General features: G+C 51.8%; 1 protein-coding gene across 1 annotated transcript; it reads left to right on the top strand.

Annotated features, from left to right (window-relative positions):
* Positions 1-115,324: 115,324 nt before the first annotated feature.
* On the top strand, positions 115,325-285,010 carry LOC140409329 (hematopoietically-expressed homeobox protein hhex-like). Its single transcript, XM_072497742.1, has 4 exons — positions 115,325-115,688; positions 192,730-192,908; positions 221,712-221,762; positions 283,653-285,010. The coding sequence occupies exons 1-4, from the start codon at positions 115,361-115,363 to the stop codon at positions 283,908-283,910; spliced, it is 816 nt and encodes a 271-aa protein (XP_072353843.1). The 5' UTR covers positions 115,325-115,360; the 3' UTR covers positions 283,911-285,010.
* The last annotated feature ends 3,348 nt before the right edge of the window (positions 285,011-288,358 follow it).

Here is a 288,358-nt window from a genome sequence, read left to right as displayed (position 1 = left end):
TTGCAGATGATACCAAATTAGGTGGGAGGGTGAATTGTGACGAGGATGCAGAGATCCTACAGCAAGATCTGGACACGTTGGGCGAGTGGGCAAACCAATGGCAGATGCAATATAATTTGGATAAGTGTGAGGGGTTTGGAAGCAAAAACAGGAAGGCAGATTACTACCTGAGTGGTTGTAATTTGGAAGAGGGGAGTGTGCAGCGGGACCTGGGTGTCCTTGTGCACCAGTCGCTGAAGGTAAGCATGCAGGTGCAGCAGGCAGTAAAGAAGGATAATGGTATGTTGGCCTTCATTGCGAGAGGTTTCGAGTATAGAAGCAGGGATGTGTTGCTGCAATTGTACAGGGCCTTGGTGAGGCCACACTTGGAATATTGTTTGCAGTTGTGGTCTCCTTCCCTGAGGAAGGATGTTCTTGCTCTCGAGGGAGAGCAGCGAAGGTTTATCAGACTGATTCCAGGGATGGCGGGACTGACGTACGAGGAGAGATTGACTAGGTTGGGATTGTTCTCGCTGGAGTTCAGAAGAATGAGGGGGGATCACATAGAGACTTATAAAATTCTAACAGGACTAGACAGGGTAGATGCAGGGTAGATGTTACCAATGATGGGTGTGTCGAGAACCTGGGGTCACAGACTGAGGATTCAGGGTAAACCATTTCGGACAGAGATAAGGAGACATTTGTTCACGCAAAGAGTGGTGAGCCTGTGGAATTCATTACCACAGGAAGTAGTTGATGCTAAAACATTGAATATATTCAAGAGGCGGCTAGATTTAGCACTTGGGGAGAATGGGATCAAAGGCTATGGGGAGAAAGCAGGATTGGGCTATTGCGTTGGATGATCAGCCATGATGGTGATGAATGGCGGAGCAGGCTCGAAGGGCCAAAAGGCCTCCTCCTGCTCCTATCTTCTATGTATCTATGTATCCATGAGAGGCATTGATAGAGTGAATAGCCAGGGTGGAAGTGGCTGTCACGAGGGGACATAATTTTAAGGTGATTGGAGGAAGGTATAAGGGAGATGTCAGAGGTAGATTCTTTCCACAGAGAGCGGTGGGTGCGTGGAATAATAATAATCACTTATTGTCACAAGTAGGCTTCAATGCAGTTACTGTGAAAAGCCCCTAGTTACGACATTCCGGCACCTGTTCAGGGAGGCCGGCACAGGAATTGAACCCACGCTGCTGACCTTGTTCTACACTACAAGCCTGCTGTTTAGCCCACTGTGCTAAGCTAGCCCCAGAGGTGGTGGAGTCCGAGTCATTCGGGACACTTAAGCGACTCTTGGACAGGCACACGGACAGCAGTAAATTGAAGGGATGTAGGTTAGATTGATCTTAGATTGGGATAAATGGTCGGCACAACATTGTGGGCCGAAGGGCCTGTACTGTGCCGGAGCATAGCAACCCGCTGCAAGCTCTCGCAATCAGACCCTTTCGTTTTATCTCTTATCGTCGTTCTGACTTACTAAAACTCTTTTTCACTTCTTACAGGTTTGAGGATTCTCCGAACCTCGAGAACCAGACCCTGTGGCACTCAACGCCTCCCCCTCGGACGGATCCGCTCCCTGTAAGAACTATTCACGACGCCCTATGCTGCTCTTGCTCATGTATTTGCTTTGTTTGGCCCCTTGTTCCGCACTGTAACCAATCACTGTTTGACGATGTACCATTTGTCGATTATTCTTTTGTCTACTATGTACGTACTGTGTACATTCCCTTGGCTGCAGAAAAATACTTTTCACTGTACTTCTGCACATGTGACAATAAATATCGATCAATCAATCAATATATGTTTTGTGCTAGAAGCACAGGTTTCCTAATGCCCTGCCCACCTGTGTACATGACTCAAACCCTTCACTGGTAGCCCCTTCCATCAACTCTGCCTAACACTCAGTGTGTGTAAGCTTGCGACACCCAGAGTTTGAGGGGATTTGACCGGGAGTTGTTTGTGTGAGCCCTCAGACAGACACAGGAAATTTCACAGAGTGGACCTTCATGGGGTGTGGTGGGACGAGAGGAGAGGCCAGGAGGAAACCTCTGAGTCTCACCAGTGCCACAGGCCGAACAACCTTGACAGACTAAACTTCATCACAAATTTCCCCAGCGACAGTGAAGGAACGGCGGTGTATTTCCAAGTCAGCGTGGTGAGTGACTTGGAGGGGAACCGCCAGGTGGTGGGGTTCCCAGATATCTGCTGCCCTTGTCCTTCTTGATGGTACTGATCGTGGGTTTGGAGGATGCTGTCGAAGGAACCTTGGTGAGTTTCTGCAGTGTATCTTGTAAATGGTACACCCGGCTGTGTGTCAGCGATGGAGGGAGTAAGGTATAGCCACTTAAAATGGCTAACTCCCGATTTAAAATGGCGAACGGCAAAGGCTGATGGGAAAGTCAGCCAACAGAAACAAAAATGAGCAGCTGCAGGTTGGCTGTGTATTTACCTCTGGAAAGGCCAGACAAGATCGATACCAGCAAGCATCAGCATAACAAAACACCAGCCATCTGCATACTAATGAGTAATCCCCGGGAACAATGAGCAACATTTAGACACACAAAGCAAAACCAGACTCTTCGGCGCCAGCAGGAGCCTACACAAAAGGAGGTGAACGGCCACCTCAAGACCGCCCATCGATCAGGGAACCGCTCCAGCATTGGAGAAAATCAAACCAAGTGATTGGGACAAAGTCCAATCACTTGGGACCAGGTACAGGGTCCGCCCCGAAAGGCGGGAAGCCCCTGGGGACTATAAGAATTGAGCCCCAAGTTCAAGGCGCTCTCTTCACGCTCTTCAACCGCTTCCAGCTCTCTTAACTCTTCAACAGCCACTCAAAACTGTAAGTCTTACTTCAACGCTCGCTACGAGATAGACGCTCCTAGCTATCAATCTGTACCAACTTCAAATCCCGCAGGCTCAAAACCCGAACGAAAGGCCATTTGTTTCCCTGACCTGGTGGGCCAGTTCCAAGTTAAGTATAGGCCTGTTAGCTGTAGAAGTAGCTTAGACGTAGAATTTGTACATGAGTAGTGAACAACAACACGTCCTCCACAATAGTCCTCAACACCGGCGCCCCGCAAGGCTGCGTACTTAGCCCCCTACTCTACTCCCTGTACACACACGACTGCGTGGCAAAACCTGGTTCCAACTCCATCTACAAGTTTGCTGACGATACGACCATAGTGGGCCGGATCTCGAATAACGATGAGTCAGAATACAGGAGGGTGATAGAGAACCTAGTGGAGTGGTGTAGCGACAACAATCTCTCCCTCAATGCGAGCAAAACTAAAGAGCTGGTCCTTGACTTCGGGAAGCAAAGTACTGTACACACCCCTGTCAGCATCAACGGGGCCGAGGTGGAGATGGTTATCAGTTTCAAATTCCTAGGGGTGCGCATCTCCAAAAATCTGTCCTGGTCCACCCACGTCGACGCTACCACCAAGAAAGCACAACAGCGCCTATACTTCCTCAGGCAACTAAGGAAATTCGGCATGTCCACATTGACTCTTACCAACTTTTACAGATGCACCATAGAAAGCATCCTATCAGGCTGCATCACAGCCTGGTATGGCAACTGCTCGGCCCAGGACCGCAAGAAACTTCAGAGAGTCGTGAACACCGCCCAGTCCATCACACAAACCTGCCTCCCATCCATTGACTCCATCTACACCTCCCGCTGCCTGGGGAAAGCGGGCAGCATTATCAAAGATCACTCCCACCTGGCTTACTCACTCTTCCAACTTCTTCCATTGGGCAGGAGATACAGAAGTCTGAGAACACGCACGAACAGACTCAAAAACAGCTTCTTCCCCACAGTCACCAGACTCTTAAATGACCCTCTTATGGACTGACCTCATTAACACTACACCCTGTATGCTTCATCCGATGCCAGTGCTTATGTAGTTACATTGTCTTTGTTGTGTTGCCCTATTATGTATTTTCTTTTATTCCCTTTTCTTCTCATGTACTTAATGATCTGTTGAGCTGCTCGCAGAAAAATACTTTTAACTGTACCTCGTTACACGTGACAATAAACAAATCCAATCCAATCCAATTACTGTGTATAATAAATGTGCTTTGATTTAAATCTTACTAAGCGGTGTGTTGGATTATTGATCATTACTCGGACTTGAACCACGTGGCAGTATCAGAAAGATACCTGGCGACTCAAGAGCAAAGGTGATAAAACTAAGCAATTAAACTAAGGCAAGGTTAGCAACAAAGGTGTCCTGGATAGTGTTGAGCTTCTCGAGTGTTGTTGGAGCTGCACTCATTCAGGCAAGTGCAGAGTATTCCATCACATTCCTGACTGTGCCTTGTAGATGGTGGACAGGCTTTGGGGAGTCAGGAAGGAGTCATTCACTGCAGGATCTCCAGCCTCTGACCTGCTCTTTGTCCAGTTCAATTTCTGGTCAATGGCATCCCCCAGAATGTTGTCAGATTTAATTCCCTTGTGAACGTTTAACCCACCTATCCCTTTATCTGCCCATCTAATTGCTGAATCTGTTATTTCTCTCTACTCTCTCTTTTCCAAGTTTTTTTTGTGATACCTTAGTCAGCAATTATTGGACTAAAGTGTAGGTTAGAAAATGGAGGGTTCAAACAGGATGTAAATGCGAGATGGATTGAGATGGAGCGTGGCGAATAAAGTTAGTTATCTGACCAAATATTCTACTGCCATTAACAGTCGGCACAAAATGAGCAATGGACACTTAATATTCCTGGCTACAAGATTCCGAGAAAGATAGGGGCCAGGATTTCATGGGCCCTCCCACCTGGCGGAATATTATGGTCACAGAGTCAGGCAGTCAGATAGCACAGAAACAGGCCCTTCGGCCCACCATGTCTCTGTTGACCATCAAATACCAATCCCGCCAAGGAGGCAAAGAGCAGTTTTAATGGAGGGTGTGGGAGGGCCCTGGTGGGGCCTCCTGGCCAGGGGGGAGAATAAAAGTTCAGAGAGAGGTTGACAGTTTTTATCAAAGATGCTCGTATTAAGCAGCACGGTGGCGCAGTGGTTAGCACCACTGCCTCACAGTGCCGTGGACCCCGGTTCGTTCCAGGCCCTGGGTCACTGTCCATGTGCAGGTTGCACATTCTCCCCGTGTCTGCGTGGGTCTCACCCCCACAACCCAAAAATGTGCAGTGTAGGTAGATTGGCCGCGCTAAATTGCTTCACAATTAGAAAAGAAAAGGAATTGGCTACTCAAAATTTTTTTTTAAAGTTTGCATTGGGCTTCGCCAACTTTCCAGACAGAATGTTCCAGATCATACAAGCTGACTGTGTGTTGAAATCTACCATGCAGTTTAAGTATAGTCTCGTATACACTTTGAACTCAGTAGAAATTTAAGTTACAATTCTCGGGTGCGAAATGAAATCTTTTATTGAGTCAATTGATTATAATTGAGAGTTTGAGATCGTCTTGTGGTTACAAAGCAAATGTCCTCGATAAAGCCCTGCCAGCAGAAGACTTTGAGAGATATAATCGACTTAGCGGTTTACAAACAGATTTAACTTTCAAAATACAGTAATGGTTTCTTGCTCAAAGCAAAACAGCTTGCTCAGACTTTAAGAGTTAGAGTGGAAAAATGAAAATACGAAATACGGATAGCGAGTAGTTAGGTTAATGATATAGAGTGATCCTGGATGGAAAATGTCTGCCCGGACCTCTATGTTGAAGGAAAATGTTATCAGTCTGACTCCATTTGTCCCTACCCCTGTAATGTGCTGATTGGCTTGGATGAGTCTCAAATGCATTTGGTTGGATGCTTCGTTGTCAATCATTAATGTGCAACATAGCTGTGGGTATGTTGCATATTTAGATGTTTGCTGTGTATTGGAATGTGATCTACACTTTTTATCAGCTCTGGTTTCTCCTGGATTTTCTGCTGACTGCTGTACTATTCATGGGCGAAATTCTCCAGTATCGGCGCGATGTCCGCTGACTGGCGCCAAAAACGGCGCAAATCAGTCCGGCATCGCGCCACCCCAAAGGTGCGGAATCCTCTGCATCTTGGGGGGCCGAGTCCTAACCTTGAGGGGCTAGGGCCGCGCCGGACTGATTTCCGCCCCGCCAGCTGGCGGAAAAGGCCTTTGGTGCCCCGCCAGCTGGAGTGGAAATGACATTGCCGGGCAGCGCATGCGCGGGAGCGTTAGCGGCCTCTCACGGCATCCCCACGTATGCGCGGTGGAGGGAGTCTCTTCCGCCTCCGGCATGGTGGAGACCATGGCGAAGGCGGAAGGAAAAGAGTGCCCCCACGGCACAGGCCCGCCCATGGATCGATGGGCCAGATCGCCCCGCGCCCCCCCCAGGACCCCGGAGCCCGCCACGCCGCCTTGTCCCACCGGTAAGAGAGGTGGTTTAATCCACGCCGGCGGGACAGGCATTCTAGCAGCGGGACGTCGGCCCATCCGGGCCGGAGAATCGAGCGGCGGGGCCCTCCAACTTGCGCGGCGCGAATCCCGCCCCCGTCGAATCTCCGGTGCCGGCGAATTCGGCAACCGGCGGGGGCGGGATTCACGCCAGCCCCCGGCGATTCTCCGACCCGGCGGGGGGTCGGAGAATCGCGCCCCATATTCTGAACAATGGTGGATTCATGTTCTCATGGTGCTTATTTTGACCTTGATCAGATTATGGTACTGTTTAATACATTTAATGAAACTAATTTGAACTTCTGCAATTCTGTTCATTAGAACAATGGACAGTTTATAATGTCAATTCAACTTTTTAGTAGAAATGTTGCATTTAATAGAATTTACAGTGCAGAAGGAGGCCATTTGGTCCATCGAGTCTGCACCGGCTCTTGGAAAGAGCACCCTACCCAAGGTCCACACCTCCACCCTATCCCCATTACCCAGTAACCCCACCCAACATGAAGGGCAATTTTGGACACTAAGGGCAATTTATCATGGCCAATCCACCTAACCTGCACGTCTTTGGACTGTGGGAGGAAACCGGAGCACCCGGAGGAAACCCACGCACACACGGGGAGGATGTGCAGACTCCGCACAGACAGGAATCGAACCTGGGACCCTGGAGCTGTGAAGCAATTATGCTATCCACAATGCTACCGTGCTGCCCTGTTTCTATCTGGCCTGTGGGTGTTTCAAATTCCGTGCTTTTGTTACTGCAAGCTGTGTGTTTTTGTAATCTAAGGTTATGCTTGAAGTCTTGTGTTGTAATCCATTTTAAAATGGATTTCAAACTGGGCTTTAGTATTTACATCAAAATGGCTAAAGCAATGACCCTTTTACCTATCAGAAATAGCTGGTTCCCTTCATTGTGTTAAAAAAAAATCCTCACATCACCTCAGGTTCGATAGTGCCCTCAAAGGGAGGTGAAGAGCAGTCGAAGGACGAATGACATCGCTCTTGGAAAGAGCCAGCACCGACTCGAAGGGGCTCCATGGCCCTATTCTGTGTTGCACCATTCTACTATTCTACTCACCTCCCAGTCAGACCGTGCCGGTGTTTACACAGCAAACGAACCTCCTCCCACCCCTGAATCTATTAACATCGGGCGGCAGCAACAATTTGCCTTCCCTGAAGAACGGAGTGAACTAATTAGTTGGGATTTAAATGATAATCTGACAGTTTTTCGTGTCACTTTTACTGAATGTTTTATTGAATGCAATTCGAATACTGGAACAACCGGAATGTGATTGAACTTTGTGCCCTCTGCATTGGGCTGGTTTTGCACAGTGGGCTAAACAGCTGGCTTGTAATGCAGGACAAGGCAGCAGCGCGGGTTCAATTCCTGCACCGGCCTCCCCGAGCAGGTGGGACCCGGAATGTGGCGACTCGGGGCTTTTCACAGTAACTTGTGACAATGAGCGATTATTATTATTGTTACTTGGGAAACACAAGCACGGCCACAGAGACTTTCCAAATGGCAGCGGTGTCAAAAAGGTATCTGACATCAGTCTGAGAGGGTCTTGGAGGGCTGGAGGAGGCGGTTACACCAATAAGGAAGAGTGAGGTCTCGGTGGGATTTGACCACAAGGATAGGAATTTTGACTACAGGATGTGAGGGGACCTGGCAGTGTAGGTCAGTGGGTATAGCGCTGACTAGATGTGGCACTGGACGCAAGATGGTGCCAGGGACTCCGAGCCCCAATTTTGGGCCAGGCTTGGGCCTGTCGATTCATAGAATTTACTGTGCAGAAGGAGGCCATTCAGCCCATCGAGTCTGCACCGGCTCTTTCAAAGAGCGCCCTATCCAAGCCCACACCTCCACCCTATCCCCATCACCCAGTAACCCCACCCAACACTAACGGCAATTTTGGACACTAAGGGCAATTTATCACGGCCAATCCACCTAACCCGCACATCTTTGGACTGTGGGAGGAAACCGGAGCACCCGGAGGAAACCCACGCAACCACGGGGAGAACGTGCAGACTCCGCACAGACAGTGACCCAAGCCGGGAATTGAACCTGGGACCCCGGAGCTGTGAAGCAATGGTGCTAACCACTGTGCTACCGTGCCGCCCCGATTGGGGTGCACGCCGCTTGCACCCAGACAAATCTGAGCCTGACCACAGGCCTCGATTATTGACCGCAGAATGTCAATCAACAACTGTGGACACATCAAGGCTCCGGACAGAACTAGTCACTGGAACTGGAGTCAGGAATGGAAATAGAATGTGGAAACATCTGGAGGGGCTGGGATGGTCCGAACCGAAAAGGGAAAGAAAAAACTGATAGAGATATAGCACGTATCATGGCAATGTAAACATCAATAGTTTGCACATATGTTTGCATATGTGCAACACAGTTAAATATCCCAAGGCCCTTCGCAGGAGTATCATCAGACAAATATGGTTGAATTGAAATTCCACCAGTTGCCGTGGTGCGATTTAAAACTGTGTTCACAGAACATTTTCCTCGGCCTCCAGCTACCAGTCACACAGAGGTGCAAATGAGAAATATGAGGGGGTCAAGGATAGATCCTTTTGGGGACAGCAGATGTAACGATGCGGGGGCAGGAGGAGAAGCCATGAATAGCAATTCCCAGGTAGACAGAGGCAGATTTACAATGAAACTGGTGCCTACGCACAGCGACCCGACCAATTAGGAGCACCGACCAATTGGGAGCACCGACCAATGGGGGTGCACCAACCAATGGGAAGCTCTGGCCAATGGGAGCATTGACCAATGGGGGACCACCAACCAATGGGGAGCACTGACCAATGGGGAGCACTGACTAATGGGGAGCACCGACCAATGGGGAGCACCGACCAATGGGGAGCACTGAGCAATGGGGAGCAATGACCAATGGGAGACACTGACCAATGGGGAGCACCGACAAATGGGGGACATTGACCAATGGGGACATTGACCAATGCGGAGCACCAACCAATGGGGGAGCACTGACCAATGGGGGAGCACTGGCCAATGGGGGCGCATTGACCAATGGGGAGTACTGACCAATGGGGAGCACCGAACAATGCGGAGCACCGACCAATGGGGAGCACCGACCAATGGGGGACATTGAGCAATGGGGGAGCACTGACCAATGTGGGACACTGACCAATGGGGGAGCACCGACCAATGGGGAGCACTGACCAATGTGGGACACTGACCAATGGGAATATTGACCAGGGAGGGGGGCACTGCCCGGACCTGGTAAGCACCAGCTCAACATGGCCAGAGTTGAAGGTTAGCAGGGCATCCAATCGGAGGTTGACTGCTCTACATTTGCTGCGAGAGGCTCCAACAATGAGCCTGCCAGCAGCAAATGCAGGGTGAAATGAAATGCTTATTGGATGAGCCTCAGAGAGTGGGAAAAGTAACGATTGTTGCCAGCGCGCGAGACCAAGGTGAGGGAAACCGCTGGGGTTTGTCCCGGCAGAATGGACCCCCGACCCACCTCCAGACCAGCAGCAGGCGTGTGACGATCCCCCGAAAAGCCACGAGGTGTAGAGCTGGTTTACGCAGGCAGCAGAGCGGACCCCCCTAGGCCAGCAACGGGCCCACGATGATGCCCCGAGGCGAGGGAGAGGCGCAGTGGCCTTGATGAAGACATAGTGTGGGTGAGGTAGGCTGCCTTGAAGGTGCCAGACAAGCGAGGTAAGTTTGTGATGGGGTTGTGGGGTCCATGGGACGGTAGAGTCTGTGAGTTTGTGAAAGGGAATGGGCAGCAGGAAAGTAGAGTCAGTGTTGTTTGAAAGGGCGGCACGGTAGCACAGTGGCGAGCACTGTTGCTTCACAGCTCCAGGGTGCCAGGTTTGATCCCCGGCTTGGGTCACTGTCTGTGCAGAGTCTGCACATCCTCCTCGTGTCTGCGTGGGTTTCCTCCGGGTGCTCCGGTTTCCTCCCACAGTCCAAAGATGAGCAGGTTAGGTGGATTGGCCATGATAAATTGCCCTTAGGGTCCAAAAAGGTTAGGTGGGGTTACTGGGTTACGGGGATGGGGTGGAAGTGTGGGCTTAAGTGGGGTGCTCTTTCCAAGGGCCAGTGCAGACTCGATGGGCCGAATGGCCTCCTTCTGCACTGTAAATTCTATGATTCTATGAATTCCGGTCAGCTCACAACTTCATAGTTAAAAGATCAATCTAATTTTTGCAGATCTTGAATCAGATAAAAATTTGGGATTGATTGTGCAAACGTCTGCTCTTTCAGACACTTTATTAACTGTCTACAATCAAGATCAGTTTCTTTAGCAATATGAAGCGACACTATTATCCTGACAGTCAAAAGCACAGAATATCGAAGGTGAGGCAAGGGGGCGAAGCTGGTCAAAAATATCTTTTCATTTGATGCATTGAACAATGCACAAACTGAACATTCTTCCTCATCTAAAAGTGTGGGTGAATTATCTGATGTCTCAGACGTACCGATTTCCGGAGGTACCACATCGCCTGACAAGGTTGGACAAGAAGTGGAATCTGAAATGACAACAGAACCACAGGAGATTTCTGATTCTGTTGAAGTGAGGGAAGAAACCTGTCCCGTAGACATTGCCCCGTGAGCATGATAGAATATTTCACACTAAATAAACCCGGAAACGCAGGTAATGGGGAACATCTGAGAAAAGGGTTTGAGGTTGGAGACTGAAAGCAGGTTAGAAGTCTTCATGAGACCCACTTTCTCAGGTCGAGGCAGTTTACTGTTGTGTTTGCGAATTATTCCCTGACCCTCGTAAAGGGAAACGAGCATTTGTCAACGGGTACTCGGACTGGAGAAATGTTGAAAGTGATCTTGCTGTTCACGAAACTTGCAAAGCTCAGATTAAAGCTATGTAAAACAGATGTAAATTCTCTGGAAGAATTGATTCTGCGTTGTCAGCTCAGTTTGGAAAGGAGTGTTCTTATTGGAGGAAAGCACTGAGACGTGATGATGTCCCAGTCAAACTGCTGTCTTCTTTGGGACTACCTTGAAGAGGACATGATGAGTCATCAGCATCAAATTGAAGAGGTAATCTTTTAGCCTGCCTTGAATATCTGAGCGGATTTGTTGAGCTTCTCAAAGATCATTTGAAAAGTCACCAAATATTGTGGCTCAGGGAAAACTAACCTTTTAACACAGGACCTATGATGATTTCATCACTCCAATGGCTCAGAAACCTATTCACTAATGAAGTCAAAGCTGACAAAAACTGTTCCATAATAGTTGATTCAGCACCAGATGGGAGTCATGTGGACCAATTAACATTAATTTTAAGATATGCGGCCAGCGATGGTGAAGTTGTAGAGCAATTTCTCTGTTTTGTCCAACTACAATCCCATGCTTCTGAGTGCCCGGAGACAACTGTTTTGGAAATCATTGCAAATTTAGGTTTGACATCAACAATTGTCATGGGCAGAGCTTACATAATGCTGCAAATATGGCAGGAAAATATTCAGGTCTACAAGCAAAACTGACCAAAGCAAACCCCTGTGCATTATTCATCCCAAGTTCCAGTTATTCCTTGAATTTAATCTGCAATGCTGCAGCTGAATCCTGTGAGGGAGCTGGACATTTTGTGACTTTGTTCAAAACATGTATACCTTTTTTTCGGTTTTCCACACATTGGTGGAATATGTTGCAATCCTGCTTGGAGCAGGAAAATCAAAAACATTTGACAGTCAAAAGAATTTGTAACACCAGTTGGTCCACTTGTGCAGATGCTATTTTGGCTTTGAAAATGAACTTTGCTGATATAAAGGAAACCTTATTAGACATAGCTGCATCAAATTCAGAAAATACTCATGTGAAAAATGAAGCAAAATCCTTCACAGAGAAGCTACAAAATGTTGACACAAATTTATTGAATGCCGCACAAATGTTAAAAATTTTGTTATGGAAGTTTGAAATGACTATAGCTTGGTGGCAGCAGAGGCACTAACATTAACAAAAAGTATAGGGCCCACTGATATACCTGATGAGAAGCGTACAAGACACGCAAAGTTATTTTTTGTTGAAACTAGAGATAATGAAGTTAAAAGGGAAAGAGAAGATCATCGTTGAGACTGTCAATGTCATTTGTGACACAATAATGATGCAATTGAAGAGTAGAAGTGAATCTCTGAAGAAAACTGCTGATTTATTTTGCATGCTTTTTGAAAGAGATTTGGATGAAAATGCTAAAAGCCACTGCAGTAAGAAATTAAGTGAATTCTATCGGGAGGTCAGAGACACAAATCTTTTTGAAGATAAAGTGAAGTAATTCATTCGGCAATAATGGTGAGCTCTGTGTTTGGGATCACCAGCTGATTTGTACAGACTTGTGTGTGATGATTTGCAGGCAACCTTTCCAAAGGTGGAAACTATTCTGAAAATATATTTTGACAATATCTGTCACAAATGCTTCCAGTAAAGGTACTGTTTCTGGTTTGAAAAGAGTTAAACATTTGAGCAGTACGATGAGGCAGGAATATTTGACAAATTCAGCAATATTGACAATTGAAAGTGTGTCTTTACACCATTTTACCTACAATGATGTAATTGATGATTTTGTAAAATAAAAGTGCAGGAAAAAAAAGCTATCTAAATTGCCTTGCCAACAAGGCATTAAGCAAGAAAATCTTGAACATCGGTTCCTCTTCCATATTCTCTTGTTTAAATTCTGTTTTTCAAAATGGAACATTGCTGGCCTGATATAATGGCTGCAGCTGGTAACATGTTGGTAAGTCTAACCATCAGTTATCTCAGGATTAATCTTCAGAAAGTTCTGTTTTCAAAAATGTGTTCACGGGATGTGGGCGTCGCTGTTTAGGTCAGCGTGTAATACCCATCTCTAGTTGCCCTTCAGAAGGTGGTGGCGAGGTGCCATCTTGAGCAGTTGCAGCCCTCCAGGTGTAGGTACACCCGCTGTGCTGTTCGGGAGGGTTCCAGGGTTTTGCCCCAGCGACAGTGAAGGAACGGCGATATATTTCCTAGTCAGGGTGATGAGTGACCAGGTGGTGGGGTTCCCAGGGATCTGCTGCTCTTGTCCTTCTAGATGGTAGTGGCCGTGGGTTTGGAAGGCATTGTTGAAGGAACCTTGTAGACGGCTGCCACTGTTTGTCGGTGGTGGAGTGAGCGAATGTTTGTGGAAGGGGGAGCGATTAAGCGGGGCTGCTTTGTCCTGGATGGTGTCGAGTTTCTTGAGTGTTGTTGGAGCTGCACTCACCCAGGCAAGTGGAGAGTATTCCATCACACTCCTGACTTGTGCCTTGTAGATGGTAGGCAGGCTTTGGCGGGGGGGGGGGGGGGGGGGTCAGGAGGTGAGCAACTCGCCGTAGTGATGAATTTGTGTATTTTTGTGATTTGCACCTTTGTGTTGTGTGGGGCGAGGGTGGGTGGGAAATGAAGGTGAGCGCGGGGCCCACTAATTGCAAACCTTAACTCTGCAGGTAGATAAGAATGGAAGACGGTGAGAGCAGCTCCACCCAGCTGGCGGCAGTGGGAGGGGTGTTGGAGCAGGATGGTGCGGTCAACCCTGTGAAAGGCTGCGGACAGGTCGAGAAGGGATTGTTTACTTCTTCCGGTGAGAGGAGCAAAGACCTTGTTTTTCCTTCTCATCTGAAAGACAACACTTCCTTGGCACAGCATTGGGTGTCAGCCGAGCTCCCCGATCCTATTCCTGAAGGTAAGGGCGCATCCCAATGGAGTCAGGACTGGCTCCCCTCCATGGGGAAAGTTAATGACTTGACTGTTCCTGAAACCTGCTGCATTGTGGAAGATTGTTAACTGAAGGAACAAATCGCACGAGTCACAGAGCAAAAGGGAGGATTGAAATAAATTAAAGATGTTGAAATGAAAATGAAATAATAATCGCTTATTGTCACGAGTAGGCTTCAAATGAAGTTACTGTGAAAAGCCCCTAGTCACCACATTCCGGCGCCTGTTCGGGGAGGCCGATACGGGAATTGAACCCGTGCGGCTGGCCTGCCTTGGTCTGCTTTCAAAGCCAGCGATTTAGCCCTGTGCTAAACCAGCCCCTCCACCACCAACGAACGGTGACAGCCAACTACAACCAATTAAAAAGCAGGATGAAGGATCCTGTGCACAGCCACGCTTGTCTGGGTGAACTACCGCATCGCCCCCTCCTCCTCCCACCCCCCCCGCCCCCCCCCCCCAACACCACCAAGCAGCAATGTGACCCGACCCCAGTAAACACAGCACAGAGGTTGCCAATCTGCTAATGAGCTACTTGTTCTGTTCGAGTTCAATGAGTGTCGTTGCCGTATTAAAGCCAAGGGCAAGGTTAATTCAGCCAACTTCCAAGGACAAGGAGGATTAAGGGTTAACGAGTAGGTTGAGAAGCGATGTGGCCTACTTTCCATCCCCAGTTTGCAAGTTTCCCGTACCGGCCTCCCCGAACAGGCGGCGGAATGTGGCAACTAGGGGCTTTTCACAGTAATTTCATTGAAGCTGACTTGTGACAATAAGCGATTATTATTATTATTATTATTAATAAGTTTGACACCAAAACTGAGAAATTATGTATATCAGCAAAGTGTGAACTGGTGGGGAGTCGAGATGGGGGCTCCTATCGCCAGAGAGGGGAAGACCGAGGGTTCTCCTGATTGAGGCGAGCATAGTGGTTAGCACAGTTGATTCACAGCTCCAGGGTCCGATGTTCGATTCCCCGCTGGGTCACTGTCTGTGCGGAGTCTGCACGTTCTCCCCGTGTCTGCGTGGGTTTCCTCCGGGTGCTCCGGTTTCCTCCCGCAGTCCAAAGACGTCCAGGTTAGGTGGATTGGCCATGCTAAATTGCCCCGTAGTGTCCAAAGATTTGGTGGGGTGACTGGGTTACGGGGATAGGGTGGAAGGTTGGGTTTGAGTGGGGTGCTCTTTCCAAGGGGACAGACCCGATGGGCCTCCTTCTGCATTGTAAATTCTATGAAACATTCTGTGAAAAACTACAAACGGATTTGACAGGGCCGATGTAGAGAAGATGTTTCCACTTGTGTGGGAGGCCTGAACTAAGGGCCTTCAATGTAAGAAGTCATTCAGCAATCCAATCAGGATCTCAGGAGCAACTTCTGTACCCAGAGAGTGGGGAAAATGTGGAACTCACTATCAACAAGGAGGAGTGATTGAGGTGAATATATCTTGGTGTATTTAAGTGTAAATTAGATCAATCCATGTGGGAGAAAGTGGTAGGAGGATATTCAGATAAGGTTAGATGAAGTTAGTAGAGGTTGATGTGGAGCATAAACACCAGGACTGACCAGTTGAATCGAACGGTGACACAGTGGTTAGCACTGCTACATCACAGCGCCGGGGTCCCAGGTTCGATTCAACGTGCAGACTCCGCACAGACAGTGGCCCAAGCAGGGAATTGAACCTGGGACACCGGAGCTGTGAAGCAATGGTGCTAACCACTGTGCTACCGTGCCGCCCCGATTGGGGTGCACGCCGCTTGCACCCAGACAAATCTGAGCCTGACCACAGGCCTCGATTATTGACCGCAGAATGTCAATCAACAACTGTGGACACATCAAGGCTCCGGACAGAACTAGTCACTGGAACTGGAGTCAGGAATGGAAATAGAATGTGGAAACATCTGGAGGGGCTGGGATGGTCCGAACAGAAAAGGGAAAGAAAAAACTGATAGAGATATAGCACGTATCATGGCAATGTAAACATCAATAGTTTGCACATATGTTTGCATATGTGCAACACAGTTAAATCAGCCGAAATCTTTGTTTCACCCACAGCGCCACCTGTCCCCTCCGTCCCCAGCCACCCCTCCACCGAGACACTGGAGCACAGTGTCATTGCCAAAGGCAAAACTCCCGGTGAATTAATAGGGAGGATTTGAAGGGCTGTTTGCTGAGGTCGGGATTGGCGATACAGCTTTAATAACTTTCTCTGATCCTTTGCGTGTTTATTTGAAGTCCAGTGCAGTAACTGAATAAGAAGTGAGTGATTTACCACGACCCTGTGAGCAACTCGCAGAGTGCTCGAGCATCACTAAGGGTGGATTTGATTCCCCCGTGCTTCTGCCGGCCGCTGTTTGTTTGTTTCAAAGCTTTATTCATCAAGCGGCTGGGCAGGAAGGCTTTGGGAATCTCCGCCCTCTGACTGAGGCTGTGGGCGAGCAGTGTTAACACTGTGCTGACATCGATCTGTAAAGTAATTATAACTGAGGCCGACACGCACAGAGGCCGGGTGACCAGTCAGCAAAAGCCGTGGATTATGTCGTTAGGTCACTGCGCTGTGATCGGAGAATGGCAGCTTATGTTGGACAGGGGACCCGGTGTCTCAGGCTCATCACCAAGGCAGGGGAAGGGGGATTAACTGGATTTCTTTTATCAAAGTTTATTTTTCAAACATTTCTGTGCTTTGTGTCACTTCCTATGCCATAGAATCGCATCAAATGCACAACACACAGAAAAAGATATCCAGCCCAGGGCAGCACGGTAACATAGTGGTTAGCACAATTGCTTCACACCCCATCCACCATCTTAAATAGTCCCTTCCTTTACCACCGACGCACTGTAGCAGCCGTGTGTACCATCTACAAGATGCACTGGAGGAACTCACCAAGGCTCCTCAGACAGCACCTTCCAAACCCACAAACGCTCTCACCTAGAAGGACAAGGGCAGCAGATACCTGGGAACTCCACCACCTGGAGGTTCCCCTTGGGGTCTCGGGATTGGAGGAAGATTCCAAAGACAACAGTAACCTGTTTGCCAACAGAATCTTTATAATAATAATCGCTTATTGTCACAAGTCGGCTTCAAGGAAGTTACTGTGAAAAGCACCTACTCGCCACATTCCGGCGCCTGTTCGGGGAGGCCGGTACGGGAATTGAACCCGCGCTGCTGGCCTTGTTCCGCATTACAAGCCAGCTGTTTAGCCCACTGTGCTAAACCAGCCCCCCCCCCCCCCCCCCTGCTTGTGTTAGACTCCCAGGGGGAGAAACCTGCGACTCCACCAGGGTGTAAAATGCTCCAACGCTGGGCCCCCGCGCTCTGCTGGGAAATCGCTGGTTGGCATCATTCTGAAATGTAGTCACTGGCCTCAGCTTTACAGCAAGTTGACAGGCCATTCAGACTAACTGCTGCCCACTGGAGGTTATGTTCTGTACCAGCCTTCTCCCACCCAACTTCATCTGAACCCATTAACAGTGCATTCTATTCCCTGCTCCCTACCGTTCCCATCTAGCCTCCCCTAAATGCACGGCGGCGCTAATCGCTACCCTCTTTCAAACACGGAAAAGGTGGGCAGGTTAAGCTGGCTGACCATGATAATTTGCCCTCAGTGCTCAAAAGGTTTGGTGGCGGTTACTGGGTTACGGGGTTAGGGTGGAGCGTGGGTTTAAGTAGGTACTCTTTCTGAGGGCCGGTGCAGACTCGATGGGTCGAGTGGCCTCCTTCTGTCCTGTCAATTCTATGAGGATTGGTAGCACAGTGGTTATCACTGTTGCTTCACAGCTCCAGGGCGTCAGGTTCGATTTCTTGGGTCACCGTCTGCGCGGAGTCGGCACATTCTCCCCGTGTTTGCGTGGGTTTCCTCCGGGTGCTCCGGTTTCCTCCCACAAGTCCCGAAAGGCGTGCTTGTTAGGTGAATTGGACATTCTGAATTCACCCTCTGTGTACCCGAACAGGACCAGAATGTGGTGTTGCTAACTTTTGGTTGGCTCTTAAATGTTGCTCGTTGTGTCTTTACTTAATTTGCTGTTTCCATCACCTTTGCTCTTGAGTCGCCAGGTATCTTTATGATACCACCACGAGGTTCAAGTTCAAGTACTGATCAATAACTCGACACACCAATTAGTAAGATTCAAGTCAAAACACATTTATTATACACAGTCAATCACTGCTCATGCATAAACTCTACTTACTAGACTATCTCTAACACTAAAAGGCCTATACTTAGCTTCGGAACTGGCCCACCAGGTCAGGGGGAACAAATGGCCTTTCATTCGATTCTGAGTCTGCAGGATTCAAAAGCTAGGAGCGCCTATCTCGTAGCGTGCGTTGACTGGAGACTTACTTGGTTGGTGCAGCAGCTGGGCAGGTCACTGTCCAGGGTTGTTTCGCGCTGCTGAGTGACCCTGCCAAGAAGACCGATTTGAACTTGAGGACTCTACTTTATAGTCCCCAGGGGCTTCGCGCCGTACGGGGCGGACCCCGTACCTGGTTCCAAGTGATTGGACTACGTTCCGATCACTTGGATCGATTTCTCCAATACTGGAGCTGTTCCCTGATCGCTGGGCGGTTCCTGAGTGTCCGATGGCCTTCCTTTGCCTTGGCCTTATTCACCTTAAATGTTTCAATTGTTCCCGGGGATCGCTCATTAGTATGCAGATAGTTGCTAGTTTCAGTGCTGTCTGGGTTTCTGCAGGTTCTGATACACAGGAAACTTTGCACCTGCTAGTTTTTCCTGGCTTGGCTGAATTTCCCTGCATTCATAGAATATACAGTGCAGAAGGAGGCCATTCAGCCCATCGAGTCTGCACCGACCCACTTAAGCCCTCACTTCCACCCTATCCCCGGAACCCAATAACCCCTCCTAACCTTTTTTGGACACTAAGGGCAATTTATCATGGCCAATCCACCTAACCCGCACGTCTTTGGACTGTGGGAGGAAGCAGGAGCACCCGGAGGGAAACCCACGCGCACACGGTGAGAACGTGCAGACTCCGCACAGACAGTGACCCAGCGGGGAACCGAACCTGGGACCCTGGCGCTGTGAAGCCACAGTGCTACCCGCTTGTGCCGCCGTGCTGCCCATTCTTTGCGGATCTCCATTTTAAGTCGGGAAGTGGCCAACCCAGGTGGCTACAGTGGCGACTAGGGGCTTTTCACAGTAACCTCATTGCAGTGTTAATGTAAGCCTACTTGTGACACTAATAAAGATTATTATTATTATTGCATGGCGGGGTCCTGCCCCTGTATGCAGAGTGCCAGAGACTACGGAGTGAACAGTGGAGAGCTACACGGGCAAATCCCGGGAAAATTCCCCCCGCTGAATCCGATAGCAGGCAGAAAGCAATGAGGACAAGGATTGGGGACAGGGAGTGGAGGTGTTGGTGAGGCTCGATTGAATGTGACACACTGCATGATTTCAACAATTGCAGGAGAGTTTGGGCCTGCTAGGGCTTTGACCAATGGGCCTCCCTCCTTTCCAGGCACACACACACCCGCTCACACGCTCGTGCTCACCGACATGCCCTTCCCCACTCCCCAGTCCCGTCAGGCTGCTCCCTTCCTTCACGTATGCACTTCACAGGCAGACACCCCCCTCTGGTGGACAGGTTGGTTGTGGCAATGAAGAGACAGGAGGAAATAATTCAGTCCCTCGAAGCAGTTCCAAAGAGTCAGGGGAGGGGGCCATTCAGCCCATCGAGCCTGTTACACAGGGACAGGAGGAGGCCGTTCAGCCCCTTGAACCTGTTGCACAGGAACAGGAGGAGGCCATTCAGCCCCTCGAGCCTGTTACACAGGAACAGGAAGGGGTCATTCAGCCTCTTGAGCTGCACATTGGAACAGGAGAAGGCCATTCAGCCCCTCGAGCCTGTACATTGGAACAGGAAGGAGGCCATTTAGCCTGGGTCTGTCACACAGGAACAGGAGGAGGCCATTAAGAACATGAGAAATGGGAGCAGGAAAAGGTCAGATGGCCCATTGAGCCTTTCAGTATGATCATGACTGAACGTCTGCCTCAACTCCATTTCCCACCCACTCCACATACCCACCTGCGGTCCCGTGACTCAGTTGGCAACCCTTCTGCCTCAGAGCCTAAAGGCTCAGGGTTCAAGTCCCACTCTAGGACTTCAAGATACCCATGGTCGGAGTGTTCACGACCTCCTAATGCTCCAGACTAATCTCCAAGTGGGGAAAAGGGTGCAAAAACAGCCCCATATCCCTGAATTCCCTTTGTGCCAAATCAGTCTATCCACCTCAGTCTTTGCAGGCACTCGACGACCAAACATGCAGAGCTCTCTGATGGAGGGAATTCACAAAAGTCACGACTCTTTGAGTGAAGAAATTGCTCGTTCTCAGCGTGAAACGGCCAGCTCCTTATTCCGAGACAATGTCTAGACGTTGCCGGTTCGATTCTCTGGTGCCCCAGCCGGGCATTTCTCAATGGCCACCAAAGGGTGGGCGAATTAGGCCTGCAGCTGAGGAGAACACTCCGTCAGTACTTAACCGTTCAATTAAACCCTCTCAGAATCTTAAACCTTTCAATGAGATCGTCCTCTAAACTCCAGAGATTATGGGTCCAGACTCTCCTCATTAAACAATCCCTTCGCCCCAGGAATCAACCCTGTGGTCTTTCATTTCATCTCTCTGGGTATTGCCATGTGAGAGCACCTTTAAGAAATGGGTGTTTATAAATGGGTGTGTATATAAATATCTGTAGTGAGAGCACCTTTAAGAAGTGGGTGTTTATAAATGGGTATGTATATAAATATCTGTAGTGAGAGTACCTTTAAGAAATGGGTGTTTATAAATGGGTATGTATATAAATATCTGCAGTGAGAGTACCTTTAAGAAATGGGTGTTTACTACTGCAGTGATGTCAGAGTGTGGGTGGAGCTGGGCTGTCTGTCAGCTTTTTACTTTCGTTTTTGAGCAGGCATGTGTTTTAGTTTCGTTTTCAGTGTTGGAGCTGAAGCCAGACAGAGCGGGTGTGCTGTTCATCTCTCTGCCATGAAAAGACTATCTCTTGATCATTTGGTGAATCCAGAATTATAAATGTTTTCAGTCGTGACTTTAACCTGATGTGCTTCTGGTAAAAGGTGTTTTGAGTCTTATGGATGTTAAAAAGAAGGATTACTTAGTGTTGTATTCTTTGGGGGTTGTATTTGAATTGATGGTTGCTAAGATGTTCACTGTATATTTTAAAAAAGTTAACTTGAGTTCATAGAATAAACATTGTTTTGCTTTAAAAAATATTTTTCCATTTCTGCTGTACCACACCTGTAGAGTGGGCCGTGTGCTCCCCATACCACAATCTAGTAAAAGTTGTGGGTCAGGTGAACTCCATGATACACTTTGGGGTTCTCTAAACTCTGGCCCATAACAGTAAGGAGAGCTCTTAGGCAGCGATGAGGAGAGATTGAAGAGGTGAGGGTGATTTTCATCAGAACTGAGGAGGCTAAGAGATGACCTATTGAGGTGTACAAAACTCTGGGGGGCACGGACAGGGTTGACCGGAAAGATTTGTTTCCCCCTAGCTGAAGGGGTCAATTGCCAGGGAGGGACAGATTTAAGGTGTAAGGTTAGAGGGGACACGAGGAAAGACGTTCTATCCAGCCGGTGGTGGATGTCTGAAATCCACTTTTCAAGGCCGAAAGGATCCTTCCTGAGGTGTCACCCTCAGGATGGGCCGATTTGTGTACAGAGAATATCGGAAAATCACAGAGAGACTTACATTTTCACCACACGTTTGGTGACCTGGTGCAAATTAAAGATCTTGGGCGAGATTCTCCGACACCCCCGCCGGTTCGGAGAATCGCCGGGTGCTGCCGTGAATCCCGCCCCCGCCGGTTGCCGAATTCTCAAGCACCGGATATTCGGCGGGGGCGGGAATCGCGCCGCGCCGGTTGGCGGGTCCCCCCCCCCCCCCCCCCGCGATTCTCCAGCCCGAATGGGCCGAAGTCCCGCTGCTAGGATGCCTGTCCCGCCGGCGTGGATTAAACCACCTCTCTTACCGGCGGGACAAGGCGGCGCGGGCGGGCTCCGGTGTCCTGGGGGGGGTGCGCGGGGCGATCTGGCCCCGGGGGGTGCCCCCACGGTGGCCTGGCCCGCGATCGGGGCCCACCGAACCGCGGGCGGGCCTGTGCCGTGGCGGGGCACTCTTTTCCTTCCGCCTTCGCCACGGTCTCCACCATGGCGGAGGCGGAAGAGACCCCCTCCACTGCGCATGCGTGGGAAGCTGTCAGCGGCCACTGACGCTCCCGCGCATGCGCCTCCCGGGGATGTCATTTCCGCGCAAGCTGGTGGGGCACCAAAGGCCTTTTCCGCCAGCTGGCGGGGTGGAAAGCAGTCCGGGGCGGGCCTAGCCCCTCAACGTTAGGTCGGCCCCCCAAGATAGGGAGGATTCCGCACCTTTGGGGCGGCGCGATGCCGGACTGATTTGCGCCGTTTTCGGCGCCGGTCGGCGGACATCGCGCCGATTACGGAGAATTTCGCCCCTCAATAGCCAATCAATTTTTTTTAATGATTGTTCATTCTCGGGGTGCGGGCGTCGCTCGCTGGGTCAGCATTTGTTGCCCGTCCCTAATTGCCCGTGAACGGAGTGGCTTGCTGGGCCATTTCAGACAGTGGGGGGGGTTGTTAAGAGTCAACCGCATCGCTGTGGGTCAGGAGTCACAGGGAGGTCAGACTGGGGAAGGACCGCAGATTTCCTTCGCTTTAAAAAAAATAAATTTAAATTATTTTTTTCCAATTAAGAGGCGATTTAGCGTGGCCAATCCACCTACCCTTGTGGGGGTTGGGGGGGGGGGTGAGACCCGCAGACATGGGAGAATGTGTAAAGTCCACACAGACAGTGATCCGTGGGCGGGATCGAACCCGGGTCCTCAGCGCCGTGAGGCAGCAGTGCTAACCACTGCACCTCCCGCAGATTTCCTCCCCTAAAGGACATGAGGGAACCAGATGGGTTTTTACGTCGATCAGCAATGGTTTCATGGCCATCGTTAGACTTTATTTTCCAGATTTCTATTGAATTCAAATTCCACCACCTGCCATGGTGGGATTTGAACCTTGGACCCCAGAGCAACATCCTGGGCCTCTGGATTACTGGTTAGTGACAATAGCACTGTGCCACTCCCTCCCCTTTGAAGTGCTGCTTTGAACTGTGGTCGCCTTTACAAAGAACAAAGAAAAGTACAGCACAGGAACAGGCCCTTCGGCCCTCCAAGCCTGCGGTGACCATGCTGCCCGTCTAAACTAAAATCTTCTTCACTTCCTGGGTCCGTATCCCTCTATTCCCATCCTATTCATGTATTTGTCAAGATGCCCCTTAAATGTCACTATCGTCCCTGTTCCACCACCTCCTCCGGCAGCGAGTTCCAGGCACCGACTACCCTCTGGGTAAAAATCTTGCCTCGTACACCTCCGCTAAACCTTGCCATTCGCACCTTAAATCTATGCCCCCTAGTAATTGACCCCTCTACCCTGGGAAAAAATCTCTGACTATCCACTCTGTCCATGCCCCTCATAATTTTGTAGACCTCTGTCAGGTCACCCCTCAATCTCTGTCGTTCCAGTGAGAACAAACCAAGTTTATTCAACCGCTCCTCATAGCTAATGCCCTCCATACCAGGCAGCATTCTGGTAAATCTCTTCTGCACCCTCTCTAAAGCCTCCACATCCTTCTGGTAGTGTGGCGACCAGAATTGAACACTATACTCCAAGTGTGGCCTAACTAATGTAAACTCCACACAGACAGTGATCCGTGGGCGGGATCGAACCCGGGTCCTCAGCGCAACATGACTTGCCAATTTTTATACTCAATGACCAGCCAATGAAGGCAAGCATGCCATATGCCTTCTTGACTACCTTCTCCACCTGTGTTGCCCCTTTCCGTGACCTGTGGAACAGTACACCTCGATCTCTCTGACTGTCGATACTCTTGAGGGTTCTACCATTCACTGAAAATTCTCTACCTGTATTAGACCTTCCAAAATGCATTACCGCACATTTGTCCGGATTAAACTCCATCTGCCATCTCTCCGCCCAAGTCTCCAAACAATCTAAATCCTGCTGTATCCTCTGACAGTCCTCATCGCTATCCGCAATTCCACCAACCTTTGTGTTGTCTGCAAACTTACTAATCAGACCAGTTACATTTTCCTCCAAATCATTTATATATACTACAAACAGCAAAGGTCCCAGCACTGATCCCTGTGGAACACCACTGGTCACAGCCCTCCAATTAGAAAAGCATCCCTCCATTGCTACTCTCTGCCAACAATGACCTGGCCAGTTCTGTATCCATCTTGCCAGCTCACCTCTGATCCCATGTGACTTCACCTTTTGTACCAGTCTGCCATGAGGGACCTTGTCAAAGGCCTTACTGAAGTCCATATAGACAACATCCACTGCCCTATCTGCATCAATCATCTTTGTGACCTCCTCGAAAAACTCTCTCGTTGGTGAGACACGACCTCCCCTTCACAAAACCATGCTGCCTCTCGCTAATACGACCACTTGCTTCCAAATGGGAGGAGGTCCTGTCTCGAAGAATTCTCTCCAGTAATTTCCCTACTACTGACGTAAGGATCACCAGCCTGTAATTCCCTGGATTATCCTTGCTGCCCTTCTTAAACAAAGAACAACATTGGGTGGGTGGATTGGCCATGATAAATTGCCCTTAGTGTCCAAAATTGCCCTTGGTGTTGGGTGGAGGTGTTGAGTTTGGGTAGGGTGCTCTTTCCAAGAGCCGGTGCACACTCAGGGGGCCGAATGGCCTCCTTCTGCACTGTAAATTCAATGATAATCTATGATTAATCTAGGACAAATGTTCGGCACAACATCGTGGGCCGAAGGGCCTGTTCTGTGCTGTATTTTCTATGTTCTATGTTCGATGTTCTATTGACTATTCCCCATTTCCTCTGGCTCCACACATAGATTCCCTCCCCTGTCCTTCAGTGGGCCAACCCTTTCCCTAGCTACCCTCTTGCTTTTCTTTGGGATTTTCCTTAACCCTATTTGCCAATGACATTTCGTGACCCCTTTCAGCCCTCCTGACACCTTGCTTAAGTTCCTTCCTACTTTCCTTCTATTCCACACAGACTTTGTCTGTTCCCAGCCTTCTAGCCCTGACAAATGTGCCGGTCCTGAATTCCTTTCAACTAACATTTGAAAGCCTCCCACATGCCAGATGTTGATTTACCCTCAAACATCCGCCCCCAATCTAGATTCTTCAGTTCCCGCCTTATATTGATATAATTAGCCTTCCCCCACTTTAGCACATTCACCCTCGGACCACTCTTATCCTTGTCCACCAGCACTTTAAAACTTACTGAATTATGGTCACTGTTCCTGAAATGCTCCCTACTGAAACTTCTACTACCTGACCCGGCTCATTCCCCAATACCAGGTCCAGTACCGCCCCTTCCCTAGTTGGCTATCTACATATTGTTTTAAGAAGCCCTCCTGGATGCTCCTTACAAACTCTGCCCTATTCAAGCCCCTGGCACGAAGTGTGTCCCAGTCAATATTGGGGAAGTTAAAGTCTCCCATCACAACAACCCTGTTGCTTTTAATCCTTTCCAAAATCTGTCTATCTATCTGCTCCTCTATCTCCGCTGGCTGTTGGGAGGCCTGTAGTAAACCCCCAACATTGTGACTGCACCCTTCTTATTCCTGATCTCTACCCATATAGCCTCGCTGCCCTCTGAGGTGTCCTCCCGCAGTACAGCTGTGATATTCTCCCTAACCAGTAGCGCAACTCCGCCACCTCTTTTACATCCCCCTCTATCCCACCTGAAACATCTAAATCCTGGAACATTTAGCTGCCAATCCTGTCCTTCCCTCAACCAGGTCTCTGTAATGGCAACAATATCAAAGTTCCAAGTACTAATCCAAGCTCTAAGTTCATCTGCGTTACCCGTAATACTTCTTGCATTAAAACATATGCACTTCAGGCCACCAGACCCGCTGTGTTCAGCAACTTCTCCCCGTCTGCTCTGCCTCAGAGCCGCACTGTCCCTATTCCCTAGTTCTCCCTCAATGCTCTCACCTTCTGACCTATTGCTCCCGTGCCCACCCCCCTGCCATACTAGTGACACTAGCAAACCTCGCGGCCAGGATATTTATGCCTCTGCGGTTTAGATGCAACCCGTCCATCTTATACAGGTCACACCTGCCCCGGAAGAGCTCCCAGTGGTCCAGATAACTGAAACCCTCCCTCCTACACCAGCTGTTTAGCCACGTGTTTAGCTGCTCTATCTTCCCAGCAGGGCTACAGGGGCCGGCGCGTCGAAAATAAGCCCCCAGCCAGAAAGGCCGGCCCGCCAATCGGTGGGTCCCGATCGTGGGCTAGGCCGCATCGGAGGCCCCCCCCCCCCCCGGGGTCGGAGCCCCCCTTCCCCTCAACAGGCTGCCACCCGACCCTTCAACGCCGGGTTCCCGCCAGCTCAGAGCAGGTGAAGACGGCGGCACTCAGCGTTTCCACGACGCCCGCTCGGCCCATCCCGGCCCGAGAATCGACGGGCCGCGTAGAGCGGCCCCCGACCGGCGCTGCGCCAACTACGCCGATTCCCCGCTCTGTGGAGAATCGCGTGCCACCGTCGGGGCGGCGTGGCCCGGTCGCGGGGATTCTCCGGCCCGGCCCAGGGCTGAGAGAATCCTGCCCCCCCTGTCTTTTAACTTTCTGCCCAGCTCCCTGAACTCCTGCTGCGGGACATCATCCCCCTTCCTGCCTGTGCCGTTAGGACCAATGTGTACCACTGCCTCTGCCTGTTTTGCCCTCCCCGTTGTGAAGTTAGGGACATAGGACAGCCATTGCACGCACAGTGCGATCCCTCAAGCAGCAATGTGATACTCATCGAATCATGGAATGGCGTAACACAGAAGGTCGTCATCATGTCCTTTGATGGAGGAGAGAAGATGGAACAGGTAAATGTGAGGCTGCGTGGACTGTGTGCTAGGATAGGGGCAGAGCTCCCTCTGCTGCCGGCCTTTGGCATTTCACTATCCTCACTTGACTAAGCTCAGATGGAAAGGAAGGCTGCCCATTTATACAGCTCCCCGCCCACATCTCTAACATAATCCCAAATCGTTTCAGGGGCAACACGTCTTGAACACTTTACAGTGTTCAAGGAAACGGGTTCACCGATCACTCAAACCAAGTAGTAAAAGAGGTTAATGGGATGGTAGCCCTCATCTCAAGGCTACTCGAATGTAAAAGCAATAACACAGTCGTACGCAGTCCTTGTCAGTCCTCACGTGAAGCAGGGTGTTGTAGCGAGATGGTGGTCTGGTGGTGACGTGGTGACTCATTGGTCTAACTAGCCAGAGGCTAATGATCTGTGGAGATGGGATCATATAGAATTTACAGTACAGTAGGAGGCCATTCGGCCCATCGAGTCTACACCAGCCCTTACAAAGAGCACCCTACTCAAACCCATGTCTCTACCCTATCCCCATAACCCAGTAACCCCACTTAACCTTTTCGGACACTAAGGGCAATTTATCATGGCCAATCCACCTAACCCGCACATCTTTGGACTGTGGGAGGAAACCGGAGCACCCGGAGGAAACCCACGCAGACACGGGGAGGGTGTGCAGACTCCGCACAGACAGTGACCCAAGCCGGGATTCGAACCTGGGACCCTGGAGCTGTGAAGCAACTGTGCTAACCACTGTGCAACCGTGCTGCCCTCCGTGACAGCTGGGGAAGTTACATCTGGAAATCAAAAGCTCACCTCAGTAAGTGCAACCGTCAAACAGTCCTCGATTATTAAAAACCCGCCTGGTTCACCGATGCGACCCGCAGTATTACGCTGACCTTGAAATAGCCGAGCAAACCATCCATGCCCAAGGGCGATTCGGGTTCAGTGAGAAATGCCAACGATGGCCACACCCCATGAAGGGTTAAATTTGAAAAAAAAATCACTTCTGGGCATGACTCCTCAGGAAGGGTATGGATTGGCCTTGGAGGGAGCGCAAGGCAGACTTACCAGAAAGATACTGGGGCTGAAAGGGTTAAATTAGAAGCGGCGGCTGTATCGCTTCTCAGCCTTTAGGCTAAGGTCAAGGGTCAGATCTAGATGCCTTTTCTCAACAGCTTGGATCTTTGTATGTCTCTCTTGTGGACAGTAAGTCTTACAACACCAGGTCAAGGTCCAACAGGTTTGTTTCGAATCACTAGCTTTCGGAGCACTGCTCCAGGATTCACCCGAGGAAGGGGCAGCGCTCCAAAAGCTAGTGTTTGAAACTAACCTGTTGGACTTTAACCTGGGGTTGTAAGACTTCCTACTGTGCCCACCCCAGTCCAATGCCGGCATCTCCACATCATGGCTGCCACCTCTTGTGGAGAAGTTGGATTCAATTTGAATTTGAATCTGTTCTTGGAGCAAACAGTGAGATGAAATAAGGGTTTGCCCTGTCCGCTCGGCGCGTTGGCTACGTAACTTGAGCGATGATATTTTTTAAATGATAAAGGATGAGGAGGCTGCATCAAGGTAGGTTCTCTTGAGTCGAGATGGAGATTCTAAAATGATTGACGGCAGTCAGAAAGGCAGAAATTATTTTCTCTGCTAGGTTAGTTGGGGGGGGGGGAGCAGAAAAGGTAAAGCGAGGCCTGTCAGAGGTGATGTCAGAAAGCACCTTCTTCACAGGACTGCTTGGTGGAAATACTTCTGTCAGTAGCAACATAAGACCAGAAGACATAGGAGCAGAATTAGGCCACTCGGCCCATCGTGTCTGCTCCGCCGTTCAATCATGGCTGATATCTTCTCAACCAAAGGAATCCACATCGTGTTGTAGGGGAAACAAAATGTATTTTATTTAACACGTTAACCATTATGTGCAGCTCCAGTAGTTCCCCACTGGGTCTTCTCTAGTGCCTGACTGTCCGACTCTATTTGTGCTAAGGCACGCAAACTGTGTTCAGGGTCTCCGGTATCCTGATCGGGGAGCTCGTACTCTGCAAGCTCCACGGGGTAGTGGATCACCCGGGTTATCACGAATACGCTTCCTGAGAAAGCCATTGAGCCTGGGGTCAGCTGGAGCTGCGATGTAATGGAGCTGAGGTGCAGGTCAGTGAAGATTAAACTGAAGGGTATTCCTATTATGAATTATGAAGGGAATAGATAGGATAGATGCGGGCAGGTTGTTTCCACTGGCGGGTGAAAGCAGAACTAGGGGGCATAGCCTCAAAATAAGGGGAAGTAGATTTAGGACTGAGTTTAGGAGGAACTTCTTCACCCAAAGGGTTGTGAATCTATGGAATTCCTTGCCCAGTGAAGCAGTAGAGGCTCCTTCATTAAATGTTTTTAAGATAAAGATGGATAGTTTTTTGAAGAATAAAGGGATTAAGGGTTATGGAGTTCGGGCCGGAAAGTGGAGCTGAGTCCACAAAAGATCAGCCATGATCTCATTGAATGGCGGAGCAGGCTCGAGGGGCCAGATGGCCTACTCCTGCTCCTAGTTCTTATGTTCTTATGTTCTATGTTCAGATCAGACTGTCAGGAGCAATGGAGCAGGCTAACACTGCCACCGACAGGACGTGCAGCTCAACTACAGGGTCTGCAAGGCAGTGAAAAGAAGCCACTGGCAAGGCAAGGGATAAACCCCTCATCTCTTTCCAATAGACCTTAAAAAAAAATGTTTTAAAGCGCAGGAGCTGCGAGTCGGAGCGGAGATTTTAAAAGATCGCGGCCTAGTTTCGGGAGCCGTTCGGAGGAGGAGGAGCAGTCTCTGTCAGGGAGAGAACCTGAGAACATCTAACACACTCAGAAGGTAAGAAGGTAAGTAAGTGATTTTTACTCATTTTTACTTTTACACCTTTTTCAAATTGTGTGTGTCGGGGGGAAACTGAAGTGACATCACAGAAAAGCTGTGACCTGAGTGGCTGGTTGGGAATCTACACTAAATTAAAAAAATTAAGCATTGGTAACTAATTAAACATAATTATTTAATTATAATTTAGAGGGGTATCTAAGCCAGCGATCGGAGAGTACTATATTTAGCTTTCGCATTTATATTAGAAATCTAGTGCTAGGAAACAGATAGTTAACAGTAACTTTTAAAAAAAACATTTTTTTTAAATATTAAAAAAAAATTTAAACTTTGAATTTTAATTAATTGGCGCAATGTCAGTTAGAGGGGTGCAGTGCTCTGACTGTGAGATGTGGCAGGTCCGGGAGGCTTCCAGCGTCCCGGATGGCTTCTTCTGCAGAAAGTGCACCCAACTGGAGCTGCTCACAGACCGCATGGTTCGGTTGGAGCAGCAATTGGATGCACTTAGGAGCATACAGGTGGTGGAAAGCATCATAGATCGCAGTTATATAAATGTGGTCACACCCAAGGTGCAGGCAGAGAAATGGGTGACCACCAGAAAGGGCAGGCAGTCAGTGCAGGAACCCCCTGTGGTTGTCCCCCTCTCGAACAGGTATACCCCTTTGGATACTGTCGGGGGGGTAGCCTATCAGGGGAAAACAGCAGCAGCCAGAGCAGTGGCACCACGGCTGGCTCTGATGTTCAGAAGGGAGGGTCAAAGTGCAGAAGAGCAATAGTAATAGGGGACTCTATAGTCAGGGGCACAGATAGGCGCTTCTGTGGATGGGAAAGAGACTCCAGGATCATATGTTGCCTCCCTGGTGCCAGGGTCCAGGATGTCTTCGAACGGGTAGAAGGCATTCTGAAGGGGGAGGGCAAACAGGCAGAGGTCGTTGTACATATTGGTACTAACGACATAGGCAGGAAGGGGCATGAGGTCCTGCAGCAGGAGTTCAGGGAGCTAGGCAGAAAGTTAAAAGACAGGACCTCTAGGGTTATAATCTCGGGATTACTCCCTGTGCCACGTGCCAGTGAGACTAGAAATAGGAAGATAGAGCAGCTAAACACGTGGCTAAACAGCTGGTGTAGGAGGGAGGGTTTCTGTTATCTGGACCACTGGGAGCTCTTCCGGGGCAGGTGTGACCTATATAAGAAGGACGGGTTGCATCTAAACCGGAGAGGCATAAATATCCTGGCCGCGAGGTTTGCTAGTGTCACACAGGAGGGTTTAAACTAGTATGGCAGGGGGGTGGGCACGGGAGCAATAGGTCAGAAGGTGAGAGCACTGAGGGAGAACTAGGGAATAGGGACAGTGTGGCTCTGAGGCAGAGCAGACAGGGAGAAGTTGCTGAACACAGCGGGTCTGGTGGCCTGAAGTGCATATGTTTTAGTGCAAGAAGTATTACGGGTAAGGCAGATGAACTTCGAGCTTGGATTAGTACTTGGAACTATGATGTTGTTGCCATTACAGAGACCTGGTTGAGGGAAGGGCAGGATTGGCAGCTAAATGTTCCAGGATTTAGATGTTTCAGGCGGGATAGAGGGGGATGTAAAAGGGGTGGCGGATTTGCGCTACTGGTTAGGGAGAATATCACAGCTGTACTGCGGGAGGACACCTCAGAGGGCAGTGAGGCTATATGGGTAGAGATCAGGAATAAGAAGGGTGCAGTCACAATGTTGGGGGTTGACTACAGGCCTCCCAACAGCCAGCGGGAGATAGAGGAGCAGATAGGTAGACAGATTTTGGAAAAGAGTAAAAACAACAGGGTTGTGGTGATGGGAGACTTCAACTTCCCCAATATTGACTGGGACTCTCTTCGTGCCAGGGGCTTCGACGGGGCGGAGTTTGTAAGGAGCATCCAGGAGGGCTTCTTAAAACAATATGTGGACAGTCCAACTAGGGAAGGGGCGGTACTGGACCTAGTATTGGGGAATGAGCCCGGCCAGGTGGTAGATGTTTCAGTAGGGGAGCATTTCGGGAACAGTGACCACAATTCAGTAAGTTTTAAAGTACTGGTGGACAAGGATAAGAGTAGGCCTCGTCAAAAAGGAAAAGGAGACATTTGTCAGGGCTAAAAGGCTGGGAACAGTCGAAGCCTATGTGGAATATAAGGAAAGTAGGAAGGAACTTAAGCAAGGAGTCAGGACGGCTAGAAGGGGTCACGAAAAGCCATTGGCAAATAGGGTTAAGGAAAATCCCAAGGCTTTTTACACGTACATAAAAAGCAAGAGGGTAGCCAGGGAAAGGGTTGGCCCACTGAAGGATAGGCAAGGGAATCTATGTGTGGAGCCAGAGGAAATGGGCGAGGTACTAAATGAATACTTTGCATCAGTATTCACCAAAGAGAAGAAATTGGTAGATGTTGAGTCTGGAGAAGGGTGTGTAGATAGCCTGGGTCACATTGAGATCCAAAAAGATGAGGTGTTGGGTGTCTTAAAAAATATTAAGGTAGATAAGTCCCCAGGGCCTGATGGGATCTACCCCAGAATACTGAAGGAGGCTGGAGAGGAAATTGCTGAGGCTTTGACGGAAATCTTTGGATCCTCGCTGTCTTCAGGTGATGTCCCGGAGGACTGGAGAATAGCCAATGTTGTTCCTCTGTTTAAGAAGGGTAGCAAGGATAATCCAGGGAACTACAGGCCGGTGAGCCTTACTTCAGTGGTAGGGAAATTACTGGAGAGAATTCTTCGAGACAGGATCTACTCCCATTTGGAATCAAATGGACGTACTAGTGAGAGGCAGCATGGATTTGTGAAGGGGAGTGTCTCACTAACTTGATAGAGTTTTTCGAGGAGGTCACTAAGATGATTGATGCAGGTAGGGCAGTGGATGTTGTCTATGTGGACTTCAGTAAGGCCTTTGACAAGGTCCCTCATGGTAGACTAGTACAAAAGGTGAAGTCACACGGGATCAGGGGTGAACTGGCAAGGTGGATACAGAACTGGCTAGGTCATAGAAGGCAGAGAGTAGCAATGGAAGGATGCTTTTCTAATTGGAGGGCTGTGACCAGTGGTGTTCCACAGGGATCAGTGCTGGAACCTTTGCTGTTTGTAGTATATATAAATGATTTGGAGGAAAATGTAACTGGTCTGATTAGTAAGTTTGCAGACGACGCAAAGGTTGGTGGAATTGCGGATAGCGATGAGGACTGTCAGAGGATACAGCAGGATTTAGATTGTTTGGAGACTTGGGCGGAGAGATGGCAGATGCAGTTTAATCCGGACAAATGTGAGGTAATGCATTTTGGAAGGTCTAATGCAGGTAGGGAATATACAGTGAATGGTAGAACTCTCAAGAGTATTGAAAGTCAAAGAGATCTAGGAGTACAGGTCCACAGGTCATTGAAAGGGGCAACACAGGTGGAGAAGGTAGTCAAGAAGGCATACGGCATGCTTGCCTTCATTGGCCGGGGCATTGAGTATAAGAATTGGCAAGTCATGTTGCAGCTGTATAGAACCTTAGTTAGGCCACACTTGGAGTATAGTGTTCAATTCTGGTCGCCACACTACCAGAAGGATGTGGAGGCTTTAGAGAGGGTGCAGAAGAGAATTTACCAGGATGTTGCCTGGTATGGAGGGCATTAGCTATGAGGAGCGGTTGAATAAACTCGGTTTGTTCTCACTGGAACGAAGGAGGTTGAGGGGAGACCTGATAGAGGTCTACAAAATTATGAGGGGCGTAGACAGAGTGGATAGTCAGAGGCTTTTCCCCTGGGTAGAGGGGTCAATTACTCGGGGGCATAGGTTTAAGGTGAGAGGGGCAAGGTTTAGAGTAGATGTACGAGGCAAGTTTTTTACACAGAGGGTAGTGGGTGCCTGGAACTCGCTACCGGAGGTGGTGGTGGAAGCAGGGATGATAGTGACATTTAAGGGGCATCTTGACAAATACATGAAGAGGATGGGAATAGAGGGATACGGACCCAGGAAGTGTAGAGGATTGTAGTTTAGTCGGGCAGCATGGTCAGCACGGGCTTGGAGGGCCGAAGGGCCTGTTCCTGTGCTGTACATTTCTTTGTTCTTTGTTCTTTGTACCTCATGAGGGCATCAGATGGATAGAGAGGAGGGAGTGCGGGGTGACGGGGAGGGGGGGCGGACATTGATCCCATCTTACCAAATCAGTTCAGGACTCCAATACAAATGCAGCAGACATATAGGAACACCCTCACCTCCAGGTTCTCCCTCCAAGGCTTGGAAATATATCGCCGCTCCTTCGCTGTCTGACAGACTCTTTTTCTCGGCCTGGGGCAGAGCTGTCATATAAGATAGAGTCACAGAGGGCTAGCACAGAAAAGGATCTTCAGCCTTCGCGTTTGCGCCGGTTACAAACTATCACCTAAAGTTGTGCAGGTTAGGTTGGCCCTGCTAAATCGCCCTTAGTCTCCAAAGGTTGGGTGGGGGAGTAGGCTCAGGAAGGGTGCTCTTCGAAGGGTTGGTGCTGACTCGATGGGCTGAATGGCCGCCTTCTGCACTGTAGGTGTTCTATGATACGGAAAAGGGTCTATATTTTCCATCATCTCGGCATTAATCATGATTAAAGCGGTGGGGAGAGGTGTCTTGCTGTCAAATCTGAGGAGAAGCATAGAAACCAAATCAGAGGGATTTGGATAGGCTAAGTGAATGGGCTGGGGTCTGGCAGGTGGAATTCAATGTTGACAAATGTGAGGTTATCCATTTTGGTGGGAATAACAGCAAAAGGGATTATTATTTAAATGATAAAATATTAAAACATGCCGCTGTGCAGAGAGATCTGGGTGTGCTAGTGCATGAGTCGCAGAAAGTTGGTTCACAGGTGCAACAGGTGATTCAGAAGGTAAATGGAGTTTTGTCCTTCATTGCTAGAGGGATGGAGTTTAAGACTAGGGAGGTTATGCTGCAATTGTATAAGGTGTTAGGGAGGCCACACCTGGAGTATTGTGTTCAGTTTTGGTCTCCTTACTTGGGAAAGGACGTACTAGCACTGGAGGGTGTGCAGAGGAGATTCACTAGGTTAATCCCAGAGCTGAAGGGGTTGGATCACGAGGAGAGGTTGAGTAGACTGGGACTGTACTCGTTGTAATTTGGAAGGATGAGGGGGAATCTTATAGAAACATATAAAATTATGACGGAATTGATAGGATAGATGCATTACAGCGCAGTACAGGCCCTTCGGCCCTCGATGTGGGCAGGTTGTTTCCACTGGCGGGTGAAAGCAGAACTAGGGTGCATAGCCCCAAAATAAGGGGAAGTAGGTTTAGGACTGAGTTTAGGATAAACCTCTTCACCCAAAGGGTTGTGAATCTATGGAATTCCTTGCCCAGTGAAGCTGTAGAGGCTCCTTCATTAAATGTTTTTCAGGTAAAGATAGATCGTTTTTTGAAGAATAAAGGTAGTTATTATGGGAGACTTTAACTTTCCAAATATTGACTGGAAAAGATATAGTTCGAGTACAATAGATGGGTCGTTTTTTGTACAGTGTGTGCAGGAGGGTTTCCTGAAACAATATGTTGACAGGCCAACAAGAGGCGAGGCCACGTTGGATTTGGTTTTGGGTAATGAACCAGACCAGGTGTTGGATTTGGAGGTAGGAGAGCACTTTGGGGACAGTGACCATAATTCGGTGACGTTTACGTTAATGATGGAAAGGGATAAGTATACACCGCAGGGCAAGAGTTATAGCTGGGGGAAGGGCAATTATGATGCCATTAGACGTGACTTGGGGGGGATAAGGTGGAGAAGTAGGCTGCAAGTGTTGGGCACACTGGATAAGTGGGGCTTGTTCAAGGATCAGCTACTGCGTGTTCTTGATAAGTATGTACCGGTCAGACAGGGAGGAAGGTGTCGAGCGAGGGAACCGTGGTTTACCAAGGAAGTGGAATCTCTTGTTAAGAGGAAGAAGGAGGCCTATGTGAAGATGAAGTGTGAAGTTTCGGTTGGGGCGATGGATAGTTACAAGGTAGCGAGGAAGGATCTAAAGAGAGAGCTAAGACGAGCAAGGAGGGGACATGAGAAGTATTTGGCAGGTAGGATCAAGGAAAACCCAAAAGCTTTCTATAGGTATGTCAGGAATAAGCGAATGACTAGGGAAAGAGTAGAACCAGTCAAGGACAGGGATGGGAAATTGTGTGTGGAGTCTGAAGAGATAGGCGAGATACTAAATGAATATTTTTCGTCAGTATTCACTCAGGAAAAAGATAATGTTGTGGAGGAGAATGCTGAGCCCCAGGCTAATAGAATAGATGGCATTGAGGTACGTAGGGACGAGGTGTTGGCAATTCTGGACAGGCTGAAAATAGATAAGTCCCCGGGACCTGATGGGATTTATCCTAGGATTCTCTGGGAGGCCAGGGAAGAGATTGCTGGACCTTTGGCTTTGATTTTTATGTCATCATTGGCTACAGGAACAGTGCCAGAGGACTGGAGGACAGCAAATGTGGTCCTTTTGTTCAAAAAGGGGAGCAGAGACAACCCCGGCAACTATAGACCGGTGAGCCTCACGTCTGTAGTGGGTAAAGTCTTGGAGGGGATTATAAGAGACAAGATTTATAATCATCTAGATAGGAATAATATGATCAGGGATAGTCAGCATGGCTTTGTGAAGGGTAGGTCATGCCTCACAAACCTTATTGAGTTCTTTGAGAAGGTGACTGAACAGGTAGACGAGGGTAGAGCAGTTGATGTGGTGTATATGGATTTCAGCAAAGCGTTTGATAAGGTTCCCCACGGTAGGCTATTGCAAAAAATACGGAGGCTGGGGATTGAGGGTGATTTAGAGATGTGGATCAGAAATTGGCTAGCTGAAAGAAGACAGAGGGTGGTGGTTGATGGGAAATGTTCAGAATGGAGTACAGTCACAAGTGGAGTACCACAAGGATCTGTTCTGGGGCCGTTGCTGTTTGTCATTTTTATCAATGACCTAGAGGAAGGCGCAGAAGGGTGGGTGAGTAAATTTGCAGACGATACTAAAGTCGGTGGTGTTGTCGATAGTGTGGAAGGATGTAGCAGGTTACAGAGGGATATAGATAAGCTACAGAGCTGGGCTGAGAGGTGGCAAATGGAGTTTAATGTAGAGAAGTGTGAGGTGATACACTTTGGGAGGAATAACAGGAATGCGGAATATTTGGCTAATGGTAAAGTTCTTGAAAGTGTGGATGAGCAGAGGGATCTCGGTGTCCATGTACGTAGATCCCTGAAAGTTGCCACCCAGGTTGATAGGGTTGTGAAGAAGGCCTATGGAGTGTTGGCCTTTATTGGTAGAGGGATTGAGTTCCGGAGTCGGGAGGTCATGTTGCAGCTGTACAGAACTCTGGTACGGCCGCATTTGGAGTATTGCGTACAGTTCTGGTCACCGCATTATAGGAAGGACGTGGAGGCTTTGGAGCGGGTGCAGAGGAGATTTACCAGGATGTTGCCTGGTATGGAGGGAAAATCTTATGAGGAAAGGCTGATGGACTTGAGGTTGTTTTCGTTGGAGAGAAGAAGGCTAAGAGGAGACTTAATAGAGGCATACAAAATGATCAGGGGGTTGGATAGGGTGGACAGTGAGAGCCTTCTCCCGCGGATGGAAATAGCTGGCACGAGGGGACATAACTTTAAACTGAGGGGTAATAGATATAGGACAGGGGTCAGAGGTAGGTTCTTTACGCAAACAGTAGTGAGGCCGTGGAATGCCCTACCTGCTACAGTAGTGAACTCGCCAACATTGAGGGCATTTAAAAGTTTATTGGATAAACATATGGATGATAATGGTATAGTGTAGGTTAGATGGCTTTTGTTTCGGTGCAACATCGTGGGCCGAAGGGCCTGTACAGCGCTGTATTGTTCTATGTTCTAAAGGGATTAAGGGTTATGGTGTTCGGGCCGGAAAGTGGAGCTGAGTCCACAAAAGATCAGCCATGACCTCATTGAATGGCGGAGCAGGCTCGAGGGGCCAGATGGCCCACTCCTGGTTCTTGTGTTCTTATCAAACCACAAGAAGCAGCTCATGAAGGTACAACACCAGCCTTCTCAGGGTAACCAGGATTGGCAAAACATTCTCACCTTTCCCCACGGCATCCACATTCTCAAGAATGTACACATTTTTAATGAGTTCCTCCTCGTGTTTCTCTTGCTGGTGTAAATCGCTGAATTCGGGCCTCCCCTTGGTCCTTTGGCAACTCAATCTAAATGTTATTTTTCCCAGGGAGGTTCATGCGGAGTGTGAACCAGTTGCGGTCAGTGGTCCATTTCTGCCCGAGATATTTCTGTGAAGTGTTTTTTTTAATGACAACCGAGCAGCTCCTGTCACCTTAACTGACACCAGCTTTCTAATCCGAGGATTTCCCTTTATTTAAACCGAATTCAATTTCTTGTTTTGCCCGCAGGAGGATTTGAACTCACACCACCAAACCCAGAGGAAGCAGATGATAGGACAATGAAACCAATATAGAGAAGAAGGGGATTGTTGGAGCTAGACCATTAACTGACCTACCCACGGAGTCAGAGACGCTTACGGCAGACAATAAGCCCTGACTTACTTTTGTCTCTCAGGCAGGGGACTGTAAATTTTTTATTTACTTCTTGAGCATGGGATGTGGGCGCCGCAGGGCCAACATTTATTGCCCATCCCTAATTGTCCTTGAGAAGGTGCCTTCTTAAAGTGCCGCAGTGCAGTGGTAACTTGCTGTTCCTTGACTAAGTTAGTAACTAGTTAACCAGTTAACAAATGAGCTCAGCCAGACATGAGAGGGGAGATGGTGTGCCATAACTGCAACATTTAGAAATTGGTAGAGAGTATTGCCTGGGAAACCATGGGCGCCATTCTCCGACCCCCCCAGCGGGTCGGAGAATGGCCGTTGGCCGCCGTGAATCCCGCCCCCGCCGGTTGCCGAAGTCTCCGGTACCGGATATTCGGCGGGGGCGGGAATCGGGCCGCGCCGGTTGGCGGGCCCCCCCGCTCGATTCTCCGGCCCGGATGGGCCGAAGTCCCGCCGATAAATTGCCTGTCCCGCCGGCGTAAATTAGAGTACCTATTTACCGGCGTGGGCGGGCTCCGGGGTCCTGGGGTGGGCGCGGGGCGATCTGGCCCCGGGGGGTGCCCCCACGGTGGCCTGGCCCGCGATCGCGGCCCACCGATCCGCGGGCGGGCCTGTGCCGTGGGGGCACTCTTTCCCTTCCGCCTCGGCAACGGTCTCCACCATGGCGGAGGCGGAAGAGACTCTCCCCTCTGCGCATGCGCGGGAAACTGTCAACGGCCGCTGACGCTCCCGCGCATGCGCCGCCCGGGGATGTCACTTCCGCGCCGGCTGGCGGGGCAACAAAGGCCGTTTCCGCCAGCTGGCGGGGCGGAAATCCCTCCGGCGTCGGCCTAGCCCCTCAATGTTGGGGCTCGGCCCCCAAAGATGCGGAGCATTCCGCACCTTTGGGGCGGCGCGATGCCCGTCTGATTGGCGCCGTTTTGGGCGCCAGTCGGTGGACATCGCGCCGTTTGGGGAGAATTTCGTCCCATATCTGCGATAAATATTTGCAGGTCAAAGAGTGACCTCGACATTGGGTTCCTGTTGCACGAGTTAACGTTCAGCTCAATATCCCCGTGCATAGCTCAGTGCACATTTCCACTACTACAAAGTGCCTTGGGAAGTTTTACTCCATCAGGCTGTTGGATGGAAGTCTCTTGGTGCAATTCTCCCATCGGGAGACTAAGTCCCGACGCCGGAGTGAAAACTGGAGTTTTTCACTCCGGCATCGGAGACCGTTCCCAGCCCCCTATTCTCCCGCCCCCGGGGGGCCAGGAGCGGCGTCGCGTCATTTACGCGCACTGGGCGGCGCCACATAAATGACGCGGCCGGCGCCGCGTAAATGACGTCATCCCCGCATGCGCGGCTGCCGTCCTCCCTGAGGCCGCCCCGCAAGAAGATGTCGGATGGATCTTGCGGGGCGGTGGAGGAAAGGAGAACCTTTCAGAGAGGCCGGCCCGCCAATCGGTGGGCCCCGATCGCAGTACAGACCCATTTTGAGCCCCCCCCGGTGCAGGAACCCCCCCCAACCACAGGCCGCCCTCCAGCGTTCCCGTGCTGTTCCTGCCGGCAGCGACCAGGTGTGGACGGCGCCGGCGGGAACCTGTCGTGTTGGGCAGGCCGCTCGGCCCATCCGGGCCTGAGAATCGCCGCTCGCCCGTTACAAACAGCGAGCGGCGATTCTCCGAGCGGCCAGCCGTGATTCTCGCTGCGCCGGTTTGGGGGGGGGGTGGGAGAATCGCGTGCGGGTGCCGGGGCGGCGAGGGGGGACTCGCGCGGCGCCCCGGCGATTCTCCCCCCCGGCGTGGGGGGGGGAGAATTCCGCCCTTTGTCTCTCCAGGGGATTTTTGGAGAAGAGGGCTGGGAATTGGGATGAAAGGATTGAGGAACTGCACTGACAACCTTTCCCTTATCAACCCAGGCACCGGAAACGACAACGTCAAACCCAGCCCCGCCGACCCTGCAACGTCCTCCTTACTAACATCTGGGGGCTTGTGCCAGAGCTGGGAGAGCTGCTCACAGACTCATCAAGCTACAGCCTGACATAGTCACACTCACAGAATCATACCTTACAGACAACGTCCCAGACACCACCATCACCATTCCTGGGTATGTCCTGTCTCACCGGCAGGACAGACCCAGCAGTGGTGGTGACAGAGTGTGTACTCTGGGTGGGGACTTCAATGTCCATCACCAAGACTGGCTCGGTAATACCACCACAGACCCAGCTGGCCGGGTCCTAAAGGGCATCGCTGCTAGACTGGGACTGCGGCAGGTGGTGAGGGAACCAACAAGAGGCAAAAACACTTGACCTCATCCTGACTAATTGTGTCCAACCCCAATCTGTAACCTCATGGCCCGGCATATCCCCCACTCCACCATTACCACCCAGCCAGGGGATCAACCCCGGTTCAATGAAGAGTGCAGGAGAGCAAGCCCGGAGCAACATCAGGCATACCGGAAAATTAGGTGTCAACCTGGTGAAACTCCAACACAGGACTACTCGTGTTCCAAACACCATTAGCAGCAAGTTAATAGACAGAGCAAAGCGATTTCCGCAATGAATGCATCAGATCTGCACTCCTGCCACATCCAGCCGTGAATGGTGGTGGACAATTGAACAACTCACTGGAGAAGGAGGCTCCACAAATAGTCCCAGCTTCAATGATAGAGGAGTTCAGCACATATCATCAGCTCCTGACCTCATTCCAGCCTTGGTTCAAACATGGACAAAAGAGCTGAACTCCAGAGGTGAGGTGAGAGTGACTGCCCTCGACACCAAGGCAGCATTAGACCGAGTGTGGCATCAAGGAGCCCCAGTTAAACTGGAGTCAATGGGAATCAGGGGGAAACCTCTCCGCTGGTTGGAGTCATACCCGGCACACAGGAAGGTGGTTGTGGTGGTTGGAGGTCAATCATCTCAGCTCCAGGACATCACTGCAGGAGTTCCTCAGGATAGTGTCCTTGGCCCAACCATCTTCAGCTGCTTCACCAATGACCTTTGCTCAATCATAAGGTCAGAAGTGGGGATGTTTGCGGATGACTGCACAATGTGTTCAGCACCATTTGCGACTCCTCAGATAATGAAGCATTCCCTGTCCAAATGCAGCAAAACCTGGACAATATCCAGGCTCGGGCTGACAAGTGGCAAGTTTTTTAAAAAAACTTACAGTATCCAATTATTTTTTTCCAATTAAGCGGCAATTTAGCGTGGCCAATCCACCTACCCTACACATCTTTGGGTTGTGATGGGTGAAACCCACGCAGACACGGGGAGAATGTGCAAACTCCACACGGACAGTGACCCAGGGCCGGGATTCGAACCCGGGTCCTCAGCGCCGCAGGCAGCAAGGCTAACCCACTGCGCCACTGCGCTGCTCCGACACGCGGCAAGTTACATTCGCGCCACACAAGAGCCAGGCAATGACCATCTCCTACAAGAGAGAACGTAGCCATCGCCCTATGACATTCAACGTCATTGGAGTTTAACCCTGAAAAGTGTGAGGTTGTCCATTTTGGAAGGACAAATATGAATGCGGAATACAGGGTTAACGGTAGAGTTCTTGGCAATGTGGAGGAGCAGAGAGATGATCATACATCCTTGAAAGTTGCCACTCAAGTGGATAGAGCTGTGAAGAAGGCCTATGGTGTGCTCGCGTTCATTAACAGAGGGATTGAACTTAAGAGCCGTGAGGTGATGATGCAGCTGTACAAAACTTTGGTAAGGCCACATTTGGAATACTGTGTACAGTTCTGGTCGCCTCATTTTAGGAAGGATGTGGAAGCTTTGGAAAAGGTGCAAAGAAGATTTACCAGGATGTTGCCTGGAATGGAGAGTAGGTCTTACGAGGAAAGGTTGAGGGTGCTAGGCCTTTCCTCATTAGAACGGAGAAGGATGAGGGGCGACTTGATAGAGGTTTATAAGATGATCAGGGGAATAGATAGAGTAGACAGTCAGAGACTTTTTCCCCAGGTGGAGCAAACCAAACAAGGGGACATAAATTTAAGGTGAAAGGTGGAAGATATAGGAGGGATATCAGAGGTAGGTTCTTTACCCAGAGAGTAGTGGGGGCATGGAATGCACTGCCTGTGGAAGTAGTTGAGTCGGAAACATTAGGGACCTTCAAGCAGCTATTGGATAGGTACATGGATTACGGTAAAATGATATAGTGTAGATTTATTTGTTCTTAAGGGCTGCACGGTAGCATTGTGGATAGCACAATTGCTTCACAGCTCCAGGGTCCCAGGTTCGATTCCGGCTTGGGTCACTGTCTGTGTGGAGTCTGCACGTCCTCCCCGTGTTTGCGTGGGTTTCCTCCGGGTGCTCTGGTTTCCTCCCACAGTCCAAAGATGTGCAGGTTAGGTGAATTGGCCAATGATAAATTGCCCTTAATGTCCAAAATTGCCCTTGGTGTTGGGTGGAGGTGTTGAGTTTGGGTGGGGTGCTCTTTCCAAGAGCCGGTGCAGACTCAGGGGGCCGAATGGCCTCCTTCTGCACTGTAAATTCAATGATAATCTATGATTAATCTAGGACAAAGGTTCGGCACAACATCGTGGGCCGAAGGGCCTGTTCTGTGCTGTATTTTCTATGTTCTATGTATTACCATCATTGAATCCCCCACAGTCAACATCCTGGGGGTTGCCATTGACCAGAAACTGAACTGGACCCAGCCACATTAATACTGTGGCTACCAGGGCAGGTCAAAGGCTAGGAATCCTATGGTGAGGAACACACCTCCTGACCCCCTAAAGCCTGTCCACCATCTACAAGTCAGGAGTGTGATGGAATACTCTCCACTTGCCTGGGTGAGGGCAGCTCCAACAACGGTCAAGAAACTCGACACCATCCAGGACAAAGCACCACCCGGCGAACAGTGGCAGCCGTGTGTACCATCTACAAGATTCACTGCAGTAACTCACTAACATTCCTCAGACAGCACCTTCCAACTCACGACCACTGCCATCTAGAAGGACAAGAGCAGCAGATACCTGGGAACCCCACCACCTGGAGCTTCCCCTCCAATTCGCTCATAATCCTTCACTGTCGCTGGGTCAAAATCCAGGCGCTCCCTCCCTAACAGCACAGTGGGTGTACCTACATCACAGGGACTGCAGGGGTTCAAGAAGGCAGCTCACCCCCACCTTCTGAAGGGGTAATTAGTTGAGGGAATAAAAGCTGGCCAAGCCAGTGACATCCACATCCTGTAAAAAATGAATTTAAAAATATAATCTCGTGTCTGCAGTCCCTCCCTCTCCTTTGTCACTTCATTTTGGATTGTTGTTCTCCTCTTGTGTCTCAGATCTCCGAATATTCCACCCTCCACCTTTCTCGAGCCTCAGTGTCAGATTGGATTGGATTTGATTTATTGTCCCGTGTACCGAGGTACAGTGGAAAGTATTGTTCTGCGTACAGTCCAGACAGATCGTTCCGTACATGGAAAACAGAGGACATCCAATAAATACACAATGTAAATACATAATCACAGCTTCAGACTGTCATGCTATCCACATCAGCATATCATGGTGCAATCACACACACACTGATGGACAGGTATTTGGACCAACCAGCACACACATAACATTGCAGCCAATCACCAGTGAGAGCACACGCACTATAAAACAGGGAACACCACAGTTCCCGCTCATTCTACCAGGAGATAGCTCAGAGCACAGAGCTCACAGCGTGCCACGCAGACATAGACCATGTGCTGAGTGCCTCACTAAGATAGTGATAGGGCTGGGTCCACAGGTTAGCTGGTGTAGCACGTACCCAAGCCAGCAGTTAGTAGTTGTCGTTGTTAAGACAATAAACCAGAGTTGTACCATCTACAGCCGTGTTGGATCATTTGTGCATCGGAACACCCAACACGACATGATACCAGTAGTGGTAGCTGACCAGCGACTGTGAGACCTACCTGCACCCTTTCAGAAATCCGCCATCCTGCGCCATGGACACCATCAGCCCGCCGCAGCCGCTCCGAATCGCTGGAAATCTTGGCGTAAACTGGAAGCTGTTTAAACAGCGCTTCCAGCTCTTCCTAGAAGCCACAGAAAGGGAGAATGCATCGGACACCAAGAAGATCGCCCTCCTTCTCTCCACGGCGCGGCAACACCCCATCCACATCTACAACTCCCTGGCATTCGCGGAAGGCGAGGACAAGACAAAATATAAGACGGTGCTTCTGAAGTTCGAGGAATACTTCATCGTGGAAGTCAATGAGAGCTTCGAGAGGTACCTCTTCCAGCAGCGCCTGCTGGGTAAGGATGAGCCTTTCCAATCTTACTTGACACACCTCCGTATCCTCGCGCAGTCCTGCGGCTATGAGGCCACCTCCAACTCCAGGATACGGGATCAGATAGTTTTTGGGGTCATCTCGGACACCCAACGCCAGCAGCTCCTTAAAATAAAGCGCCTCACCCTAGCGACTGCCATCGAAACCTGCGTCCTCCATGAGAACGCGACCAGTTGGTACTCCCAAATCCAGGCGGCCGAAACGGCACGGCACGGGTGCTACGAGGCGGAGCGGGTCCAGTCGACCGAGTTCCTCCTGGCCCACGGCCCGGACGAGGGCGGCCATTTTGCGCGCTTTCCAAGGCCTCTTGCGCTTGTACGCGCCAAAAGAGGGGACGTTGACGCAGAGGGACGTGATGCGCAGGCGCGCTCTACGCAGGACCACACCGCACATGCGCGGTGGCGCAACAAACGCCATGACATCACAACGTGCAGCAACTGTGGCTCCGCCCACTTAAAGCGGCAATCTCCGGCCAAAGCGCGACAATGCCTCCGCTGTGGCAGGATGGGCCACTACGCTGCCTGCTGTCGAGCAGCTCAACCTGCCAACTCCCAACAATTCCGCCAGCCTCGCAGGGACGTGCGGGCGATTCAGCCCCCCTACACTGAGTCATATCCAGATAGTCTGCAGACCAGCGCTACCGAAGACAGGGAGCCCTTCCGCTTTGCGGTAATCCACAAGAACCGGATGTCCCCAAGTCGGAACCACCGGCCGCTGCCAGTGCACAGCATTAATTCGGGCGATGGGTGGTGTGCCACCCTAATGGTCAACCCGAATTCGTCGCCCACCTGAGAGACGTGACTTATGAGCCTGTTAGCACATTGGACTCACTGGATTGTTTTACAGTACTGTTAACGAGTTTCTTTTCTTGTCGTTCATTGTTCCAGAAGTTTTCTCTCGTCATTTGCTGATTGCTTTTGTTCTGTTATTGGTAAAACCTCGTTGCTCTGTTGCACCTGACACCTTCCTCTGTATATAGTTTAGCCTCACGTACATGTTGTAAATATTGCACACACACATTCAGATGCACTCAGTTCACATTTCTTTTTATTAGCATGTAGGCACATATCCTTGTGAAAGGGGGGGATGTCATGATATCCACATCAGCATGATCGTTCCGTACATGGAAAACAGAGGACATCCAATAAATACACAATGTAAATACATAATCACAGCTTCAGACTGTCATGATATCCACATCAGCATATCATGGTGCAATCACACACACACTGATGGACAGGTAGTTGGACCAACCAGCACACACATAACATCGCAGCCAATCACCAGTGAGAGCACACGCCCTATAAAACAGGGAACACCACAGTTCCCGCTCATTCTACCAGGAGGTAGCTCAGAGCACAGAGCTCACAGCGTGCCACGCAGACATAGACCATGTGCTGAGTGCCTCACTAAGATAGTGATAGGGCTGGGTCCACAGGTTAACTGGTGAAGCAAGTACCCAAGCCAGTAGTTAGTAGTTGTCATTGTTAAGACAATAAAACAGAGTTGTACCATCTACAGCCGTGATGGATCATTTGTGCATCGGAACACCCAACACGACACAGACCTGTAATTAAACATTAAAGAGAAAGGTTAGAGATAATGTTAGTGTTAGAATTAAGTTTTAGAAGGTTAATACTGTTACAAGAGATGCAGGAAGAGGATCTGTGGGAGGAGGTTTGCAGAGAGCCACCACGCTCCGGCGTCATCTTTGTTCATATCAAAGTCCCTGTCCTCTACATTAATCATTCATGGCACCATAAAACTGCACCTCCAGTGTTACTCTGCCCTCCCCAGTCTCCCTGAATTATCCCTCCATCCATTCCCCCTGTTCTCAATCTGCCCTGCCTCACTCTGCTCTACTCCTCTCTCCTCCCCATCTCCCCTCGCAAACTCCTCACTCACCCCTCCCCATCTCCTCTCCCTTACTCTCCCCTCCTCTTCTCCACTGTCGTGATATTCAAACACACACATCATGATAGACACACCAACAGACAAATCAGAACACACAACACCACAACCAATGACAGAAAGATATAAAAGCACAGACACGACCCCTGGTGGTCGGTAAGAGCGGCAGAGGAGAACCAGGACACAGCTATTGCCGGGGACACTCAGGGAGACAGCACGTGCAGAGTGTCCAGTACAAACTGTATTATAAGAGTTATAATAAAATAGAGTTGTACCACATACAACTGTGTTGGCTCATCTGTGCACCAGAGCACCCAACACCACATGGTACAGGAGTGGATCGATACCTGCCGGCATACCTCAGTGTACACAGACAACCAGCAGTGCCCAGGCAAAATGATAGAGCTCCCGGTTCCGCAGCCGCTCCAGTGCTACGGCGATCTCCGCGAAAACTGGCGGCGATTCCGGCAAATGTTCGAGTTGTTCCTGGCGGCAGCTGAACTCCAAGACCTGGATGATAAGGAAAAAATTGAATTTCTCCTCATCGTCGCCGGTGCAAGGGCAAGAGCAATGTTCAGAAGGTTCAGGTTCTTCAGGAGGCAGCAAAGGCACGATTACCAGGCAGTCATGGGCAAATTCTCCAAGTACTGTGAAGAATACGCAATCCAATGGGGACTTAAAGGTAAGAAAAGCTGCAGTACTCACCTCGTGGCTGGGATCCCGGAGCCCGAAATCCCGGGCCTGAGAAAAGGCTGGGTCGAGGTCGGCGGCCATCTTGCTAAAGGTATAACGCTAGCACAGTTGCGCGAGAAGTGCGCAGAACCGGAAGTTTCGTTTGCGCATGCGCAATATGGTGCGCATGCGCAGTTAAGAAAACGGCCATCGGTAAAGGAACAGCGATCTGAGCATGCGCAGTCGCTTCCTACGTGCTACATACCGAGCGTCAGGATGTCAGAGGCCCCAGACTGCACCAATTTAAAAAGGAAATGTCCCAAATCCAATTTAAAAGGGAAACGTCCCAAATCAAAAAAACAAAAATCTGTCAAAGCTGTAAAACAACCTTCCCTCACCTGGAATGACAGCACAGTGCCGCAAATTGACCCAGGAGATGAATTTTACCTCCGAAGAACCCTCCGACAAGCAGTTACCTACGCACAAGCCGATGATTCCGACCTTGAATACTTCGATGACGATCTTTACAGTGTTTCCGGACCTCGCGAGCCCAATGATAGCTCCGTGGTCCTATATGACTATGACTCGGACGAACCTTTCGTGTTGCACATTGGCGGCCCCCACATTGAATCCGACGCAGATGCGGATTCATTTTTCGGATTTGAGGATCTTCAACCCAGCAGATATGACGTTCCAACTTATCAGTACCGGATGATGCTGCAGCCTGACATTACCAGACAGGGAGCGGTGCAAGCACACGGAGAGTGCCCTGCTGCCACACAGAGCGTGGTCCACGTCCCGCTCAACGTTCCCGACTCTATGAAAGAAGACATGCAAGACTCCAGAGTGCAGTCCTCGCATGAACCAGAAGTGACTCCAGTGTCACAAGCTTCCACAGCAAGCTCGTGGACAGCCTCCACGATAGAAGTAACGCAAGACTCCAGAGCGCAGTCCTTGCACGAACAAGAAGTGACTCCAGTGTCACAAATCTCCACAGCTGAACCGGCTTGAGGACCAGCCCATTCTTGAGGCGGTCACCCATTAGACTGGACTTATAACGCTGTTAATACGTTCAAAAAGTCAAACACTTCTGTATTATAACCTGTTGTTGTTTATTGTTCCAGATATCGTCTGACCGGACCAATGTTCAAGTTTTTTTTCTCTCCCATCCAAGTTTTGTTATGGTACAACCTTGTTAGTGTGACGCACCCGACATCGCCCCATGTAAATAGTTACGTCATAAACACACGCTGTACACAACACAAACGCACACTCTTAGATGCACTCACGACACAATTATATTTATAACCACGTAGGCACTTGTCTTTGTAAAAAGGGGGGATGTCATGATATTCAAACACACACATCATGATAGACACACCAACAGACAAATCAGAACACACAACACCACAACCAATGACAGAAAGATATAAAAGCACAGACACGACCCCTGGTGGTCGGTAAGAGCGGCAGAGGAGAACCAGGACACAGCTATTGCCGGGGACACTCAGGGAGACAGCACGTGCAGAGTGTCCAGTACGAACTGTATTATAAGAGTTATAATAAAATAGAGTTGTACCACATACAACTGTGTTGGCTCATCTGTGCACCAGAGCACCCAACACCACATCCACCAGCTCACTCATCCACCCCATTTCCCCTCCCTCACTCTCCGCTCCCTCACTCCCCCGCTCCCATCACTCCTCCCACACTCAGTTCCTGTGAATGAGTGCAGCTGGGAGAGAGGAGAATGTGGGTAGCATGGGGGGGGGGGGCGGAAGTGATCGATTTGGAGAGTGAGGGAGGGTAGACATGGGGGAGGGGAGATGTGGGGGTGAACATTGGGGAGAGGAGAGTGTGGGAAGTGAGATGTAGGAGTTGAGAGTGAGGGAGGGAAGACAGGAGTAGGCCTTTTGGCCCCTTGAGCCAGCTCCTATTGAATGGTGAAACAGACTTGAGGGGCCGAATGGCCTCCTCCTGTTCCTATTTCTTCTGGTCTTAAGGTCTGTCTCCATTCAATCACTTTCCCCTCCATCACTCTCCCTCTCCGGTCTCCTCTGTTATCTATTGCCCCACTCTCTCCTCCCCAAGTCTCCCCTCCCCCAATCTCCACCTCTACTGTCTCCATTCCCTCACTCGCCATTCCCTCATTATCCCCTCCCTCACTCACTCACCCCCTTTCTTCCCTCCCCACTCCACATTCCTCTCCCACTCCCCACTCTTACCTCCCACATCCCCCACCCTTCCAATGAATCGCTTTCCCCCTCCCTCGTTCACTCTCCTCTCCCTCGTTCAAATTCCCTATCCCCGCTCCCTCACTCTCCTCGATCCCCCCCACCCCGCACACATTGAGGGACTTGAATGCATTCATTGGAGGGAAGCAGGTAGCTCAGTGGGTTGGGGGTACAGAGAGGGTTGTAGAGATAAAGGGAGGTGACAAGCCCTGGATGGGTTTAAACATAGAACATACAGTGCAGAAGGAGGCCATTCGGCCCATCGAGTCTGCACCGACCCACTTAAGTCCTCACTTCCACCCTATCCCCGTAACCCAATAACCCCTCCTAACCTTTTTGTTTGGACATTGAGGGCAATTTATCATGGTCAATCCACCTAACCTGCAAGTCTTTGGACTGTGGGAGGAAACCGGAGCACCCGGAGGAAACCCACGCAGACACGGGGGAGAACGTGCAGACTCCGCACAGACAGTGACCCAGCGGGGAATCGAACCTGTGAAGCCACAGTGCTAACCACGTGCGCTACCGTGCTGCCTGTTTGAGCATGAGCACTTTCAATCTGAGTTCTTGCTGGGCAAGGAGCCAATGGAAGTCAATGAACAGAAGGCGCGATAGCTGAATGGAACGTGGTGTATGATCAGACAGGGGAGAGTTGAATGAGCTGGTCAGAATCATAGAGGAGCTGCAGCATTGAAATAGGCCAGTCGGACCATTGTCTCTGCACCTTGCCTGGTTTATGGACTATGGAGGGCAATCCAATCGATGCATTCTGGCTGAAAATAAAAACTCAAGCAACGCCTGCCACAGATGCTGAAGTGAGAATGGAAGATACTGGGAACACAGAGCAGCTCCATTGATTAGGAGAGACATGTGTGAGGGCAAGGCAATCATTTTAACATTCTGGGTCAATGCAAATTCATCAGATAGGCACTCGTCATTTCCGAGCATCTGTGAAACATTTGCACGCAGGCCTCATCAAGGCATTGCAAAGAGCTTCACACAATGAATTAGCCTGCAATCGATGTGTTAGAAAAGCAAGCCAGCAGCTATTTTTGCACAGAGGATAGGACCGCAAAGAGCAAATACCGGAGGAAGGCTATTCGGCCCCTCGAAGCACCATTACTGATCGTCAAAGTCTTCTTCATATCTTTCAATTGCTTTAGAAGCCGAAACCCTATCGTACACAGTCTTTATTGAGTGAGCGTCCACAGGGAGGATATGATCACCCCAGAGAGGGGTGCAGAGGTGATTCACAGAGATGTTACCAAGAATGGAAAATTTCAGCTCTGGGGGAAGACTGAATTGGTCAAGGTTGGCACAGCGACTGATTGGGGGATCTAACTGAGATGGATAAAATAATAATGAATCCAGCTAGAGCAGTGATTGGTTTTAGCACAGGGCTAAATTGCTGGCTTTGAAACCAGAATGTGGCAACCGGAATGTGGCAACTAGGGGCTTTTCACACTAACTTCATTTGAAGCCTACTTGTGACAATAAGCGATTTTCATTTTTCATTTCGATTGGTAATTTCGGCTGGTGAGTGGGCCACATGAGAGGTGCTCCTCCATCTCAGTGAGCCGCAAGATTGAAATTTCGAATTTGGGCTTGTTCACTAACTATGACCCCCATGAATAAGATTGAATACATTTTTGATCCCCTTAGGCTGGACGTCAAGTACATCGCCAAGCGGCTCGGCGTGGCTGGGTGACCTGATGGAGTTTTTGCATCTCTCGAAGGTCAAGTTCACCAGGAGAGGGTGGGTGGAAGGCTTATACCGTAGATGCCGGCCGTTTATAATGTACTTTAAAGAGTTGGTCACTGTTAGCTGTTGGGGCACTGGGTGGCATGGTAGCACAATGGTTAGCACTGTTGCTTCAGAGCCAGGGTCCCAGGTTCAGTTCCCGGCTTGGGTCACTGTCGGTGCGGAATCTGCACGTTCTCCCCGTGTCTGCGTGGGTTTCCTCTGGGTGCTCCGGTTTCCTCCCACAGGTCCCGAAAGATGTGCCTGTTCGGTGAATTGGACATTCTGAATTCTCCCTCTGTGTACCCGAACAGGCGCCGGAATGTGGCGACTAGGGGCTTTTCACAGTAACTTCATTGCAGTGTTAATGTAAGCCTACTTGTGACAATAATAAAGATTATTATTCGGGTGGGTGGGGGGGAGTTAGCTTATATTGTTCTGGGGGGAGGGAGGCAGGGGGGAGGGGTTATTCCTGTTATTAAGTGTTATTGTTTTGTTTTTGTTAACTTTGTATGAAAATTGTTAAAATTTCAATTAAAATATTTCCCCAAAAAAGATTGAATATATTGGATTGGATTGGATTTGTTTATTGTCACGTGTACCGAGGTACAGTGAAAAGTATTTTTCTGCGAGCAGCTCAACAGATCATTAAGTACATGAGAAGAAAAGCGAATAAAATAAAATACACAACATATACAATGTAACTACATAAGCACTGGCATCGGATGAAGCATACAGGGTGTAGTGTTAATGAGGTCAGTCCATAAGAGGGCCATTTAGGAGTCTGGTGACAGTGGGGAAGAAGCTGTTTTTGAGTCTGTTCGTGCGTGTTCTCAGACTTCTGTATCTCCTGCCCGATGGAAGAAGTTGGAAGAGCGAGTAAGCCGGGTGGGAGGGATCTTTGATTATACTGCCCGCTTTCCCCAGGCAGCGGGAGGTGTAGATGGAGTCAATGGATGGGAGGCAGGTTCGTGTGATGGTCTGGGCTGTGTTCACAACTCTGTGAAGTTTCTTGCGGTCTTGGGCTGAGCAGTTGCCATACCAGGCTGTGATGCAGCCTGATAGGATGCTTTCTATGGTGCATCTGTAAAAGTTGGTAAGAGTCAATGTGGACATGCCGAATTTCCTTAGTTTCCTGAGGAAGTATAGGCGCTGTTGTGCTTTCTTGGTGGTAGCGTCGACGTGGGTGGACCAGGACAGATTTCTGGAGATGTGCACCCTTAGGAATTTGAAACTGCTAACGTCGGCCCCATTGATGCTGACAGGGGTGTGTACAGTACTTTGCTTCCTGAAGTCAATTACCAGCTCTTTAGTTTCGCTGGCATTGAGGGAGAGATTGTTGTCGCTACACCACTCCACTAGGTTCTCTATCTCCCTCCTGTATTTGGACTCATCGTTATTCGAGATCCGGACCACTATGGTCGTATCGTCAGCAAACTTGTAGATGGAGTTGGAACCAAGTTTTGCCACGCGGTCGTGTGTGTACAGGGTGTAGAGTAGGGGACTAAGTACGCAGCCTTGCGGGGCGCCGGTGTTGAGGACTATTGTGGAGGAGGTGTTGTTGTTCATTCTTACTGATTGTGGTCTGTTGGTCAGAAATCGAGGATCCAGTTGCAGAGTGGGGAGCCAAGTCCTAGGTTTTGGAGCTTTCATATGAGCTTGGCTGGGATTATGGTGTTGAAGGCGGAGCTGTAGTCAATATATAGGAGTCTAATGTAGGAGTCCCTGTTTTCGAGATGCTCTAGGGATGAGTGTAGGGCCAGGGAAATGGTGTCTGATGTGGACTGGTTGCAGCGGTATGCGAATTGCAGTGGATCAAGGCGTTCTGGGAGTATGGAGGTGATGCGCTTCATGATCAACCTCTCAAAGCACTTCATTACGACTGAAGTCAGGGCCACTGGTCGGTAGTCATTGAGGCACGTTGCCTGGTTCTTCTTACCGGTATGCTGGTGGTCTTCTTGAAGCTTGTTAACGGGCAGCACGGCAGCACAAGTGGATAACACTGTGGCTTCACAGCGCCAGGGTCCCAGGTTCGATTCCCCGCTGGGTCACTGTCTGTGCGGAGTCTGCACGTTCTCTCCGTGTCTGCGTGGGTTTCATCCGGGTGCTCCGGTTTCCTCCCACAATCCAAAGACTGGCAAGTTAGGTGGATTGGCCATGATAAATTGCCCTTCGTGACGAAAAAAAAAAAGTTAGATGGGGTTACGGGGATAGGGTGGAAGTGAGGGCTTAAGTGGGTCGGTGCAGACCCGATAGGCCGAGTGGCCTCCTTCTGCACTGTATGTTCTATGTACTATGTACCTTTTCAGTTCACTTTTGTGTAGAAGATTGTAGTTTAGTCGGGCAGTATGGTCGGCACGGGCTTGGAGGGCCGAAGGGCCTGTTCCTGTGCTGTACATTTCTTTGTTCTTTGTTTGTTCTTTGTTCAGGTGGGGACCTCGGAGTGAAGTAGGGACAGGTTAAAGATGTCCGTGAATACAGAATACAGGTACGTGAGCCAGCTGGTCCGCGCAGGCTCTGAGTGCACGACCAGGGATCCCGTCCGGGCCCGTCGCCTTCCGAGGGTTCACTTTCAGGAAGGCCAATCTGACTTTGGAAGCTGTGATGGTGGGTATGGGTGAATTATGGGCTGCTGGGGCACTCGCCAGCGGATTGTTGGTTACCTGCTCGAACCGAGCATAGAATATTTAATATATACCAAATATTTCAGAACGCGTGATAGAAAATGCTTAATCGTTTATATCTTACTGGAACTGTCACCAACTTCAAATGGTTAAATATAAATATTTACACTTTGGGCAGAGAGAGAGCACACGGCTCTCGCAGTCAACACTGTACAATCAGGAAATGAAAATCGCTTATTGTCACAAGTAGGCTTCAAATAAAGTTACTGTGAAAAGCCCCTAGTCACCACATTCCAGCGCCTGTTCAGGGAGGCTGGTATGGGAATTGAACCATTGGTCTGCCTTGGTCTGCTTTCAAAGCCAGCGATTTAGCCCAGTGTGCTAAACCAGCCTCACTCCACGTGCCCTCACTTAATGTTTGAATCTCTACATTCATGCTGGTCGGAAAATACTTTGCAGATGGAAATCAGCGATTTCTGGCAATCTTCCATATCGGTAATGGTCAACAAAATGTGTCCTGGGCCACACTCAGAGCCCAGATGGACTGTGTGTGGACCCCCAAGCCACAGGTCGCCCTCTACTTAGCCAGAAGGACACATTTTGATTAGCAGGCAGGTCAACAACCAGAGGGCATAGATGTAAAGTAATTGGATGAGAGGGGAGCTGAGGGGAATCCTTTTCATCGCAAGGGCGGTGAGGATCCGGAACTCACTGCCTGAAAGGTCGTTCAGGGCAGCAACTCTCAGTTGGATATGATTTTGAAGTGCCGCATTCCAGAAGACTATTGACCGAGAGCTGGGAAGTGGGGTTGGAATTATGTTGTCTCGCTCCTTCTTCGGATGGTCAGTGTATGGTGAGCTGAAAGATGCCCACCTGTGTCATATTTCAATGCCAGACTCCCAAAGATTCACAACCCTCTGAGTGACAAAATCCCTCAGTGCTAAACGAACAATGTCTCATCCTTCTCCTGTGCCCCCACGTTCTAGCCTCTCCAGTCAGGGGAAGCGGCTTCTCATTTTACAGCCATTGCATAAACAGACGGGCTTGCCCGGCCTCAGCACTGGGACCACTGCACGCTGCCAACTTATTCCATCGGGCAGGAGATACAGAAGTCCGAGAACACTCACAAACAGACTCAAAAACAGCTTCTTTCCCGCTGTTACCAGACTCCTAAACGACCCTCTTATGGACTGACCTCATTAACACTGAACCCCTGTATGCTTCATCCGATGCCGGTGCTTATGGAGTTACATTGTGGATCTTGTGTTGCCCTATTATGTATTTTCTTTTATTCCCTTTTCTTCCCATGTACTTAATGATCTGTCGAGCTGCTCGCAGAAAAATACTTTTCACTGTACCTCGGTACACGTGACAATAAACAAATCCAATCCAATCCAATCCAAACTCTCTTATGAGAGTCTAGGGGCTGTTTAGCACAGGGCTAAATTGCTGGATTTGCAAGCAGACCAAGGCAGGCCAGCAGCACGGTTTGATTCCCATAACAGCCTCCCCGAACAGGTGCCGGAATGTGGTGACTAGGAGCTTTTCACAGTAACTTCATTTGAAGCCTACTTGTGACAATAAGCCATTTTTCTTTTTTCAAACTCTGATAATTGGACTGGGTGACTAATCCACCAAGTTCTCCAGCTGGCTCAGCTCATCGTCCACTTTTGACATGGGACTGGGCAGGCCCTGAAATACTTGGGTAGGAATCCGGGTCAACGTAAATTTTAGCCGCGACCTCCTTTACCTTCCTCGGCCTTCCGGGAGGACATCTGGGTATTTTCTCAGGATTGCTTACAATTCGCCTGTACGCACTCTAAAGATCTGTTGCCAATCGATGCAGAGTCTCTACAATCAGTCATGGCCCAGAAGGTTGAGTCCAGGCCCCCCCACCACTACCAATGACAGTCAAACTGATTGTTGTCCATGGTGTAGATAGCCTTCTCCCGCGGATGGAAATGGCTGGCACGAGGGGACATAGCTTTAAACTGAGGGGTAATAGATATAGGACAGAGGTCAGAGGTAGGTTCTTTACGCAAAGAGTAGTGAGGCCGTGGAATGCCCTACCTGCAACAGTAGTGAACTCACCAACATTGAGGGCATTTAAAAGTTTATTGGATAAGCATATGGATGATAATGGCATAGTGTAGATTAGATGGCTTTTGTTTTGGTGCAACATCGTGGGCCGAATGGCCTGTACTGCGCTGTATCGTTCTATGTTCTACGTAACGCTATGCAGCAACAGTGTATATAACAGTATATATAGCCTCCGACCACTAGGTGTCATGCAAGAGGACCAGGACACTGGAACCGGACAGAACCAGTCTTGATCAGAGTTGCACGAGTTGGTTAGAAACTCCACAGTTTGGTTAGTAATAATTTAGTCTACCCACAGTTTATTGGGCAGCACGGTAGCACAATGGTTAGCACTGTTGCTTCACAGCACCAGGGTCCCGGGTTTGATTCCCGGCTTGGGTCACTGTCTGTGCGGAGTCTGCACGTCCTCCCCGTGTCTGCGTGGGTTTCCTGCGTGTGGTACCCTCAATAACGACGCTGAGAGTGTAAACGGTAAAGAAGGCTTTACTAGACTAAGAACTATGCTGGAGCCGAGACGTGTGCTGACTGCTGCACAGCCCACAAGGCAGCCCCTTATATATGGCTCACAGATGGGCGGAGCCAGAGGCGGAGTCTTCAGGGTCCCAAGCCCGGTCTTAAAGGGGACATCACCTTACATGATGACAAGGCAGTAACTGTTCATCACACTCCGGGTGCTCCGGTTTCCTCCCACAAGCCCCGAAAGACGTGCTTGTTAGGTGAATTGGACATTCTGAATTTACCCTCAGTGTACCCAAACAGGCGCCGGAATGTGGCGACTAGGGGCTTTTCACAGTAACTTCATTGCAGTGTTAATGTAAGCCAACTTGTGACAAAATAGATTATTATTATTAAGATACCAGGGCCAGGATTCTCCCCTACCCGGCGGGGCGAGGGGTTCCGGCGTAATGGAGTGGCGGGAACCAATCCGGCGTCGTGCCGCCCCAAAGGTGCGGAAGTCTCCGCACCTTTAGGGGCCAAGCCCTGACCTTGAGGGGCTAGGCCCGCGCCAGAGTGGTTTCCGCTCCGCCGGCTGGCGGGAAAGGCCTTTGGCGCCACGCCAGCCGGGGCCGAAAGGTCTTCGCCGGGCGACGCATGCGCGGGAGTGTCAGCGGCTGCTGATGTCATCCCCGCGCAGGGGAGGGGGTCTCTTCCGCCTCCACCATAGTGAAGACCATGGCGAACGCGGGAGAAAAAGAGTGCCATCGCGGCACAGGCCCGCCCGCGGATCGGTGGGCCCCGATCGCGGGCCAGGCCACCGCGGGGGCACCCCCTGGGGCCAGACCCCAGGACCCCGGCGCCCGCCCGCGCCGCCTTGCCCCGCAGTTCAAAGGGTGGTTTCATCCACGCCGGCGGGAAAGGGTTGACAGCGGCGGGACTTCGGCCCATCGCGGGCCGGAGAATTGCCGGGGGTGGGCCCGCCGACCGGCGTGGCGCGATTCCCGCCCCCGCCGACCGGCGCCCCTGCCGAATCTCTGGTGGCAGAGAATTCGGGACACGGCGGGGGCGAGATTCACGCCAGCCCCCCGGCGATTCTCCGACCCGGTGGGGGGTGGGAGAATCGCGCCCCAGATCAGTCCGTAAGAAAGTCATTCTGGAGTCTGGGGCGCGATTATCCGACCTCCCGCCGGGTCGGAGAATCACCGGGGGCTGGCGTGAATCTCGCCGTGTCCCGAATTCTCTGCCACCAGAGAATCGGCGGGGGCGTGAATCGCGCCGGTCGGCGGGCTCCCCCTGGCGATTCTCCGGCCCGTCGCTCGGTGAAGTCCTTTCGGCGCCGGCTGGCGTGGCGCCAAAGGCCTTTCCCGCCAGCCGGCGGGGTGGAAATCACTCCGGCGCGGGCCTAGCCCCTCAAGGTGAGGGCTTGGCCCTTAAAGGTACGGCCCGATGCCGGAGTGATTCCCGCCACTCCATCCCGCCGGGACCGGGACCCCACCTGCCCCGCTGGGTAGGGGAGAATCCCGGCCCAGGTAACAGCGGGGAAGAAGCTGTTATTGAACCTGTTCGTGTGTGTTCTCAGACTTTTGTATTTCCTGCCCGGGTGGGAGGTGTCTTTGATTATGCTGCCCTCTTTCCCAAGGCAGCGGGAGGTATTGACAGTCAATGGATGGGAGGCGGGTTCGTGTGATGGACTGGGCGGTGTTCACGACTCTCTGAAGTTTCTTGCGGTCCTGGGCCGAGCAGTTGCCATACCAGGCTGTGATGCAGCCTGATAGGATGCTTTCTATGGTGCATCTGTAAAAGTTGGTCAGAGTCAATGTGGACATGCCGAATTTCCTTAGTTTCCCGAGGAAGTATAGGCGCTGTTGTGTTTTCTTGGTCGTAGCGTCAATGTGGGTGGACCAGGACAGATTTTTGGTGATGTGCACCCCTAGGAATTTGAAGCTGTCAATCATCTCCACCTCGGCCCCGTTGATGCTGACAGGGGTGTGTACAGTACTTTGCTTCCTGAAGTCAATGACCAGCTCTTTAATTTTGCTGACATTGAGGGAGAGATTGTTGTCGCTGCACCACTCCACTAGGTTCTCCATCTCCCTCCTGTACACTGACCCCTCATTGCTCAAGATCTGACCCACTACAGTTGTGGCATCAGCAAACTTGTAGATGGATTTGGAGCCACATTTCACCACACAGTCGTGTGTGTATCGGGAGTATAGCAGGGGGCTAAGTACGCAGCCTTGCAGGGCCCCAGACTATCGTGGAGGAGGTGTTGTTGTTTATCCTTACTGATTGTGATCTATGGGTCAGAAAGTCGTGGATCCAGATGCAGAGGGAGGAGCCAAATCCTAGGTTTTGGAGTTTTGATATGAGCTTGGCTGGGATTACGGTGTTGAAGGCGGAGCTGTAGTCAATGAATAGGAGTCCTTGTTATTGAGATGCTCCAGGGATGAGTGTAGGGCCAGGGAGATGGCGTCTGCTGTGGACCGGTTGCAGCGGTATGCGAATTGCAGTGGATCAAGGCATTCTGGGAGTATGGAGTTGATGTGTCTCATGACTAACCTCTCGAAGCACTTCATAATGATCGATGTCAAGGTCACCGGATGGTAGTTGTTGAGGCACGTTGCCTGGTTCTTCTTTGGCACCGATATGATGGTGGCCTTCTTGAAGCAGGTGGGCACCTCGGAACGGAGTCGGGACAGGTTGAAGGTGTTCGCCAGTTGGTCCGCGCAGGATCTGAGTGCACGACCAGGGACCTCACCTGGGCTTGCCGCTTTCCGAGGGTTCACTTTCAAGAAGGCTGACCTGACTTCGGAAGCTGTGACGAGGCTGTGACAACCACATTGCTTTGTACCTGGAGGAATCTGTCAGCCAGGACCAGGTAAGGACGGCAGATTTCCTTCCCTAAAGAACATTAATGAACCAGATGGGTTTTATGACATTCATTTATGACAATGGTCATCATTAGGCTTTTAATTCCAGATTATATTGAATTCAAATTTCACCATCGGCCCTGGTGGGATTCGAACCTGGGACACTAGAGAAAACGCTGGGTCTCGAGATTATTAATCTAGCGACAATACCACAACGCCGAACCAATGGGAGAAAGCTTCAAATACCAAAATTTGCTGTACTATGTGTGTCACCATCAACAGATGGTTTAAAGTTCTGTAATCAAATTCTCCAACAAGTATCTACACAACTGGGAATACATCTGAAAAACAATCTTCAATGCACATTCCACATTCAGCAGATATCATCCAAAACAGACAGGTTTCTTGGATTTCTGATGAAGAGTCTCGGGTATTGCAACAAAATTATCCGAGTTATAGATGACCAAATATTTTGGGACGGCACGGTGGCGCAGTGGTTAGCATTGCTGCCTCACGGCACTGAAAACCTGGGTTCGATCCCAGCCACGGGTCACCGTCTGTGTGGAGTTTGCACATTCATAAGAACATAAGAACTAGGAGCAGGAGTAGGCCATCTGGCCCCTCGAGCCTGCTCCGCCATTCAATGAGATCATGGCTGATCTTTGTGGACTCAGCTCCACTCTCCAGCCCGAACACCATATCCCCGAATCCCTTTATTCTTTAGAAAGGTATCTATCTTTTTCTTAAAAATGTTTAAAGAAGGAGCCTCAACTGCTTCACTGGGCAAGGACTTCCAGAGATTCACAACCCTTTGGGTGAAGAAGTTCCTCTTAAACTCCTAAACCCGTGTCTGCGTGGGTTTCACCCCCACAACCCAAAGATGTGCAGGGTAGGTGGATTGGCCGCGCTAAATTGCCCCTCAATTGGAAAAAAGAAGAATTGGGTACTTTAAATTTATAACAAAAATATGTTCATCCAATCCTGTGGTGAGCAAGTTGTGCGTGGATCCTCATATGGCAAGAGACAGAAATACGCCTGAAGCAATCCAAATTCCCGAATGAGTATGGGAAATAGACCAGTGTCACGCCCTTGATTAAAGATTTGGAAGGGGAATCGCTGCAACACATGGAGGAAAATAGACTGACCGTGTTTTACAAACTCTGGAATGGACTGTGGTGGGAATTGACACAAACACGTACCTGGCATCCTCCAGCAATGACAAAACGAGATAGCCACCCACACAAACTACAAGACACTATTTTGCAAACAAATGGGTATCAACAATCTTTCTTCCCAAGGACAATCCCACAATGGAAGAAGCTGGCAAAAGAAGTAATCACAGCCTCAGCAGTTCAAATCTTCAAGACCCATCTTTAGATTATTTATTTATTTTTATTTTTTTTAAATTTAGAGTTCCCAATTCATTTTTCCAATTAAGGGGCAATTTAGCGCGGCCAATCCACCGAGCCTGCACATCTTTGGGTTGTGGGGGCGAAACCCACGCAGACACGGGGAGAATGTGCAAACTCCACACAGACAGTGACCCAGAGCCGGGATCAAACCTGGGACCTCGGCGCCCGTGAGGCAGCAGTGCTAACCACTGCGCCACCGTGCTGTCCTTTCTTTAGATTATTTCCATTTTAATTCTCAGGACTCTGCCTGGTTTAGCAAGCATTGCCCGTGTGAATGCGGGTGGGATATGGAGTCTGCGATACCGACACAACGAAAGCCGAAGCAAATATTTAAATCACGACTTCAGGAGCCAATATAGGTCAGCAAGTTGGGCAACAGAATAACCGGGAGTGGGGGAGAGGGCAAATAGAACATAGAACATAGAAAAATACAGCACAGAACAGGCCCTTCAGTCCATGATGTTGTGCCAAACCTTTGTCCTAGATTAATCATAGATTATCATCGAATTTACAGTGCAGAAGGAGGTCATTCGGCCCATCGAGGCTGCACCAGCTCTTGGAAAGAGCACCCTACCCAAGGTCAACACCTCCACCCAACACTAAGGGCAATTTTGGACACTAAGGGCAATTTATCACGGCCAATCCACCTAACCTGCACATCTTTGGACTGTGGGAGGAAACCGGAGCACCCGGAGGAAACCCACGCACACACGGGGAGGATGTGCAGACTCCGCACAGACAGTGACCCAAGCCGGAATCAAACCTGGGACCCTGGAGCTGTGAAGCAATATATTTGAAGTAATTAGTAGGAGTATTAGAGGAGAACTGAGGAATAATTCTTTCACCCAGATGGTGATGGGGCTCTGGAACTTACTGCCTGAAAGGGTGCTAGAGGCAGAAACCCTCCCTGTACTCCGAAATATATTTGCACTTGGAAGTGCATTGACCTCCAGGGTTCTGGGCCAAGAGCTGGCAAGTAGGATTAGACTGGACAGCTCATTCTTAGCTGGTACAGATTCAGTGGACCAACTGACCTTCTCTGTTCCATACATGTTTTTTTGTTTCTACGAGCAGAGGGTGGGTGGTGAACGGAACATAGAACATAGAACATAGAAAATACAGCACAGAACAGGCCCTTCGGCCCACGATGTTGTGCTGAACCTTTGTCCTAGATTAATCATAGATTATCATTGAATTTACAGTGCACAAGGAGGCCATTCGGCCCTTTGAGTCTGCACCGGCTCTTGGAAAGAGCACCCTACCCAAACTCAACACCTCCACCCAACACTAAGGGCAATTTTGGACATTAAGGGCAATTTATCATGACCAGTCCACCTAACCTGCATATCTTTGGACTGTGGGAGGAAACCGGAGCACCCGGAGGAAACCCACGCAGACACGGGGAGGACGTGCAGACTTCGCACAGACAGTGACCCAAGCCGGAATCGAACCTGGGACCCTGGAGCTGTGAAGCAATTGTACTACCCACAATGCCACCGTGCTGCCCTTAAGAACAAAAAAATCTACACTATATCATTTTACCGTAATCCATGTACCTATCCAATAGCTGCTTGAAGGTCCCTAATGTTTCCGACTCAACTACTTCCACAGGCAGTGCATTCCATGCCCCCATTACTATCTGGGTAAAGAACCTACCTCTGATATCCCTCCTATATCTTCCACCATTCACCTTAAATTTATGTTTGAGGGTGCTGGGCTAGGAGTTCCTGCCTCTGGAATCATCCGAGTGAACATCGCGGGCCCGGGGACCTGGATAACGAAAAGCATTGTCGCTCCTCTTCGCATTCTGACGCCCTGAATGTGGAACAACAATATAATGAAGCCGTTCTTTGTGTGGAATGTTTAGTTAGTGTTTAATTTGCTGAGGCTGATAGCATGCCCGGCTCTCCTGAGGTTGTGCAAACATTAAAATGTGAAGAGATGAGCAGGGGTGGCTTAGTGTTGCTTTAAAACGAGTCGCTCAAGCTCAATTAATCAACCATTTGACGAGCGATTAGACCTCAGTTGGGCAATGATTGGGCTCTTGTTTGAGTCTGGCACATAAAGGCCTCACGGTGAGCAGAGAGCAAGCTAATGTTTAATGAAGGTGGAGGAGGTGGGAGGGGGAATGAGTGCTCCATACTCAAAATTCAACCAACCCGATGCGATCAGCTTCAATTACCACGGGCAGGAATGGATTGAGACTGATGAGGCTGTTGATGGAGCTGCCTCAACGTGACCCTGTTTGTTCGTTATTTAGTGTCGGAAATGTGAGCTGTTTGTCTTGTGGCCAATCCTCTTAGCACCTCGAAAGGTGTTGACCAACTTGCCAAAGTTCGGTTCTGCAAGCTCTCCTCAACCCACTGGCTCTGCTGGATGTGTGTGGGCCAACAGGGTAAGTGCCAGGGTCTGCTGGTAGGGGTAGCCAGCGTGGTAAAGGGAACCAGCTGTGAAGCTCAGGGGTTGTAAGTTCAAATCCCACTGCCATCTGGTGGGATAGTGATTTCCACTCACACATTTATTGGTTCCCAGCAAGAGATTGTCTCAAAAACTTAATCAGTTCACCAATGTCATTCAGGGGAGACCTCCATTGGGTTAACAACACTCCTATTTTCCCCTCTCCCACCCCTCAGCAACTTTGACATCCATGAATAAGTGCGCCGGACCATGAAATGAAAATGAAAATACCTTATTGTCACAAGTAGGCTTCAAATGAAGTTATTGTGAAAAGCCCCTAGTCGCCACATTCCGGCGCCTGTTCGGGGAGGCTGTTACGGGAATTGAACCGTGCTGCTGGCCTGCCTTGGTCTGCTTCCAAAGCCAGCGATTTAGCCCTGTGCTAAACAGCCCCATTCGACTGTTCCGCCTGCTGCTCTTGGGCCCACTCCCAATGCTGCCCCTTCTTCAAAGGACAGTGGGGAGGGGGAGAGTGGGGAGAGGGGGAGGCCAAAGTGGTGGCCCGGTTTGGGAGGAACTTGCCACAGTAGTTTATCAATCCGAGGAATGAATGGAGTTCCATTGGGCCACGTGGTACGGGAGTCTGCCAAATTGCTTGTACCTTCTCTTCCACCCGGTGATAGCTGAGGTACGTTACTTCGGCGGCGTTGAAATACTCATCTCTCCCACCGGAGGTGGACACGGCTTCCTCAAAAAGCCTCAGCACTTTGGCCAGGTTTTGTAGGTGCTCCTGGTCGGACAAGCCCATGATCAGGACATTGTTGAGATAGACCGCCACACGAGGTAGGCCATTACTTGCTGGAATATTCTGCACATGGAGGAAACCCCAAACGGCAGACGGGTATATTCACATAGTCCCCTGTGTGTGTGTTCATGGTTACGAATCTTCTGGACTCGGGGGTCAGGACCAACTGGAGGTAAGTGTGACTCCTGTCGAGTTTCGTAAACATTAGGCCCCTGCTGAGCTTCGCGTAAAGATCCTCGATCCTTGGTTAGCAGTTTCAAATTCCTAGGGGTCACATCACCAAACATTGGTCCTGGTCCACCCACGTCGACGCTACCACCAAGAAAGCACAACAGCGCCTATACTTCCTCAGGAAACTAAGGAAATTCGGCATGTCCACATTGACTCTGACCAACTTTTACAGATGCACCATAGAAAGCATCCTATCAGGCTGCATCACAGCCTGGTATGGCAACTGCTCGACCCAGGACCGCAAGAAACTTCAGAGAGTCATGAACACAGCCCGGTCCATCACTCGAATCTGCCTCCCATCCATTGACTCCATCTACACCTCCCGCTGCCTGGGGAAAGCAGGCAGTATAATCAAAGGCCCCTCCCACCCGGCTCACGCACTCTTCCAGCTTCTTCCATCGGGCAGGAGATACAGAAGTCTGAGAACACGCACAAACAGACTCAAAAACAGCTTCTTCCCCACTGTCACCAGACTCCTAAACGACCCTCTTATGGACTGACCTCATTAACACTACACCCTGTATGCTTCACCCGATGCCGGTGCTTATGTAGTTACATTGTATATGTTGTGTCGCACTATTATGAATTTTCTTTTATTTCCTTTTCTTTTTTTGTACTGAATGCTCTGTTGAGCTGCTCGCAGAAAAATACTTTTCACTGTACCCTCGGTACACGTGACAATAAACAAATCCAGTCCAGGAACCGAATAATGGTCCGCCAATGACGTAGCCAGTCTCACCCCAACAAGCTCGGACCACTCCCATGGACCACCACCAGAGGAAGGTTTGCAGACTGTTGACCATACTCGAAGGGAACCGCGGAAGTGCCCGCCATTGCCAGTGGTTCCCCTGTATAAGTGGCCAACCTCGCATTGGCATCCGACAGGTTCAGCGATAGAAGAACATAGCACATACAGTGCAGAAGGAGGCCATTCAGCCCATCGAGTCTGCACCGACCCACTTAAGCCCTCACTTCCACCCTATCCCCATAACCCAATAACCCCTCCTAACCTATTTGGACACTAAGGGCAATTTATCACGGCCAATCCCCCTAACCTGCACGTCTTTGGACTGTGGGAGGAAACCGGAGCACCCGGAGGAAACCCACGCAGATACGGGAAGAGTGTGCAGAAACCGCACAGACAGTGACCCAGCGGGGAATCGAACCTGGGACCCTGGCGCTGTGAAGCCACAGTGCTAGCCATGTGTGCTACCGTACTGCCCAAGAAGACCAGGCCAGATGCGGTCAAACGTGCGGTGACTGATTACTGACACTGTTGCCCCAGTGTCGAGCTCCATGCAGATTGGGTGGCCTTTAGTTCGTAGCGAGATCCGGATAGGCTCCACCCTTGGAGCAGCCACGCAATGTAACTGCTGGTAGGTGCTGTTCCAGATAGTAAGCACTGGGGGGTGGTCGCACCTAGCGGGTTGGCGGGCGGGTAGATCCTCACGGTGTCCCCTGTCTCCCTGGTTTCTGTAGCCTATTCCAGCCCCTGCTGGTTGGTGGTCACATTCCAGTTCCTCCTGATCGATGGAGAACATCCCTCGGTGTTCCAGGCCTCTATTACGGTGGTCTGTGTTCCTCCGGCTGGTGTCCCATTGTCGGGGTCCGGCCTCCTCAGTTCTAGCCGAGTGTGATTGCCGCTTGTTTTGGCATCCCAGACTGAGCACTGCCGGTTCCTGGAGTTCCTGGGCCCCTTGTTCAGTCCTTTCTCTGGAGATAGCTATCCTCACCCCGCGTTCCAGGTGGGCCTCAGCTAGTAATTTCCGTTGCTTGGCTGCATCGCGGAGCCCACACACCAAACGATCCCTGAGTGTCTCATTCAATGGTGTTCCAAATCGGCAAGTCTCAGCCAGTTTTCAGAGGCGGGCCAGGAAGTCACTCACTGACCCGGCCTGGGCCTGATGCAGCCGTGTGGAACCGGAAACGATGTACAATAAGCGGTGGTTTCAGGTTGAATTGCTCCCCCACCAGAGCCACCAGGGCGGCGACCGACCGGGAGTCTGGGGTGTCCGGGTGAGTCAGGCTCTTTATCACACTGTAGGTGGGCCCTCGGCAAGGCGTCAGTAATATCACAGTTTGTGTCTCATTGGCAGTAATCATATTAGTTCGTAAATTATAGAACATTCTTTCCACATATTGCCCCCAATCATCTGTGCCGGTGTGAAAAGGTTCCAGCTGTCCGATGAGCGGCATTTCAGCGGTTAGTCGTGGGGCCTGGCGAAGCCTAAACGTGATGAGCCAGGTGCATAGCAACCAGTGTCGACGGCAGCTCCACAGAATCCTCATCGCCAGTGTTGAATGTGCGATAAGCAGAACGGATAGACGATAGTAGAAGTTGAAGAGAAAGGCTTATTCCAATACAGTTACAATACTCCTTCACTCCCCGAAGGATCTCCTTCCCCGACCTGAACCTAGGCCGGGGTTTTAATACAGTTGGGCTCTCCTTGTAAAGGGGAAACACCATGCCCTTAAAGGAGAAGTGCTGCCTCTCTTAAAGGAGAAGTCCATATTCAGAGGAGATCGTGGGAAATCGGATAGTCAGATCACGGGACCTTCATTGGGGTTAGAACACATCTGCTGCCACTGTGCTGGAACTAAGAATGCTCTCTTCATTTCCTTTCAATAACAAGAGGCCAATTGCAGCACTTCTACTGTGTCCCTATCTGAGCTCAGCTGCGAACGCTTGGGACAGCGTTTAGGGACAGTTACACAGTTACTAACCATATGCTGAATCGGTCCTGGGAGTGTTTAATGGGGACACAGTAGAGGGAGCTTTACAATGTATCTAACCTTGAGCTGTATACGTCCTGGGAGTGTTTCATAGGAACGTGCGGCACTCCCTCAGTACTGACCCTCTGACAGTGCAGCACTCCCTCAGTACTGACCCTCTGACAGTGCAGCACTCCCTCAGTACTGACCCTCTGACAGTGCGGCACTCCCTCAGTACTGACCCTCTGACAGTGCAGCACTCCCTCAGTACTGACCCTCTGACAGTGCGGCACTCTCTCAGTACTGACTCTCTGACAGTGCAGCACTCCCACAGTACTGACCCTCGGACAGTGCGGCACTCCCTCAGTACTGACCCTCTGACAGTGCAGCACTCCCTCAGTACTGACCACCCGACAGTGCAGTACTCCCTCAGTACTGACCCTCTGACAGTGCAGCACTCCCTCAGTACTGACTGTCTGACAGTGCAGCACTCCCTCAGTACTGACCCTCTGACATTGCAGCACTCCCTCAGTACTGACTCTCTGACAGCGCAGCGCTCCCTCAGTACTGACCCTCTGACAGTGCGGCACTCCCTCAGGACTGACCCTCTGACAGCGCAGCGCTCCCTCAGTACTGACCCTCTGACAGTGCAGCACTCCCTCAGTACTGATCCTCTGACAGTGCAGCACTCCCTCAGTACTGACTCTCTGACAGTGCAGCACTCCCTCAGTACAGACCCCTCTGACAGCGCAGCACTCCCTCAGTACTGACCCTCTGACAGTGCAGCACTCCCTCAGTACTGACCCTCTGACAGTGCAGCACTCCCTCAGTACTGACCCTCTGACATTGCAGCACTCCCTCAGTACTGACCCTCTGACAGTGCAGCACTCCCTCAGTACTGACCCTCTGACAGTGCGGCACACCCTCAGTACTGACCCTCTGACAGTGCAGCACTCCCTCAGTACTGACCCTCTGACAGTGCGGCACTCCCTCAGTACTGACCCTCTGACAGTGCGGCACTCCCTCAGTACTGACCACCCGACAGTGCAGCACTCCCTCAGTACTGACCCTCTGACAGTGCAGCACTCCCTCAGTACTGACCCTCTGACAGTGCAGCACTCCCACAGTACTGACCCTCGGACAGTGCGGCACTCCCTCAGTACTGACCCTCTGACAGTGCAGCACTCCCTCAGTACTGACCACCCGACAGTGCAGTACTCCCTCAGTACTGACCCTCTGACAGTGCAGCACTCCCTCAGTACTGACTGTCTGGCAGTGCAGCACTCCCTCAGTAATGACCCTCTGACAGTGCGGCACTCCCTCAGTACTGACCCTCTGACAGTGCAGCACTCCCTCAGTACTGACCCTCTGACAGTGCAGCACTCCCTCAGTACTGACCCTCTGACAGTGCAGCACAGCCTCAGTACTGACCCTCTGACAGTGCAGCACTCCCTCAGTACTGACTCTCTGACAGTGCAGCGCACCCTCAGTCCTGACCCTCTGGTAGTGCAGCACTCCCTCAGTACTGACTCTCTGACAGTGCAGCACTCCCTCAGTACTGACCCTCTGACAGTGCAGCACTCCCTCAGTACTGACCCTCTGACAGTGCAGCACTCACTCAGTACTGCCCCTCTGACAGTACAGCACTCCCTCAGTACTGATCCTCTGACAATGCAGCACTCCCTCAGTACTGACCCTCTGACAGTGCAGCACTCCCTCAGTACTGACCCTCTAACAGTGCAGCACTCCCTCAGTACTGACCCTCTGACAGTGCAGAATTCCCTCAGTAATGACCCTCTGACAGTGCGGCACTCACTCAGTACTGACCCTCTGATAGTGCAGCACTCCCTCAGTACTTCCCCTCTGACAGTACAGCACTCCCTCGGTACTGATCCTCTGATAATGCAGCACTCCCTCAGTACTGACCCTCTGACAGTGCAGCACTCCCTCAGTACTGACCCTCTGACAGTGCAGCACTCCCTCAGTACTGACCCTCTGACAGTGCGGCATTCCCTCAGTACTGACTCTCTGACAGTGCAGCATTCTTCAGTACTGACCCTCTGACAGTGTGGCACTCCCTCAGTACTGACCCTCTGACAGTGCTGCACTCCCTCAGTACTGACCCTCTGACAGTGCAGCACTCCCTCAGTACTGACCTTCTGACAGTGCAGCACTCCCTCAGTACTGACCCTCTGACAGTGCGGCACTCCCTCAGTACTGACCCTCTGACAGTGCAGCATCCCTCAGTACTGACCTACTGACAGTGCAGCACTCCCTCAGTACTGACCCTCTGACAGTGCTGCACTCCCTCAGTACTGACCCTCTGACAGTGCAGCACTCCCTCAGTACTGACCTTCTGACAGTGCAGCACTCCCTCAGTACTGACCTTCTGACAGTGCAGCACTCCCTCAGTACTGACCCTCTGACAGTGCGGCACTCCCTCAGTACTGACCCTCTGACAGTGCAGCACTCCCTCAGTACTGACCTACTGACAGTGCAGCACTCCCTCAGTACTGACCCTCTGACAGTGCTGCACTCCCTCAGTACTGACCCTCTGACAGTGCAGCACTCCCTCAGTACTGACCTACTGACAGTGCAGCACTCCCTCAGTACTGACCCTCTGACAGTGCAGCACTCCCTCAGTACTGACCCTCTGACAGTGCAGCACACACTCAGTACTGACCCTCTGACAGTGCAGCACTCCCTCAGTACTGACTCTCTGACAGTGCAGCGCACCCTCAGTCCTGACACTCTGATAGTGCAGCACTCCCTCAGTACTGACTCTCTGACAGTGCAGCACTCCTTCAGTACTGACCCTCTGACAGTGCAGCACTCCCTCAGTACTGACCCTCTGACAGTGCAGCACTCACTCAGTACTGCCCCTCTGACAGTACAGCACTCCCTCAGTACTGATCCTCTGACAATGCAGCACTCCCTCAGTACTGACCCTCTGACAGTGCAGCACTCCCTCAGTACTAACCCTCTGACAGTGCAGAATTCCCTCAGTACTGACCCTCTGACAGTGCGGCACTCACTCAGTACTGACCCTCTGATAGTGCAGCACTCCCTCAGTACTTCCCCTCTGACAGGACAGCACTCCCTCGGTACTGATCCTCTGATAATGCAGTACTCCCTCAGTACTGACCCTCTGACAGTGCAGCACTCCCTCAGTACTGACCCTCTGACAGTGCAGCACTCCCTCAGTACTGACCCTCTGACAGTGCGGCATTCCCTCAGTACTGACCCTCTGACAGTGCAGCATTCTTCAGTACTGACCCTCTGACAGTGCAGCACTCCCTCAGTACTGACCCTCTGACAGTGCGGCACTCCCTCAGTACTGACCCTCTGACAGTGCTGCACTCCCTCAGTACTGACCCTCTGACAGTGCAGCACTCCCTCAGTACTGACCTTCTGACAGTGCAGCACTCCCTCAGTACTGACCCTCTGACAGTGCGGCACTCCCTCAGTACTGACCATCTGACAGTGCTGCACTCCCTCAGTACTGACCCTCTGACAGTGCAGCACTCCCTCAGTACTGACCCTCTGACAGTGCAGCACTCCCTCAGTACTGACCCTCTGACAGTGCAGCACTCCCTCAGTACTGACCCTCTGAAAGTGCGGCACTCCCTCAGTACTGACCCTCTGACAGTGCAGCACTCCCTCAGTACTGACCCTCTGACAGTGCAGCACTCCCTCAGTACTGACCCTCTGACAGTGCAGCACTCCCTCAGTACTGACCCTCTGAAAGTGCAGCGCCCCCTCAGTACTGACCCTCTGACAGTGCAGCACAGAAACTAGTTGAAGATTGAAATAACTTTATAAACTGCTTTGACCTTCCTCTTTTTGGTTTATGACAGTCTCTAAAACCTGAAATAAATGCTTAACAGTTGGCACTTAATGCATGGTAGACCTAAGATGAGCTTATTTATTTTGGTAATCTCCTGTGTTGCGGTCGACATCTGTTGCTGCAAGAAATGAAAATAAAGCCACACTTTGTACAAGAGTGAAGTGGTCTTTGAAGTGAGCTGTATTCTCAATGACTCAATCCCAATAGGCTGTTCATCAAGGGCAAGGTTTAGTTAAAATCAAAGAATAACTCCGCATTTACATAGCACCTTTCATCATGTCAAAACACCCCAAATCTCTTCGGACAATAAGAAACATAGAATCTCTACAGTGCAAATGGAGACCATTCGGCCCATCGCGCCTCTACTTACCTTCTGCAAGAGCACCCTACCGAGGCCCACTCCTCACCCTATCCCTGTAACCCTACTTATCCTTTTGGACCTATAGGCAATTGATCATGGCACAGTGTGAATAACCTCACACTTATCCAAAGTATGCTGCATCTGCCATTCATGCTGTCCAGATCATGCTGTAGGATCCCTGCATCCTCGTCTCAATTCACCTTCCCACCCCGCCTAACTTGGTATCAACTGCAAACTTTGAGATGTTACATTTTGTTCCCTCATCCAGATTATTGATATATATTGTGAATAGCTGGGGTCCCTGCACCGATCCCTGTGGTATCCCACTAGTTACTGCCTGACAATTTGAAAGGGACCCATTAATCCCCACTCTTTGTTTCCTCTCTGCCAACCAGTTTTCTATCCACCTCAATACACTTCCCCAATTCCATGCCCTTTAATTTTGCACAATAATCTCTTATGCGGGACTTTGTCAAACGCCTTCTGAAAGTCTAAATATACCACATCGACCTGCTCCCCCTTGTCAACTGTACTGGTTACATCTTCAAAGAATTCCAACACATTTGCCAAGCATGATTTTCCCTTCATAAATCCATGCTGACTCTGACTTTTAGGGCAGCACGGTAACATTGTGGATAGTACAATTGCTTCACAGCTCCAGGGTCCCAGGTTCGTTTCCAGTTTGGGTCACTGTCTGTGCGGAGTCTGCACATCCTCCCCGTGTGTGCGTGGGTTTCCTCCGGGTGCTCCGGTTTCCTCCCACAGTCCAAAGACGTGCAGGTTAGGTGGATTGGCCATGATAAATTGCCCTTAGTGTCCAAAATTGCCCTTAGTGTTAGGTGGGGTTACTGGGTTGTGGGGATAGGGTGGAGGTGTTGACCTTGGGTAGGGTGCTCTTTCCAAGAGCCGCTGCAGACTCGATGGGCCGAATGGCCTCCTTCTGCACTGTAAATTCTATGACCTTCTATGACTGATCCTGCCACTGCTTTCTAAATGTTCCGCTATAAAGTCCTTGATAATGGATTCAAGCATTTTCCCCACTCCCGATGTTAGGCTTCAGTACTGCCCCACAACTGCCCTCTTATTACTGCACCTCCGACAGTGTTGCCTTACTGAGCCTCTCCCGACAGTGTGGCACTCCCTCAGTTATGCCCCCTGACAGTTCAGAATTCCCTCAGTTCTGCCTTGTTAACAGTGGGTGCTCCCTCAATCCTACTCTTCTTTCTACAGATCTTTCTCAGTATTGGTCTTCACACAATACATCACTCCCTGAGTGTCAGCCCTCTGACAGTCCAGTGCTCCCTCAGCACAGCACTCACTCAGGTCTGGCATGGGATTGTCAGCTCCAGATTGCCAAAGATGGATTTGGTCCATATCCCACTGTCTCTTTTATTTAAATTTTTCCAATTGAGGGGTAGTGTAGCGTGGCCAATCCACCTGCCCTGCACATCTTTGGGTTGTGGGAGTGAAACCCACGCAGACACGGGGAGAATGTGCAAACGCCACACGGACAGTGACCCAGAGCCGGGATCGAACCTGGGACCTCGGCGCCGTGAGGCAGCAGTGCTAACCACTGCTCCACCGTGCCACCCATCCCACTGTCTCAGAGAAGCGTGCTAACATTGAGGCAAGGCTATAGCGACTGGAGGAGACAGACAACTGACTGCCGGACAGTAACCGAATTGTGAAAGACATTTCCAGGGATTGGACGTGACATGGGCAGCATAAGTACGTTTGGGCAATGTGGGAAATGCTGAAGCGATGAGGCACCATCCTCCATAGAAAGCCAGGGTGACAACTCCAGGTCAATATTCTTGTTGCTTTCAGACCAATTTCTGCCATTGGGCAGAATTATCCTCATGGGCTCCCGGGGAAACAATTTCAAGAGAAAGGAAGTGAATGAGTTTCTGTAATCTATGGAGGTGAACTTTCCTCTGTATAGCCATTGCCTTGTCTCTCTCTCTCTCTCTCACACTCTTGGCCCTCCCACTGATGCCAGAGGTAACGGAGCGGGAGCGGGAAGGAGAGGCCTTTGCAATTGGCTGTGATTAGATCGAAAAGAATGGAAGGAGATGAGAGCATCTCCACCCAGCTGGATGATGGTGGGTGAGGTGTTGGAGGAGGATGGTGCGGTCAACCTTGTCAATGGATGCAGACAGGTCCAGAAGGACGGGGAGGGAGGGTTTATCTCTGTCTCTGCTCCCATAAGTCCGGGGAACGCAGACCTGAGCAGATAGGGTGGACACCGGTTGAGCCATTCACCCCTGATCTGGTTGTACCATATTGAGAGCTATTGGGCCCTGTTGTTACCCTGTTCAAGCTGCTTACTATTCCAGGACCATCCTGAGATGCAAAGGTAACCCCCTGATTTTTTTTCTCCACAGCAAATCATCACCTGAAACCCAAAGATAAAAGCAAATGACTGCGGATGCTGGAATCTGAAACAAAAACAGAAAATGCTGGACAATCTCAGCAGACCTGATAGCATCTGTGGAGAGAGAAGGGAACGACCGTTTTGAGTCTGGATGGCTTTGACAAAGGGTTACCCACATTCGAAATGTTAGCTCCTTTCTCTCCCGACAGTTGCTGTCAGACCTGCTGGGACTGTCCTGTATCACCTCACCTCAAACAGAAGCTCATATATCCAAGATTGAGGCAAATCGATCAGCTGCCTCAGTCGTGGTCCTTCTTTCCGTTAGTCCACCTGGGAAAGGTTCCTTTCATGTTTCCCCCTCCTTAGCCCTGAACTCACATCTCGTTTCTCTCCTATCGCCCCTCATGACCTTTCTGAGCTCATCTTGTCCAAATTCCCTCACTGGCATTCCCGCTAAACTGCTGAGCACTATTACAATCCCAGACCAGACCCCAAGAGTGTCGAGGATACTGGGCTGAAACCCCAATATTTTAGTTAATTTGAAAGTCTGTGCGGAAAGAATGATTCGCTCCAGCAGTGATTGCATGAAGAAATCGGGCTGGGTTATCTTAAAACAAAACTTTATTAAAACCACAATATTAATCTTTGTTTACTTCGCACTGGAGAAGAACACCTTACATTTATCCCTTAAAAACTACAACTCAATTTCCCATTAAAAAACAAGAAAAGGGACTTCCGGGTGCGGCAATGACCAGCTGAGTCGCACGTTTCGGCACCTCCCGTTGGAAGGGACTTTTGGGCTCTTATTAGGAGCCCCAACGGCAATTTTTGACGGCTAAAACCATTGTGCGGTGAAATAGAAGGGAATCCCCCCGGATATGTATGGAGAAAGGAGAGAGTAGTGGCTGGATTGCTGAGGATCCTCAGGAGCAGCGGCAAGGAAGGGAAGCATGAAGCAAGATGGCGGCGGAAAGAGGCCGTTCGGTGTGGGGCACGGAACAGCAAGAGTTCCTGCGCCGCTGTGTGGAGGAGCTGAAGAAGGAGGTGTTGGCCCCGATGCTACAGGTGATTGAAGGGCTACAGGAGGCACAGAAGACCCAGGAGTTGGAGCTTCGTGATGTGAAGGCAAAGGCTGCCGAGAATGAGGATGAAATACAGGGCCTGGCGGTGAAGACAGAGACGCACGAGACACTGCATAAAAGGTGTGTAGAGAGGCTGGAAGCCCTGGAGAATAACTCGAGGAGGAAGAACTTAAGAGTTTTGGGTCTTCCCGAAGGTGCAGAGGGGGCGGACGTCGGGGCATATGTGAGCACATTGCTTCACTCGTTAATGGGACCGGAGGCCCCGACGGGCCCATTGGAAGTGGAGGGAGCATATCGAGTCCTGGCGCGAAGACCAAAGGCAGGAGAAATACCTCGAGCCATAGTGGTGAGGTTTCACCGCGAAAAGGACAGGGAGATGGTCCTGAGATGGGCGAAAAAGACACGGAGCTGCAGGTGGGAGAATGCGGTGATCTGCGTGTACCAGGATTGGAGTGCGGAGGTGGCGAGAAGGAGGGCGAGTTTAAATCGGGCCAAGGCGGTGCTGCATAGAAAGAAAGTTAAATTTGGAATGCTGCAGCCAGCGAGACTGTGGGTTACACACCAAGGGAAACATCACTACTTCGAGACGGCAGAAGAGGCATGGACATTTATTGTAGAGGAGAAGTTGGACTAGACTGGAGAGAGAAAGAGTTTCTGTAATAAAGTAGTGGGGGGATTGTATGGGACGGGGAAGAGGGGAAGGGGGGGAAATTTTCTCTATTCCCCTCGTTGGGGGGGGGGGGGGATGGTGAACTGTGGGCGCCGGTGGGGAAGGAGAGGGGGAAGGAGAGAGGGAGCTGCGCCATTAGGGGCGGGGCCGAGTGGGAAACGCGGGCTTTGTTCCCGCGCTATGGTAATTGCAGCGGGAAAGGGAGCGCAGGAAGGAGGGGGCCTTACACAATGGGGGGCCAAGGATAAACGGGGGAAGCCGAGGTCAGCCAGAGTTTGCTGACTTCTGGGAGCAACATGGGGGAGCAATTACGCTAGAAAGGGATCTAGCGGGGGGGGGGGGGGGGTGGTTAACTGGGTTGCTGCTGCTAAGGGAAAGGGGGAGCTGTTATGGGGCGGGGTGGACGGGACGGGAGGACACCGTCGGGGGGACAAACGGGAGCGTGGGAACCGGGTGAGGAGCTGGTCTAAAAAAGGGGATGGCTAGTCGACATGGGGGGGGGGGGGGGGGGGGGGGGGGGGGGGTAAAGAGCCCCCCAACCCGGTTGATCACGTGGAATGTGAGAGGGCTGAATGGGCCGATTAAGAGGGCAAGGGTACTCGCGCACCTAAAGAAATTAAAGGCAGATGTGGTCATGCTACAGGAGACGCATCGGAAACTGGCGGATCAGGTTAGATTACGTAAGGGATGGGTGGGACAGGTATTTCACTCGGGCTTGGATGCGAAAAATAGAGGGGTGGCTATATTAGTGGGGAAACGGGTACTGTTTGAGGCGTGGACCATAGTAGCGGACAGTGGGGGTAGATACGTGATGGTGAGTGGCAGATTACAAGGGGAAGCGGTGGTTCTGGTGAACGTATATGCCCCGAACTGGGATGATGCAAACTTCATGAAGCGTATGCTGGGGCGTATCCCGGAACTGGAGGCGGGAAAGTTGGTAATGGGGGAGATTTCAACACGGTGCAGGATCCAGGGCTGGACCGGTCCAGGTCTAGGACCGGGAGGAGGCCGGCAGCGGCCAAGGTGCTTAAGGACTTCATGGAGCAGATGGGAGGAGTAGACCCCTGGAGATTCACTAGGCCCAGGAGTAGGGAGTTTTCCTTCTTCTCTCATGTTCATAAGGTGTATTCTCAGATAGACTTCTTTGTCCTGGGAAGTGCACTGATCCCAAAGGTGACAGGGACGGAGTATTCGGCCATAGCCATCTCGGACCATGCCCCACATTGGGTAGACCTGGTGGTAGGAGAGGAATAGGAACGGCACCCACTCTGGAGATTAGATATGGGACTGTTGGCGAATGAGGGGGTGTGTGTAAGGGTGACGGGATGTATCGAAAGGTACCTGGAGATTAACGATGATGGAGAGGTTCGGGTGGGAGTGGTCTGGGAGGCACTGAAGGTGGTGGTCAGAGGGGAACTGATATCCATAAAGGCCCATAAGGGGAAACAAGAGGGTAAAGAGAGGGAGCGATTGTTGAGAGAAATTTTGAGGGTGGATAGGCAGTATGTAGAGGCTCCGGATGAGGGACTGTACAGGGAAAGACGAAGGTTGCATACGGAATTTGACTTGCTGACCACGGGCAGGGCAGAGGCACAATGGAGGAAGGCACAGGGAGTACAGTATAAATACGGAGAGAAGGCGAGCCGGTTACTGGCCCAACAATTGAGGAAGAGAGGGGCGGCGAGGGAGATAGGTGGGGTGAGGGACGAGGAGGGTGAGATGGAACGGGGAGCAGAGAGGGTGAATGGGGTGTTTAAGGCATTTTATGAGAGGCTGTATAAGGCTCAACCCCCGGAAGGGAGGGCATGATGCACTTCCTGGATCAGCTGGAATTCCCGAAGGTGGAGGAGCAGGAGAGGACAGGATTGGGAGCACAGATTGAGGTGGAGGAGGTGGTAAAAGGGATTGGGAGCATGCAGGCAGGGAAGGCCCCGGGACCAGATGGGTTCCCGGTGGAATTTTATAGGAAATACATGGACCTACTAGCCCCGCTTCTGACGAGAACCTTTAACGAGGCCAGGGAAGGGGGGACGTTGCCCCCGACGATGTTGGAGGCGACGATATCGTTACTCCTGAAGAGGGACAAAGACCCGCTGCAGTGCGGGTCTTAAAGGCCTATCTCCCTCCTGACTGTAGATGCCAAGCTCTTGGCCAAGGTGATGGCGACGAGGATAGAGGATTATGTCCCAGGGGTGGTTCACGAGGATCAAACTGGGTTTGTTAAGGGGAGACAGTTGAACACTAATATACAAAGGCTGCTAGGTGTGATGATGATGTCCCCGCCGGAGGGAGAGGCGGAGATAGTGGTGGCGATGGACGCTGAGAAAGCATTTGATAGAGTGGAGTGGGATTACCTGTGGGAAGTGTTGAGGAGATTTGGATTTGGAGAGGGGTTTATTGGGTGGGTTCAGCTCTTATATAGGGTCCCGGTGGCAAGTGTGATCACAAACAGACAGAGGTCTGACTACTTCCGTCTATACAGAGGGACAAGACAGGGGTGTCCCCTATCCCCGATACTGTTTCCGTTGGCAATTGAGCCACTGGCCATAGCGCTGAGGGGCTCCAGGAAGTGGAGGGGAGTACTTAGGGGAGGAGAAGAGCATCGGGTGTCATTATATGCGGATGATTTGTTGTTGTATGTCGCGGACCCAGTGGAGGGGATGCCCGAGATAATGCAGACACTCGGGGAGTTTGGGGAATTTTCGGGATATAAATTGAATATGGGGAAGAGTGAGCTGTTTGTGATGCACCCTGGGGAACAGGGCAGGGGAATAGATGATTTGCCGCTGAGGAGAGTAACAAGGGATTTTCGGTACCTAGGGATCCAGATAGCCAGGAACTGGGGAACCTTGCATAAGCTTAATTTAGGAAGATTGGTGGAGCAGATGGAAGAGGACTTTAGGAGATGGGACATGGTGCCCCTGTCACTGGCGGGTAGGGTGCAGGCGGTCAAAATGGTTGTCCTTCCGCGATTTCTTTTTGTGTTCCAGTGCCTCCCTGTGATGATTACCAAGGCTTTTTTCAAAAAAGTGGATAAGAGCGTTATGAGCTTTGTGTGGGCTGGGAAGACCCCAAGAGTGAGGAGGGGGTTTCTGCAGCGTAGCAGGGATAGGGGGGGCTGGCACTGCCGAGCTTAAGTGACTATTATTGGGCCGCCAACATATCAATGGTATGCAAGTGGATGGGGGAAAGGGAGGGAGCGGCGTGGAAAAGGCTAGAGATGGCGTCCTGTAGGGGAACCAGCCTGCAAGCATTAGTGACGGCGCCTTTACCGTTCTCCCCGAAAAAGTACACCACAAGTCTAGTGGTGGTGGCAACACTGAAAATTTGGGGGCAGTGGAGACGGCATAAGGGAGCGACGGGTGCCTCGGGGCGGTCCCCGATAAGGAACAACCATAGGTTTGTCCCGGGGAAGATAGATGGGGGATTTAAAGTCTGGCAGAGAGCAAGGATTGAGCAACTGAGGGATTTGTTCCGAGACGGGACGTTTGCGAGTCTGGGAGCACTGACGGAAAAATATGGGTTGCCACCGGGGAATGCATTTCGCTATATGCAACTGAGGGCTTTTGCGAGGCAACAGGTGAGGGAATTTCCGCGGCTCCCGGCGCAAGAGATTCAGGACAGGGTGATTTCGGGGGCATGGGTGGGGGGTGGTAGGGTGTCAGATATATACAGGGAGATGAGAGACGAGGGGAGATCATGGTGGATGAGCTGAAGGGAAAATGGGAAGAGGCGCTGGGGGAAGAGATCGAGGAGGGGCTGTGGGCAGATGCCCTAAGTAGGGTAAACTCTTCATCCTCATGCGCCAGGCTCAGCCTGATACAATTCAAGGTTCTACATAGGGCGCATATGACTGGAGAAAGGTTCAGTAGATTTTTTGGAGTGGAGGACAGGTGTGGGAGATGCGCGGGAAGCCCAGCGAACCACACCCACATGTTTTGGTCATGCCCGGCACTACAGGGGTTCTGGGTGGGGGTGGCAAATGTGCTTTCGAAGGTGGTGGGGGTCCGGGTCGAGCCAGGCTGGGGGATGACTATATTCGGGGTTGCAGAAGAGCCGGGAGTGCAGGAGGCGAGAGAGGCTGATGTTTTGGCCTTTGCGTCCCTAGTAGCCCGGCGAAGGATATTGCTTATGTGGAAGGAAGCTAAGCCCCCGGGCGTGGAGGCCCGGATAAACGACATGGCAGGGTTTATAAAATTGGAGCGGATAAAGTACGCACTAAGAGGTTCAGCTCAAGGGTTCACCAGGCGGTGGCAACCGTTCCTTGACTACCTCGCAGAACGATAAGGGAAATGGGGAAGGTAGCAGCAGCAACCCGGGGGGGAGGGGGGGAGGGGGGACGGGAGGGCCCACGCGGGCCCTCAGGGGTTTTCTATAGTTGTTTGTATATTAGCTATTTATACTGGCGTGTGGGACTTCATTGTTTTGAAGAGTTATTATTTTGTTGTTGGCAGTTGCCGTTCAGCTAATATATTATTTATTTGTTAAAAACGGTCATTATTATTTATATTGTTTTAAAGTTGTAAAAAGGGGGAAATCTTGTACTGTTCTTGTTTGACCGAAAAAATCTGAATAAAATATATATTTTTTAAAAACTAGAAAAGAAACATTCAGCTCTCAATCCATCTTATTCTGGGAGACTTGTGGACTGAGCATCAGACAGATCAGAGTTCAACTCCTCTCTCCAAGGTTACTCGAGCAAATCCCTCTCTAATGTTTTCAAAATGTCTCTCTGCCTTCCTTAGCTGTACCCCACAATGACCTCATCGCCGCAACCCTTGACCCCGCCGCCAGGCCTTGCAAACAATCGTCCCATCGTCAACCTCCCTTCCAAATGTGTTAGTGCCTCCCAAATCCAGCCCCATTTTCCCCTGAACTCCGTGTTTGAATCTCTCCAATCAGATTTGCTGCCCTGTCACAGGATATGATGATCATCAAAGTCTCAGATGACATCCTGTGTGACTGTAACAAAGATAAACCTTCCCTCCGTGTCCTTCTGGATGTGTCTACAGCCATTGGCAGGGTTGATCGCACCATCCTCCTCCAACACCTCACCGATTGTCTTCCAGCTGGGTGGGGCTGTTCTCACCGTCTGCCGTTCTCATCTCTCTAATTACAGCCATTTGCAATGGTCCCTCTTCCTGCTCCCACACCGTTTCCTCTGGTGTCCCTCAAAGGATCGATCCCGGGTCCCCTCCTATTTATAATCAACATTTTGCCCCCCCCCACTCCACCAGCAATAATCTGAGATTAATACGGTCTGTTCACGACCTTGGTGTCATCTTTGGTCTGAGTTGAGCTCCTGACCTCATTTTGTGAACTAAAGTCCGCCAGCTTTGTAACATTGTCCCACTTCGCTCCTGTCTCGACACAGCTGCAGCTAAAACCCTCATCCTTATCTTCATTACCTCTAGACTTGACTAATCCACTGCATTCCTGGCTGCTCTCCCACAATCTGCCCTCCATAGAACTGAAGTCGGTGAAGACTCTGCTGCTTTGTGTCTTAACTCGCAGCAAGTCCTTGTCCCCGTGTCATCATCCTGTCCACTGGTCTACCCTGGCCCCCAGTCAGGCAACATCTTCATTTTAAAATTCTCCCAATTTTTTTCAAAACCCTCCATGGCCTCTTCCCTCCCTCTAATCTTCTCCATCCCCACGACTCTCTGATATATCTGCATTCCTCTCATTCTGGCCTCTTGCGCTCCTCAATTTTAGTTGCTCTGCCAATTCTCTCGGTTCCAAGTAGCTGTGAAATTTCCTCCTTCCACTTCTCCACCTCACAAGACATTCCTTTGACCAAGCATTTGGTCATCTGACCTAATATCTCCCCATGTGGCTCGACGCTACATTTTGTTTTACAATGCTCCTGCAAAATACCTTGTTATGTTTTTAATCTGTTAACGGGCTATATAAATATCAGCTGATGTTGCTATCAGTATATTCCCATCCTTATTTTTTTAAATTTAGAGTACCCAATTCATTTTTTCCAATTAAGAGGCAATTTAGCGTGGCCAGTCCACCTAGCATGCACATTTTTGGGTTGTGTGGGGGCGAAACCCACGCAAACACGGGGAGAATATGCAAACTCCACACGGACAGTGACCCAGAGCCGGGATCGAACCTGGGACCTCGGCGCGAACCCACTGCGCCACCGTGCTGCCCTGTAGGCTCCCATCCTGACAAATGAGGAAATAGAGCTGGGTCTGGCTCTGAGAAATGATGTGGCACAACTGGGAGGATGTTTCAATGGAAGATCATTTGGGAAACAGTGATCACACTATCATCAGGTTCGGAAAAGGATAAGAAGATTCATCTGTCGGAAACTGAAGGAAAGCTATTGTTGGTGAGCTGCCAAAGGGAACGAGCCGGCTGGATTGGAATCAAAGACTGGCAGGAAAAAGCAGCAAATGATTGATGGACGGGCAGCCTTCAATAAGTGATCAAAACCAAGGGACAGAAAAGGACAGTGGTAGGAGGTATGGAATTGGCCCCTCTCCTTCCCTGTTAAACTAATTGCTGTTTATAATTCCATTCGACTCCCTGGTTTTTACCTGCTTAGCAAGTTACTGGCTTCAACTCTCCCTGATAACAACTTTTATCACAGGTGGTGAGTTTGTCATAGGGGGCGGGATTCTCCAATATCGGCGCGATGTCCGTCGACTGGCGCCAAAAACGGTGCAAATCAGTCCGGCATTGCGCCGCCCCAAAGGTGCGGGAGTCTCCGCATCTTGAGCGGCCGAGCCCTCACCTTGAGGGGCTAGGCCCGCGCCGGACTGATTTCCGCCCCGCCAGCTGGCGGGAAAGGCCTTTGGTGCCCCGCCAGCTGGCGCGAAATTGACTTTGCCGGGCGGCGCATGCGCGCGAGCGTCAGCGGCCGCTCACGGCATCCCCGCGCATGCGCAGTGGAGGGGGTCTCTTCCGCCTCCGCCATAGTGGAGACCATGGCGAAGGCGGATGGAAAAGAGTGCCCCCATGGCGCAGGCCCGCCCGCGGATCGGTGGGCCCCGATCGCGGGCCAGGCCACCGCGGGGGCACCTCCCCGCCCCCCCGGGGCCAGATCGTCCCGCGCCCCCCCCAGGACCCCGGAGCCCGCCTGCGCCGCCTTGTCCCGCCATCCCAAAGGTGGTTAAATCCATGCCGGCTGGCATGGGTTGACAGCGGCGGGACATCGGCCCATCACGGGCCGGAGAATCGCCGGGGGGGATTCTCCGACCCGGCGGGGGGGGTCGGAGAATCCCGCCCATGGCATCTGTCACGATGGCGATCCCTCAGAATGGGGGTGAGACTGAGTGGCTGTTCGAACCGTTTCTAATTCAGAGGCTGCCAGAGGGGAGCAGGGAATGAAACCTGTTCTATGTGTTTCGCTGAGGGAGCTGTTTGACTCTTTAAAAGAGATTGGCTGTTGGTGCTGGTTAAAGTACAAACTGATAGCTGAGAATGAGGAGAACTGATAACTGAGACTTTGATTGTGCGATTCTCCTCTTGGAATAGGTGCGAAAGTGGCTGAGTCCGGCGTGCACAGTTGATTAATGAGTATAAAGGGTCTGTTTGATCGGGTATTTATCTCACTCGGAAGGTTAAGGAGAGCAGGCGCCAAAGGTCACATCAGCTGGAGTTTCCTCTTTTAACAAGGCCATTCCTGCTTTTTCTGGACCTCAAGAGGTCTTCCAATTATGCAGCAATTTGTCAATTAGACCCATCTTACTCACAGCACACAGTCAGTGAGAGACTGAAACATCAGACTGGAAATTGGGCAGCTTTCAGAAAGCTTTCTCCAGGCAACGGAGTTCTCAAAGCATTTTACCAACAAAAAAATGTTTAGCCAGGAGAGACAAATCAGTCCATCATATCTGTGTTGGCTCTCAGAAAGAATTAATTGATAGACAACTGTCTCCCATCTCCCTGTATCAAACTAATCCCAATGTCTCCCATCTCCCTGTATCAAACTAATCCCAATGTCTCCCATCTCCCTGTATCAAACTAATCCCAATGCCTCCCATCTCCCTGTATCAAACTACTCCCAATGTCTCCCATCTCCCTGTATCAAACTAATCCCAATGCCTCCCATCTCCCTGTATCAAACTACTCCCAATGCCTCCCATCTCCCTGTATCAAACTAATCCCAATGTCTCCCATCTCCCTGTATCAAACTAATCCCAATGTCTCCCATCTCCCTGTATCAAACTAATCCCAATGTCTCCCATCTCCCTGTATCAAACTAATCCCAATGTCTCCCATCTCCCTGTATCAAACTAATCCCAATGTCTCCCATCTCCCTGTATCAAACTAATCCCAATGTCGCCCATCTCCCTGTATCAAACTAATCCCAATGTCTCCCATCTCCCTGTATCAAACTAATCCCAATGTCTCCCATCTCCCTGTATCAAACTAATCCCAATGTCGCCCATCTCCCTGTATCAAACTAATCCCAATGTCGCCCATCTCCCTGTATCAAACTAATCCCAATGTCGCCCATCTCCCTGTATCAAACTAATCCCAATGTCTCCCATCTCCCTGTATCAAACTAATCCCAATGTCTCCCATCTCCCTGTATCAAACTAATCCCAATGTCTCCCATCTCCCTGTATCAAACTAATCCCAATGTCTCCCATCTCCCTCTATCAAACTAATCCCAATGTCTCCCATCTCCCTGTATCAAACTAATCCCAATGCCTCCCATCTACCTGTATCAGACTAATCCCAATGTCTCCCATCTCCCTGTATCAGGCTAATCCCAATGTCTCCCATCTCCCTGTATCAAACTAATCCCAATGTCTCCCATCTCCCTGTATCAAACTAATCCCAATGTCTCCCATCTCCCTGTATCAAACTAATCCCAATGTCTCCCATCTCCCTGTATCAAACTAATCCCAATGCCTCCCATCTCCCTGTATCAAACTAATCCCAATGTCTCCCATCTCCCTGTATCAAACTAATCCCAATGTCGCCCATCTCCCTGTATCAAACTAATCCCAATGTCTCCCATCTCCCTGTATCAAACTAATCCCAATGTCTCCCATCTCCCTGTATCAAACTAATCCCAATGTCTCCCATCTCCCTGTATCAAACTAATCCCAATGTCTCCCATCTCCCTGTATCAAACTAATCCCAAAGTCTCCCATCTCCCTGTATCAAACTAATCCCAATGTCTCCCATCTCCCTGTATCAAACTAATCCCAATGTCTCCCATCTCCCTGTATCAAACTAATCCCAATGCCGCCCATCTCCCTGTATCAAACTAATCCCAATGTCTCCCATCTCCCTGTATCAAACTTATCCCAATGCCTCCCATCTCCCTGTATCAAACTAATCCCAATGTCTCCCATCTCCCTGTATCAAACTAATCCCAATGTCTCCCATCTCCCTGCATCAAACTAATCCCAATGTCTCCCATCTCCCTGTATCAAACTAATCCCAATGTCTCCCATCTCCCTGTATCAAACCAATCCCAATGCCTCCCATCTCCCTGTATCAAACTAATCCCAATGTCTCCCATCTCCCTCTATCAAACTAATCCCAATGTCGCCCATCTCCCTGTATCAAACTAATCCCAATGTCTCCCATCTCACTGTATCAAACTAATCCCAATGTCGCCCATCTCCCTGTATCAAACTAATCCCAATGTCTCCCATCTCCCTGTATCAAACTAATCCCAATGTCTCCCATCTCCCTGTATCAAACTAATCCCAATGTCTCCCATCTCCCTGTATCAAACTAATCCCAATGTCTCCCATCTCCCTGTATCAAACTAATCCCAATATCTCCCATCTCCCTGTATCAAACTAATCCCAATGTCTCCCATCTCCCTGTATCAAACTAATCCCAATGTCTCCCATCTCCCTGTATCAAACTAATCCCAATGTCTCCCATCTCCCTCTATCAAACTAATCCCAATGTCTCCCATCTCCCTGTATCAAACTAATCCCAATGCCTCCCATCTACCTGTATCAAACTAATCCCAATGTCTCCCATCTCCCTGTATCAGGCTAATCCCAATGTCTCCCATCTCCCTGTATCAAACTAATCCCAATGTCTCCAATCTCCCTGTATCAAACTAATCCCAATGTCTCCCATCTCCCTGTATCAAACTAATCCCAATGTCTCCCATCTCCCTGTATCAAACTAATCCCAATGCCTCCCATCTCCCTGTATCAAACTAATCCCAATGTCTCCCATCTCCCTGTATCAAACTAATCCCAATGTCTCCCATCTCCCTGTATCAAACTAATCCCAATGTCGCCCATCTCCCTGTATCAAACTAATCCCAATGTCTCCCATCTCCCTGTATCAAACTAATCCCAATGTCTCCCATCTCCCTGTATCAAACTAATCCCAATGTCGCCCATCTCCCTGTATCAAACTAATCCCAATGTCTCCCATCTCCCTGTATCAAACTAATCCCAATGTCTCCCATCTCCCAGTATCAACCTAATCCCAATGTCTCCCATCTCCCTGTATCAAACTAATCCCAATGTCGCCCATCTACCTGTATCAAACAAATCCCAATGTCTCCCATCTCCCTGTATCAAACTAATCCCAATGTCTCCCATCTCCCTGTATCAAACTAATCCCAATGTCTCCCATCTCCCTGTATCAAACTAATCCCAATGTCTCCCATCTCCCTGTATCAAACTAATCCCAATGTCTCCCATCTCCCTGTATCAAATTAATCCCAATGCCTCCCATCTCCCTGTATCAAACTAATCCCAATGTCTCCCATCTCCCTGTATCAAACTAATCCCAATGTCTCCCATCTCCTTGTATCAAACTAATCCCAATGTCTCCCATCTCCTTGTATCAAACTAATCCCAATGTCTCCCATCTCCCTGTATCAAACTAATCCCAATGTCTCCCATCTCCCTGTATCAAACTAATCCCAATGTCTCCCATCTCCCTGTATCAAACTAATCCCAATGCCTCCCATCTCCCTGTATCAAACTAATCCCAATGCCTCCCATCTCCCTGTATCAAACTAATCCCAATGTCTCCCATCTCCCTGTATCAAACTTATCCCAATGCCTCCCATCTCCCTGTATCAAACTAATCCCAATGTCTCCCATCTCCCTGTATCAAACTAATCCCAATGTCTCCCATCTCCCTGTATCAAACTAATCCCAATGTCTCCCATCTCCCTGTATCAAACTTATCCCAATGCCTCCCATCTCCCTGTATCAAACTAATCCCAATGTCTCCCATCTCCCTGTATCAAACTAATCCCAATGTATCCCATCTCCCTCTATCAAACTAATCCCAATGTCTCCCATCTCCCTGTATCAAACTAATCCCAATGTCTCCCATCTCCCTGTATCAAACCAATCCCAATGCCTCCCATCTCCCTGTATCAAACTAATCCCAATGTATCCCATCTCCCTCTATCAAACTAATCCCAATGTCGCCCATCTTCCTGTATCAAACTAATCCCAATGTCTCCCATCTCCCTGTATCAAACTAATCCCAATGTCGCCCATCTCCCTGTATCAAACTAATCCCAATGTCTCCCATCTCCCTGTATCAAACTAATCCCAATGTCTCCCATATCCCTGTATCAAACTAATCCCAATGTCTCCCATCTCCCTGTATCAAACTAATCCCAATGTCTCCCATCTCCCTGTATCAAACTAATCCCAATGTCTCCCATCTCCCTGTATCAAACTAATCCCAATGTCGTCCATCTCCCTGTATCAAACTAATCCCAATGTCTCCCATCTCCCTGTATCAGACTAATCCCAATGTCTCCCATCTCCCTGTATCAAACTAATCCCAATGTCTCCCATCTCCCTGTATCAAACTAATCCCAATGTCGTCCATCTCCCTGTATCAAACTAATCCCAATGTCTCCCATCTCCCTGTATCAGACTAATCCCAATGTCGCCCATCTCCCTGTATCAAACCAATCCCAATGTCTCCCATCTCCCTGTATCAAACTAATCCCAATGTCTCCCATCTCCCTGTATCAAACTAATCCCAATGTCTCCCATCTCCCTGTATCAAACTAATCCCAATGTCTCCCATCTCCCTGTATCAAACTAATCCCAATGTCGCCCATCTCCCTGTATCAAACTAATCCCAATGTCGCCCATCTCCCTGTATCAAACTAATCCCAATGTCTCCCATCTCCCTGTATCAAACTAATCCCAATGTCGCCCATCTCCCTGTATCAAACTAATCCCAATGTCGCCCATCTCCCTGTATCAAACTAATCTCAATGTCTCCCATCTCCCTGTATCAACCTAATCCCAATGTCTCCCATCTCCCTGTATCAAACTAATCCCAATGTCGCCCATCTCCCTGTATCAAACTAATCCCAATGTCTCCCATCTCCCTGTATCAAACTAATCCCAATGTCTCCCATCTCCCTGTATCAAACTAATCCCAATGTCGCCCATCTCCCTGTATCAAACTAATCCCAATGTCTCCCATCTCCCTGTATCAAACTAATCCCAATGTCTCCCATCTGCCTGTATCAAACTAATCCCAATGTCTCCCATCTCCCTGTATCAAACTAATCCCAATGTCTCCCATCTCCCTGTATCAAACTAATCCCAATGTCTCCCATCTCCCTGTATCAAACTAATCCCAATGCCTCCCATCTCCCTGTATCAAACTAATCCCAATGTCTCCCATCTCCCTGTATCAAACTAATCCCAATGTCTCCCATCTCCCTGTATCAAACTAATCCCAATGTCTCCCATCTCCCTCTATCAAACTAATCCCAATGTCTCCCATCTCCCTGTATCAAACTAATCCCAATGCCTCCCATCTACCTGTATCAGACTAATCCCAATGTCTCCCATCTCCCTGTATCAGGCTAATCCCAATGTCTCCCATCTCCCTCTATCAAACTAATCCCAATGTCTCCCATCTCCCTGTATCAAACTAATCCCAATGTCTCCCATCTCCCTGTATCAAACTAATCCCAATGTCTCCCATCTCCCTGTATCAAACTAATCCCAATGCCTCCCATCTCCCTGTATCAAACTAATCCCAATGTCTCCCATCTCCCTGTATCAAACTAATCCCAATGTCTCCCATCTCCCTGTATCAACCTAATCCCAATGTCTCCCATCTCCCTGTATCAAACTAATCCCAATGTCGCCCATCTCCCTGTATCAAACTAATCCCAATGTCTCCCATCTCCCTGTATCAAACTAATCCCAATGTCTCCCATCTCCCTGTATCAAATTAATCCCAATGCCTCCCATCTCCCTGTATCAAACTAATCCCAATGTCTCCCATCTCCCTGTATCAAACTAATCCCAATGTCTCCCATCTCCTTGTATCAAACTAATCCCAATGTCTCCCATCTCCCTGTATCAAACTAATCCCAATGTCTCCCATCTCCCTGTATCAAACTAATCCCAATGTCTCCCATCTCCCTGTATCAAACTAATCCCAATGTCTCCCATCTCCCTGTATCAAACTAATCCCAATGCCTCCCATCTCCCTGTATCAAACTAATCCCAATGTCTCCCATCTCCCTGTATCAAACTTATCCCAATGCCTCCCATCTCCCTGTATCAAACTAATCCCAATGTCTCCCATCTCCCTGTATCAAACTAATCCCAATGTCTCCCATCTCCCTGTATCAAACTAATCCCAATGTCTCCCATCTCCCTGTATCAAACTAATCCCAATGTCTCCCATCTCCCTGTATCAAACCAATCCCAATGCCTCCCATCTCCCTGTATCAAACTAATCCCAATGTATCCCATCTCCCTCTATCAAACTAATCCCAATGTCGCCCATCTTCCTGTATCAAACTAATCCCAATGTCTCCCATCTCCCTGTATCAAACTAATCCCAATGTCGCCCATCTCCCTGTATCAAACTAATCCCAATGTCTCCCATCTCCCTGTATCAAACTAATCCCAATGTCTCCCATATCCCTGTATCAAACTAATCCCAATGTCTCCCATCTCCCTGTATCAAACTAATCCCAATGTCTCCCATCTCCCTGTATCAAACTAATCCCAATGTCTCCCATCTCCCTGTATCAAACTAATCCCAATGTCTCCCATCTCCCTGTATCAAACTAATCCCAATGTCGCCCATCTCCCTGTATCAAACTAATCCCAATGTCTCCCATCTCCCTGTATCAAACTAATCCCAATGTCGTCCATCTCCCTGTATCAAACTAATCCCAATGTCTCCCATCTCCCTGTATCAGACTAATCCCAATGTCGCCCATCCCCCTGTATCAAACCAATCCCAATGTCTCCCATCTCCCTGTATCAAACTAATCCCAATGTCTCCCATCTCCCTGTATCAAACTAATCCCAATGTCTCCCATCTCCCTGTATCAAACTAATCCCAATGTCTCCCATCTCCCTGTATCAAACTAATCCCAATGTCGCCCATCTCCCTGTATCAAACTAATCCCAATGTCGCCCATCTCCCTGTATCAAACTAATCCCAATGTCTCCCATCTCCCTGTATCAAACTAATCCCAATGTCGCCCATCTCCCTGTATCAAACTAATCCCAATGTCGCCCATCTCCCTGTATCAAACTAATCTCAATGTCTCCCATCTCCCTGTATCAACCTAATCCCAATGTCTCCCATCTCCCTGTATCAAACTAATCCCAATGTCGCCCATCTCCCTGTATCAAACTAATCCCAATGTCGCCCATCTCCCTGTATCAAACTAATCCCAATGTCTCCCATCTCCCTGTATCAAACTAATCCCAATGTCGCCCATCTCCCTGTATCAAACTAATCCCAATGTCTCCCATCTCCCTGTATCAAACTAATCCCAATGTCTCCCATCTGCCTGTATCAAACTAATCCCAATGTCTCCCATCTCCCTGTATCAAACTAATCCCAATGTCTCCCATCTCCCTGTATCAAACTAATCCCAATGTCTCCCATCTCCCTGTATCAAACTAATCCCAATGCCTCCCATCTCCCTGTATCAAACTAATCCCAATGTCTCCCATCTCCCTGTATCAAACTAATCCCAATGTCTCCCATCTCCCTGTATCAAACTAATCCCAATGTCTCCCATCTCCCTCTATCAAACTAATCCCAATGTCTCCCATCTCCCTGTATCAAACTAATCCCAATGCCTCCCATCTACCTGTATCAGACTAATCCCAATGTCTCCCATCTCCCTGTATCAGGCTAATCCCAATGTCTCCCATCTCCCTCTATCAAACTAATCCCAATGTCTCCCATCTCCCTGTATCAAACTAATCCCAATGTCTCCCATCTCCCTGTATCAAACTAATCCCAATGTCTCCCATCTCCCTGTATCAAACTAATCCCAATGCCTCCCATCTCCCTGTATCAAACTAATCCCAATGTCTCCCATCTCCCTGTATCAAACTAATCCCAATGTCTCCCATCTCCCTGTATCAACCTAATCCCAATGTCTCCCATCTCCCTGTATCAAACTAATCCCAATGTCGCCCATCTCCCTGTATCAAACTAATCCCAATGTCTCCCATCTCCCTGTATCAAACTAATCCCAATGTCTCCCATCTCCCTGTATCAAATTAATCCCAATGCCTCCCATCTCCCTGTATCAAACTAATCCCAATGTCTCCCATCTCCCTGTATCAAACTAATCCCAATGTCTCCCATCTCCTTGTATCAAACTAATCCCAATGTCTCCCATCTCCCTGTATCAAACTAATCCCAATGTCTCCCATCTCCCTGTATCAAACTAATCCCAATGTCTCCCATCTCCCTGTATCAAACTAATCCCAATGTCTCCCATCTCCCTGTATCAAACTAATCCCAATGCCTCCCATCTCCCTGTATCAAACTAATCCCAATGTCTCCCATCTCCCTGTATCAAACTTATCCCAATGCCTCCCATCTCCCTGTATCAAACTAATCCCAATGTCTCCCATCTCCCTGTATCAAACTAATCCCAATGTCTCCCATCTCCCTGTATCAAACTAATCCCAATGTCTCCCATCTCCCTGTATCAAACTAATCCCAATGTCTCCCATCTCCCTGTATCAAACCAATCCCAATGCCTCCCATCTCCCTGTATCAAACTAATCCCAATGTATCCCATCTCCCTCTATCAAACTAATCCCAATGTCGCCCATCTTCCTGTATCAAACTAATCCCAATGTCTCCCATCTCCCTGTATCAAACTAATCCCAATGTCGCCCATCTCCCTGTATCAAACTAATCCCAATGTCTCCCATCTCCCTGTATCAAACTAATCCCAATGTCTCCCATATCCCTGTATCAAACTAATCCCAATGTCTCCCATCTCCCTGTATCAAACTAATCCCAATGTCTCCCATCTCCCTGTATCAAACTAATCCCAATGTCTCCCATCTCCCTGTATCAAACTAATCCCAATGTCTCCCATCTCCCTGTATCAAACTAATCCCAATGTCGCCCATCTCCCTGTATCAAACTAATCCCAATGTCTCCCATCTCCCTGTATCAAACTAATCCCAATGTCGTCCATCTCCCTGTATCAAACTAATCCCAATGTCTCCCATCTCCCTGTATCAGACTAATCCCAATGTCGCCCATCTCCCTGTATCAAACCAATCCCAATGTCTCCCATCTCCCTGTATCAAACTAATCCCAATGTCTCCCATCTCCCTGTATCAAACTAATCCCAATGTCTCCCATCTCCCTGTATCAAACTAATCCCAATGTCGCCCATCTCCCTGTATCAAACTAATCCCAATGTCTCCCATCTCCCTGTATCAAACTAATCCCAATGTCTCCCATCTGCCTGTATCAAACTAATCCCAATGTCTCCCATCTCCCTGTATCAAACTAATCCCAATGTCTCCCATCTCCCTGTATCAAACTAATCCCAATGTCTCCCATCTCCCTGTATCAAACTAATCCCAATGTCTCCCATCTCCCTCTATCAAACTAATCCCAATGTCTCCCATCTCCCTGTATCAAACTAATCCCAATGCCTCCCATCTACCTGTATCAGACTAATCCCAATGTCTCCCATCTCCCTGTATCAGGCTAATCCCAATGTCTCCCATCTCCCTGTATCAAACTAATCCCAATGTCTCCCATCTCCCTGTATCAAACTAATCCCAATGTCTCCCATCTCCCTGTATCAAATTAATCCCAATGTCTCCCATCTCCCTGTATCAAACTAATCCCAATGCCTCCCATCTCCCTGTATCAAACTAATCCCAATGTCTCCCATCTCCCTGTATCAAACTAATCCCAATGTCTCCCATCTCCCTGTATCAAACTAATCCCAATGTCGCCCATCTCCCTGTATCAAACTAATCCCAATGTCTCCCATCTCCCTGTATCAAACTAATCCCAATGTCTCCCATCTCCCTGTATCAAACTAATCCCAAAGTCTCCCATCTCCCTGTATCAACCTAATCCCAATGTCTCCCATCTCCCTGTATCAAACTAATCCCAATGTCTCCTATCTCCCTGTATCAAACTAATCCCAATGTCTCCCATCTCCCTGTATCAAACTAATCCCAATGTCTCCCATCTCCCTGTATCAAACTAATCCCAATGCCTCCCATCTCCCTGTATCAAACTAATCCCAATGTCTCCCATCTGCCTGTATCAAACTAATCCCAATGTCTCCCATCACCTTGTATCAAACTAATCCCAATGTCTCCCATCTCCCTGTATCAAACTAATCCCAATGCCTCCCATCTCCCTGTATCAAACTAATCCCAATGTCTCCCATCTCCCTGTATCAAACTTATCCCAATGCCTCCCATCTCCCTGTATCAAACTAATGCCAATGTCTCCCATCTCCCTGTATCAAACTAATCCCAATGTCTCCCATCTCCCTGTATCAAACTAATCCCAATGTCTCCCATCTCCCTGTATCAAACTAATCCCAATGTCTCCCATCTCCCTGTATCAAACCAATCCCAATGCCTCCCATCTCCCTGTATCAAACTAATCCCAATGTCTCCCATCTCCCTCTATCAAACTAATCCCAATGTCGCCCATCTCCCTGTATCAAACTAATCCCAATGTCTCCCATCTCACTGTATCAAACTAATCCCAATGTCGCCCATCTCCCTGTATCAAACTAATCCCAATGTCTCCCATCTCCCTGTATCAAACCAATCCCAATGTCTCCCATCTCCCTGTATCAAACTAATCCCAATGTCTCCCATCTCCCTGTATCAAACTAATCCCAAAGTCTCCCATCTCCCTGTATCAAACTAATCCCAATGTCTCCCATCTCCCTGTATGAAACTAATCTCAATGTCTCCCATCTCCCTGTATCAAACTAATCCCAATGTCTCCCATCTGCCTGTATCAAACTAATCCCAATGTCTCCCATCTCCCTGTATCAAACTAATCCCAATGTCTCCCATCTGCCTGTATCAAACTAATCCCAATGTCTCCCACCTCCCTGTATCAAACTAATCCCAATGTCTCCCATCTCCCTGTATCAAACTAATCCCAATGTCTCCCATCTCCCTGTATCAAACTAATCCCAATGTCTCCCATCTCCCTGTATCAAACTAATCCCAATGTCTCCCATCTCCCTCTATCAAACTAATCCCAATGTCTCCCATCTCCCTGTATCAAACTAATCCCAATGCCTCCCATCTACCTGTATCAAACTAATCCCAATGTCTCCCATCTCCCTGTATCAAACTAATCCCAATGTCTCCCATCTCCCTGTATCAGGCTAATCCCAATGTCTCCCATCTCCCTGTATCAAACTAATCCCAATGTCTCCAATCTCCCTGTATCAAACTAATCCCAATGTCTCCCATCTCCCTGTATCAAACTAATCCCAATGTCTCCCATCTCCCTGTATCAAACTAATCCCAATGCCTCCCATCTCCCTGTATCAAACTAATCCCAATGTCTCCCATCTCCCTGTATCAAACTAATCCCAATGTCTCCCATCTCCCTGTATCAAACTAATCCCAATGTCGCCCATCTCCCTGTATCAAACTAATCCCAATGTCTCCCATATCCCTGTATCAAACTAATCCCAATGTCTCCCATCTCCCTGTATCAAACTAATCCCAATGTCTCCCATCTCCCTGTATCAAACTAATCCCAATGTCTCCCATCTCCCTGTATCAAACAAATCCCAATGTCTCCCATCTCCTTGTATCAAACTAATCCCAATGTCTCCCATCTCCCTGTATCAAACTAATCCCAATGTCTCCCATCTCCCTGTATCAAACTAATCCCAATGTCTCCCATCTCCCTGTATCAAACTAATCCCAATGTCGCCCATCTCCCTGTATCAAACAAATCCCAATGTCTCCCATCTCCCTGTATCAAACTAATCCCAATGTCTCCCATCTCCCTGTATCAAACTAATCCCAATTTCGTCCATCTCCCTGTATCAAACTAATCCCAATGTCGCCCATCTCCCTGTATCAAACTAATCCCAATGTCTCCCATCTCCCTGTATCAAACTAATCCCAATGTCTCCCATCTCCCTGTATCAAACTAATCCCAATGCCTCCCATCTCCCTGTATCAAACTAATCCCAATGTCTCCCATCTGCCTGTATCAAACTAATCCCAATGTCTCCCATCTCCTTGTATCAAACTAATCCCAATGTCTCCCATCTCCCTGTATCAAACTAATCCCAATGCCTCCCATCTCCCTGTATCAAACTAATCCCAATGTCTCCCATCTCCCTGTATCAAACTTATCCCAATGCCTCCCATCTCCCTGTATCAAACTAATGCCAATGTCTCCCATCTCCCTGTATCAAACTAATCCCAATGTCTCCCATCTCCCTGTATCAAACTAATCCCAATGTCTCCCATCTCCCTGTATCAAACTAATCCCAATGTCTCCCATCTCCCTGTATCAAACCAATCCCAATGCCTCCCATCTCCCTGTATCAAACTAATCCCAATGTCTCCCATCTCCCTCTATCAAACTAATCCCAATGTCGCCCATCTCCCTGTATCAAACTAATCCCAATGTCTCCCATCTCACTGTATCAAACTAATCCCAATGTCGCCCATCTCCCTGTATCAAACTAATCCCAATGTCTCCCATCTCCCTGTATCAAACCAATCCCAATGTCTCCCATCTCCCTGTATCAAACTAATCCCAATGTCTCCCATCTCCCTGTATCAAACTAATCCCAAAGTCTCCCATCTCCCTGTATCAAACTAATCCCAATGTCTCCCATCTCCCTGTATGAAACTAATCTCAATGTCTCCCATCTCCCTGTATCAAACTAATCCCAATGTCTCCCATCTGCCTGTATCAAACTAATCCCAATGTCTCCCATCTCCCTGTATCAAACTAATCCCAATGTCTCCCATCTGCCTGTATCAAACTAATCCCAATGTCTCCCACCTCCCTGTATCAAACTAATCCCAATGTCTCCCATCTCCCTGTATCAAACTAATCCCAATGTCTCCCATCTCCCTCTATCAAACTAATCCCAATGTCTCCCATCTCCCTGTATCAAACTAATCCCAATGTCTCCCATCTCCCTCTATCAAACTAATCCCAATGTCTCCCATCTCCCTGTATCAAACTAATCCCAATGCCTCCCATCTACCTGTATCAAACTAATCCCAATGTCTCCCATCTCCCTGTATCAAACTAATCCCAATGTCTCCCATCTCCCTGTATCAGGCTAATCCCAATTTCTCCCATCTCCCTGTATCAAACTAATCCCAATGTCTCCAATCTCCCTGTATCAAACTAATCCCAATGTCTCCCATCTCCCTGTATCAAACTAATCCCAATGTCTCCCATCTCCCTGTATCAAACTAATCCCAATGCCTCCCATCTCCCTGTATCAAACTAATCCCAATGTCTCCCATCTCCCTGTATCAAACTAATCCCAATGTCTCCCATCTCCCTGTATCAAACTAATCCCAATGTCGCCCATCTCCCTGTATCAAACTAATCCCAATGTCTCCCATATCCCTGTATCAAACTAATCCCAATGTCTCCCATCTCCCTGTATCAAACTAATCCCAATGTCGCCCATCTCCCTGTATCAAACTAATCCCAATGTCTCCCATCTCCCTGTATCAAACTAATCCCAATGTCTCCCATCTCCATGTAGCAAACTAATCCCAATGTCTCCCATCTCCCTGTATCAAACTAATCCCAATGTCTCCCATCTCCCTGTATCAAACTAATCCCAATGTCTCCCATCTCCCTGTATCAAACGAATCCCAATGTCTCCCATCTCCCTGTATCAACCTAATCCCAATGTCTCCCATCTCCCTGTATCAAACTAATCCCAATGTCGCCCATCTACCTGTATCAAACAAATCCCAATGTCTCCCATCTCCCTGTATCAAACTAATCCCAATGTCTCCCATCTCCCTGTATCAAACTAATCCCAATGTCTCCCATCTCCCTGTATCAAACTAATCCCAATGTCTCCCATCTCCCTGTATCAAAATAATCCCAATGTCTCCCATCTCCCTGTATCAAATTAATCCCAATGCCTCCCATCTCCCTGTATCAAACTAATCCCAATGTCTCCCATCTCCCTGTATCAAACTAATCCCAATGTCTCCCATCTCCTTGTATCAAACTAATCCCAATGTCTCCCATCTCCCTGTATCAAACTAATCCCAATGTCTCCCATCTCCCTGTATCAAACTAATCCCAATGTCTCCCATCTCCCTGTATCAAACTAATCCCAATGTCTCCCATCTCCTTGTATCAAACTACTCCCAATGTCTCCCATCTCCCTGTATCAAACTAATCCCAATGTCTCCCATCTCCCTGTATCAAACTAATCCCAATGTCTCCCATCTCCCTGTATCAAACTAATCCCAATGTCTCCCATCTCCCTGTATCAAACTAATCCCAATGCCTCCCATCTCCCTGTATCAAACTAATCCCAATGTCTCCCATCTCCCTGTATCAAACTTATCCCAATGCCTCCCATCTCCCTGTATCAAACTAATCCCAATGTCTCCCATCTCCCTGTATCAAACTAATCCCAATGTCTCCCATCTCCCTGTATCAAACTAATCCCAATGTCTCCCATCTCCCTGTATCAAACTAATCCCAATGTCTCCCATCTCCCTGTATCAAACCAATCCCAATGCCTCCCATCTCCCTGTATCAAACTAATCCCAATGTCTCCCATGTCCCTCTATCAAACTAATCCCAATGTCGCCCATCTCCCTGTATCAAAGTAATCCCAATGTCTCCCATCTCCCTGTATCAAACTAATCCCAATGTCTCCCATCTCCCTGTATCAAACTAATCCCAATGTCGCCCATCTCCCTGTATCAAACTAATCCCAATGTCTCCCATCTCCCTGTATCAAACTAATCCCAATGTCTCCCATATCCCTGTATCAAACTAATCCCAATGTCTCCCATCTCCCTGTATCAAACTAATCCCAATGTCTCCCATCTCCCTGTATCAAACTAATCCCAATGTCTCCCATCTCCCTGTATCAAACTAATCCCAATGTCTCCCATCTCCCTGTATCAAACTAATCCCAATGTCGCCCATCTCCCTGTATCAAACTAATCCCAATGTCTCCCATCTCCCTGTATCAAACTAATCCCAATGTCGTCCATCTCCCTGTATCAAACTAATCCCAATGTCTCCCATCTCCCTGTATCAGACTAATCCCAATGTCGCCCATCTCCCTGTATCAAACCAATCCCAATGTCTCCCATCTCCCTGTATCAAACTAATCCCAATGTCTCCCATCTCCCTGTATCAAACTAATCCCAATGTCTCCCATCTCCCTGTATCAAACTAATCCCAATGTCGCCCATCTCCCTGTATCAAACCAATCCCAATGTCTCCCATCTCCCTGTATCAAACTAATCCCAATGTCTCCCATCTCCCTGTATCAAACTAATCCCAATGTCTCCCATCTCCCTGTATCAAACTAATCCCAATGTCTCCCATCTCCCTGTATCAAACTAATCCCAAAGTCTCCCATCTCCCTGTATCAAACTAATCCCAATGTCTCCCATCTCCCTGTATCAAACTAATCCCAATGTCTCCCATCTCCCTGTATCAGACTGATCCCAATGTCTCCCATCTCCCTGTATCAGACTAATCCCAATGTCTCCCATCTCCCTGTATCAAACTAATCCCAATGCCCAAATCTCTCCCTATAGCACTGTAACAATCCCAAACTAATCCCACTGTCCCACTCTCTCCCCATAGTCCTGTATCAATCCCAAACTAATCCCACTGCCCCACTCACTCCCCATAGCGCTGTATCAATCCCCAAACTAATCCCACTACCCCAGTCTCTCCCCATAGCCCTGTATCAATCCCAAACTAATCCCAGTGCCCAAATCTCTCTCTATAGCACTGCAACAATCCGAAACTAATCCCACTGTCCGACTCTCTCCCCGTAGCCCTGTATCAATCCCAAACTAATCCCACTTCCCCACTCTCACCCCATACCCCTGTATCAATCCCAAACTAATCCCAATGCCCAAATCTCTCCCTATAGCACTGTAACAATCCCAAACTAATCCCACTGTCCCACTCTCTCCCCATAGCCCTGTATCAATCCAAACTAATCCCACTGCCCCGCTCCCTCTCCATAGCCCTGTATCAATCCCAAACTAATCCCAATGACCAAATCTCTGTCTAGCCCTGTATCAATCCCAAACTAATCCCACTACCCCAGTCTCTGCCCATAGCCCTGTATCAATCCCAAACTAATCCCACTGTCCCACTCACACCATAGCCCTGTATCAATCCCAAACTAATCCCACTGCCCCGCTCCCTCTCCATAGCCCTGTTTCAATCCCAAACTAATCCCAGTGCCCAAATCTCTCTCTATAGCACTGTAACAATCCCAAACTAACCCCACTGCACCACTCTCTCCCCATATCCCTGTAACTATTCCAATCTAATCCCACTTCCCCACTCTCACCCCATAGCCCTGTAACAATCCCAAAATAATCCCACTGCCCCACTCTCTCCCCATAGCCCTGTATCAATTCCAAACTACTCCCACTGTCCCACTCTCTCCCCATAGCCCTGTATCAATCCCAAACTACTCCCACTGCCCCACTCTCTCCCCATATCCCTGTATCAATCCCAAACTAATCCCAATGCCCAACTGGGAACAGCTGGTGAGTCAGTTTCAGCGGGAGCATTGCGGAAGGAGGTTGCTGGGAGGTAAGTCAACCTTTAAAAGCACTTGTCTTTGCAGGGGCAGGCCAGTCGATTTCGGCGGGAGAACAGCTGGTGAGTCAGTTTCAGCGGGAGCATTGCGGAAGGAGGTTGCTGGGAGGTAAGTCAACCTTTAAAAGCACTTGTCTTTGCAGGGGCAGGCCAGTCGATTTCGGCGGCGGGAGAACAGCTGATGAGTCAGTTTCAGCGGGAGCATTGCGGAAGGAGGTTGCTGGGAGGTAAGTCAACCTTTAAAAGCACTTGTCTTCGCAGGGGCAGGCCAGTCGATTTCGGCGGCGTGAGAACAGCTGGCTGGTTAGTCAATTTCAGCAGGAGCTGAGAATTTTTTTTTTTTTTTAATTAGTTTTTTAGGCGGGATCAGGAAGTCGACCCGCGGACGTCTGGGAAGGCCCTCACCAATAAATTCTGGTGGAGAGGAAACCCGAGACACTACACGTGTAGTGTCTCCCACCCGCCCTCCTCCTCTAACCTAATAATAAAACCCATTGGTCTGAGGTAAGTACCATATTTTATTATATTATTATTATTTTTTATAAAAATTTAATTTAGTTGTTAGCCAGATCTTGGTAGAAAGTTAGAGGAATGGCAGGGAAGGGAGTGCAATGTTCCTCCTGCAGGATGTTTGAGGCGAGGGATGCAGTTAGTGTCCCTGCTGATTTTACCTGCAGGAAGTGCTGCCATCTCCAGCTCCTCCAAGACCGAGTTAGGGAACTGGAGCTGGAGTTGGAAGAACTTCGGATCATTCGGGAGGCAGAAGGGGTCATGGATAGCAGCTTCAGGGAATTAGTTACACCAAAGATTGGAGATAGGTGGGTAACTGTAAGAGGGACTGGGAAAAAACAGTCAGTGCAGGGATCCCCTGCGGTCGTTCCCCTGAGAAACAAGTATACCGCTTTGGATACTTGTGGGGGGGGGACTTACCAGGGGTAAGCCATGGGGTACGGGCCTCTGGCACGGAGTCTGTCCCTGTTGCTCAGAAGGGAAGGGGGGAGAGGAGCAGAGCATTAGTAATTGGGGACTCTATAGTCAGGGGCATAGATAGGAGATTTTGTGGGAGCGTGAGAGACTCACGTTTGGTATGTTGCCTCCCAGGTGCAAGGGTACGTGATGTCTCGGATTGTGTTTTCCGGGTCCTTAGGGGGGAGGGGGAGCAGCCCCAAGTCGTGGTCCACATTGGCACCAACGACATAGGTAGGAAAGGGGACAAGGATGTCAGGCAGGCTTTCAGGGAGCTAGGATGGAAGCTCAGAACTAGAACAAACAGAGTTGTTATCTCTGGGATGTTGCCCGTGCCACGTGACAGTGAGATGAGGAATAGGGAGAGAGAGCATTTAAACACGTGGCTACAGGGATGGTGCAGGCGGGAGGGATTCAGATTTTTGGATAGCTGGGGCTCTTTCTGGGGAAGGTGGGACCTCTACAGACAGGATGGTCTACATCTGAACCTGAGGGGCACAAATATCCTGGGGGGGAGATTTGTTAGTGCTCTTTGGGGGGGTTTAAACTAATGCAGCAGGGGCATGGGAACCTGGATTGTAGTTTTAGGGTAAGGGAGAATGAGAGTATAGAGGTCAGGAGCACAGATTTGACATCGCAGGAGGGGGCCAGTGTTCAGGTAGGTGGTTTGAAGTGTGTCTACTTCAATGCCAGGAGTATACGAAACAAGGTAGGGGAACTGGCAGCGTGGGTTGGTACCTGGGACTTCGATGTTGTGGCCATTTTGGAGACATGGATAGAGCAGGGACAGGAATGGATGTTGCAGGTTCCGGGGTTTAGGTGTTTTAGTAAGCTCAGAGAAGGAGGCAAAAGAGGGGGAGGTGTGGCGCTGCTAGTCAAGAGCAGTATTACGGTGGCGGAGAGGATGCTAGATGGGGACTCTTCTTCCGAGGTAGTATTGGCTGAAGTTAGAAACAGGAAAGGAGAGGTCACCCTGTTGGGAGTTTTTTATAGGCCTCCTAATAGTTCTAGGGATGTAGAGGAAAGGATGGCGAAGATGATTCTGGATATGAGCGAAAGTAACAGGGTAGTTATTATGGGAGACTTTAACTTTCCAAATATTGACTGGAAAAGATATAGTTCGAGTACAATAGATGCGTCGTTTTTTGTACAGTGTGTGCAGGAGGGTTTCCTGAAACAATATGTTGACAGGCCAACAAGAGGCGAGGCCACGTTGGATTTGGTTTTGGGTAATGAACCAGGCCAGGTGTTGGATTTGGAGGTAGGAGAGCACTTTGGGGACAGTGACCACAATTCGGTGACGTTTACGTTAATGATGGAAAGGGATAAGTATACACCGCAGGGCAAGAGTTATAGCTGGGGGAAGGGCAATTATGATGCCATTAGACGTGACTTGGGGGGGATAAGGTGGAGAAGTAGGCTGCAAGTGTTGGGCACACTGGATAAGTGGGGCTTGTTCAAGGATCAGCTACTGCGTGTTCTTGATAAGTATGTACCGGTCAGACAGGGAGGAAGGCGTCGAGCGAGGGAACCGTGGTTTACCAAGGAAGTGGAATCTCTTGTTAAGAGGAAGAAGGAGGCCTATGTGAAGATGAAGTGTGAAGTTTCGGTTGGGGCGATGGATAGTTACAAGGTAGCGAGGAAGGATCTAAAGAGAGAGCTAAGACGAGCAAGGAGGGGACATGAGAAGTATTTGGCAGGAAGGATCAAGGAAAACCCAAAAGCTTTCGATAGGTATGTCAGGAATAAGCGAATGACTAGGGAAAGAGTAGGACCAGTCAAGGACAGGGATGGGAAATTGTGTGTGGAGTCTGAAGAGATGGGCGAGATACTAAATGAATATTTTTCGTCAGTATTCACTCAGGAAAAAGATAATGTTGTGGAGGAGAATGCTGAGCCCCAGGCTAATAGAATAGATGGCATTGAGGTACGTAGGGAAGAGGTGTTGGCAATTCTGGACAGGCTGAAAATAGATAAGTCCCCGGGACCTGATGGGATTTATCCTAGCATTCTATGGGAGGCCAGGGAAGAGATTGCTGGACCTTTGGCTTTGATTTTTATGTCATCATTGGCTACAGGAATAGTGCCAGAGGACTGGAGGACAGCAAATGTGGTCCCTTTGTTCAAAAAGGGGAGCAGAGACAACCCCGGCAACTATAGACCGGTGAGCCTCACGTCTGTAGTGGGTAAAGTCTTGGAGGGGATTATAAGAGACAAGATTTATAATCATCTAGATAGGAATAATATGATCAGGGATAGTCAGCATGGCTTTGTGAAGGGTAGGTCATGCCTCACAAACCTTATTGAGTTCTTTGAGAAGGTGACTGAACAGGTAGACGAGGGGAGAGCGGTTGATGTGGTGTATATGGATTTCAGCAAAGCGTTTGATAAGGTTCCTCACGGTAGGCTATTGCAAAAAATACGGAGGCTGGGGATTGAGGGTGATTTAGAGATGTGGATCAGAAATTGGCTAGCTGAAAGAAGACAGAGGGTGGTGGTTGATGGGAAATGTTCAGAATGGAGTACAGTCACAAGTGGAGTACCACAAGGATCTGTTCTGGGGCCGTTGCTGTTTGTCATTTTTATCAATGACCTAGAGGAAGGCGCAGAAGGGTGGGTGAGTAAATTTGCAGACGATACTAAAGTCGGTGGTGTTGTCGATAGTGTGGAAGGATGTAGCAGGTTACAGAGGGATATAGATAAGCTACAGAGCTGGGCTGAGAGGTGGCAAATGGAGTTTAATGTAGAGAAGTGTGAGGTGATACACTTTGGAAGGAATAACAGGAATGCGGAATATTTGGCTAATGGTAAAGTTCTTGAAAGTGTGGATGAGCAGAGGGATCTAGGTGTCCATGTACATAGATCCCTGAAAGTTGCCACCCAGGTTGATAGGGTTGTGAAGAAGGCCTATGGAGTGTTGGCCTTTATTGGTAGAGGGATTGAGTTCCGGAGTCAGGAGGTCATGTTGCAGCTGTACAGAACTCTGGTACGGCCGCATTTGGAGTATTGCGTACAGTTCTGGTCACCGCATTATAGGAAGGACGTGGAGTCTTTGGAGCGGGTGCAGAGGAGATTTACCAGGATGTTGCCTGGTATGGAGGGAAAATCTTATGAGGAAAGGCTGATGGACTTGAGGTTGTTTTCGTTGGAGAGAAGAAGGTTAAGAGGAGACTTAATAGAGGCATACAAAATGATCAGGGGGTTGGATAGGGTGGACAGTGAGAGCCTTCTCCCGCGGATGGATATGGCTGGCACGAGGGGACATAACTTTAAACTGAGGGGTAATAGATATAGGACAGAGGTCAGAGGTAGGTTCTTTACGCAAAGAGTAGTGAGGCCGTGGAATGCCCTACCTGCTACAGTAGTGAACTCGCCAACATTGAGGGCATTTAAAAGTTTATTGGATAAACATATGGATGATAATGGCATAGTGTAGGTTAGATGGCTTTTGTTTCGGTGCAACATCGTGGGCCGAAGGGCCTGTACTGCGCTGTATTGTTCTATGTTCTATGTTCTATATCTCCCGCTAGCACTGTAACAATCCCAAACTACTCCCACTGTCCCACTCTCTCCCCATAGCCATGTATCAATCCCAAACTACTCCCACCGCCCCACTCTCTCCCCATATCCCTGTATCAATCCCAAACTAATCCCAATGCCCAAATATCTCCCGCTAGCACTGTAACAATCCCAAACTAATCCCACGGTCTCACTCTCTCCCCATAGCCCTGTATCAATCCCAAACTGATCCCACTGCCCCGCTCCCTCTCCATAGCCCTGTATCAATCCCAAACTAATCCCAATCACCAAATCTCTCTCTAGCCCTGTATCAATCCCAAACTAATCCCACTACCCCACTCTCTCCCCATAGCCCTGTATCAATCCCAAACTAATCTCACTGCCCCAATAACACCATAGCCCTGTATCAATTCCAAACTAATGCCAGTGCCAAAATCTCTCTCTATAGCACTGTAACAATCCCAAACTAACCCCACTGCCCCACTCTCTCCCCATAGCCCTGTATCAATCCCAAACTGATCCCACTGCCCCGCTCCCTCTCCATAGCCCTGTATCAATCCCAAACTAATCCCAATGACCAAATCTCTCTCTAGCCCTGTATCAATCCCAAACTAATCCCACTACCCCACTCTCTCCCCATAGCCCTGTATCAATCCCAAACTAATCTCACTGCCCCACTAACACCATAGCCCTGTATCAATTCCAAACTAATCCCAGTGCCAAAATCTCTCTCTATAGCACTGTAACAATCCCAAACTAACCCCACTGCCCCACTATCTCCCCATAGCCCTGTATCAATCCCAAACTAATCCCACTGCACCACTCTCTCCCCATAGCCCTGTATCAGTCCCAAACTAATCCCACTGCCCCACTCTCTGTCCATAGCCCTGTATCAATCCCAAACTAATCCCACTGCCCCACTCTCTCCCCATAGCCCTGTATCAATCCCAAACTAATCACACTGCCCCACTCTCTCCCCATATTTCTGTATCAATCCCAAACTAATCCCACTGCCCCACTCTCTGTCCATAGCCCTGTATCAATCCCAAACTAATCCCACTGCCCCACTCTCTCCCCATATTTCTGTATCAATCCCAAACTAATCCCCACTGCCCCACTCTCTCTCCATAGCCCTGTATCAATCCCAAACTAACCCCACTGCACCACTCTCTCCCCATAGCCCTGTATCAGTCCCAAACTAATCCCAATGCCCCACTCTCTCCCCATATCCCTGTACCTATTCCAATCTAATCCCAATGCCCCACTCTCTCCTCATAGTCCTGCATCAATCCCAAATTAATCCCGCTGCCCCATTCCGTCTCCATAACCCGGTATCAATTCCAAACTAATTTCTGGGTTATAATGTGCTAAAATCTCAGAGGGAATGAAATATTTTTAATTTTCAGATAAGCACTTTGCTGGTCCATATTCCAGCATTACTGTTGACCCTGTCTCAACAGCTGTCTCAAGGGCTCATTGACCTGTGCCAAATCTGACAGGAATTTGCCAACTTGGTTGACAATCCTGAGGAATCTTTAGGATCAGTAATGTTCCTGGTTTGCGGAAATTCTCTGATCACCTGTGCTTTTTTGACTATTCTTCCAGATATCTGGAAAACCTTTTTCTCTGGTTGTCCCAGTGCTGAGCATGGTGTGAACATTCAGCGCTCTGGATGCTCCACATCTGTAATAATAATGATAATAATAACCGCTTATTGTCACAAGTAGGCTTCAATGAAGTTACGGTGAAAAGCTCCTAGTCGCCACATTCCGGCGCCTGTTCCGGGAGGCCGGTACGGGAATTGAACCCGCGCTGCTGGCCTTGTTCTGCATTACAAGCCAGCTGTTTAGCCCACTGTGCTAAACCAAACCTTGTGCTCAATGCTGGCTGGACTCCGGGTCTGTGCCAGCATTTATTGCCCATCCCTAATTGCAATTGCCCTTGAGAGGGCACCCGCTGTACCTGTGTGGTAGTATGTATTGGGGGTCATGTGGGACTGGAAGCCCTAATGTCATTGGCTGACAGATCCCGGGTCCTGGTTGGCCGTTGACCTCATACTCCGCCCTGAAGGCGAAGTATAAGAAGCCGGTGCCTTCCCCCGCATGCCAGTTTACTATCGGGCTGCTGGGGAACAGACACGCTTAATAAAGCCTCATCGACTTCACTCTGTTTGTCTCACGGAGTCTTTGTGCGCCACAACCTGCAATGCTCCAACTTTTTGGTGAGTTTTGAATCGATTTCTTTTTGTTTTTGTTTTAAGATTCCTTGACTTGCCAGGTCTGTAGCTGCTTCTTGGTGTTTTCTCTGGGTCTTTTAGTCACCGTCCGCTGCCACCATGTTTGGTTGTGTGTTTGGGGGGTCTAGAGGCTGTTCTTTGGGGCTTGTCTGTTCTCTCAAAGTCAGCTACCTGAGGCTACAGCTTTTTAAAACTCTAACTATTTATTTACAGCTACCAAATGCATATTGGGAATTCTGTACGAGGATGGAACTGTCTGTGCGGAGTCTGCACGTTCTCCCTGTGTCCGTGTGGGTTTCTTCCGGGTGCTCCGGTTTTCTCCCACAGTCCAAAGATGTGGCGGTTAGGTTGGTTGGCCATGATAAATTGTCCCTTAGTGTCCAGAGATATGCAGGTTGCAAGGGATAGAATCATAGAATTTACAGTGCAGAAGGCTGTCATTCGACCCATCGAGTCTGCACCGTCCCTCGGATGGAGAACCCTACTTAAGCTCACATCTCCACCCTATCCTCGTAATTCCAACTGACCTTATGGACACCAAGGGGCAATTTATCGTGGCCAATCCACCTAACCTGCACATCTTTGGACTGTGGGAGGAAACCGGAGCACCCGGAGGAAACCCACGCAGACACAGGGAGAAAGTGCAAACTCCGCATAGACAGTGACTCAAGGTTAGAATTGAACCCGGGAGCTGTGAGGCAGCAGTGCTAACCAGTGTGCCACCGATAGAATGGGGGCCTGGGTAGGGTGTTCTTTGCAGATCGATGCAGATTCGATGGGCAGAGTTCCATGCTTCTGAGGTTAATCTTTTCCCCCGCAGTCTCTGGCAGTGAAAAAGCACCATCCTGATAGTCACAGGTCCCAGTTACTGGGACCAATGTGTGAAAGATGATTCTCAAGCATCCTGAATCATTCCTTTTACATTTGGTAGGCTAGTCATACACACGGAGCATCGTACCAGGCCTGATCCTGAACAGTGTTCATACTGCATCCCATGCTTTTTGTTTTAGTTTGTTTGCTCTCATGGCCCTCCTGTTCCTGTGATTAGTGGAGGGAAGACTTATTAAGGTAATTTCAATGGGTGTTGGTGAAATTGGATGAAGCCCTGCCTGACTGTGATTATCCCTGGCCCTCCCTTTGAGGCCCAGTATTTGCCATTGCTTACAGTAACACAGGAAGACTGTGCGCTTGGAGTAAGGTGCCACATCCATGGGGATGATGAAAAGGGTTGCATTTCCATTGCACCTTTTTAAAAGATAAATTTAGGGTACCCAATTAATTTTTTCCAATTAAGGGGCAATTTAGCGTGGCCAATCCACCTACCCTGCACATCCTTGGGTTGTGGGGGTGAGACCCATGCAGACACGGGGAGAATGTGCAAACTCCACACGGACAGTGACCCAGAGCCGGGATCAAACCTGTACCTCGGCGCCGTGAGGCAACAGTGCTAACCACTGCGCCACCGTGCTGCCCACATTTGTATAGCACCTTGCACTACCTTAGGGTGTCTCAAAGCCCCTTATGGACAATTAAATACTTTTGCAATGTTGTTGTTGTTATAATGAAGGAAATACGGCACCTGATTTGTGCACAGCAAGCTCCCACAAACAGCAGTGTAATAATGGCCAGTTAAGCTGTTTTAAGGATGGTAATGGAGAGATAAATATTGTCCGGGGAAGAATTCACAGAATCACAGAATTGTTACGGGTCACAGGGGGTCCATATAACATAGAACATTACAGCGAACATTCCAGCGCAGTACAGGCCCTTCGGCCCTCGGTGTTGTGCCGACCTGTGAAACCACTCTAAAGCCCATCTACACTATTCCATTGTCATCCATATGTTTATCCAATGACCATTTAAATGCCCTTAATGTTGGCGAGTCCACTACTGTTGCAGGCAGGGCATTCCACGCCCTTACTACTCTCTGAGTAATGAACCTATCTCTGACATCTGTCTTATATCTATCTCCCCTCAATTTAAAGTTATGTCCCCTCGTGCTAGACATCACCATCCGAGGAAAAAGGCTCTCACTGTCCACCCTATCCAATCCTCTGATCATCTTGTATGCCTCAATTAAGTCACCTCTTAACCTACTTCTCTCGAACGAAAGCAGCCTCAAGTCCCTCAGCCTTACCTCATAAGATTTTCCCTCCATACCAGGCAACATTCTGGTAAATCTCCTCTGCACCCTTTCCAATGCTTCCACATCCTTCCTATAATGCGGCGACCAGAACTGCACGCAATACTCCAAATGCGGCCGCACCAGAGTGTTGTATAGCTGCAACATGACCTCATGGCTCCAAAACTCAATCCCTCTACCACCAAACACACCGTACGCCTTCGTAACAACCCTCTCAACCTGGGTGGCAACTTTCAGGGATCTATGTACATGGACACCGAGATCTCTCTGCTCATCCACACTACCAAGAATCTTACCATTAGCCTGTCTTCCTGTTACTCCTTCCAAAATGAATCACCTCACACTTTTCTGCATTAAACTCCATTTGCCACCTCTCAGCCCAGCGCTGCAGCTTCTCTATGTCCCTCTGTAACCTGCAACACCCTTCCGCACTGTCCACAACTCCACCGACTTTAGTGTCATCCGCAAATCCTCAGCATGGTAAGGCTAGATTTCTGCTCAAGCCAACGTGAGCGTGGCACAAACCCACCCCCTTCTGCCTCAGAGACGAGAGCACTACAGACGGAGGCAAAGGCTGACACAGGAGACAAATCCATCCTGCTCTGTTAATGACGTGACGATTTGTTTTAACAACAGGCTCCTTTCCTCTGTTGTGTGTTGTGGTTTGACTAACAGAGGGCAATGATAAGAAGAATGAGGCTGTTGTTAAAACAATATTATCAAACTGATCTGTTGCTCTGGATTAGAGATGTTTGTTGTGGGGGCGGTCCCTGTGTTGCAGACAGTTTAAGCAGAGCCACAATGTCCTTGCTTTACTCTGGTTTTCTGTAAGCACGGGTGGGTCCTAGTTCCTCGTTTCCCACAGGACCACGATGAAAGCTCGACTCTCATTTGGGCCTTCAAAGAAAGCTAGACTTGCATTTGCATAGCACCTATCCTGCCCGCAGGATGTCCCGAAGCACTTACGGTTAATTACATGTCGATGCACCAAAAGAATGTCTTTCCACCCTTCTGCATCTCACTCCCTCTACATGACCTTCTCATTCGTGCGTGGCTCCTGCTTTCCCTCGATTGCATCTCTGAACTATTCATCTCTTCTAAAAAAAAATAATTTAGAGTATCCAATTCTTATTTTTTTCCCCAAGGGGCAATTTAATAATAATTAATAATAATCTTTATTGTCACAAGTAGGCTTACATTAACACTGCAATGAAGTTACTGTGAAAATCCCCTAGTCACCATATTCCGGCGCCTGTTCAGGTACACGGAGGGAGAATTCAGAATGTCTAATTCACCTAACAAACCGTCTTGTGGGAGGAAACTGGAGCACCCGGAGGAAACCCCCGCAGGCACGGGGAGAACGGACAGACAGTTACCCAAGCCAGGCATCGAACCTGGGACTCTGGCACTGTGAAGCAACAGTGCTAACCACTCTGCTACCGTGCCGCCCATAAGCGCGCCTAGTTCACATATCCTGCACATCCTTTTGGGTTGTGGGTGTGAGACCCACGCAGACACGGGGAGAATGTGCAAACTCCACACAGACAGTGACCTGTACCTGGATCAAACCCGGGTCTCGGCGTCATGAGGCAGCAGAGCTAACCAGTGTGCTGCCCCTACAGTATTCATCCCAACCATTCTCTGTGGCCACAAACTGCACATTCTAACCACCCTCTGGTTAATGATCTTTTTCCGGAATTGTTTGTTGGATTTATGAGTCACAATGGGTGGCAGAGTAGCACAGTGGTTAGCACTGTTGCTTCACAACACTAGGGTCCCAGGTTTGATTCCCAGTTTGGGTCATTGTCTGTGCGGAGTCTGCACGTTCTCCCCGTGTCTGCGTGGGTTTCCTCCGGGTGCTCCGGTTTCCTCCCACAAGTCCCGAAAGACGCGCTTGTTCGGTGAATTGGACATTCTGAATTCTCCCTCTGTGTACCCGAACAGGCGCCGGAGTGTGGCGACTAGGGGCTTTTCACAGCAACTTCATTGCAGTGTTAATGTAAGCCTACTTGTGACACTAATAAAGATTATTATTATTATCTGATGTTTATCTAGTTTTGGACTCCGCCATCCCCCCCATGCCCCTCCTCGCTATTGGAAACATTTGCTCCATGTCTGGCCTAACAAGCCCCCTCATAATTTGAAACACCTGTGTCAGATTTCCTTGGAGTCCAAAAGTGCCCAACTCGTTCAGTCTTTCTTGATCTAAGTCTAAGCATTGGGGCATTTCTCATGTTATGGTGTTGGGAACATGGCTGCCAATTTGCGCACAGCAAGCTCCCACAAGCAGCAAGGTGAGAATGAGCAGATAATCTGTTTTAGTGGTGTCAGCTGAGGGGGTAAGTATTGACCCAGGAAATTGGGAAGGGCAGACAGGGGCCCTGAATAATGTCTCACCCTCCCCTCCCCCCCCCCCCCCCCCACCCAAAAAGAGTCTTAGCACTTGCTCAGTGCTGCGGTGGTGGGAATAATTTGATTGCTTTTTCAAAGAGCTAGCATCAGCACATGATAGGCTGAATGGCCTTAATGTAAGCCTACCGGTGACAATAAAGATTATTACTATTCATCAACGCTGTAAGCTTGCCTGAATTGCCATTGCCATTGCTACGGAGGCAACCACAGCAACCGCTTTTGCACACATCATGTCCAAAAAAAGTTGAAAGACACGTTAACCTGTTGTGGCACTGTTGGTTGAGAGAGCCGTGGTGGCCAGGACATCAGGGTTTGAACATTTCAGTATTCGGATACTGCCATGGGATCCCTCAGGTCGACTGGAAAGGGCAAATGGAGCTTCAGTTTAATGTTGCATTTCAGTGATGACATCTGAGAGTGCAGCACTCCACAGTACTACACTGGTGAGTCAGACTAGATTATGTCTTAAATCCCCCCCCCAATCTGCTGATCCAGCTAAGAGAGTGTTGCCAGCTGAACAAAGGAAGGGTTTAGTGTGTATGGGTGAGGATCGTATGTGGACAATGTATAGATATTTCTGATATCGTTGGATGCTGCCGTTACGTGCTGAGTTCACGGTGCCATCTTCGACCCTTCCCACTCCTGCCCAGATCTTTGGCTACGATACTAGGTGGACCTTACAAAAATTTGCAACTTGTCATCCACCAGACACTCTGTTTCACAGCCACAGATTCATCCCTCTCCCTGAGGCTGAACCAACTCTGGCATCATCTTTGACTCTCAGGTGTCCTTTCTGTCACATAAACCCGCCCTCACTAACTTTGCCAATTTCCACCACTATGACGTTATTCAACTCCTTCCGATGCTAAAGCCCTCGATCATGCTTTTCTTTCTTCCAGATGTGACTATTCCAATGCACTCCTGGCTGACGTCCCATCTTGCCTCCTCCAACTACGTTTGAGATCATCCGAAACTCTTCTGCCCCTATTCTGACTCGCACCAAGTCCCATTCACCCATTCCCCACAGCTCGCTCACCTGCGCTAGCTCTCGATTCAGGCAGCTCAATTTTAAATGGAGCATCCTTGGTTTTCAAATGAATCCATGGCCATGTCCTAGCTCTGCAATCTACCCATCCCCAGCCCCATGACGCTGTGAGGTATCTGCGCAGATAGTGGTTCAGGGGCAATAGATATCCAGGCGCTGGGGGTGGCGTGGGTTCAAATGCCACCTTGACAGCTGGGGGAATTTAAATTCACTTTTTAATAAAAGAATTTAGAATTGAAAAGCTAGTCTCAGTAATGGCGATCATGAAACTATCATCGATTGTTATAAAAATCCATCTGGTTCACTAATGTCCTTTAGGGAAGGAAATCTGCCGTCCTTACCTGGTCTGGCCAATATGTGACTCCCGATCCACAGAAATGTGGCTGACCCTTGATTGCCCTCTGAAATGGCCAAGCAAACCTTACAGTTCAACGGTAGCACGGTGGTTAGCACTATTGCTTCACAGCGCCAGGGTCCTAGGTTCGATGCCCGGTTTGGGTCACTGTCTGTGTGGAGTCTGCACGTTCTCCCCGTGTCTGCATGGGTTTGCTTCGGTCGTCTCCCACAAGTCCCGAAAGACGTGCTTGTCAAGTGAATTTGGACATTCTGAATTCTCCCTCAGTGTACCCGAACAGGTACCAGAATGTGGCGACTAGGGACTTTTCACAGTAACTTCATTGCAGTGCAAATGTAAGCCTACTTGTGACAATAAAGATTATTATTATATTATTATAAATGCTAACCCAGCCAGTAATGCCCAGATCCCCTAAAAGAATTTTCTCCTCATCAGCATGTTGGATTTTGTTCGACCTTCGGTGGTCGTGTTTTCAGCTGCCTGAGTCCTAAGCTTCAGAAGTCCTTTCCTAAACCTCTCTATCTCTCTCCCCTTATAACCTAGCTCTCTGGCTAAGTTTTAGCTCGGTTTAGCTAGACAGCTGGTTTGTGATGCAGAACAAGCCCAGCAGCGGGGGTTCAATTCCCGTACCGGCTGAGGTTGTTCATAAAGGCCCCGCCTTCTCAACCTTGCCCCTCAGGTTAAATCACCACCAGTCAGCGCTCTCCTTCAAAGGGGAAAGCAGCCTATGGTCAGCTGGGGCTATGGCGAATTTACCTGTTTTACCTCAGGGGCAATATATTTTCTTCAGTGGGCCTGTCAGATCTTGGCATTGAGAAGGGCCACACTCATCTTTCAGGGATGGAGCTGCATTAACACAGAGGACAGCTTGAGTGAGACTGTTGGGTTAAAAAAACATACAGCACCTTACAAATCCCAGGATGCCCCAATGCATCTTGCAGCCAAAGAAATACCTTTGAGGTGTCATCATTGTTGTAGCGTTGAAAATGGATCAAGTTCCCAGAAACAGCAATACGATGAATAATCCGATCAGCTCTTTTAGTGCGTATTGATTGAGGGATAGCCACCTGTCTGCTCCTCTTCAAGATATTACCATGGAATCTTCTAGATCAATTTGAAGAGTCTATTCCCATCGGCAGTCAACACACTCAGTCAGTCCTCCACTAGAATGTCACCCTAGCTTTTGTGTTGGCGTCTCTGGAGAGCGATTTAAACTCACGGCCCTCCTGACTCAGTCATGGCTGACTTCTTGGGCGGGATTCTAGAATCGCCGAGGGCTGGCGTGAATCCCGCCCCCACCGGTTGCCGAATTCTCCAGCACCGGATATTCGGCGGGGGTGGGAATCGCGCCGCGCCGGTTGGCAGGCCCCCCCCCCCCCGCGATTCTCCAGCCCGGATGGGCCGAAGTCCCGCTGCTGGAATGCCTGTCCCACCGGCGTGGATTGAACCACCTCTCTTACCGGCGGGACAAGGCGGCGCGGGCGTGCTCCGGGGTCCTGGGGTGGGGGGGCACGGGGCGATCTGGCCCCGGGGGTGCCACCATGGCAGAGATCCCCTCCACTGCGCATGCGCGGGGATGCCGTGAGCGGCCGCTGACGCTCCCACGCATGCGCCGCCCGGCAAAGTCAGTTTTGTGCCAGCTGGCGGGGCACCAAAGGCCTTTCCCGCCAGCTGGCAGGGCGGAAGTCAGTCCGGCGCGGGCCTAGCCGCTCAAGGTGAGGGCTCGGCCTCTCAAGATGTGGAGGATTCCGCACCTTTGGGGCGGCGCGATGCCGGACTGATTCGCGCCGTTTTTGGCGCCGGTCGGCGGACATCGCGCCGATTGCGGAGAATCCCGCCCCTTGTTTCAAATGAGGAAGACATTTGATTCCGGGGGCCCCACAGATACTGAGCACTGGAACCAATGCAGAAACGACCCCCAGGGAAAGTCGATGCTTTCAAAAAGTGTGAGTCATTAATTGAGGTAAAATTCCAAACTCCGCGTCAGGATAAATTCTGCCAAAATGTTTATTTTTATAAAATTAATTTACGGGATGTGGGCGTCACTGGTGAGGCCAGCATTTATTGCCCATCCCTAGATATCCTTCAGAAGGTGGTGGTGAGCTACCTTCTTGATTCGCTGCAGTCCCGGAGGCGTATGTACACCCACAGTGCTGTTAGGGAGGGGGTTCCAGGATTTTGACCCAGCGACAGTGAAGGAACGGCGATATATTTCCAAGTCAGGATGTGAGCGACTTGGAGGGGGACCTCCAGGTGGCAATGTTCCCAAGTGTCTCCTGCCCTAGGTGTGCCCATCACCAAAAATCTGTCCTGGTCCACCCATGTCGACGCTACCACCAAGAAAGCACAACAGCGCCTATACTTCCTCAGGAAACTAAGGAAATTCGGCATGTCCATATTAACTCTTACCATCTTTTACAGATGCACCATAGAGAGCATCCTATCGGGCTGTGTCACAGCCTGGTATGGCAACTGCTCGGCCCAAGACCGTAAGAAACTGCAGAGAGTCGTGGACACGGCCCAGACCATCACACGGACCTGCCTCCCATCCATTGACTCCATCTACACCTCCCGTTGCCTGGGGAAAGCGGGCAGTATAATCAAAGATCCCTCGCACCCGGCTTACTCACTCTTCCAACTTCTTCCATCGGGCAGAAGATACAGAAGTCTGAGAACACGCACGAACAGACTCAAAAACAGCTTCTTCCCCACTGTTACCAGACTCCTAAATGACCCTCTTATGGACTGACCTGATTAATACTACACCCCTGTATGATTCACCCGATTCCGGTGTTATTGTCTTTACATTGTGTACCCTGTGTTGCCCTATTATGTATTTTCTTTTTCTTTTCTTTTCATGTACGAAGTGATCTGTTGCGTTGCACACAGAAAAATAAATTTCACTGTACCTCGGTACACGGGCCAATAAACAAGTCCAATCCATCCCTTATCCCTCCAGATGCTTGAGGTGGGGGATTTGGAACAACTGTCCCTGGTGCCTTGGTGAGTTCCTGCAGCGCATCTCATGGACGGTACACAGGGCTGCCACTGTTTGACGATGGCAGAGAGATTGAATGTTTGAAGCAGCGGATGGCGGTGAGCTTCTTGAGTGTTGTCGGAGCTGCACTCCCAAGAATATACTCAAACTATGCAAAGTTTTCAATGTAAACTTTGTAATTGTTTTTCCCTGGCGGTGAAGTGAGGGGAATGTTGAGGAGGGGGTTAGCTTGGGGAGCTGGATAGTTGACCCAATCTCTCAAAGGGCTGGCACAGGTACAGTCATTGGGCTGAATGATTGTGTGCAATGAGGTTCTCTTGGCAGCTCTCTCTCTGGCCAGCAGTCCCCGCCCTGTTGGTGTAGTATTTGCAAAGTAATTGAGAGCTGAGATAGTGAGAGTTACTGAGCCCAGCCCACCGTTCACAAGTTGCCTATTATCCTGTTGCCCTGGTGTGTCCTGCCCTCCCCTTGCTTGAAGTTTCACCCCCCGGCCTCGGCAATGCAGTTCCACAGCCACCCGGGCACCCAGAGCTGCCCCCACGCCCCCGCACCCATTCACCCCACGCCGTTCTACATCGAGGACATTCTGAACCGGGACCCCGGCGGGTCTCCGCGCCGCCCCGCCGCCCTGGGCGCCCCTTTCCCGGCGGTGCTCTTCCCGCTGCCGCCTGCCTTGAGGCGCGGGCTGTACCCGGAGAGTGGCCCCGGCTACTTCCCACCTCTGTCTCAACATCTGTACCGGACTCCACTCCTCCCCGAACATCTGGCTCTCTACAACCCGACAGCTGGCGAACCGCAGCAACCCATATACAGACCGCTGCCCCTGGGTAAGAGACTGCTGTGTGTGTGTGTGTGTGTGTGTCTGGGTGGGTGTGGGAGGGAGAAAGAGAGCTGCTGGAGAAACCAATGGAATAAGGAGGAGCAGAGATTAAAAATACCAGAGAAGGAAGATAAAGACAAGCAGATTGAGCAATGGACAGATAATCAGATCCGATTAAGACAGGAGCAATCTGGGGTCAGAGAAAGAGGGAATGTCAAATAGGAGGGTGTGGGGGAGAATGAGACAGGATTTAAGAGCGAAGAGGTGAGGGATGTCAAAGTGTTCATGTCTGTATCCCCCCCCCCCCCCCCCCTCAGGATTGAGAAAGTGGGAAATATGCGGCCACCCAACTTTCTAAACATTTCTTGGCTCAGTGGGAATTGTAGTTGTTGCTGGTGAATGAGATTTGCAGCTAGAATGACTGTGTGTGTGTGTGTTGGGTGGGGGGGGTGTAAAGATTCCGACACATTGGGCTTTGATATGTATAAAAAAACACACAATTTACACCCGATAAAACGTGACAAACGCCCAGCTCAATATTGTATGTGCGAACCGTGAAACCAAGGAGAGAGCCTGTGTGTGTTTTGTCAAACGAACATTTGTTCCTCTTTCTGCAAGGACAGAACCTGAGCACTTGTCAAGTTTCCGGGTGCATTCGTTCTTTCCTTCACGAAATGGAAATAAAATCCAACTTTTATTTTTAACGAGTGATGGGAGACAGCTTTTCCCAGATTGAAGACAGAAAGCTTTGTCTGTGGTGTGTGTGTGCGTTTGTGTTGACTGCAAACCCAATTTGGAGGGTTCCCGGAGATTTAAGCCCCACTCGAATCTCGCCTGTCCCTCTGTTACAACCTGCAGCTCCTTCAAACAATTGACTGTGGAAGCGGGAATCTGAAACGGAAAATGCGGGACAATCTCAGCAGGTCTGGCAGTATCTGTGGAGGGAGAAGGGAGCTGACGTTTCCAGTCTGGACTCTTTGACAGAGCCTTGACCTAAAACAAGTGACAAGTTTCAATTTCCTTCCACGTGTGTGTGCGCTTGTTGGCCCGAATATTTGTCTCCAGAATCATCCCCAATTCAATGGTAGGGCCTGGTTTAGCACAGTGGGCTAAACAGCTGGCTTGTAATGCCGAACAATGGCAGCAGCGCGGGTTCAATTCCCATACCAGCCTCCCCGAACAGGCGCCGGAATGTGGTGACTTGGGGCTTTTCACAGTAACTTCATTGAAGCCTACTTGTGACAATAAGCGATTATTATTATATTTCCTCATTATCACTGACAATATCTCCACATTGCTCTTCACTATCCGCTTTCTCTTTATTCAACTACAAAATATCTTCTTATTGATTTTGATATCCCTTGCAAATGTCTTTTCATAATCCCTTATAGTCGCTCTTATAAGCTTCTTTGTGATCCTCTGCTTGGATGGGGCAGAGTTTGTAAGGAGCATCCAGGAGAGCTTCTTAAAACAATATGTAGAAGGGGCTTTACTGGACCTGGTATTGGGGAATGAGCTCGGCCAGGTGGTTGAAGTTTCAGTAGGGGAACATTTCGGGAACAGTGACCACAATTCAGTAAGTTTTAAAGTGCTGGTGGACAAGGATAAGAGTGGTCCTAGGATGAATGTGCTAAACTGGGGGAAGGCTAATTATAACAATATTAGGCAGGAACTGAAGAACCTAGATTGGGGGCGGATGTTTGAGGGCAAATCAACATCTGACATGTGGGAGGCTTTCAAGTGTCAGTTGAAAGGAATTCAACCTTGGATAACGAGAGATATTGTAGGCCTCGTCAAAAAGAAAAAGGAGGCATTTGTCAGGGCTAGAAGGCTGGGAACAGGTGAAGCCTGTGTGGAATATAAGGAAAGTAGGAAGGAACTTAAGCAAGGAGTCAGGAGGGCTAAAAGGAGTCACGAAAAGTAATTGGCAAATAGGGTTAAGGAAAATCCCAAGGCTTTTTACATGTACATAAAAAGCAAGAGGGTAGCTAGGGAAAGGTGGGCCCACTGAAGGACAGGCGAGGGAATCTATGTGTGGAGCCAGAGGAAATGGGTGAGGTACTAAATGAATACTTTGCATCAGTATTCACCAAAGAGAAGAAATTGGTAGATGGTGACGGGTGTGTAGATAGCCTGGGTCACATTGAGATCCAAAAAGACGAGGTGTTGGGCGTCTTGAAAAATATTATAGTAGATAAGTCCCCAGGGCCTGATGGGATCTACCCCAGAATACTGAAGGAGGCTGGAGAGGAAATTACTGAGGCCTTGACAGAAATCTTTGGATCCTCACTGTCTTCAGGTGATGTCCCGGAGAACTGGAGAAGAGCCAATGTTGTTCCTTTGTTTAAGAAGGGTAGCAAGTATAATCCATGGAACTCCAGGCCGGTGAGCCTTACATCAGTGGTAGGGAAATTACTGGAGAGAATTCTTCGGGACAGGATCTACTCCCATTTGGAAGCAAATGGACGTATTAGCGAGAGGCAGCACGGTTTTGTGAAGGGGACGTCGTGTCTCACTAACTTGGTAGAGTTTTTCCATTTTGTGTGGGCGTCCACCAGAATGAGAAACATCAAACCTAAGAAGGGACTTGCGGAATCGGTGTGCACAAGCCCCAGGGTGCCCCAGCCACTCCTAAGGGTGTAGGCGTGTCACCGCGGGGAGCCTCTGGTGCCCTTTGCAGATGAAGCATTGCTGGGCCAATATCTCGATATCGGCATCCAAGCCCGGCCACCAGACCTAGCTCCTCGCCAACATCTTCAATTTGGACACTCCATGATGCCCCTCTTGCAAGTTCTCTCAAACGGCAGCCTGTCCCTTTGCCAGGACATCAACCCTGGTACCCCACAGAGGAATGCTATCCTCGACGGTCAACGCGCCAATTTTGAGGAGAAAGCCTTCAACTCCCCTTAGCTTCCAATGCTGCCCACTGTATGGCACCAGACGTCACACCTTGGCAAGGACAGTGTCTGTTTGCGTCCAGTCACGAACACACGAGGAGCCCCAGAAAATCTGCACAGCAATCATTTTTTCCGCTGTTGGAAGGTTCGTGGATTTGATCTGCAGGGTTCAACACATCAGCATGTGCAATCTGGAACCCTGGGAAGAGCTGGAAAGAGTAGTTGTAAGCAGCCAATAACAGAGCCCAGCGCGAGATCCTCGCAGACGCAATTGGCGGGATTGCCTTGTCTTCATGAAAGAGGAATAGCAATGGCTTGTGATTGGCGCCGATAAAAAAAATGGCGGCCATAGACGTAGTGATGAAACCGCTTAACACCGAATATGACCGCTGGACCTTCTTTCTCGATCTGGGCACATTTTCTTTTGGCCACAGCCAACGTCTAGAAGGCAAAAGCGATCACGGCCGCCATCTATTCGATGGGACAAAACCGCCCCAATGCCACACGGCGAAGCATTGCATGTGATGTACAACATTTTTCAGGTGTCAAAATGTGTCAACACCCTTGAAGAAGACAACCGCTGCTTCACCTTGTTAAACACTGCATTCTGGGCCTTGCCCCAAGCCCAAGGCTGATGCTTCTTCGAAAGCAAGTGGAAGGGGGTGAGGGCGGTAGCCAAATTCAGCATAAAGTGCCCATAATAATTTACTCATCCAATGAAAGAGCAAAGATGCGCGGTGTCTCATGGAGCGGGGCCCATTTTGACTGCCCGTACCATCTCGACAACTGGGTGAAGGCCGTCCCGATATCCCAAATATAACCACTTCTTTTGCGTGAAACATGGACTTTGAGTGGCACAGGTGGTTCCCATATTTTGAAAGGTGCTTCAACACTGCCTGGAGGTTCTGTGACTAACACATTGTCCAAGCAGGATGTTCTCTATGATGCGATGGAAGACTGTGCACGTGAAGGAGATTCCTAACAGAAGCCAGGTGTACCCTCAGAATCCATTGTGAGTATTAATCATGACGTACTGCCATGAGGATTTATCGAGCTCCATATAAGCGTTGTTCATGTCCAATTTCGTGAATTTACAGCCACCGGCCAATGTTGCAAATTAACCTTAAATGTGCGGTGAAGGGTAATGGTCTTATCTTGAAGCTGTGTTCACTGTCAATTTATAGTTCCCGCAGCGGTGGACTGTTTTATCCAGCTTCATGACAGGAACCACTGGCGTTACCCAATCAGTGAAGCTCAGGCTGTATAATGCCCATACTTTCTAAACGCCAAAATTTGGTCTCAACCTTCTCCACTATAACATGAGGAACCAGGCAAACACGGAAATACCGGGACTGGACTTCTGGGTCCACCTGGATTTTAGCCATGGCCCCTTTAATGGTACCCAAACCTGGCTGGAAAACCTCTGGGAATTTGCTCAGTTCTGTACACACACCGCCGGAATCACTTAGAGGATGTGCAGCCAATCCAACTGCAGTTAGTGCAGCCAATCGCGGTTCAACAGGCTAGGGTCATTTCCTTGCACAACACTGAGGGGATGGCACACTGACTGGCGCCCATGAACCACTTGGGTGAGGGTGGACCCCACAATATTCAGTTGTTCCCCTGTATAAGAGGCCAAACGAGCCACCATGCCAGCCAAGGACAAAGCGTGCAAAAGTGCTCAGCCCCATCACAGAAATGGCCGCTCCTGCATCCAGCTCCATGTGCAGCATGTGATCATTCACTTGTATAGGATCAGGAATAGGGGCCACACGGGGCAATGCCAAACAGTTCAGCTGCATCTCAGCCCCATTCTCGGCCTCTTCTAGGTCATCCAGATGTAAGGCCTGGCCCTGGGGCTCCTGCCTACCTTGACCAGGGTGCCGAGAGCACGGGCCCTCCTGCTGCCAGCAGGTACGCCTAGACCGGCATCCACATGTATCACACGGGCTGGAGTCACCTTCAGCCAGGTCCGGGGACAGCCCACACCTTGGCAGCCGGCTCTTCGCCCTGAAGCCAGAGTCCCAGCAGCGTTCGGTCCGGGCCGTGGGGGATCTCACGTGAGGGTCGACCCCCCCAAAGCGTTCCCCTCCTTCCCTTGTATCTCCTGGATGCCGTGTTCCACACTTTCCTGGGTTAGGGAGACCTGGAACAGCTGCTGAAAAGTCAGGGAAATGTCGCCCAGAAGTTTTTTCTGAGTTCCCACATTATTGATACCGCAGAACAAGCGATCTTGGAGCATATCGGACAAAACAGCTCCATAGTCACGAAACTCAGCCAGCTTCCGTCGCCGAGATGCAAACTTTGGTAATGGATTCACCGGTGGACCGCTCCACCGTATTAAACCGGTACCTTTGAACGATTATCAATGGGTTTGGGTTAAAGTGCTGTGCCATAAGAGTCACGAGCTGATCGAATATTTGCATATCTGGCGTGCCGGGTAGGTGAGACTCCGGATCACCCTGAGCGTATGCGCTCCACAGGCCGTCAACAGAATGACCGCCTGGCCCTCATTCTCTGTGATATTGTTGGTCCAGAAGAAGTAACGTATTCATTCAACGCTTTGGTTCCAGTCTTCAACACCAGCGTCAAATACATCTAACCGTCCAAACAGAGGCACAGCCAATCAAAGAAATCCAAACCTGGATCCAGAAAATCAGGGAGGTGGCTCAGCTGAGTCGGTCACAGCGTCGACAAACCGGCTTACTCCTCATCGCCAGTTCAATGAGGTCATGGCGAGTCCACACCAGGTACAAAATAAGAATGGCATTTGATCTACAAACGATATACATACACTTCCCGGTGAACTTCGGGTTCCTCGAAGGTCGGTGCCTTATTGACCAACCTTATATGCACTGGGATAATTGAGATACCCGCCCCTAGCGGGGGAGCTCGTACTGCGCAAGGAGCACGGGGAAGCCAAACATTCCCATCCCAGAGATCCCGTGTGGGATATTACACTTTCCACAAGTTTTTTTAATTGGAGTTAAATATATATTACGAACTTGCTAGAGTTTTTCGAAGAGGTCACAAAGATGATTGTGCAGGTAGGGCAGTGGATGTTGTCTATATGGACTTCAGTAAGGCCTTTGACAAGGTCCCTCATAGCAGACTGGTACAAAGGTGAAGTCACACGGGATCAGGGGTCAGCTGGCAAGGTGGATACAGAACTGGCTAGGTCATAGAAGGCAGAAAGTAGCAATGGAAGGGTGCTTTTCTGATTGGAGGGCTGTGACCAGTGGTGTTCCGCAGGTATCAGTGCTGGGACCTTTGCTGTTCGTAGTATATATAAATGATTTGGAGGAAAATGTAACTGATCTGATTAGTAATTTGCAGATGACACACAGGTTGGTGGAATTGCAGAAAGCGATGAGGACTGTCAGAGGATTCAGCAGGATTTAGATTGTTTGGAGACTTGGGCGGAGAGATGGCAGGTGGAGTTTAATCCGGACAAATGTGAGGTAATGCATTTTGGAAGGTCTAATGCAGGTAGGGGATATACAGTGAATGGTAGAACCCTCAAGAGTATTGACAGTCAGAGAGATCTAGGTGTACAGGTCCACAGGTCACTGAAAGGGGCAACACAGGTGGAGAAGGTAGTCAAGAAGGCATACGGTATGCTTGCCTTCATTGGCTCAGGCATTGAGTATAAAAATTGGCAAGTCATGTTGCAGCTGTATAGAACCTTAGTTAGGCCACATTTGGAGTATAGTGTTCAATTCTGGTCGCCACACTACCAGAAGGATGTGGAGGCTTTAGAGAGGGTGCATAAGAGATTTACCAGGATGTTGCCTGGTATGGAGGGCATTAGCAAGAGGGACGGTTGAATAAACTCGGTTTGTTCTCACTGGAACGGCGGGGATTGAGGAGCGACCTGATAGAGGTATACAAAATTATGAGGGGCATAGACAGGGTGGATAGCCAGAGACTTTTTCCCAGACTAGAGGAGTCAATTACTAGGGGTCATAGGTTTAAGGTGCGAGGGGCAAGGTTTAGAGGAGAGGTGCGAGGTAAGGTTTTTACACAGAGGGTAGTGGGTGCCTGGAACGCGCTACCGGAGGAGGTGGTGGAAGCAGGGACGATAATGTCATTTAAGGGGCATCTTGACAAATACATGAATAGGATGGGAATAGAGGGATACGGACCCAGGAAGTGTAGAAGATTGTAGTTTAGTCGAGCAGCATGGTCGGCACGGGCTTGGAGGGCCGAAGGGCCTGTTCCTGTGCTGTACATTTCTTTGTTCTTTGTCTACCAGATATAGGAACATATGAACTAGGGACATGATTACACCACTCTGCTCACTCGAACCCATTCTGGGCAAATTAGGTTTTTACCAAACGACAATGATATGGCAGACAAAGTCATTTAGTTGTGATTGTTTAGTTACAATCTGAAATGTGCTGTCAGGAAGTGTGTTGGAAGCAGATTCAGTGCTTACTCACAGAAGGGAACTGGGTCAATATTTCAAAAGGACAAAACTTAATTACTGCGGTTGCTGGAATCTGAAACTAAAACAGAAAATGCTGGGCAATCTCAGCAAGTCCGACATCATCTGTGGAGAGAGAACAGAGCTAACATTTCATAGAATTTCTACAGTGCAGAAGGAGGCCATTCGCCCCATCGAGTCGGCACCCACCGTCCGAAAGAGCACACTACCTAGGCCCCCTCCCCCGCCTTATCCCCGTAACCCAGTATCCCCATCGAACCTTTTGGACACCGAGGGCCAATTTAGCATGGCCAATCTGCCTAAGATGTGCATCTTCGGACTGTGGAAGGAATCCGGAGCACCCGGATGAAACCCGCACGGACACGGGGAGGACGTGCAAACACAGGGCAGCACGCTGGCGCAATGGTTAGCACGCCTCACGGTGCTGAGGACCCGGGATCGATCATGGCCCTGGGTCACTGTCCGTGTGGAGTTTGCACGTTCTCCCCTTGTCTGCGTGGGTTTCAGCCCCACAACACAAAGATGTGCCGGGATGTGCAACGCAAAGATTGGTCACGCTAAATTGCCCCCTAATTGGAAAAAAGAAATTGGGTTACTCTAAATTTAAAACAAAAGAATGTGCAAACCCCACACAGACAGTCACTCAAGGCCAGAATCATACCTGGATCCCTGGTTCTGTGAGGCAGCAGTGCTAACCTCCCCGGGTCTGGATGACTTCGGCTGCGATTGTCCAGCATTTTCTGTTTTTGTTTCAAAAGGCCAAGATTGGTTGGGCGAAGCAGAAAGATCAGGGGAGCCAGAGAGTTCATTGGGCTGACTGACCTCTTGTGCTTGCCATACGGCTCAATGAGATGATGGCTGATCTATCCCAATTCCACTTTTCCGTCACTATCCCCGTCATTGATTTCTGGCCTGCACTGGCGTCGGGGTCTGGCAATGCCACAATTGTAAAATTCTCTTCCTCCTTCCCAGCTTCCTCCCTCACCTCCGGCCTCCTTTATTTATTTTAGCAACAAGGTTAAGTTGGAGAGGTCTTATTTCAATGGCATCCGACCGGCGCGGCGGCGGCCGCCCGGGCGCGATTGGCCAACCTGCCCCGTAACACAGCGCCCATTGCCCCTCAAAACCCACCCCAGTTGTCGAAATCCATAATGAGGCATTGGACAATGTGGATCACTTTCCACACCTTGAAGGTCTACTGTTAACAAGGGCAGAGACCGTCGACGATGTTGAACACCGCCTTCAGATTTCCAGGTCAGCCCTTGGCCACCTGAGGAAGAGACTGTTTGACTTGGTCACCTGAGGAAGAGACCCAGCACCAGAGACTTAACCAGTGACTGAAGAGGTAGATGAGGGTAGAGCAGTTGATGTGGTGTATATGGATTTCAGCAAAGCGTTTGATAAGGTTCCCCACGGTAGGCTATTGCAGAAAATACGGAGGCTGGGGATTGAGGGTGATTTAGAGATGTGGATCAGAAATTGGCTAGCTGAAAGAAGACAGAGGGTGGTGGTTGATGGGAAATGTTCAGAATGGAGTACAATCACAAGTGGAGTACCACAAGGATCTGTTCTGGGGCCGTTGCTGTTTGTCATTTTTATCAATGACCGAGAGGAAGGCGCAGAAGGGTGGGTGAGTAAATTTGCAGACGATACTAAAGTCGGTGGTGTTGTCGATAGTGTGGAAGGATGTAGCAGGTTACAGAGGGATATAGATAAGCTGCAGTGCTGGGCTGAGAGGTGGCAAATGGAGTTTAATGTAGAGAAGTGTGAGGTGATTCACTTTGGAAGGAAAAACAGGAATGTGGAATATTTGGCTAATGGAAAAGTTCTTGGAAGTGTGGATGAGCAGAGGGATCTAGGTGTCCATGTACATAGATCCCTGAAAGTTGCCACCCAGGTTGATAGGGTGGTGAAGAAGGCCTATGGAGTGTTGGCCTTTATTGGTAGAGGGATTGAGTTCCGGAGTCAGGAGGTCATGTTGCAGCTGTACAGAACTCTGGTACGGCCGCATTTGGAGTATTGCGTACAGTTCTGGTCACCGCATTATAGGAAGGACGTGGAGGCTTTGGAACGGGTGCAGAGGAGATTTACCAGGATGTTGCCTGGTATGGAGGGAAAATCTTATGAGGAAAGGCTGATGGACTTGAGGTTGTTTTCGTTAGAGAGAAGAAGGTTAAGAGGAGACTTAATAGAGGCATACAAAATGATCAGAGGGTTGGATAGGGTGGACAGTGAGAGCCTTCTCCCGCGGATGGAAATGGCTAGCACGAGGGGACATAGCCTTAAACTGAGGGGTAATAGATATAGGACAGAGGTCAGGGGTAGGTTCTTTACGCAAAGAGTAGTGAGGCCGTGGAATGCCCTATCTGCCACAGTAGTGAACACCGAAGGGCCTGTACTGCGCTGTATTGTTCTATGTTCAATCTCACGGTCTATGGAGCAGTTGTGATACCCACCCTCCGATATGGCTCAGAGACGTGTGGACTGTGGACAGGGGGCACCTCAAAACCCTGGGGAAATGCCACCAGCCTCGGTAAGATCCTGTAAAGCCATTAGCAGGACAGGGGCACCAATGTCAGTGTTCTCACTCCGGCCAACATCTGCAGCAGTGAAGTATTGACCACGCTCCATCAGCTGTACTGGACGGGCCACATTGCCCACAATCCTGACACCAGACTCCCGGAACAAGTGCTCTACCCGGAGCTTCAACACAGCAAGCGAGCCCCAGGAGGGCAGAGCAAAGGCTTCAAGGACACACTCAAAACCGCCTCGATAAACATCCCAACCAACACCTGGGAATCCCTGTCCCAAGGCTGCCTGAAGTGGAGGAAAAGCCTCTGGGAAGGGACTGAACATCCGGGTTTCATCGCCGAGAGCTGAAGCCAAGTGTCGACAGCGGAAGGAGTGCCTGGCACCGCGGGCACCCCACACACCCCCTCCTCCAACCACCGTCTGCCCTCCCCCCGCTGTGACAGAGATTGTAGGTCGCGCATTAGGACTCCTCAGTCACCTGAGAATTGTTTTTAGTGCGGAAGAAAATCAGGGGCGTGAGATGGAGGAGGGGTGTGAGATGGAGGAGGGGTGTGAGATGGAGAATGGAATCTGAGATGGAGGAGGGGCGTGAGATGGAGGAGGGGTGTGAGATGGAGGAGGGGCGTGGGATGGAGGAGGGGTGTGAGATGGAGGAGGGGCGTGGGATGGAGGAGGGGTGTGAGACAGAGGAGGGGTGTGGGATGGAGGAGGGGTGTGAGACAGAGGAGGGGTGTGAGATGGAGAATGGAATCTGAGATGGAGGAGGGGCGTGAGATGGAGGAGGGGCGTGAGATGGAGGAGGGGCGTGAGATGGATGAGGGGTGTGAGATGGATGAGGGGTGTGAGATGGAGGAGGGGCGTGAGATGGAGGAGGGGTGTGAGATGGAGGAGGGGTGTGAGATGGAGAATGGAATCTGAGATGGAGGAGGGGCGTGAGATGGAGGAGGGGCGTGAGATGGATGAGGGGTGTGAGATGGAGGAGGGGCGTGAGATGGAGGAGGGGTGTGAGATGGAGGAGGGGTGTGAGATGGAGAATGGAATCTGAGATGGAGGAGGGGCGTGAGATGGAGGAGGGGCGTGAGATGGAGGAGGGGCGTGAGATGGATGAGGGGTGTGAGATGGAGGAGGGACATGAGATGGAGGAGGGGCGTGAGATGGAGGAGGGGTGTGAGATGGAGGAGGGGTGTGAGATGGAGAATGGAATCTGAGATGGAGGAGGGGCGTGAGATGGAGGAGGGGCGTGAGATGGAGGAGGGGCGTGAGATGGATGAGGGGTGTGAGATGGAGGAGGGGCGTGAGATGGAGGAGGGGTGTGAGATGGAGGAGGGGCGTGATATGGAGGAGGGGTGTGGGATGAAGGAGGGGCGTGGGATGGTGGAGGGCCGTGGGGTGGAGGAGGGGCGTGAGATGGAGGAGGAATATGAGATGGAGGAGGGGCGTGAGATGGGGGAGGGGTGTGAGATGGTGGAGGGGCGTGAGATGGAGGAGGGGCGTGAGATGGGGAGGGGTGTGAGATGGAGGAGGGGTGTGAGATGGAGGAGGGGCGTGAGATGGTGGAGGGCCGTGGGGTGGAGGAGGGCCGTGGGTTGGAGGAGGGGCGTGAGATGGAGGAGGGGCGTGAGATAGAGGAGGGACATGAGATGGAGGAGGGGCGTGATATGGGGGAGGGGCGTGAGATGGGGGAGGGGTGTGAGATGGAGGAGGGGTGTGAGATGGAGGAGGGACATGAGATGGAGGAGGGGCGTAAGATGGTGGAGGGACATGAGATGGAGGAGGGGCGTGAGATGGGGGAGGGGTGTGAGATGGGGGAGGGGTGTGAGATGGAGGAGGGGTGTGAGATGGGGGAGGGACATGAGATGGAGGAGGGGCGTGAGATGGAGGAGGGGTGTGAGATGGAGGAGGGGCGTGAGATGGAGGAGGGGTGTGAGATGGGGGAGGGACATGAGAAGGAGGAGGGGCATGAGATGGAGTAGGGGTGTGCGATGGAGGAGGGGCGTGAGATGGAGGAGGGGTGTGAGATGGGGGAGGGACATGAGATGGAGGAGGGGCGTGAGATGGAGGAGGGGTGTGAGATGGAGGAGGGGCGTGAGATGGAGGAGGGGTGTGAGATGGGGGAGGGACATGAGATGGAGGAGGGGTGTGAGATGGAGGAGGGGCGTGAGATGGAGGAGGGGCATGAGATGGAGGAAGGGCATGAGATGGAGGAGGGGCGTGTGATGGAGGAGGGGCGTGAGATGGAGGAGGGGTGTGAGATGGAGGAGGGGCGTGAGATGGAGGAGGGGTGTGAGATGGAAGAGGGGCGTGATATGGAGGAGGGGCGTGAGATGGAGGAGGGAATCTGAGATGGAAGAGGGGCGTGGGATGAAGGAGGGGCGTGGGATGGTGGAGGGCTATGGGGTGGAGGAGGGGCGTGAGATGGAGGAGGGATATGAGATGGAGGAGGGGCGTGAGATGGAGGAGGGGTGTGAGATGGGGGAGGGACATGAGATGGAGGAGGGGCGTGAGATGGTGGAGGGGTGTGAAATGGTGGAGGAGCGTGAGATGGAGGAGGGGCGTGAGATGGGGAGGGTGTGAGATGGAGGAGGGGTGTGAGATGGAGGAGGGGCGTGAGATGGTGGAGGGCCGTGGGGTGGAGGAGGGCCGTGGGTTGGAGGAGGGGCGTGAGATGGAGGAGGGGCGTGAGATGGAGGAGGGACATGAGATGGAGGAGGGGCGTGATATGGGGGAGGGGTGTGAGATGGGGGAGGGGTGTGAGATGGAGGAGGGGTGTGAGATGGAGGAGGGACGTGAGATGGAGGTGGGGCGTGAGATGGTGGAGGGACATGAGATGGAGGAGGGGCGTGAGATGGGGGAGGGGTGTGAGATGGGGGAGGGGTGTGAGATGGAGGAGGGGTGTGAGATGGGGAGGGACATGAGATGGAGGAGGGGCGTGAGTTGGAGGAGGGGTGTGAGATGGAGGAGGGGCGTGAGATGGAGGAGGGGTGTGAGATGGGGGAGGGACATGAGATGGAGGAGGGGCGTGAGATGGAGTAGGGGTGTGAGATGGAGGAGGGGCGTGAGATGGAGGAGGGGTGTGAGATGGGGGAGGGACATGAGATGGAGGAGGGGCGTGAGATGGAGGAGGGGTGTGAGATGGAGGAGGGGCGTGAGATGGAGGAGGGGTGTCAGATGGGGGAGGGACATGAGATGGAGGAGGGGTGTGAGATGGAGGAGGGGCGTGAGATGGAGGAGGGGCATGAGATGGAGGAAGGGCATGAGATGGAGGAGGGGCGTGTGATGGAGGAGGGGCGTGAGATGGAGGAGGGGTGTGAGATGGAGGAGGGGTGTGAGATGGAGGAGGGGTGTGAGATGGAGGAGGGGCGTGATATGGAGGAGGGGCGTGAGATGGAGGAGGGAATCTGAGATGGAAGAGGGGCGTGGGATGAAGGACGGGCGTGGGATGGTGGAGGGCCGTGGGATGGAGGAGGGGCGTGAGATGGAGGAGGGATATGAGATGGAAGAGGGGCGTGAGATGGGGGAGGGGTGTGAGATGGGGGAGGGACATGAGATGGAGGAGGGGCGTGAGATGGTGGAGGGGTGTGAGATGGTGGAGGGGCGTGAGATGGAGGAGGGGCGTGAGATGGGGGAGGGGTGTGAGATGGAGGAGGGGTGTGAGATGGAGGAGGGGCGTGAGCTGGTGGAGGGCCGTGGGGTGGAGGAGGGCCGTGGGTTGGAGGAGGGGCGTGAGATGGAGGAGGGGCGTGAGATGGTGGAGGGACATGAGATGGAGGAGGGGCGTGAGATGGTGGAGGGACATGAGATGGAGGAGGGGCGTGAGATGGAGGAAGGGCATGAGATGGAGGAGGGACGTGTGATGGAGGAGAGGTGTGAGATGGAGGAGGGGTGTGAGATGGAGGAGGGGCGTGAGATGGAGGAGGGGCGGAGGGTGGAGGAGGTGCGTGAGATGGAGGAGGGGCGTGAGATGGAGGAGGGGCGTGAGATGGAGGAGGGGCGTGAGATGGAGGAGGGATCTGAGATGGAGGAGGGGCGTGAGATGGGGGAGGGTATGTGAGGTGGAGGAGGGGCGTGAGATGGAGGAGGGGATGTGAGATGGAGGAGGGGTGTGGGATGGAGGAGGGGTGTGAGATGGAGGTGGGGCGTGAGATGGAGGAGGGGCGTGAGATGGAGGAGGGGCTTGAGATGGAGGAGGGGCGTGAGATGGAGGAGGGGCTTGAGATGGAGGAGGGGCGTGAGATGGAGGAGGGATCTGAGATGGAGGAGGGGTGTCAGGTGGAGGAGGGGCGTGAGATGGAGGAGGGGTGTGAGTTGGGGGAGGGACATGAGATGGAGGAGGGGCGTGAGATGGAGGAGGGACATGAGATGGAGGAGGGGCGTGAGATGGAGGAGGGACATGAGATAGAGGAAGGACTATAGACGGAGGAGGGGCGTGAGATGGGGGAGGGACATGAGATGGAGGAGGGACATGAGATGGAGGAGGGATATGAGATGGAGGAAGGACTTGAGACGGAGGAGGGACATGAGATGGAGGAAGGACTTGAGATGGAGGAGGGGTGTGAGATGGAGGAGGGGCGTGAGATGGAGGAGGGGTGTGAGACGAAGGAGGGACATGAGATGGAGGAGGGACATGAGATGGAGGAGGGGCGTGAGATGGAGGAGGGGCGTGAGATGGAGGAGGGGTGTGAGATGGAGGAGGGGCGTGAGATGGAGGAGGGGTGTGAGATGGAGGAGGGGCGTGAGATGGAGGAGGGGCGTGAGATGGAGGAGGGGTGTGAGACGGAGGAGGGGTGTGGGATGGAGGAGGGTACGTGAGATGGAGGAGGGGCATGAGATTGAGGAGGGGCATGAGATGGAGGAGGGTACGTGAGATGGAGGAGGGGCGTGAGATGGAGGAGGGGCGTGAGATGGAGGAGGGGTGTGAGATGGAGGAGGGGTGTGAGATGGAGGAGGGGTGTGAGATGGAGGAGGGGTGTGAGATGGGGGAGGGACATGAGATGGAGGAGGGGTGTGAGATGGAGGAGGGGTGTGAGATGGAGGAGGGGTGTGAGATGGAGGAGGGGCGTGAGATGGAGGAGGGGCGTGAGATGGAGGAGGGGTGTGAGGTGGGGGAGGGACATGAGATGGAGGAGGGGTGTGAGATGGAGGAGGGGCGTGAGATGGAGGAGGGGCTTGAAGTGGAGGAGGGGTGTGAGACGGAGGAGGGGCGTGAGATGGAGGAGGGTACGTGAGATGGAGGAGGGGCGTGAGACGGATGAGGGGCGTGAGGTGGAGGAGGGGCGTGAGATGGAGGAGGGGTGTGAGGTGGAGGAGGGTATGTGAGATGAAGGAGGGACGTGAGATGGAGGAGGGGCTTGAGATGGAGGAGCATGAGATGGAGGAGGGGCATGAGATGGAGGATGGGCGTGATGTGGAGGAGGAGCGTGAGATGTAGGAGGGGCGTGAGATGGAGAAGGGGTGTGAGATGGAGGAGGGGCGTTAGATGGAGGAGGGGCGTGAGATGGAGGAGGGGTGTGAGATGGAGGAGGGGCGTGAGATGGAGGAGGGGCCTGAGGTTGAGGAGGGGTGTGAGATGGAGGAGGGGCGTGAGATGGAGGAGGGGCGTGAGATGGAGGAGGGGCGTGAGATGGAGGAGGGACAGGAGATGGAGGAGGGGTGTGAGATGGAGGAGGGGCGTGAGATGGAGGATGGGCGTGAGGTCGGGGAGGGACATGAGGGGGAGGAGGGGCGTGAGATGGAGGAGGGGTGTGGGATGGAGGAGGGGCGTGAGATGGAGGAGGGGCGTGAGATGGAGGAGGTGTGTGAGTTGGGGAGGGACATGAGATGGAGGAGGGGCGTGAGATGGAGGAGGGACATGAGATGGAGGAGGGGCGTGAGATGGAGGAGGGACATGAGATGGAGGAAGGACTTGAGACGGAGGAGGGGCGTGAGATGTGGGAGGGACATGAGATGGAGGAGGGACATGAGATGGAGGAGGGACATGAGATGGAGGAAGGACTTGAGAAGGAGGAGGGACATGAGATGGAGGACGGACTTGAGCTGGAGGAGGGGTGTGAGATGGAGGAGGGGCGATGGATGGAGGAGGGGTGTGAGACGGAGGAGGGACATGAGATGGAGGAGGAGCGTGAGATGGAGGAGGGGTGTGAGACGGAGGAGGGACATGAGAAGGAGGAGGGGCGTGAGATGGAGGAGGGGCGTGAGATGGAGGAGGGGTGTGAGATGGAGGAGGGGAGTGAGATGGAGGAGGGGTGTGAGATGGAGGAGGGGCGTGAGATGGAGAAGGGGCGTGAGATGGAGGAGGGGCGTGAGACGGAGGAGGAGTGTGGGATGGAGGAGGGTACGTGAGATGGAGGAGGGGCGTGAGATGGAGGAGGGGCGTGAGATGGAGGAGGGTACGTGAGATGGAGGAGGGGCGTGAGATGGAGGAGGGGCGTGAGATGGAGGAGGGGTGTGAGATGGAGGAGGGGTGTGAGATGGGGAGGGACATGAGATGGAGGAGGGGTGTGAGATGGAGGAGGGGTATGTGATGGAGGAGGGGTGTGAGACGGAGGAGGGGTGTGAGATAGAGGTGGGGGCGTGAGATGGAGGAGGGGCGTGAGATGGAGGAGGTGTGTGAGATGGGGGAGGGACATGAAATGGAGGAGGGATGTGAGATGGAGGAGGGGCATGAGATGGAGGAGGGGCTTGAGGTGGAGGAGGGACATGAGATGGAGGAGCGGTGTGAGATGGAGGAGGGGTGTGAGATGGAGGAGGTGCGTGAGATGGAGGAGGGGCTTGAGGTGGAGGAGGGACATGAGCTGGAGGAGGGGTGTGAGCTGGAGGAGGGGTGTGAGATGGAGGAGGGGTGTGAGATGGAGGAGGGGAGTGAGATGAGGAGGGGAGTGAGATGGACTTGGGGGTGAGGTGGAGGAGGGGTGTGATATGGAGGAGGGGCGTGAGATGGAGAAGGGGCGTGAGACGGAGGAGGGGCTTGAGGTGCAGGAGGGGTGTGAGACGGAGGAGGGGCGTGAGATGGAGGAGGGTACGTGAGATGGAGGAGGGGCGTGAGATGGAGGACGGGCGTGAGATGGAGGAGGGGTGTGAGACGGAGGAGGGGCGTGAGGTGGAGGAGCGGTGTGAGATGGAGGAGGGGTGTGAGGTGGAGGAGGGTATGTGAGATGGAGGAGGGGCGTGAGATGGAGGAGGGGCTTGAGATGGAGGAGGAGTGTGAGATGGAGGAGGGGCATGAGATGAAGGAGGGGCGTGATGTAGAGGAGGAGCGTGAGATGGACGAGGGGCGTGGGATGGTGGAGGGGCGTGAGATAGAGGAGGGGTGTGAGATGGTGGAGGGGCGTGAGATGGATGAGGGGTGTGAGATGGAGGAGGGGTGTGAGATGGAGGAGGTGCGTGAGATGGAGGAGGGGCTTGAGGTGGAGGAGGGACATGAGCTGGAGGAGGGGTGTGAGATGGAGGAGGGGTGTGAGATGGAGGAGGGGCGTGAGACGGAGGAGGGGTGTGAGATGGAGAAGGGGTTTGAGATGGAGGAGGGGCTTGAGTTGGAGGAGGGGAGTGAGATGGAGGAGGGGCGTGAGATGGAGGAGGGGCGTGAGATGGAGGAGGAGCGTGAGATGGAGGAGGGGCGTGAGATGGAGGAGGGGCGTGAGATGGAGGAGGGGCGTGAGATGGAGGAGGGGCGTGAGATGGAGGAGGGTCGTGAGATGGAGGAGGGGCGTGAGATGGAGGAGGGGCGTGAGATGGAGGAGTGGCGTGAGATGGAGGAGGGGCGTGAGATGGAGGAGGGGCGTGAGATGGAGGAGGGGCGTGAGATGGAGGAGGGGCGTGAGATGGAGGAGGGGCGGGAGATGGAGGAGGGGCATGAGATGGAGGAGGGGCGTGAGATGGAGGAGGGGCGTGAGAGGGAGGAGGGGCGTGAGATGGTGGAGGGGCGTGAGATGGTGGAGGGACGTGAGATGGAGGAGGGGCGTGAGATGGAGGAGGGGCGTGAGATGGAGGAGGGACATGAGATGGAGTTGGGGTGTGGGATGGAGGAGGGGATGTGAGATGGAGGAGGGGCGTGAGATGGAGGAGGGGCGTGAGATGGAGGAGGGGCGTGAGATGGAGGAGGGGTGTGGGATGGAGGAGGGGGTGTGGGATGGAGGAGGGGCATGAGATGGAGGAGGGGCGTGAGATGGAGCAGGGGCGTGAGATGGAGGAGGGGATGTGAGATGGGGAGGGGGATGAGATGGTGGAGGGGCGTGAGATGGAGCGGGGGCGTTGATGGAGGAGGGGCGTGAGATGGAGGACTGGCGTGATATGGAGGAGGGGCGTGAGATGGAGGAGGGGCGTGATATGGAGCAGGGGCGTGAGATGGAGGAGGGGCGTGAGATGGAGGAGGGGCGTGAGATTGAGGAGGGGCGTGAGATGGAGGAGGGGTGTGAGATGGTTGAGGGGCGTGAGATGGAGGAGGGGTGTGAGATGGAGGTGGGACATGAGATGGAGGAGGTGCGTGAGATGGAGGAGGGGTGTGAGATGGAGGAGGGTCGTGTGATGGTGGAGGAGGGGTGTGAGATGGAGGAGGGGCGTGAGATGGAGGAGGGGCGTGAGATGGAGGAGGGGTGTGAGATGGAGGAGGGGTGTGAGGTGGAGGTGGGGCGTGAGATGGAGGAGGGAATCTGAGATGGAGGTGGGGCGTGAGATGGAGGAGGGGCGTGAGTTGGAGGAGGAGTGTGTGATGGAGGAGGGTCGTGAGTTGGAGGAGGGAATCTGAGATGGAGGAAGACGTGGGATGGAGGAGGGGCGTGAGATGGAGGAGGGGTGTGAGTTGGAGGTGGGGCGTGAGATGGAGGAGGGAATCTGAGATGGAGGAGGAGCGTGGGATGGAGGAGGGGCGTGAGATGGAGGAGGGGCGTGAGATGGAGGAGGGGCGTGAGATGGAGGAGGGGCGTGAGATGGAGGAGGGGCGGGCGTGAGTTGGAGGTGGGGCGTGAGATGCAGGAGGGAATCTGAGATGGAGGAGGAACGTGGGATGGAGGAGGGGCGTGAGATGGAGGAGGGGCGTGAGATGGAGGAGGGGCGTGAGATGGAGAAGGGGCGTGAGATGGAGGAGGGACATGAGATGGAGGAGGGACATGAGATGGAGGAGGGGCGTGAGATGGAGGAGGGGCCTGGGATGGTGGAGGGCCGAGGGGTGGAGGAGAGCCGTGGGTTGGAGGAGGGGCGTGAGATGGAGGAGGGGAGTGAGATGGAGGAGGGGCGTGAGATGGAGGAGGGACATGAGATAGAGGTAGGACTTGAGACGGAGGAGGGGCGTGAGATGGGGGAGGGACATGAGATGGAGGAGGGACATGAGATGGAGGAGGGACATGAGATGGAGGAAGGACTTGAGACGGAGGAGGGACATGAGATGGAGGAAGGACTTGAGATGGAGGAGGGGTGTGAGTTGGGGGAGGGACATGAGATGGAGGAGGGGCGTGTGATGGAGGAGGGACATGAGATGGAGGAGGGGCGTGAGATGGAGGAGGGACATGAGATAGAGGAAGGACTTGAGACGGAGGAGGGGCGTGAGATGGGGGAGGGACATGAGATGGAGGAGGGACATGAGATGGAGGAGGGACATGAGATGGAGGAAGGACTTGAGACGGAGGAGGGACATGAGATGGAGGAAGGACTTGAGATGGAGGAGGGGTGTGAGATGGAGGAGGGGCGTGAGATGGAGGAGGGGTGTGAGACGGAGGAGGGTAATGAGATGGAGGAGGGGCGTGAGATGGAGGAGGGGTGTGAGACGAAGGAGGGACATGAGATGGAGGAGGGACATGAGATGGAGGAGGGGCGTGAGATGGATGAGGGGCGTGAGATGGAGGAGGGGTGTGAGATGGAGGAGGGGCGTGAGATGGAGGAGGGGTGTGAGATGGAGGAGGGGCGTGAGATGGAGGAGGGGCGTGAGATGGAGGAGGGGTGTGAGACGGAGGAGGGGTGTGGGATGGAGGAGGGTACGTGAGATGGAGGAGGGGCATGAGATGGAGGAGGGGCATGAGATGGAGGAGGGTACGTGAGATGGAGGAGGGGCGTGAGATGGAGGAGGGGCGTGAGATGGAGGAGGGGTGTGAGATGGAGGAGGGGTGTGAGATGGGGGAGGGACATGAGATGGAGGAGGGGTGTGAGATGGAGGAGGGGTGTGAGATGGAGGAGGGGTGTGAGATGGAGGAGGGGCGTGAGATGGAGGAGGGGCGTGAGATGGAGGAGGGGTGTGAGATGGGGAGGGACATGAGATGGAGGAGGGGTGTGAGATGGAGGAGGGGCGTGAGATGGAGGAGGGGCTTGAGGTGGAGGAGGGACATGAGATGGAGGAGGGGTGTGAGATGGAGGAGTGGTGTGAGATGGAGGAGGTGCGTGAGATGGAGGAGGGGCTTGAGGTGGAGGAGGGACATGAGATTGAGGAGGGGTGTGAGATGGAGGAGGGGTGTGAGATGGAGGTGGGGAGTGAGATGAGGAGGGGAGTGAGATGGACGTGGGTGGTGAGGTGGAGGAGGGGTGTGAGATGGAGGAGGGGCGTGAGATGGAGGAGGGGTGTGAGACGGAGGAGGGGCGTGAGATGGAGGAGGGGCTTGAAGTGGAGGAGGGGTGTGAGACGGAGGAGGGGCGTGAGATGGAGGAGGGTACGTGAGATGGAGGAGGGGCGTGAGATGGAGGACGGGCGTGAGATGGAGGAGGGGTGTGAGACGGAGGAGGGGATTGAGACGGAGGAGGGGCGTGAGATTGAGGAGGGGTGTGAGGTGGAGGAGGGTATGTGAGACGAAGGAGGGAGGTGAGATGGAGGAGGGGCTTGAGATGGAGGAGCATGAGATGGAGGAGGGGCATGAGATGGAGGAGGGGCGTGATGTGGAGGAGGAGCGTGAGATGTAGGAGGGGCGTGAGATGGAGAAGGGGTGTGAGATGGAGGAGGGGCGTGAGATGGAGGAGGGGCGTGAGATGGAGGAGGGGTGTGAGATGGAGGAGGGGCGTGAGATGGAGGAGGGGCCTGAGGTGGAGGAGGGGTGTGAGATGGAGGAGGGTCGTGAGATGGAGGAGGGGCGTGAGATGGAGGAGGGGCGTGAGATGGAGGAGGGACAGGAGATGGAGGAGGTGTGTGAGATGGAGGAGGGGCGTGAGATGGAGGATGGGCGTGAGATCGGGGAGGGACATGAGGGGGAGGAGGGGCGTGAGATGGAGGAGGGGTGTGGGATGGAGGACGGGCGTGAGATGGAGGAGGGGCGTGAGATGGAGGAGGTGTGTGAGTTGGGGAGGGACATGAGATGGAGGAGGGGCGTGAGATGGAGGAGGGACATGAGATGGAGGAGGGGCGTGAGATGGAGGAGGGACATGAGATGGAGGAAGGACTTGAGACGGAGGAGGGGCGTGAGATGTGGGAGGGACATGAGATGGAGGATGGACATGAGATGGAGGAGGGACATGAGATGGAGGAAGGACTTGAGACGGAGGAGGGACATGAGATGGAGGAAGGACTTGAGATGGAGGAGGGATGTGAGATGGAGGAGGGGCGTGAGACGGAGGAGGGACATGAGATGGAGGAGGAGCGTGAGATGGAGGAGGGGTGTGAGACGGAGGAGGGACATGAGAAGGAGGAGGGGCGTGAGATGGAGGAGGGGCGTGAGATGGAGGAGGGGTGTGAGATGGAGGAGGGGAGTGAGATGGAGGAGGGGTGTGAGATGGAGGAGGGGCGTGAGATGGAGGAGGGGCGTGAGATGGAGGAGGGGTGTGAGACGGAGGAGCGGTGTGGGATGGAGGAGGGTACGTGAGATGGAGGAGGGGCGTGAGATGGAGGAGGGGCGTGAGATGGAGGAGGGTACGTGAGATGGAGGAGGGGCGTGAGATGGAGGAGGGGCGTGAGATGGAGGAGGGGTGTGAGATGGAGGAGGGGTGTGAGATGGAGGAGGGGCATGTGATGGAGGAGGGGTGTGAGATGGAGGAGGGGTGTGAGATAGAGGAGGGGCGTGAGATGGAGGAGGGGTGTGAGATGGAGGAGGGGCATGTGATGGAGGAGGGGCGTGAGATGGAGGAGGGGCGTGAGATGGAGGAGGGGCGTGAGATGGAGGAGGGGTGTGAGATGGGGGAGGGACATGAGATGGAGGAGGGGTGTGAGATGGAGGAGGGGCATGTGATGGAGGAGGGGTGTGAGATGGAGGAGGGGTGTGAGATAGAGGGGGGGGCGTGAGATGGAGGAGGGGCGTGAGATGGAGGAGGGGTGAGAGATGGGGGAGGGACATGAGATGGAGGAGGGATGTGAGATGGAGGAGGGGCATGAGATGGAGGAGGGGCTTGAGGTGGAGGAGGGACATGAGATGGAGGAGGGGTGTGAGATGGAGGAGGGGTGTGAGATGGAGGAGGTGCGTGAGATGGAGGAGGGGCTTGAGGTGGAGGAGGGACATGAGCTGGAGGAGGGGTGTGAGATGGAGGAGGGGTGTGAGATGGAGGAGGGGAGTGAGATGAGGAGGGGAGTGAGATGGACGTGGGGGGTGAGGTGGAGGAGGGGTGTGAGATGGAGGAGGGGCGTGAGATGGAGGAGGGGCGTGAGACGGAGGAGGGGCGTGAGATGTAGGAGGGGCTTGAGGTGCAGGAGGGGTGTGAGACGGAGGAGGGGCGTGAGATGGAGGAGGGTACGTGAGATGGAGGAGGGGCGTGAGATGGAGGACGGGCGTGAGATGGAGGAGGGGTGTGAGACGGAGGAGGGGCGTGAGGTGGAGGAGGGGTGTGAGATGGAGGAGGGGTGTGAGGTGGAGGAGGGTATGTGAGATGGAGGAGGGGCGGGGGATGGAGGAGGGGCTTGAGATGGAGGAGGAGTGTGAGATGGAGGATGGGCATGAGATGGAGGAGGGGCGTTATGTAGAGGAGGAGCGTGAGATGGACGAGGGGCGTGGGATGGTGGAGGGGCGTGAGATAGAGGAGGGGTGTGAGATGGTGGAGGGGCATGAGATGGATGAGGGGTGTGAGATGGAGGAGGGGTGTGAGATGGAGGAGGTGCGTGAGATGGAGGAGGGGCTTGAGGTGGAGGAGGGACATGAGCTGGAGGAGGGGTGTGAGATGGAGGAGGGGTGTGAGATGGAGGAGGGGCGTGAGACGGAGGAGGGGTGTGAGATGGAGAAGGGGTTTGAGATGGAGGAGGGGCTTGAGTTGGAGGAGGGGAGTGAGATGGAGGAGGGGCGTGAGATGGAGGAGGGGCGTGAGATGGAGGAGGAGCGTGAGATGGAGGAGGGGCGTGAGATGGAGGAGGGGCGTGAGATGGAGGAGGGGCGTGAGATGGAGGAGGGGCGTGAGATGGAGGAGGGTCGTGAGATGGAGGAGGGGCGTGAGATGGAGGAGGGGCGTGAGCTTGAGGAGGGGCGTGAGATGGAGGAGGGGCGTGAGATGGAGGAGGGGCGTGAGATGGAGGAGGGGCGTGAGATGGAGGAGGGGCGGGAGATGGAGGAGTGGCATGAGAAGGAGGAGGGGCGTGAGATGGAGGAGGGGCGTGAGAGGGAGGAGGGGCGTGAGATGGTGGAGGGGCGTGAGATGGTGGAGGGGCGTGAGATGGAGGAGAGGCGTGAGATGTAGGAGGGGCGTGAGATGGAGGAGGGACATGAGATGGAGTTGGGGTGTGGGATGGAGGAGGGGATGTGAGATGGAGGAGGGGCGTGAGATGGAGGAGGGGCGTGAGATGGAGGAGGGGCGTGAGATGGAGGAGGGGTGTGGGATGGAGGAGGGGGTGTGGGATGGAGGAGGGGCGTGAGATGGAGGAGGGGCGTGAGATGGAGCAGGGGCGTGAGATGGAGGAGGGGATGAGAGATGGGGAGGGGGATGAGATTGTGGAGGGGCGTGAGATGGAGGAGGGGCGTGAGATGGAGGAGGGGCGTGATATGGAGCAGGGGCGTGAGATGGAGGAGTGGTGTGAGATGGAGGAGGGGCGTGAGATGGAGGAGGGCTGTGAGATGGAGGTGGGACATGAGATGGAGGAGGTGCGTGAGATGGAGGAGGGGTGTGAGATGGAGGAGGGTCGTGTGATGGTGGAGGAGGGGTGTGAGATGGAGGAGGGGTGTGAGATGGAGGAGGGGCGTGAGATGGAGGAGGGGCGTGAGATGGAGGAGGGGAGTGAGATGGAGGAGGGGTGTGAGGTGGAGGAGGGACGTGAGATGGAGGAGGGGCGTGAGATGGAGGAGGGGCGTGAGATGAAGGAGGGGCTTGAGATGGAGGAGGGGTGTGAAATGGAGGAGGGTACGTGAGGTGGAGGAGGGGCGTGAGATGGAGGAGGGGCGTGAAATGGAGGAGGTGCGTGAGATGGAGGACGGGCGTGAGATAGAGGAGGGGTGTGAGATGGAGGAGGGACGTGAGATGGAGGAGTGGCGTGAGATGGAGGAGGGGCGTGAGATGGAGGAGGGGTGTGAGATGGAGGAGGGGTGTGAGATGGAGGAGGGGCGTGAGTTGGAGGAAGGGCGTGAGATGGAGGAGGGGCGTGAGATGGAGGAGGGAATCTGAGATGGAGGTGGGGCGTGAGATGGAGGAGGGGCGTGAGTTGGAGGAGGAGTGTGTGATGGAGGAGGGTCGTGAGTTGGAGGAGGGAATCTGAGATGGAGGAGGAACGTGGGATGGAGGAGGGGCGTGAGATGGAGGAGGGGTGTGAGTTGGAGGTGGGGCGTGAGATGGTGAAGGGAATCTGAGATGGAGGAGGAGCGTGGGATGGAGGAGGGGCGTGAGATGGAGGAGGGGCGTGAGATGGAGGAGGGGCGTGAGATGGAGGATGGGCGTGAGATGGAGGAGGGGCGGGCGTGAGTTGGAGGTGGGGCGTGAGATGCAGGATGGAATCTGAGATGGAGGAGGAACGTGGGATGGAGGAGGGGCGTGAGATGGAGGAGGGGCGTGAGATGGAGGAGGGGCGTGAGATGGAGAAGGGGCGTGAGATGGAGGAGGGACATGAAATGGAGGAGGGACATGAGATGGAGGAGGGGCGTGAGATGGAGGAGGAGCCTGGGATGGTGGAGGGCCGAGGGGTGGAGGAGAGCCGTGGGTTGGAGGAGGGGCGTGAAATGGAGGAGGGGAGTGAGATGGAGGAGGGGCGTGAGATGGAGGAGGGACATGAGATGGAGGAGGGGCCTGAGATGAAGGTGGGGCGTGAGATGAAGGAGGGGCGTGAGATTTTGGAGGGGCGTGAGATGGAGGAGGGGCGTGAGATGGAGGAGGGGCGTGAGATGGAGGAGGGGCGTGAGATGGAGGAGGGGCGTGAGATGGGGGAGGGGTGTGAGATGGAGGAGGGGCATGAGATGGAGGAGGGGCGTTTGATGGGGAGGGACAGGAGATGGAGGAGGGGTGTGAGATGGAGGAGGGGCGTGAGATGGAGGAGGGACATGAGATGGAGGAGGGACATGAGATGGAGGAGGGGCGTGAGATGGGGGAGGGGCGTGAGACGGAGGAGGGGCGTGAGATGGAGGAGGGTATGTGAGGTGGAGGAGGGACATGAGATGGAGGAGGGACATGAGATGGAGGAGGGGCGTGAGATGGGGGAGGGGCGTGAGACAGAGGAGGGGCGTGAGATGGAGGAGGGTACGTGAGGTGGAGGAGGGACATGAGATGGAGGAGGGACATGATATGGAGGAGGGGCGTGAGATGGGGGAGGGGCGCGAGACAGAGGAGGGGCGAGAGATGGAGGAGGGACATGAGATGGAGGAGGGGCGTGAGATGGGGGAGGGGCGTCAGACAGAGGAGGGGCGTGAGATAGAGGAGGGGCGTGAGATGGAGGAGGGGCGTGAGATGGAGGAGGGGCTTGAGATGGGGGAGGGGTATGAGATGGAGGAGGGGCATGAGATGGAGGAGGGGCGTGAGATGGGGGAGGGGCGTGAGACAGAGGAGGGGCGAGAGATGGAGGAGGGACATGAGATGGAGGAGGGGCGTGAGATGGGGGAGGGGCGTCAGACAGAGGAGGGGCGTGGGGTGGAGGAGGGGAGGGAGATGGAGGAAGTGTGTGAGATGGAGGAGGTGTGTGAGATGGAGGAGGGGCGAGAGATGGAGGAGGGTATGTGAGGTGGAGGAGGGACATGAGATGGAGGAGGGACATGAGATGGAGGAGGGGTGTGAGGTGGAGGAGGGGCGTGAGATGGAGGACGGGTGTGAGATGGAGGAGGTGTGTGTGATGGAGGAGGGGCGAGAGATGGTGGAGGGGCGTGAGATGGGGAAGGGGGGTGAGATGGAGGAGGGGCGTGAGATGGAGGAGGGGTGTGAGATGGAGGAGGGGCGTGAGATGGAGGAGGGGCGATAGATGGAGGAGGGGTGTGAGATGGAGGAGGGGAGTGAGATGGAGGAGGGGTGTGAGATGGAGGAGGGGCGTGAGATGGAGGAGGGGCGATAGATGGAGGAGGGGTGTGAGATGGAGGAGGGGAGTGAGATGGTGGAGGGGCGTGAGATGGAGGAGGGGCGTGAGATGGAGGAGGGGCGTGAGATGGAGGAGGGGCGTGAGATGGAGGAGTGGCGTGAGATGGAGGAGGGGCGTGAGATGGAGGAGGGACATGAGATGGAGGAGGGGCGTGAGATGGAGGAGGGTATGTGAGGTGGAGGAGGGACATGAGGTGGAGGAGGGACATGAGATGAAGGAGGGGCGTGAGATGGGGGAGGGGCGTGAGACAGAGGAGTGGCGTGAGATGGAGGAGGGTACGTGAGGTGGAGGAGGGACATGAGATGGAGGAGGGACATGAGATGGAGGAGGGGCGTGAGATGGGGGAGGGGCGTGAGACAGAGGAGGGGCGAGTGGTGGAGGAGGGACATGAGATGGAGGAGGGGCGTGAGATGGGGAGGGGCGTCAGACAGAAGAGGGGCGGGAGATGGAGGAGGGGAGGGAGATGGAGGAGGGGTGTGAGATGTAGGAGGTGTGTGAGATGGAGGAGGGGCGAGAGATGGAGGAGGGTATGTGAGGTGGAGGAGGGACATGAGATGGAGGAGGGACATGAGATGGAGGAGGGGCGTGAGTTGGAGGAAGGGCGTGAGATGGAGGACGGGTGTGAGATGGAGGAGGTGTGTGAGATGGAGGAGGGGCGAGAGATGGAGGAGGGGCGTGAGATGGGGAAGGGGCGTGAGCTGGAGGAGGGGCGTGGGATGGGGAAGGGGGGTGAGATGGAGGAGGGGTGTGAGATGGAGGAGGGGCCTGAGGTGAGGAGGGGCGTGAGATGGAGGAGGGGTGTGAGATGGAGGAGGGGCGTGAGATGGAGGAGGGGTGTGAGATGGAGGAGGGGCGTGAGATGGAGGAGGGGCGAGAGATGGAGGAGGGGCGTGAGATGGAGGATGGGAGGGTGATGGTGGAGGGTCGTGAGATGGAGGAGGGGCGTGAGATGGAGGAGGGGCGTGAGATGGAGGAGGGGCGTGAGATGGAGGAGGGGCGTGAGATGGAGGAGGGGCATGAGATGGAGGAGGGACGTGAGATGGATGAGGGGCGTGAGATGGTGGAGGGGCGTGAGATGGAGGAGGGGCGTGAGATGTAGGAGGGGCGTGAGATGGAGGAGGGGCGTGAGATGGAGGAGGGGCGTGAGATGGAGGAGGGGCGTGAGATGGAGGAGTGGCGTGAGATGGAGGAGGGGCGTGAGATCGAGGAGGGGCGTGAGATGGAGGAGGGGCGTGAGATGGAGGAGGGGCGTGAGATGGAGGAGGGGCGTGAGATGGAGGAGGGGCGTGAGATGGAGGAGGGGCGTGAGAAGAAGGAGGGGCGTGAGATGGAGGAGGGGTGTGAGATGGTGGAGGGGCGTGAGATGGAGGAGGGGCGTGAGACGGAGGAAGGGAGTGAGATGGGGGAGGGACATGAGATGGAGGAGGGGTGTGAGATGGAGTAGGGGCGTGAGATGGAGGAGGGCGTGAGATGGAGGAGGGGTGTGAGATGGAGGAGGGACGTGAGATCGGGGAGGGTCATGAGATTGAGGAGGGACATGAGACGGAGGAGGGGTGTGCGATGGAGGAGGGGTGTGATTTGGAGGAGGGGTGTTTGATGGAGGAGGGGTGTGAGATGGAGGAGGGGTGTTTGATGGAGGAGGGGCGTGAGGTGGAGGAGGGGCGTGAGATGGAGGAGGGGCGTGAGATGGAGGAAGGGCGTGGGATGGAGGAGGGGCGTGAGGTGGAGGAGGGGTGTGAGATGGAGGAGGGGCGTGAGATGGAGGAGGGGCGTGAGATGGAGGAGGGGCGTGAGATGGAGGAAGGGAGTGAGATGGAGGAGGGGCATGAGATGGAGGAGGGGTGTGAGATGGAGGAGTGGCGTGAGATGGAGGAGGGGCGTGAGATGGAGGAGGGTATGGGAGATGGAGGATGTGTGTGAGATGGAGGAGGGAAGTCAGATCGAGGAGGGGCGTGAGATGGAGGAGGGGCGTGAGATGGAGGAGGGTATGGGAGATGGAGGAGGGGCGTGAGATGGAGGAGGGGCGTGAGATGGAGGAGGGGCGTGAGATGGAGGAGGGGCGTGAGATGGAGGAGGTGCGTGAGATGGAGGAGGGGCGTGAGATGGAGGAGGGGCATGAGATGGAGGAGGGGCGTGAGATGGAGGAGGGGCGTGAGATGGAGGAGGCGCGTGAGATGGAGGAGGGGCGTGAGGTGGAGGAGGGGTGCGAGATGGAGGAGGGGCGTGAGATGGAGGAGGGGCGTGAGATGGAGGAGTGGCGTGAGATGGAGGAGCGTGAGATGGAGGAGGCGCGTGAGATGGAGGAGGGACATGAGACGGAGGAGGGACATGAGATGGAGGAAGGACTTGAGACGGAGGAGGGGCGTGAGACGGAGGAGGGACATGAGATGGAGGAGGGGCGTGAGATGGAGGAGGGTCATGAGATGGAGGTAGGACTTGAGACGGAGGAGGGGCGTGAGACGGAGGAGGGACAAGAGATGGAGGAGGGGCGTGAGATGGGGGAGGGACATGAGATGGAGGAGGGGTGTGAGATGGAGGATGGGCGTGAGATGGAGGAGGGGCGTGAGATGGAGGAGGGACGTGAGATGTAGGAGGGGCGTGAGATGGAGGAGGGGCGTGAGATGGAGGATGGGCGTGAGATGGGGGAGGGGCGTGAGATGGAGGAGGGGTGTGAGATGGAGGATGGGCGTGAGATGGAGGAGGGGCGTCAGATGGGGGAGGGGCGTGAGATGGAGGAGGGGTGTGAGATGGAGGATGGGCGTGAGATGGGGGAGGGGCGTGAGATGGAGGAGGGGTGTGAGATGGAGGATGGGCGTGAGATGGAGGAGGGGCGTCAGATGGGGGAGGGGCGTGAGATGGAGGAGGGACGTGAGATGTAGGAGGGGCGTGAGATGGAGGAGGGGCGTTAGATGGAGGAGTGGAGAGAGATGGAGGAGGGGTGTGAGATGGAGGAGGGGCGTGAGATGGAGGAGGGGCGTGAGATGGAGGAGGGGTGTGAGATGGAGGAGGGGCGGGGGATGGAGGAGTGGTGAGAGATGGAGGAGGGTCGTGAGATGGAGGATGGGCGTGAGATGGAGGAGGGGCATGAGATTGAGGAGGGTGTGAGATGGAGGAGGGGTGTGAGATGGAGGAGGGGCGTGAGATGGAGGAGGGGTGTGAGATGGAGGAGGGGCGTGAGATGGAGGAGGGGCGTGAGATGGAGGGACATGAGATGGAGGAGGGGTGTGAGATGGAGGAGGGGTCTGAGATGGCGGAGGGGCGTGAGATGGAGGAGGGGCGTGAGATGGAGGAGGGGTGTGAGATGGAGGAGGGGCGTGAGATGGAGGAGAGGTGGGAGATGGAGGAGGGGTGTGAGATGGAGGAGGGGCGTGAGATGGAGGAGGGACATGAGATGGAGGAGGGGTGTGAGATGGTGGAGGGGCTTGAAATGGAGGAGGGGTGTGAGATGGAGGAGGGGCGTGAGATGGAGGAGAGGTGGGAGATGGAGGAGGGGCGTGAGTTGGAGGAGGGGCGTGAGTTGGAGGAGGGGCATGAGATGGAGGAGTGGCGTGAGATGGAGGAGGGGCGTGAGATGGAGGAGGGGCGTGAGATGGAGGAGAGGTGGGAGATGGAGGAGGGCCGTGCGATGGAGGAGGGGTGTGAGATGGAGGAGTGGCGTGGGATGGAGGAGGCGCGTGAGATGGAGGTGGGGTGTGAGTTGGAGGAGGGGCGTGAGATGGAGGAGGGGAGTGAGATGGAGGAGAGGTGGGAGATGGAGGACGGCCGTGCGATGGAGGAGGGGTGTGAGATGGAGGAGGGGCGTGAGATGGAGGAGGGGCGTGAGGTGGAGGAGGCGCGTGAGATGGAGGTGGGGTGTGAGATGGAGGAGGGGCGTGAGATGGAGGAGGGGTGTGAGATGGAGGAGGGGCGTGAGATGGAGGAGGGGCGCGAGGTGGAGGAGGGGAGTGAGATGGAGGAGAGGTGAGAGATGGAGGAGGGCCGTGCGATGGAGGAGGGGTGTGAGATGGAGGAGGGGCGTGAGATGGAGGAGGGGCGTGAGATGGAGGAGGCGCGTGAGATGGAGGAGGGAATCTGAGATGGAGGAGGCGCGTGAGATGGAGGAGGGGCGTGAGATGGAGGAGGGGCGTGAGAGGGAGGAGGGGCATGAGATGGAGGAGGGGCGTGAGATGGAGGAGGGGCGTGGGATGGAGCAGGCGCGTGAGATGGAGGTGGGGTGTGAGATGGAGGAGGGGCGTGAGATGGAGGAGGGGTGTGAGATGGAGGAGGGGCGTGAGATGGAGGAGGGGTGTGAGATGGAGGAGGGGAGTGATATGGAGGAGGGGCGTGAGATGGAGGAGGGGCGTGAGATGGAGGAGGGGCGTGAGATGGAGGAGGGGCGTGAGATGGAGGAGGGACAAGAGATGGAGGAGGGGCGTGAGATGGGGGAGGGACATGAGATGGAGGAGGGGTGTGAGATGGAGGATGGGCGTGAGATGGAGGAGGGGCGTGAGATGGGGGAGGGGCGTGAGATGGAGGAGGGGTGTGAGATGGAGGATGGGCGTGAGATGGAGGAGGGGCGTCAGATGGGGGAGGGGCGTGAGATGGAGGAGGGACGTGAGATGTAGGAGGGGCGTGAGATGGAGGAGGGGCGTTAGATGGAGGAGTGGAGAGAGATGGAGGAGGGGTGTGAGATGGAGGAGGGGAGTGAGATGGTGGAGGGGCGTGAGATGGAGGAGGGGCGTGAGATGGAGGAGGGGCGTGAGATGGAGGAGGGGCGTGAGATGGAGGAGTGGCGTGAGATGGAGGAGGGGCGTGAGATGGAGGAGGGACATGAGATGGAGGAGGGGCGTGAGATGGAGGAGGGCATGTGAGGTGGAGGAGGGACATGAGGTGGAGGAGGGACATGAGATGAAGGAGGGGCGTGAGATGGGGGAGGGGCGTGAGACAGAGGAGTGGCGTGAGATGGAGGAGGGTACGTGAGGTGGAGGAGGGACATGAGATGGAGGAGGGACATGAGATGGAGGAGGGGCGTGAGATGGGGGAGGGGCGTGAGACAGAGGAGGGGCGAGTGGTGGAGGAGGGACATGAGATGGAGGAGGGGCGTGAGATGGGGAGGGGCGTCAGACAGAAGAGGGGCGGGAGATGGAGGAGGGGAGGGAGATGGAGGAGGGGTGTGAGATGTAGGAGGTGTGTGAGATGGAGGAGGGGCGAGAGATGGAGGAGGGTATGTGAGGTGGAGGAGGGACATGAGATGGAGGAGGGACATGAGATGGAGGAGGGGCGTGAGTTGGAGGAAGGGCGTGAGATGGAGGACGGGTGTGAGATGGAGGAGGTGTGTGAGATGGAGGAGGGGCGAGAGATGGAGGAGGGGCGTGAGATGGGGAAGGGGCGTGAGCTGGAGGAGGGGCGTGGGATGGGGAAGGGGGGTGAGATGGAGGAGGGGTGTGAGATGGAGGAGGGGCCTGAGGTGAGGAGGGGCGTGAGATGGAGGAGGGGTGTGAGATGGAGGAGGGGCATGAGATGGAGGAGGGGTGTGAGATGGAGGAGGGGCGTGAGATGGAGGAGGGGCGAGAGATGGAGGAGGGGCGTGAGATGGAGGATGGGAGGGTGATGGTGGAGGGTCGTGAGATGGAGGAGGGGCGTGAGATGGAGGAGGGGCGTGAGATGGAGGAGGGGCGTGAGATGGAGGAGGGGCGTGAGATGGAGGAGGGGCATGAGATGGAGGAGGGACGTGAGATGGATGAGGGGCGTGAGATGGTGGAGGGGCGTGAGATGGAGGAGGGGCGTGAGATGTAGGAGGGGCGTGAGATGGAGGAGGGGCGTGAGATGGAGGAGGGGCGTGAGATGGAGGAGGGGCGTGAGATTGAGGAGTGGCGTGAGATGGAGGAGGGGCGTGAGATCGAGGAGGGGCGTGAGATGGAGGAGGGGCGTGAGATGGAGGAGGGGCGTGAGATGGAGGAGGGGCGTGAGATGGAGGAGGGGCGTGAGAAGAAGGAGGGGCGTGAGATGGAGGAGGGGTGTGAGATGGTGGAGGGGCGTGAGATGGAGGAGGGGCGTTAGACGGAGGAAGGGAGTGAGATGGGGGAGGGACATGAGATGGAGGAGGGGTGTGAGATGGAGTAGGGGCGTGAGATGGAGGAGGGCGTGAGATGGAGGAGGGGTGTGAGATGGAGGAGGGACGTGAGATCGGGGAGGGACATGAGATTGAGGATGGACATGAGACGGAGGAGGGGTGTGCGATGGAGGAGGGGTGTGATTTGGAGGAGGGGTGTTTGATGGAGGAGGGGTGTGAGATGGAGGAGGGGTGTTTGATGGAGGAGGGGCGTGAGGTGGAGGAGGGGCGTGAGATGGAGGAGGGGCGTGAGATGGAGGAAGGGCGTGGGATGGAGGAGGGGCGTGAGGTGGAGGAGGGGTGTGAGATGGAGGAGGGGCGTGAGATGGAGGAGGGGCGTGAGATGGAGGAGGGGCGTGAGATGGAGGAAGGGAGTGAGATGGAGGAGGGGCATGAGATGGAGGAGGGGTGTGAGATGGAGGAGTGGCGTGAGATGGAGGAGGGGCGTGAGATGGAGGAGGGTATGGGAGATGGAGGATGTGTGTGAGATGGAGGAGGGAAGTCAGATCGAGGAGGGGCGTGAGATGGAGGAGGGGCGTGAGATGGAGGAGGGTATGGGAGATGGAGGAGGGGCGTGAGATGGAGGAGGGGCGTGAGATGGAGGAGGGGCGTGAGATGGAGGAGGCGCGTGAGATGGAGGAGGGGCGTGAGATGGAGGAGGGGCGTGAGATGGAGGAGGTGCGTGAGATGGAGGAGGGGCGTGAGATGGAGGAGGGGCATGAGATGGAGGAGGGGCGTGAGATGGAGGAGGGGCGTGAGATGGAGGAGGCGCGTGAGATGGAGGAGGGGCGTGAGGTGGAGGAGGGGTGCGAGATGGAGGAGGGGCGTGAGATGGAGGAGGGGCGTGAGATGGAGGAGTGGCGTGAGATGGAGGAGCGTGAGATGGAGGAGGCGCGTGAGATGGAGGAGGGACATGAGACGGAGGAGGGACATGAGATGGAGGAAGGACTTGAGACGGAGGAGGGGCGTGAGACGGAGGAGGGACATGAGATGGAGGAGGGGCGTGAGATGGAGGAGGGACATGAGATGGAGGTAGGACTTTAGACGGAGGAGGGGCGTGAGACGGAGGAGGGACAAGAGATGGAGGAGGGGCGTGAGATGGGGGAGGGACATGAGATGGAGGAGGGGTGTGAGATGGAGGATGGGCGTGAGATGGAGGAGGGGCGTGAGATGGAGGAGGGACGTGAGATGTAGGAGGGGCGTGAGATGGAGGAGGGGCGTGAGATGGAGGATGGGCGTGAGATGGGGGAGGGGCGTGAGATGGAGGAGGGGTGTGAGATGGAGGATGGGCGTGAGATGGAGGAGGGGCGTCAGATGGGGGAGGGGCGTGAGATGGAGGAGGGGTGTGAGATGGAGGATGGGCGTGAGATGGGGGAGGGGCGTGAGATGGAGGAGGGGTGTGAGATGGAGGATGGGCGTGAGATGGAGGAGGGGCGTCAGATGGGGGAGGGGCGTGAGATGGAGGAGGGACGTGAGATGTAGGAGGGGCGTGAGATGGAGGAGGGGCGTTAGATGGAGGAGTGGAGAGAGATGGAGGAGGGGCGTGAGATGGAGGAGGGGCGTGAGATGGAGGAGGGGCGTGAGATGGAGGAGGGGTGTGAGATGGAGGAGGGGCGGGGGATGGAGGAGTGGTGAGAGATGGAGGAGGGTCGTGAGATGGAGGATGGGCGTGAGATGGAGGAGGGGCATGAGATTGAGGAGGGTGTGAGATGGAGGAGGGGTGTGAGATGGAGGAGGGGCGTGAGATGGAGGAGGGGTGTGAGATGGAGGAGGGGCGTGAGATGGAGGAGGGGCGTGAGATGGAGGGACATGAGATGGAGGAGGGGTGTGAGATGGAGGAGGGGTCTGAGATGGCGGAGGGGCGTGAGATGGAGGAGGGGCGTGAGATGGAGGAGGGGTGTGAGATGGAGGAGGGGCGTGAGATGGAGGAGAGGTGGGAGATGGAGGAGGGGTGTGAGATGGAGGAGGGGCGTGAGATGGAGGAGGGACATGAGATGGAGGAGGGGTGTGAGATGGTGGAGGGGCTTGAAATGGAGGAGGGGTGTGAGATGGAGGAGGGGCGTGAGATGGAGGAGAGGTGGGAGATGGAGGAGGGGCGTGAGTTGGAGGAGGGGCGTGAGTTGGAGGAGGGGCATGAGATGGAGGAGTGGCGTGAGATGGAGGAGGGGCGTGAGATGGAGGAGGGGCGTGAGATGGAGGAGAGGTGGGAGATGGAGGAGGGCCGTGCGATGGAGGAGGGGTGTGAGATGGAGGAGTGGCGTGGGATGGAGGAGGCGCGTGAGATGGAGGTGGGGTGTGAGTTGGAGGAGGGGCGTGAGATGGAGGAGGGGAGTGAGATGGAGGAGAGGTGGGAGATGGAGGACGGCCGTGCGATGGAGGAGGGGTGTGAGATGGAGGAGGGGCGTGAGATGGAGGAGGGGCGTGAGGTGGAGGAGGCGCGTGAGATGGAGGTGGGGTGTGAGATGGAGGAGGGGCGTGAGATGGAGGAGGGGTGTGAGATGGAGGAGGGGCGTGAGATGGAGGAGGGGCGCGAGATGGAGGAGGGGAGTGAGATGGAGGAGAGGTGAGAGATGGAGGAGGGCCGTGCGATGGAGGAGGGGTGTGAGATGGAGGAGGGGCGTGAGATGGAGGAGGGGCGTGAGATGGAGGAGGCGCGTGAGATGGAGGAGGGAATCTGAGATGGAGGAGGCGCGTGAGATGGAGGAGGGGCGTGAGATGGAGGAGGGGCGTGAGAGGGAGGAGGGGCATGAGATGGAGGAGAGGCGTGAGATGGAGGAGGGGCGTGGGATGGAGCAGGCGCGTGAGATGGAGGTGGGGTGTGAGATGGAGGAGGGGCGTGAGATGGAGGAGGGGTGTGAGATGGAGGAGGGGCGTGAGATGGAGGAGGGGTGTGAGATGGAGGAGGGGAGTGATATGGAGGAGGGGCGTGAGATGGAGGAGGGGCGTGAGATGGAGGAGGGGCGTGAGATGGAGGAGGGGCGTGAGATGGAGGAGGGACAAGAGATGGAGGAGGGGCGTGAGATGGGGGAGGGACATGAGATGGAGGAGGGGTGTGAGATGGAGGATGGGCGTGAGATGGAGGAGGGGCGTGAGATGGGGGAGGGGCGTGAGATGGAGGAGGGGTGTGAGATGGAGGATGGGCGTGAGATGGAGGAGGGGCGTCAGATGGGGGAGGGGCGTGAGATGGAGGAGGGACGTGAGATGTATGAGGGGCGTGAGATGGAGGAGGGGCGTTAGATGGAGGAGTGGAGAGAGATGGAGGAGGGGCGTGAAATGGAGGAGGGGCGTGAGATGGAGGAGGGGCGTGAGATGGAGGAGGGGTGTGAGATGGAGGAGGGGCGGGGGATGGAGGAGTGGTGAGAGATGGAGGAGGGTCGTGAGATGGAGGATGGGCGTGAGATGGAGGAGGGGCATGAGATTGAGGAGGGTGTGAGATGGAGGAGGGGTGTGAGATGGAGGAGGGGCGTGAGATGGAGGAGGGGTGTGAGATGGAGGAGGGGCGTGAGATGGAGGAGGGGCGTGAGATGGAGGGACATGAGATGGAGGAGGGGTGTGAGATGGAGGAGGGGTCTGAGATGGCGGAGGGGCGTGAGATGGAGGAGGGGCGTGAGATGGAGGAGGGGTGTGAGATGGAGGAGGGGCGTGAGATGGAGGAGAGGTGGGAGATGGAGGAGGGGTGTGAGATGGAGGAGGGGCGTGAGATGGAGGAGGGACATGAGATGGAGGAGGGGTGTGAGATGGTGGAGGGGCTTGAAATGGAGGAGGGGTGTGAGATGGAGGAGGGGCGTGAGATGGAGGAGAGGTGGGAGATGGAGGAGGGGCGTGAGTTGGAGGAGGGGCGTGAGTTGGAGGAGGGGCATGAGATGGAGGAGTGGCGTGAGATGGAGGAGGGGCGTGAGATGGAGGAGGGGCGTGAGATGGAGGAGATGTGGGAGATGGAGGAGGGGCGTGAGATGGAGGAGAGGTGGGAGATGGAGGAGGGCCGTGCGATGGAGGAGGGGTGTGAGATGGAGGAGTGGCGTGGGATGGAGGAGGCGCGTGAGATGGAGGTGGGGTGTGAGTTGGAGGAGGGGCGTGAGATGGAGGAGGGGAGTGAGATGGAGGAGAGGTGGGAGATGGAGGACGGCCGTGCGATGGAGGAGGGGTGTGAGATGGAGGAGGGGCGTGAGATGGAGGAGGGGCGTGAGGTGGAGGAGGCGCGTGAGATGGAGGTGGGGTGTGAGATGGAGGAGGGGCGTGAGATGGAGGAGGGGTGTGAGATGGAGGAGGGGCGTGAGATGGAGGAGGGGCGTGAGGTGGAGGAGGGGAGTGAGATGGAGGAGAGGTGAGAGATGGAGGAGGGCCGTGCGATGGAGGAGGGGTGTGAGATGGAGGAGGGGCGTGAGATGGAGGAGGGGCGTGAGATGGAGGAGGCGCGTGAGATGGAGGAGGGAATCTGAGATGGAGGAGGCGCGTGAGATGGAGGAGGGGCGTGAGATGGAGGAGGGGCGTGAGAGGGAGGAGGGGCATGAGATGGAGGAGGGGCGTGAGATGGAGGAGGGGCGTGGGATGGAGCAGGCGCGTGAGATGGAGGTGGGGTGTGAGATGGAGTAGGGGCGTGAGATGGAGGAGGGGTGTGAGATGGAGGAGGGGCGTGAGATGGAGGAGGGGTGTGAGATGGAGGAGGGGAGTGATATGGAGGAGGGGCGTGAGATGGAGGAGGGGCGTGAGATGGAGGAGGGGCGTGAGATGGAGGAGGGGCGTGAGATGGAGTTGGGGTGTGAGATGGAGGAGGGGCGTGAGATGGAGGAGGGGCGTGAGATGGAGGTGGGGTGTGAGATGGAGGAGGTGCGTGAGATGGAGGAGGGGCGTGGGGTGGAGGAGGGGTGTGAGATGGAGGAGTGGCGTGAGATGGAGGAGGGGCATGAGATGGAGGTGGGGTGTGAGATGGAGGAGGGGCGTGAGATGGAGGAGGGGCGTGAGATGGAGGAGGGTTTGTGTGATGGAGGAGGGACATGAGATGGAGGAGGGGTGTTAGATGGAGGAGGGGCGTGAGTTGGAGGAGGGGCGTGAGATGGAGGTTGGGTGTGAGATGGAGGAGGGGCGTGAGATGGAGGAGGGGCGTGAGATGGAGGAGGGTTTGTGAGATGGAGGAGGGACATGAGATGGAGGAGGGACGTGAGATGGAGGAGGTGATGTGAGATGGAGGAGGGGTGTGAGATTGTGGAGGGCTGTGAGATGGAGGAGGGGTGTGCGATTGTGGAGGATATGTGAGATGGAGGAGGGCCGTGAGATGGAGGAGGGGCGTGAGATGGAGGATGGGCGTGAGATGGAGGAGGGGCATGAGATGGAGGAGGGGCGTGAGATGGAGGAGGGGCGTGAGATGGAGGAGGGGTGTGAGATGGAGGAGGGGTGTGAGATGGAGGAGGGGTGTGAGATTGTGGAGGGTATGTGAGATGGAGGAGGGCTGTGAGATGGAGGAGGGGCGTGAGATGGAGGAGGGGCGTGAGATGGAGGAGGGGCATGAGATGGAGGAGGGGCGTGAGATGGAGGAGGGGCATGAGATGGAGGAGGGGCGTGAGATGGAGGAGGGGCGTGAAATGGAGGAGGGGTGTGAGATGGAGGAGGGGGGTGAGATGGAGGAGGGGTGTGAGATGGAGGAGGGGCGTGAGATGGAGGAGGGGTGTGAGATTGAGGAGCGTATGTGAGATGGAGGAGGGGTGTGAGACGGAGGAGGGGCGTGAGATGGATGGGCGTGAGATGGAGGAGCGTATGTGAGATGGAGGTGGGGTGTGAGATGGAGGAGGGGCGTGAGATGGAGGAGGGGTGTGAGATGGAGGAGGGGCATGAGATGGAGGAGGGGCGTGAGATGGAGGAGGGGCGTGAGATGGAGGAGGGGCGTGAGATGGAGGAGGGGTGTGAGATGGAGGAGGGGCATGAGATGGAGGAGGGGCGTGAGATGGAGGAGGGGCGTGAGATGGAGGAGGGTCGTGAGATGGAGGAGGGGCGTGAGATGGAGGAGGGGCGTGAGATGGAGGAGGGGCATGAGATGGAGGAGGGGCGTGAGATGGAGGAGGGGCGTGAGATGGAGGAGGGGCGTGAGATGGAGGAGGGGCGTGAGATGGAGGAGGGAATCTGAGATGGAGGAGGGGCGTGAGATGGAGGAGGGAATCTGAGATGGAGGAGGGGCGTGGGGTGGAGGAGGGGCGTGAGTTGGAGGAGGGGCGTGAGATGGGGGAGGGGTGTGAGATGGAAGAGGGACATGAGATGGAGGAGGGGCGTGAGATTGTGGAGGGTATGTGAGATGTAGGAGGGTATGTGAGATGGAGAAGGGGTGTGAGATGGAGGAGGGGTGTGAGATGGAGGACGGGCGTGAGATGGAGGAGGGGTGTGAGATGGCGGTGGGGCGTGAGATGGAGGAGGGAATCTGAGATGGAGGAGGGGCGTGAGATGGAGGAGGGGCGTGAGATGGAGGAGGGGTGTGAGATGGCGGTGGGGCGTGAGATGGAGGAGGGAATCTGAGATTGAGGAGGGGCGTGAGATGGAGGAGGGGCGTGAGATGGAGGAGGGGCGTGAGATGGAGGAGGGGCGTGAGATGGAGGAGGGAATCTGAGATGGAGGAGGGGCGTGAGATGGAGGAGGGGCGTGAGATGGAGGAGGGGTGTGAGATGGAGGAGGGGCATGAGATGGAGGAGGGATTCTGAGATGGAGGAGGGGCGTGAGATGGAGGAGGGGTGTGAGATGGAGGAGGGGCGTGGGATGGAGGAGGGGTGTGAGATGGAGGAGGGGCGTGAGATGGAGGAGGGGCATGAGATGGAGGTGGGGTGTGAGATGGAGGAGGGGCGTGAGATGGAGGAGGGGCGTGAGATGGAGGAGGGTTTGTGTGATGGAGGAGGGACATGAGATGGAGGAGGGACGTGAGATGGAGGAGGTGATGTGAGATGGAGGAGGGGTGTGAGATTGTGGAGGGCTGTGAGATGGAGGAGGGGTGTGCGATTGTGGAGGGTATGTGAGATGGAGGATGGGCGTGAGATGGAGGAGGGGCATGAGATGGAGGAGGGGCGTGAGATGGAGGAGGGGCGTGAGATGGAGGAGGGGTGTGAGATGGAGGAGGGGTGTGAGATGGAGGAGGGGTGTGAGATTGTGGAGGGTATGTGAGATGGAGGAGGGCTGTGAGATGGAGGAGGGGCGTGAGATGGAGGAGGGGCGTGAGATGGAGGAGGGGCGTGAGATGGAGGAGGGGCGTGAGATGGAGGAGGGGCATGAGATGGAGGAGGGGCATGAGATGGAGGAGGGGCGTGAGATGGAGGAGGGGTGTGAGATGGAGGAGGGGGGTGAGATGGAGGAGGGGTGTGAGATGGAGGAGGGGCGTGAGATGGAGGAGGGGTGTGAGATTGAGGAGCGTATGTGAGATGGAGGAGGGGTGTGAGACGGAGGAGGGGCGTGAGATGGATGGGCGTGAGATGGAGGAGCGTATGTGAGATGGAGGTGGGGTGTGAGATGGAGGAGGGGCGTGAGATGGAGGAGGGGTGTGAGATGGAGGAGGGGCATGAGATGGAGGAGGGGCGTGAGATGGAGGAGGGGCGTGAGATGGAGGAGGGGCGTGAGATGGAGGAGGGGTGTGAGATGGAGGAGGGGCATGAGATGGAGGAGGGGCGTGAGATGGAGGAGGGGCGTGAGATGGAGGAGGGGCGTGAGATGGAGGAGGGGCGTGAGATGGAGGAGGGGCGTGAGATGGAGGAGGGGCGTGAGATGGAGGAGTGGCGTGAGATGGAGGAGGGGCGTGAGATGGAGGAGGGGCGTGAGATGGAGGAGGGGCGTGAAATGGAGGAGGGAATCTGAGATGGAGGAGGGGCGTGAGATGGAGGAGGGAATCTGAGATGGAGGAGGGGCGTGGGGTGGAGGAGGGGCGTGAGATGGAGGAGGGGCGTGAGATGGGGGAGGGGTGTGAGATGGAAGAGGGACATGAGATGGAGGAGGGGCGTGAGATTGTGGAGGGTATGTGAGATGTAGGAGGGTATGTGAGATGGAGAAGGGGTGTGAGATGGAGGAGGGGTGTGAGATGGAGGACGGGCGTGAGATGGAGGAGGGGTGTGAGATGGCGGTGGGGCGTGAGATGGAGGAGGGAATCTGAGATGGAGGAGGGGCGTGAGATGGAGGAGGGGCGTGAGATGGAGGAGGGGTGTGAGATGGCGGTGGGGCGTGAGATGGAGGAGGGAATCTGAGATTGAGGAGGGGCGTGAGATGGAGGAGGGGCGTGAGATGGAGGAGGGGCGTGAGATGGAGGAGGGGCGTGAGATGGAGGAGGGAATCTGAGATGGAGGATTGGCGTGAGATGGAGGAGGGGCGTGAGATGGAGGAGGGGTGTGAGATGGAGGAGGGGCATGAGATGGAGGAGGGATTCTGAGATGGAGGAGGGGCGTGAGATGGAGGAGGGGTGTGAGATGGAGGAGGGGCGTGGGATGGAGGAGGGGTGTGAGATGGAGGAGGGGCGTGAGATGGAGGAGGGGCATGAGATGGAGGTGGGGTGTGAGATGGAGGAGGGGCGTGAGATGGAGGAGGGGCGTGAGATGGAGGAGGGTTTGTGTGATGGAGGAGGGACATGAGATGGAGGAGGGACGTGAGATGGAGGAGGTGATGTGAGATGGAGGAGGGGTGTGAGATTGTGGAGGGCTGTGAGATGGAGGAGGGGTGTGCGACTGTGGAGGGTATGTGAGATGGAGGATGGGCGTGAGATGGAGGAGGGGCATGAGATGGAGGAGGGGCGTGAGATGGAGGAGGGGCGTGAGATGGAGGAGGGGTGTGAGATGGAGGAGGGGTGTGAGATGGAGGAGGGGTGTGAGATTGTGGAGGGTATGTGAGATGGAGGAGGGCTGTGAGATGGAGGAGGGGCGTGAGATGGAGGAGGGGCGTGAGATGGAGGAGGGGCGTGAGATGGAGGAGGGGCGTGAGATGGAGGAGGGGCATGAGATGGAGGAGGGGCATGCGATGGAGGAGGGGCGTGAGATGGAGGAGGGGTGTGAGATGGAGGAGGGGGGTGAGATGGAGGAGGGGTGTGAGATGGAGGAGGGGCGTGAGATGGAGGAGGGGTGTGAGATTGAGGAGCGTATGTGAGATGGAGGAGGGGTGTGAGACGGAGGAGGGGCGTGAGATGGATGGGCGTGAGATGGAGGAGCGTATGTGAGATGGAGGTGGGGTGTGAGATGGAGGAGGGGCGTGAGATGGAGGAGGGGTGTGAGATGGAGGAGGGGCATGAGATGGAGGAGGGGCGTGAGATGGAGGAGGGGCGTGAGATGGAGGAGGGGCGTGAGATGGAGGAGGGGTGTGAGATGGAGGAGGGGCATGAGATGGAGGAGGGGCGTGAGATGGAGGAGGGGCGTGAGATGGAGGAGGGGCGTGAGATGGAGGAGGGGCGTGAGATGGAGGAGGGGCGTGAGATGGAGGAGGGGCGTGAGATGGAGGAGGGGCGTGAGATGGAGGAGGGGCGTGAGATGGAGGAGGGGCGTGAGATGGAGGAGGGGCGTGAGATGGAGGAGGGAATCTGAGATGGAGGAGGGGCGTGAGATGGAGGAGGGAATCTGAGATGGAGGAGGGGCGTGGGGTGGAGGAGGGGCATGAGATGGAGGAGGGGCGTGAGATGGGGGAGGGGTGTGAGATGGAAGAGGGACATGAGATGGAGGAGGGGCGTGAGATTGTGGAGGGTATGTGAGATGTAGGAGGGTATGTGAGATGGAGAAGGGGTGTGAGATGGAGGAGGGGTGTGAGATGGAGGACGGGCGTGAGATGGAGGAGGGGTGTGAGATGGCGGTGGGGCGTGAGATGGAGGAGGGAATCTGAGATGGAGGAGGGGCGTGAGATGGAGGAGGGGCGTGAGATGGAGGAGGGGTGTGAGATGGCGGTGGGGCGTGAGATGGAGGAGGGAATCTGAGATGGAGGAGGGGCGTGAGATGGAGGAGGGGCGTGAGATGGAGGAGGGGCGTGAGATGGAGGAGGGGCGTGAGATGGAGGAGGGAATCTGAGATGGAGGAGGGGCGTGAGATGGAGGAGGGGCGTGAGATGGAGGAGGGGTGTGAGATGGAGGAGGGGCATGAGATGGAGGAGGGATTCTGAGATGGAGGAGGGGCGTGAGATGGAGGAGGGGCGTGAGATGGAGGAGGGGCGTGGGATGGAAGAGGGTATGTGAGATGGGGGAGGGGCGTGAGATGGTGGAGGGGCGTGAGATGGAAGCGGGGCGTGAGATGGAGGAGGGGCGTGAGATGGAGGAGGGAATCTGAGATGGAGGAGGGGCGTGAGATGGAGGAGGGGTGTGAGATGGAGGAGGGAATCTGAGATGGAGGAGGGGCGTGAGATGGAGGAGGGGCGTGAGATGGAGGAGGGGTGTGAGATGGAGGAGGGGCATGAGATGGAGGAGGGATTCTGAGATGGAGGAGGGGCGTGAGATGGAGGAGGGGCGTGAGATGGGGGAGGGGCTTGAAATGGAAGAGGGTATGTGAGATGGGAGAGGGGCGTGAGATGGTGGAGGGGCGTGAGATGGAAGAGGGGCGTGAGATGGAGGAGGGGCGTGAGATGGAGGAGGGAATCTGAGATGGAGGAGGGGCGTGAGATGGAGGAGGGAATCTGAGATGGAGGAGGGGCGTGGGGTGGAGGAGGGGCGTGAGATGGAGGAGGGGCGTGAGATGGGGGAGGGGTGTGAGATGGCGGTGGGGCGTGAGATGGAGGAGGGAATCTGAGATGGAGGAGGGGCGTGAGATGGAGGAGGGGCGTGAGATGGAGGAGGGGTGTGAGATGGCGGTGGGGCGTGAGATGGAGGAGGGAATCTGAGATGGAGGAGGGGCGTGAGATGGAGGAGGGGCGTGAGATGGAGGAGGGGCGTGAGATGGAGGAGGGGCGTGAGATGGAGGAGGGAATCTGAGATGGAGGAGGGGCGTGAGATGGAGGAGGGAATCTGAGATGGAGGAGGGGCGTGGGGTGGAGGAGGGGCGTGAGATGGAGGAGGGATTCTGAGATGGAGGAGGGGCGTGAGATGGAGGAGGGGCGTTAGATGGAGGAGGGGCTTGAGATGGAAGAGTGTATGTGAGATGGGGGAGGGGCGTGAGATGGTGGAGGGGCGTGAGATGGAAGAGGGGCGTGAGATGGAGGAGGGGCGTGAGATGGAAGAGGGTATGTGAGATGGGGGAGGGGCGTGAGATGGTGGAGGGGCGTGAGATGGAAGAGGGGCGTGAGATGGAGGAGGGGCGTGAGATGGAGGAGGGAATCTGAGATGGAGGAGGGGCGTGAGATGGAGGAGGGAATCTGAGATGGAGGAGGGGCGTGGGGTGGAGGAGGGGCGTGAGATGGAGGAGGGGCGTGAGATGGGGGAGGGGTGTGAGATGGCGGTGGGGCGTGAGATGGAGGAGGGAATCTGAGATGGAGGAGGGGCGTGAGATGGAGGAGGGGCGTGAGATGGAGGAGGGGTGTGAGATGGCGGTGGGGCGTGAGATGGAGGAGGGAATCTGAGATGGAGGAGGGGCGTGAGATGGAGGAGGGGCGTGAGATGGAGGAGGGGCGTGAGACGGAGGAGGGGCGTGAGATGGAGGAGGGAATCTGAGATGGAGGAGGGGCGTGAGATGGAGGAGGGGCGTGAGATGGAGGAGGGGTGTGAGATGGAGGAAGGGCATGAGATGGAGGAGGGATTCTGAGATGGAGGAGGGGCGTGAGATGGAGGAGGGGCGTGAGATGGAGGAGGGGCGTGAGATGGAAGAGGGTATGTGAGATGGGGGAGGGGCGTGAGATGGTGGAGGGGCGTGAGATGGAAGAGGGGCGTGAGATGGAGGAGGGCCGTGAGATGGAAGAGGGTATGTGAGATGGAGGAGGGGTGTGAGATGGAGGAGGGGCGTGAGATGGAGGAGGGGCGTGAGATGGAAGAGGGGCGTGGGGTGGAGGAGGGGTGTGGGGTGGAGGAGTGGCGTGAGATGGAGAAGGGACATGAGATGGAGGAGGGCCGTGAGATGGAGGAGGGGCGTGAGATGGAGGAGGGGCGTGAGATGGAGGAGGTGCGTTAGATGGAGGAGGGGCGTGAGATGGAGGAGGGATGTGAGATGGAGGAGGGGCGTGAGATGGAGGAGGGGCGTGAGATGGAGTGGGGCGTGAGATGGAGGAGGGGTGTGAGATGGAGGAGGGGCGTGAAATGGAGGAGGGGTGTGAGATGGAGGAGGGGCGTTAGATGGAGGAGGGGCGTGAGATGGAGGAGGGGCGTGAGATGGAGGAGGGGCATGAGATGGAGGAGGGGCGTGAGATGGAGGAGGGGCGTGAGATGGAGGCGGGGCGTGAGATGGAGGAGGGGCGTGAGATGGAGGAGGGGCGTGAGATGGAGGAGGGGCGTGAGATGGAGGAGTGGTGTGAGATGGAGGAGGGTGTGAGATGGAGGAGGGGCGTGAGATGGAGGAGGGGCGTGAGATGGAGGACTGGTGTGAGATGGAGGAGCGGTGTGAGATGGAGGAGGGACATGAGATGGAGGAGGGGCGTGAGATGGAGGAGGGGCGCGAGATGGAGGAGGGGCGTGAGATGGAGGAGGGGCGTGAGATGGAGGATGGAATCTGAGATGGAGGAGGGGCGTGAGATGGAGGAGGGGCGTGAGATGGAGGAGGGGCGTGAGATGGAGGATGGAATCTGAGATGGAGGAGGGGCGTGAGATTGTGGAGGGTATGTGAGATGGGGGAGGGGTGTGAGATGGAGGAGGGGCGTGAGTTGGAGGAGGGACATGAGATGGAGGAGGGGCGTGAGATGGAGGAGGGGTGTGAGATGGAGGAGGGGCGTGAGATGGAGGAGGGGTGTGAGATGGAGGAGGGGTGTGAGATGGAGGAGGGGCGTGAGATGGAGGAGGGGTGTGAGATGGAGGTGGCCGTTAGATGGAGGAGGGGTGTGAGATGGAGGAGGGGTGTGAGATGGAGGAGGGGGGTGAGATGGAGGAGGGGTGTGAGATGGAGGAGGGGTGTGAGATGGAAGAGGGGTGTGAGATGGAGGAGGGGTATGAGATGGAGGTGGCCGTTAGATGGAGGAGGGGTGTGAGATGGAGGTGGGGTGTGAGATGGAAGAGGGGCGTGAGATGGATAGGGCTGTGAGATGGAGGAGGGACGTGAGATGGAGGAGGGACGTGAGATGGAGGTGGGGCGTGAGATGGAAGAGGGGCGTGAGATGGAGGTGGCCGTTAGATGGAGGAGGGGTGTGAGATGGAGGTGGCCGTTAGATGGAGGAGTGGTGTGAGATGGAGGAGGGGTGTGAGATGGAGGAGGGGCGTGAGATGGAGGAGGGGCGTGAGATGGAGGAGGGACGTGAGATGGAGGAGGGGCGTGAGATGGAAGAGGGGCGTGAGATGGAGGAGGGGCGTGAGATGGAGGAGGGACGTGAGATGGAGGAGGGGCGTGAGATGTAGGAGGGTATGTGAGATGGAGGAGGGGCGTGAGATGGAGGAGGGGTGTGAGATGGAGGAGGGGCGTGAGATGGAGGAGGGGTGTGAGACGGAGGTGGGGCGTGAGATGGTGGAGGGGCGTGAGATGGAGGAGGGGCGTGAGATGGAGGAGTGGTGTGAGATGGAGGAGGGGTGTGAGATGGAGGAGGGGCGTGAGATGGAGAAGGGGCGTGAGATGGAGGAGGGACGTGAGATGGAGGAGGGGCGTGAGATGGAAGAGGGGCGTGAGATGGAGGATGGACGTGAGATGGAGGAGGGGCGTGAGATGTAGGAGGGTATGTGAGATGGAGGAGGAGCGTGAGATGGAGGAGGGGTGTGAGATGGAGGAGGGGCGTGAGATGGAGGAGGGGTGTGAGACAGAGGAGGGGCGTGAGATGGAGGAGGGGCGTGAGATGGAGGAGGGGCGTGAGATGGAGGAGGGGTGTGAGATGGAGGAGGGGCGTGAGATGGAGGAGCGGCGTGAGATGGAGGAGGGGCGTGAGATGGAGGAGGGATGTGAGATGGAGGAGGAGCGTGAGATGGAGGAGGGGCGTGAGATGGAGGAGGGGCGTTAGATGGAGGAGGGGCATGAGATGGAGGAGGGTGTGAGATGGAGGAGGGGCGTGAGATGGAGGAGGGGTGTGAGACGGAGGAGGGGCGTGAGATGGAGGAGGAGCGTGAGATGGAGGAGGGGCATGAGATGGAGGAGGGTGTGAGATGGAGGAGGGGCGTGAGATGGAGGAGGGGTGTGAGACGGAGGAGGGGTGTGAGACGGAGGAGGGGCGTGAGATGGAGGAGGGGTGTGAGATGGAGGAGGGGCGTGAGATGGAGGAGGGGTGTGAGACGGAGGAGGGGCGTGAGATGGAGGAGGGGTGTGAGATGGAGGAGGGGCGTGAGATGGAGGAGGGGTGTGAGATGGAGGAGGGGTGTGAGATGGAGGAGGGGTGTGAGACGGAGGAGGGGCGTGAGATGGAGGAGGGGCGTGAGATGGAGGAGGGGCGTGAGATGGAGGAGGGGTGTGAGGTGGAGGAGGGGCGTGAGATGGAGGAGGGGCGTGAGATGGAGGAGGGTAGGTGAGATGGGGGAAAAGGAGAGGATTAATGATGTCAAAAGAAAATTGGATGGGCACTTGAGGGAAATAAACCAGGAGCAGAGTGGGGATAGAGTGAGGAAATGGATTGCTCTACAGACGGCTGGAATGGACTAGATGGGCCGAACGCCCTCCATCTGCCCTTCCATAATCTTGACTCTGGGTTCTTCTTTAAATTCATCATCATAGAATTTACAGTGCAGAAGGAGGCCATTCGGCCCATCGGGTCTGCACCGGCTCTTGGAAAGAGCACCCCACCCAAGGTCAACACCGCCACCCTATCCCCATAACCCAGTAACCCCACCCAACACTAAGGGCAATTTTGGACACTAAGGGCAATTTATCATGGCCAATCCACCTAACCTGCACATCTTTGGACTGTGGGAGGAAACCGGAGCACCCGGAGGAAACCCACGCAGACCACGGGGAGGACGTGCAGACTCCGCACAGACAGTTTGTCTCTCAAAACTTAACACTTTGCATTTGTTCCACCTGATTAAACATACCTTTAAGTGACTTTGCGTCAATCCTTTTCTGAAATTTGATTATTAAATCAACGTGTGTTCAAATCACACCAACTGAAAGTAAAACACTGAAAACTCACGATAGGTCTCAGTTAATGTGACCTATGATAGCTTTTGCTGTAAAAACATAACTGGGCCACTAACAACCTTTGAGTAAAGAAACCTACTGTTCTTTTTTTTCTTTTCTTTTTTTTCAAAATTTAGCGTACCCAATTCATTTTTCCAATTAAGGGGTAATTTAGCGCGGCCAATCCACCGACCCTGCACATCTTTGGGTTGTGGGGGTGAAACCCACGCAAACACGGGGAGAATGTGCAAACTCCACACAGACAGTGACCCAGAGCCGGGATCGAACCTGGGACCTCGGAGCCGTGAGGCAGCAGTGCTAACCACTAGGCCACCGTGCTGCCCTGAAACCTACTCTTCTTGACCCCGTCTCGGCCTGTGTGCACCTCCAGTCCCCACACCAGTGTGTTGTATATTATTATTTCACGGGATGTGGGTGTCGCTGGCGAGGTTAGCACTCTTGAGAAGGTGGTGGTGAGCTGCCTTCTTGAACGGTTGCAGTCCATGTGGTGTAGGTACACCCATTGTGAGGTTTGGGAGAGAATCCTTTTGAAAAAAAATTCCCCATGATGGGGCCATTTATCATGGCCTACCCAACTACCCTGCACATCTTTAATGGGGGTGAGACCCTCGCAGACATGGGTAGATCTACAGAAGAGCAGTGGGGGTGTTCAAAGAGGAAATGGGGAGGGTACAGACCCAACATGTTCCCTCTGAAGGAGCGAATCTATCTCCACTGGGAGAGGGAAGATTTGATCAGGAATAGTCAGCATGGCTTTGGCAGAGGGAGGTCATGCCTAACAAATTTGTTTGCATTTTCTGAGCATGTGACTAAGTGTGTCGATGAGGGTAGTGCACTTGATGTAGTTTACATGGATTTCAGCAAAGCCTTTGACAAGGTCCCCATGAGAGACTTATAAAGAAGGCCCATGGGATACAGGGGAGCTTGGTGAGGTGGATTCTAAGCTGAGCTGGAGGAGACAGAGGGTGATGACAGACGGCTGCTTTAGTGTCTGGGAGCCAGTGTCCTGTGACGAACCACAGGGACCTGTGCTGGGGCCCCTGTCACTCGTCATTTATATCAATGACTCAGATGACTATCTGGGGGCTAGGATCAGTAAGTTTGTGGATGACACAAAGATTGGCCGAGTGGTTAACAGTGAGGATGAGCACTTGGGTCTCAGGAAGATACAGACGGGATGGTCGAATGGACAGAAAAGTGGCGGATGGAATTTAGCCCTGAAAAGTGCGAGGTGTTACACTTTGGAAGGAGCAATTTGACAAGGAAATATTCAATGAAAGGCACCACACTTGGAAATCCTGAGGAACAAAGGGACCTTGGCGTGTTTGTAAATAGATGTCTGAAGGCAGAAGGGCAGGTTAACAGGGTGGTGAAAAAGGCATATGGGACACTCGCTTTTATCAATCAGGGCATAGATTACAAAAGCAGGGCGGTCACGTTGGAGTTGTATCGAACATTGGTGAGGCCACAGCTGGAATACTGTGTGCAATTCTGGTCACCACACTATAGGAAGGATGTGATTGCACTGGAGGGGGTGCAGAGGAGATTCACCAGGATGTTGCCTGGGATGGAGAATTGAAGTTAAGAAGAGAGGTTGGATGAACTAGGGTCGTTTTCTCTGGAGCAGAGAAGACTGAGGGGTGACCTGATCGGGGTGCCCAGGATTATGAGGGGCATGGACAGGGTGGATAGGGAGCAGCTGTTACCCTTAGTTGAAGGATCGATTACGAGGAAACACAAGTTCAAGGTGAGGGGCAGGAAGTTTGGGGGGGATTTGAAAAAAACTCTTTTACCCAGAGGGTGGTGAGGGTCTGGAATGCACTGACTGGGAGGGTGGTAGAGGCGGGTTGCCTCACATCCTTTAAAAAGTACCTGGATGAGCACTTGGCACATCTTAACACTCAAGGCCAAGTGCTGGCCAATGGGATTAGGATTGGCAGATCCAGTGCCTTTCTTGCGTTGGTACAGACTCGAGGGGCCGAAGGGCCTTTACTGCACTGGATTTTCATGTGATTTTGTGATTCTGAGAATGTTACAAACTCCCCAGACCATGAACTGGGGCTGGGATCCTGTGAGGGAGGGAATTCCAGGATTTTGGTCCAGTGACAGTGAAGGTACGGCGATTTATTTCCAAATTAGGAAGTTGTGTGGAGGGGAACCTGTGTGGGGTTCTCAGGTATCTGTTGCTCTTGTCCTAGATGGTAGTGGTCGTGGGTTTGGAAGTGCTGTCTAAGGAACCTTGGTGAGTTCCTGCAGTGCATCTTGTAGATGTTACACACGGCTGCCACTGTTCATCATGGTGTTGTTTTGTTATGCTCTTGTCGTAGCATAAGCTGCTTCCTTGATGTGCCCTCTGACAAAGGAAGGTTCAGACTTGGAGATAGCTTTAACACGTTTATTAAACTATTACCAATTCTCCTACTTGGATTCGACGCTACTGTTAATCCTGCTACAGTTACTCAGACTGATGAACCAGTCTGCTACAATCCACGTGGTGGGTGTGATGTGTTTCAAATCAACCCTGTGTACACACTGAGTGTCTCCACTGGAAAGAGGAAGATCCTGTGTGCTGTGTCCTTTTATATGGGTTGGTGTAATGCCCTCCTGTGGTAGTGTCACCACTGTGTGTATCGTGACTGCCCATTGGTCGTGTCCTATCTTACTGACCTATTGGTTGAGTGTCTGTGTGTGTCTCTGGTGCTCCCTCTAGTGTCTATCTAGTCTATGTGCATTTACATTGATGCATATCACCACAGGTAGAGTTTGAATGTTTGTGGAAGGGGTGCCAATCAAGCGGGGCTGCTTTGTCCTGGATGGAGCCGAGCTTCTTGAGTATTTTTGGAGCTGCACTCATCCAGGCTTTTGGGGAATTAGTGTAAAACAGCCACTGATACATCCAAACTGGGATTCAGGAAAAACCTCTTTACCCAGGTGTCGTGTTGGGTGTCCTGATACACAAATGAGCCAACACAGCTGCAGATGGTACAACTTGATTTTATTATGTTAACTAACAGATGCAACTAACTATAGACTTGGGTACGCTGATCCCCCCCTTTTCACAAGAAATATGTGCCTGCATGATAATAAATAAGATTGTGGACTGGGTGCAACTAAATATGTGTGTGTGAGATTAACTACAAAATGTACAGGAGGCTAACTATATACATAGGAAGATGTCAGGTGCAACGTAAGAACAAAAGTGTACCAAGAACGGAACAAATGCAAACTCTCGAACACAGAACGAGAATAGAAACATGTCAACAGTACTGTAAACCAGTTCAGTGAGTCCAATGGAACAAAAGAAACCAAAACAGGCTCAAAAGATCAGTCTCTCAGGTGGGCGACGACTTCGGGTTGACCGTCAGGGTGGCACACCACTCATCGTCCGGATCAATGGTGTGGACTGGCAGCTGCTGGTGGTGCCTACTTGGGGACAGCCTGTTCTTATGGATGACCGCAACGCGGAAGGGCTCGCTGCGGTCGGTGTCGCCGGTCTGCAAGGTGTCTGGAGGTGAGCCAGTGAATGTAGGCTGAATGGCCCGCACGGTCCTGCCAGACTGGCGGAATTGTTGCGAGTTGGCAGGTTGAGGTGCTCGACAACAGGCAGCACAGTGGCCCAACCTGCCACAGCGTAGGTACTGTCGGGTTCTAGCAGGACATTGCCGCTTTAAATGTGCAGATCCACAGTTGCTGCACGTCGTGACGTCATTATGTTCGTTGCGCCACCGCGCATGCGCGGTGCGGTCCTGCGTAGTGCGCGCCTGCGCATCGCGTTCCTCTGCCTCAGCGTCCCCTCTTTTGGCGCGTACAAGTGGGGGAGACCTTGGAAAGCGCGCAAAATGGCCGCCCTCATCCGGGCCGCGGGCCGGGAGGTACTCGATCGACTGGACCCGCTCCGCCTCGGGGGCCCCGTGCCGCGCCGTTTCGGCCGCCTGGATATGGGAGTACCGGCTGGTCGCGTTTTCATGGAGGACACGCGTCTCGATTGCAGTCGCCAGGGTGAGTTGTTTCACTTTAAGGAGCTGCTGGCGTAGGGTGTCTGACACAACCCCAAAAACTATCTGATCCCTTATCATGGAGTCGGAGGTGGCCCCGTAGCTGCAGGATTGCGCAAGGATGCGGAGGTGTGTTAGGTGATTGAAAAGGTTTGTCCTTACCCTGCAGGCGCTGCTGAAATAGGTACCGTTCGAAGCTCTCATTTACTTCCACGCTGAAGTGTTCATCGAACTTGAGCAGCACCGTTTTGTAGATTTTTTTGTCCTCGTCTTCCGCGAATGCCAGGGAGTTAAAGATGTGGATGGCGTGTTGCCGCGCCGTGGAGAGGAGAAGGGCTATCTTCCTGGTGTCCGATGCATTCTCCCTGTCTGTGGCCTCGAGGAATAGCTGGAAGCGCAGTTTAAACAGCTTCCAGTTTACACCTAGATTGCCAGCAATCCGGAGCGGCTGCGGCGGGCTGATGCTTTCCATGGATCAGGATGGCGGATGGCTGAAATGGTGCAGGTAGGTCTCACAGTCGCTGGTATCATGTCGTGTTGGGTGTCCTGATACACAGATGAGCCAACACGGCCGTAGATGGTACAACTTGATTTTATTATGTTGACTAACAGATGCAACTAACTATTGACTTGGGTACGTTCGCTACCAGCTAACCTATGGACCTAGCCCTATCACTAATGTTGGTGAGGCACTCAGCACATGGTCTATGTCTGAGTGTCACGGTGCAAGCTCTGTGTCCCGAGCTGTCTCCTACCAGAATGAGCGGGAACTCTCGTGTTCCCTCTTTTATGGTGCGTGTGCTCTTACTAGTGATTGGCTGCAATGTTATGTGTGTGCTGGTTGGTCCAAATGCCTGTCCATCAGTGTGTGTGTGATTGCACCATGATATGCTGATCTGGATATCAACAAAGAACAAAGAACAAAGAAATGTACAGCACAGGAACAGGCCCTTCGGCCCTCCAAGCCCGTGCCGACCATGCTGCCCGTCTAAACTAAAATCTTCTACACTTCCTGGGTCCGTATCCCTCTATTCCCATCCTCTTCATGTATTTGTCAAGATGCCCCTTAAATGTCACTATCGTCCCTGCTTCCACTACCTCCTCCGGGAGCGAGTTCCAGGCACCCACTACCCTCTGCGTAAAAAACTTGCCTCGGACATCTACTCTAAACCTTGCCCCTCTCACCTTAAACCATAGCCCCTAGTAATTGACCCCTCTACCCTGGGGAAAAGCCTCTGACTATCCACTCTGTCTATGCCCCTCATAATTTTGTAGACCTCTATCAGGTCGCCCCTCAACCGCCGTCGTTCCAGTGAGAACAAACCGAGTTTATTTAACCGCTCCTCATAGCTAATGCCCTCCATACCAGGCAACATTCTGGTAAATCTCTTCTGCACCCTCTCCATAGCCTCCACATCCTTCTGGTAGTGTGGCGACCAGAATTGAACACTATACTCCAAGTGTGGCCTAACTAAGGTTCTAGACAGCTGCAACATGACTTGCCAATTCTTATACTCAATGCCCCGGCCAATGAAGGCAAGCATGCCGTATGCCTTCTTGACTACCTTCTCCACCTTTAGGGGCAGCACGGTAGCATTGTGGATAGCACAATTGCTTCACAGCTCCAGGGTCCCAGGTTCGATTCCGGCTTGGGTCACTGTCTGTGCGGAGTCTGTACATCCTCCCCGTGTGTGCGTGGGTTTCCTCCGGGTGCTCCGGTTTCCTCCCACAGTCCAAAGATGTGCAGGTTAGGTGGATTGGCCATGCTAAATTGCCCTTAGTGTCCAAAATTGCCCATAGGGTTGGGTGGGATTGCTGGGTTATAGGGATAGGGTGGAAGTGTGGACCTTAGGTGGGTTGCTCTTTCCAAGAGCCGGTGCAGACTCGATGGGCCGAATGGCCTTCTTCTGCACTGTAAATTCTATGAAACCTGTGTCGCCCCTTTCAGTGACCTGTGGACATGACACCAGGGAGCAGGAAAAGCTAATATCAGAGATGGGGAAACTGGAAAAACACATGAGGGAGAAAGGGATATAAGGATATGTTGATGGGGTGAATTGAAGAGTGGGTGGGAGGAGTCTTGTGTCGAGCAGAAAGGAGCATAACACTGACGTGGAGCAGATGGGCTGAATGGCCTATTTCTGAACTGTAAATTCTATGTAATTCTCTGACTATTCAATCGCACTCCTGACTTGTGCCTTGTCGGTGATGGACAGGCTTTGGGGAGTCGGGGGTGTGAGTTACTCACTGCAGGATTCCCAGGATTCTGACCTGCTCTGCTAGCTGCAGCGTTTACATGGCTGAAACAAAAAACAGGAAAATGCCGAAAAAACTCAGCAGGTCTGGCAGCATCTGTGGGGAGAGAACAGAATTAACGTTTCGAGTCCGTATGACTCTTCTTCAGAGCTGAAATGGCTCTGGCCGGTTCAGTTCAGTTTCTGGTCAATGGTAACCCCCAGGATGTTGACTGTGGGGGATTCAGGGGGTGCTTCACACCTCCAAGGTCCCAGGTTCGATTCCCGCCTTGGGTCACTGTCCGGGCGGAGACTGCACGTTCTCCCCGAGTCTGAGTGGGGTTCCTCCGGGTGCTCCGGTTTCCTCCCACAAGTCCCGAAAGACGTGCTGTGAGGTGAATTGGACATTCTGATTTCTCCCTCTGTGTATCCGAACAGGCGCCGGAATGTGGCGACGAGGGGATTGTCACAGTAACTTCATTGCAGTGTTAATGTAAGCCTACTTGTGATAATAAAGATTAATATTATTATTAAAGCCATTGAATGTCAAGGGGCGGTGGTTAGATGCTCTCTTGTTGGAGATGGTCATTGCCTGGCACTTGTGTGGCACAGATTTAACTTGCCACTTGTCTGCCCAAGCCTGGATATTGTCCAGGTCTTGCTGCATTTGGACACGGACTGCTTCATTATCTGAGGAGTCACGAATGGTGCTGCACATTGTGCAGTCATCCGCAAACATCCCCACTTCTGATCTTATGATGCAAGATCGACTTTAACTATGCCCCTCAGTTGTATCAATCTGCTATTCCTGCCCCTGGGTGATGCCCACATCACAAACACACACTTGACCAACTCCCTTCTCGCACAGGTCGGGAGCTGGCTCCCCGCGCAAACTCAAATGAAATATTGTCCCGCACAGCCTCGAGCAGTCCTGCGATGCGTTAGCATCCAGGGCTCCCTGAGTCCCAGTCGCAGAAGTTTTCCGCTCGCCCCTTTTGCTGATGTGGGACACTGGAGATCTCGGCAGTCGCAATGCGTCCAGAATGTGCAGTCGAAACCCACAGAATCCACCTATTTCCATTCCGTGGTGTTCAAGTGACTGCTTGGTTCCTCTTTCACACTGAAGAGGGCGTGTGATCTGATGGTGTGTGTGTCTCAATATTAACTGCCGAGCTCACGCTCCAGCACCCGCCTCTTCTTCCCTCCGCTGCTTTACTTAGAAAAGTCAGTTTGTTTACTGAGATTCTGGTCAACGGGACGGTCCGGAGGGAGGAAAACAAAGCTGGGCCTATCGCGAAAGGATTTATTATTTTAGGCTATTTTCAAAGCGCAGCTTCGAACCGTCTTCCGGTTACTGAATTTGTTTTGAAATAAATACACATGAATATATAGGTTTCAGCAGTCATCAATACTCAGTATACAGGAAGTGTTTGAAAGTCAGTAGCTGGCTGCCGAGTGTTGATAGGGGAACATTTCCTTTTCTCTGGGCAGAATATGAGCAATTATAGCAATACTGTGTCGTTTGAGGGTGTTGTGGTGAAGTAGGAAATGAGGAACCGAGTACAGAAGCGAGCACTGGGGGAGGCAAGTCACACACAGTCACTCTGAGGTGGCAGAGTGTTGGGCAATCATTCAGCTGGAGGCTGCTGAAGGAGGCAACCAGAGCACAGAAAGAAGGGAAAGCAAACTGCTAATGTGCAGCATGGGCAGGAAGGGTTGCACGCACAGCGGGTGCTGTCATTGCCTCAGACCGCAATCGCAGCGTCACACAGGAACAGAAGGAGGCCATTCAGCCCCTCTGGCCTGTCACGCAGGAACAGGAGGAGGCCATTCAGCCCCTCAAGCCTGTTACACAGGTATAGGAGGCCATTCAGCCCCTCGAGCCTATTGCATGGGAACAGAAGGAGGCCATTCAGCCCCTCGAGCCTGTCACGCAGGAACAGGAGGAGGCCATTCAGCCCCTCGAGCCTGTTACACAGGAACAGGAGGAGGCCAATTCAGCGCCTCGAGCCTGTTGCATGGGAGCAGGAGGAGGCCATCTGCCTTGGTGCGATTTATCCTCGGATCCCTGGAGCATTACCATGGGTCAGTGGATTAATCACCCAGTGACAATACCACTACACAGCTGCCTCTCCTTAAAAACTCATTGAACCATTTCAAACACCTGAAAAACATACTTCAGTCTTCCAAACTCAACCCCTCAACTTACCTTTTCTCTTTCAAACCCTTGTGTACCCAGAGAATGTGATTCCAATTTCACTTGTTAGTTTGAAGATGTGATTTCGCAAAAAAGGATATGGAAAGGTAAAAAACATCTTGGTGTAAATGAAAGAGGACCTGTCGCTGTTGGATTGTTGTCAAAAATACCCAATCAATTCCCCGGTGTTGTTTAGGGAGTGAGATCAGTTGTTGTCACCTGTTCTTGAGGACCACTCGAGATGGGCTGTAAATGCTGAACTTACCAGTCATGGCCATGTCCCAGTGATTAGGGTTAGGGTTAGGGTTAGGGTTAGGGTTGGAAAAATGTAGAATCATCTGTATTTCCTTCATAGATTTTTTTAAAAATGAAGCTATCTTGCGAACCAAAGGAGTTTATAGCAGAAGAAATGGTCATTCAGTTCCTAGTTCTCATGCTGGCTCTCTTCATAGAATCATAGAATTTACAGCGCAGAAGGAGGCCATTCAGCCCATCGAGTCTGCACCGGCCTCTAGAAAGAGCACCCCACTTAAGCCCACTCTTCCACCCTATCCCTATAACTGAGTAACGCTATCTCACCTTTTGGACACTCAGGGGCAATTTAGCGTGGCCAATCCACCTAACCTGCTCATCTTTGGGCTTGTGGGAGGAAACCGGAGCACCCGGAGGAAACCCACGCAGACACGGGGAGGAAGTGCAAACTCCACACAGACAGTGACCCAGCGGGGAATCGATCCCGGGTCCCTGGAGCTCTGAGGCAGCAGTGCTAACCACAGTGCCACCGTGCCGCCCTTTTTTTTGCTCAGTTCGAATCTAATCCCACTGCCCACTGCTGGCATCTGTACATGTAACCTTTAAAACAGGGATGAGGAGGAATTTCCTCAGCCAGAGGGTGGTGAATCTGTGGAACTCTTTGCCGCAGAAGGCTGTGGAGGCCAAATCACTGAGTGTCTTTAAGACAGAGATAGGTAGGTTCTTGATTAATAAGGGGATCAGGGGTTATGGGGAGAAGGCAGGAGAATGGGGATGAGAAAATATCAGCCAGGATTGAATGGCGGAGCAGACTCGATGGGCCGAGTGGCCTAATTCTGCTCCTATGTCTTATGGTCTGTCAGTGACGAGGGGTTCAGTGAGGAGAAAGTTCTTTGTGCAGAGGACTGCTGGAGACTGAAGTGTTTTGGGCATTAGGAATGGTTCATCAGAGCCCATTGTACTCACGGAAGAGAAATGTGACGAATATTTGATGCAGAGGAAGGTATCCAACTCTTCATAATCTTAGAAACTTCCAGCAACTCTGCTCTTAACGTGCCAGGGCTGGAGTGAGCAGTGAGCACAGACCCAGGACAGTATCTCAAATCTCTCCTCGTACCTGGGGATTCCCACCTCAGTGAACGCTCGCTCTGGCTTGAGTGTCCCTTCTGTAATAGAGTGCTCAGAGCTTGACCAGCGCTTTCACAGTGGGCTCAAGTCTCACTCCCAGTGCTTCAGTTCAACAATCGAGGCTGGTCCTCCAGTAGAAGTTCCAAGGGAGCGCTGCACCATCAGAGGTGCTGCCTTTCAGGTGAGGTATCAAAACGAGCCTGCACCTGCCTCTTCAGGTGGGTATATATATATATACCCTGCGGTTGTATTTTGAAGTAGAGCAGGGAAGATGTAACCAATATTTGTCCGTCAGCCAACGTTGTACAAAACCCAGATTATCTGGTTATTATCACTTTGCTGTTTGTGGAATCTTGCTGTGCGCAACTAGGCTGTTTCCTACATGACAACAGTGATGACAATTCTGAAGAATTTCATTGGCTGTAATGTGTGTTGGCTGTCTGCTGGGTGTGAAAGTTACTGTATAAATGTGTGTTTGTTTATTGATTATGTGCTGGTGATAAAAGTGGAGAGAACTGAAATCAGAGTGTGTCCAGGCTGTGAGATGGAAGATTGTAAAATTATGTAACAGAAATGCATGGTAGCACAATAGAGCTCAATTTCATGTTAGTGCGTGTGCACATGCGTGTGTGCCTGTTAGTGTGTGTGCATGTGTGTGTGCCTGTAAGTGCATGTGTGTGTGTGCCTATAAGTGCGTGCGCATGTGTGTGTGTGCCTGTTAGTGCGCGTGTGCGTGTGTCTGTAAGTGCATGTGTCTGTGTGCTTGTTAGTGCATGTGCCTGGGTGTCTGTTAGTGTGTGTGCATGTGTGTGTCAGTAAGTGTGTGCACGTGTGTGTGTGCTTGTTCCTTTGTGTGCCTGTAAGTGCAAGTGCGTATGTGTGTGCATGTTAGCGTGTGTGTGTCACTGTATGTGTGTGCAAGTGTACGTGTGTGCATGCATGTGTGTATGCCCATGTGCATGTTAATGTGCATGTGCACATGTTACTCTGTGTGTGCATTGCATGAGTGTGTATGTATGTATTCATTCACTGTGCGCGTGACATGTGTTTATGCATGTATGTGTGTGCATGAATGTGCACATGTGCATGTTAGTTGCGTGTGCATATGTGTGCCAGTCACACTTGTCTTTGATGACTTCTTAATAATAATCTTTATTATTATTGTCGCAAGTAGGCTTACATTAACACTGCAATGAAGTTTTTCAGCACTTCCATAGATAATTAGCCCACCGACAGTTCGGTAAAATGATCCAGATTCTGTGGAGAGAGAAACAGAGTTAACTCTTCAGGTATCACTTAGAGGCTGAACTGGCCGGATTCTGGGTTCACACATTGGTACAAACATATAGCGGGGAGATTAAAGAATGTAAAATTTCTGGTGAAGAGACTGATTATAGCCTGCACCATTCTGGGCATTCAAATGTGTTGGGGGGAGATAAGGCACACATATGAAATACAGACACTGTAGGCACTGCCTTTAACTATCAAAATTCAGCTGAGGTGTACAACGGGAAGCCTATTCACCACCTGCCCATCTTAATGCAAACTGGAAGTTAAAGTTCTTTGAGAAGGTGAAGTTCTTTGAGAAGGTGACTGAACAGGTAGACGAGGGTAGAGCAGTTGATGTGGTGTATATGGATTTCAGCAAAGCGTTTGATAAGGTTCCCCACGGTAGGCTATTGCAAAAAATACGGAGGCTGGGGATTGAGGGTGATTTAGAGATGTGGATCAGAAATTGGCTAGCTGAAAGAAGACAGAGGGTGGTGGTTGATGGGAAATGTTCAGAATGGAGTACAGTCACAAGTGGAGTACCACAAGGATCTGTTCTGGGGCCGTTGCTGTTTGTCATTTTTATCAATGACCTAGAGGAAGGCACAGAAGGGTGGGTGAGTAAATTTGCAGATGATACTAAAGTCGGTGGTGTTGTCGATAGTGTGGAAGGATGTAGCAGGTTACAGAGGGATATAGATAAGCTGCAGAGCTGGGCTGAGAGGTGGCAAATGGAGTTTAATGTAGAGAAGTGTGAGGTGATTCACTTTGGAAGGAATAACAGGAATGCGGAATATTTGGCTAATGGTAAAGTTCTTGAAAGTGTGGCTGAGCAGAGGGATCTAGGTGTCCATGTACATAGATCCCTGAAAGTTGCCACCCAGGTTGATAGGGTTGTGAAGAAGGCCTATGGAGTGTTGGCCTTTATTGGTAGAGGGATTGAGTTCCGGAGTCGAGAGGTCATGTTGCAGCTGTACAGAACTCTGGTCCGGCCGCATTTGGAGTATTGCGTACAGTTCTGGTCACCGCATTATAGGAAGGACGTGGAGGCTTTGGAGCGGTTGCAGAGGAGATTTACCAGGATGTTGCCTGGTATGGAGGGAAAATCTTATGAGGAAAGGCTGACGGACTTGAGGTTGTTTTCGTTCGAGAGAAGAAGGCTAAGAGGAGACTTAATAGAGGCATACAAAATGATCAGGGGGTTGGATAGGGTGGACAGTGAGAGCCTTCTCCCGCGGATGGATATGGCTGGCATGAGGGGACATAACTTTAAACTGAGGGGTAATAGATATAGGACAGAGGTCAGAGGTAGGTTCTTTACGCAAAGAGTAGTGAGGCCGTGGAATGCCCTACCTGCTACAGTAGTGAACTCGCCAACATTGAGGGCATTTAAAAGTTTATTGGATAAACATATGGATGATAATGGCATAGTGTAGGTTAGATGGCTTTTGTTTCGGTGCAACATCGTGGGCCGAAGGGCCTGTACTGCGCTGTATTGTTCTATGTTCTATGTTCTAAAATCAGCCCTTAAATGTTGCATTTTGTGTGAGGAGGGGGCCGAGACAAGATGACAATTCATTGTGTTCATTGAGATAGCGGAGGTGCCCAACAATAATGAAACAATGTTCCGTTAGTCAAGCCGCCGGAAAGGAAGGAAGAACTTGCATTTAAATAGCACCAATCACGAACACCCTAATCACGAACAACCAGTGAAGTACTTTTGAAGTGTAATGATTGCTGGAATGTATGAAACTGGCCCACAATAAACTTCCGCAACTTGAACTCACAACGTTCGTTTTTGGAGGTGTGATGCATCTGAGTGGCGCCCCGTTGGAGGAAGGGGCGCGTGCAAGGGCGAACCCCCCAACCTCCCACTCCGTGTGGGTGCTGGGAGACTGTGAAAACATGCAAACCCGACAGCATGCCGGGATATCAAGTCTCAGCAGTGAACCCCTGTAGCATTCTGCAAGTAACTAGCTCAAAGTCGCACGGTGGCCCTGCACCGCCATTCCTTAAAGAGCCAGGCAACCACATTGAAGTTAAGGTAATTTCTAAGATCTTCAAAGTGCCTTGGAGGGCTAATCTTTGGTGGTGGTATGGTGAGTTCCTGGATTTGCCAGTAAGGGTTGTTGAATTCTTCCAGGGATGGCAGGGGAGCAGGTGACCTGAAATAAAAAGATAAAGTGATGGATAAACCCAGCACGCCTGGCAGCATGGTGGCGAGAGAGTTCAATGTGACTCTTGTTTGGAACTGAAGTTCGTCGGGCCGTCATCAGAATGGGTGAGCTAGCCACACAAAGAACAAGGAACAAATCACAATACAGCACAGGAACAGGCCCTTCGGCCCTCCAAGCCTGTACCGCCATGATACCAACCTTGGCCAAAACCTTCAGCTCTTCCTTGTACCGTATCTCTCTATACCCATCCTATCCATGTATTTGTCGAGATGCCTTTTGAACGCCGTTAATGTATCTGCTTCCACAACCTCCCCTGGCAACGCGTTCCAGGCACTCACCACCCTCTGTGTAAAAAACCTGCCTCGCACATCTCCTCTAAACCTTTTCCCATTGACATTAAACCTATGCCCCCTGGTGACTGACCCCTCCACCCTGGGAAAGAGTGCCTGCCCATCCACTCTATCCATGCCCCTCATAATCTTGTAGACCTCTATCAGGTCACCCCTCAACCTCCGTCTTTCTAATGTAAACAGTCCGAGTCTATTCAGCCTCTCCACATAGCTAACACCCTCCAGACCAGGCAACAACCTGGTAAACCTCCTCTGCACCCTCTCCAAAGCCTCCACATCCTTCTGGTAGTGTGGCGACCAGCATTGTGCGCAATATTCCAAGTGCGGCCTTAACAAGGTTCTATACAACTACAGCATGACTTGCCAATTTTATGAAGGCAAGCATTCCGTATGCTTTCTTGACTACACTGTCCACTTGTGTTGCCACTTTCAAAGATCTGTGGACCTGCACGCCCAGATCTCTCTGACTTTCTATATTCCTGAGGGATTTTCCATTGACTGTATATTGAACCTGGTCTGGAGGCTCCAGTTGCAGTACCTCTGGATCTCCAGTATGACAGGGAGATGGTGCAGAGGTTGCAGGGCAGTGACCTCTGCACAATGCCCTCTGCCAAGCTGGAGCCAGGTGCCCCCATGCTCTTTGACAGTGGCAGGAGGCTGTTTGGGAGGCGAGCAAACAGCGTCTCAGTGTGCACGCCCATTAGTGCTCTTCTGTAGGCAGCTCCATCGTAGCCCACATCTGAGCTCCCTCCCGCAGTAATCGTACTTCAGTGAGCTGCAGAACAAATCATCCACCCCCCCGGCCCACTCATAGTGTGTGACTCACCACGTGATGACCACGTGACTCATCTACCAGCCTTCTGGTTAGCTGCAGTCAAGACCATAAGACATAGGAGCAGAATTAGGCCACTCAGCCCATCGAGTCTTCTCCACCATGCAATTATGACTGATATGTTTCTCATCCCCATTCTCCTGCCTCCTCCCCATAACCCCTGATCCCCTTAATAATCAACAACCTATCTATCTTTGTCTTAAAGACACTCCGTGATTTGGCCTCCACATCCTTCTGCGGCAAAGAGTTCCACAGATTCACCACCCTCTGGCTGAAGAAATTCCTCCTCATCTCTGTTTTAAAGGATCGTCCCTTCAGTCTGAGGCTGTGGCTTCGGTTTCTAGTTTTTCCTACAAGTGGAAATATCCTCTCCACGTCCACTCTATCCAGGCCTCGCAGTATCCTGTAAGTTTCAGTAAGATCCCCCCCTCATCCTTCTAAACTCCAACGAGTACAGACCCAGAGTCCTCAACCCCTCTTCATACGACAAGCTCTTCATTTCAGGGATCATTCCCCTGGACCTTCTCCAAGGCCAGAACATCCTTCCTTAGATAGTTCCAGTGTCTGAACTAGTGGCAACTAAGTATTAGGTCAAATAATGGCTCCTCTTCATTACTTCTGTCATGTTGTTCTCTCTCTCTTCCTCCCTGGGATACTATGGTTGGGCAGGCAGCGATTCTTGACTATCTGTAAGTAGAACTCCAAAGGGGGTAAGGTTAGTGCGAGGGATGCTGGGTGGGTAGCAAGGAAGAGGTTCATGGTCACATTATCAGCAACTAGCCCACCACGCCAGATAGCAGAATGAATATATTGGATTTATTGTCACGTGTGCCGTATACAGTGAAAAGTATTGTTCTGCGTACGGTTCAGACAGATCGTTCCATTCAAGAAAAAACATAGGACATACGTAAATACACAATGTAAATACATAGACACTGACATTGTGTGAAGGATATGGACTGTAGTACTTTCAGTAGAGAAGATGTGCGGAGAGATCAGTTCAGTCCATAAGAGGGTCGTTTAGGAGTCTGGTGACAGTGGGGAAGAAGCTATCTTGAATCTCTTAGTGCGTGTTCTCAGACTTTTGTATCTCCTGCCCGATGGAAAAGGTTGGAAGAGAGAATAATCTGAAGGGGTCTTTGATTATGCTGCCCGCTTTCCCCAGGCAGCGGGAGGTGTAGATGGAGTCAATGGATGGGAGGCAGGTTCGTGTGATGGACTGGGCTGTGTTCACGACTCTCTGAAGTTTCTTGCGGTCCTGGGCCGAGCAGTTGCCATACCAGGCTGTGATGCAGCCCGATAGGATGCTTTCTATGGTGCATCTGTAAAAGTTGGTAAGAATCAATGTGGACATGCCGAATTTCCTTAGTTTCCTGAGGAAGTATAGGCGCTGTTGTGCTTTCTTGGTGGTAGCGTCGACGTGGGTGGACCAGGACAGATTGTTAGTGATGTGCACACTTAGGAATTTGAAACTGCTAACCATCTCCACCTCGGCCCCGTTGATGCTGACAGGGGTGTGTACAGTACTTTGCTTCCTGAAGTCAAGGACCAGCTCTTTAGTTTTGCTGGCATTGAGGGAGAGACTGTTGTCGCTACACCACTCCACTAGGTTCCCTATCTCCCTCCTGTATTCTGACTCGTCGTTATTCGAGATCCGGCCCACTATGGTTGTGTCATCAGCACATTTCTGGATGGAGTTGGAACCAAATTTACACAGTCGTGTGTGTACAGGGAGTAGAGTAGGGGGCTACGTACTCAGCCTTGTGGGGCCCCGGTATTGAGGACTATTGTGGAGGAGGTGTTGTTGTTTATCCTTACTGATTGTGGTCCATGGGGTCTATTGAGAAGAGACAGGAGGTGGGAACACATCATTGCTCTCAATGCGATGCCAGATATTGCAAACCTCGCCCCAATCGATCTTAAAATGCAGGGACTCATCTCCTCCCAAAGACTCAGGAGAGGCAGGCACCCTTGTCCCTCATGTTATGCTCCGCATTCTCTGGAAGGGAAAGGGCAGAATGTCAGTGACTGTGTCGCACTCTGTTCAGATGATGAGCCTGCCATTGGTTTTTCTGTTCATGGGAGTAGGCGTCACTAGCTCAGGCCAGCATTTGTTGCCATTGAGAAGGTGGTGGTGGGATTCCTTTTCTTGAACCGAATTACACTGGCGGCATTAAGAGTCAATGCCAGTTAATGACAACAGGTTACAGTACCCGGACTAGACCCCAACTTATATTAGGAAACCGAGCGAGACCCCAACAATTTTTGAAGTTGTAAACCACTCGGTGACTTACAGATTTATGCACAAAGTCCTTGGGAGAGAAGCTATCAGAAGTCAGTCTGCGAAACGGACCTCCTTTCCTCACAATCCAGTACCAAACTCAAAAAATGAAACTAAAAACTGACACAGGGCAGGGCTGAAAACAAAACTAAAACAGACCCAGCCCCTCCCATGAATGACATCTCAGCCTGCCGAGCTGTTAGCCCCTTAATCACAAATTTAGCAGACATATAATCTGGAACTAAAGTTCTTTTAATCGCATGACTGTGACGGACACATAGTATGTCGAAAAATTTCCTACACTCATCACATCTGCCCCTGAAGAACATAAGTGTTGAATTTTTCTGACACCTTCCATGGTCAGCTCTCTGGAGCCTTTCTTAACATAGAACCTAGAGTGCAGAAGGAGGCCATTCGGCCCATCGAGTCTGCACTGACCTACTTAAGCCCTCACCTCCACCCTATCCCCATAAACCCAATAACCAACATAGATAGAACATAGAACAGTACAGCACAGAACAGGCCCTTTGGCCCTCGATGTTGTGCCGAACCTTGTCCGAAACCAAGATCAAGCTATCCCACTCCCTGTCATTCTGGTGTGCTCCATGTGCCTATCCAATAACCGCTTGAAAGTTCCTAAAGTGTCCGACTCCACTATCACAGCAGGCAGTCCATTCCACACTCTAACCACTCTCTGAGTAAAGAACCTACTTCGGACATCCCTCCTATATCTCCTACCCTGAACCTTATAGTTATGCCCCCTTGTAACTGCTGCATCCACCCGAGGAAGTAGTCTCTGAACGTCCACTCTATCTATCCCCCTCATCATCTGATAAACCTCTATTAAGTCGCCTCTCATCCTCCTCCGCTCCAAAGAGAAAAGCCCTAGCTCCCTCAACCTTTCCTCATAAGACCTACCCTCCAAACCAGGCAGCATCCTGGTAAATCTCCTTTGCACCCTTTCCAATGCTTCCACATCCTTCCTATAATGAGGTGACCAGAACTGCACACAATACTCCAAATGTGGTCTCACCAGGGGCCTGTACCCTTCCTAACCTTTTTTTGGTCACTAAGGGCAATTTATCACGGCCAATCCACCTAACCTGCACGTTTTTGGACTGTGAGAGGAAACTGGAGCACCCGGAGAAAACCCGGGGAGAACGTGCAGTTCCGTACAGCGGGGAATCGAACCTGGGACCCTGGCGCTGTGAAGCCCCCGTGCTATCCACTTGTGCTACTGTGCTGCCCCTAAAAGATTGAATGTGTCCAGTTTCACCTGTTGGAACTTGAATCCATGACTGCTGGATTGCTCGTCGCAGACCGTATCGCAACACTACAGACGGGATTTTCCAGGCCCACCATGGGACCGGAAATCCCCACTCTCGGTCAACGGACCTTTGGTTTGTCCGTCATATTTACCGTCCTGCCCGCGGTGATTGCCATAGTCGGCGGGATCAGCTTTAGGCCCACGCTATGGTACCTTGGTTAACAACAACAACATGTATTTATCTAGCACCTTTAACACAGTAAAACATCCCAAGGGACGTCACAGGAATATGATCACACAGAATATGACACTTGAGCTACATTAGGGAATACTGGAGCAAACAACCAAAGCCTTCATCAAAGAGGAAATTTTAAGTTGGATCTTTAAAAAAAAAATTAGCGTACCCAATTCATTTTTCCAATGAAGGGGCAATTTAGCCTGGCCAATCCACCTACCCTGCACATCTTTGGGTTGTGGGGGCGAAACCCACGCAAAAGGGGGAGAACGTGCAAACTCCACACGGATAGTGACCCAGAGCCGGGATCGAACCTGGGACCTCAGCACCGTGAGGCAGCAGTGCTAACCACTGCGCCACCGTGTCGCCCCTAAGTTATATCATAGATCATAGAATTTACAGTGCAGAAGGAGGCCATTCGGCCCATCGGGTCTGCACCGGCTCTTGGAAAGAGCACCCTACCCAAGGTCAACACCGCCACCCTATCCCCATAACCCAGTAACCCCACCCAACACTAAGGGCAATTTTGGACACTAAGGGCAATTTATCATGGCCAATCCACCTAACCCGCACATCTTTGGACTGTGGGAGGAAACCGGAGCACCCGGAGGAAACCCACGCACACACGGGGAGGATGTGCAGACTCCGCACAGACAGTGACCCAAGCCGGAATCGAACCTGGGACCCTGGTGCTGTGAAGCAATTGTGCTATCCACAAGGCTACCGTGCGTATCTTAAAAGAGAAAACATATGAAAGATTTATGACGCTAAAGGCCATTCGCCCATGTGTCCATCTTGGCCAAGGAAGTTATTTAGTTCAATCCCACTTTCCATCTTTTGCTCCTGTAAGTTACAGGACCTGAAGTACATACCTAAATATTTTTGTAGTTAGATAATCAGTTGTTCAGCCGTAAAGAACGTGTATATTGTTGAAAAGGGAGAAACGTTGCCGAAAGTTTTCATCTTACACTCAAACTTACAATTTCAAATTTGATGGCAGATTTTCCTGCATAAAGGGCACAAAAAAGTGAACTAATTGGGTGTTTACATCAATCAGTGTTAGTTGTTACAATTCCCTTGTTGTATTTCAGATTTATTAGTTGAAGAATTGAAAAATTCCACCAGCTGTCAAAGTGGGATTTGAACCCATGTCCCCAGAGCAACCGCCTGGGTCTCTGGATTATGCGTTCAGTGGTATTACCACGATGCCACCATCTCCGTGAAAATGAAATCGATACTCTGAATATTCTGAAATAGAAAAGGGATTGGAAAGTGCAATCATAGAGGTTTGGACAACTTGAAAAGGAAGGTCACAGCGAACAACTTCCTCTTTTTAATCACTTCCATGCAACGCTAACCTCCCACATGGTCCATGCATCGCTAACCTCCCACATGGTCCATGCATCGCTAACCTCCCACATGGTCCATGCAACGCTAACCTCCCACATGGTCCATGCATCGCTAACCTCCCACATGGTCCATGCATCGCTAACCTCCCACATGGTCCATGTAACGCTAACCTCCCACATGGTCCATGCAACGCTAACCTCCCACATGGTCCATGCATCGCGAACCTCCCACATGGCCCATGCATCGCTAACCTCCCACATGGTCCATGCATCGCTAACCTCCCACATGGTCCATGCATCGCTAACCTCCCACATGGTCCATGCATCGCTAACCTCCCACATGGTCCATGCATCGCTAATCTCCCACATGGTCCATGCATCGCAAATCTCCCACATGGCCCATGCATCGCTAACCTCCCACATGGTCCATGCATCGCTAACCTCCCACATGGTCCATGCATCGCTAACCTCCCACATGGTCCATGTAACGCTAACCTCCCACATGGTCCATGCATCGCTAACCTCCCACATGGTCCATGCAACGCTAACCTCCCACATGGTCCATGCATCACTAACCTCCCACATGGTCCATGTAACGCTAACCTCCCACATGGTCCATGCATCGCTAACCTCCCACATGGTCCATGCATCGCTAACCTCCCACATGGTCCATGCATCGCTAACCTCCCACATGGTCCATGCATCGCTAACCTCCCACATGGTCCATGCATCGCTAACCTCCCACATGGTCCATGCATCGCTAATCTCCCACATGGTCCATGCATCGCTAATCTCCCACATGGCCCATGCATCGCTAACCTCCCACATGGTCCATGCATCGCTAACCTCCCACATGGTCCATGCATAGCTAACCTCCCACATGGTCCATGCATCGCTAACCTCCCACATGGTCCATGTATCGCTAACCTCCCACATGGTCCATGCATCGCTAACCTCCCACATGGTCCATGCAACATTAACCTCCCACATGGTCCATGCAACACTAACCTCCCACATGGTCCATGCAACATTAACCTCCCACATGGTCCATGCATCGCTAACCTCCCACATGGTCCATGCATCGCTAACCTCCCACATGGTCCATGCATCGCTAACCTCCCACATGGTCCATGCATAGCTAACCTCCCACATGGTCCATGCATCGCTAACCTCCCACATGGTCCATGTATCGCTAACCTCCCACATGGTCCATGCATCGCTAACCTCCCACATGGTCCATGCAACATTAACCTCCCACATGGTCCATGCAACACTAACCTCCCACATGGTCCATGCAACATTAACCTCCCACATGGTCCATGCATCGCTAACCTCCCACATGGTCCATGCATCGCTAACCTCCCACATGGTCCATGCATCGCTAACCTCCCACATGGTCCATGCAACGCTAACCTCCCACATGGTCCATGCATCGCTAACCTCCCACATGGTCCATGCATCGCTAACCTCCCACATGGTCCATGCATCGCTAACCTCCCACATGGTCCATGCAACATTAACCTCCCACATGGTCCATGTAACGCTAACCTCCCACATGGTCCATGCATCGCTAACCTCCCACATGGTCCATGCATCGCTAACCTCCCACATGGTCCATGTAACGCTAACCTCCCACATGGTCCATGTAACGCTAACCTCCCACATGGTCCATGCATCGCTAACCTCCCACATGGTCCATGCATCGCTAACCTCCCACATGGTCCATGCATCGCTAACCTCCCACATGGTCCATGTAACGCTAACCTCCCACATGGTCCATGCAACATTAACCTCCCACATGGTCCATGCATCGCTAACCTCCCACATGGTCCATGTAACGCTAACCTCCCACATTGTCCATGCAACATTAACCTCCCACGTGGTCCATGCATCGCTAACCTCCCACATGGTCCATGCAACATTAACCTCCCACATGGTCCATGCATCGCTAACCTCCCACATGGTCCATGCAACATTAACCTCCCACGTGGTCCATGCATCGCTACCCTCCCACATGGTCCATGCAACATTAACCTCCCACATGGTCCATACTATGTTAACCTCCCACATGGTCCATGCATCGCTAACCTCCCACATGGTCCATACTATGTTAACCTCCCACATCTCTTCATTGCAAACTTCCCTGTCTTTCTGTCTTTTCCAACTGCTGTTGCCCCCAGAGTTTGTCAGACCTCTAGGGGATGGCAGCCTCCCTGGGTATACATGGCAGTGGGAGATGTAGAGCAGGCATCCACAGACATATCGGTCGCAATGAGGGGAGCGCATGCCCTCAGACCATAGCTTCATGGGACGGTGTGCTGGGCACTAATCCCAGCATCATGGCTATCTGGTATAGCAGCCGCCAGTTGGACATCAGCTGGACTCTGTGACCCACTGGCCTGGTACATGATCCTTATCAGTTCATGGCCATGATAAAAAAATCAGAGGCGGGATTCTCTGACCCCCCCCCAGCCGGGATGGATAATCTCCGGGGGGGGGGGGGGGGCAGCGTGAATCCCGCCCCCGCCGGCTGCCAAATTCTCTGGGGGCGGGAATCGGCCGCGCCGGTCAGCGGCCACTGGCAGCGCACCCCCCCCCCCCCCCCCGCCGCCGGGCGATTCTCCGGCCCGCGATGGGCCGAGTGGCCGCTCGCTTTCGGCCGGTCCCGCCGGTGTAAATCACAACAGGTTCTTACCAGCGGGACCGGGCTCCACGGGCGGCCTGCGGGGTACTCGGGGGTGTGGGGGGGGGGATCTGGCCCTGGGGGGTGCCCCCACGATGGCCTGCCCCACAATCGGGGCCTACCGATCCACGGGAGGGCCTGCGCGTGGGGGCACTCTTTCCCTCCGCGCCGGCCGCTGTCTACCTCCGCCATGGCCGGTGCGGAGAAGAACATCCCTGCGCATGCGCTGGGATGACGCCAACACACGCTGGCGCTCCCGCGCATGCGCCAACTCGCGCCGGCCGGCGGAGGCCCTTCGGCGCCGGTTCCCGGAGAATCCCGCCCCAGATTGGTCCCCGACACATCGCTGTTCGTGAAAACTTGCTCGGCTCAAGGTCAGATGATGGGGAAGAGGAAAGGAAAAGGACAGGAGAATCGCTTATTGTCACAAGTAGGTTTCAAATGAAGTCACTGTGAAAAGCCCCTAGTCGCCACATTCCGGCACCTGTTCGGGGAGGCCGGTACGGGAATGTCACTGAACTAATAATCCCATAGCCCAAACAACCACTTTGTGGAGACAGGTTCACGTCCCGTCACATCAGCTGGCGGAATCTAAAATCAATGAATAAATCGGGAAAAATTGCCCCTTAATTGGGAGAAAAAAAAATTTGGTTACTCTAAATTTATTTAAAAAAAAGAAAGAAAAAAAAAAAGTTGGTCGAATTCCAATGGGCCGAATACAACAGGGAGTCACTGAGGACTTGGCAAGAGCGGCAGAACCAATTCGGGCTACCCTGGGAGAGGGTGGACGAGTGGCTGGAGGCGCAGGATGCGTCGATCCAGAAGATGGAGGAGACGGTGGCTGACCATGAAGGTCGGATTGCCTCTCTGGAGGCAAAAGGGCTGATGATGCTGGAGGAGCAAAATTAATTGAAGGTTAAGGTTGATGACCTGGAGGACCGCTGCCTGCGGCAGAATTTGAGGATCGTAGGGCTTCCCGAAGGCATTGAGGAAACGAGAACCACGGAGTATGTGGGCAAGATGTTGGAGCAGTTGGTGGGGGGGGGATCTTTGACTACCCTCCTGAGGTGGACTGGGTTCGTCGGTCATTGAGGCCGAGGCCGAGAGCCGTGGAGCTACCACGAGCGATTATTGTGTGGCTCCAACAATACTTGGACAAGGCAAAGATCCTGAGGTGGGCAAAGGAAACCTGTGAATGTAGCTGGGAAGGCCATACTGTCCGAATCTACAAGAACTTGGGAACAGAGCTGGCTCGAAAAAGGGCCGGATTCAACAAGGCCAGGGTTGTTGTTTTCAGGAGCAAGGTGCGACTCAGCATGATGTTCCCGTCTCGCTTATGGGTCACGTATGGGGGAAGAGAATATTATTCAGAATTGCTGGAGGAGGCGAGTAACTTTATAAAGGATCATGGACTGGGGGATATGTGGGGATTCTGGGTGGGTTCACCTGCATGTTGGAGCTATGGCGTTGTGCTCAGTGGCGGGGGGGGGGGTATCTGTTTGTTTGTTTCTGGCTGCAGTTTTCTACATGTGTGGGGTGTATTGACACATTTGTTGGGTACGGTGAGAAGTGCGGTGGGGCGAGGGGGGGGAGGTGATGTGGGGACGAAGGAGCGCGGGGTACATGATTAAAGGTGGGTTGGGCAGGGTAGGGGGGGAGAAGTGTGTGGGTCTTTTTGTAAATAAAGTTTGTGGTTAGCCTCCGGTGGGGGTGGGGAGGTCACCCTGCTAGCAGAAATGACGGTGAACGGAAGTGAATGGGGAGGGGGGCGGCGGGGGGAGATCGCCATGGCTGGCTATTTGGCGGGGAAGGGGAGGGGCTGTTTTCTTTGTTTTTCATGTGGGTGGGGATTGTGAGCCGGGGCGGTGGGGTTGGGAGAGAGGGGGGGTTGCTGGGTTGTTGACGTTTCTTTATAGAGTCATTGGGTGGAGGCGTTGGAGGTGGGCGAGGTCGGGGCCTGGGGCCGTCCGTTGGCAGTAAGGTACGGCTGATCAGTGTGGGGTTTGGAGCCTCCCAACCCGGTGGCCTAATGAGGGGACTGAATGAGTCTATTGAAAGATCTCGGGTGTTTGCCCATTTAATAAGATTGAAGACAGGCGTGGTCTTTCTGCAGGAGACTCACCTGAGGGTTAGGGACCATACGAGGTTGAGGAAAGAGTAGGTGAGACACGTGTGCCATTCTGGGATGATACACAGACGAAGGTGCTTGTTAACAAGAGGGTGGTGTTTTTGGTGAGTAACATAGTGGCGGATCCGGCGGGAAGGGCGGCACCATTGCTTCACAGATCCAGGGTCCCGGGTTTGATTCCCGGCTTGGGTCACTGTCTGCGCGGAGTCTGCACGACATCCCATGTCTGTGTGGGTTTCATAGAACATAGAGTGCAGAAGGAGGCCATTCGGCCCATCGAGTCTGCACCAACCTACTTAAGCCCTCACTTCCACCCTATCCCCGTAACCCAATAACCCCTCCTAACCTTATTTGGTCACTAAGGGCAATTTAGCATGGCCAATCCACCTAACCTGCACGTCTTTGGACTGTTGGAGGAAACCGGAGCACCCGGAGGAAACCCACGCACACACGGGGAGAACATGCAGACTCCGCACAGACAGTGACCCAGCGGGGAATCGAACCTGGGACCCTGGCGCTGTGAAGCCACAGTGCTAATCACTTGAGCTACGTGCTACCCGTTTCCTCCGGGCGCTCCGGTTTCCTCCCACAAGTCCCGAAGGACGTGCTGTTGGGTGAATCGGACATTCTGAATTCTCCCTCAGTGCACCCGAACAGGCGCCGGAATGTGGCGACTAGGGGCTTTTCACAGTAACTTCATTTGCAGTGTTCATGTCAGCCTGCTTGTGACAGTAATTAAAGATTATTTTAAAAACTACCGTCGATGGGAAAGGCGATTGGCAGAATTTCTGGTTAAGGTGCTGGCAACACGCTTGGAGGATTGTTTGCCAGGGTGATAGCTGAGGATCAGACAGGCTTTGTGAAGGGGTAACCATTGTTGACCAATATAAGGAGTGATTGGATGTGGTGATGATGCCCCCGACTGGTCAGGAAAATGAGGCAATCAATTCCACGGATGCGGAGAAGGCGTTGGACCGGGTTGCGTGGAAATATCTTTTTGAGGTATTGGGACAGTTAGGTTGGACTGGGGTTCATTGCCTGGATTACGCTGTTGGACAGGCGTCCCAAGGCTCGTGTTCGCATTAACACAACAGGGATGGAGGAACTGGTAGAAAGGTTTCAGCTTCCGAGGGGGAACGGGTTCCAGTACTTGCAGGTTAGGGGTTTTGTGAGGAAGGAGCTGGCCACCTACATGGTTGCAAACCCCTTCGTTGTGTCTGATAGTGCTGAGGATGAGACAGGGGAGGGTAAGATCTCTGATATTTGTGGGCAGTTAATGGAGAGGGAAAAGGCCTCTCTGGAGCAGATAAAGAGGAAGTAGGAGGGGGAGTTGGGCAGTGCATTTGAGGGGGGGGGGGTTTGGAGTGAGACCTTGTGTAGGATAAACTTGACCTCCTCATGTGCAAGATTGGGCATCATTCAATTTAAGGTGGTGCACAGAGCACATATGACAAAGACGCACATGAATGGGTTCTTTCCAGAGATGGAGGACATAGAACATAGAACATAGAACATTACAGCGCAGTACAGGCCCTTCGGCCCTCGATGTTGCGCCGACCTGTGAAACTACTCTAAAGCCCATCTACACTATTCCCTTATCGTCCATATGTCTATCCAATGACCATTTGAATGCCCTTAGTGTTGGCGAGTCCACTACTGTTGCAGGCATGGCATTCCACACCCTTACTACTCTCTGAGTAAAGAACCAACCTCTGATATCTGTCTTCTATCTATCTCCCCTCAATTTAAAGCTATGTCCCCCTCGTGCTAGACATCACCATCCGAGGAAAATGGCTCTCACTGTCCCTCAGCGTACCCAATAACAGATGCGAGCGGTGGTTGAGGGAGCCGGCGAACCACACGTACATGTTTTGGCCCTGTCCAAAATTGGTGAGATTTTGGAAGTCCCTTTCGGGGACAATGTCGGAGATTTTAGTGGTCAAGGTGACCCCGAGCCCATGGGCGGTGATATTTGGGGTATCAGAAGATCCGGGGGTGCAGGAGGGGAGAGGAGCTGACGTGTTGGCCTTTGCCTCCCTGATAGCCTGGAGGAGGATTTTGTTAGGGTGGTGGGCTGTGGAGCCGCCAAGGATGACGGTGTGGGTGGGTGACGTGTTGGAATTCTGACGTTTGGAGAAGATAAAGTTTGCCGTTAGGGGCTGTGAGGAGGCGTCTACTCGAGGTGGCGGATGTTCATCTCCATCTTCAAGAGTTTGTAACATCAGCAGAAGCATGGGGGGGGGGGGGGGTTGTTTAGTTATGTAATAAAAAGTGGGGCAAGTGGGGTGGTATGGTGGGTGTTTATAATGAGAATTGTATAATGATTAATTGGGTGTTGTGTTTTGTATGTAAAATGAAAATGTCCTGAATAAAAATAGTTACAAAAAAATTCAGCAACTAAAATGTGGTTTCTATAATAGTGACCATTTACCTAGCATCGATTGTTGTAAAAACCCATCTGGTTCACTAATGCCCTTTGGCGAAGGAAATCTGCCGTCCTTACCTGGTCTGGCCGACATGCGACTCCAGACCCACAGCAATGTGGCGAACTCTGGGCTGCTATCTGAAATGGCCGAGCAAATCACTCAGTTCTAGGGCAATGAGGGATGGGGAAGAAATGCTGTCCTGGCCAGCGACACCCATAAAGAATAAAAAGAAAAATAGTTGTTGTTACATTCCAACAATGACTACTGTGATGGAGGTAGGAATTTCAGAGAAATATTGTATTCTATGTATCTGGTGCAGGAATGGTTAAAAGCCTGGGTAAGTGTGTGTATGTATCTATTGTAGTATGGTTTTAAAAATCCTAGTTTAAAAGTTAGGCAGGCACTATGGCTACAGAAGGGGTAATTAAGGCATCATAAAAATGAGATCAACATTATTTCAAACCATGCTTATGTTTAAAAGGACAGTATAGGGGCAGCACGGTAGCATTGTGGATAGCACAATCGCTTCACAGCTCCAGGGTCCCAGGTTCGATTACGGCTTGGGTCACTGTCTGTGCGGAGTCTGCACATCCTCCCCGTGTGTGCGTGGGTTTCCCCCGGGTGCTCCGGTTTCCTCCCACAATCCAAAGATGTGCGGGTTAGGTGGATTGGCCGTGATAAATTGCCCTTAGTGTCCAAAATTGCCCTTAGTGTTGGGTGGGGTTACTGGGTTATGGGGATGGGGTGGAGGTGTTGACTTTGGGTGGGGTGCTCTTTCCAAGAGCCGGTGCAGACTCGATGGGCCGAATGGCCTCCTTCTGCACTGTTAAAAAAAAAATGTTTTTTAATTCTATATTGGAGCTTTGTTATGATTTCTGGGGAGTGGATACTAGAAATATGGGGTGGGATTCTCCCTTGCCTTACACCAATATCGTATTCGGCGATCGGGCAGAGAATTCCTTCTGACTCCCAAATCGGGGCTGGCGCCAGTTTGACGCCGGTTTTCAAGTCTCCGCGCTCTCTGAAATGGCGCCATTGCAGCCCGCGCCGCACGCCGTTGGTATGGCATGTCACTGGAAGACCCTCACCCGATGCTCCAGCCCCGATGGGCCAAGTTCCTGACCGCGCGGTTGACGTGTGGTCTGAGCTGTCGGGAACCTGTTGTGGCGGCTGCGGACTGTGTCCAGCGCCGCCACACTCGGCTGGGACCCGTGCCGCTGGCCAGGGGGGCTTCCGTGAGGGCTGGGGGGGGGGCTGGTGGGGGGTAGCCAGGGGGTGGCCTGTTGTTGGGTCACATTTGGCGGGTCGGTTCCGCGCACGCCCGGCGCCACGTTGTACGGCGTGACCGTTGCAGGTCGTCGCCATGCGCATCCGCGGCCAGGGACGCGGCCATTCTCCGGCCAGTTTAGGATCGGGAGGCGGGAATTTCAACCGGCGCTACTGCTAGCCCCTCACCGGTCCCGGAATCGGTGAGGGTACGGCGCCAATTCTGGCATCGTATAACGTCTGCGAATTCTCCGTTTCAGCCGGCACTTAGCCGCTGAAAATTAGAATCCAGCCCATTGGGTTTAAACTTAAGTAATCAGGTAATGGGATGTGAGTGGGATACAGATGAACTTACTAATGGGAGGAGCTAAGTCTGTACCAAGTCGCTAGCAGTGAGTCATTCAGTTTAGATTTGTGTGCAGCTGCGCGACTTTGTCCGCAAGGTGGGAAAAACGTTTCCCCAGAGACCCGGACATGCATTTCTGGACACAGATGCCGGGCTGGACTGGTTGTGTGTGGGAGGGGGGGGGGCACCGTAGCACAGTGGTTAGCACTGTTGCTTCACAGCTCCAGGGTCCCAGGTTCGATTCCCGGCTTGGGTCACTGTCTGTGCGGAGTTTGCACGTTCTCCCCCTGTCTTCGAGGGTTTCCGGGTTTCCTCCGACAAGTCCCGAAAGACGTGCTTGTTGGGTGAATTAGACATTCTGAATTCTGCCTCTGTGTACCCGAACAGGCGCCGGAATATGGCGACTAGGGGCTTTTCACAGTAACTTCATTGCAGTGTTAATGTAAGCCTACTTGTGACACTGGTAAAGATTATTAGATTATTATTAAAATGTGGCAACATCTACAGAGGACACATGGAAAATGTGAGGACCACACTGGTTTGAGACCAGAAGGACACGCATCTAAAGGCTATTTCTTAAGGATCTCTCTCTCTCTCCAGGCAGTCTTTTGGAGGAAATATTTATTCAGAGGTTGGCAAGTACTCCTGTGTTTGTTAACTTTATTTAAAAGTGGGTTTTGACCTGAGATGGGTTTTGCCTGATTGGAGATAAAGAAGATTTCATTTTATTGTTAAACACTGTTTAACTGGTAATTGTAAGAAATTTATTTTATGATGTTCAAGTTACTTTAATACTGTGTCAGTCATCAAGTTTGTTTAAATATACTGTATCCTTATTTTGTGCGGGGAGTCACTTCTGGAGCAAGTATCCTTACCTCACAGTCTTACAAATTAAAAATGGTGGGGTGTCTGTCCCGTATCCGAGCAACTGTCGGGGTCTGGTCTGGGATTGTAACACGGCACTTTAAAAAATATGCATTTGGCGATCGAAATCTTGGGTCATCTGCCATTATGAACGATGCTGCATAAATCAAATCTATCTGTCTTTACCTGATATCGTCTCTTTTCAGATATGGAATGACGGACCCGCTGAAAGATGCAGCATTTTGTATTTTGTCTTAATTTTCAAAGTTCCCTATTTTTTTATATTTATCTTTCCATTCATTTAACATTTACTATTTTTGTTCCCACAGGTAAGGAGTATTTTTGGAATCCGTTCACCCAGCGCTCTACCCACAAAAGGAAAGGTGGCCAGGTCCGATTTTCAAATGATCAGACGGTGCAGTTGGAGAAGAAATTTGAGATTCAGAAATACCTCTCACCTCCAGAGAGAAAGCGACTGGCCAGAAACCTTCAGCTCAGTGAGAGGCAGGTGAGTGGGATGGTGTCAGAGAGAATTTAACATGAGGGATGTACGTACAGGGAAATCAGACAAGTTTCCAGGACAGGTTGTTGCTGTCAGCAATGAGCACTCCCAAATACTTTTGCAAAGAAGGAAAACTCCCTCTACACTGTCCCATTAAACACTCCCAGGACAGGTACAGCATGGGGTTAGATACAGAGTAAAGCTCCCTCTACACTGTCCCATTAAATACTCCCAGGACAGGTACAGCACGGGGTTAGATACAGAGTATAGCTCCCTCTACACTGTCCCCATCAAACACTCTCAGGACAGGTACAGCACGGGGTTAGATACAGAGTAAAGCTCCCTCTACACTGTCCCCATCGAACACCCAGGACAGGTACAGCACGGGGTAATATACAGAGTAAAGCTCCCTCTACACTGTCCCATCAAACACTCCCAGGACAGGGGCAGCACGGTGGCGCAGTGGGTTAGCCCTGCGGCCTCACGGCGCCGAGGTACTAGGTTCGATCCCGGCTCTGGGTCAGTGTCTATGTGGAGTTTGCACATTCTCCCATTGCTTGCGTGGGTTTCGCCCCCACAACACAAAGGTGTGCAGGGTAGGTGGATTGGTCACATTAAATTGCCCATTAATTGGAAAAAAATGAATTGGGTACTCTAAATTTTTTTAAAATACTCCCAGGACACGTATAGCACGGGGTTAGATACAGAGTAAAGCTCGCTCTACACTGTCCCCATTAAACACTCCCAGGACAGGTACAGCACGGGGTTAGATACAGAGTAAAGCTCGCTCTACACTGTCCCATCAAACACTCTGTGGTAGTAGAGGTATTAACGTACCTGGTAAAGCTGGAACACCATTGGTAGAAATTGTATGCTTCCTATTGGCCAAGCTGTATGGTAGCTCCGCCCTGCTAGACGGGGTATAATAGCCCATGCCGCCCCAGCAGCCTTCATTCTTACCTGAGCTGCTGGGGGAAACACCTAGCTTATTAAAGCCTTCAGTTGGACTACAACCTCGCTTTAGTTGTCATTGATCGTGCATCAATTTAATAAGCTAGATTTAAAAGGATGGAGCTCCGAATCAAGCCGGAGTGTCTGCAACTCAGCCCCCACGCGGGGAATTCAGCGGCAATCTTCAAGCACTGGCTGGCGTGCTTTAAAGGGTATCTCGGGACGGCCAAAAACACACCCACGGGAGAGCAGAAACTGCACGTCCTGCACTCAAGGGTGAGCCCGGAGATTTACGCCCTCATCGAGGAAGCGGAAGACTTCGATGCGGCAATAGAGCTGCTAAAAGGACATTATATTCGCCCGGTAAACCAGGTCTACGCCCAATATCAGCTAGCGATGAGGCGACAAACCCCTGGGGAATCGCTGGAAGAATTCTACCGCGCACTCCTGGTGTTGGGGAGAAACTGCAGCTGCCCGCAAGTTTCGGCGAGCGAACACACTGAACTCTTAGTCCGGGACGCTTTCGTAGCAGGTATGCTATCCTCACAAATCCGCCAGCGATTGCTGGAAAAAGACACTCTAGGTGTCAAGGAGGCATGTGCCCTCGCAGGCTCCCTGGATGTGGCCTCCAGAAAAGCCCGCGCTTACGTTCCCGACCGCCCGGCAGCCCCCTGGGCAGCGTGGAACCCCTCCGCAGCCGACCCCAAGACATCCCCCATCCCCCCACAATGTTGCGCTGCAAGGTGGCCTGGCAACCCAGGCAGGGCATTCCACGCCCAACTACTCTGTGAGTAAAGAACCTACCCCTGACATCTGTCTTATACCTATCTCCCCTCAATTTAAAGCTATGTCTCCTCGTGCTAGACATCAACATCCGAGGAAAAAGGCTCTCACTGTCCACCCTATCCAATCCTCTGATCATCTTATATGCCTCAATTAAGTCACCTCTTAATCTTCTTCTCTCTAACGAAAACAGCCTCAAGTCCCTCAGCCTTTCCTCATAAGATCTTCGCTCCATACCAGACAACATTCTGGTAAATCTCCTCTGCACCCTTTCCAATGCTTCCACATCCTTCCTATAATGCGGCGACCAGAATTGCACGCAATACTCCAAATGCGGCCGCACCAGGGTTTTGTACAGCTGCAACATGACCTCGTGGCTCCGAAACTCAATCTCTCTACCAATAAAAGCTAACACACCGTACGCCTTCTTAACAACCCTCTCAACCTGGGTGGCAACTTTCAGGGATCTATGTACATGGACACCGAGATCTCTCTGCTCATCAACACTGCCAAGAATCTTACCATTATCCCAGTACTCTGTCTTCCTGTTATTCCTTCCAAAATGAATCACCTCACGCTTTTCTGTATTAAAATCCATTTGCCACCTCTCAGCCCAGCGCTGCAGCTTATCTATGTCCCTCTGTAACTTGTAACATCCTTCCGCACTGTCCACAACTCCACCGACTTTAGTGTCATCTGCAAATTTACTCATCCATCCTTCTCCGCCCTCCTCCAGGTCATTTATAAAAATGACAAACAGCAGTGGCCCCAAACCAGATCCTTGTGGTACACCACTAGTAACTGGACTCCAGTCTGAACATTTCCCATCAACCACCACCCTTTGTCTTCTTCCAGCTAGCCAATTTCTGATCCAAACTGCTGAATCACCCTGAGTCCCAGGCCTCCGTATTTTCTGCAGTAGCCTACCGTGGGGAACCTTATCAAACGCTTTACTGAAATCCATATACACCACATCAACTGCTTTACCCTCATCCACCTGTTTGGTCACCTTCTCAAAGAACTCAATAAGGTTTGTGAGGCATGGCCTACCCTTCACAAAACCGTGTTTACTATCTCTAATCAAATTATTCCTTTCCAGATGATTATACATCCTATCTCTTATAAACCTATCCAAGATTTTGCCCACAACAGAAGTAAGGCTCACTGGTCTATAGTTACCGGGGTTGTCTCTACTCCCCTTCTTGAGCTAGGGGACAACATTTGCTATCCTCCAGTCTTCTGACACTATTCCTGTAAACAAAGATGACTTAAAGATCAAAACCAAAGGCTCAGCAATCTCCTCCCTAGCTTCCCAGAGAATCTTAGGATAAATCCCATACGGCCCAGGGGACTTATCTATTTTCGCGCTTTCCGGAATTGCTAACACCTCCTCCTTATGAACCTCAAGCCCTTCTAGTCTAGTAGCCTGAATCCTCAGTATTCTCCTCGACAACATTGTCTTTTTCCTGTGTGAATACTGATGAAAAATATTCATTTAGCACCTCTCCTATCTCCTCGGACTCCAAGCACAACTTCCCACTACTGTCCTTGACTGGCCCTACTCTTACCCTAGTCATTCGTTTATTCCTGACATATCTATAGAAAGCTTTAGGGTTATCCTTGATCCTACCTGCCAAAGACTTCTCATGTCCCCTCCTGGCTCTTCTTAGCTCTCTCTTTAGGTCCTTCCTAGCTAACTTGTAACTCTCGAGCGCCCTAACTGAACCTTCATGTTTCATGATGTGGAGATGCCGGCGTTGGACTGGGGTGGGCACAGTACGAAGTCTTACAACACCAGGTTAAAGTCCAACAGGTTTGTTTCGATGTCACTAGCTTTCGGAGCGCTGCTCCTTCCTCAGGTGAAGGAAGGAGTTGTAAGACTTCGTACTGTTCATGTTTCATCTTTACATAAGCCTCCTTCTTCCTCTTGACAAGTGTTTCGACTGCTTTAGTAAACCATGGTTCCCTCGCTCGACCACTTCCTCCCTGCCTGACAGGTACATACTTATCAAGGACACGCAGTAGCTGTTCCTTGAACAAGCTTCACATTTCCATTGTGCCCATCCCCTGCAGTTTTCCTCTCCATGTGATGCATCCTAAGTCATGCCTCATCGCATCATAATTGCCTTTCCCCCAGATATAACTCTTGCCCTGCGGTATATACCTATCCCTTTCCATCACTAAAGTAAACTTAATCGAATTGTGGTCACTATCACCAAAGTGCTCACCTACCTCCAAATATACCACCTGTCCTGGATCATTACCCAGTACCAAATCCAATATGGCCTCGCCGCTCGTTGGCCTATCTACATACTGTGTCAGGAAACCCTCCTGCACACATTGGACAAAAACGGACCCATCTAAAGTACTCGAACTATAGCGTTTCCAGTCAATATTTGGAAAGTTAAAGTCCCCCATAACAACTACCCTGTTGCTTTCGCTCCTATCCAGAATCATCTTTGCAATCCTTTCCTCTACATCTCTGGAACTTTTCGGAGACCTATAGAAAACCCCTAACAGGGTGACCTCTCCTTTCCAGTTTCTAACCTCAGCCCTTACTACCTCAGTAGACGAGTCTTCATCAAACATCCTTTCTGCCACCGTAATATTGTCCTTCACTAACAATGCAAGGGATGCGGTAAAAAGGGTCATTTCGTGGTGGTATGCCAGGCCCATGCGCTTGCCGTGGTCTCCGGCGGCGAATGCGGACCGTCACCACAAACCTTTCCACGGTCCCCGTGCGGCCAGCAGGCGCCGCCATCTTCCTACTCCAGGACCACGTGCGGACCCCGGGCGCCGCCATCTTGTCCCGCGGACGCCAAGTTAGATGGATGGGCGTCGACATCCTGCGGACCCCTAGCCATGTACGACCAATGGGAGCCGTCATCTTGGATCGACCTCCAGGACCCCAGCTCGGCTGACCACACACTGCCCGAAGAGAACAATCAATTGCTGCGAATAGCCTCGAACACTCTCAACTGCTACAACGACTGTATTTATCAACGGGCATGACATGTCCTGCCTAATCGACTCTGGGAGCACGGAGAGCTTCACACACCCCGACACGGTAAGGCGCTGTTCTCTCCTCGTCCACCCCGTCAATCAAAAAATCTCCCTGGCCTCCGGTTCCCACTTAGTAGAGATAAAGGAGTTTTGTGTAGCAAACCTCACTGTCCAGGGAAGGGAGTTTAACATTACCGGCTCTACGTCCTTCCCCACTTCTGTGCGGCCACACTCCTAGGTTTAGACTTCCAGTGTAATCTCCAAAGTCTAACGATCAAATTCGGCGGCCCTATACCCCCCTCACTGTCTGCGGCCTCGCGACCCTCAAGGTCGACCCGCCTTCCCTGTTTGCGAACCTCACCCGGATTGCAAACCCGTCGCCACCAGGAGCAGACGGTACAGTGCCCAGGACCGGATCTTTATTAGGTCAGAGATCCAAAGGCTACTGAGGGAAGGAGTCATTGAAGCCAGCAACAGTCCCTGGAGAGCTCAAGTAGTGGTGGTAAAGACCGGGGAGAAGCATAGGATGGTCATCGACTACAGTCAGACCATCAACAGGTTTACGCATCTGGATGCGTACCCTCTCCCCCGCATATCCGACCTGGTAAACATGATCGCGCATTACAAGGTCTTCTCCACAGTGGATCTCAAGTCCGTCTACCACCAGCTCCCCATCCGCACTATTGACCGCAAATACGCTGCCTTCGAGGCGGATGGGCAGCTCTATCACTTCTTAATGGTTCTCTTCGGTATCACCAACGGGGTCTTCCAGCGCGAGATGGACCGAATGGTTGACCGGTACGGTTTACGGGCAACATTCCCGTATCTCGATAATGTCACCATCTGCGGCCACGACCAGCAGGAGCATGACACCAACCTCCGAAAATTCGTCCAGACTGCAAAGATTCTTAACCTTACATACAACAAGGATAAATGCGCGTTTAGCACCGACCGCCTAGCCATCCTCGGCTACGCTGTGTGAAATGGAGTTTAGGCCCCGACCCTGAACGCATGCGCCCCCTTATGGAGTTTCCCCTCTCTCACTGCTCCAAGGCCCTGAAGCGCTGCCATGGGTTTTTCAGTTACTACGCCCAGTGGGTCCCCAACTTTGCGGACAAGACCCGTCCCCGATCCAATCCACAGCTTTTCCCCTGTTGATAGAGGCCCGCCAGGCCGTCAGCCGCATCTAAAAGGACATTGCAAAGGTCACGATGCACGCCATTGACGAGTCCCCTTCCAGGTGGGGAGCAATGCGTCTGACGTATCTCTGGCGGCCACCCTCTACCAAGCGGGCAGGCCTGTGGCCTTCTTCTCACGTATCCTCCACGCTTCCGAAATCCGCCACTCCTCAGTCGAAAGGAGGCCCAGGCCATAGTAGAAGCTGTGTGACATTGGAGGCATTACCTGGCCGGCAGGAGATTCACTCTCCTCACTAACCAACGGTCGGTGGCTTTCATGTTTGGTAATGCACAGCGGGGCAAGATAAAAAACGATAATAACTTGCGGTGGAGGATCGAACTCCCCACCTACAACTACGAGATCTTGTATCGTCCCGGGAAGCTAAATGAGCCACCAGTCGCCCTGTCCCGCGGCACATGTGCCACCGCACAAATGGACCGCCTACAAGCACTCCACGGTGCCCTCTGCCACCCGGGGGTCACTCGCTTTTTCTACTTTATCAAGACCCGCAACCTGCCCTACTCCATCGGCGAGGTCAGGACAGTCACCAAATCTGCGTGGAGTGCAAACCGCACTTCTACCGGCGAGAGAAAGCACACCTGATAAAGGCTGCCCGTCCCTTTGAATGCCTCAGCATGGACTTCAAAAGCCCCCTCCCCTCCACCGACCGCAACACGTACTTCCTGAACGTGATTGACGAGTACTCCCGGTTCCCATTCGCCATCCCCTGCCCCAACATGACCGCAACCACCGTCATCAAGGCCCTCCATAGCATCTTTGCACTGTTCGGGTTCCCCGCTTACATACACAGTGATAGGGGGTCCTCCTTTATGAGCGACGAACTGCGTCAATTCCTGCTCAGCAAGGGCATCGCCTCGAGCAGGACGACCAGTTACAGCCCTCGGGGTAACGGACAGGTTGAGAGGGAGAACGGAATGGTCTGGAAGACCGTCCTACTGGCCCTATGGTCCAGGAATCTCCCAGTCTCCCGCTGGCAGGAAGTCCTCCCGGTTGCCTTCCACTCCATCCAGTCACTGCTTTGTACCACAACCAACCAGGCACCTCACGAACGTCTCCTTGTCTTCCCCAGGAAGTCCTCCTCTGGGACCTCGCTCCCGACCTGGCTGGCAGCTCCCGGACCTATCCTGCTCCGAAAACACGTGCGGGCGCACAAGTCGGACCTGTTGGTCGAGAGGGTCCATCTTCTCCACGCTAACCCCCGGTATGCCTACGTGGCGTACCCCGACTGCCGACAAGATACGGTCTCCTTACGAGACCTCGCGCCCACCGGAGCCCCACGCACACCACAGCCACCAGTCCCACCCTCCCCTCCACCAGGGCACCTTACAGGAGGATCGGCCCTTCCACCGGCCCCGTCTAGGCTCCCCCCACCCACCGACGCACCCCGCAGGCGCTCCCTTCCCAGGTCAACCGCTTTCCACACCAGCGCCGTCTAGGGGTGTCGAAGCGACCACAGAGATCGAGGACACGCACCCAGAGTCACAGGTGCCCGCGCCTCCCCGGAGTCACCACCGAGGCTCCGACGATCACAGAGGACGACCAGGGACCCGATCGACTGATTGCTTCATTTTAAATTGTAAATTTAAATCATAAATTGTAAATAGTTACTAGAATTGTAAATAGTTACAAAACGCTGTACGGAGGTATTAAGGTACCTCCATAACTAATTCTACCACGTTGCCATGTTTGTAGTATCAGGCCACCACCCCCGCCGGAATCTTTTTTAACAGGGGGTGAATGTGGTAGTAGAGGTATTACATTACCTGGTAATGCTGAAACACCATTGGTAGAAATTGTATGCTTCCTATTGGTCAAGCTGTATGGTAGCTCTGACCTGCTAGGCGGGGTATAAGAGTGTGTGCCGCCCCAGCAACCTTCATTCTGTACTTGAGCTGCTGGGGGAAACATCTAGCTTATTAAAGCCTTCAATTGGTCTACAACCTTGCTTTAGTGATCATTGATCGTGCATCACACTCCCAGGACAGGTGCAGCACGGGGTTAGATACAGAGTAAAGTTCCCTCTGCACTGTCCCATCAAACACTCCCAGGACAGGTGCAGCACGGGGTTAGATACAGAGTAAAGTTCCCTCTGCACTGTCCCATCAAACACTCCCAGGGCAGGTACAGTACGGGGTTAGATACAGATTAAAGCTCCCTCTACACTGTCCCATCAAACACTCCCAGGACAGGTACAGCACGGGGTTAGATACAGAGCAAAGCTCCCTCTACACTGTCCCCCATCAAACACTCCCAGGACAGGTACAGTACGGGGTTAGATACAGAGTAAAGCTCCCTCTACACTGTCCCCATTAAACACTCCCAGGACAGGTACAGCATGGGGTTAGATACAGAGTAAAGCTCCCTCTACACTGTCCCCATCAAACACTCCCAGGACAGGTACAGTACGGGGTTAGATGCAGAGTAAAGCTCTCTCTACACTGTCCCCATTAAACACTCCCAGGACAGGTACAGCATGGGGTTAGATACAGAGTAAAGCTCCCTCTACACTGTCCCCATCAAACACTCCCAGGACAGGTACAGTACGGGGTTAGATGCAGAGTAAAGCTCTCTCTACACTGTCCCCATCAAACTCTCCCAGGACAGGTACAGCACGGGGTTAGATATAGAGTAAAGCTCCCTCTACACTGTCCCCATCAAACACTCCCAGGACAGGCACAGCACGGGGTTAGATACAGAGTAAAGCTCTCTCTACACTGTCCCAATCAAACACTCCCAGGACAGGTACAGCACGGGGTTAGATACAGAGTAAAGCTCCCTCTACACTGCCCCAACAAACACTCCCAGGACAGGTACAGCACGGGGTTAGATACAGGGTAAAGCTCCCTCTACACTGTCCCATCAAACACTCCCAGGGCAGGTACAGTACGGGGTTAGATACAGATTAAAGCTCCCTCTACACTGTCCCATCAAACACTCCCAGGACAGGGACAGCACGGGGTTAGATACAGAGTAAAGCTCCCTCTACACTGTCCCCATTAAACACTCCCAGGACAGGTACAGCATGGGGTTAGATACAGAGTAAAGCTCCCTCTACACTGTCCCCATCAAACACTCCCAGGACAGGTACAGTACGGGGTTAGATGCAGAGTTAAGCTCTCTCTACACTGTCCCCATTAAACACTCCCAGGACAGGTACAGCACGGGGTTAGATACAGAGTAAAGCTCTCTCTACACTGTCCCAATCAAACACTCCCAGGACAGGTACAGCATGGGGTTAGATACAGAGTAAAGCTCCCTCTACACTGCCCCAACAAACACTCCCAGGACAGGTTCAGCACGGGGTTAGATAGAGGGTAAAGCTACCTCTACACTGTCCCCATCAGACACTCCCAGGACAGGTACAGTACGGGGTTAGATGCAGAGTAAAGCTCTCTCTACACTGTCCCCATCAAACACTCCCAGGACAGGTACAGCACGGGGTTAGATACAGAGTAAAGCTCCCTCTACACTGTCCCCATCAAACACTCCCAGACAGGTACAGTACGGGGTTAGATACAGAGTAAAGCTCCCTCTACACTGTCCCCATCAAACACTCCCAGCACAGGTACAGCACGGGGTTAGATACAGAGTAAAGCTCCCTCTACACTGTCCCCATCAAACACTCCCAGGACAGGTACAGCACGGGGTTAGATACAGAGTAAAGCTCCTTCTACACTGTCCCCATCAAACACTCCCAGGACAGGTACAGCACGGGGTTATATACAGAGTAAAGCTCCCTCTACACTGTCCCCATCCAACACTCCCAGGACAGGTACAGCACGGGGTTAGATACAGAGTAAAGCTCCCTCTACACTGTCCCCATCAAACACTCCCAGGACAGGTACAGCACGGGGTTAGATACAGAGTAAAGCTCTCTCTACACTGTCCCCATCAAACACTCCCAGGACAGGTACAGCACGGGGTTAGATACAGAGTAAAGCTCCCTCTTCACTGTCCCCATCAAACACTCCCAGGACAGGTACAGCACGGGGTTAGATACAGAGTAAAGCTCTCTCTACACTGTCCCCATCAAACACTCCCAGGACAGGTACAGCACGGGGTTAGATACAGAGTAAAGCTCCCTCTACACTGCCCCAACAAACACTCCCAGGACAGTTACAGCACGGGGTTAGATACAGGGTAAAGCTCCCTCTACACTGTCCCCATCAAACACTCCCAGGACAGGTACAGTACGGGGTTAGATGCAGAGTAAAGCTCTCTCTACACTGTCCCCATCAAACACTCCCAGGACAGGTTCAGCACGGGGTTAGATACAGAGTAAAGCTCCCTCTACACTGTCCCCATCAAACACTCCCAGGACAGGTACAGCACGGGGTTAGATACAGAGCAAAGCTCCCTCTACACTGTCCCATCAAACATTCCCAGGACAGCTCCAGCACGGGGTTAGATACAGAGTAAAGCTCCCTCTACACTGTCCCCATCAAACACTCCCAGGACAGGTACAGCACAGGGTTAGATACAGAGTAAAGCTCCCTCTACACTGTCCCCATTAAACACTCCCAGGACAGGTACAGCATGGGGTTAGATACAGAGTAAAGCTCCCTCTACACTGTCCCCATCAAACACTCCCAGGACAGGTACAGTACGGGGTTAGATGCAGAGTAAAGCTCTCTCTACACTGTCCCCATCAAACTCTCCCAGGACAGGTACAGCACGGGGTTAGATATAGAGTAAAGCTCCCTCTACACTGTCCCCATCAAACACTCCCAGGACAGGCACAGCACGGGGTTAGATACAGAGTAAAGCTCTCTCTACACTGTCCCAATCAAACACTCCCAGGACAGGTACAGCACGGGGTTAGATACAGAGTAAAGCTCCCTCTACACTGCCCCAACAAACACTCCCAGGACAGGTACAGCACGGGGTTAGATACAGGGTAAAGCTCCCTCTACACTGTCCCATCAAACACTCCCAGGGCAGGTACAGTACGGGGTTAGATACAGATTAAAGCTCCCTCTACACTGTCCCATCAAACACTCCCAGGACAGGGACAGCACGGGGTTAGATACAGAGTAAAGCTCCCTCTACACTGTCCCCATTAAACACTCCCAGGACAGGTACAGCATGGGGTTAGATACAGAGTAAAGCTCCCTCTACACTGTCCCCATCAAACACTCCCAGGACAGGTACAGTACGGGGTTAGATGCAGAGTAAAGCTCTCTCTACACTGTCCCCATCAAACTCTCCCAGGACAGGTACAGCACGGGGTTAGATATAGAGTAAAGCTCCCTCTACACTGTCCCCATCAAACACTCCCAGGACAGGCACAGCACGGGGTTAGATACAGAGTAAAGCTCTCTCTACACTGTCCCAATCAAACACTCCCAGGACAGGTACAGCACGGGGTTAGATACAGAGTAAAGCTCCCTCTACACTGCCCCAACAAACACTCCCAGGACAGGTACAGCACGGGGTTAGATACAGGGTAAAGCTCCCTCTACACTGTCCCATCAAACACTCCCAGGGCAGGTACAGTACGGGGTTAGATACAGATTAAAGCTCCCTCTACACTGTCCCATCAAACACTCCCAGGACAGGGACAGCACGGGGTTAGATACAGAGTAAAGCTCCCTCTACACTGTCCCCATTAAACACTCCCAGGACAGGTACAGCATGGGGTTAGATACAGAGTAAATCTCCCTCTACACTGTCCCCATCAAACACTCCCAGGACAGGTACAGCATGGGGTTAGATACAGAGTAAAGCTCCCTCTACACTGCCCCAACAAACACTCCCAGGACAGGTTCAGCACGGGGTTAGATAGAGGGTAAAGCTACCTCTACACTGTCCCCATCAAACACTCCCAGGACAGGTACAGTACGGGGTTAGATGCAGAGTAAAGCTCTCTCTACACTGTCCCCATCAAACACTCCCAGGACAGGTACAGCACGGGGTTAGATACAGAGTAAAGCTCCCTCTACACTGTCCCCATCAAACACTCCCAGACAGGTACAGTACGGGGTTAGATACAGAGTAAAGCTCCCTCTACACTGTCCCCATCAAACACTCCCAGCACAGGTACAGCACGGGGTTAGATACAGAGTAAAGCTCCCTCTACACTGTCCCCATCAAACACTCCCAGGACAGGTACAGCACGGGGTTAGATACAGAGTAAAGCTCCTTCTACACTGTCCCCATCAAACACTCCCAGGACAGGTACAGCACGGGGTTATATACAGAGTAAAGCTCCCTCTACACTGTCCCCATCCAACACTCCCAGGACAGGTACAGCACGGGGTTAGATACAGAGTAAAGCTCCCTCTACACTGTCCCCATCAAACACTCCCAGGACAGGTACAGCACGGGGTTAGATACAGAGTAAAGCTCTCTCTACACTGTCCCCATCAAACACTCCCAGGACAGGTACAGCACGGGGTTAGATACAGAGTAAAGCTCTCTCTACACTGTCCCGATCAAACACTCCCAGGACAGGTACAGCACGGGGTTAGATACAGAGTAAAGCTCCCTCTACACTGTCCCCATCAAACACTCCCAGGACAGGTACAGTACGGGGTTAGATGCAGAGTAAAGCTCTTTCTACACTGTCCCCATCAAACACTCCCAGGACAGGTACAGCACGGGGTTAGATATAGAATAAAGCTCCCTCTACACTGTCCCCATCAAACACTCCCAGGACAGGCACAGCACGGGGTTAGATACAGAGTAAAGCTCTCTCTACACTGTCCCCATCAAACACTCCCAGGACAGGTACAGCACGGGGTTAGATACAGAGTAAAGCTCCCTCTTCACTGTCCCCATCAAACACTCCCAGGACAGGTACAGCACGGGGTTAGATACAGAGTAAAGCTCTCTCTACACTGTCCCCATCAAACACTCCCAGGACAGGTACAGCACGGGGTTAGATACAGAGTAAAGCTCCCTCTACACTGCCCCAACAAACACTCCCAGGACAGTTACAGCACGGGGTTAGATACAGGGTAAAGCTCCCTCTACACTGTCCCCATCAAACACTCCCAGGACAGGTACAGTACGGGGTTAGATGCAGAGTAAAGCTCTCTCTACACTGTCCCCATCAAACACTCCCAGGACAGGTTCAGCACGGGGTTAGATACAGAGTAAAGCTCCCTCTACACTGTCCCCATCAAACACTCCCAGGACAGGTACAGCACGGGGTTAGATACAGAGCAAAGCTCCCTCTACACTGTCCCATCAAACATTCCCAGGACAGCTCCAGCACGGGGTTAGATACAGAGTAAAGCTCCCTCTACACTGTCCCCATCAAACACTCCCAGGACAGGTACAGCACAGGGTTAGATACAGAGTAAAGCTCCCTCTACACTGTCCCCATTAAACACTCCCAGGACAGGTACAGCATGGGGTTAGATACAGAGTAAAGCTCCCTCTACACTGTCCCCATCAAACACTCCCAGGACAGGTACAGTACGGGGTTAGATGCAGAGTAAAGCTCTCTCTACACTGTCCCCATCAAACTCTCCCAGGACAGGTACAGCACGGGGTTAGATATAGAGTAAAGCTCCCTCTACACTGTCCCCATCAAACACTCCCAGGACAGGCACAGCACGGGGTTAGATACAGAGTAAAGCTCTCTCTACACTGTCCCAATCAAACACTCCCAGGACAGGTACAGCACGGGGTTAGATACAGAGTAAAGCTCCCTCTACACTGCCCCAACAAACACTCCCAGGACAGGTACAGCACGGGGTTAGATACAGGGTAAAGCTCCCTCTACACTGTCCCATCAAACACTCCCAGGGCAGGTACAGTACGGGGTTAGATACAGATTAAAGCTCCCTCTACACTGTCCCATCAAACACTCCCAGGACAGGGACAGCACGGGGTTAGATACAGAGTAAAGCTCCCTCTACACTGTCCCCATTAAACACTCCCAGGACAGGTACAGCATGGGGTTAGATACAGAGTAAAGCTCCCTCTACACTGTCCCCATCAAACACTCCCAGGACAGGTACAGTACGGGGTTAGATGCAGAGTTAAGCTCTCTCTACACTGTCCCCATTAAACACTCCCAGGACAGGTACAGCACGGGGTTAGATACAGAGTAAAGCTCTCTCTACACTGTCCCAATCAAACACTCCCAGGACAGGTACAGCATGGGGTTAGATACAGAGTAAAGCTCCCTCTACACTGCCCCAACAAACACTCCCAGGACAGGTTCAGCACGGGGTTAGATAGAGGGTAAAGCTACCTCTACACTGTCCCCATCAGACACTCCCAGGACAGGTACAGTACGGGGTTAGATGCAGAGTAAAGCTCTCTCTACACTGTCCCCATCAAACACTCCCAGGACAGGTACAGCACGGGGTTAGATACAGAGTAAAGCTCCCTCTACACTGTCCCCATCAAACACTCCCAGACAGGTACAGTACGGGGTTAGATACAGAGTAAAGCTCCCTCTACACTGTCCCCATCAAACACTCCCAGCACAGGTACAGCACGGGGTTAGATACAGAGTAAAGCTCCCTCTACACTGTCCCCATCAAACACTCCCAGGACAGGTACAGCACGGGGTTAGATACAGAGTAAAGCTCCTTCTACACTGTCCCCATCAAACACTCCCAGGACAGGTACAGCACGGGGTTATATACAGAGTAAAGCTCCCTCTACACTGTCCCCATCCAACACTCCCAGGACAGGTACAGCACGGGGTTAGATACAGAGTAAAGCTCCCTCTACACTGTCCCCATCAAACACTCCCAGGACAGGTACAGCACGGGGTTAGATACAGAGTAAAGCTCTCTCTACACTGTCCCCATCAAACACTCCCAGGACAGGTACAGCACGGGGTTAGATACAGAGTAAAGCTCCCTCTTCACTGTCCCCATCAAACACTCCCAGGACAGGTACAGCACGGGGTTAGATACAGAGTAAAGCTCTCTCTACACTGTCCCCATCAAACACTCCCAGGACAGGTACAGCACGGGGTTAGATACAGAGTAAAGCTCCCTCTACACTGCCCCAACAAACACTCCCAGGACAGTTACAGCACGGGGTTAGATACAGGGTAAAGCTCCCTCTACACTGTCCCCATCAAACACTCCCAGGACAGGTACAGTACGGGGTTAGATGCAGAGTAAAGCTCTCTCTACACTGTCCCCATCAAACACTCCCAGGACAGGTTCAGCACGGGGTTAGATACAGAGTAAAGCTCCCTCTACACTGTCCCCATCAAACACTCCCAGGACAGGTACAGCACGGGGTTAGATACAGAGCAAAGCTCCCTCTACACTGTCCCATCAAACATTCCCAGGACAGCTCCAGCACGGGGTTAGATACAGAGTAAAGCTCCCTCTACACTGTCCCCATCAAACACTCCCAGGACAGGTACAGCACAGGGTTAGATACAGAGTAAAGCTCCCTCTACACTGTCCCCATTAAACACTCCCAGGACAGGTACAGCATGGGGTTAGATACAGAGTAAAGCTCCCTCTACACTGTCCCCATCAAACACTCCCAGGACAGGTACAGTACGGGGTTAGATGCAGAGTAAAGCTCTCTCTACACTGTCCCCATCAAACTCTCCCAGGACAGGTACAGCACGGGGTTAGATATAGAGTAAAGCTCCCTCTACACTGTCCCCATCAAACACTCCCAGGACAGGCACAGCACGGGGTTAGATACAGAGTAAAGCTCTCTCTACACTGTCCCAATCAAACACTCCCAGGACAGGTACAGCACGGGGTTAGATACAGAGTAAAGCTCCCTCTACACTGCCCCAACAAACACTCCCAGGACAGGTACAGCACGGGGTTAGATACAGGGTAAAGCTCCCTCTACACTGTCCCATCAAACACTCCCAGGGCAGGTACAGTACGGGGTTAGATACAGATTAAAGCTCCCTCTACACTGTCCCATCAAACACTCCCAGGACAGGGACAGCACGGGGTTAGATACAGAGTAAAGCTCCCTCTACACTGTCCCCATTAAACACTCCCAGGACAGGTACAGCATGGGGTTAGATACAGAGTAAAGCTCCCTCTACACTGTCCCCATCAAACACTCCCAGGACAGGTACAGTACGGGGTTAGATGCAGAGTAAAGCTCTCTCTACACTGTCCCCATCAAACTCTCCCAGGACAGGTACAGCACGGGGTTAGATATAGAGTAAAGCTCCCTCTACACTGTCCCCATCAAACACTCCCAGGACAGGCACAGCACGGGGTTAGATACAGAGTAAAGCTCTCTCTACACTGTCCCAATCAAACACTCCCAGGACAGGTACAGCACGGGGTTAGATACAGAGTAAAGCTCCCTCTACACTGCCCCAACAAACACTCCCAGGACAGGTACAGCACGGGGTTAGATACAGGGTAAAGCTCCCTCTACACTGTCCCATCAAACACTCCCAGGGCAGGTACAGTACGGGGTTAGATACAGATTAAAGCTCCCTCTACACTGTCCCATCAAACACTCCCAGGACAGGGACAGCACGGGGTTAGATACAGAGTAAAGCTCCCTCTACACTGTCCCCATTAAACACTCCCAGGACAGGTACAGCATGGGGTTAGATACAGAGTAAATCTCCCTCTACACTGTCCCCATCAAACACTCCCAGGACAGGTACAGCATGGGGTTAGATACAGAGTAAAGCTCCCTCTACACTGCCCCAACAAACACTCCCAGGACAGGTTCAGCACGGGGTTAGATAGAGGGTAAAGCTACCTCTACACTGTCCCCATCAAACACTCCCAGGACAGGTACAGTACGGGGTTAGATGCAGAGTAAAGCTCTCTCTACACTGTCCCCATCAAACACTCCCAGGACAGGTACAGCACGGGGTTAGATACAGAGTAAAGCTCCCTCTACACTGTCCCCATCAAACACTCCCAGACAGGTACAGTACGGGGTTAGATACAGAGTAAAGCTCCCTCTACACTGTCCCCATCAAACACTCCCAGCACAGGTACAGCACGGGGTTAGATACAGAGTAAAGCTCCCTCTACACTGTCCCCATCAAACACTCCCAGGACAGGTACAGCACGGGGTTAGATACAGAGTAAAGCTCCTTCTACACTGTCCCCATCAAACACTCCCAGGACAGGTACAGCACGGGGTTATATACAGAGTAAAGCTCCCTCTACACTGTCCCCATCCAACACTCCCAGGACAGGTACAGCACGGGGTTAGATACAGAGTAAAGCTCCCTCTACACTGTCCCCATCAAACACTCCCAGGACAGGTACAGCACGGGGTTAGATACAGAGTAAAGCTCTCTCTACACTGTCCCCATCAAACACTCCCAGGACAGGTACAGCACGGGGTTAGATACAGAGTAAAGCTCTCTCTACACTGTCCCGATCAAACACTCCCAGGACAGGTACAGCACGGGGTTAGATACAGAGTAAAGCTCCCTCTACACTGTCCCCATCAAACACTCCCAGGACAGGTACAGTACGGGGTTAGATGCAGAGTAAAGCTCTTTCTACACTGTCCCCATCAAACACTCCCAGGACAGGTACAGCACGGGGTTAGATATAGAATAAAGCTCCCTCTACACTGTCCCCATCAAACACTCCCAGGACAGGCACAGCACGGGGTTAGATACAGAGTAAAGCTCTCTCTACACTGTCCCCATCAAACACTCCCAGGACAGGTACAGCACGGGGTTAGATACAGAGTAAAGCTCCCTCTTCACTGTCCCCATCAAACACTCCCAGGACAGGTACAGCACGGGGTTAGATACAGAGTAAAGCTCTCTCTACACTGTCCCCATCAAACACTCCCAGGACAGGTACAGCACGGGGTTAGATACAGAGTAAAGCTCCCTCTACACTGCCCCAACAAACACTCCCAGGACAGTTACAGCACGGGGTTAGATACAGGGTAAAGCTCCCTCTACACTGTCCCCATCAAACACTCCCAGGACAGGTACAGTACGGGGTTAGATGCAGAGTAAAGCTCTCTCTACACTGTCCCCATCAAACACTCCCAGGACAGGTTCAGCACGGGGTTAGATACAGAGTAAAGCTCCCTCTACACTGTCCCCATCAAACACTCCCAGGACAGGTACAGCACGGGGTTAGATACAGAGCAAAGCTCCCTCTACACTGTCCCATCAAACATTCCCAGGACAGCTCCAGCACGGGGTTAGATACAGAGTAAAGCTCCCTCTACACTGTCCCCATCAAACACTCCCAGGACAGGTACAGCACAGGGTTAGATACAGAGTAAAGCTCCCTCTACACTGTCCCCATTAAACACTCCCAGGACAGGTACAGCATGGGGTTAGATACAGAGTAAAGCTCCCTCTACACTGTCCCCATCAAACACTCCCAGGACAGGTACAGTACGGGGTTAGATGCAGAGTAAAGCTCTCTCTACACTGTCCCCATCAAACTCTCCCAGGACAGGTACAGCACGGGGTTAGATATAGAGTAAAGCTCCCTCTACACTGTCCCCATCAAACACTCCCAGGACAGGCACAGCACGGGGTTAGATACAGAGTAAAGCTCTCTCTACACTGTCCCAATCAAACACTCCCAGGACAGGTACAGCACGGGGTTAGATACAGAGTAAAGCTCCCTCTACACTGCCCCAACAAACACTCCCAGGACAGGTACAGCACGGGGTTAGATACAGGGTAAAGCTCCCTCTACACTGTCCCATCAAACACTCCCAGGGCAGGTACAGTACGGGGTTAGATACAGATTAAAGCTCCCTCTACACTGTCCCATCAAACACTCCTAGGACAGGGACAGCACGGGGTTAGATACAGAGTAAAGCTCCCTCTACACTGTCCCCATTAAACACTCCCAGGACAGGTACAGCATGGGGTTAGATACAGAGTAAAGCTCCCTCTACACTGTCCCCATCAAACACTCCCAGGACAGGTACAGTACGGGGTTAGATGCAGAGTTAAGCTCTCTCTACACTGTCCCCATCAAACACTCCCAGGACAGGTACAGCACGGGGTTAGATATAGTGTAAAGCTCCCTCTACACTGTCCCCATCAAACACTCCCAGGACAGGCACAGCACGGGGTTAGATACAGAGTAAAGCTCTCTCTACACTGTCCCAATCAAACACTCCCAGGACAGGTACAGCATGGGGTTAGATACAGAGTAAAGCTCCCTCTACACTGCCCCAACAAACACTCCCAGGACAGGTTCAGCACGGGGTTAGATAGAGGTTAAAGCTACCTCTACACTGTCCCCATCAAACACTCCGAGGACAGGTACAGTAAGGGGTTAGATGCAGAGTAAAGCTCTCTCTACACTGTCCCCATCAAACACTCCCAGGACAGGTACAGCACGGGGTTAGATACAGAGTAAAGTTCCCTCTGCACTGTCCCATCAAACACTCCCAGGGCAGGTACAGTACGGGGTTAGATACAGATTAAAGCTCCCTCTACACTGTCCCATCAAACACTCCCAGGACAGGTACAGCACGGGGTTAGATACAGAGCAAAGCTCCCTCTACACTGTCCCCCATCAAACACTCCCAGGACAGGTACAGTACGGGGTTAGATACAGAGTAAAGCTCCCTCTACACTGTCCCCATTAAACACTCCCAGGACAGGTACAGCATGGGGTTAGATACAGAGTAAAGCTCCCTCTACACTGTCCCCATCAAACACTCCCAGGACAGGTACAGTACGGGGTTAGATGCAGAGTAAAGCTCTCTCTACACTGTCCCCATTAAACACTCCCAGGACAGGTACAGCATGGGGTTAGATACAGAGTAAAGCTCCCTCTACACTGTCCCCATCAAACACTCCCAGGACAGGTACAGTACGGGGTTAGATGCAGAGTAAAGCTCTCTCTACACTGTCCCCATCAAACTCTCCCAGGACAGGTACAGCACGGGGTTAGATATAGAGTAAAGCTCCCTCTACACTGTCCCCATCAAACACTCCCAGGACAGGCACAGCACGGGGTTAGATACAGAGTAAAGCTCTCTCTACACTGTCCCAATCAAACACTCCCAGGACAGGTACATCACGGGGTTAGATACAGAGTAAAGCTCCCTCTACACTGCCCCAACAAACACTCCCAGGACAGGTACAGCACGGGGTTAGATACAGGGTAAAGCTCCCTCTACACTGTCCCATCAAACACTCCCAGGGCAGGTACAGTACGGGGTTAGATACAGATTAAAGCTCCCTCTACACTGTCCCATCAAACACTCCCAGGACAGGGACAGCACGGGGTTAGATACAGAGTAAAGCTCCCTCTACACTGTCCCCATTAAACACTCCCAGGACAGGTACAGCATGGGGTTAGATACAGAGTAAAGCTCCCTCTACACTGTCCCCATCAAACACTCCCAGGACAGGTACAGTACGGGGTTAGATGCAGAGTTAAGCTCTCTCTACACTGTCCCCATTAAACACTCCCAGGACAGGTACAGCACGGGGTTAGATACAGAGTAAAGCTCTCTCTACACTGTCCCAATCAAACACTCCCAGGACAGGTACAGCATGGGGTTAGATACAGAGTAAAGCTCCCTCTACACTGCCCCAACAAACACTCCCAGGACAGGTTCAGCACGGGGTTAGATAGAGGGTAAAGCTACCTCTACACTGTCCCCATCAGACACTCCCAGGACAGGTACAGTACGGGGTTAGATGCAGAGTAAAGCTCTCTCTACACTGTCCCCATCAAACACTCCCAGGACAGGTACAGCACGGGGTTAGATACAGAGTAAAGCTCCCTCTACACTGTCCCCATCAAACACTCCCAGACAGGTACAGTACGGGGTTAGATACAGAGTAAAGCTCCCTCTACACTGTCCCCATCAAACACTCCCAGCACAGGTACAGCACGGGGTTAGATACAGAGTAAAGCTCCCTCTACACTGTCCCCATCAAACACTCCCAGGACAGGTACAGCACGGGGTTAGATACAGAGTAAAGCTCCTTCTACACTGTCCCCATCAAACACTCCCAGGACAGGTACAGCACGGGGTTATATACAGAGTAAAGCTCCCTCTACACTGTCCCCATCCAACACTCCCAGGACAGGTACAGCACGGGGTTAGATACAGAGTAAAGCTCCCTCTACACTGTCCCCATCAAACACTCCCAGGACAGGTACAGCACGGGGTTAGATACAGAGTAAAGCTCTCTCTACACTGTCCCCATCAAACACTCCCAGGACAGGTACAGCACGGGGTTAGATACAGAGTAAAGCTCCCTCTTCACTGTCCCCATCAAACACTCCCAGGACAGGTACAGCACGGGGTTAGATACAGAGTAAACCTCTCTCTACACTGTCCCCATCAAACACTCCCAGGACAGGTACAGCACGGGGTTAGATACAGAGTAAAGCTCCCTCTACACTGCCCCAACAAACACTCCCAGGACAGTTACAGCACGGGGTTAGATACAGGGTAAAGCTCCCTCTACACTGTCCCCATCAAACACTCCCAGGACAGGTACAGTACGGGGTTAGATGCAGAGTAAAGCTCTCTCTACACTGTCCCCATCAAACACTCCCAGGACAGGTTCAGCACGGGGTTAGATACAGAGTAAAGCTCCCTCTACACTGTCCCCATCAAACACTCCCAGGACAGGTACAGCACGGGGTTAGATACAGAGCAAAGCTCCCTCTACACTGTCCCATCAAACATTCCCAGGACAGCTCCAGCACGGGGTTAGATACAGAGTAAAGCTCCCTCTACACTGTCCCCATCAAACACTCCCAGGACAGGTACAGCACAGGGTTAGATACAGAGTAAAGCTCCCTCTACACTGTCCCCATTAAACACTCCCAGGACAGGTACAGCATGGGGTTAGATACAGAGTAAAGCTCCCTCTACACTGTCCCCATCAAACACTCCCAGGACAGGTACAGTACGGGGTTAGATGCAGAGTAAAGCTCTCTCTACACTGTCCCCATCAAACTCTCCCAGGACAGGTACAGCACGGGGTTAGATATAGAGTAAAGCTCCCTCTACACTGTCCCCATCAAACACTCCCAGGACAGGCACAGCACGGGGTTAGATACAGAGTAAAGCTCTCTCTACACTGTCCCAATCAAACACTCCCAGGACAGGTACAGCACGGGGTTAGATACAGAGTAAAGCTCCCTCTACACTGCCCCAACAAACACTCCCAGGACAGGTACAGCACGGGGTTAGATACAGGGTAAAGCTCCCTCTACACTGTCCCATCAAACACTCCCAGGGCAGGTACAGTACGGGGTTAGATACAGATTAAAGCTCCCTCTACACTGTCCCATCAAACACTCCCAGGACAGGGACAGCACGGGGTTAGATACAGAGTAAAGCTCCCTCTACACTGTCCCCATTAAACACTCCCAGGACAGGTACAGCATGGGGTTAGATACAGAGTAAAGCTCCCTCTACACTGTCCCCATCAAACACTCCCAGGACAGGTACAGTACGGGGTTAGATGCAGAGTAAAGCTCTCTCTACACTGTCCCCATCAAACTCTCCCAGGACAGGTACAGCACGGGGTTAGATATAGAGTAAAGCTCCCTCTACACTGTCCCCATCAAACACTCCCAGGACAGGCACAGCACGGGGTTAGATACAGAGTAAAGCTCTCTCTACACTGTCCCAATCAAACACTCCCAGGACAGGTACAGCACGGGGTTAGATACAGAGTAAAGCTCCCTCTACACTGCCCCAACAAACACTCCCAGGACAGGTACAGCACGGGGTTAGATACAGGGTAAAGCTCCCTCTACACTGTCCCATCAAACACTCCCAGGGCAGGTACAGTACGGGGTTAGATACAGATTAAAGCTCCCTCTACACTGTCCCATCAAACACTCCCAGGACAGGGACAGCACGGGGTTAGATACAGAGTAAAGCTCCCTCTACACTGTCCCCATTAAACACTCCCAGGACAGGTACAGCATGGGGTTAGATACAGAGTAAATCTCCCTCTACACTGTCCCCATCAAACACTCCCAGGACAGGTACAGTACGGGGTTAGATGCAGAGTTAAGCTCTCTCTACACTGTCCCCATCAAACACTCCCAGGACAGGTACAGCACGGGGTTAGATATAGAGTAAAGCTCCCTCTACACTGTCCCCATCAAACACTCCCAGGACAGGCACAGCACGGGGTTAGATACAGAGTAAAGCTCTCTCTACACTGTCCCAATCAAACACTCCCAGGACAGGTACAGCATGGGGTTAGATACAGAGTAAAGCTCCCTCTACACTGCCCCAACAAACACTCCCAGGACAGGTTCAGCACGGGGTTAGATAGAGGGTAAAGCTACCTCTACACTGTCCCCATCAAACACTCCCAGGACAGGTACAGTACGGGGTTAGATGCAGAGTAAAGCTCTCTCTACACTGTCCCCATCAAACACTCCCAGGACAGGTACAGCACGGGGTTAGATACAGAGTAAAGCTCCCTCTACACTGTCCCCATCAAACACTCCCAGACAGGTACAGTACGGGGTTAGATACAGAGTAAAGCTCCCTCTACACTGTCCCCATCAAACACTCCCAGCACAGGTACAGCACGGGGTTAGATACAGAGTAAAGCTCCCCCTACACTGTCCCCATCAAACACTCCCAGGACAGGTACAGCACGGGGTTAGATACAGAGTAAAGCTCCTTCTACACTGTCCCCATCAAACACTCCCAGGACAGGTACAGCACGGGGTTATATACAGAGTAAAGCTCCCTCTACACTGTCCCCATCCAACACTCCCAGGACAGGTACAGCACGGGGTTAGATACAGAGTAAAGCTCCCTCTACACTGTCCCCATCAAACACTCCCAGGACAGGTACAGCACGGGGTTAGATACAGAGTAAAGCTCTCTCTACACTGTCCCCATCAAACACTCCCAGGACAGGTACAGCACGGGGTTAGATACAGAGTAAAGCTCTCTCTACACTGTCCCGATCAAACACTCCCAGGACAGGTACAGCACGGGGTTAGATACAGAGTAAAGCTCCCTCTACACTGTCCCCATCAAACACTCCCAGGACAGGTACAGTACGGGGTTAGATGCAGAGTAAAGCTCTTTCTACACTGTCCCCATCAAACACTCCCAGGACAGGTACAGCACGGGGTTAGATATAGAATAAAGCTCCCTCTACACTGTCCCCATCAAACACTCCCAGGACAGGCACAGCACGGGGTTAGATACAGAGTAAAGCTCTCTCTACACTGTCCCCATCAAACACTCCCAGGACAGGTACAGCACGGGGTTAGATACAGAGTAAAGCTCCCTCTTCACTGTCCCCATCAAACACTCCCAGGACAGGTACAGCACGGGGTTAGATACAGAGTAAAGCTCTCTCTACACTGTCCCCATCAAACACTCCCAGGACAGGTACAGCACGGGGTTAGATACAGAGTAAAGCTCCCTCTACACTGCCCCAACAAACACTCCCAGGACAGTTACAGCACGGGGTTAGGTACAGGGTAAAGCTCCCTCTACACTGTCCCCATCAAACACTCCCAGGACAGGTACAGTACGGGGTTAGATGCAGAGTAAAGCTCTCTCTAGACTGTCCCCATCAAACACTCCCAGGACAGGTTCAGCACGGGGTTAGATACAGAGTAAAGCTCCCTCTACACTGTCCCCATCAAACACTCCCAGGACAGGTACAGCACGGGGTTAGATACAGAGCAAAGCTCCCTCTACACTGTCCCATCAAACATTCCCAGGACAGCTCCAGCACGGGGTTAGATACAGAGTAAAGCTCCCTCTACACTGTCCCCATCAAACACTCCCAGGACAGGTACAGCACAGGGTTAGATACAGAGTAAAGCTCCCTCTACACTGTCCCCATTAAACACTCCCAGGACAGGTACAGCATGGGGTTAGATACAGAGTAAAGCTCCCTCTACACTGTCCCCATCAAACACTCCCAGGACAGGTACAGTACGGGGTTAGATGCAGAGTAAAGCTCTCTCTACACTGTCCCCATCAAACTCTCCCAGGACAGGTACAGCACGGGGTTAGATATAGAGTAAAGCTCCCTCTACACTGTCCCCATCAAACACTCCCAGGACAGGCACAGCACGGGGTTAGATACAGAGTAAAGCTCTCTCTACACTGTCCCAATCAAACACTCCCAGGACAGGTACAGCATGGGGTTAGATACAGAGTAAAGCTCCCTCTACACTGCCCCAACAAACACTCCCAGGACAGGTACAGCACGGGGTTAGATACAGGGTAAAGCTCCCTCTACACTGTCCCATCAAACACTCCCAGGGCAGGTACAGTACGGGGTTAGATACAGATTAAAGCTCCCTCTACACTGTCCCATCAAACACTCCTAGGACAGGGACAGCACGGGGTTAGATACAGAGTAAAGCTCCCTCTACACTGTCCCCATTAAACACTCCCAGGACAGGTACAGCATGGGGTTAGATACAGAGTAAAGCTCCCTCTACACTGTCCCCATCAAACACTCCCAGGACAGGTACAGTACGGGGTTAGATGCAGAGTTAAGCTCTCTCTACACTGTCCCCATCAAACACTCCCAGGACAGGTACAGCACGGGGTTAGATACAGAGTAAAGCTCCCTCTACACTGTCCCCATCAAACACTCCCAGACAGGTACAGTACGGGGTTAGATACAGAGTAAAGCTCCCTCTACACTGTCCCCATCAAACACTCCCAGCACAGGTACAGCACGGGGTTAGATACAGAGTAAAGCTCCCTCTACACTGTCCCCATCAAACACTCCCAGGACAGGTACAGCACGGGGTTAGATACAGAGTAAAGCTCCTTCTACACTGTCCCCATCAAACACTCCCAGGACAGGTACAGCACGGGGTTATATACAGAGTAAAGCTCCCTCTACACTGTCCCCATCCAACACTCCCAGGACAGGTACAGCACGGGGTTAGATACAGAGTAAAGCTCCCTCTACACTGTCCCCATCAAACACTCCCAGGACAGGTACAGCACGGGGTTAGATACAGAGTAAAGCTCTCTCTACACTGTCCCCATCAAACACTCCCAGGACAGGTACAGCACGGGGTTAGATACAGAGTAAAGCTCTCTCTACACTGTCCCGATCAAACACTCCCAGGACAGGTACAGCACGGGGTAGATACAGAGTAAAGCTCCCTCTACACTGTCCCCATCAAACACTCCCAGGACAGGTACAGTACGGGGTTAGATGCAGAGTAAAGCTCTTTCTACACTGTCCCCATCAAACACTCCCAGGACAGGTACAGCACGGGGTTAGATATAGAATAAAGCTCCCTCTACACTGTCCCCATCAAACACTCCCAGGACAGGCACAGCACGGGGTTAGATACAGAGTAAAGCTCTCTCTACACTGTCCCCATCAAACACTCCCAGGACAGGTACAGCACGGGGTTAGATACAGAGTAAAGCTCCCTCTTCACTGTCCCCATCAAACACTCCCAGGACAGGTACAGCACGGGGTTAGATACAGAGTAAAGCTCTCTCTACACTGTCCCCATCAAACACTCCCAGGACAGGTACAGCACGGGGTTAGATACAGAGTAAAGCTCCCTCTACACTGCCCCAACAAACACTCCCAGGACAGTTACAGCACGGGGTTAGATACAGGGTAAAGCTCCCTCTACACTGTCCCCATCAAACACTCCCAGGACAGGTACAGTACGGGGTTAGATGCAGAGTAAAGCTCTCTCTACACTGTCCCCATCAAACACTCCCAGGACAGGTTCAGCACGGGGTTAGATACAGAGTAAAGCTCCCTCTACACTGTCCCCATCAAACACTCCCAGACAGGTACAGTACGGGGTTAGATACAGAGTAAAGCTCCCTCTACACTGTCCCCATCAAACACTCCCAGCACAGGTACAGCACGGGGTTAGATACAGAGTAAAGCTCCCTCTACACTGTCCCCATCAAACACTCCCAGGACAGGTACAGCACGGGGTTAGATACTGAGTAAAGCTCCCTCTACACTGTCCCCATCAAACACTCCCAGACAGGTACAGTACGGGGTTAGATACAGAGTAAAGCTCCCTCCACACTGTCCCCATCAAACACTCACAGGACAGGTACAGTATGGGGTTAGATACAGTGTAAAGCTCCCTCTACACTGTCCCCATCAAACACTCCGAGGACAGGTACAGCACGGGGTTAGATACAGAGTAAAGCTCCTTCTACACTGTCCCCATCAACACTCCCAGGACAGGTACAGCACGGTGTTAGGTACAGTGTAAAGCTCCCTCTACACTGTCCTATCAAACATTCCCAGGACAGGTACAGCACGGGGTTAGATACAGAGTAAAGCTCCCTCTACACTGTCCCCATCAAACACTCCCAGGACAGGTACAGCATGGGGTTATATACAGAGTAAAGCTCCCTCTACACTGTCCCCATCCAACACTCCCAGGACAGGTACAGCACGGGGTTAGATACAGAGTAAAGCTCCCTCTACACTGTACCCATCAAACACTCCCAGGACAGGTACAGCACAGGGTTAGATACAGAGTAAAGCTCCCTCTACACTGTCCCCATCAAACACTCACAGGACAGGTAAAGTACGGGGTTTGATACAGAGTAAAGCTCCCTCTACACTGTCCCCATCAAACATTCCCAGGACAGGTACAGCACAGCGTTAGATATAGAGTAAAACTTCCTCTACACTGTCCCCATCAAACACTCCCAGGACAGGTACAGCACGGGGTTAGATACAGAGTAAAGCTCCCTCTACACTGTCCCCATCAAACACTCCCAGGACAGGTACAGTACGGGGTTAGATACAGTGTAAAGCTTCCTCTACACTGTCCCATCAAACACTCCCAGGACAGGTACAGTACGGGGTTAGATACAGTGTAAAGCTTCCTCTACACTGTCCCATCAATCACTCCCAGGACAGGTACAGCACGGGGTTAGATACAGTGTTAAGCTTCCTCTACACTGTCCCCATCAAACACTCCCAGGACAGATACAGCACGGGGTTAGATACAGAGTAAAACTTCCTCTACACTGTCCCCATCAAACACTCCCAGGACAGGTACAGCATGGGGTTAGATACAGTGTAAAGCTTCCTCTACACTGTCCCCATCAAACACTCCCAGGGCAGGTACAGCTTGGGGTTAGATACAGGGTAAAGCTCCCCCCACATTGTCCCCATCAAACACTCCCAGGACAGGTACTGCACGGGGTTAGATACAGAGTAAAGCTCTCTCTACACTGTCCCCATCAAACACTCCCAGGACAGGCACAGCACGGGGTTAGATACAGAGTAAAGCTCCCTCTACACTGTCCCCATCAAACACTCCCAGGACAGGTACAGTACGGGGTTAGATACAGATTAAATCTCCCTCTACACTGTCCCGATCAAACACTCCCAGGACAGGTACAGTATGGGGTTAGATACAGAGTAAAGCTCTCTCTACACTGTCCCCATCAAACACTCCCAGGACAGGTACAGCACGGTGTTAGATACAGAGTAAAGCTCCCTCTACACTGTCCTCACCAAACACTCCCAGGACAGGTACAGCACGGGGTTAGATACAGAGTAAAGCTCTCTCTACACTGTCCTCACCAAACATTCCCAGGACAGGTACAGCACGGGGTTAGATACAGAGTAAAGCTCTCTCTACACTGTCCCCATCAAACACTCCCAGGACAGGTACAGCACGGGGTTAGATACAGAGTAAAGCTCTCTCTACACTGTCCTCACCAAACATTCTCAGGACAGGTACAGCACGGGGTTAGATACAGAGTAAAGCTCTCTCTACACTGTCCCCATCAAACACTCCCAGGACAGGTACAGCACAGGGTTAGATACAGATTAAAGCTCCCTCTACACTGTCCCCATCAAACACTCCCAGGACAGGTACAGTACGGGGTTAGATACAGAGTAAAGCTCTCTCTACACTGGCAGCTGAAGAGCTGGCTTGGTTGGTCTCCTGTCTCCACCACATTATCTGTTGCACTTTTCTGTTTATTCTGTAGGTGAAAACGTGGTTCCAGAACAGAAGAGCAAAATGGCGGAGACTAAAGCAGGTAGAAAACTAACCATTTGCCACCTTGATTGGAGTGATTGGGCAAACTCTGCCGTTTCATGGACAGGGGCAACTTGCTGCTTCTGGCTTCACCAGTGGCTAGCCTGGGAGAAGCACACAAATTCACAGTCTTTGAACCCCTGAGTCGAACTGGTGTTTGTACCTTACACAACCTGTGGCCATCCCAAAGCACCTGACCATCGACAAAGTGTTGGCAAAGTGTTGTCCCTGTTGTAATGTAGGAGACAGAGAAGCAAATCTGTTCACAGCAAGATCCCAGAAGCAGCAAATAAGATAAGCCATGACCACTGATAATCTGTTTCGTTGATGCTGATTGAGGGATAAATACTGTCCAGGGAAAGGGAGAGCTCTATCTTCCTCTTCTTCGGATAGTGCAGTGGGATCGTTTACATTTACCTGAGAGAGCTGGTGGAGAAATAAAGAAATAAAGACGCTAATCATAGAATCCCTAGAGCGTAGAAGGAGGTCATTCAGACCTGCACCGATCCTCTGACAGAGTCCCCTACCTTGGTCCACACCCACACCTTACCCACCTAAACCCCACAATCCCCAACTGACCTATTGGACACCAAGGGGCAATTTGTCATGGCCAATCCACTTAACCTCCACATCTTTGGACTGTGGGAGGAAACCGGAGCACCCGGAGGAAACCCACGCAGACACGGGGAGAATGTGCAGACTCCACACAGACAGTGACCCAGCAGGGAATTGAACCCAGGACCCTGGCGCTGTGAGGCCGCAGTGCTAACCAGTGCTAATGGAATGTTGCTCTTTGTATCGAGGGGATCAAACTATAAGGGGGTAGAAGCCATGGTTCAGCTACACCATTGACTGGTCAGTACCTGGAATACTGAGGGGCATTCTGGGCAGCAGGATTTAGGCACAATTTATTGTCCATGAGTGGGGTGCAGTGTCAATTCACCAGAATGATGGCCGGATTTCTCGGGTTAAATGATGAGGACAATTTACACAAGCCCGGGATATATTTCCCGGAATTTGGATGTTTAAGGGATGATTTGATCAAAGATTTCAAGATATTAATTGGAAACTATTTCCCTTGGTCGGTGAGTCTGTGGAGCAGAGGCCAAACCTCGAGTGAGACATTTCAGTCGTCAAATTAGAAAATACTTTCCTGCACAACAGTTGATGCAAGTTTAGAATTCTCTTCTGCAAAAGGCAATTATTTCTCAAAGAACAAACAACAGTACAGCACAGGAACAGGCCCTTCGGCCCTCCAAGCCTGCGCTGACCATGCTGCCCGTTTAAATTAAAGTCTTCTACACTTCCTGGGTCCGTATCCCTCTATTCCCATCCTATTCATGTATTTGTCGAGATGCCCCTTGAACGTCACTATCGTCCTTGCTTCCACCACCTCCTCTGGTAGCGAGTTCCAGGCACCCACTACCCTCTGTGTAAAAAACTTGCCTCGTACATCTACTCTAAACCTCGCCCCTCTCACCTTAAACCTATGCCCCCTAGTAATTGACCCCTCTACCCTGGGGAAAAGCCTCTGACTACCCACTCTGTCTATGCCCCTCATAATTTTGGAGACCTCTATCAGGTCACCCCTCAACCTCCGTCGTTCCAGTGAAAACAAACCGAGTTTATTCAATCTCTCCTCATAACTCTCATTAAATTGTTGAGTTCACTTGGACAGTGTTGGATTCTGGTGTTCAGGGTAATGGGGCAAAGTGGTTGGAGTTGGGATATGCCAGGTTTTCCCAAATCTTTCCTGCCACGGAACGCTTTTGACACATACACTGACTTACTCCCACACACAAACAAAGGACAAAGAACAATACAGCAGAGAAACAGGCCCTTCGGCCCTCCAAGACTGTACCGGTCATGATATCAACCTTGGCCAAAACCCTCAGCACTTCCTTGTGCCGTATCCCTCTGTACCCATCCTATCCATGTGTTTGTCAAGATGCCTTTTGAACACCGTTAATGTATCTCCTTCCAGAACCTCCCCTGGCAGCGCGTTCCAGGCACTCACCTCCCTCTGTGTAAAACACCTGCCTCGCACATCTCCTCTAAACATTGCCCCACGGACCTTAAACCTATGCCCTCTGGTGACTGACCCCTCCACCCTGGGACAGAGTGCCTGCCCATCCACTCTATCCGTGCCCCTCATAATCTCGTAGACCTCTATCAGGTCACCCCTCAATCTCTGCCTTTCTAATGAAAGCAATCTGAGTCTATTCAGCCTTTGCACATGGCTAACACCCTGCAGACCAGGAAACATCCTGGTAAACCTCCTCTCCAAAGCCTCCACATCCTTCAGGTAGTGTGGCGACCAGAATTGCGCACAATATTCCAAGTGCGGCCTTATCAAGGTTCTAAACCTCACCCTCAGACACCCATTCACTGTCCCACACTCGCAAAGAATCAGAGAATCACGACAGTGCAGGAGGAGGACATTTGGCCCATTGAGTCTACACTGATGCTCTGAAAGAATACCCTACCTAGGCCCCCGCCCCCACCCCATCCCAGTAAACCAGTAACCCCAACTAACTTTTTTAGACACTAAGGGGCAATCTAGCACGGCCAATCCACCTGACCGCATAGTGGGAGGAAACCGGGGCATCTGGAGGAAACCCACGCAGACACGAGGAGAACGTGCAAACTCCACAGATGGTTACCCGAGGCTGGAATTGAACCTGGGTCCCTGGCGCTGTGCTAACCACTGTGCCACTGTACTGCCCTCGCACACACTCGCATACACATGCACACTTCTCCCTAAGACACACACTAGATACACACACTCACATGTCGCTCAGACACAATCACTCACATATACACTCACCTCTCAGACTCACACACACACGCATGCTCAACACACACACAAACACACACATGATCAACTTACACATGCACACACAAGCTCAACACACACACGCACACAAACACACACACCTCTCCCTCAGACAGACTCACACACACCTTTCTCACACACACTCTCATCTCACACACTTTCTGTCTCTCTCGCTCAGACTCCACTCACTCACCCTCCTCACTCACATCTCCTACTCACTCACGCTCATCTCTCACTCACTCTCACCTCTCACTCACTGACTCACTCATTCACTGACTCACTCAGTCACTCACAGGTCACAGATCAGCGGTGCAGGCTTGAGCGGCGAAATCGTCTCCTCCTGTTCCTACATTTCTATCCACCCAGCATTACATTCTCACACTCTGTTCCTCCAAGGCCTAGCTACCTCTCTTCAGGAAGATAAAGGGAAGAGACGTTTTGAAATATTCGTGGGTACCTTTTGCAAGGCTTATCATTGCTTCTCCTTGTTTTCCCTCAGTCGGATGTAAATGTGGGGCTTGCCGGGTGCCTCAGTGGACAGTTAAATGTTAAGGTGTAATACCAGAGTTGTGTAGGCCCAGATTAGGTAAGGCCTCCTTCCTTAACAAACATTACCTCAACCCAGCTGTGACTTTACAATCAGTCAACAGCTTTGGTTTAAGAACATAGAACTGGACAGCACAGTACAGGCCCTTCGGCCCACGATGTTGTGCCGAACTAATCTGAAACTAAGATCAAATCAACCTACTCCCAATCATTCTCGTGCACTCCATTTGCCTATCCAATAACCGCTTGAAAGTTCCTAAAGTGTCCGACTCCACTACCATAGCTGGGAGTGCGTTCCACGCCCCAACCACTCTCTGAGTAAAGAGCCTACCTCTGACATCCCTCCTGTATCTTCCACCATGAACCTTATAGTTATGCCCCCTTGTAACAGCTACATCCACCCGAGGAAAAAGTCGCTGAACGTCCACTCTACCTATCCCTCTCATCATCTTATACACCTCAATTGTCACCTCTCATCCTCCTTTCTCTCAGCTAAGTTCAACCAAATAATTTGATTTGTCTTCTGAAAACGATTTCACTCTGGGGATGTGGACATTGGCTGGAAGGGCAAACGTCCTTCAATTGCCCCTTCAAAAGGTGGTGGGTCAGCCACCACTTTGAACCGCGGCAACCCATGTGGTGTAAGTAGATCCACAGTGCTGTTGGGGAGGAGCTCCAAGACTTCCAGCCAGCGACAGTGAAGGAACGGCCTAAGAATTTGGATTGGGTGCAGCTATTGGGTTGGGTGCGGATTGGGTGCGGTAAATCAACATCGGAAATGTGGGAATCTTTCAAGCGATAGTTGATTGGGATTCAGGAATATCATGTTCCTGAGAGAATGAAAGGTACGTACGGGACTGTTTAGGGAGCCTTGGATAACAAGGGATATTATGAATCTCGTCAAAAAGAGAATGAAGGCTTTTATACGGTCTAGAAGGGTGGGGACAGTCAAAACCCTTGAAGAGTATCAAGAAAGTAGGAAGGTACTTTAGAGGGAAATTAGGACGTGTCATGAAAAGTCCTTGGCAACTAGGATTAAGGTGAATCCCAAAGCTTTTTATTCATATGTGGAAAGCAAGAGGGTGGCCAGGGAAAGGATTGGACCACAAGGACAGTGGGGAGAATCGATGTGTTGAGCCAGTGGAAATGGGCGAGACACTAAATGAGGACTTTGTGGAAGATGATTCTTGGGTAGGGAGTGTGGATAGTCTGGGTCATGATGACATCAAAAAGGTGGAGGTATTGGGTGTTTTAAAAGACATTTAAGGTAGATAAGTCTCCTGGGCCAGATGAGATTTACCCCAGAATACTGAGAGAAGCAAGGGAGGAAATTGCTGGGGCCTTGACTGCCACCTTTGTTTCCTCATTGGCTACAGGTGAGGTCCCAGAGGACTGGAGAATAGTTAACGTGGTACGGCTGTTTAATAAGGGAGCAGGGATAATCCAGGAAACTATAGGCCACTACGCCTCATGTATGTGGTAGGTGAATTATTGGAGAGAATTCTCAGGGACAGGATTGAGACCCATTTGGAAACAAATGGACACATTAGCGATAGACAGCATGATTTTGTGAAGGGGAGGTTGTACCTCACTAACTTTGATCGAATTTATTGAGGAGGTGACAAAGATGACTGATGAGGGGAGGGCAGTGGATGTTCATAGAATCATAGAATTTACAGTGCAGAAGTTGGCCATTCGGCCCATCGAGTCTGCACCGGCCCTTACAAAGAGCACCCTACTCAAGCCCACATATCTACCCTATCCCCGTAACCCAGTAACCCCCACTTAACCTTTTTTGGACACTAAGGGCAATTTAGCATGGCCAATCCACCTAACCTGCACATCTTTGGACTGTGGGAGGAAACCGGAGCACCCGGAGGAAACCCACGCACACACGGGGAGGATGTGCAGACTCCGCACAGACAGTGACCCAGCCGGGAATCGAACCTGGGACCCTGGAGCTGTGAAGTAAGTGTGCTAACCACTATGCTACCGTGCTGCCCAAATGTTGTTTACATGGGCTGCAGTAAAGCCTTTGACAAGGTGCCTCATGGCAGATTGGTACAAATGGTGAAATCACACGGGATCAGAGGTGAGGTGGTAAGATGGATACAGAACTGGCTCGGTCATAGAAGGCAAAGGGTAGCAGTGGAAGAGCGTTTTTCTGAATGGAAGGTTGTGACTAGTGGTATTCCACAGGGATCTGTTGTTTGTAGTATACATAAATGATTTTGAGGAAAATGTAGCTGGTCTGATTAATAAGTTCGCAGATGACACCAAGGTAGATGGAGTGGCAGATAGTGATGAGGATTGTCAGAGGATACAGCAGGACATGGATAGGTTCGAGACTTGGGCAGAGAAATGGCAAATGGAGTTTAATCCAGGCAAATATGAGGTCATGCATTTTGGGAGGTCTAACATCGAGGGGAAATATTCCGTAAATGGCAAAACTCTTAGGAATATAGAAAGTCAGAGAGATCTGGGCGTGCAGGTCCACAGATCTTTGAAGGTGGCAACACAAGTGGACAAGTTAGTCAAGAAAGCATACGGAATGCTTGTCTTCATTGGACGGGGCATCGAGTATAAAAACTGGCAAGTCATGCTGCGTTGTATAGAACCTTGGTAAGGCCACACTTGGAATATTGCGCACAATGCTGGTCGCCACACTACCAGAAGGATGTGGAGGCTTTGTAGAGGGTGCAGAGGAGGTTTACCAGGATGTTGCCTAGTCTGGAGGGTGTTAGCTATGTGGAGAGGTTGAATAGATCCAGTCTGTTTTCATAGGACAGCATGGTAGCACAGTGGTTAGCACAATTGCTTCACAGCGCCAGGGTCCCAGGTTCGATGCCCGGTTGGGGTAACTGTGCGGAATCTGCACGTTCTCCCCGTGTCTGCGTGGGTTGCCTCTGGGTGCTCCAGTTTCCTCCCACAGACCAAAGATGTGCAGGTTAGGTGGATTGGCCATGATAAATTGCCCTTAGTGTCCAAAAAGATTAGGTGGGGTTACTGGGTTACGGGGATAGGGTGGAGACGTGGGCTTAAGTCGGATGCTCTTTCCAAGGGCCAGTGCAGACTCGATGGGCCGAATGGACTCCTTCTGCACTATAAATTCTATGATCTCTGATTGGATTGATGTAGGGGTGACCTGATAGAGGTCTACAAGATTATGAGGGGCATGGATGGAGTGGAACGCCAGGCGCTCTTTCCCAGGGTGGAGGGGTCAGTCACCAGGGGGCATAGGTTTAAAGCCCATGGGGCAAAGTTTAGAGGAGATGTGCGAGGCAGGTTTTTGGCACAGAGGGTGGTGAGTGCCTGGAACGCGTTGCCAGGGGAGGTTGTGGAAGCAGATACATTATCGGCGTTCAAAAGGCATCTTGACAAACACAAGGATAGGATGGGTATAGAGGGATACGGCACAAGGAAGTGCTGAGGGTTTGGCCAAGGATGATATCATGACCGGTACAGGCTTGGAGGGCCGAAGGGCCTGTTCCTGTGCTGTACTGTTATTTGTTCTCTGTTGTTGACATGGTTCCAAGTCAGGGTGGAGAGCTTACCTTCCTCAGTGGCGGGGGTTTTGGTTTACCTTGCTACCACCCAACTCAGTTCCACCCAACGTTGTGCACTTAACCGTGAAGCCACAGAGCGAAGCACCAGGATATAAATAAGCCTCAGAGTTTATGTGACACCGCCAGTCCACCATTCATATCCAGGAGGGGTTTGCAGGGGGCGCCAGGTTTGCACTTGCTGTTCACAATGTCACCTCAAAGTGTGACATCAGTGCAGGTGTTAAAAGAAGAGGCCAAATGTGGGGGTGGAAATAACATCTTTGGGGTAGGGGAAGAATTAGTACCACCAGGGCACGGCCACATGGAAACTTCACATCAAGCCACATAAGGTTAGACAGTGTCAGGATTGGCGACTGTCCCCTTCATAGAGTCAAGGTCTAATACAGAAAGAGGCCATTCGGGCTATCGTACCTGTGTCGGCTCTCTGACAGAGCTATCCGATAAGACCGACTTCCCTCTCCTCTCCCCGTAGACCTGCAACTTGTTTCCATTCAACAATTTCCCATCCATCCAGCTTTGACATCTGGACTCGAAACGTTAGCTCTTTTCTCTCCCTCCAGCCGCTGCCAGACCTGCTGAGATTTTCCAGCGTTTTCTCTCCCGGTTCAGATTCCAGCACCTGCAGTAATTTGCATTTATCCATTCATCGTTGGACCCATCTGATGAGATTCATCGTTTGAGTGACTGAGGGCGCGATTCTCTGGCCTCGTTGCGCTCTCGCCCAAAACCGAACGAGGCCGGTGAATAGCGGGAGAGGCTAAAAATGAGATCCGCGCCGGGCGCCAAACAGTTTGCAATTTAACCGGCCCGCTCCCTTCGGCAAAATCACCACTTAAGTCCCAATTCCATACAATCAACGGGAGCCGCCCCATCTCCAATGGCCTCCTGCCATTCAGCGTCCACCCAGCAAGTGGTCACACTGGCGCCGATTAGTACTCCTTTTGAACAACGTGAATTCTGGTGGAAGGGCTTCTGTGGGGAGCCAAGGAGGTGAGTAGCCGTCTTTGCTCATCGGCAAAGAGCCCGGGGCTGCTGGGCTTTCCATCCCAGTGCTCGGCACAGGAAGGGGAGGGAAACTCAGCTAGGGGTGGGGGACCCTCCGCAGGGGAGGGGGAGGTGCCTGGAGAGATGGGCAAAGGGTCCGGAGGTCGGTCCGTATTGCAGAAGAAAATGTCAGAGGGCAGCAGATTGGAGCTGCTGATTGGCTGTTGCGGGGGAACTTTTCATACGCCCGTGTGCTCACCATAACTTGAAGGTGTACCTGAGCAAGAGCCCCTAGGTGTTCAAGTGAAGACAAGCATCCAGCAGAGGGCAGCAGAGCAGAGCTGCTGATTGGCTGTTGCGGGGGAAATGTGCATACGTCTGTGTGCTCACCCTAACTTGAAGGTGTACCCGAGCAAGAGACCCTAGCTGTTCAAGTGAAGACAAGCATCCAGCAGAGGGCAGCCGAGCAGAGCTGCTGATTGGCTGTTGCAGGGGAAATTTGCATACGTCCGTGTGCTCACCCTAACTTGAAGGTGGTTGGTGGAGGAGCTGTTGTCAAGTGAGACTTCAACCTGAAACACTTCTTCAGTGTTTCCCTCCCTACCTCCTCCTCTAGCCAAAAGAAAAACAACCGCTGTAAAGATCAAGAGGAAGGCTCGAGGGCAGGTAGAAGTCGAAAGAAGTTGAACCGTGACATCACAGCCTGCAGGTAACGGACTGGCTGGTGACTGGTAAGTAGTTTTTATTTTATTTTCCCTCAGGTGTTATCGTGCGGGGCGCAGAGGTTGCTGAGTGAGTGCTTGCTGAGAAGGGGAATGAATAACAGGTAAGCTCTTTCTTTCTTTTTCTTTTATATCTAGAGGGGATGGCAGGGAACAACAAAGAACAAAGAACAAAGAAATGTACAGCACAGGAACAGGCCCTTCGGCCCTCCAAGCCCGTGCCGACCATACTGCCCGACTAAACTACAATCTTCTACACTTCCTGGGTCCGTATCCTTCTATTCCCATCCTATTCATATATTTGTCAAGATGCCCCTTAAATGTCCCTATCGTCCCTGCCTCCACTACCTCCTCCGGTAGTGAGTTCCAGGCACCCACTACCCTCTGCGTAAAAAACTTGCCTCGTACATCTACTCTAAACTTTGCCCCTCTCACCTTAAACCTATGCCCCCTAGTAATTGACCCCTCTACCCTGGGGAAAAGCCTCTGACTATCCACTCTGTCTATGCCCCTCATAATTTTGTATACCTCTATCAGGTCGCCCCTCAACCTCCTTCGTTCCAGTGAGAACAAACCGAGTTTATTCAATCGCTCCTCATAGCTTATGCCCTCCATACCAGGCAACATTCTGGTAAATCTCTTCTGCACCCTCTCTAAAGCCTCCACATCCTTCTGGTAGTGTGGCGACCAGAATTGAACACTATACTCCAAGTGTGGCCTAACTAAGGTTCTATACAGCTGCAACATGACTTGCCAATTCTTATACTCAATGCCCCGGCCAATGAAGGCAAGCATGCCGTATGCCTTCTTGACTACCTTCTCCACCTGTGTAGCCCCTTTCAGTGATCTGTGGACCTGTACTCCTAGATCTCTTTGACTTTCAATACTCTTGAGGGTTCTACCATTCACTGTATATTCCCTACCTGCATTAGCCCTTCCAAAATGCATTACCTCACATTTGTCCAGGTTAAACTCCATCTGCCATCTCTCCGCCCAAGTCTCCAGACAATCTAAATCCTGCTGTATCCTCAGACAGTCCTCATCGCTATCCGCAATTCCACCAACCTTTGTGTCGTCTGCAAACTTACTAATCAGACCAGTTACATTTTCCTCCAAATCATTTATATATACTACAAAGAGCAAAGGTCCCAGCACTGATCCCTGTGGAACACCACTGGTCACAGCCCTCCAATTAGAAAAGCATCCCTCCATTGCTACCCTCTGCCTTCTATGGCCTAGCCAGTTCTGTATCCACCTTGCCAGTTCACCCCTGATCCCGTGTGACTTCACCTTTTGTACTAGTCTACCATGAGGGACCTTGTCAAAGGCCTTACTGAAGTCCATATAGACAACATCTACTGCCCTACCTGCATCAATCATCTTAGTGACCTCCTCGAAAAACTCTATCAAGTTAGTGAGACACGACCTCCCCTTCACAAAACCGTGCTGCCTCTCACTAATACGTCCATTTGCTTCCAAATGGGAGTAGATCCTGTCTCGAAGAATTCTCTCCAGTAATTTCCCTACCACTGAAGTAAGGCTCACCGGCCTGTAGTTCCCGGGATTATCCCTGCCACCCTTCTTAAACAGAGGAACAACATTGGCTATTCTCCAGTCCTCCGGGACATCCCCTGAAGACAGCGAGGATCCAAAGATTTCTGTCAAGGCCTCAGCAATTTCCTCTCCAGCCTCCTTCAGTATTCTGGGGTAGATCCCATCCGGCCCTGGGGACTTATCTACCTTAATATTTTTTAAGACACCCAACACCTCGTCTTTTTGGATCACAATGTGACCCAGGCTATCTACACCCCCTTCTCCAGACTCAACATCTACCAATTCCTTCTCTTTGGTGAATACTGATGCAAAGTATTCATTTAGTACCTCGCCCATTTCCTCTGGCTCCACACATAGATTCCCTTGCCTATCCTTCAGTGGGCCAACCCTTTCCCTGGCTACCCTCTTGCTTTTTATGTAAGTGTAAAAAGCCTTGGGATTTTCCTTAACCCTATTTGCCAATGACTTTTCATGACCCCTTCTAGCCCTCCTGACTCCCTGCTTAAGTTCCTTCCTACTTTCCTTATATGCCACACAGGCTTCGTCTGTTCCCAGCCTTTTAGCCCTGACAAATGCCTCCTTTTTCTTTTTGACGAGGCCTACAATATCATTCGTCATCCAAGGTTCCCGAAAATTGCCGTATTTGTCTTTCTTCCTCACAGGAACATGCCTGTCCTGTATTCCTATCAACTGACACTTGAAAGCCTCCCACATGTCAGATGTTGATTTGCCCTCAAACATCCGCCCCCAATCTATGCTCTTCAGTTCCCGCCTAATATTGTTATAATTAGCCTTCCCCCAATTTAGCACATTCATCCTCGGACCACTCTTATCCTTGTCCACCAGTACTTTAAAACTTACTGAATTGTGGTCACTGTTACCGAAATGCTCCCCTACTGAAACATCTACCACCTGGCCGGGCTCATTCCCCAATACCAGGTCCAGTACCGCCTCTTCCCTAGTTGGACTGTTTACATATTGTTTTAAGAAGCCCTCCTGGATGCTCCTTACAAACTCCGCCCCGTCTAAGCCCCTGGCACTAAGTGAGTCCCAGTCAATATTGGGGAAGTTGAAGTCTCCCATCACCACAACCCTGTTGTTTTTACTCTTTTCCAAAATCTGTCTACCTATCTGCTCCTCTATCTCCCGCTGGCTGTTGGGAGGCCTGTAGTATACCCCCAACATTGTGACTGCACCCTTCTTATTCCTGATCTCTACCCATATAGCCTCACTGCCCTCTGAGGTGTCCTCTCGCTGTATAGCTGTGATACTCTCCTGAACAAGTAGCTCAACTCCGCCTCCCCTTTTACATCCCCCTCTATCCCGCCTGAAACATCTAAATCCTGGAACGTTTAGCTGCCAATCCTTAACCCTATTAAGGTAGTGCAATGTTCCTCCTGCAGAATGTTTAAGGTGAGGGACGCCGTCAGTGTCCCTGCTGATTTAATCTGTGGGAAGTACACCCATCTCCAGCTCCTCAGAAACCGCGTTGGGGAACTGGAGCTGGAGCTGGATGAACTTCGGATCATTCGGGAGGCAGAGGTGGTCATAGATAGAAGCTTCAGGGATGTAGTTACTCTGAAGAATAAGGATAGATGGGTGACGGTGAGAGGGGCTGGGAGGAAGCAGTCAGTACAGGGATCCCCTGAGGTCGTTCCCCTTCGTAACAAGTATACCACTTTGGATATTGTTGGGGGGGGGGACTTACCAGGGGTAAGCCATGGGGTACAGGTCTCTGGCACAGAGTCTGTCCCTGTTGCTCAGAAGGGAAGGGGGGAGAGGAGTAGAGCATGAGTCATTGGAGACTCCATAGTCAGGGGGATAGATAGGAGATTCTGTGGGAACGAGAGAGACTCGCGGTTGGTGTGTTGCCTCCCAGGTGCCAGGGTGCGTGATGTCTCAGATCGTGTTTTCGGGAGCCTTAAGTGGGAGGGGGAGCAGCCCCAAGTCGTGGTCCACATCGGTACCAATGACATAGGTAGGAAAAGGGATAGGGATGTAAGGCAGGAATTCAGGGAGCTAGAGTGGAAACTTAGATCTAGGACAAACAGAGTTATTATCGCTGGGTTGTTACCCGTGCCACGTGATAGCGAGACGAGGAATAGGGAGAGAGAGGAGTTGAACACGTGGCTACAGGGATGGTGCAGGAGGGAGGGTTTCAGCTTTCTGGATAATTGGGGCTCATTCTGGGGTCGGTGGGACCTCTACAAACGGGATGGTCTACACCTGGACCAGAGGGGTACCAATATCCTGGTGGGGAAATTTGCTAATGCTCTTCGGGAGGGTTTCAACTAGTTCAGCAGGGGCTTGGGAACCTGAATTGTAGCTCCAGTATACAGGAGGTTGAGAGTAGTGAGGTCATGAGTAAGGTTTCAAGGTCGCAGGAGTGTACCGGCAGGCAGGAAGGTGGTTTAAAGTGTGTCTTCTTCAATGCCAGGAGCATCTGGAATAAGGTGGGTGAACCTGCGGCATGGGTTGGTACCTCGGACTTCGATGTTGTGGCCACTTCGGAGGCATGGATAGATCAGGGACAGGAATGGTTATTGCAGGTGCCGGGGTTTAGATATTTCAGTAAGCTCAGGGAAGGTGGTAAAAGAGGTGGATGGGTGGCATTGTTAGTCAAGGACAGTATAACGGTGGCAGAAAGGACGTTTCATGAGAATTTGTCTACTGAGGTAGTATGGGCTGAGGTTAGAAACAGGAAAGGAGAGGTCACCCTGTTAGGGGTTTTCTATAGGCCTCCGAAAAGTTCCAGAGATGTAGAGGAAAGGATTGCAAAGATGATTTTGGATAGGAGCGAAAGCAACAGGGTAGTTGTTATGGGGGATTTTAACTTTCCAAATATTGACTGGAAGCGCTATAGTTTGAGTACTTTAGATGGGTCCGTTTTTGTCCAATGTGTGCAGGAGGGTTTCCTGACACAGAATGTAGATAGGCCAACGAGAGGCGAGGCCATATTGGATTTGGTACTGGGTAATGAACCAGGACAGGTGTTAGATTTGGAGGTAGGTGAGCACTTTGGTGATAGTGACCACAATTCGATTATGTTTACTTTAGTGATGGAAAGGGATAGGTATATACCGCAGGGCAAGAGTTATATCTGGCGGAAAGGCAATTATGATGCAATGAGGCAAGACTTAAGATGCATCGGATGGAGAGGAAAACTGCAGGGGATGGGCACAATAGAAATGTGGAGCTTGTTCAAGGAACAGCTACTGCGTGTCCTTGATAAGTATGTACCTGTCAGGCAGGGAGGAAGTGGTCGAGCAAGGGAACCGTGGTTTACTAAAGCAGTCAAGAGGAAGAAGGAGGCTTATGTAAAGATGAGATATGAAGGTTCAGTTAGGGTGCTCGAGAGTTACAAGTTAGCTAGGAAGGACCTAAAGAGAGAGCTAAGAAGAGCCAGGAGGGGACATGAAATGAAATGAAAATCACTTACGGTCACAAGCAGGCTTCAAATGAAGTTACTGTGAAAAGCCCCTAGTCGCCACATTCCGGCGCCTGTTCTGGGAGGTTGTTACGGGAATCGAACCGTGCTGCTGGCCTGCCTCGGTCTGCTTTCAAAGCCAGCAATTTAGCCCTGTGCTAAACAGCCGCATATAAGAAATCTTTGCCAGGTGGGATCAAGGATAACCCTAAAGCTTTCTATAGATATGTCAGGAATAAACGAATGACTAGGGTAAGAGTAGGGCCAGTCAAGGACAGTAGTGGGAAGTTGTGCTTGGAGTCCGAGGAGATAGGAGAGGTGCTGAATGAATATTTTTCGTCAGTATTCACACAGGAAAAAGACAATGTTGTCGAGGAGAATACTGAGATTCAGGCTACTAGACTAGAAGATCTTGAGGTTCAAAAGGAGGAGGTGTTAGCAATTCTGGAAAGTGTGAAAATAGATAAGTCCCCTGGGCTGATGGGATTTATCCTAGGATTCTCTGGGAAGCTAGGGAGGAGATTGCTGAGCCTTTGGCTTTGATCTTTAAGTCATCTTTGTCGACAGGAATAGTGCCAGAAAACTGGAGGATAGCAAATGTTGTCCCCTTGTTCAAGAAGGGGGGTAGAGACAACCCCGGTAACTATAACCAGTGAGCCTTACTTCTGTTGTGGGCAAAATCTTGGAAAGCTTTATAAGAGATAGGATGTATAATCATCTGGAAAGGAATAATTTGATTAGGGATAGTCAACACGGTTTTGTGAAGGGTAGGTCGTGCCTCACAAACCTTATTGAGTTCTTTGAGAAGGTGACCAAACAGGTGGATGAGGGTAAAGCAGTTGATGTGGTGTATATGGATTTCAGTAAAGCGTTTGATAAGTTTCCCTACGGTAGGCTACTGCAGAAAATACGGAGGCCTGGGACTCAGGGTGATTCAGCAGTTTGGATCAGAAATTGGCTAGCTGGAAGAAGACAAAGGGTGGTGGTTGATGGGAAATGTTCAGACTGGAGTCCAGTTACTAGTGGTGTACCACAAGGATCTGTTTTGGGGCCACTGCTGTTCGTCATTTTTATAAATGACCTGGAGGAGGGCGTAGAAGGATGGGTGAGTAAATTTGCAGATGACACTAAAGTCTGTTGAGTTGTGGACAGTGTGGAAGGATGTCACAAGTTACAGAGGGACATAGATAAGCTGCAGCGCTGGGCTGAGAGGTGGCAAATGGAGTTTAATGCAGAAAAGTGTGAGGTGATTCATTTTGAAAGGAATAACAGGAAGACAGAGTACTGGGCTAATGGTAAGATTCTTGGCAGTGTGGATGAGCAGAGAGATCTCGGTGTCCATGTACATAGATCCCTGAAAGTTGCCACCCAGGTTGAGAGGGTTGTTAAGAAGGCGTAAGGTGTGCTAGCTTTTATTGGTAGAGGGATTGAGTTTCGGAGCCATGAGGTCATGTTGCAGCTGTACAAAACTCTGGTGCGGCCGCATTTGGAGTACTGCGTGCAATTCTGGTCGCCGCATTATAGGAAGGATGTGGAAGCATTGGAAAGGATGCAGAGGAGATTTACCAGAATGTTGCCTGGTATGGAGGGAAGATCTTATGAGGAAAGGCTGATGGACTTGAGGCTGTTTTCGTTAGAGAGAAAGAAGGTTAAGAGGTGACTTAATTGAGGCATACAAGATGATGAGAGGATTGGATAGGGTGGACAGTGAGAGCCTTTTTCCTCGGATGGTGATGACTAGCATGAGGGGACATAGCTTTAAATTGAGGGGAGATAGATATAGGACAGATGTCAGAGGTAGGTTCTTTATTCAGAGAGTAGTAAGGGCGTGGAATGCCCTGCCTGCAACAGTAGTGGACTCGCCAACACTAAGGGCATTCAAATGGTCATTGGATAGATTATCATAGAATTTACAGTGCAGAAGGAGGCCATTCGGCCCATCGAGTCTGCACCGGCTCTTGGAAAGAGCACCCTACCCAAGGTCCACACCTCCACCCTAGCCCCATAACCCAGTAACCCCACCCAACACTAAGGGCAATTTTGGACACTAGGGCAATTTATCATGGCCAATCCACCTCACCTGCACACTACCTGGTTTCACAGGTAGGCGCGACATCGAGGGCCGAAGGGCCTGTACTGCGCCGGAATGTTCTATCATAATGGTTGTGCAAAAAGGAGTTTAATGTGCTGTACAATACCCCACTCCTGGTGATGCCGCCTCCCCACCCCGCAACTCCTCCCTCCTCACCCACTACCTTCCCACTCCCCCCGCTCCCTCACACCCCATCACCCCTCCCCCGGTGCCCTCAGTGATCCTCAATGCACCTGACCCTCGCAGCTCTTCCACTCCGTTTTGGTGTTTCCCCAGGATGCACATCTGGGGTGGAGGCTGCCAGATGCTTTCGTCATCCCGTGGCATTCCATGCCCTTGGCGACCATCCTCTGGGGGCTCTTGGGTGGAGGACCCCGGCTCATGTGTCGGCGACACATGCACAGCTGTGCCACCCAGTCCCGTGTGCTGACTGCGAGATGGGGCCTCAACAGAGGGGTGGAACTCGGGGGAGTCGGTACCCACCGTCGCCACTCCATGGGACGGGTCTGCTGGTCACCCCCTCCTCCCAATCGGTACCCATAGGGACCTGGGGTCCACCTTGGGACTAAAGGGCAGGTTTTAGCCCCGGTTGCCCCTGCATCTTCTGGCTCTGCCAGCCTGGTGGTTCCCCATGGTCCGCACCATCGCGTCGACGCCCTCGACAATGCTCCTCAGTGCCGGGGCCAAGCTCTGCAGAACCTCAGCCACGCCCATCTGAGAGCGGGACATGTCCAGCAGAATCCCATCAAAGTTGGCCTGGTACTGGGTGACATCCCCCAGCGAGGCAGACATTCTGCCGAGACCCCCAGCCATGGTCTTGGACATCTTTAATCATGGTGAAACGTCGTCCTGTCCACTGCGGTCGGCACCCTGGCAGTGTTGGCCTCGGTGCCATGGATTGCCGGCGACAACTCCTGCACCCGTAGCCTCTGGGACTCCTCCAAGTGGCTATGGATCTGCTGGAGTGACGCTGACATCTCCCTCTGAACACCCAGGGTAACCCTGCCCCAGAGGCTCAGCATCAGGCTGGGACCCAGCTGGGTCCTGGGATCCAGCAGACCTCCGACTGCTGCCTCGCCCGGGGGTTCCTGCCTCCCCCTGATGTGCAGTGTGGTGCTCACCAGAATGTGCCCCGGCAGCTTGTCCACTAATGTGGGGAGTAGGGGGGGGTGGGATGTTCCCTTGGGGGGTGGGGTGGATGTTGGCGTTGGCGTCTACTCACTCGTATGCATCCAGCTGTGAATGGGGGTGGACAACTAAACAACTCACTGGAGGAGGAGGCTCCACAAATACCCCCGTCCTCAAAGATGGAGGAGCCCAGCACATCTCTGCGGTGATGGGCCACTCACCACATGGCACCGCCACATCTAAGGCCCCATTGCCCGCCGGTGTGATGCCAGGGGGTGTCTCAGCCGGATTGCCAGTGCACAGGTTGGAGTCCGCGACGCTCACCGTCTCTGCCACCTCCGCCCAGGCCCGGTTGGCCAGCTGATGGTCTGACTGGTGACGTCTCTGCCCCGAGAGGAGGCAGTGTGCCAGGGAGGGTGCCAAAGGTCACGGTGCATGTGTCCTTTGTTTGGGGGGAGTCTGCGATTCCCCTGCTTCCCCTGCAGTGGGGCTGAGTGTCTGTTGAGTGAACGGTCCGTGTCTGGCCACCCTGATCCTGGGGGGAATACCCCGAACCACGGCCCGTCATCGAGCCGCTCCCCGCTACCCCCCCCCTCGGCCCTGGCTGATGGCTCCCAGCCAGCAACACCACTGTCAGCACGGTATGTAGAGTTGGGAAACTCTCCTTACTTCCGCTCTCTCCCTCAGCCATCATGGCGCCCGGTCCCCGTTTGTCAACACCTGCCGTGAACCGCTCTGACGTCACCTCCGCCAGGCGGGGGCAGAGCATCGGGAGGCCCGGAGAATACCAGGCCGAACCCGGTAATGATATGCTAACGCCATCAAATGTCGTGTTTGCTTGGTGATGTGGCGTGGGGCGTGAAGCACGGTGCCGTCACCAGCGGAGAATTGGAGCGCGGCGGTCAGTTCAGCGCCCACCGCCAGCCTCGATTTTCCGCAGACACCCGATTCCCCGCCCGATCGCGATCCATGTTTCCGGCGGGGTGGGGAATCCACTCCATTATCTTTTGGAAGTTAATGTTGGAATTGCTTTATCATTCTTTCCAAATAGCATCAGGTGACAGGTTAGTGGCAGGGTAACAATGTTGTTACCTCACTCTATTTCCCCATTCACAAGTGAAAAACATTTACACTGTAATCACTCAACACTTTGGGCTGTGATACCGGCTGGCAATCTACCTGTTAGTTACTATCATTCTACACAGGTTTGTATTCTCTGTGATATACACAGGGGCTGGTATACTGTATAATATACACAGGGCTTGGTATTCTATATGATATGTGCACATGTTGGTATTTGTAATTTACGCAGAGCTTGCTCTCCTCTAAAGTGTACAGGCGTCTGGTATTATCTATACAGGCACAGCGGCTAACACTGCTGCCTCGCAGCTCCAGGGACCCGGGTTCAATTCCGACCTCGGGTGACTGTCTGTGTTGGGTCTGCACGTTCTCCCCGTGTCTGCGTGGGTTTCCTCCGGGTGCTCCGGTTTCCTCTCACAAGTCCCGAAAGACGTGCTTCTTAGGTGAATTGGACATTCTGAATTCTCCCTCTGTGTACCCGAACAGGCGCCGGAATGTGGCGACGAGGGGCTTTTCCCAGTAACTTCATTGAAGTGTTAATGTAAGCCTACTTGTGACAATAATAAAGATTATTATGTACTCCCTATAATTGTTTGACGTCCCTAAATGCATGACCTCACACTTGAGCTTTGACAAAGGGTCATCTGGAATTGAAACATTGGCTGTTTTCTCTCTTTATGGATGCTGCCAGACCTGCCTGAGATTTTCCAGCATTTTCTCTTTTGACCTCACACTTCTCTGTGTTAAATTCCACCTGCCATTTTATTGCCCACTCCACCAATCCATCTGTATCATTCTGGAGATTCACCAATCTTTCTGTCATCTGCAAATATCCCAATCATCCCCACAATAGAACACAGAACATTACAGCGCAGTACAGGCCCTTCGGCCCTCGATGTTGCGCCTCCCTGTGAAACCACTCTAAAGCCCATGTACACTATTCCCTTATCCATATGTTCATCCAATGACCATTTAAATGCCCTTAATGTATGCCCTGCCTGCAATGATTGTTGCAGGCAGGGCATACAGAGGCTGGTTTAGCACACTGGGCTAAATCGCTGGCTTTTAAAGCAGACCAAGGCAGGCCAGCAGCACGGTTCAATTCCCGTACCAGCCTCCCTGAACAGGCGGCGGAATATGGTGACTAGGGGCTTTTCACAGTAACTTCATTGAAGCCTACTTGTGACAATAAGCGATTTTCATTTCATTCATTCATTCCACGCCCTCTGAGTAAAGAACCTACCTCCGACATCTGTCCTATATCATTCATTCCACACCCTCTGAATCAAGAACCTACCTCTGACATCTGTCCTATATCTATCTCCCCTCAATTTAAAGCTATGTACCCTCGTGCTAGACATCACCATCCGAGGAAAAAGGCTCTCACTGTCCACCCTATCCAATCCTCTGATCATCTTGTATGCCTCAATTAAGTCACCTCTTAACCTACTTCTCTCGAACGAAAGCAGCCTCAAGTCCCTCAGCCTTTCCTCATAAGATCTTCCCTCCATACCAGGCAACATTCTGGTAAATCTCCTCTGCACCCTTTCCAATGCTTCCACATCCTTCCTATAATGCGGCGGCCAGAACTGCACGCGATACTCCAAATGCGGCCGCACCAGAGTTTTGTACAGCTGCAACATGTCCAAATCGTTAATATACAACACAAACAGTAAGGGTCCCAACACCGAGCTCTGTGGAACACCATTTAAAACAACTTTTCAATTGCAAGGGCAGCGATCGACCATTATCCATTGTTTCCTGTCACTAAGTCAACTTTTTATCCACATTGCCACACTGCCCTGAATCCCATGGGCATGCACTTTCTTGACCAACCTGCCGTGCATGTTGACTTTGTCAAACGCCTTGCTAAAATCCATCATTTATGGACAGTTATAAACTTTTACCATCTTCTGGATGGTCAACTGGGCAGCAAAGTGGCAAATGGAATTTTAACCAGAGAGGTGTGAGGTGATGTATTTGAGGAGGTCAAACTGTTGAGGAGGTCAAAGGTAAAGGATTACGCAATAAATAGGAGGACGCTGAGAGGTGTAGAGGAAGTGAGAGATCCAGGCGTGAATGTCCACACATCCCTGTAGGTGGCAGGAGAGGTCGATATGGTGGTTAAAAAGGCATGTGAGACCCTTTCACTAATTAGCCAAGGTATAGAATTTAAGAGCAGGGAGGTTAAGCTGGAGCTATGTAAGACACTAGTTAGGCGATAACTTGAGTACTGTGTGCAATTCTGATCTCCTCATCACAGAAAGGATGTCATTGCGTTAGAGGCGGTGCGATTTACAGGGATGTTGCCAGGAAAGGAGAATTGCAGCCATGAGGAGAGATTGAATAGACTGAGGCTGTTTCCTTGGCACAGAGGAGGCTGAGGGGAGATTTGACTGAGATGTACTGATGTTCCATCAATCCACTACAAGACGATGAGAACGAGTGAACACTGGCTTTATTATCCAAGAACTTGCCTGCCTGTGACTGCTGTAACAATGAGTGCCGCCCACAGGTGGCAGGTCTATATACCACCCCGGAGGGGGGGGGGGGGGGGGCAGGGCGGAGCCAGAGGCAAAGCCCACCAGGGTTCCAGTACAATACATGGAAGGAGAGCATATTACCATTTCCTGGACATATGCCATAGTACTATACAGACAACTTATATTATGGTGAAGACATTCACCACGTGTACAAAATTCTGAGGGGTCTGGACAGGGAAGTCAGGACAGACCTGTTTCCCTAGCTGAGGGGTCAGTTACCAGGGATTACTGTAGATTCAAGATAAGTGGCAGAAGGAATCGAGGAGACACGAGGAAAAACGTTTTCACCCAGAGGGTGGTGGGTGTCTGGAATTCACGGCCTACGTTAGTGGTTAAGACTGACCCATTCAACTCATTTAAAAGATACGTGGATCTGCACTTGGAGTGCACTAATCTGCAAGACGAGGGACCAGGTGCTGTAAAATGGGAGCCTGGAGACAGTGAATGGGAAGGGCCTGTTTACCGTAGCAGAGATGTCAGTCACCAAGGGGCATAGGTTTACTGTGATTGGTAGAAAGATTAGAGGGGAGGTGAGGAACTATTTTTTCATCCAGGTAGTTGTGGGGGCCTGGAATATTGAAGCCATTGGGCGGGATTCTCCGCCCCTCCGCACCCGTTTCCAGGTGCAACGCGCCCCCTGCGCTGGCAGCGGGGATACTCTAGGCCCTGGCAGCCGGCCAACGGCGATTCCCATTGTGCCCCCCCCCCCCAACGCGGGGGGAATGGTAGGGGAGGGGTGGGGTGGGTGCGGTGGGGAGGGGTGGGGGGGTGCGGTGGGGGAGGGGTGGGGGGTTGCGGTGGGGAGGGGTGGGGGTGCGGTGGGGGAGTGGTGGGGGGGTGCGGTGAGGGAGGGGTGGGGGGGGTGCGGTGGGGGACGGGTGGTGGGGTGCGGTGGGGGAGGGGTGGGGGTTGCGGTGGGGAGGGGTGGGGGTGCGGTGGGGGAGTGGTGGGGGGGTGTGGTGGGGAGGGGTGGGGGGGTGCGGTGGGGAGGGGTGGGGGGGTGCGGTGGGAGGGGTGGGGGGGTGCGGTGGGAGGGGTGGGGGGGTGCGGTGGGGAGGGGTGGGGGGTGCGGTGGGGGAGGGGTGGGGGGGTGCGGTGGTGGGGGTGGGGGGGGTGCGGTGGAGGGGAGGGGTGGGGGGTGCGGTGGGGGGAGGGGTGGGGGGGTGCAGTGGGAGGGGTGGGGGGTGCGGTGGGGGGTAGGGGTGGGGGGTGCAGTGGGAGGAGTGGGGGGGTGCAGTGGGAGGGGTGGGGAGTGCGGTGGGGGAGGGGTGGGGGGGTGCGGTGGGGAGGGGTGGGGGGGTGCGTTGGGGGGTAGGGGTGGGGGGGGTGCGGTGGGGAGGAGTGTGGGGGTGCGGTGGGGAGGGTTGGGGGTGCGGTTGGGGGGAGGTGAGGGGGGTTTGGTGGGATGGGTGGGGGGTGTGCGGTGGGGGGAGGGGTGGGTGGGTGCGGTGGGGGAGGGGTGGGGGGTGTGCGGTGGGGAGGGGTGGGGGGGTTCAGTGGGGAGGGGTGGGTGGGTTCAGTGGGGGAGGGGTGGTGGGGTGCGGTGGGGAGGGGTGGGGGGGGTGCGGTGGGGAGGGGTGGGGGGGGTTGCGGTGGGGAGGGGTGGGGGGGTTCAGTGGGGGAGGGGTGGTGGGGTGCGGTGGGGAGGGGTGGGGGGTGCGGTGGGGTGTAGGGGTGGGGGGGGGTGCGGTGGGGAGGGGTGGGGGGGTGCGGTGGGGAGGGGTGGGGGGGTGCGGTGGGGTGTAGGGGTGGGGGGGTGCGGTGGGAGGGGTGGGGGGGTGCGGTGGGGAGGGTTGGGGGTGCGGTTGGGGGGAGGTGAGGGGGGTTTGGTGGGAGGGGTGGGGGGTGTGCGGTGGGGGGGAGGGGTGGGGGGGTGCGGTGGGGGAGGGGTGGGGGGGGGTGCGGTGGGGAGGGGTGGGGGGGTTCAGTGGGGAGGGGTGGGGGGTTCGGTGGGGGAGGGGTGGTGGGGTGCGGTGGGGGAGGGGGAGTGAAGAGGATTGTGCAGGGGGGTGATATGGTGCTACTGTTAAACGAAGATGGCCTTGTGGTATAACACATTCTCGACAGGGTGACAATTTCCATTAAGTTTACACTTCTCTTGGCAGTTGGTGTGAAAACCACAGGCAGTGTAACGTTTTGTTCAATGGCCCCCTGGACTTATGACAAAACTTGTTTAAAAAGCAAAGTGTTCAATTGTCTCCGCATTTCTGTCTGTCTCTCTCTCTCTCTCCCTCTTTCTCTCTCTCTCTCCACATCTCCTCCAACCTCATGGCGACACGGCCATTGGGCGTCTTCCTCGTATGTTCCCTCGCAGTCAATTTGGGCGGGATTCTCCGCCGGCGGGTTGCTCCATTTTGCCGGCAGCCCGGGGGTTTCCCGACCTCACATTTAACGTTGTCCAGCGTCACAACCTGAAGCTGTTAGAATGGAGGCAGCCCTGGTGATATCCTCACTGACATTAGTGTTCAAAAACACCAAAAACAAACTTGGTGAAAACCTCAATTATTTACATATATGAAACACGGTTAAATAGAGATGACAGGGTGGTTGGTACAACATATGCGCAGCATCTGGAGAGGATTGTGATCAAAGATAACCAGATCTGCAGAAGGTGTCTCCAGTTTGAGCAACTTTGCCTCCGGAATTATTTTGTGGGCTGCGGGCGTTGCTGGCTGGGTCGGCATTTGTTGCCCGTTCCCTAATTGCCCTCGAACCAAGTGGCTTGCTCGGCCACTTCGGTGGGGAGGGCAGTGAAGAGTCAGCCACATCGCCGTGTGGGCCTGGAGTCACCTGTAGGCCAGACCAGACAAGGGCGGCAGATTTCCTTCCCTGAAGGACATCAGTGAATCAGGTGGGGTTTTACAACACTCAGCAATGGTTTCGTGGTCATCATTAGACTTCTAATTCCAGAGTTTTATTAGATTGTAATTTTGCCATCTGCCCTGGTGGGATTTGAACCCGCGACCCCAGAATTTCTGGATTGTTAATTCAGCGACAGTACCACTATGCCACCGCCGCATCATTTGGATCAGCTCCCTTTTTAGATTAGGTAGTGGTTTAAATTTGGCTCGTGCTCGCAGAGAGTAGGATGTCATCCAGGCGGGGGAGGAGGACCAGAGGTGGAGAAGTTGCGGACTTTGCCATTTAAAAAAAAAAAATTATTTCAAAAATTAATTTAGAGTACCCAATTATTTTTTTTTAAGGGGCAATGAAGCGTGGCCAATCCGCCTAGCCTGCACATCTTTGGGTTGTGGGGGCGAAACACACGCAGACACGGGGAGAACGTGCTTGGGAGTTGGGAGTGGGGGGGCAGACATGCCAGCCAGGAAGGTGGCACTTGTTGCGCTGGAGCGCGCCCATCCTGTTGATGAGTCGGCTGGGGCCAGAGGGTATCTAAGGCGGTGGCCTGGACGGGGGGGGGGGGGGGGGGGGGGGGCGGGGGGGGGGAGGCACCCACATGACCCATGGCGCTAAGTTCACAGTGCGCAGTCAGCAGTGTGGCGCAGTTGAATGGCTGGCTTGCCGGCTGCAGCAAAGGTGGCCCGTGCCCGTCCACTGGCCGGCCCCACTACTCTCCCCGGCCCTGACAGCCTACGGCACATCGGTCAGCACACTACAGCGACGTTGGACACTTTCGGTACCCCTTTTCCCTCCCTCAGCAAGCACGGCGCCTGCGCCCCGATTTTAAATACTGCAACTGAATCCCGCCGTCGGTAATTCCTCCTGGCGGAGGTGGAGCCCGCCCGCAAAATGCCGAGTCGGGAACGTTAATGATATGCCAATGATGCTTACTGTACTGATTGCATGCACACACCACTGTCGAGGGGCTGGTGCATGGCATTCATGAAGCATGGCGCCAAACTCGATTTGCGGCTGACGCTGAATTCTCTGCCGATGGTATTTCACGGTTCCGACGCTGCTGGACGGAGAATCCCGCCCAATATTCCTGCATTGCTACCTGAGCTGAATTGGTGTAGCGACATCCAGATGAAAGATTGAAATGCATGGCTGAAAGAGTGCATTGTTTATTCTGGCACCGGCACCGGCGTTTGATAAGGTTCCCCACGGTCGGCTACTGCAGAAAATACGGAGGCATGGGATTCAGGGTGATTTCGCAGTTTGGATCAGAAATTGGCTAGCTGGAAGAAGACAAAGGGTGGTGGTTGATGGGAAATGTTCAGACTGGAGTCCAGTTACTAGTGGTGTACCACAAGGATCTGTTTTGGGGCCACTGCTGTTTGTCATTTTTATAAATGACCTGGAGGAGGGAGTAGAAGGATGGGTGAGTAAACTTGCAGATGACACGAAAGTCGGTGGAGTAGTGGACAGTGCGGAAGGATGTTACAAGTTACAGAGGGACATGGATAAGCTGCAGCGCTGGGCTGAGAGGTGGCAAATGGAGTTTAATGCAGAAAAGTGTGAGGTGATTCATTTTGGAAGGAATAACAGGAAGACAGAGTACTGGGCTAATGGTAAGATTCTTGGCAGTGTGGATGAGATCTCGGTGTCCATGTACATAGATCCCTGAAAGTTGCCACTCAGGTTGAGAGGGTTGTTAAGAAGGCGTACGGTGTGTTAGCTTTTATTGGTAGAGGGATTGAGTTTCGGAGCCATGAGGTCATGTTGCAGCTGTACAAAACTCTGGTGCGGCCGCATTTGGAGTATTGCGTGCAATTCTGGTCGCCGCATTATAGGAAGGATGTGGAAGCATTGGAAAGGGTGCAGAGGAGATTTACCAGAATGTTGCCTGGTATGGAGGGAAGATCTTATGTGGAAAGGCTGAGGGACTTGAGGCTGTTTTTGTTAGAGAGAAGAAGGTTAAGAGGTGACTTAATTGAGGCATACAAGGTGATCAGAGGATTGGATAGGGTGGACAGTGAGAGCCTTTTTCCTCGGATGGTGATGTCTAGCACGAGGGGACATACCTTTAAATTGATGGGAGATAGATATAAGACAGATATCAGAGGTAGGTTCTTTACTCAAGAGAGTAGTAAGGGCGTGGAATGCCCTGCCTGCAACGGTAGTGGACTCGCCAACACTAAGGGCATTCAAATGGTCATTGGATAGACATATGGACAATAAGGGAATAGTGTAGATGGGCTTTAGAGAGGTTTCACAGGTCGGCGCAACATTGAGGGCCGAAGGGCCTGTACTGCGCTGGAATGTTCGATGTAATGTTCTATGTTCTATGTTCTAGTACTGGGCAATTGCAAGTGGTCCAAAGATGTGGGCAATCATCTACTCTGTTGGACTTATGAGATGCAGACACCCTTGTCCCCAGATCAGTTCTGTTCTCATTTCTAATTGGGCCACCTGGCCTCGTTAGGGGTGGCACAGTGGTTAGCACTGCCGCCTCACAGTGGTCGGGTCTCGGTTTCAATTCCGGCCTTGGGCGACAGTGTGGGGAGTTTGTACGTTCTCCCCGTGTCTGCGTGGGTTTCCTCCGGGTGCTCCGTGCTTCCTCCCACAGTCCAAAGACGTGCAGGTTGGGTGGATCGGCCGTGCTAAGTTGTCCCTTCGGCTCCAGGGTTGTGCAGGTCAGGTGACATTACGGGGCTAGGACGGGAGAGTGGGCCTAGGTAGGGTACTTTTTCAAAGGGTCGGTGTAGACTTGATGGTCTGAATGGCTTCCTTCTGCACTGTAGGAACTCTGTGGTTCTATGGTCAGAGTGCCAATGATTGAGTAGCACTGTGTTTGGAAGATGTGCTGTGGTAGTTGAATAGCTGGAGATATATGGAAGCAGTGAGAGGTGGGCGTCAGGCTGGCAGCATTGGTGAGTGTTTTTTCAATTCAGCCATGGGATTTGGGCTTCACTGAGGGCATTTAAGAGTCAACCACATTACTGTGGATCTGGAGTCACATGTAGGCCAGACCAGGTATGGACGGCAGATTTCCTTCCCTGAAGGACAGTAGAGAATCAGATGGGTTTTTACGAGTCAGCACTTGGGCAACCAGGGATGGGCAATAAATGCGGGTCGAACCAGTGATGCCCACATCTCGGAAGCGAATTGAAAAAAAGTTTCATGGTCATTATTAGACTTTTAATTCCAGATTTTTGTTGTATTCAAATTTGGCGATGTGCCGTGGTGGGATTCGCCTGGGCCTCTGGAGTATTAGTCTTGGGACAGTGCCACGATGTCACTGTGAGGGTGAGGTGGAGTATCTGTGATATGCCATCAGTGAACACACGACGAGTGGCGAACGTAACTGAGGCTTTAATATACCAAACAGAAAACCTCCTGGCCTCTGATCTCGAACATGGATCAGAGACGGAGACCAGCCACCTTTATACCGGCCCGAGGGGAGGCGGAGCCATCGGCAGCGGTTTACCACACTGCACATAATACAGTGGCCATTTACCACAATACACGCATTATACATTACAGTGGTTTACCACATTCACCCCCTGTTAAAAAAAGAGTCCAGCGGGGGTGAAGTGGACTTAAAGATCAAGTCTGTCGGGGGCCTTGACCTTCCGCCGTGATCGCCTCAGTCCCGGCTGTGGTGTGGGCACCGGTGTCGAGACCTGTGCGGCTGGGAGCGTGTTGTCCTCTTCTTCACCCAGTTGTTGAGACGGTGGGGGAGGGGGGGTGAAGGGGGGGGGATCCGACTCCGGCTGGGGGCCTCCACGGTGGCCTAGCCCGCGATCGGGGCCTACCGATCGGCAGGCGGGCTATTTCCGTGGAGGGGTCTATGTTCCTCCGCGCCGGCCCCCGGGCAATATGGCGGAGCCCTACAGGGGCCCAGCGAGGAGACGGGAACCCAGCCGCATGCGCGGACTCACGCCGGCCGTGGCGCGCGGCTGGAGCAGCGGACACCACTCCGGCACCGTACTAGCCCCCCAGGAAGGGGTGAATACCTGGGCCTGGAGGCCGGAGTGGTTCGCGATGCTTTTGACTCCGGCGTCAGAACTTGGCCGCGGGACAGGAGAATCCTGGCCTTGGTCTCCCAAACGGAGAATCCAGCCTCCCATTCCCTGCAGCTTGACTGGAGAATCCCGCTGCTGAAAATAGACGGAGAATCCAACCCAATATTTGTGTTACTGGATTCAGAGGCCTGGATAAATATTCCGGAGACAGGGGGCGGAATTCTCCGCAATCGGCGCCATGTCCGCCGACCGGCGCCAAAAACGGCGCGAATCAGTCCGGCATCGCTCCGCCCCAAAGGTGCGGAATCCTCCGCATCTTGAGGGGCCGAGCCCTCATCTTATGGGGCTAGGCCCGCGCCGGACTGATTTCCGCCCCGCCAGCTGGTGGGAAAGGCCTTTGGTGCCCCGCCAGCCGGCGTGAAACTGACTTTGCCGGGCGGCGCATGCACGGGAGCGTCAGCAGCCGCTCACGGCATTCCCGCGCATGCGCAGTGGACAGGGTCTCTTCCGCCTCCGCCGTGGTGGAGACCGTGTCGAAGGCGGAAGGAAAAGAGTGCCCCCACGGCACAGGCCCGCCCCCGGATCTGTGGGCCCCGATCGCGGGCCAGGCCACCGATTCCCGACCCCGCCGAATATCCGGTGCCGGAGAATTCGGCAACCGGCGGGGGCGGGATTCACGCCAGCCCCCGGCGATTCTCCGCCCCGGCGGGGGGTCGGAGAATCCCGCCCATGAGTTTAAAACCGACCACAGGAGCTGAGGCAATTCAATTTATTAAATAAAGCTGGAATCATTGATGATGACCATGAAACTACTGAATTCTCATAAAAACCCACCTGGTTCACTAATACCCTTCAGGGAAGTAAAGCTGGCATCCTTACCCGGTCTGGCCCATAGACCCACAGCAATGTGGCTGACTCTTAAATATCCTGCGAAATGGACGAGCAAACCACTCGGTTGTATCAAACTTTTACTTGAAACTCAGATACAGAATGAATCACCCAGTGTTGACCGAGGGAGTGGATAGGGCATCCAACCCAGCTGCCCCTGCAAACGCCTCAATCTATCACTGTATTGGATCCAAAGAAGAAGCATACACATTGGCCAGAAAAAAACAAGGGGCGGGATTCTCCGACCCCCCCCGCCGGGTCGGAGAATCCCCGGGGGGGCGGCGGGAATCCCGCCCCGCCGCCCTGACGCCTGCTGCTGTATTTTCTGGCGCCGGTTTTCAGGCGGGGGGGGGCGGTGGGTTTCACGCCACGCCGGTCGGGGGCCGTTGGCAGTGGCCCCCCCCCCCCTGGCAATTCTCCGGGCCCCGATGGGCCGAGCGGCCGTCGGTTTCTGGCCAGTCCCGCCGGCGTGAAATGAACATGGTCCCACACGGCGGGACCTGGCTGGTAGGCCGGCTGGTGTGGTCCCGGGGGGGGGGGGGGGGGGGGACACACGTGGGTCCCCCTCGGTGGACTGGCCCGGGATCGGGGCCCACCGATCTGCGGGCGGGCCTGTGCCGTGGGGGCACTCCTTCCTTCCGCGCCGGCCTCTGTCGGGCTCCGCCATGGCCGACACAGAGAAGGCACCCCCCGGCGTATGGCCAAGAATACGCAGGCCGGTCTGCGTATGCGCTAACTCGCACTGGCCCTTTGCCGATGGCTGGCACGCGCCGGCCTAGCCTCCGGAAATGTGGAGGATTCCGCAACTTCCGGTTGGCCCTACGCCGGAGTGGTTTGCACCATTTTTTTACGCCGGTATCGGGCCATCGGAGGATTTGGGAGAATCCCGCCCAACAGGGCTGAGGATTGGGAGCAGTCTGGAATTCAGCAAAGGAGGACAAATGGATTGATTAAGAGGGGGAAATAGAAAATGAGAGTGAGATTGCGGGGAGCATAAAAACATAAAAAGAGAAAAACATTGGTGAAGACAAATGTACATCCCTTCGTGAGAAACAGGGGAATTTATAATGGGGAAGAAAGAAATGGCTGGCCTACTAAATAGATACTTTGGTTCTGCCTTCACAAATGAGGTCACAAATAAGATACCAGGAATGTTGGGGAATGCAGGGGTTCGCGAGAGGGAGGAACTGAAGGAAATATGTATTAGTAGGGAAATGGTGTTGGGAACATTTGTGAGATTGAAGGCTAATAAATCCTGATAATCTACATCCCAGAATACGTAATGAAGTGCCTTTAGAAATAGTGGATGCATTGTGGCCACCTTTCCAGATTCTCTAGACTCTGGAACAGTTCCTGCAGATTGGAGGGTAAATAATGTCACCCCACTATTTAAAAAGGGAGGTCGGGAGAAAACAGGAATTATAGACCAGTCAGACTGACGTCGGTAGTGGGGACATTTCTGGAATCCATTATCAAATATTCTATAGCTGATCACTTGGAAAGAAAGTGGCAGGATCGGACAGAGTCAGCATGGAAATCATGCTTGACAAATCTACTGGAATTCTTCAAGGATGTAACTAACAATAGAAGAATAGTAATTACTCATTGTCACCAGTAGGCATCAATGAAGTTACTGTGAAAAGCTCCTAGTCGCCACATTCCGGCACCTGTACGAGGAGGTCGGTACCGGAATTGAAACCCCCGCTGCTGACATTGTTCTGCATTACAAGCCAGCTGTTTAGCCCACTGTGCTAAACCAGCCCCTAACAGAGGTGATAAAGGGGAGCCGGTGCGATGTGGTTCATTTGGACTTTCACAAGGCTTGCGACAATGTCCCACACAAGAGATTAATGTGTCAAATTAAAGCGCACGGGACTGGGGGTAGTGTATTGAGATGGATATAAAACTGGCCGGCAGCCAGTAAAACAAAGAGTAGCAATTAATGGGTCATTTTCCAATTGGCAGGTAGTGATTAGTGGGGTACAGCAGGGATCGGTGCTAGGATCCCAGCTATTCACAATATATATTCACGATTTAGATGAAGGAATTAAATGCAATATCACCAAATTTGCAGATGATACAAAGTTGGGTGGGAGGGTGAGCTGTGAGGAGGATGCAGAGATGCTTCAGTGTGATTTGGACAAGTTGATTAAGTGGGCACATGCACCCCAGATGCATTATAATGTGGATAAATGTGAAGTTATCCACTTTGGTCGCAAACACAGGAAGGCAGATTATTATCTGAGTAGCTATAATTTAGGAGACAGGAATGTGCAACCAGACCTGTGTATCCTCGTACACCAGTCGCTGATAAGCCTGCATGTGCAACAGGAAAATGGTATGTTGGCCTTCATTGCGACAGGATTAGAGTACCAGGGGCAGGAATGTGTTGCTGCAATTATACAGGGCCTTTGTGAGGCCACACCTGGAGTATTGTGTGCAGTTTTGGTCTCCTTCTCTGAGGAAGGATGTTCTTGCTCTCGAGGGAGTGCAGAGAAGGTTTACCAGACTGATTCCTGGGATGGGCGGGACTGACATATGAGGCGAAATTGAGCCAGTTAGGATTGTATTCGCTGGAGTTCAGACGAATGAGGGGGGATCTTATAGAAACCTATAAAATTCTAACAGGGCTGGACAGGATAGATGCAGGAAGGTGGTGGTTCCCGAAGGTGGGTGTGTCCAGAACTCGGGTTCATAGTTTATGGATAGGGGATAGACCATTTAGGACAGAGATGTGGAGACATTTCTTCACCCAGCGAGTGGTGAGCCTGTAGAATTCACTACCACAGAGAGCATTCGCGGCCAAAACATTGTGGGTGGGATCCATCCATCCATTCCACCAGACCTGTTTTCTGGTGTGGCCCCCCCCCCCCCCGTCGGCAGTGGGTTCCTCCACAATGCCACCCACAATGTTTTGACCGCAGCCAGCCAATGGGGTTTCCCATTGTGGCCACTCCCACGCCGTCGGGAAATCCATGGGCGTGGGTGCACTAGCGGCGAAACGGAGGATTCTGCCCACGGAGAATCCAGCCTGTATGTTTTCAAGAAGGAACTAGAGATGGCTCTTGGGGCTAAAGGAACGGCCAAATGGCCTTCTCCTATTGTCTATATTTTTACGTTGCTAGCTTCTATGTAAGAAGTTGGCTTCCCAGCACTTCGTTAAGGGTTATGAATGGTGACCACATCAGAGGAATTAAAAGGAAATATCGACCAGAACATTTGCTTTTAAATTTGTTTTGTTTTTTGACTTTCAATTGAAAGGGCAAACGAGGCCTCAGTTTAGTATTTCACCGTAAACACACACTCCAGCAGTGCGACACTCCTTCAGCACTGCACAGGGAGCAAGTACCCGGGCTCTGTCCTGATCTTTGGGGTGGGACCGTTTGTCCTTTATTATCTGACGGATGTGGGCATCGCTAGCTGGGCCAGCACTTGTTACCCATCGCTGATCGCCCTTGAACTGCGTGGGCTTGCTAGGCCACTGCAGAGGGAAGTTAAGACTCATCATGCTGGAGCCACAGGCAGGCCAGACCAGATAAGGGCAGCAGATTTCCTTTCCCTAAAAGGGCGTTACTCCACCAGATGTTTTTTTTTAACACAATCGATCATAGTTTTGTGGGGTCTCCGTTGCAAACACTAGCTTTACATTCCAGATTTTAATTCATTGAATTTAATTCCGCCAGTTGCCGTGGTGGGCTTGGGATCCCTGTTCCAAGAGCGTTAGGCGGGGTTTACTGGGTTATTAGTCCAGCAACAAGAACACGCCGTCACTGTCTCCCCCCCGGTGTGATCATCTGACTCGGAGAGGGGTTCGCTACCCACTCAGCCTTGGCACTGCTCTGCGGAAGCTCTTGGACTCATTTCTCAGTGACGTGGAGGTTGCACGCTCGTCCAGATGTGACCCAGACTATTTCTGGCGAGCCCGCACTGTGCCCCTGCTCACCTGTCGCTCAGTAGGTGCGTATGAGCGAGGGGACTGTGAAAATGAGCATCTCAGCGGAGAGTGAGACGGCCGAGGTGCAAAGCGGAGTTGCACCGTGGTCAGGCACCCGACTGACACAGCCGCCGGGCTGCGACTTCAAACTCACACCTGCTTCTATTTTCTCTACCCCGAGGGGTGCTCGGTTAGCTGGTGGCCACAGCTGCTTTCAACCTCAGGCTCACAGCTTTCAACAAAACAAACCTTTCGTACCATTGACATTCATCCAGAGGAGTGGGCTGAGATCTGCATTGGCCACCAAACCCTGATGTTTCAGGGGAGCTGGAGAGGGAGAGGGTGGACGTTGTTGCGTTGGGGTGGGGTGGGGGGGTGGGGGGGGGGGGGGGGAATAAAGTGTAGGAGGGAGTGTGGGGGAGGGGAAGGAGGGTGTATGTTTGAGTGATAATAATAATCTTTATTAGTGTCACAAGTAGGCTTACATTAACACTGCAATGAAGTTACTGTGAAAATCCCCGAGTCGCCACATTCCGGCGCCTGTTCGGGTACACAGAGGGAGAATTCAGAATGTCCAATTCACCTAACAGCACGTCTTTCGGGACTTGAAGGAGGAAACCGGAGCACCCGGAGGAAACCCACACAGACACGGGGAGAACGCGCAGACTCCGCGCAGAGGGCGACCCAAGCCGGGAATCGAACCCGGGTCCCTGGCGCCGTGAAGCAACAGTGCCAACCATTGCGCTACCGTGCCGAGGAAGCAGCCTTCAAGACCAGGGTCTCCCGACCTCGCCAGCCTTCATCTCCTGCTCATCAGCTGATCTAATTGAGCGGGAGTGTGCGACCTTCTCCTCCACTCCGAATTGTTCTTGAGACGAGAGGCTTGCTCGGCCCCTTCAGAGGGCATTTAAAGTCAAACACATTGTTGTGGGTCTGAAGCCACCTGTGTAGGCCAGACCAGGCAAATACTCTCTCCCTCAGGGACATTAGTGAATTAGACGGATTTTGATTTTATATTCCAGATTTTTTTATTTTTTTTAGTTGAATTTAGATTCCACCAACTGTCATGGTGAGATTCGAATCTATGTCCCCAGAACATTAAAGGCTGGGCTTCAGGATTAAAGGCACAGTAAAGTCGCCATAGTCCCTGGTGACCAGCGGCTGTTTCCCCTTTGAGGGGGGAGAGCTGACTGGTGGTATGAGGGTCACCACACCTCAGGCGAGGGGCAAGGTGGAGAAGGCGGGGCCTCCATGAATAACCTCAGCCGGTACGGGGATTGAACCCGCCCTGTTGGCATCGTTCTGCTGTCTAGCCAATCAAGTTAAACCAGCTCCTGGCGCCTGGATTGCTGGTCCCAGTGCCATTACCATCACACCACTTTCTGCCTCTGAAGGGACAGAGTATCGCGCAGGTGATCCAGAGCAGATCGTGAGCTCTCATCACGTTTGGGAGAGGGGTGAGAAGTGGTGGGGGTGGCGTAGAGGGGGATGGGTGGTGGTGCCAAGGGGTGTGGGGTGGGGTGGGGGCATTGGCTTCATATAAGGCTTGGAGGAACAAACCCTGCCCAGCTGCAAACTAGACAGACAAATTTAAACTTACTTTCTGGGCCTCTTCTATCCTGGACTCCCTCACCCCAATAGGATTTGCTCATCTGACCTGGAGCTAATTCTCCTTGATAGTGTCCCTGTGGAACACCTTGGAACTTGGAACGATTCACCATGTTAGAGTGTGCTTCAGTGCAAGTTGCTGTTGACGATAGAGTGCAGAGGAAAAGAGGATCCCAAAAGAGGGATCCTACATTCCACCATCAACAACCAAGAAACAAATCACCCCGAAGCCCTGACCATCGTGGCTGGAGACTTCAACCAGGCCAACCTCAGGAAGGTCCTACCCAAACTCCAGCAACATATCTCCTGCTCCAGCAGAGGTGCAAACACCCTGGGCCACTGCTACTCGAGCATCAAAGGAGCCTCCCGCTCCATTCCCCGACCTCACTTTGGCAAATCCGACCACAAGTCGGTATTCCTACTTCCGGCTTACAAACAGCAACTCAAGCGGGCTGAGCCAGTCAAGAAAACCGTGCTGGTCCGAGGAATCTGAGGACATCCTCCGCGGCTGCTTGGAGTCTGTGGACTGGTCCATATTCAAGGCCGCGACAGCTAACCTGTACGAGTACGCAACCATCGTCACAGACTTCACCAGTAAATGTGTTGAGGACTGTGTACCAAAGAAGACAATACGGTTATTCCCCAATCGGAAACCCTGGTTCAACCAAAAGGTTCACTCCCTGAAGTCCCGGACGGAGGCGTTCAAGTCTGGCGACACTGACCTATCTGAGAAATCCAGGTATGACGTACGGAAAGCCATCAGGGTTGCAAAAAGACAATACCGCATCAAACTAGAGTCCCAGGCCAACGACACTAACCCACGATGACTATGGCAGGGCCTACACGAGATCACAGGCGATAAAGCAAGGCCAGGCGGAATATCTGGGGCTGGGGCATCCCTACCCGATGATCTGAACAAGTTCTATGCCCGCTTTGAGCAGTCAGCCAATGTATCAGTGCCACCTGCCCCAACCGCCCTGGACACACCCATACCCACTATTACAGCCTCAGAGGTAAGAGCTGCCTTCTTGAAAGTGAATCCACGGAAAGTGACGGTCCCGACGGAGTCCCTGGGCGAGCACTCAGAGCCTGCGCAGACCAGCTGGCGAGTGTATTCGCAGATATCTTCACCACCTCACTCCTCCGCTCTGAGGTCACCACCTCCTTCAAGAAGACCACCATAAGACCAGTACCAAAGAAGAACAAGGTAGCCTGCCTCAACGACTACCGACTGGTGCCCCTGACGTCTGTTATCATGAAATGCTTCGAGCGGCTAGTCATGAGATGGATCACTGCCAGCCTCCCAGACGGTCCTGATCCACTGCAGCTTGCCTATCATCGTAACCAGTCCACAGCAGACGCTATCTCCCTGGCTCTGCAATCAACACTCAAACACCTCGACAACAAGGACACCTATGTAAGACTGCTGTTCACAGGCTACAGCTCCGCCTTCAACACCATTATCCCAACAAGACTAAAAACCAAACTCCGCAATCTTGGACTTGCCCCCTCCCTGTGCAGCTGGATCCTCGACTTCCTCACCAACAGACTGCAATCTGTCAGGATAGGCAACAGCACCTCCTCCACAATAGTCCTCAACACCGGAGCCCCGCAAGGATGTGTGCTCAGTCCTCTACTGTACTCCCTATACACACATGATTGTGTGGCAAGATTTAACTCCAACTCAATCTATAAGTTTGCGGATGATACGACTGTGGTGGTCCACATCTTAAACAACGACTAATCAGACTACAGGAGGGAGATAAATCACTTGGTTGTATGATGTACCGAAAACAATCTCTCTCTAAATGTTGGAAAGACCAAGGAACTGATCATCAACTTCAGGAAGCGCAGCACGACACACACTCCCGTCTGCATCAACGGCTCCGAAGTGAAGATGGTCGATAGATTGAAGTTTCTGGCGGTCACCATCACCAACAGTCTGTCCTGGTCCACTCACGTTGATGCAACAGTCAAGAAAGTCCAACAACATCTCTAATTCCTGCAGAAGCTAAAGAAATTCGGCATGTCTGCATCGACTCTCACAAACTTCTACAGATGTGCGATAGGGAGCATCCTATCCGGCTGCATCACAGCCTGGTATGGCAACTGCTCAGTCCAGGATCACAAGAAACTGCAGACTGTGATGAACTCAGCCCAACCCATCACATAAGCTTGCCACCCCCACATTGATTCTGTCTACACCTCCCGCTGCCTCAGAAAGGCAGGCAGCATTATAAGAGACCCCTCCCACCCAGGCTTTGCCTGAAGTCTGAAGACCCGCACATCCAGACATAGGAACAGCTTCTTCCCCACAGCTACTAGACTCCTCAACGACTCCCCCCTCGGACTGATCTGTTCCCTGTAAGAACACTATTCACGACGCCCTATGCTGCTCTTGCTCATGTATTTACTTTGTTTGGCCCTTGTTCCGCACTGTAACCAATCACTGTTTGTCGATGTACCATTTGTCAATGTTCACTGTCAGTTATTCTTGTGTCTACTATGTACGTACGGTGTACGTTCCCTCGGCCGCAGAAAAATACTTTTCACTGTACTTCGGTACATGTGACAATAAATCAAATCAAATCAATCAACCAATCAATCAAAGGAGGGAGAATTCTGACCCATGTTTTCATGGGTCTTGTGTGTGCATATCCGAAAATCATGGACCACGATGTTTTCTCTGCTCAGGAATGGAAAGCAAGGTGTGAAGCAGTTCCGTGATGAGTCAGAACGTATGTTTCCTGTCCAACCGTGTCCTACTTCGTAACCCTTCGTAATTGATGGCAAAGTTGGTCCATTCCTGGCTTGCGAAGCAGGGGCCATTGTCCGACATCACCGTGAGTGGGATGCCATGTCGAGCAAATGTGTCCTTACATGCACGGATGACTGCAGACAATGTGACATTGTGCAACCGTATCACCTCCGGGTAATTTGAAAAGTAGTCCACAATCAGGACATAGTCTCTACCCAGCGCGTGGAACAGGTCGATGCTCACCTTGGTCCAAGGTGACGTGACCAACTCATCGGGCTGCAGGGTCTCACGTGGTTGGGCCGGCTGGAAGTGCTGACAAGTGGGGCAGTTGAGCACTATGTTGGCTATGTCATCATTAATGCTGGGCCAGTACACTGCCTCTCGGGCCCGTCGGCGGCACTTTTCCACGCCAAGGTGGCCCTCGTGTAGCTGTTTCAGGACGGGCTGGCACATCTCTGACGTTATAGAACTGAGGGCATTGGCCCATGAGCCACCCATCTGTTAGGTGGCGCATGACACGCTGTGGCAAATGGCCAGCCGCCGTCTGCAGCGAATTTGGAAGAGGCGTTCATCCGTGGCAGGTAGATTGGAGGTCACGTAGGCCACATGGGCGTCAACCTGGCAGACGAATCCCGCTGGGTCACACGGAGTGTTGACTGCCCTGGAGAGAGCATCAGCAATGATGAGGTCTTTGCCTGGGGGGTATACCAGCTGGAAGTCCTATCGCCGGAGCTTGAGAAGAATACGCTGGAGGCGAAGCGTCATGTCGTTCACGTCTTTCTGGATTATATTGACCAGCGGTCGATGGTCGGTCTCGACGGTGAATTGAGGAAGTCCGTAGACATAATCGTGAAACTTAACCACACCGGTCAGAAGGCCCAGGCACTCCTTTTCTATCTGCGCGTAGCGCTGCTCCGTGGGGGTCATGGTGCGTGATGCATATGCAACGGGGGCCCATGAGGCCTCATCACGTTGCAGGAGCACTGCCCCAATGCCGGATTGGCTGGCATCAGTCAAAATTTTGGTCTCTTTTGCTGGATCAAAGAAAGCGAAGACCGGTACCGTGGTGAGTTTGGTCTTGAGCTGTCTCCATTTGCGCTCGTGGACAGGGAGCCATTGGAAGTCTGTCGTCTTCCTGACCAGGTTCCTGAGAGCCGTGGTATGAGAGGCGAGGTTAGGGATGAACTTCCCTAAAAAGTTGACCATGCCCAGAAATCGGAGGACCGCCTTCTTGTCCTCTGGTGTTTTCATGGCTGTGATAGCAGCCACCTTGTCCGCATCCGGCCGCACACCCAACTGGGAGATGTGGTCCCCGAGGAATTTGAGTTCCGTCTGACCAAAAGAGCATTTGGCTCGGTTGAGGCGGAGGTCATGCTCACGTATGCGTTTGAACACGCGCTGGAGGCGACTGACATGCTCCTGCGGGGTGGTGGACCAAATGATTATGTCGTCGACATAGACGCGAACACCTTCAATGCCCTACATCATTTGTTCCATGATCCTATGGAACACTTCTGAAGCAGATATGATCCCGAACGGCATCCTGTTGTAACAATATCTGCCAAAGGGGTTATTAAATGTACACAGTTTTCTGCTGGATTTGTCGAGCTGGATTTGCCAGAATCCTTTCTAGGAGTCGAGTTTGGTGAAGAGCTTGGCGCGAGCCATCTCGCATGTGATCTCTTCGCACTTGGGAATTGGATAATGCTCCCTCATGATATTGCGATTCAGATCCTTGGGATCAATGCAAATTTTCAACTCGCCGGAAGGCTTTTTTACACATATCATGGAGCTGACCCAGTCGGTTGGTTCCGTGACTCTGGAGATCACTCCTTGGTTCTGGAGGTCCTGCAGCTGCTGCTTGAGGCGGTCCTTAAGGGGTGCTGGGACCCTGCGAGTTTTGTGTACCACAGGCGTGGCGTTCTGTTTCAATAAGATCTTGTAGGTGTATGGGAGCGTGCCCATGTCTTCGAAGACGTCGTGGTACTGGTCGATGATGGCGTTGAGTTGCGCCCTGAAGTCAGTGTCCTGAAAGGCAGACGTGTCATCAGGAGAGAGAGAGTGAACTCTCTGAACTAGGTTCAACAGCTTGCACGCCTGCGCGCCAAGCAGGGAGGCTTTCGAGGAGCCCACGATTTCAGAAGGAAGGATGGCTTTGCGTGACCTGTGCGTCACTTCAAGTTGGTACGAGCCACTCGCAGGAATGACATTGCCATTGTAATCCAATAACTGGCAGGCTGATGGAAGGATGGCTGGTTTGACACAAAGGCTTTGGAAGTCAGACCGCGCCATGAGATTGGCGGAGGCACCAGTGTCCAGGCGGAATCGTATTTGGGACCGGTTGACCGTCAGGGTGGCACACCACTCATCGTCTGGATCGATGCCGTATACCGACAGCGGCTGGTGTCTTTGCTTCGGGGACAGCCTGTTTTTCGTTACGACACCGACTCGAAAAGGCGCCTTCGAGTCCTCGGTGTCACTGTTGTGTGGGAGGTCCGCATCGAACTCGCTGACCGTGGGTTGAATTGCCCGGACATTCCTGCGAGGCAGGCTGAAGCGATATGAATTGGCAGGCTGAACTGCTCGGCAGAAGGCAGCATAGTGGCCAAGTCTGCCATATCTTCGGCATTGTCAAGACTTGGCAGGGCATTGCCGTTTTAAATGGGCGGGGCCACAGTTGCTGCACGTCGTAGCGTCAGCTCATTCGCTGCACCACCGCGCATGCGCGGTGCGGGCATGCATGGTGCGCGCCTGCTCATTACGTTCTTCGACGTCGCCGTCCCCTCGTTTGGTGCGCACAAGCGCGGGAGTCCGCGAAAAGCGCGCAAAATGGCCGCCCTCATCCAGGCTGAGGTCTTGGAGTTGCTCAATTGCTCGGACCCGTTCTGCCTCGTGGGGACCTTGCCGCACTGTTTCAGCCGTTTGGATGTGGGAATACCGACTCGTGGCGTTTTCATGTCAGACTCAGGTCTCAATGGCGGTCGCTAGGGTGAGCTGCTTTATTTTGAGGAGCTGCTGTCGTAGGGGGTCCGACTGAACACCGAAAATGATCTGGTCGTGTATCATGGAGTCGGAGGTGGGCCCGTAGCTGCAAGACTGCGCAAGGATGCGGAGGTGCGTGAGAAAGGATTGGAAAGGTTCATCCTTACCCTGCAAACGCTGCTGGAACACGTAGTGCTCGAAACTTTAATTCACCTCTACGCTGCAGTGAGTGTCAAATTTGAGGAAGACCGTCTTGAACTTTGTTTTATCTTCATCATCCACAAAGGTGAGAGAATTGAAAATGTGGATGGCATGGTCCCCGGCCGTGGATAGGAGGAGAGCAATCTTCCTGGTATCCGAGGTGTCCTCCCTGTCTGTGGCCTCAAGGAAGAGCTGGAAGCGCTGTTTGAATATCTTCCAGTTGGCCCCGAGGTTGCCGGCGATGCGGAGCGGCGGCGGGCGGATGTTGTCCATGTTGCAGGATGACGGAATGCTGGCGGAAGGCAGATATCCCTCAACTCCTGGTATCATGATGTGTTGGGTGTTCTGGATCCGTGGAACACATACAGGTCACCAACACTTGAAATAGTGCAACACTATTTTATTGAATCATTAACTGTTTAACATACTCTGACTGTGGGGTAACACGATACTAGCTTTAACTAAAGACCTTTGCCTTGTCCTAACCAGTCGATGTACTCAGCACAGGGTGAATGTCTGTGCTGCAGGCTGTGAGCTCTGTCCTCCTAGCTAGCTGCTACTCGAATGAGCGGGATCTCTGATGCCCCCTGTCTTTATAGTGTGTGTGCTCTCACTGGTGATTGGCTGCGGTGTTGTGTGGTCCCACTGTGTGTCTGCACCATGATATACTGATGTATATTATGACAGTAATCTTCAAGTTGTGGTTGTGTTCCTGGATTAGTGAGCCTGATAAACATATGTGTTCCATTTATTCAGTTGAAAATGTGGGTACAGAAAACAGATCAAAAAGGCTAATGGAATGCTGGCCTGACGGACTGGAATACAAGGAAATAGAAGTCTTACTTTAGAGGAGACAGTGGAGTGTTGGTAATATGCCCAAGGCTGGTGATCCGGAGGTCCATCAGATGTTCCGAGGACATGGGTTCGAAATCCACTTCGGTAGCTGATTAAATTTAAATTCAATCAAATCAATAAAACTTCGAATTGAACCTATCATGGATTGCTATAAAAATCCATCTGGTTCACTAATGTCCTTTAGGGAAGGAAATCTGCCGTCCTTACCCGGCCTGGCCTACACGTGACTCCAGACCCACAGCAATGTGGTTGACTCTTAATTGCCCTCTGAAATGGCCGGGAAAATCACTCAGCCTACGGTTCAGGAAGGCTCTGATTTGACCACACCTGGAGCACTGTGAACAGATGTGGGTACCACAGTTTTGGAAGGATATATTGGCCTTGGATGAAGTCTGTTCTCCCTGTGTCTGCGTGGGTTTCCTCCGGATGCTCCGGTTTCCACAAGTCCCGAAAGACGTGCTTGTTAGGTGAATTGGACATTCTGAATTCTCCCTCTGTGTACCCGAACAGGCGCCTGAGTGTGGCGACTAGGGGCTTTTCACAGTAACTCCATTGCAGTGTTAATGTAAACCTACATGTGACAATAATAAAGATTGTAAAGACTATTATTAGAACCTTGCTTTCTTTCTCTGGAATTTAAAAGATTAAGGGGAGGATTCGATTCATCGTTCTAAGATGTTCAGGGGAATGGAGAGAAAGTATTGCTGCTGGTTGTGGAGTCTAGGGCAGGGGGACTGGTAAAAAGAAATAGAGACAATCTAAGGAAAACATTATCACACAAGGTATGGTGGAAGTCTGCTTATTTGATGGGATGTGGGTGTCGCTTGCCAGCCCAGCATTGGTTGCCCATCCTCTGAACTGAGTGACTTGCTCAGAGTCAACCACATAGTTGTCGGTCTGGAGTCAAATGTAGGCCAGCCCGGGTATGGCAACGGGCCCATTTAAGGGGGCGAGCCTTTGAAGGGTCAAGTGACCCGATCGACCCATCGGGCCGTAGCGTGTGGATCCCAGGGCTGAACGTAGGCTCTCCTGTGGAGAATCAATCCTGGAGCTGTAGACGTCGGTAACACATGCTAGCACTCCGTGTATAGTCATAGGGCACGATTCAACGGCCTCGCAGCGCCCAACTTGAAATGAAAATCGCTTATTGTCACAAGTAGGCTTCAAATGAAGTTACTGTGAAAAGCCCCTAGTCGCCACATTCCGGCGCCTGTTCGGGGAGGCCGATACGGGAATAGTTCGGGAATAGTTATTCTAATCAATAATTTGTTGTTGTTCCAACATGGTAGTCACCGATCACTGAGATACTACACCGGGTAAAATGACAGATTTCCTTCCCTAAAGGACATAAGCGAACCAGATGTGTTTTTATGACAATTAGTTTCATGATTACCATTACTGAGACTAGCTTCCAATTCCACATTTATTCATTGAATTGAAGTGCCAAAGTCTCACAAGCAGCAATTGATTCAAGATTAGTTGTTAAATTTAAATCTGAGATAGATATGGCACAAAAATAGGCTGGAAGAGGACATAAGGAGGTTGCAGGCGGATATAGGTAGGTTGAGTGAGTGGGCAAAAATCTGGCAGATGAAGTATAATGTGGGCAAGACCGCAAGGTAACCCTGGCAACTGATTAGGTTAGAGGACCACTTCAAAGGGCATTCAGTGTCAACTACATATTGTGGCATTGAAGTCATGTGGGCTAGACTGTGCCCCTGAAGGGTATTATATTAATAACCTTTATTGTCCCAAGTAGGCATACACTAATACTGCAATGAAGTTACTGTGAAAAGCCCCTGGTCGCCACATTCCGGCACCTGTTTGGGGACACAGAGGGAGACTTCAAATTACCTAACAAGCACGTCTTTCAGGACTTGTGGGAGGAAACCGGAGCACCCGGAGGAAACCCACGCAGACACAGGGAGAATGTGCAGACTGCGCACAGACTGTGACCCAAGCCGGCAATCGAACCTGGAACCCTGGAGCTGTGAAGCAACAGTGCTAACCACTGTGCTACATTGAAATGCCAGTTGACTTTTAATGATGCCAGCTGTTATGGGCCAGGTGTTTTCAGAACCCCAAAATGCATCCTGGAGTTCAACCAACCTCCCCTTTAATGGATTGTTGTTTTTGAAGAACACGGCTTGTTCCCCAGGTGTGATATTACAATTATGGACACGTGGTTTTTAAAAACAAAACAATGTTTATTCCATGAACTCAAATTAACCTATTAAATAAACATTGGATCTCTTAACACCCCTTACATCAAAGATAACCCTGAAAATAATACAGCACTAAATAATCCCTCAAAATGTTCTTCAAACATCCAAAAGGCTTCAAACCTTGAAAACATTAACACACCAGGTCACAGAATATATATATTTTCTGTTGTATAGCAGAGATATATCAGCTTGGTTGACTTCAGCTCCAGCACCTTGCTTTTCTTCCTGCAGCTCTCTGGAAACACACAGACACCCACAAGCTGCTTTTTCTAACTGAAACCAAAAGCAGAAGTGAGCTCAGCTCCCCCCCTGTGACATCACTTCAGTAATATGGTCAACTCCATTCCTTAAAGGTACATTGTTTAAACTGTTGCTCTTTTTAGCCTTAGTTTTATTACCTCTGATTATGTCACCTTTGCACACGAGTCGCCAGGTATCTTTCTGATACCGCCACGTGGTTCAAGCTCGAGTTCTGATTAATAAGTCAGCACACCGCTTAGTAAGATTGAAATCAACGGTCATTTATTATATACAACAATTAATGCTTACACAATAATCCTACTATCCAGTGATAGAAACCTACCACTACTGGCCAATACTTAACTTTAGGAAGGGCGCCCACCAGGTCAGGGAAACGAATGGCTTATCTAATTGGATCTGGCCCGCGGGATTCAAAAAGGCTGATACGGATCGATGGCTAGTAGTCTTTATCGGGTAGCGATCGCTGGAGTCAGACTTACTGTTTCTGGTCGATGTTCTTGCGAAGGTTGCGAGCAGGTGAAGAAGGGAGAAAGAGAGAGAGATCTGAACTTGGCCCCTCACTTTATAGGGCCCTGGGGCTTCCCGCCTCTCGGGGCGGCCCTTGACCCTGAGTCCCAAGTGATTGGACTTGTTCCCAATCACTGGGTTCGATATGTCCAATAACGGGGCGATTCCTCGATCGGGGGGTGGTCGCTCACCTGTCTTTGTTTCGGCCACTACAGGCGCCGACAGGTCTGGCCCGGCATTCAATTGCTAATATGTTGCAATTGTTCCCGGGGATAGCCAATTAAACTGCAGATGTCTGGGTTGATGTGCTGCTAATGGTCTTGAGTATCGATCTGGGCTGACTTCCCCAGAGCCGAATACGCTATTCTGTCTGCAGCTGTCCGTTTGTGTCCTGTTGGCTGCTTTTCCCATCAGCCTTTTCGGTTAGCCATTTTAAATCAGGTTTTGGCCAAATTAATAGGGAATCAGCCATTTTAGGTGGCTACAAAACATCCATTTCTTAAAGGTAGTCTCACATGACACATCCCCCCCCCCCCCCAGCAAAAAAAAATAAACCATCAACTTCAAGATGGTTTCATTTTTCACCTTTGCACCATCAATTAAGAAATGCTCACAGTAAAAACCGGTTCAAAAGAAACAACATACGCAAACAGGTATAATAATATAGTCCATTTTATCCCCCCCGTTCTTCTTCCTCCAACCAAACTCCTTCTTGATTGACAGTCTCGTTGAACAAGAAAGTCTCTGCACGATCCATCCATTCCTCTACTCCTCGGCATTTCTCTTGAGAATCAGATACTTTAGTTCCATCTGACCACAGAGCCCCTTGCAATTCTCCAATACAGGATCATTGGTTACCACAGCTTTCAGGCAGTCAAATGCCTGTTGAAAGTCCACTGTCCATTGAAATTTTTTACGGTTCTTTAGCAAGTCCATCAGTGGAGTAATCACGCTACAAATCTTTTGCACAAATGTTCGATCAAATTCATTCATGCTAAGAGATCGCATTATTTCCCTTCGTCTTGAGGGTATCGGAAACTCCACAAGGAAAGTGATTTGGGCTTCTCCAAATTCACTTTCGGCTAGGTTCATCAACAAACCCGCCACCTGAAGTCGATTGAAGAACGCCATACGATGTTTTAAATGTTCTTTACATGTCTGGAAGTTGGAAATAATAGCAGATTGTCCCACTTTCTCAATGCATTCCTTCAAACATGGGATAGGATAAGAGTCCGTTCTTGTAACTGCATTCACCTTTCGATAGTCCATGCACAACCGTTGGGTACCGTCTGGTTTAGGTACCATCACTATGGGTGAACTCCATTGGCTGCAACTTACTTCAATTATGCCATTTGTAAGCATACTCGCAATCTCTTTGTTAACCTGTGCCAATTTTAAAGGGTTAAGTCTATATGGATATTGTTTGATAGGAACAGCATTTCCCACATCTACATCATGTATAGCCATTTTAGTACTTCCCAATTTATCTCTCCAAACTTGCCTATGTGATATCAATAAATCTTTCAGGTCAATTTGTTTTTCCTCTGGATTGTAACTTAACAATTCATCCCAATTTTTAAGAACATCCTCATTTTCCAATTTAATTTGAAGTATGTCAAATTCACAGTCATCTGGATTTGGTTCGTCACTTTGAGTTAGGATCATTAAAACCTCCTTTTTCTCTCCTTCCCTTTCAAAGTACCTTTTAAGCATATTCACATGACACACTCGGTGAGTCGTTCTTCTATCTGGTGTTTTTACCACATAATTCACCTCGCTTAATTTCCTCTCAATCTGATACGGTCCACAAAACCTAGCTTTTAAAGGCTCACTTACCACTGGTAACAACACTCAAACTTTATCTCCACTCGCAAAACTACGAACTTTGGATTTCTTGTCCGCTACCCGTTTCATCACATTTTGTGCAACTTTCAAATGTTGTCTAGCCAATTCACCTGCTCTATTTAATCATTCCCTAAAATTCGACACGTAATCCTATAGTGTAATTTACGATTTCTCACCCACCAATTTTTCCCTAATCAATTTAAGTGGTCCTCTTACCTCATGACCAAAAATTAGTTCAAAAGGACTAAATTTGGTAGACTCATTAGGTGCATCCCTAATTGCAAACTATACGAATGGGATTCCTTTATCCCAGTCCTCTGGATAATCTTGACAATAAGCCCTCAACATTGTCTTTAATGTCTGATGCCACCTTTCTAACGCTCCCTGTGATTCTGGATGGTACACAGTTGATTTAAATTGTTTCATTCCTAAGCTATCCATAACTTCTTTGAATAACTTTGAAGTAAAATTTGATCCTTGATCCGATTGAATTTCTGTGGGTAATCCATATCTAGTAAAGAATTTAAATAACTCCTCCACAATCCTTTTAGCTGTAATATTACGTACTGGAATGGCCTCTGGAAACCTAGTAGACACATCCATTATAGTCAAAAGATATTGATTCCCACTTTTTGTTTTAGGAAGCGGTCCTACACAATCAATGAGGACCCTTGTAAAAGGTTCCTCAAATGCTAGAATGGGCATTAAGGGCACTGGTTTTATCACTGTTTGAGGTTTCCCTATCACTTGACATGTGTGACATGATTGACAAAATTTAACTACATCTTTATGTAGTCCAGGCCAATAAAAATATTTCTGGATTTTAGCTTGAGTTTTCCTTATTCCCAAATGACCTCCCACTGGTACCTCCTGTGAAACTCGGAACACCTCCCTTCTATACCCTACCGGCAATACTACTTGATGAACTTCTGCCCACTTTTCATCCGCCTGCATATGTACAGGTCTCCATTTTCTCATCAAGACTTCACTTTTACGGTAATAACACTCTGGTATACTCTCAGATTCCTCTTACGTGTATGCTTTCTGATGTATCCGTTTAATTTCTACATCTTTCTGTTGTAACTCTGCCAATTCTCCTGAACTAAAAATATCCGCCTCATCCTCCACCTGTTCTTGTTCTTTTTCAACCACCTGATCAAAAATCGTTTCTGATAATTGTACTTCAACTTCATCTTCACTCCTTGATTTCTCCTCTTGTCTTAACCTGTGACTTTGTGACCTTGTTACTACACAATCCGGAAAAATCCCAGGATATCCGTCCTTCAATCCTTTAGTTGTCTGATTTTCCACTGGCTTATCAACCACAGTAGGCATCACTCCCACCTGCGATCCAGCAATATCATTACCCAAGATAAACTGTATTCCTGGACAAGATAGTTTATCTATTACTCCTACTACCACTTCACCACTCTTCACTTGACTTTCCAACCGCACCTTATATAATGGAATGCCACTCCTCTCACCCAGAATTCCACATATCACCACCTTTTCTGGCACCATTCTTCCCAAACTACATAATTCCTCATCTCTTACCATTAAAGATTGACTAGCCCCTGTATCTCTTAAAACTGTGACTTCTTTACCTGCTCCTCCTGATACACATGAGTAAACTTTACCCACACAAGTAAATTCTTTAAAGACATCTGGCACCTTCTGAACAATTACTTCTTGAACAGGCTGTACAATCACTTGCACCTCCTTCCCTTCCCTTGCACTTTCCTTTACCACTCTAACAAATCCCTCTGTCTTATCCTATTTTACCACATCAGCCTTCCCAGTGCTTTTCTTCGACCACCAACACTGTGACTTTACATGGCCTAGTTTATTACAGTGAAAACATCTGAAACGTTACATTTCTTTTCCACCCTCCTGGATTTATTTTTTAATCTGAGGTACACTCTCTTTATTGTCTCCCATCGGATCACCTTTACCTTTACCACTTGAGTATTTCTCATGTCCTCAGTTTCTATCCCTCACTGGCTGAAACTGATGTCGGAAACCAATCTTTGATTTATGAACTAATTCATAATCATCTGCCATTTCCGCTGCTAATCTCACAGTTTTAACCCTCTGTTCTACCACATGAGTTCTCACTACATCAGGAATTGAATTTTTAAACTCCTCCAAAAGTATAATTTCTCTGAGAGCTTCGTACGTTTGGTCTATTTTCAAAGCCCTTATCCACCTATCAAAATTACTCTGTTTGAGCCTTTCAAACTCCATGTATGTTTGACAAAATTCTTTGCTTAAACTTCTGAACCTTTGTCTGTAAGCTTCAGGCGCTAGCTCATATGCACCCAAGATGGATTTCTTCACCTCCTCATACATTCCAGATTCCTCCTCCGGTAGCGATGCAAACACTTCACTAGCTCTACCTGCCAGCTTTGTTTGAATCAGTAATACCCACATGTCCTGTGGCCATTTCATTTGTTTAGCTACCTTCTCAAATGAAATGAAAAAAACTTCTACCTCCTTCTCGTCAAACCTTGGCAATGCTTGGACAGATTTAAATAGATCCCCACCACGTCTTTGACTCTGAAGCTCTGTCTCATTATCCGCATCCATCTCCTCCAACTGTACGTGTCCCTTTGCGTCTGCCAATTTTAACTGATTTTCATGTTTCAGAGCCTTTTTCCGAAGTTCAAACTCTCTCTTTTTCCCTTTCCTCTTTATCTCTTTCTTTGCTTCTGTCTTCTCTCTCCTTTTCTGTTTCCTCTCTATCTCTATCTCTTTCTTTTCTTTCATTGCATATTCAAGCCGCTTTTATTCTTTTTCATGTTCGAATTGCTTAATCTGCAACTGGAGCTTTGCCTTATCTAATGAGTCAGAATGTATCACAGGCAAACGTAAATACGCAGATCCCGCGTTAAGTACCTCATCTTTTCGTATTTTGCTGGGCAGTGTTAACTGCTATGCTTTCGCCAAACCTAACACTCTGTTTTTACTCTCTGTCTGTAAGGTATCACGTGTTATCGCGTCCAACCGCAAAAATGTCTGAGCCTCCGAAAGAGCCATTGTTCACAACACTCTCCCCACTTAAACTAAAATACCACACCGGAAAAGCAACAATCCTTCACTGCCTTTAAGTTCACAAAAGCCAATCCAATAGATAGACTTTTATCCCCCTCGAGCCCCCAATTGTTATGGCCTCGGTGTTTTCAGAACCCCAAAATGTATCATGGAGTTCAACCAACCTCTCCCTTTAATGGATTGTCGCTTTTGAAGCACACGGCTTGTTCCCTGTGGTATTATAGGTATTACGGTACCTGATAGGCTAAAGCACCATTGGTGGAAACTGTAAGCTTTCTATTGGTTAGAACGTATGATAGCTCCGCCCTGCTGGGCGGGGTATAAGAACCCGTACCGCCCCAGCAGTCTTCCTTCTGTACCTGAGCTGCTGGGGGAAACATCTAGCTTATTAAAGCCTTCAGTTGGACTACAACCTCGCTTGGATTGGATTGGATTTGTTTATTGTCACGTGTACCGAGGTACAGTGACAAAGTATTTTTCTGCGAGCAGCTCAACAGATCATTAAGTACATGAGAAGAAAAGGGAATAAAACAAAATACATAATAGGGCAACACAACATATACAATGTAACTACATAAGCACTGGCATCGGATGAAGCATACAGGGTGTAGTGTTAATGAAGTCAGTCCATAAGAGGGTCATTTAGGAGTCTGGTGACAGTGGGGAAGAAGCTGTTTTTGAGTCTGTTCGTGCGTGTTCTCAGACTTCTGTATCTCCTGCCCGATGGAAGAAGTTGGAAGAGTGAGTAAGTCGGGTGGGAGGGATCTTTGATTATGCTGCCCGCTTTCCCCAGGCAGCGGGAGGTGTAGATGGAGTCAATGGATGGGAGGCAGGTTCGTGTGATGGACTGGGCGGTGTTCACGACTCTCTGAAGTTTCTTGCGGTCCTGGGCCGAGCAGTTGCCATACCAGGCTGTGATGCAGCCCGATATGATGCTTTCTATGGTGCATCTGTAAAAGATGGTAAGGGTTAATGTGGACATGCTGAATTTCCTTAGTTTCCTGAGGAAGTATAGGCGCTGTTGTGCTTTCTTGGTGGTAGCGTCGACGTGGGTGGACCAGGACAGATTTTTGGAGATGTGCACCCCTAGGAATTTGAAACTGCTAACCATCTCCACCTCGGCCCCGTTGATGCTGACAGGGGTGTGTACAGTACTTTGCTTCCTGAAGTCAATTACCAGCTCTTTAGTTTTGCTGGCATTGAGGGAGAGATTGTTGTCACTACTCCACTCCACTTGGTTCTCTATCTCCCTCCTGTATTCGGACTCATCGTTATTCGAGATCCGGCCCACTATGGTCGTATTGTCAGCAAACTTGTAGATGGAGTTGGAACCAAGTTTTGCCACGCAGTCGTGTGTGTACAGGGAGTAGAGTAGGGGGCTAAGTACGCAGCCTTGCAGGGCGCCGGTGTTGAGGACTATTGTGGAGGAGGTGTTGTTGTTCATTCTTACTGATTGTGGTCTGTTGGTCAGAAAATCGAGGATCCAGTTGCAGAGTGGGGAGCCAAGTCCTAGGTTTTGGAGCTTTGATATGAGCTTGGCTGGGATTATGGTGTTGAAGGCGGAGCTGTAGTCAATAAATAGGAGTCTAATGTAGGAGTCCTTGTTTTCGAGATGCTCTAGGGATGAGTGTAGGGCCAGGGAAATGGTGTCTGATGTGGACCGGTTGCAGCGGTATGCGAATTGCAGTGGATCAAGGCGTTCTGGGAGTATGGAGGTGATGCGCTTCATGATTAACCTCTCGAAGCACTTCATTACGACTGAAGTCAGGGCCACTGGTCGGTAGTCATTGAGGCACGTTGCCTGATTCTTCTTTGGTACCGGTATGCTGGTGGTCTTCTTGAATCAGGTGGGGACCTCGGAGTGGAGTAGGGACAGGTTAAAGATGTCCGTGAATACCTCTGCCAGCTGGTCCGCGCAGGCTCTGAGTGCATGACCAGGGATCCCGTCTGGGCCCGTCGCCTTCCGAGGGTTCACTTTCAGGAAGGCCGATCTGACTTCGGAAGCTGTGATGGTGGGTATGGGTGAATTATGGGCTGCTGGGGCACTCGCCAGTGGATTGTTGGTTACCTGCTCGAACCGAGCATAGAATGCATTGAGTTCATCGGGGAGGGGTGCGCTGCTGCCAGAGATACTGTTCGGCTTTGCTTTGTAGCCCGTTATGTTGTTTAGTCCTTGCCACAACCGGCGAGAGTCTGTCTGTGACTCTAGCTTGGTTTGATATTCTCTCTTGGCATTCCGGATGGCTTTGCGGAGGTCGTACCTGGATTTCTTGTATAGGTCAGGGTCGTCTGACTTGAACGCCTCAGATCTGTCCTTCAGTAGGGGGTCAATCTCGCGATTGAGCCATGGTTTCCGGTTGGGGAACGCACGTACTGCTTTCTTTGGCACGCAGTCGTCCACACATTTGCTGATGAAGTCTGTGACGGTGGTGGCATACTCATTTAAGTTGGTCGCTGAGTTGTTAAATATGGACCAGTCCACTGTCTCTAAGCAGTCACGTAGGAGCTCTTCTGTCTCCTCGGACCAGCACTGCACAACCTTCTTAGCTGGATTCTCCTGCTTGAGTTTCTGCTTGTATGCCGGGAGAAGGAGCACCGTCTTAAGGCCTGATTTCCCAAAGTGCGGTCGGGGGATGGAACGGTAGGCACCCTTGATTTTTCAGTAGCAGTGGTCAAGAGTGTTGCCGCCCCTGGTGGGACAGGAGATGTGCTGGTGGAATTTTGACAGTACAGTCTTGAGTTTGGCCTTGTTGAAGTCTCCGGCCACGATGAACAAGGCCTCCGGGTGTTCTGTTTCGTAGTTGTTTATTACTGTGTATAGTTCGTCCAACGCCTTCCTCACTACTGCCTGGGTTGGGATGTAGACCGCTGTGATAATGGCTGAAGTGAACTCACGTGGAAGATAATATGGGCGGCACTTCACGGTCAGGTATTCCAGGTCTGGGGAGCAGTAGGTCGCCAGAGTCACCACATCCAAGCACCAGGAGGAGTTGATGAGGAGGCAAACCCCTCCTTTGCCTGATGATGCCGTGCGGTCCGCCCGGTGAATTGAGAAGCCTTCAGGTTGTATGGCACAGTCCGGTGAGGCGGGGGTGAGCCATGTCTCTGTGAAACAGAGCACACAACTGTCTCTTACTTCCCTCTGAGAGGTAAGTCTGGCGTTAAGTTCATCCAGCTTGTTTTCGATCGCTTGAACGTTTGCCAGGAGTATGCTGGGGAGAGGGGTCTTGAAACCGCGTTGCTCCAGTCTAACCTGCAGACCGCCGCATTTCCCTCGCTTCCTCGGTCGGCGGCTGCTGCTGGATGATCCTGGGATCTGATGGCCGATGTCAGCTCTTGTGGAAGGTAGGTGGTTGCGTATGGCGGGGTCCAGGGTGCTGGCAGGGAACAGGGCGCTGTTTACGTATCTGGGGTCGCGCCCGGCAGGGTCCCGGGCGCTGGTTGAGGTAGAGGGGTTGCTAGGGGGGCGGGTTTGCGATCCGGATGGGTCCCGGCCTTCTGCGGGCGCGGGAACACCTTGCAGCGCGTTCGGGTCCTCGCGCGGGGTCTCCGCCGTTTCGGGGGTCCTGGGTCATGGGCAGGGGCTTCCTGAGGCAGGTTGGGCTGGGTCCCGTAGTCTGTTCCCTCCCTGGGCGCTCCTGGGGCCGGATCTTGAAGTAGGCCCGGTCGAGCCTCCACGTGGATTTTTCTTTCTTTCATCACCAGGTAGGTCGGGTTGTTGGGCGGGTCTCTCCGGGTCGGGTCGCTGGGGGTTGCGTTGGGCCGGGTCTTGCTGTCGGGGGTCGGGAGCTCCGGGGACTGGGCAAGGCGATCCGGGGGCTGCCGTTGGTAGTTAGGCCGGGTTGGGAGCTCCGATGTCCGGGTCGGCTCCAAATCGAGGTCGGGGCTTCATTTCCGGTTTGGGCCCGATTTTCTTCCAGGTCGCGGAGGTCAGGTCGGGTCGGGTCAAAAGGTCTCCACGGGCCTCGGAGGATGTTGAAGCCTGCAAGAGATGATAAGAGAGAGTGGTTAGTAATGTTAGTTTTAGAGTTAATTTTTAAAAGATTAGAACGAGTATAGGTTCAGTAAAAAGTGGATCTGTTTGGGAGAGCTCGCAGAGAGTCGCCTCGCTCCGGCACCATCTTGGAACCTTGGAAGCTTTAGTGGTCATTGATCGTGCATCAATTTAATAAGCTAGATTTTAAGAAGAAAGGATGGAGCTCCGAATCAAGCCGGAGTGTCTGCAACTCAACCCCCAACGCGGCAAACTCAGCGGCAATCTTTAAGCACTGGCTAGCGTGCTGTAAAGGGTATCTTGGGACGGCCGAAAACGCACTCACGGGAGAGCAGAAACTGCACGTCCTGCACTCAAGGGTGAGCCCGGAGATTTACACCCTCATCGAGGAAGCGGAAGACTTCGATGCAGCAATAGAGCTGCTAAAAGGACACTATATTCGCCCGGTAAACCAGGTCTACGCCCGGCACCTGCTTGCAACAAGGCGAAAAACCCCTGGGGAATCGCTGGAGGAATTCTACCGTGTGCTCCTGGTGTTGGGAAGAGGTTGCAGCTGCCCGCAGGTTTCGGCGAGCGAACACACGGAACTCTTAGTCCGGGACGCTTTCGTGGCAGGTATGCTGTCCTCCCAGATCCGCCAGGGTCTGTTAGAAAAGGACACCCTGGGACTCAGGGAGGCACGGGCCCTTGCAGGCTCCATGGACGTGGCCTCCAGGAACACCCGCGCTTACGTTCCCGACCGCGCGGCAGCCCCCTGGGCAGCGTGGAACCCCTCCGCGGCCGACCCCGAGACTTCCCCCGTTCCCCCACAGGCCTGCGCTGCAAGGCGGCCTGGCAGCCCCGGGGGGCCCTGCTGCTACTTTTGCGGGCAGGCCAAGCACCCCCGCCAGCGCTGCCCGGCCCGCGCATCCACCTGCAAGGGATCCGGCAAAACGGGACATTTCGTGGGGGTATGTCAGGCCCGTGCGGTTGCTGCGGTCTCCGGTGGCAAATGCGGACCGCAACCACAAACTTCTCCACGGGCCCCGTGCGGCCAGCGGTCGCCGCCATCTTCCTATTCCAGGGCCACGTGCGGACCCCGGGCGCCGCCATCTTGTTCCGCGGATGGCACGTTGGAGGGATGGGCGGCGCCATTTTGTGCACCCCCAGCCATGTGCGACCAATGGGAGCCGCCATCTTGGATGAACCCCCAGGACCCCAGCTCGGCTGACCACGCACTGCCCGAAGAGAACTCTCAACTGCTGCGACTAGCCTCGGTGACTCTGGATCAGTCTCGGCCTCGAACACTCTCAACTGCTACGATGACCGTATTCATCAACGGGCACGAGACGTCCTGCCTAATCGACTCTGGGAGCACGGAGAGCTTCATACACCCCGATGCGGTAAGGCGCTATTCTCGCCTCATCCACCCCATTAATCAAAAAATCTCCCTGGCCTCCGGGTCACACTCAGTGGAGATAAAGGGGTTTTGTGTAGCAAACCTCACAGTCCAGGGAAGGGAGTTCATAAATTTCTGTCTCTACGTCCTTCCCCACCTCTGAGCGGCTACACACCAGGGTTTAGACTTCCAGTGTAACCTTCAAAGTCTGACCTTCCAATTCGCCGGCCCTATACCCTCCCTTACTGTCTGCGACCTCGCGACCCTTAAGGTCGACCCGCCTTCCTTCTTTGCGAACCTCACCCCGGATTGCAAACCCGTCGCCACCAGGAGCAGATGCTACAGTGTCCAGGGCCGGATCTTTATTAGGTCAGAGGTCCAAAGGCTAATGAGGGAAGGGGTCATTAAAGCCAGTAACAGCCCCTGGAGAGCTCAAGTAGTGGTGGTAAAGACCGGGGAAAAGCATAGGATGGTCATCGACTACGGTCAGACCATCAACAAGTTTACGCAGCTGGACGCGTACACTCTCCCCCGCATATCCGACCTGGTAAACAGGATCGCGCATTATAAGGTCTTCTCCACGGTGGATCTCAAGTCCGCCTACCACCAGCTCCCCATCCGCACTAGTTACCGCAATTACACTGCCTTCGAGGCGGATGGGCGGCTCTATCACTTCTTAAGGGTTCCCTTCGTTGTCACCAACGGGGTCTCAGTCTTCCAGCGCGAGATGGACCGAATGGTTGACCGGTACGGTTTACGGGCAACATTCCCGTATCTCGATAATGTCACCATCTGCGGCCACGACCAGCAGGACCATGACACCAACCTCCGAAAATTCCTCCAGACTGCAAAGATCCTTAACCTTACATACAACAAGGATAAATGCGTGTTTAGCACCGACCGCCTAGCCATCCTCGGCTACGTAGTGCGAAATGGAGTTATAGGTCCTGACCCTGGACGCATGCGCCCCCTTATGGAGTTCCCACTCCTTCACCGCTCCAAGGCCCTGAAACGTTGCCTAGTATTCTTTTAGCTACTACGCCAAGTGGGTCCCCAACTAGCGGACAAGGCCAGTCCCCTGATCCAATCCACAGCTTTTCCCATGTTGATAGAGGCCCGCCAGGCTTTCAGCCGCATCAAAGCAGACATTGCAAAGGCCACGATGCCCGCCATCGACGAATCCCTCCCCTTCCAGGTCGAGAGCGATGCGTCCGACGTAGCTCTGGCGGCCACTCTCAACCAAGCGGGCAGACCCGTGGCCTTCTTCTCTCATACCCTCCATGCTTCCGAAATCCGCCACTCCTCAGTCGAGAAGGAGGCCCAGGCCATAGTAGAAGCTGTGCGACATTGGAGGCATTACCTGGCCGGCGGGAGATTCACTCTCCTCACGGACCAATGGTCGGTTGCTTTCATGTTTGATAATGCACAGTGGGGCAAGATAAAAAAACGACAAGATCTTGCGGTGGAGGATCAAACTCTCTACCTACAACTACGAGATCTTGTACCGTCCTGGGAAGCTAAATGAGCCTCCTGATGCCCTGTCCCGCGCCACATGTGCCACCGCACAAGTGGACCGCCACCGAGCCCTCCACGAGGACCTCTGCCACCCGGGGGTCACTTGCTTTTTCCATTTTGTCAAGACCCGCAACCTGCCCTACTCCACCGAGGAGGTCAGGACAGCCACCAGGGACTGCCAAATCTGTGCCGAGTGCAAACCGCACTTCTACCGACCAGAGAAAGCACACCTAATAAAGGCTTCCTGTCCCTTTGAACGCCTCAGCATGGACTTCAAAGGCCCCCTCCCCTCCACCGACCGCAACACGTACTTCCTGAACGTGATTGACGAGTACTCCCGGTTCCCATTCGCCATCCCCTGCCCCGACATGACCGCAACCACCGTCATCAAGGCCCTCCATAGCATCTTTGCACTGTTCGGGTTTCCCGCTTACATACTCAGTTATAGGGGGTCCTCCTTTATGAGAGACGAACTGGGTCAATTCCTGCTTAGCAAGGGCATCGCCTCGAGCAGGACGACCAGTTACAACCCCCGGGGTAACGGACAGGTAGAGAGGGAGAACGGAACGGTCTGGAAGACCGTCCTACTGGCTCTACAGTCCAGGAACCTCCCAGTCTCCCGCTGGCAAGAAGTCCTCCCGGATGCCGTCCACTCCATCCGGTCACTGCTTTGTACCACAACCAACCAAACACCTCACAAACGTCTCCTTGTCTTCCCCAGGAAGTCCTCCTCTGGGAGCTCACTCCCGACCTGTGGCAGCACCCGGACCCATCCTGCTCCGAAAACAAGTGCGGGCGCACAAGTCGGACCCGTTGGTCGAGAGGGTCCATCTTCTCCACGCTAACCCCCAGTACGCCTACGTGGCGTACCCCGACAAGATACGGTCTCCCTACGGGACCTGGCGCCCGCAGGAACCCCACGCACACCCCAACCACCAGTCCCACCCTCCGCTCCACCAGGGCACCTTACAGGAGGATCGGTCCTTCCTCCGGCCCCGTCTGGGCCCCCCACCCACCGACGCCCCCCGCAGGCGCTCCCTTCCCAGGTCAACCGTTTTCCCCACCAGCGCTGTCTAGGGGTGTCGAAGCTGCCATGGAGATTGAAGCCACGCTCCCGGAGTCACAGACGCCCGAGTCATCGGAGTCACCACCGAAGCTCCGACGATCACAGAGGACGACCAGGGCCCCCGATCGACTGATTGCGTCATTTTACTTGTAAACTTTAAATATAAACCATCAAATGTACATAGCTACCAGACTTGTAAATAGTTACTAAACGCTGTACGGAGGTATTATGGTACCGCCATAACTAATTATTCCACGTTGCCATGTTTTGTAGTTTCAGACCCCCCCTTGCCCCCGCCGCCGCCGGACTCTTCTTTAACAGGGGGTGAATGTGGTATTATTGGTATTACGGTACCTGAGAGGCTAAAACACCATTGGTGGAAACTGTATGCTTTGTATTGGTTAGAATGTATGATAGCTTTGCCTTACTAGGCGGGGTATGAGAACATGTGCCGTCCCAGCAGCCTTCATTCTGTACCTGAGCTGCTGGGGGAAACATCTAGCTTATTAAAGCCTTCAGTTGGGCTACAACCTTGGTTTAGTGGTCATTGATCGTGCATCATTCCCCAGCAGTGATATTACAATTATGGACACGCAGTTTTTGAAACAAAACAATGTTTATTCCATGAACTCAAATTAACCTATTAAATAAACATTGGGTCTCTTAACACCTGTTACTTCAAAGATAAATCCGAAAATAATACAACACTAAATAATCCCTCAAAATGTTCCTTCAAACATCCAAAAGGTTTCAAACCTTCAAAGCAGTAACATACCAGGACACAGAATATATATATTTTCTGTTGGATAGCAGAGATATATCAGCTTGGTTAACTTCAGCTCCAGCACCTTGCTTTTCTTCCTGCAGCTCTCTGGAAACACACAGACACCCACAAGCTGCTTTTTCAAACTGAAACCAAAAGCAGAAGTGAGCTCAGCTCCCCCCAACCCCTGACATCACTTCAGTAATATGGTCAACTCCATTCCTTAAAGGTACATTTCTTAAACATCCATTTCTTAAAGGTACTCTCACTTGACACAGCACATGACTTATTTCATTCCATTCCACACTTTTCTATGGTGGGAGGATTACTAATTTGAGTACCATATGCAATGCCCGACCCGAATCTGTCGTGTGTAATCGTGATATTCTCATATTGCTGGCTCATTGATTCAAAGGTTTAGAGATGCTCTAAGTGTCAGCATTGGCTCAGCAAGCGGACAGTCTGATGCAGTACAGGGTGTGTGTCTATGTGGCTTTCATCCCCACAACCCAAAAATGTGCCAAATAGGTGGATTGGCCACACTAAATTGCCCCTTAATTGGAAAAAATGAATTGGGTACTCTAAATTTATTGAAAAAAAGTACAGAGGGTATGCTGCAATGCCAGAGATAATTAAATCCACATCTCCATAACTTTCACAACCTCTCACGATGTGGCAAAGGTCTTCACAATCAATAAAGTGCTATTATAAGTGTTGAGAATTCAACAGCCAATTTGCATACAGCAAGCTCCCACAGAGAGCAATGTGATAATGAGCAGACAATCTGACGATGCTGACTGGGGGACAGGGCATTGTGAGAACGTCCCCCCTCCTCAGTGAGATAGTGGCATGGGATCTTTTGTGAGCACCTGTGGGATGAGGTGGGGCCTTGTTTTAATGACTCATCCAAAAGACAGCATCACCGACATTGCAGCAATCCCTCAGTAAATGCAAACCTCGCCACAGTCCCAGCGGACCGTAGGCTGCCCTTTCCCCTTTGAGTCAACACACCTCAGGCCAGGGGCAAGGTTGAGAAGGCAAGGTCTCCATCAATACCCTCAGCCAGTACAGGAATTGAACTCACGCATGGTTCTGCATCATAAATCAGTTGCCCAGCTAACTGAGCGAACTGGCGTCCTCTGAGTGAAGAAATTCCTCCTCATCTCCGCCCTAAATGGCCTGCCCCTTATTCTGAAACTTGTCCCCTGGTCCTAGATTCCCTAACCAGGAGAAACATCCTTCCTGCACTTATTCTAGTGAGCCCTTTAAGAATTCTGTCCACTTCATTGAGGCCACCTCTTATTCTTCTAAAATCTAGAGAACACAGACCCAACCTCCTGAATCTGTCCTCATAAAACAATCCGGCCATCCCAAGGATTAATCTGGGGAACCTTCCATACTCTCCTCTGTTTTTATTGGATAAGGGGACCACAACTATGTATAATACTCCAATTGTGGTCTCAACAAGGCTCTGTAAAATTGTGGCAAGAGTTCCAAACTCCTGTCCTCAAATTCTCTTGCAATAAAGATGTGGGGAGACGGTGCCATAACGGTATTGTCACTGGACTAGTGACAAGAGTAACGTTTTGGGGTCCCTGGTTCAAATCCCGCCCCTGCAGATGGTGAAATTTGAATTCAATAAAAAAAATCCATTGTCAAATGTCATAAAAACCCATCCGGCTCACCAATGTCCTTGAGGGAAGGAGATCCTTACCTGGTGTGGCTTACATGTGACTCCAGACCCACAGCAATGAGGTTGCCTATTAACTGCTCCCTCAAGGGCAATTAAGAATGGCCAATCAATCCCTGCGATGCCCATTCCCCATAAGCGAATATTTAAAAAAAATCCCATTTGTTTTCCTAATTGCTTGTTTAACCTGCCTATTAGTTTTCAGTGACTTATGAACATCTGGGGCGGGATTCTCCGCAATCGGCGCGATGTCCGCCGACCGGCGCCAAAAACGGCACGAATCAGTCCGGCATCGCGCCGCCCCAAAGGTGCGGAATCCTCCGCATCTTGAGGGGCCGAGCCCTAACCTTGAGGGGCTAAGCCCGCGCCGGACTGATTTCCGCCCCACCAGCTGGCGGGAAAGGCCTTTGGTGCCCCGCCAGCTGGCGCGGAAATGACATTGCCGGGCGGCGCATGCGCGGGAGCGTCAGCGGCCGCTCACGGTATCCCCGCGCATGCGCAGTGGAGCAGGTCTCTTCCGCCTCCGCCATAGTGGAGACCATGGCGAAGACGGAAGGAAAAGAGTGCCCCCACGGCACAGGCCCGCCCGCGGATCGGTGGGCCCCCACGGTCGTACAATGGTTAGCACTGTTGCTTCACAGCACCAAGGTCCCAGGTTCAATTCCCGGTTTGGGTCACTGTCTGTGCGGAGTCTGCACATCCTCCCCGTGTCTGTGTGGGTTTCTCCGGGTGAATACATTTCATAGAATTTACAGTGCAGAAGGAGGTCATTCGGCCCATCGAGTCTGCACCGGCTCTTGGAAAGAGCACCCTACCCAAGGTCAACACCTCCACCCTATCCCCATAACCCAGTAACCCCACCCAACACTAAGGGCAATTTTGGACACTAAGGGCAATTTATCATGGCCAATCCACCTAACCTGCACATCTTTGGACTGTGGGAAGAAACCGGAGCACCCGGAGGGAAAACCACGCACACATGGGGAGGATGTGCAGACTCCGCACAGACAGTGACCCAAGCCGGAATCGAACCTGGGACCCTGGAGCTGTAAAGCAATTGTGCTATCCACAATGCTACCGTGCTGCCCCTAAGTTTCCTCCCACAAGTCCCGAAAGACATGCTGTTCTGAATTGGACATTCTGACTTCTCCCTCCGTGTACCCGAACAGGCGCCTGAGTATGTCGACTCGGGAATTTTCACAGTAACTTCATTGCAGTGTTCATGTAAGCCTACGTGAGACAATAAAGCTTATTATTATTATTATAAATTTTCCTTCATCTGCAACCTTGAAGCATTACACTCGGTCCCCGCAGCCAAATCAAAGACACAGGGTCGGATGTTCCATCTCCTCTCAACATGTTTCGTGGAGGTGGAGACTACCCACCATTTGCCAGTGGCGGGTCTTGTGGTCACCCCACTGTTGACGGGATTTCCTGTTGTTTGCAACCCTGGAAGCGGGGGTTTTGGGGGGGGGGGGGGGGCGGGGGCGGGGGAGGGACGCACCATCAGCGAATTGCAAAATCCCACCGGCAGGAACGGGTGGAAAATCCCATCCACATATTGTGAATAACGGGGGCCCAAGCACTGCGGGGTAGCTTTAGCTCACTTGGCTAGACAGTGGTTCGTGATGCAGAGCGGGACCAGCAGCGCAGGTTCAATTCCTGTGCCTGCTGAGGTTATTCATGAAGACCCCGCCTTTGCAGTCTCTCCCTCTCGAAGGAGGAAGCAGCCTGTGGTCACCTGGGATCATGGTAACTTTACCTTACCTTCACTCGTCACACTCTGCCAACCTGCGAATGATCCATTCATCCCGACTCTCTTTCTGGGTTCATTGACTTTTAATTGAGCTTATCAGAAATTCATAGAATGGTTAAAGCACAGAAGGAGGCCATTTGGCCCCGCTTGTCCATGCCAGCTCTCCAGAAGGGCAACTGGCCTTGTCTCGCCTTTTCCCCGTAGCCCTGCAAACGTTTCTTTCCTCATGTGATTAACCAATTCCCTCCTGATTGCCTCGATTCAGCTTGCCTCCACCATTCTCTCAGGCAGTGCCTTCTCCATCTTAACTAATTGCTGAATAATAATAAAGCTTTGGAGTATTGCTAAAAAAAATGAGAAATGCTGTCAAAGCTTTTGGTCTTGCACTTATCAGAATAGCTCAGAAGAATTTTCCAATATAACGGGGGATCAACAATTTATACTTCATGAAACGAGAGTGCTGATTGGTTGGCAAGTGGACTCTGATTGGTGGTTGTGTTGCCATGGAGAATCCATAATAATATTAACCTTTTATTGTCACAAGTGTGAAGTTACTGTGAAAAGCCCTGAGTCGCCACATTCCGGCACCTGTTCAGGTAAACTGGTACAGGAATTGAACCCGTGCTACTGGCCTTGTTCTACATCACAAACCAGCTGTCTAGCCCGCTGTGCTAAACCCAGCCCCTGCATGGAACACTTAACTGTCCAGCCTTGTTCTAATTCAAACAAAGCTGCTTGACTCTGGTTGGTCAAGGCATTGCCCTGAGGAATGAACCAGGGAATGGCTGCCCCCAAGCTTTTGTTCAGATGAAAAAGGCACAATGTGTTCCTTATAGCTGCGCAGGACAGGGTCATTTGTGTGAATATGTATAGCCTGTAGCATGTGTAAGCCACATATGTTCACACACAGTCCCAACGAGTGCCAGACATAAAGTTTTGATAACATTTTCAGTAATAGTCAAGCTCTTAGTGGCCAAAGGAATTAAGTTTTTCTTTACGTCCGCTATTTCCTCTTTTTGCCTGTCACCTTAAATCGGATTGATCTGGTTCTCGATCCTCCCATCAGCGGGAATAGTTTTTTCCGATCTAATCTTCCCAGCCCCTTCATGATTTTGAATAACTGTCAGATATCCCCTCAACCTTCTCATCTCCAATCTCTCTTCAATACTGATGTTCCTCATCCCAGGAACCGCTCTAATGAATCTTCACTTCACTCCCTCTAATGCCTGCACACCCTTGAATGACTAACTTGTCCGTGTCTCACCAGGATTTGCCTGAGGAAGATAAATCCAACTGGTTCAAGGCTGAGCAAAGAGAGCTCACTGACCCAAGCGACAAAGCAAGCGGCAAAGGGACTGGGCAGCAGATCAAAGAGGTGACCACACAGCAGGGAAACACAGGCCAGTCTACCTGGAGTCCCAGAGGAACAGATTCGGAGAGCAGCGAGCAGGAAAGTGATGTTGAGGTGGACGTTAATTGCGACGACGATTTCAAACATCGCATGAAGAAGGAACAGGCCCCATGAAGTAGATTACCTGCCTGGCCCGTGAATGGTTTTGAAATGCACTTTGTCTCTTGCACACATTCTTTATAAAATGTGAATCCGAAAGAATAGGCTTAAACCTTGAGTGAACTGTTCTCCATAACTGAGGAGCATTTCAAGAGCCGCCCTGGGGTGTTTCGAAGTGTCAAGAAGCAAATGCTGCCATAGTGATAATGAACAAGGTGCTTTATATCCGGCACTGCCAATGGGTTGGAGATGAATGGGGACAGGGGCATTGTTAAAAGCATTAAGAATGCCGGTGTCATCAGAAATAGCGACTGCTTTTCATTTCCGAAACTAAATAGCGTCATTTCAACAGCAGAACTCAATGTGGTCAATGTCATTAGCGAACACAGTGAGTTCAGACCCAAAATAAAAGTATGTATCTAACTTACAATCAAATATAGCAGGGAAACACGATGATTTAATACGGAGCAATTCTGCGATATTGTGGGCTCTTGCTGTAAAAAGACAAATTGCTGGAAATCTGGCATGAGCTGAGAAGATAGAAACAGAGGTAACAGCTCACACCAGTGAGGTTTCATCAGAAACTTGGATAGTGTAGCAGGAGCTTTACTCTGTATCCAACCCCGTGTTGTACCTGTCTGGGAGTGTTTGATGGGACAGTGTAGAGGGAGCTTTACTCTGTATCTAACCCCGTGCTGTACCTGTCCTGGGAGTGTTTGATGGGACAGTGTAGAGGGAGCTTTACTCTGTATCTAACCCCGTGCTGTGCCTGTCCTGGGAGTGTTTGATGGGGACAGTGTAGACGGAGCTTTACTCTGTATCTAACCCCGTGCTGTACCTGTCCTGGGAGTGTTTGATGGGACAGTGTAGAGGGAGCTTTACTCTGTATCTAACCCCGTGCTGTGCCTGTCCTGGGAGTGTTTGATGGGGACAGTGTAGACGGAGCTTTACTCTGTATCTAACCCCGTGCTGTACCTGTCCTGGGAGTGTTTGATGGGACAGTGTAGAGGGAGCTTTACTCTGTATCTAACCCCGTGCTGTGCCTGTCCTGGGAGTGTTTGATGGGGACAGTGTAGACGGAGCTTTACTCTGTATCTAACCCCGTGCTGTACCTGTCCTGGGAGTGTTTGATGGGGACAGTGTAGAGGGAGCTTTACTCTGTATCTAACTCCGTGCTGTACCTGTCCTGGGAGTGTTTGATGGAGACAGTGCAGAGGAAGCTTTACTCTGCATCTAACCCCGTGCTGTACCTGTCCTGGGAGTGTTTGATGGAGACAGTGCAGAGGAAGCTTTACTCTGCATCTAACCCCCTGCTGTACCTGTCCTGGGAGTGTTTGATGGGACCGTGTAGAGGGAGCTTTACTCTGTATCTAACCCCGTGCAGTACCTGTCCTGGGAGTGTTTGATGGGGACAGTGTAGAAGGAGATTTACTCTGTATCTAACCCTGTGCTGTACCTGTCCTGGCATTGTTTGATGGAACAGTGTAGAGGAAGCTTTACACTGTATCTAACCTCGTGCTGTACCTGTCCTGGGATTGTTTGATGGAACAGTGTAGAGGAAGCTTTACACTGTATCTAACCCTGTGTGTACCTGTCCTGGGAGTGTTTGATGGGGACAGTGTAGAAGGAGATTTACTCTGTATCTAACCCCATGCTGTACCTGTCCTGGGAGTGTTTGATGGGACAATGTCGGGGAGCTTTAATCTGTATCTAACCCCGTACTGTACATTTCCTGGGATTGTTTGATGGGGACAGTGTAGAGGGAGCATTACTCTGTATATAACCCAATGCTGTACCTGTCCTGGGAGTGTTTGATGGGACCGTGTAAAGGGAGCTTCTCTCTGTATATAACCCCCTGCTGTACCTGTCTTGGGAGTGTTTGATGGGACAGTGTAGAGGGAGCTTTACTCTGTATCTAACCTCGTGCTGTACCTATCCTGGGATTGTTTGATTTCGGACAGTGTAGAGGGAGCTTTAATATTTATCTAACCCCGTACTGTACCTGTCCGGGGACTGTTTGATGGAGACAGTGTAGAAGGGGATTTACTCTGTATCTAACCCCACACTATACCTGTCCTGGGAGTGTTTGATGGAACAGTGTAGAGGAAGCTTTACACTGTATCTAACCCCGTGCTGTACCTGTCCTGGGAGTGTTTGATAGGGACAGTGTAGAGGGAGCTTTACTCTGTATCTAACACCGTGCTGTACCTGTCCTGGGAGTGTTTGATGGAGACAGTGTAGAAGGAGATTTACTCTGCATCTAACCCCATGCTGTACCTGTCCTGGGAGTGTTTCAAGGGACAATGTCGAGGGAGCTTTAATCTGTATCTAACCCCGTACTGTACCTATCCTGGGATTGTTTGATGGGGACAGTGTAGAGGGAGCATTACTCTGTATCTAACCCCGTGCTGTACCTGTCCTGGGAGTGTTTGATGGGACAGTGTAGAGGGAGCTTTACTCTGTATCTAACCCCGTGCTGTACCTATCCTGGGATTGTTTGATGGGGACAGTGTAGAGGGAGCTTTACTCTGTGTCTAACCCTGTCCTGTACCTGTGCTGGGAGTGTTTGATGGACCTATGATGTCCGAAACGTGTAAGATTCTGTGAGCTCTGAAATCATTCCTCCTCCATTTCGGTTAACAGTCTCTATTTGAACCTCCCAGGCCCTCCAAAGTCCTTGGGTCTGTTTAAACATGAAGAGGTGACAAGCTCTTTGCAGCGTTTCCATTTCTGGTTTGGTCCAGTGGAATGGGCTGACAGCACGGGGATTGCCTCCTCCCCTGAGCATCGATTGTGCTGCAGCTCTCCCTTTAGACTGAAGCTGGTTAAGCTGCTGATTCGGGGGCAGACGAGAACTCTCCAAGGGTAAACAGAGAAACACCTTCAACATTTTGGGGCCAAGCTTAGCAGATGTGCTGGGAAGCTGTCAGGTCATTTCAAATCATATAATGTCAATGTCGTTTCGGGTAGAAAGCTGACTGTTCTGCCCTGCTCTGGCCTAGATGTGACTTTAGTGCCACACCCAATGTGGTTGCCCATTGCTGCTCTCGGAAGTGGCAGTAGCCTGCTTAGTTGTACCAAACCGCAAGCACCCCTCTTTCCACAGGTTCCCCCCACCCCGTATGCCTCCTTCACGCTCGTCTCACACAGTCTACTGGCTCCGAACCTGCCAACAGGCTGCCAGTAAATTCCCATCAGGCCCACCTGTCGGGGACTGGAACATTGGCATGGAAATGGGAATTAAACTACCCCCTCCCGCGGGATCTGAAGCTTTGGGGCGGCGGACGTCTGTCACAGTGACTCGCACCTACCACTCCCACCCCCAAAACCCACCAGCAGTTCGAATGTTGTGAACAGGCTGACATTCAGGTATTCTTTTAGACGTTCCGTCAATCCAGCTCCGGCCCACTTTTCCGCTCTTTGGCGAGGTCGGAACCTATCCCCTGGGAACACAGTCAATGATACATAATGAACTTACGAATTAGGAGCAGGAGTAGGCCGCTCGGCCCCTCGAGCCTGCTCCGCCATCCTTTGTCCTTTCACTCCCTTGTCATCTATCTAAATCAGCCTTAAAAATATCCAGTGACCCTGCCTCCAACACTCTCTGAGGAAGGGAATTGCAGAGACTCACCACCCTCTGAGAGAAAAAATTATTCTCTGCCCCATCCTAAATGCGAGGCCCCTTATTTTTAAACCGTGTCCCCCAGTTCTAGTCTCGCCCACAAGGAGGAGCATCCTCCCAGCATCCGCCTTGTCAAGTCCCCTCAGGGTCTGACTTGTCTCGATAAGATCGCCCCTAATTTTTCTAAACCCCAATGGATGCAGGAATCTGGCTGCATCCCCACAGTTAATGCTTAGCCTTGGGGCTCAGACCTCTGCGTCAGGACACCCACTCCACAGCCTATATCCCCAGAAGGACCAATATTTTCTATTTTTGTATATGTATTTTCTAACTTGTTTTGTGGTTTTGTGTATGAATAAATAAATTTATGATATGGTGATAGCTTTGCTTTTATTCCCAGTTTCCTGTATTTTATTTGCTGAATACCGCCAAAATTCCAACTGTATTTTTTTACACATGTTTTTTATTGGATTTTTGCCGTTATGTACACAGGAGATGATATATATGTAAGTAGGCACCCGGTCGTGCTGGCGAGGCACTTCCGGAGGGCAATCCTCGAGTGGGCCAGGTGCCGGCGTTCCCCCTCGCTTCTCCCGGTCGGATTTCGCCGCCGTTGTCTCCTCGTGCACGCTGCCGCTTCAGCCGGCCCTCCCGTCCTCCGACTGTGTTCTCCTTTTTCTCTGTTCCTGTGGATGTCAGGTTGGTTAACGTTTGCCTGCCTCCCCCCCCCCCCCCCCCCCCCGCCTCCCACCTCCCTGCCTCTCTATTGTTCCCTATCCCTTCCCTCCTCGCCCCCCCTCCTGCGGTTCGCCTTTCCTTTCCTCCTCACCCCGCCCTGGTG

The sequence above is a fragment of the Scyliorhinus torazame genome, chromosome 3 (genome assembly GCF_047496885.1).
Source record: "Scyliorhinus torazame isolate Kashiwa2021f chromosome 3, sScyTor2.1, whole genome shotgun sequence".
In the NCBI taxonomy this organism is placed as follows: Eukaryota; Metazoa; Chordata; class Chondrichthyes; order Carcharhiniformes; family Scyliorhinidae; genus Scyliorhinus; species Scyliorhinus torazame.
Note: the sequence above shows the minus strand (reverse complement) of the source record. Positions and strands in the feature narration are given on the sequence as shown.

Bases quoted from the DNA above. Each gene is read 5' to 3' on its own strand.
- LOC140409329 (XM_072497742.1), top strand. From the start codon at position 115,361: ATGCAGTTCCACAGCCACCCGGGCACCCAGAGCTGCCCCCACGCCCCC. The intron at 115,689-192,729 runs GTAAGAGACTGC...TTGTTCCCACAG, and splicing joins ATACAGACCGCTGCCCCTGG to GTAAGGAGTATTTTTGGAAT. The intron at 192,909-221,711 runs GTGAGTGGGATG...TTTATTCTGTAG, and splicing joins TTCAGCTCAGTGAGAGGCAG to GTGAAAACGTGGTTCCAGAA.